The sequence below is a fragment of the Felis catus genome, chromosome D3 (assembly GCF_018350175.1).
Source record: "Felis catus isolate Fca126 chromosome D3, F.catus_Fca126_mat1.0, whole genome shotgun sequence".
Taxonomy (NCBI): Eukaryota; Metazoa; Chordata; class Mammalia; order Carnivora; family Felidae; genus Felis; species Felis catus.
The window spans coordinates 79,831,290-80,081,067 of record NC_058379.1 but is presented as its reverse complement, the minus strand read 5'-3'; the positions used below and the strand labels follow the sequence as shown (position 1 = coordinate 80,081,067).

Below are 249,778 nucleotides of genomic sequence, written 5' to 3'. Positions count from 1 at the left end.
GTTTATTATAACATATGTAGGCTTAGTTTTCTACATATCTTAGAAGCTATCCTGGTTTGTGGTTCTCATTGACCTTGATGGTTTTTGTCAGTTTGAGAGAATTCTTGGCCATTTGCTTGTCAAATAATATTTCTACCCATTCTCTCTTTTCTCCTTCAACATCTTATGACTTTTACCCTCTTTTCTGTGTTTTGCATTTAAAAAAATTTGTGCTGCTTCCTGTTTCCGGTTCTGCACGAAGGGAGTTTGGAAGTTACCACCGAGTCCTAACAACAAGTGAAAAGCTGAATAAACTGGAAAATGAACAAATCTTCTTAAATCCGTAAAACAAGTGAGGTCACAGGGCACACCACTGCCCCCCCCCCCCCCAAATTGGAGAGATTGATAGGCAAACACAGAGAGTCACAAGTGACCAGGTTAGGAACTCTCGAGCTAAAATCTCCATGGGAATCAGTGCTGGGGCAGGAAGACCAGAACTGTAATTAATGACTTGCTGGAGGCTCAGCGTGGACAAGTCTGAGTTCAAAACTGTAGGGGGACCCAGTTGTAGAACACCCCCCCCCCCCACCACCCAACTTTTGTAAGTTTTGCCTCCAGGAGCTCAACCAGGTTCTCACAGTAAATACCCGAGAAAAATCTCCTTGGCAGAGGGAAAGGAAAAGGATCCATTCTGAAATAAACCAGAGTACTTTGTTTTTCTTAAGAAGGACTGTGCTCAGGGGAAACTAGTTAACCAGAGCCTAACCTGGAGAAGGGAATTCTCTGATTCCAGCTGATTCTCACCATCCTGTCCCAGCTCAGGGGGAGAGAAAAACTGAGGCATGATTTTTAAATTCACAGTCCAGAGGCACAGGCTCACAAAACACCAAGACCTAATCATAGGATTAGAGAATATTTTTCCCACTCCTGCACAACTTACTAACTATGACTACTAACACTACAAACTTAAACTCCTATTTATAATAGTTCCTTTTACCCAGTACCTAATATCTGGCTATCAAGAAAAAGTTGCAAGGCGTACCAAACGGCAAAAATTAGAATTTGCAGAAACAGAACAAGCAAGCAGAACACCAGACATGGCAGGGATACTGGAAGAATCAGACTGGGAATTTGAAACAACCATGACGAATATGCTAAGGCCTCTAACGGACAACGTAGACAGCATGCAAGAACAGATGGGCAATGTAAGCAGAGAGGTGAAAATCCCACGAAAGAACCAAAAAGGAATGCTAGAGATAGAATACAATGTACAGAAAGGAAGAGTGCCTTTGATAGGCTTATTAACAGATTGGACATGGATGAGGAAAGAATCTCTGAACTTGAGGACATCTCAATAGAATCTGGCTGGCTCAGTTGGTAGAGCATGTGACTCTTCATCTCAGGGTCATGAATTCAAGCCCCACCTTGGGCGTGGAGCCTACTTAAAATAAAAATTAAAAAAAAAAGAAACTTGCAGAAATGAAAAGGAAACAGAAAACACTGGAAAACAAACAAACAAAAAACCAACACAGAACAGAATATCCAAAACTGTGGGACAACTACAAAATTGCATACCAGGAGAAGAAAGGGAGAAAGAAAAAAAAGGAATATTTGAAACATTAATGAGTGAGGATTTCCCCAAATTAATATCAGATGCCAAACCACAGATCTAAGAAGTCCAGAGAATACCAATCAGGATAAAAGCCAGAAAAGTACCTGTAAGCGCATTACTTTCAAACTATAGAAAATCAAAGATAAGGAGAAAATCCTGAAAGAGGAAGGAAAAAACACCTAACCTGCAGAGATAAGAACGACCTCCAACTTCTCAGAAACCATGCAAGTAAGAGAAGAGCGGAGACATGGAAAGTATTGAGAGGAATAATTCACCAACTTAGAATTCTGTAACCTGTGAAATTACCCTTCAAATGTGAAGGAGAAATAAAGACTCTCTCAGGTAAACAGAAATTGAATGTATTTGTTGCCTGTAGATCTGCTGTACAAGAAATGTTAACAGAAGGAAAATAATATTGGTCAGAAATTCAGGTTTATATAAAGAAAGCAAGAGCACTGCAAGAAAAAATAAGTGAAGGTAAAATAAATATTTTTCTTACTCTAACAAACGTTTTTTAAAAATAGTAATATCAACAATGCTTATGTATGCTTATGTGTATTATATAAATATGCTTACACATAAGTCAAATGAATGACAATACTAATACAAGGAATGAAAGGAATTAGGATTCTTAGGATTATTTTCTTATTATAAGTTATTTACACTACCTTTGAAACATTACAGTGTTCTGTGATAGTGGACTCGGATTAGTTATAAATATATATTGGAAATTCTAGTAAAAAAAAAAAGAATTCATGGGGGGCCTGGATGTCTCAGTTGGTTAGGCATCTGACTCTTGATTTTGGCTCAGGTCATGATCTCATAGTTCATTAGTTCAAGCCCCACACTGGGCTCGGTGCTGAGGGCACAGAACCTGCTTGGGATTCCCTGTCTTTCTCTCTCCTCTGCCCCTCCCTCACACATGCACACGTGCTCTTTCTCTCCCTAAAATATTTAAACAAAACAGAAGTAAAATGGATATGCTAATAAGAAAGAAAGTGGAATCATATACAATTCTTAATTAAAATCACAAGAGGAAAAGAGCAGAAGACAAAAATACGAACAAAGAACAAAAGCAACAAGTAGAAACCGGTACCAAATAGGGTAGATATTAATCCAACTATATTAATACTGTGCACCTCAATGGTCTCAATGCACCAGTCAAAAGAGACTGTGAAAGTAGATCAAAAAAAACAAGACCCAACTATATGTTATCTGCCAGAAACCCACTCTACATAAAAAGAACACAGATAGATTAAAAGTGAATGGGATGGAGAAAGATATACCATGATAATACTAATCAAAAGAAAGCAAGAGTCAGGGTGCCTGGATGGGTCAGTAGGTTAAGTGTCTGACTCTTGATTTTGGCTCAGGTCATGATCTTACACTTTGTAAGATCGAGCCCCACGATGGCCTCTGCGCTGATAGTGTGGAACCTTCTTAGGATTTTCTCTCCTCTCTCTCTCTCTCAAAATAAATAAATAAACTTAAAAAAAAAAAAAAAAGAAAGCAAGCGTAGCTGTATTAATTTCAGACAGAGCAGACTTTAGACAAAGGAAAGTTATCAGGGATAAAGAGGGGCATTAGTAATGATAAAGGGGTAAATTCTTCAAGAAGACATAACAATCCTAAAATGGTATATGCCTAACAACTGAGTGTCAAAATACATGAGGCAAAAACTGATATAGTTGCAAGGAGAAATAGATGAATCCACTATTACAGTTGGAGACTTCAACTTTCTCAGAAATGGACATAAAATCAGTAAGGATATAGTTGACTCAACAACATTAATCAACTGGATATAACTGACATCTGTAGACCACTTCATCCAATGACAGCAGAAAACACATTCTTCACAAGCTCACATGGAACATTCACCAAGACAGACTGCATTCTGGGGCATAAAATACATCTTAACAAATTCAAAAGAATAGAAATCAGAAAATGTCTGCTTTCAGATTATGATGGAATTAAGCTAGAAATCAAAAACAAAGATAGATGGAAAATCCCGGAATATATGAAGATTAAACGATTTGTATCTAACACATGGGTCAAAGAAGAAATCTCAAGAGAAATTAAAAAATATTTTAAACTAAATGAAAAGGAAAACACAACTTATTAAAATTTGTGGGAGACAGCAAAAACAGTACTTAGTGGGAAACTTATAGCATTGAATACATATTTCAGAAAAGAAGATCTAAAATCAGTCATCTAAGCTTCTACCTTAAGATACAGATACCATGGACATTAAAAGGATAATAATAAAGGAATACTGTGAACAACTCTATGCACACAAATTAGATAACTTAGATGAAAGGGACCATTTCTGGGATGCCTGCCTGGCTCAGTTGGTGGAGCATGTGACTCTTGATCTTGGGTGGTGTGTTTGAGCCCCACATTGAGATTATTTAAAAAAAAGAAAAGAAAAAGAAAAAGAAATGGACCAATTCCTTGAAAGATACAATCTTGTCAAAATTCACAATCACAATAGGCTTATATTAAAGAAATAGAATCAAAATATTAAGAATCTTTCAAAACAGAAAGCACTAGGTCCAGATGTGTTTACTGATGAATTCTTATCAAAATTAAAGGAAGATATTACACCACTTCTCTGCAGTCTCTTTTGGGAGATAGAAACCGAAGGAATACTTAATTCATTCAATGAGGCCAGCATTACCCTAATACCAAAACCAGACACAGACAATACAAGAAAACGACAGAGCAGTATGTTTCATGAACAGACTCCCACACGGTGAAAAATCTCCATATAACTTTTGACTTCCCCAAGCTTTACTAACAGCCTACTATTTACTGAAAGCCTTACCAATAACATAAACAGTTGATTAATATATATTTTGTATGTTTATGCATTACATACCATATTCTTACAATAAAGTAAGCTAGAGAAAAGACAATGTTAAGAAAATCATATGGAAGAAAAAATACATTTACAGTATTGTACTGTAAAAAAAAAAATCCATGTATAAGTGGGTCAACTGTAATTGAATCCTGGCTACCCCTAAGACACCACGCCTGGAGGTAGATCAGGTGTCTTATTTGCTTTTCATTTTTTACTCCCAAAGGAAGTTTCTATCCAGTTCACCTATTTGAATATTCTCACTAAAACATATTTTAAAAATTTTATTGGGACCCATTTCTCAGATTATTTATTTCCCCCCTCACTCCAATATTTCCTTTTTCCCCCTCTCCAGTTTGGATTCTATGGCCCATCATTATAATCATTCCTACACAAGTAGCTTTCATGTCCTTGTCCTTTCTCCTTCTCTGAAGCATCTAGAACTCGGCCCTGTTTATTCTCTGTATACTTCATACCTGTTCCTGAATAGTTGTTCTTGGCTGGAGAAAAAAAGAATCACTTGTGTTAACTAGCTGTCTTTATTTAAATTCTTTATTTCAAATTCCAATTAGTTGATGTATCTATAGTAAACTAGCCCTCTTTAAATTCACAATAACTATTCTCAAATGGGCTTTCAAAACAAATCCTGCAATTCCCTTAGTAATTCCCTCTGCCATTCTCGAAGACAAACATTTCTACCTTCTTTCTCTTCAAACCTCTAACACTTTCCATATGCCAGCCAAATCAATTTCTTTGCTTCATACTTCACTGAGAAAATAGAAGGAATTAAATGGAAACCCCCTAACCTTCCCACCACTAAATCTACCGAATCGCCTCCAAGAGCACCTCTGCTTCTCCCCTATTATAATGAGGCCAGTCCCTCCATTTGTGCTCTGAATCTCAACCCCTCTTGCCTCTTCAAGGATTTCACTCTCACAGTCTTTGCTTTTTACTGCTTCTGCATCATCATCATCTTTCGTTTTACTGGCTTATTCTCATTGGCATATGAACCTGACCTAATTTCTCCCATTACAAACCAAGGCTAAACAGCACCCTCCTTTGACCTCATGTTCCTTTGTAGCTACCAGCACCTCGGCTCCCCTTTATGGCCAACTGTTTTGAAAGAGCTGTCACCTCTAGTCATTGTCTCTCTTTGCATTTCCATTAAACTGCTGAAACTATATTGAGGTCATCAATGACTTTCATCTTTCAATGGGTTTCAGATCCATTCTCGTCTTGACGTAGGAGTAGCAACTGACCCTCCTCAGAATGCTCTTCTCTTTGCTTCCATGAAGCCAACTCACTGTATACTCCTGATCCTTTTAGTAGTTCCTCTTGCTCTGTTGGATTTTGAAGTAGGAGGAGTGTCCTAGGGTTCACATTTGGATCCTCTTCTCCATGGTTCCTCTCTCCCAGGCCATCTCATTTAGTCCCATCGCTCTACGGAAAATACTCAGGACTCCATAGTCTAGCCCGAGATCCGGACTCAAAGAACTAACTTCTTCCTTGAGGTTTTCACAGATTAACTCTTAGACATTTTGAATTCCACAGATTAACTCTTAGACATCTAAAACAAAATTGTAGATTAACTCTCCAAACTTATTCTTTACTTCTTCACTATTGTCAGCACCCATTATTTTATTCAGTTATTGCAGGCAGAGGTCTAAGCATCTTTGGTTTTTCTCTTTCCCTCACTCTCCATACCCAATCTGTCATGCCAATTCTACTTCCAATTATGTTGCAGATCTGCTTCTTTCCCTCCCTTTTTGTCCAGGCTGCCACCATCTCCTGCTTGGACTACTGCATTTGTTAGCTTCTGCTGTCAGCCTCTACTCCTCTCCTTTTCAAAAGCATTCTTATCAAGCAGAAGTATATCTAACACAAATTGGGTTAAATCATTCCACTACAACTATTCAAAGGCTTCCCTTTCTAACTTCTAGTCTAGTGTACAAAGCCCTATATGATCTGGCCATACTCCTCTCCCATTTCATCTTTTGATAGTGTCTCAGCTATATGGGCCATTTTTTTTTTTTCCAGTTCCTTGAACATAGCACTATTTTTCATCTCATTGCCTATGCACATACTGTTCTTTTTTCTCTTCCTATTTTCACACGGTTAAAGCCTATTATTCTTCCTAGTTTTCAGGTGTCACCTCAGAGGTGTCTTCCAAAGTAAACCATAAAAATAATCACCTAACTAAAGTACGTCCTCCTCAGTCCTTCTCTCTCCACTTGTTTCCCTGCCTGGCTGTAAGCTCTGCTCTAGGTCAGTCTTATTCATTGCATCCCTACACCTAGCACAAATAGGTACTCCATAAATGTACATCAAATGGTGAATGACTTTACAATCTTTAGAAAGGGATGGCTTCACACTTACAGATCACTTGGAAGACTTGATGAGGTCTGTTGATAAGAGGGGTTGCCCAGAGAGTCAGATATGAATACAAGTTCTGTAAACCTTTTAAGGCCATACACACATGGCACGACTCTTTTAGGGACTTTTATTTATTCCATATTTTCTACCTTGGATATAAATAAGCTCACTATAAGAAACAAACCCAATACTTTGCTGAGGGCAAGATGCACAAGATCACACAATTCTCCTGATCAACAACATATAATAATAATAGCTCTATGAAAAAAGGACTTTAGGTTAGTCTGGCATGTAGTCTCAGTAAATTCATGCTGTTTTGAGGGATTCATAAATCATCCTTTTAATCTAATTGGCAAACTTTCACGGAATTGGTATCAAGCTCTTATTCATTAATTCATTCAATTAATGTTGAGTACTTATCATACACCAGGCATTCTTCAAATACTGGAGACACATTGGTTGAAAAGGATAGACAACATTCTCTCTCATGGAGCTGAGTCTAGTGAAAGAGACAGACAATAAAAAACAAGAAAATAAGTATTGAGAAGAGTAATTATGAAGAAGAAAACCAGGATGATCTCAGGGAATTAAAGGGGTTACTTTGGATTAAGTGGTCAGAAAAGGACAGAAGAGGCTTTGTATAGACTCAGAATGGTAATCCACATGTTGTAAAATCTACTGCCTCAGTTTTGAAAATCAGGACATTTTCCATCTCTAGGCTGTCATCTCTCCATGACTTTCTTGAGGATGATTACATTACAACACTAAGTGTTTCAGTAGTATGACAACTAAAAGAAAATAGTCTCCGAATTTGATACGTAGTACTGACCTCCTAAGATCTGAAAACTTTAGTTGCAGTGTCTGCAAGAAACCAGGATTCTAACTTTTGAAATCACTGGTCAGTGGTTAACTGAAGAGTTCCCTTCTCTTAGGTAACACTAGGAACCGACTATTTTCTTTTCTTTTTTTTTTTTTAAATTTTTTAACATTTATTTATTTTTGAGACAGACAGAGAGAGAGAGAGCATGAACAGGGGAGGGTCAGAGGAAGAGGGAGACATAGAATCCGAAACAGGCTCCAGGCTCCGAGCTGTCAGCACAGAGCCCGACGCGGGGCTCGAACTCACGGACCATGAGATCGTGACCTGAGCCAAAGTTGGACGCCCAACCGACTAAGCCACCCAGGCGCCCCGAACCGACTATTTTCAAGAAATGGCAGTTCTTGCTCTTCTCCCATTAGTATGACAAGTTTAGTTACAAGGAACCTGCAAGTTCAAACTAAATACCAAAGAAAGCTAGTTACTATAAGAATCAAATTATATACTAAGAGACATGAGTGATGTGGCAAAGGGTAAAATCTTTTACAAAATCTAAATAGATTATGTAATGAAAAATTAGCTTATTGAACTAATTTACTTAGGCTTTTGAAAAAAAATTTAATGACACGATTTGGTAAACAAAAAGTAAAATTACCTTACCAGTCTTCACTAGGCTGGAAACTCTGGGAGTAGTTAAAAGTAGGCAAAAGTAACAATCAAAAGTGGTTTCTGCCTTCTACTGCAATTTTAGATAAATCATGCATGTCATGGTAACCTATACGCTTACTAGAAAACAAAAGTATGGGGGAGGGGGTTAGCCACAATTACCCATGCTTTAGTTATTCAGTGGTTTACAAGTTTTAATTCTACTTTGAACTTTCATGATACTAAATGCTAAAGCACTTTCAGGTTTACTATTATGTAATTTTCATAAAGTTCTGTGAGGAACAGAGAGCATGTTATTATTTCCATGCTCTTTAATGGTAAGACAAAAAAGAATTTGTTAGACAGGGGATTATATTTATGAAATTCTTACAAAAAAGAAATTAAAAAATGATTTATGTTATGAAAAGCATTCACCTTAGGTTCAATACTTGATACAGGACAGGGAGATTTATGAACAGAGGAAGTTAAAAATGTAATCTATAAAACTGTAGAGTCAATGAGAAATTATTAGATTTATATTACTTAGGAATGTATACATTACGAAAGGCATTTATAACATTTTCAGCTTCATTGAAAATGAATATCCTAAAAATATCTAAGGTTGCAAAGGCCAACAATTCAAAAGTACGGGTAGTTTAAAAAAATTTTATAAAGCAGACTATCAACAAATGATAACTAATAAAAAAGTTAATATCTATAACATATAACACAAAATGCCAATTTACAGACAACATAAATTTTACTACATTAAAGTCCCTCAAGAAGTTCTATTCATGCAGTGATCTTACTGAAATAAATATAATGGGTTGATCTTTAATGAAATAAAAGGAAATTAAAATAGTATATACTCTTCCATATAGACACACTTTGGGTAGAATTTTCCAGATATTTCTGAAGACTCTTAAGGAAAGCAAATAATTTACATTTTCACCACATTAAACTGAAAGAATTATTTATGTGTTATCAAAATGACATAATAAAACTTCTATTGTGTTAAGTTTGCATTAACTGTCATGTTATGACTGGTGTGGTCGTATAGTGAATAGAAATGTTTATTTGAAGAGTTTTCTTTAACATGCAAACAAAGTAAACCATAAAGAAGGCAATCAAAGCACAGTTTCTTGTAGTTTTGAAGGGAAAATATGAAAAGACTGATGTGTCATTCAAGACATTATGACTAGAGTACTAATTCCACAGATGAAATTCATGCAAAACATCCATATGTAGTATGAAAATAGCCTAAAATCCAGTTATTTGCCAATGTGTAGAAATCTACCAGATACATTATATTTTATTAGGAACAAATATCTTTAATCTATTATTTTAAAAATGCACTGAAATAAAATAGTAACAAAACAAGCACACTGTAAAGTTACATTAGGACTTTCAAACACATATCCATTAATATGAAAAACTAAAATTATTTCATGGTTTGCTTATGAAAGAGTTAACATCCAACACAAAGTTGGAATGTTGTTACCTAGCCAATCTAGAGAACTTTATGAATTAAAATTGCTAACTATAAAACTCTTTAAACATACATTCTTTCTACAAAAAATAGTTAAGAAATTGGTGACCAACACAAGATATTCACTGCAGTTAGCTCTCACAGTTCAAAGATCAACAAGATGGTGTCTAGAGAAAGTTCTGTTCTTAAAGTTCCAGTAATGGTTGAAAATAGGTTATCTTAAAAATTGGGGGTCATGAAAAGGCAATTCAATACAGTGATTTCACCTCCCCAAACTTTATCAGAGACTATTTATTTGAACCAGTTTTGTTTTGTTTTTTTCTGTTAAGAAATTTGACAGCAACTTGAATTGAAATTTCATTAAAATTACTTACAATTTCATTCAGGTTGTAAGTCCACTCGATGTTTAGCAAAGTAATCTTTCAAAAGGGGTGACTGATGCAAACAAATAAAGGTCAAGGACATTGATCTATAAAGTTAGATGTTGCTACCATTCAAGCATCGTTCTTGAAATAATTCAGCAAAATTGCTAGCGATGGCATTTCTGGGTTTCGGAAAAATTTTAATCTCTGGCTTGCTTTAGAAACGCAGGGATAATTTCAAATTAGCTTTTCGTTACTTTGCAAACTTCGTTTTCTTGTTAAGTTGAATACTTAAACTTGTACCATTTTTATTTGTTTAAAAAAAGAGTGGGTACGGGAGTTTTATGGTCTGTTTTGGAAGAACACACAGTCTCCGTGATCAGTGTGGTTAGTCTGTCTTGTCTTTAAAGAATCTACAGCTTGCTTCAAAAATAACTGTGAGAATAAATGTGAAGTCTTACTGACATTAAGATATTGAACAGCATAAGGGAGACTCTCTTGAAACACACTGTGTATCTTACTAGCTGTTGTTTTTTAAGGAAACCATTAGCGTTTAGATAAGTAGATTCATGAATTAATAAAAATAATTATAGTCATTCATCTGGTAATGGACATATTTATTCTACTGTATTTCAAAGTAAATGAGAGCCTTAACACTTCCTTTAAACTGTCTCCGCAATATGTTAATTTTATAGCAACAATCTGTTTTTAGTAAAAGTAAACTAAATAAATAATTTATATAGACTATATTCCTAAAATAACATATTAGTATGTTTTAGTGAATATATGCTTTCTCATTTCCTTCTGCTTGGATATAGGATATATAGTGTTTCAAAATGAAAATACAATACACATAGCCAAAAACAAAACAAAAACAAGTATGCAAAAACAGTTTATTTATAATAGATCAACATTTTTGACATGAAAGGTAGCCACTTTCAATTTCTCAGGAATGCCTAGAATCCAACAGTTTCTGAAAGACTAATTTTAACAATTATTTCACTATAGGTAAAAGAAATAATTTCAGAATGAACTTTTTAAATGGCTTTGTCTAGGGCAACTTATTTTATAAGCCTGAATGTGTGGTAAGCTAACTTTCCCAGGAAGAGAATGTAATCCAACTATGTTCCAAATGTATTAAACCAGTTTATACAACAAACATGGGAATCACCTATGTGCATCAACTGTGCTCAAACGAGAATTCTCTTTATCAAAATATTCATTTTTTCAAAAAGGCCTCACATTAACCCCTCAAACCAATCATCCCCCTTCTATGGCCAGTACCACTCTTTTCTACTTCAAGTTGCATTACTTTATAGACAACTCTCAAATTCCAGTGCAATTGTACACTGACTTAAGACTCTGTGTAATATATATCAAACACAAGAATAGTCACTGACTTTAAGGGACAAGGTGTTAACTAACCAATAATAATTTAGCTAATGTCGTTTTTAGTTTAGAGGGAAAAAAAGCAGCCCCCAAATGTCCTTAACTTTTCGGTACTTCTTTGTAACACACAGAATGAAAAGATAATCTCTGAAATTAAAATCGTTAGAAAATATCTTAAATAAAATATTTTACATAAATAAGTGTTAAATTTCAAATTCAAACCATGTTTTCCTGTGTATTTAAATTTGGGAAAGAATTTCACAATTATTAGCTCTTCTTACTTACATTTATTTTTGAATATTTAAATCTATTACACATCAGTTTGTAAAATTCACCTTGGTTATCACTCCCCATGTTACTGTGCGGTCTTTCCTCAGGTAAGTCCATTATATGCATGTAAATGCTGGGGAGGTTTGAATAGCACTTAAAGAATATTCATGAGAGCTCTGAAATGTGGAAAGTTTCATTATTATCTACTTACTGTAGGATTTGTAACTCAAATTCATCACAGCATTATAAAACACCGTGTGAATGGAATGCATACAATTCCTACGGACACACAAACTGAAGTCCAAAAGGCACAGAGTAATGCTGGTGGCTCTTTCTAGTCAGTTACGAAACAATAAAAAGTCTGTATTATTCTTTCATAATTTAAATACTTAAGTAATCTCCACTTTTATTACTTTATAACAGTGACTTCAAATTTACATTATTTTAAGTACCATTGTAATAGCTTAGTGTATAATACAGATATTTGCTAATATCCCATCCAAAAATTAAAAAAAAACCTCTTCACTATATATATATATATATATATATATATATATATATATATATATATAAATTATTCTGAAAGACGAGAACACAGAAGAGGGACTTGGTACAGACTATAAACTCAATTTTTCTATCACCACAGTTATAACTCCAAAATAAACAGATATACAGCAATAATCAAAAGCAGTGCAAATATCTTTGGAGGTTAGGATAAAATTATAATGCAAGAACATAAAACAAGGAAATAAAAAAGGCAAGTACTTCAAGTACAAGGAACCAGTCTGCTTGAGGTCCATCTTAGTGTTTACTGGGGGCTTCCTTCCTGCTTTTACTTCTTTCTCTGAAACACATTGGCCAACATGGCACCTGATGTTGTCAACTGGCCCATTTTGTTCAAAAACTTGGTCTTTGTATCTTCACTCACTAAGCTTGCAGCAATTGACATTGAGCTAGGAAAGAAATTTTAAAATTCAAGTAAAGCAATTAAAAAACTAGAATATCCATTTTTTTCAGTTCTTCAGCAGTATAATAGTAGTAAATACATTCTGAACTGGTAGCACGAAAGGGAAACTAATATCAACAGGCGTTTTTATGCACCCTACTAGGTCAGGAGCTTTCATGTTCATGGTTGATGAAAGAAGCAGTAACGGTGGAGAGGTTAGGAGCAAGTATGGAGTGAGACTGAATCCTGGCTCTGTCATTTACCAGCTGTGTGACCCTAGGCAAGTTATTTAATCTCATCTGTAATGTAATCCTCATCTGTAAAATGGAGATAATTCTATTACCTACCTCATAGGTCTATTAAGAATTATATAAGCGTACAGTGCTTATTAGCAGTGTCAGGAATGTAATAGCATGCTGTAAGTGTTAGTAGTTATTCTTCTTCTTATCAGCATCACTGCATTTAATTATAGCAACCCTGGAAGATAGATATTATCCCTATTTTCACAAAAGAGTAAATTAAATCACAGTAAGGTTTTATACTGTGCTGGTAACAACCCTGTGATGTTATTACTTATTTGGGCGTTGAGAGGGGGGAGAACGTCTTCAATTGCATTAGTTGCATTAGTTTCAATCAACAATTTTAACTCCATTTCTTCTTTCTTTTTGACCAACCTCCTGTATAGGTTAAACAATCTAAATAACTACTAAAGATTGCTAATTTACCATACGACCAAACAGAATACTGATCAAGTACAATTTTCAGTGATCAACAATAAACCCACTTTACTGGCCTGTGGCTTTGGCCAAGATGCTTTAGATCACTCTGATTCAATTTCCTCAACTGAAAAATGCAGACTGCAATTACTATTGCATAATATCCTGAGGACTGAAGAAGAGAGTATGTTTGAACATGTCAAGGGCAGTGGGTGCGAGGTGCAGAGGCTCAACGGATGTCCACTGAAACTACAGACGAAGTTACGGGCTGCCAGCAAGAATTGCTGGTTTTCTGTAGTCTTTAAAGGTGTGCAGTGTGAGTTAGTAAGTTAAATGCCAGTCCACGACTCCCGTCCTGAAAATCTCTTGTTCCCACACCTCTTCTGCTATTACGTCAACCTGGCCTCTTCCTTGTCTCTACTTCTCGCCTGCTGCCTTTTCTCTTCCCACAAAGTAAACCTCCGTCAGGCTCAACATTTGGTTCCTGTTTCTTCAGTCACAAAACTTACTCCTGAAGTTTCAAACATCATCTCCATTAGGAGTTTGGGAAAAGTCCCATAACACTATTGTTTGTTAGAGAAGCTAACATCAAGCTTTTTTTCACCCCCTAACTTTAGAAATGACCCACCATTTTTATTTCCTTGTTAGTGGTTTTACCATTTTCCTCTCCTCCCAACAGTGAATATAATGGCTCCCTCTCTTCTATTTAAAACCAATCATCAAATACTCTGATTTTACTCAATGAAACATCTATCATTTATTTTTATTCCCATTGATGATACCTCCCAAATGAATTATTCCAATAGTCTTAGATCAGGTCTCTTTGCATGATCAGATTAACTTCTGAAATAATCAGTTCATCATATCCTACCCATTCTAAAACATCTTCAATGGCTAATTACTACCTAACAAGATAAAGTATGCTTGGCATTCAAGAAACATAGCAATCTAAATCTTGTGTGTATGTGTTTTTACCAACCATTACTGTTCAATTTCTAGACCCCCTTGAGTCAAGTTTGCTGAGTTTAATGTTCAGAACATTCTTAACTTATCTCTTTCTTTCTATCTGGTGTCTAGACATCCTTAAGGTCCTAGTTCAAGTCCTATCTTTTCTCTGATGCCTTTCTTTAATGTTTACAGTGCTGTTTCCTCTCTGTAGAACAATACTGTAAGCCGAAAGGTAAGTATGATTTTAGTTTGCATTGAGAAAAACAGGATACACAGGTCAGATAATACTTGAAGTACTATCGAGTTTTAGTGATATTCTAAGAGGAGGGCAACAATGATGTTAAAGAGTCTGAGATGTTCACTATGGAGAAGAGAAAATTTAGAAGACAGACACTAACGTTATGTGTGCCAAATTAGATATAAATATATATTTGCATAGCTTTACTGATATACATCACAATCACCTGGAGAACTATTTGAAAACCCAGATGCCTTGGCCTAACCCCAGTTATTCTGATTCTTTCCATATGGCATAAAGGACCCAGGTATCTATTTCACACAAAGCTTTCCAACAAAGAACAATTGCATTGCAGCATTTTTCCTGAAGAGAAAGTTTACATTTTTATCCTTTTTACAAAGGGGTCTGTAATGCTTCCCCACCCCTCTACCAGATGATGAAACATATTTTAGATAGTAAATGTTTTAGAGAGACTTTAACTCAGGGTATTTTTTTGTAAAAGAATAGAGTTGTTAAAAATGAAACAGGCTGCCTTGTAAGGTAATATTGTCTTTTTTCTGTGAAATCTCAGATCTTTCCTTTGCAACTCAAATCAAACCAGTTGCCATTTTTGTTGATTTTGAATCTGTAGAACCCAACCCCTTAAATGCCTGGCTTCTTTTTTTTTTTTTCACTTTAAAAAAATTTTTAAGTAATCTCTACATCCAACGTGGGGCTTGAACTCACAACCCCGAGATCAAGAGTCTCCACCAACTGAGCCAGCTAGGTGCCTCCTGGCTTATCTTCTTCAAAACTATATCCTAGAATGTTTTTTTTTTCTCTCTCTCCATACCATTCCATCTGGTAAATTAATGTCAAAAGGACTTGGGAAGTCATCTTGAAAAGGCTTGCAATGGCCAAAGATGGGATAATTTTGATGGGCATCAAAAGATAGTAAGTACGATGCATTTAATTACATCAAATATTTGAAAATACATGTGTTTATGATACTTGAACAAAACAGTCACCATTAGAGGGTGAATCAATTCATTATCTTAGAAAACTGGTGAGTAAAGAGAAAGAATTGAACATTTACCTTGACTTTACTATAAAAACTCTATCACTGGGTAACTGTAGTACATATAGGGGAAGGTTTTCTTTCCTGAAGTATTCTAACTCGCCAATGAAGAGTGAATGATAGAATTAGATATTTTAGTAATTCACTATTACTAAATAGTAATGTATCTACTTTAGTATTACATTTACATACTAATGTACATTAGTATTTAGTAACAGTGAATTACTAAAACATCTTATTCTAATGTATTTAGTAATGGTTAATGAATTAGTGGAGCTAGGCATTGATCATTAACAGATGCTACTATCACCAAAAAAAGAGAGAAGTAGACATTGTCTCTCTCGTGAAGAAAACACACCTCCTCCTATGAAGCAGTCATGCAAAACAAAGAAACATGCCCTGAATCTGATGAAGTCTCTGGATCCAGAACCAACAACCAAATTTACAGGAAATACAGAGGAACATGTTAAAACAACACGAGGGAAATGCAGTCAACCAAATTCAGACTGTGGGACCTGTACAGAACAAAGACTCAGTTTCTTTAATAAGTAAGTTATATGAAGAAAAAAATGAGATAGAAGGGGAACCTATGGATTAAAAGAGACTTAAAAGACATGTCAACTAATTGCAACGTATGGAACTCTGGATTCTGACTCAAAGAAACAGACTGTAAGGAAAAAAACAAACAACAAATCACTAACGACATGTACAAAACAATTAGAAATTTGAACACAGGCTACATAGCTGATAATAATATTAAGAAGTTGTTATTTTGGCGTGAAAATGACATTATGTTTTAAAAAAATAGCATTTATCTTTAAGAGCTACATACCAGAATATAGGAGGGGCATGGATGAAATAAATAGGAGTTGACAATTATTGAAGCTGAGTGCTGAGTACATGGGAATTCACTCTGTTATTTATTTTGTATTTATTTAAAATTACCTAAAATACAAATCTAAAAAAATAATATGGAAGATTTGAATAATAGGGAAAAATAATGATTATAAAAATAAACTTTTTCTTTTTAGGAGTCATATAACTGAAACAATCTTGGGAAGTTACAAAGATGTGTTTTTCTCTTTCTTAAATTTTTTTTTTAATGTTTTTTTTTAATTTATTTTTGAGACAGAGAGACAGAGCATGAGCAGGGGAGGGGTAGAGAGAGAGGGAGACACAGAATCTGAAGCAGGCTCCAGGCTCTGAGTTGTCAGCACAGAGCCCGACGCGGGGCTTGAACCACGAACTGTGAAATCATGACCTGAGCCGAGGTCAGATGCTTAACCGACTGAGCCACCCAGGTGCCCCTATTTTTTTCTCTTTCTTAATTCCTGTATGCTAATTAATGAAATTTCATTTAGAATATATTTTCACACATAATTTTTAATTTGTCCCCAAACTTTACATTTTAAACAAGGCACCAAATAATCTTAATACTTAATGTATGACAATTGAACACAAGTGCTTGCTTAGGTGTTAGTTTTATGGATTTTGTGTTCAGAATTGAAACCTATTTTTACTGTTTTAACTTTCCAAGGTTACAATTGTAGAACAGTTCCTACCATCCCAGGAGGCTACAGAAAGGGTTCTTACATGCAGTAAGAGGTAAAAAGCTCTAAGCATACATATGTGGGGAGGTTGGGGGTGTGGAGGGGTAAGTGTGTGTATGGGTACCTAGCCTGATAGGTATTCCTTATTCCTGCTAGTTAGTTTATTAAGGAAAAGCCTTCGAGCTTTTTATGCCTAACAGAGTCTATTTAAGATTAACTGCTCAAGGTTATGTCAAAAGGTAAGAGTACACACGGTCTATTTGTAAATTACTTCCTCTCCTGAATGCCCAACTTTACTCTTTCACATCCATGCTTGTAGTTTAGCTTCAATGAATCCGAATTCTGGTTAGTTTGGTTGGGAGCACGTGAATAGAACATTCACAAGTTTATAGTCCTTTATGCAGTCAATCAAGTTATGCCTTACAACTCCAGTCACAAATTTCCACAAAACTATTTTGACCAGTGATTCCCAAATCCAGCTACCTACCACAATGTCTTTGGAAGCTTTTAAATATACAGATCCCTAGGCTGAATCAGACTGTTGAGAGGACGGCACAGAGCATGGAGTAGAGACCTAAAATTTAAATTCCCCAGATAATTCTGATGCAGGTGGTTTATAAATCAGCATTTGATAACTGCTGATGTAAATACTTTTCTTACCTTCCAAATAAATGACTACAAAGTAACACAAAATAAAATACCATACCCATTGGTAGAAAATTTAGATAGAGAAATTAAGATTAATATGAAGCCTTAAAAAAAGAATTCATGTCTTACCCTTGAGGCTCTTGGACGGTCTTGTTCTCTACTTTTTGTTCACATTCCTTTATCATGGAACTTAAAATAACCTGATTTCAAAAAAAAGGACTTTAGTAAAATACAATTTACAATAGTGAAATGCTATTGTTTAATCTAAAGTTCTTTAATTTAATTTTTAATAGTCCCATAAACTATGACTATTTAAAAATGTAAGGTTTTGGCAGTTACTCCGTTAAAGGAATTCACATTAGATTGCTATGGTAGGTACAGAAATAGCTTTAAAAGACCTCAATCATATAATCTTCACTAACCTTCCTTCTGAATCTGGTATCAATTCTCCCTTAGCTTTCCCTACCATCTAATGTTAAAAGTAAAATTTGTGTATGTCTAGACATTTAACATATACACATACCATGGTTACACATTATTTTCCCAGGAAAAGCTGTTCTGTCCCATGCCCCCTTGTTTTCTCCAGGTTGCAAACAGCAAGATGCTCTGTTTTAATGTCTAAAGCAGAGACCAGGTATAGGTCTGTGGCTACTAAAATACAGATGGGAATATAACGGGCATCTAAGAGTTAACATCATGTTTGCACGGAGACTGAATGAATGATGGAAAGGGTGGCGGGATCTAAGCTGCTCCTCCAATCGCTGGCAACCTCACCAGAAACTGAATGGTCTTGAATATTCTTGGCCCACGTTTGGGTATGGAGGTCACTAAACAACCAGTATTTACTGTCACCTACTATGTGCCAGGAACTTTTTTAGATATACAGAATGCACAAATAAGACAGACAACATTCCCTCCTTACGGAGAGCTTATGTTCTTGACAATAAATACAAAAAATTGGTAAGTTATATAATACATTAGAAGGTGATAGGGCTTTGAAAAGAGTATTGAGTTAAAATATGGGGAGCCAGGGGTCAGGACACAGAGTGTTCCAATTTACACGGAGGTGTCCCCAGCAGGCTTCATGGAGATGACATGTAAGGAAAAGCTTGGGGGAAATGAAGGAGCAAGTGTTTTATACACTGGGAAGAGGCTGAGCAAAGGCTCCATCTAAGGGAGAGTATGTCCATCATGTTCCAAGCAAGGAGACCAGAGTGGTGGGTGCAGAGTGAGCAGGCGAGAGGGTAGAAGATGAGAAGTGAAGTGGGGGGGGGGGGGGAGATCTTACAGTGCTTTGCAGATTATAGTGAGGACTTTGGTTATTAAATGAGGCTTCTGTCACATGCATGTTAGATCTAGATTCATCCTTTTTTGAATCTTTTCTGGTTTTCCACTCTGATCTCACAGATTATAGATTTTGCTTGTTTTAAATGTTTATTTATTTTGAGAGGGAGTATGTGCACATGTGAGTGGGAGAGGGGCAGCGAGAGAGAGAGGGAGGGAGGGAGAGAGAGAGAGAGAGAGAGAGAGAGAGAGAGAGAGAGAGAGAATTCCAAGCAGTTTCCGTGCTGTTAGTGCAGAGCCGGATGTGGGGCTCGATCTCACGAACTGTGAGATCATGACTTGAGCTGAAATCCAGAGTTGGACGGTTAACTGACTGAGCTACAGAGGTGCCCTTTAGATTTTGTTTGTTTAGCTGGGTTTTCCTTTATTATTATTATTATCATCCCCCTAAAAAGGGGGAGTTTTTTGTACTTTTTCTTCTGCTCCCTGCATTGTCTGTTTCCTCCAGTATTCTCTTTCTTGCATGTATGTTTTCATCTACATCTTTCATGTGAGAGGTTTCTCAAATGGCTGGTGATCTTGGGATGTCCACTAAAGACTAGGGCACTAAAATGCTGATTAGAATCTCTTCATGCATGAGTAACTTCACTTTAAGGTGAATTGGGCAAAAACCAAACTTCTATCTTTTTCCCCCTGTGGGTATAAACCTAGCTGCCAGCATTCTTGGATCCAAGAAGGTGAAAGGTAATGAGGTTTCAATCACTATGCCTTCACTTAATTTCCCTCTTCTCATCATAGCCCTCACTCATTCCTGCTCTCAGCTCTGTGAGATAGCCCAAGTTTAGAAAATAAAGCTCTAGTCTTCTACCAAGGTTGGAAAGGGAATCTGGGAGACTGATACCTCCTCAACTTGATAAATGGTATCTATAAAACACACCAAGCAAAGGAGAAATAGATAATTCCCAATCATAACTTTAATATGTGTTTCAACTGCTAACAGAAGAAGATCACAAAAAACCTGATAAAAACATAGGAGAATTAAATGTTAATTGACCTCATTAAACAAAACTCAGGGATCAATAAGTAATAGAAATGATAATTTACTTTGAACGATAATGAAGACACAATGTAGCAAATGCACAGGTGGTATCTCAAGGGATACACTTAGTCTTAAGTTCAGGTATCAGAAAAGAAAAGTTTAAAAATAAATAATCTAAGCTTCCTCTGTAAAAATCTGGAAAAATGGAAAAAAAATCAAACCTACCATGGTAATGGGTAGATAAACAAGCTGAAAATGCAGAATAGGAAATAAATGATAAACAGGGTTTTGGAGGAAACAAGAAGAAAAACAGAATAAAAGAGTTTTGAGGAAATTGAGACAGAAAACAGAAACTTCCCTTCTAAGAAAGTTAATGGTCAGAGATAAAAATTGTATAGCATTTTACAGATCAGAAAGCATTCCGTGTACCTTAGCTCATTAGATTCTAACTATATTCAGTGAAGGAAAGTATGTTCTCCCTACTATACAGAATTAAACAGAGGATCAAAGATGATAAAGGGGTTTCTCAAGATCTCCCGACCAGTAAATAAAAATCCATAAGATGACACTATACTATATTTCAAATGTTAAAATATAAAATATTAAAATTTAAAAGCACAGCATATCATACTCATGCCTCACACAAAGAAGAATGCAAGTCTGAAGAGGAGACAGTAAAACATAGGAACATGGCTCGGATAATCAGTGGCTTCATCATCATGGGAGCTCACCTCGTGCTCCGGAGAAAGATGCTCCATGTCAGTCCGTAAACATCTGAGACCAGGTAAAAAGTGATTAACCATTAAATCCTCTGAAATGACTTGAGACCAGGGAGTTAAGGGAATTAAAAACAAACAAACTGGTATGTCCAACAGAACAAGAGAATAATAACAATGACGCCTCAGACATGCAGATCACTTGGAGCAAACAGGCTTCCCTCAAGCATGATTCTCATTTGTTGAGTTAGTTACTTATCAAGAGTCAACTGTGTTAATTCCCACAAATCCTTTACGTCAGTGGTATGGATTATTGTAACATTACATAATTTAATTACATGTTATGTAAACACATGAAATGAGTGTAAACAGTAAATCATGTAATTTAATTGGATATTTAAATGAGTGTGAAATGAAAATTAATGTTTCCATGACAACTAAGTCGAAAAGTTTAGAAAAAAACGGTAAAGGCCAATTGCTTAAAATGTGGCTGTTTAATTATGGATGTATGAAACAAGTGTAGAAGGTTAGGAAAAATATAAAAATCTGAAAAAGGTCTACACCCAGTATCAGAAATGTTTCCAGATCCTCTTTAAAGAAACATAAACTGAAAATCACAATTACATTATGGATGTGGTTTATTTAAGAAAGATACTTTACTCAGCAGACTTACACAAAAGAAATGCCTCAGTCCTACATCAAAAGATTTGTAAAGAAAATATGTATATTAAGTTAAAATAAGTTATATACACTATTTCCTTGATGTCCTGCTTTAACCATCCTATTAAACGGACCTGCTATTGGTCCTAATTGAATTGGGTAAGAGAACTTTTGTTGTAATGATATAAATTTAGTATTAGTTACGTTTCCTGGTCACTTTTGAGTTTTATTGATTATTCTGACATTCAAAGGGATCAAGAAAAAGGGTGCATTTCTCATGAAAACAACTCACTGTTTATTAACATCACATTCTCACCTCATCATAGTTGCTGGCCATTTAAAAATAGTTATTTAATGTTATACCATATTAAGGTGAAAAATGCCAATAAATGAGTTCCCTTATAAAGATGGGTTAATTAGGGGTGCCTGGATTGGTGGAATGTCTGACTCTTGATTCTGGCTCAGGTCATAATCTCAGGGTTGTGGGATCAAGCCCCACGTTGGGCTCCGTGCTCTGCATGGAGCCTGCTTAAGATTCTCCCTCCCTCCCTTCCTCCCTCCCTCTATCTCCCCCTACCCCTCTCCCCAGCTCACACTCTCTTTCTAAAAAAGAAAAAAAAAAGTTTACCAGTCTTTTTTGGAAAAAAAAAATAATGAATTTTATTAAGTATAATATATAACTTTTACCTTAAAAATACAGTTATGATCTAAATAAACTTAAAAAAATAGTTATGAATAAAAGCTGTTTGTAAACAAGCCTCCTATAACAAGTGACTTATATTTATAAGTACTAAAAATATAGATGACATTTGGTTGAACCAATTCCTGTAGTCATAGAGAGGGCTACAACATAATGGCTACATAGTTTTGTTTTCTAGATATGGGGAAAATACCACCAAAATGTAACCATGAGTGACCTTTCAACTGGCAGTCAGGAGTCTGATCTAGAGAAATATGGATACCGATTGAGAAGCTGAAGATGGCCTTATTTGTTGGTAAAGGGTTAAGTCTCCCCCCTCTCTTTCTACTTACTGTTTGGTTCTACCCTTTCCCTGTAGAATGACACAATCTTTGTTAGAGGTCATTTCATCCTACCTGATATTAGGAATCAACTCTACCTCATCTGTGAGTGATGGCCACAAAGTCTCTAAGTGCTAACACTGATAGGACATTCCTAGTTTTGTAAGAGGTTCAATCCATTTTTAATAGCTAAATTAGAAAATTTTTCTTATAAATAAAATCAGACTCTCTGCAACCTTCTTGTGTTAGCTCTACACCTGAGTTACACAGTGTGCTTAGCCCTTCTTCTATATAACCTTTAAAATAATATTTAACAAAATAATTTTTGAATCACCTTTTCATCCCCAAGCCATCTCTTCTCCAGCTTAAACATTTCTAAATTCCTTTGATTTTTTTTAAACATAATTTCTTCACTTATTACTATACCTAATGTTAAACACTATAGTTTTTCCATGTCCTTATTAAAATATGATGTTGAGAGGAATACTCTTGTGTTCTATCAGGTTAGAATGCAGTGGAACAGCAGAACAGATTTGGATCACAGGACAATGTGATTTTATTGTGGCCACGCCACTCTGTTGACACAAGTTATGACTCATTCAGAACTAACACATTTAGTATTTGAACAGGGTCTATTGTTAAGATGTTCTTCCCCTTACTATATTGGTGTAAAGACTTTATTATATTATTCTATATTGTGTACATACCTAAACACACAATAATATTCTTTCTATACAGATTCTATTCTCTTTAGAAACCACTGCCTTGCCCACTTGGAATAAGTGGTTTTATACAGCTAGAATTTTTGATCTTTTGACTTTTCAGTTTCCCTTGAGGCATACTCCTTAAGGAACTCTCTGCCATAGATTATACATAACCTTTTGCTTAAGTTTTTAAACATCTACTTTCACAAAGTCTAGGGAAGGTACAAACATAGCGATATTTTCTTTCTTTGACATGCCATTATTACTTTCTTGAAAGGGTCTTGTCACTTCTCCATTAGTAAAGACTGGTTCCTTACTAATTCAGAATATCACTTCCTCTTTTTGCTTCCTCTATTTTCTTTAAGTAGAAAATGCCAACGAGATAAACCAAGAATAATAGCAAGTTCTCCTTTTAGTGGAAATAAACTTATAGAAGATACATGGATAGTTGAAGTACAAAATTACCAAAATACAGTGTCTCTGCCACTTTATAATTTGCATTATAAAAAACATGGCTTATGTCATCCACAGGAAGAGGTAATTTATATTAATTGATTCCTAAAAATAAAATGCTCTCAACTATGCACTGAACTTAAAGTTTTAACATTTCCAAAAGGACAAATAGCTCCTTAACAGATAGCTCTAGGTTTCTATTTTCCCTGCTTGATTTATTTAAAACAAAATCTCCCATTGGGAACATTCCAGTCAAGAATCCAGTGCCAATGAACTGGTATATACCAAAATAGCCATCAGTGGTATTTTGGAACATGTCTACCTTATTTAAAATTACCTGTTCACTTTACTTACTACTTCAAACTGGTATATAACAATATGGAACCATAAATATCAATGCAACTCTTTCTGTGTCCTCCAGGAACCTCTCTCTACTGTCATTTTTCCTGTTAGAATCCTCTGATTATGTTGTCTAGCATTAGCTTCTATAGTTCTGTTTGAGTAGTCAGCCTTTCAATCCTTTTTCAATCTCTTATTTCCTCTTTTTTGACCTCGCCTGCCTTTTCATGGGAGAACACAGAAGCTGGAGCTCACTCTGCTCATCTTGATCTCTGCTTCCTTCTTGGTTTTATTTTACTAGTCCTGGGACAGTAAAGAGAGCACGTAATAGGACAGCTAAAGTTCTTTTTCTAGTCACAGTTTTGCTTTTAACTATAAAAAAAATAGAAGTCACTAATGTCTTTAAGCTTTAGTTTAATCATTTATAAGATGTAGTAGTTGACATGAGTTAGATGATCTTAGAGCTTTCCTTCAGTTTAAAAAAACATTTTTTTTTTAAAAACATTTATTTATTATTGAGAGACAGAGAGAGACAGAGCATGAGCAGGGGAGGGACAAAGAGGAGGAGACACAGAATCTGAAGCAGGCTCCAGGCTCTGAGCTGTCAGCACAGAGCCTGACGTGGGTCTCAAACTCACAAACCTCGAGATCATGACCTGAGCCGAAGTCGGACGCTTACCGGACTGAGCCACCCAGGTGCCCCATGTTTTTTTTTTTTTTTTTTTTTGAGAAAGAGAGAGTGTGAGTGGGGAGAGGGGCAGAAGGGGAGAGAACCCTAGGGTCATGACCGGAGCCGAAATCAAGAGCCAGACGCTCAACTGACTGAGCCACCCAGGTGCCCTGAGTTTTCCTTCGGTTCTACCATCACTGAAGATGATCAGCCATGTTGGCACTGTATTTTTCAATGAGTGATATCTCGCCACAGCATTCCACCGGACATGGATGGTTAAACCTTCACTGAAAGACCCAAATGCCAGAACACATACAAGGCTTCCTTTTAATTAACAGAAGCCTCAGCTATGATCATTTCTTGCTCAGTTACATAGCCAATTAACATAGACAAAACTTTAGTCAATGTTTTCAAAACTATAAAACATAAAAGCACAGAGGACTTAAAATGATCTTTTAAACTTATGAGAGCTAGAATAAGGAGTGGGGTGAGTCAAATCAAAATTTTAATTTTCTATAATCATTTTATAAGTAAGTCGAAGAGAAAAAAATATTAGTTTCCAAACTTCAACAACGGAGATTCCACCGCAAGATTGGTCATATAAATATAGATACACGTTAATAAAGCAAGGATACAACAACAGGAAAGTGCACTGTAAGCTTCAAAAAGATGGGTGGCAATATCCAGTCTTTTAGAATCCACAATTTGTAAGTTGTTCACCAAGGCTAACTTATGCAAGTGTGGTATAACAACTGAAAAAAGAAAAAGAAATTTAGATTTTTCTCTAAAACGTTGCACACACCACACTCATCTGTTGAACAAAATTTTTTCATTTTAAAATTTATAAAATCTCATTTTAATTTCTAGATGATTTCAAAAGGTTACCCAAATCCTTTACTTGCTTTTTCATACTAGAGAGGAAAGCATGTTTTCCGGAATAAGAACATTTGGGAGGAAGACACCATAGCACTGGCACTATAACCTAATTATGAGGATGTATACAGGTCACTTGGCCTCACTGAAATTAAATTTCCTAATTTGAAGGATGAAAACCAAATAAACAAATGTAAACAACCTACCTCTTGTGTTACTATTATCTTTACAAATAAGTTTTATCTTTACAAATAAAAATCAGGTATTACCATTGTTATTAAACAAAAGATAAATATAGTATACTTATTCTTCTTCAACATCAAATTATTTCACTTCTTCATGAAACAATTCTTTTTTTTAACTTTATTTTTTATTTTTTAAAATTTACATCCAAATTAGTAAGTATATAGTGAAGCAATGATTTCAGTAGATTCCTTAATGCCCCTTCCCCATTTAGCCCATCCCCCCTCGCACAACCCCTCCAGCAACCCTCAGTTTGTTCTCCATATTTATGAGTCTCTTTTGTTTTGTCCCCCTCCCTGTTTTTATATTATTTTTGTTTCCCTTCCCTTATGTTCATCTGTTTTGTTTCTTAGAGTCCTCGTATGAGTGAAGTCATATAATTTTTGTCTTTCTCTGACTAATTTCATAAAACAGTTCTTAACTTTAGTTTTCTCAAATTCTTAGCAAGACAAATGTCAAATAGCACTGGTGGTTTAGTTCAAGTCACTCAAAGGGCTCACAAGTCATCTTCTGTCTCAATGAATAATGTGAAATTTCAAAAACATAGACAACCTACTGCTAAAATAAAAGGGATGGCCCAAGAAACAGCATCCAATTCAGTAGCAATGAGCACGTCTACTGCCCAAGATGGTGTTTTCTAAATACCAGTTCCCACGAAAACCAGGGTTCCTTGAAGAAATGGTTCCAGGGTCAGTGACTACCACAGTGTGGCTCATAAGGCCCCTTTCTAATCTCTACTTGGCTAGGGATCCCAAAACACCCTTCATAAGCACAGACTTCTGACCAATTGTAGTGACTTCTTTCATGTTTGCACTGAGTTTGTCTATGTGAAAGCCATAATCTCTTCCTAGAAAAACCTCCTGCTTCTTCAGTAAACCAACAATATAATCACAACTTTTATACTTACGTTAGTAAATGGCAAAACCCCCCCACAATAACTTAGAATACCAATGGCCATTTTTAGGGAATTTTGACTTGTTAAAATTAATAACAGCATACCTAAGAGGAACTCTAGAAAAAAAATTAGGAGACAAAAACTCCAAACGTTCATTGATTTCCCTGAATTCACTGAAACTCCAATTAACTAACTGGCATGCTGAGGCCTCAACACAATGATGGCTCTAAGATAGTCTCTTTAGAGAATTTTTGGATTCACTTCTACCCAAATCTTTAGAAGGTTCCTTGAACTTCTTTATCTATTGACACCAGGCCTATTTATTCCTCCTGCTCCTTTTCTGACCACCTATATAAGCAATCCTTTCCTTAATGTTTTTCTCAGGAACTCAATAACCATACTGCACAATCACCCCTTAAAACTGTTTAACTAGAAAACAAATTTATAGAAGTTACTTTAAACTCTAGAGCCAACTAAAGGCTATCACTAAAGATACTCCTAAATCTCAAAAGATAGAGAAAAATTTACTATAAGAACAGTTCATTATATACATATTATCCTAGCTACTACCTCTGTAGCAATTAATTTACTTAATTGATAACCTCTCAGAAGGAAATTAGTGGTTAAAAGATTTAATAACCGAGATATGCATAATTCTACAACTGACCTTCAGTGGGCAAGGAAAATAGGAAATGGACAACTTAAAGCCATTTCAGAAGCCTTTTTCTTAAGGACAGATTGGACACAGTCTAAACTACAGACGAAATAGAGATAAATCAATAGGAGACTTTATAAAAATAGATTTCAATGAACTTTCAAAAAATATTTGGGGTAGATTCAACAGCCAAAGTAAAAGGACTCTTATCCTCTATTTTTGTAAATGGGCTCAAAACTGAAATAGAGAACTTCTAAAAAAGCTAACTTGAAATGTAAAATTGCCATGTTAGACAATCTCCAGCATATGACTGAACATTTTCAGAGAGCTTTATAAAGTAAAAAAGCTGAAAACAAACAACAACAAAATGACTGCATTGTGTTCCAGATTAAACCAATGGCCCCTGAAATAAAATCAAGACCCAAAGGTCCCGTGATAATTAAGAGTTGGGAAAGAAAAAGGCCACTGGGTCAACCAATGTCCTCTATTCTCTAAAAAACAGAATGACAAATATCCAAAATGCCACTCCAAGGAAGATATTACAACCCAACAGTTCTCTGTCCTTCCTCTAAACTCCTAAAAGCAATTGTCCATAAATACAGATAGATAACAGTATGACATCCTTGTCAATATGGGTTCTACTTTACCATTAGCCTTATTAATATAGGACATTAAATTCCTCAGGATAAAGTTTTAAAGTAAACTTTATTACACCTATTTTATTATAGGTTTATTACACCTATTCAAACAGTGGAAACGTCTATCCTCAATCTTTTCCCAAGCCAACCTTTGTTATTTTGGGACCATTATGAAAAGAAAATGTCTTTCTTCTCTGTGATGCATAAACCTTTCCTTTGAACACACACGAAAAGGTTAGATCCTGTTCTAGAGAGTTATTAACTCGACAACATGGCACACACCAAAGACTCATTGCCTATTTAGCCAATTCCTTGATCCAAGAGCCAGGACTTAGTCTCTCCACTTCAGAGCAATGACATCCTCAACAAAGCCGGTCAAAGTACCTACAGAGTTTTTACTAGGTTCACCTGTAAATTTGACATTACCGTATGTGGAACTATCCCTATTGCTAACTAAAATACCAACACTTTCCTGTTAACTAATTGTGAAATATTGCTATTTTCTCCTCATGTTATCAACATTATTACCGATTAAAAAATAATCTCGTGATTGCGTTTCTGTAGTTCAGTAAGGGTCATGCCCTCCACAGACCTTTTGGACACTGCTGTCCAAATCCTAACGTTTTTTGTATATTAAAAATATCATGCTGGAGATGCAAAGACCATGGGAAAATCCAATTTTGTACTAGAAACCAAAATGACTCAAGAAGCCAAACTTGGGGTCCTTTCTATAGCATGTCAAATTTCTAAAAATTAAAGGACTAAAGTACAGCAGGGATAACTGACATGCTTTTGGAGTAATAATCACTGGATGATTTGATGCCACTAAAGGAAATTACTGTCATAAAGGCTGAGGCCCACAGTAAAAGAGGTATTATAGAAACTAGAGAAAATGCTTTAGCAGATAATCATGCAGATCATTTAGTAGATCAAAAAGCTATGCAATAAAACAAAATCATTTATCATAGCTGAATGGCATAGTAAGTGCAAGAAAAGCACATTTTTCATAAGAACATGTCTAGAAACACATAAAAATTTCCTTAAAAACGAGAGTTAAATAATAAGCTCTGAATATAACTCAGCACAGCATTTTGAAATTCAGTTATTTAAAAATGTTTAAAAAATGACTTCAAAGTGTTTATGAGGTACTTTTCATATGTGTTACAACAATCGGTGTATCGTATAAAACCCATCCATTAATAAATAGTATTACTGATCAGTTCATAATAATCAGCTTGGTTCACTTTTACCTTTCAGTATACGGAATATAAAGTGTACGAGAGTTTTAATATAGGACAAATGCTGAGAGTAGCTTCTGGTTTTGATCTTACGTTACAAGTCAGGAAAAAAAAAGGGTAAAAAATGCAACTTACACTCATCTCGGAACCTTGGTTCTGCATTAGGCCCAACTCTACCAAATGTTTTTATGATCTCTGTATGCAAAGAATACTGGTCTTGGTACTGAGGATCTTCCAGAAAAGAAGCCAACTGCATTTTCACTCTTTCCAGCAACTTAAAATTAGATATTTTACAGTTATTTCAAAGAATTTTAAAAACTGAGTAGAGTTGTTAAAGAGAAAGATACATATTAAACATGGCTTTCAGCATGGGTTCAAATGATTTATATCAACATGACAGTAGAAGCCTGGAATTAAACAACACATTTCTATTTATGCTTGCTAATTCTTCTTTCCTTATTTTTTGAAAATACAAACATTCCCTTAAAAACTACAGAAACAAAAGACCCCCATAGTATTTAGAGAAAAACAATATTTATAGTGATTTTGTAGCTAAATTTTAATTCTCAAAACCAATCACAGTAAGTTACCCAATTATTCACCTTCTGAAAGCAATGAGTCATTAATGACTTATATCTTACTCACATTTCCCTAAAAGACATTTTTATTTTAGGATTTAAGAATATGTTGAAATTCTGCCAAGACTGCAAGCTTTGCAGAATGATATTTTTTAATGTTGCTTCACCAGTGAAATACAAAAGGGAAAAATGGAAAACTTCCCCCCTCCCACCCCATAAGTAACAAAGTTGTTTAATTTTTATTATTAGAAAACCTGTATGACAAAGGAATTTCATAAAATAGTGTTTCTTTTTTGGGGGGTAAAATGTGTATTTCCATTTCAGTGGCTATGTAATATGTCCACAGATGACTTATCTTCTAATCTGTAGGGGTTCTCGTTTGTATAAAAACATGTCCAATTTGATAACAAAGAATGAAATTCTGATACTAATTTTGAGAAGTGTCTTAGAGTTAATGTTGCAGATAGAACCTAACACCCGTGAAACTAAATCACAAGTTTCTAAATCAAAATACACTTTCAGAAAGACCTTGATGATCTCCTGCACTGGACATGACAGAGGGTGGTCACAGTGATGTGCACTACAACAAGAGGGTACCAGCCCACTAGACTTGCACATCACTGATCACAGTTACGAGAACAGAGGTGCCCTGTAGCCTCCATTTGTAAAACTGAGATAGGTTTGCGGTCCTAAAGCTATCAGTCAAATTGCCTTCAAATCTGGGCAAACTGGCAATCAGGAATTTACGTAAGACTATCCAGAAGTCAAATAGTAAAGTCATTTTATTTTTTATTTATTTTTTTTTGTCATAAGTACTTTATTTTTTTTTATATGAAATTTATTGACAAATTGGTTTCCATACAACACCCAGTGCTCATCCCAAAAGGTGCCCTCCTCAATACCCATCACCCACCCTCTCCTCCCTCCCACCCCCCATCAACCCTCAGTTTGTTCTCAGTTTTTAACAGTCTCTTATGCTTTGGCTCTCTCCCACTCTAACCTGTTTTTTTTTTTTTTCCTTCCCCTCCCCCATGGGTTCCTGTTAAGTTTCTCAGGGTCCACATAAGAGTGAAACCATATGGTATCTGTCTTTCTCTGTATGGCTTATTTCACTTAGCATCACACTCTCCAGTTCCATCCACGTTGGATAATGGAAGGCTTTGGAACTAGATCTGGTTTGAAGGATTACCCAAGACTGCAATACTCAGCTAGGCTTAAAAGAGAACATCTAGGAGTTGGCTTGTACTTAATTCTCTAATTGAGAAGATAGACTAGAGACTTCCTTAGGATATGAAAATACACTTTGGATAAGGCTATCATGTTTTCAAATCCTGAGATATTCCTCTGGCCCACAACCAATTAAGAGATATAAAAAAAGTTATAATACTCCCTTCCCCCTACCACTGGGTGCATGGATGGTAATGTATCATCACCTCAACAGTACATAGATAATAAATTTCAATCATTTCCTACCTCTCTTTGAATAACCGTTTCCATAATAGTGCCAAAGGCCGGAATTGTGGCAATCCGGACAGAGCTGTTAGAATTAAAAAAAGAAAGAAACTGAAACTTTCTTTGAGATGAAAAGCTGATTATTAAAATGTGTATCACAGTTAAGTATAAGGTAAATATACTGTATTAGTCTCTAGCAATGACAAATTAAATTAAAAAAAAGCAGACCAAGAAGAATGCTCAAAAAGACAGACAGGATAACTTAAGGTCGCAGTCTGTGGAACTCACAATTCAGGATCACTGGACAAGGTAACAAGGGCCGGAGCAACCCGCTTGTCAACTAACGCTTCACTCATGCCTCGAAGAGTCAGCTGTAAACCAGTCAACATGCAATAAAAAATGGTTTGGTAAACTGGAATGAGAACTGGGTTAGCTGTGACTGAGGATGGGCAGGCAGACTCATTGGTCTTTCTTGGTTTAGTCACCCACACGAGACATTAAAATGTTAAGCCTTTGGTTCATGCCACTATACTTACTGGTAACAACATGTTAGTGAGATTAGCAGAGCATCCTTTCTCGGCTTGGAAGAAATAGTCCATCAGCATATTTTAAGTTTAGGAAATGTTTACTGAGAATACTATTAATGTATTCTTTTCGATACATGGCCTCCAAATGTGAAGGTTGACTTAAAAAAAAAAGATACATGAACAGTATAATAAAGTTTAAAATCAAGTGAACATAATCCAATATTATTATTTTGAAGAGATAAATCTCTTTAATGAATTGAAAAGCTGATGGTTATTTCTTGATAGGCACATTTTGAAAGGGATGCTGAATGTAAAAGGCAGGGATGACACTTACATTTCAGGGTCACTGGAGAGAGTAATGAGAGCAGGAACAACCCTCTGAGCTACCAGAGTTTCATTCACCCCCTTCACCAACAGCTGATTGGTCAGCGCAGGGGGTATTCACAGGTGATGCATGGAAAGAGCAAACACAGTGCCATGGGAAGAAGAAAGGAACGACCAAGAGAAAGAGAGAAAACACAAAAGCAAAACCAAAATTAGAAGCTAAGCAAATATTGCTACTAGAGTGCTTTAATAAAGGGAGAGAATGCTTGGGAGGAAAACAAAGCTTAAATAGCTTAGCAGTCCACAAAAACAGAGTGTATCACCAATTCAATGGCAGTTTGTACTTTTGGTCAAAGTCTCCATGCAATTTCCATGTTCGATTAAAATGCAATTTAAAAGAAAGCCTTTCTTTGTCTTCTTTCTTTCTTTCTTTCTTTCTTTCTTTCTTTCTTTCTTTCTTTCTTTCTTTCTTTGTAAAAAGAAGATATATACTGGATTCTATGGTTAAAATTCTTGAAGAAAATCTGGTGTCATTTTATTATGACCAACAAGGTACAAACTGGACTGTTTTTAAACCAAACTCAAATGGCTAGCAGCCACCACTAAACTGCTTCTGATTGTTCTACGGCAAGTCAACTTAAAAATCACAGGGAAACTCCCAACCTTTTACATCACATAGCTTTCTCTTTTGAGGTACAAAGACACATAATGCAGCCTGAGTGGAAAGTAGTACATGTGGGAATTAGATCTGGGTTCAGACTCTAGCTCTCCACTTATCAGCCATGTGGCCTTAGATGCATTACATAATCTTCTTGAAACTCAGTTTTCTCATCTGAAAATGGTAACACTGTTATCTACCTTAAAGGATCATTGTGCTACTAACTGTACAAAATATGCCTAAATATTGTGTCTGCAAAGATTAGGCATTCAAGAAATGTGAGTTTAATTATGAGTACTACAAGGATATAAGATTTATGATATATTTGAAAAAAGAAATTATTAATTAAAAACTGTTTTGACTGCTCCAAGTAGTTAGCATTTACAGTTTGTTGTTTTACATTTCTCTAAAAGCTCAAATGAATAAGAAAATAAACATGATAAGCACATTTAGACCTATTTCTATAACCTAATGGTAAAATAATTCATTTAGCAACCAACCCCAAATCTAGAACAGGGGGACAATATTTTGTAGCGTTATACATTTTGTTTTTAAAAGGGCCACATCCTAGGGTGCCCGGTGGCTCAGTCAGTTAAGCGTTGACTCCTGAGTTTGGCTTGGTTGGGGAGGTTGACAACCGTGTAGGGATCCATGTGATGATCGTGTGGAGCCTGCTAGAGATTCTGGCTCTCCTCTCTCTCTGCCCCTCCTCCCGCTCATGCATGTTCTCTCTCTCAAATACACATTAAACAAGATTATAAAAAAAATTAAAGGGCAGCATCCTAATCCTACATTCTCAGTGTCAGAATTTAAAAACAAATTACTTCTAAATGCTTGTCAATCTGGTCACCTTGCAGTGGAACTAGGCCTCGTGGAAGATGGAGGGGGCTGTGGAATTTTTGTAACAAAAACCCAACATTGTGCGCCTGTTAACACATTCTTCCCACACGTCGTATCAGAGACAGCAGAGCTCACTTTATGTGAAGATTCCTAACTTGACAATAATCTGTTACCATTCAACAACTGATTCCCTTTAAAATCTACTTCAATATTCTGAACTAAATTTTATAAAAATACATGGATAATTAGGCTGGAATAAAATGACACAAGAACTTTTGCTACTACCTTAAACATTCCAGAGGTCAGGCAGAAAGAAATAGGGGAGAAAAGTTCAAATACTGTTAAATAAAACTTTCTTCTCTGTACCTTTTTGTAAATAAGATAGCTTAGATCTGAATCAGTAAAGTGTATCTTAAAATGTCTGCTACCTTGTGCCAGCCAAAAAGCATTAAAAAAAAAAAAAAAAGAGGTCTAATCTAGGGGACAAGTTAAATTTTCATTGCTCTGCAGTTTGAAGTGTAATTTCTTTATTAAGCTAGAGAATCAAAAAGTAAAATTTAAGAGTTATCAATTGTTATGCGCTTTATGTACAATGTATCATTTGATCTTTAAACCTGATGAGCTAAATACAATTATTACCAATGTTTTAACAGATGAAGAAGAAACTGAGCCTTGGAGAACAAGTTAAGTAACTTGTCCAGGGTTTTAGAGGCAATAAAAAGCCAAATTAGCAAATGGACTCGTCACATCTGTCTCACAAACCCAGGCCTTCTTTGAGTTGGCCTACTGTTACAGGCTTAGCTTCCTTATGACTGATAGGAGAAATCATTAGATGAAGTTCTTTTCTGCATCTTTTGGGAAATCCATTATGTCACATGATAAAGTTTCCTTATAAATCAATTTCAATAATAACCTGTCACTTCCAAAAGTAATACGTTGGCCTATTATTTAACAATGAAAATAAAATTGGGTTTGCCCTTTTTGTCCTGCTGTCTGAAAACTTAGAGCTACATTTAGTGTTCAGTTTCACTAAGTATCTCATGTTATGTTCCTGGTAGATCCATTTCTTGCTTTCTTCCTGATAGTGTCCGGTCTCACATAAAAATTTTTCTTTTATTATAAATGTCCTGCTTTTTTTTTTTTTTTTTTTTTTTAATTTTTATTTTTGAGAGAGGGTGTGAATACGGGAGGGGAGGAGAGAGAGGAAGACAGAGGATCCAAAGCAGGCTCTGCATGGACAGCAGCGAGCCTGATGCAGGGATTGAACTCATGAACTGTGATATCAGGCCCTGAGCCAAAGTCAGACACTCAACTGAATGAGCCACCCAAGTGCCCCTAAATGTCCTGCTTTTTATGTTTTTATTTTGAATTAACTCATTGCGGGCGAGGGGAAGCAGGCACAACTGTAAATTATAATGTATTAGTATAAAAAAATCTTTTGAAATATACTTATTTTTTTAATACAATTTTGCTCACTGTAAGAGTCACTGACAACAAAAGTAACTTTAATTTTTTCTACTGATGATTTTACTGGCATGATCACTGAAAAAAATTTTATCACAAATGAGTTGGAAAAAATATTGAAATAATTCTCTCAATTGGACTCAAGTTCATAATCAACCTGAAAGAACGCTGAAAACTGCCGAAGCATAGGTATAGTTTCCAAACCAGCACTGATTGCAAACATAGAAACCAAAACCAGACAAAAGCCACATATAAGAAATAAGGCAGAAAGAACCCAAAAACAAATAAAAAGAGGATGTTTCATTTTATTTAAATTATTTTCATTTATATGGTATGCTTACCAGTGAATACCTAATTTGAGAAACAAATGGTTTAAGAGAAAGAAGTAGCTTTTAGCGTCTTAGAATAAAATCCTATAATGACAGTGTATTAAAGACATAGTTCTTTATATAAAAGGATGCACTTTTCTTTCACGGATGACTCTTTTCAGCATACTGAATAATCAAAAATAATTTATACTCACAGGAACTTATTACTACAGATCAATCTGAATTTTAAATTTGGCATTCACCTTGACAAAGAACACTTGATTATAGTTTTTTAAATCAAATATGTACAATAACTGAGGCAGTAACATGGACAGAGGATATTCAACTTCCTGGTAAGACTGGAATTTTCTTTAGATTTCACACATCGATTTTATATATTTAAAAGTTTTAGAAGGTATGTATTTTAAACATACCAGTGCTCTATTCTTCAAATGGCAATTTATCTTAAATTGTGGGAAAACTCTGAAATTCAGGAAGAATTGAATTATCCAATTCTTTTTATGGAAGTAAACGCTTTCAGATATTTTAAGAATCACATGCATATTAGGGATAATTTTAGCCTGGATACATATACATTCTCTAAACTATTATATTACTCTGTGAAATAACAGCATGATAAGGAAAAAAAAATAATGATAATGATACCTAACATTTATTAAGTTCCTATGTGCCAGATGCTGTTTTAAGGGCTTTACTAGTATTAATTCATTTCATATTAACAAAAATCCTTTGAGATGGATAATTATTATCATTTTCATTTTGTAGATGAGGAAACTGAGGCACAGAGAAGTTTGAACTTGCCATTAAGTGGCAGAGACAGACACTGAACCCAGGCAGTTAGGCTCTATGGCAAGACTCAAGAGCAGAAAGAACACTCTAAATTAATTTTTGTCTTCAAATACAAGTTCTAGAAATATAAACCAATGAGTGGATGAATGAATAAATAAATAAAGTAGGCTATGGCATAATTTCCTCTATGATGGATATTTTGAATTTCAAAAGATAGGCATTTCAATTTTCATACTTAATTTGGGTAGGTGGCAACTTTAAGAAAATCTAGTTGAATTATATGAACAGTCTCTTCTCTCCTAATAAGTCTATGGACAGTTAATGTATAGGGATGTTATTCCAGACATGATTTGTGAGGAAATAATCAAGTAGAGTAATCAACAAAGTAAGTATCCCCATATTTGCAATAATTGATTTTTTAAAGTTATTCATGAATCCAACTGTATTTTATAACTTTAAATATATCTTATATTGTTTTAGTTTATTTTAGTAGCCATTTTATCTCAATAAATAGAAAAGTATAGTCAGGAAAGATTTATATAAGATGGAAATTAATATAAGATTTAAAAGAAAATTTAAGAAGTTGAACTGAGAATAACATCCAAGGGACCAATAACATCCAATTAACCAATATTTAAACATTCTTAAATATATCAAAGCTAAATTTCTGCCCCATCACACAGTACACAACTAGATACTATTCAATGCCATAAAATATACATCAACATAACATAGTATGCAAAGCCTTTAATAAAAAAAAAAAAACATTCCCTTCTCCATCTTCCAAAGGAAATCATTATAATTAGAAATGAGAGAAGCATTTGTTTACATACCTCAAACATTCTAGCAGCGGTACATCTCACAAGTGCTGAAGTATGGACAACACCATACCATAAAACAGTTAATAATAACTCGTGGTAGGCTGGATTTGCACTGAAAGAAAAAACTCAGTGTTAAAAGTGAGGGCCACAGTGTCTTACTGGTGTACTGAAAAATACTACATTTGTAAGTAATATTAATGATAAAAATATTGGCAAAAAATATGAAATTACTCTGTATGGTTTAACAGGTTACATCCAAGACTCTTTAAAAAAGGAAGTCATCTTACAAAGCTACAAACTTTTAGCATATTCAGGAGTTATACTTTTAGGTTCTGTAAACATTTACAATTCTGATAGAAATCTCAATTCTTTAATAGCATACAACTTAAAATTATAAAAAATAAAAGAAAATTTACCCAGGAGGAAAAAAAGAAAGAGCACTGGACTGAGTCAGATGGGTAAGTTACAACCTCTGTGGGTCTTAATTTCTGTATGTATAAAAATTGGGGAAGCAATACTTGTCCTACTTATGTCATATGTTTATTGTGGGATCAAATCAGATCAACTCAAATCACTGACATGGAAGGAGAAGTTGGCTGTGAGGCCTATTCAAATGCAAGACTGTATTGTTACCAAGTGCCCAAGCCTGTTTGCAATAAAGACAGAGATAAAAATGACATTAACAGCTAGATGATGTGATTATGAGCAGGATCAGGCAATGGGATGGAAAAAGGAGCTAACGAACTTTCACTTGGAGCTCCTTTTTCAGTTTTGGGAAACTAAATTTTCTTCAAATCTGAACTTTATTTCTCCAGCTGCTTCAAAGAAAACATATGTCTATACTCTTTCCCCTACTCTTTTATTACAATGTATTGATTACAAAATATTGAGAATGTACAAATAAGCGAAACCAAACACTAAAAGGACAAAAACTAGGCCTCAAAACCAAAAGATTTGGTGTGGATGCCAATATTTTTTGACTCAAACTATGTATCTTATAAATAGAATTTAAAAACTTTACATGAATTAAAAAAGATAAGCTATGATTTTTACCCCAGTTCCACAAAAGAAGCCTTCAAGCTATCAAGAGGAGCATGCGATAATGAAAGCAGGGTCATTACATCTTCTAAGAATCCCACTAACAGTTTTCGGTCTTCTTCCTACAGAGGATAAAGACTGATAATGAATTTCCAAGCAATCAAGTAGAACTAAAATACTAATTTCGTATCTATAATTATAAAGTTTTATCAAATATGGGGAAATATCCAGTCTCAGAAGCATTTTAACTAAAGATATGTATTAAACTAATCTATCTGTGATCACAATGGTAAAAGGACAAAGACTATCTTGATTCATAGATCCTCAGACCTGTGCTGTTCATTATGGTAGCCACTCACCACATGCAGTTATGTAAATTTAAATTAAAAATAAAGTACAATAAAAGATTCAGTTCTTTAGTAGCACTAGTTACAATTCAAGTGCTTAATGGCCACGGGTGGCTAGTGGCTTCCTCATTGGACAGTTCAGATACAGATATGTCTGCTGTGCAGGAAGTTTCATTAGACAGTTCTGCTTTAGAAAATGAAAAGGTATATTCTTTATTAAAATTTATTTTTACAAATTTTAGTTCCCACTAATTTTGGCACTAAGCACTTAAATACAAACTAATAGGAGCTATCCCCCTAACAGAAAATTGTTCCCAAGAAATTATTCTTGCAATTTCTTAGTGGTAAGAAGCTACATGCTTGTTGAAATACAGAGTACTGTGTTCTTTTTCTTTCTTTTCCTGTATCTTTTTTAAATTTTTATTTTTTAATATCATTTATTGTCAAGTTAGCTAACATACATTGTATACAGTGTGCTCTTGGTTTCAGGGATAGATTCCTGTGATTCATCACTTACATACAGCACCCAGTGCTCATCCGAACAAGTGCCCTCCTCAATGCCCATCGCCCATTTCCCCCTCTCCCCTGCATCCCCATCAACCCTGTTTGTTCTCTGTATTTATGAGTCTCTTATGGGTTTGCCTCCCTGTCTGTTTGCAGTCATATCCTTGATTAAAAAATAATCTATATTTTCAAACTTTCTTTAATAAACCATCATTTTCATAATCAGAAAATAATCAGTATTTTCTTTTTTCTTATATTGTACTTTATGAAGAAATATATTGTAAAAAATAAGTGTGCTAAATTAGGAAGGTTAAAAAATCACTTTGTATGTTAAATTAACCTGAGTCTATAAAGGAAGGGAATCTGACATTCTGTCAGGAAATAAATATATAATAAATTAGAGTTAAGTTTTCTGTCATTAGGGATGTATTAGGCCAACAATAAATAGCTTCTGCATTAATATTAATAAATAGATCTATGAAGAATACTGGATTGCCACCAACCATTTTTTTTTCTACATAATCAGGTTCATTTAGAATGAATAAAGGATTAAAAACAATAGAATGAATAAAGGATTGACAAGAGTAATGATCAGCACAAACAATGTCAGAGCAGTTTTGGAATACGACAGTCTACTTAATGTAAAGCTTAGGACACTGACAAACCAGAATCAGAGCAATGTCGGAATAGAGACTCTACCCAATTTTAGTTGCCTACTATGTCAAAACACAAAATATACATAAAATTGGAAAACAAACTGTAAATCTGAAAAACCTAAAGTGTGAAATAAGAGCTATGAAACATACTTCCAAATGAGCATAGATTCTTCTAATCTGAAAATTTAGTACAATCCTATTCTATTTCTCATTTTTGAAATCTCAAGACAAAAAAATGTATTTGATTCAAAACAGTTTTCAACTCACAGCTTTTCAAATTAAAGAGAGTGGAAAATGGTATGCATAGTATTGTGTCTGGCAATATGCTAGGATTTAAATCTTCATGAGTTTAAGAACAATAGAGACAACCTATTAAAGTTACAGGATTTAAAATACCCTACACACAGGATTTAAAATACCCTACACATAGGGATTGTGTGTGTATTCATATTATGAGGCAGTCTTCGAAACCAGGGTAGAAAAGAATAGTTTAAAGGAATACTGTGTTACTTTAACAGAATTGGAGCTTCTGTTGAAAGGTATGTGATACTGTAGGACTACATTTTAAAACTGTAAGATAGCTCAATCTGTTTTGGAAGAAGAGTGCAATAAATATGAATCATACTTTGAATTCAAAAGGCAAAAGAAATGTTAGGTATTAATGGGGGAAAACTCAGGAAAAAAGGCCTTCCTTTTTGATTCTTATGTTCTAAATTCTATTTATTTTTATTATTTTTTAAAAGTTATCTCTATGCCCAATGTGGGGCTCGAACTCATGACCCTGAGATCAAGAGTTACATGCTCTACCTACTGAGCCAGCCAGGTGCCTCTCACATTCTAATTTCTATTTTTTTTTTAATGTTTATTTATCTATTTATTTTGAGAGAGAGAGAGAGAGAGAGAGAGAAAGAGAGAGAGAGAGATAAAGCAGGGGAGGGGTAAAGAGGGGGGAGAGAAAGAATCCCAAGCAGGCTCTGCACTGTCAGCACAGAGCCTTATGCTGGGCTCAATCTCATGAACTGTGAGATCATGGCCTGAGCTGGGCTCAATCTCATGAACTGTGAGACCATGGCCTGAGCTGAGATCAAGAGTCGGACGCTTAACCGACTGAGCTAGCCAGGTGCCCCTCACATTCCAATTTCTAAAAATGCTTTATCCTGAATCCATACTTTCACCTGACTGGTGGGGCTGCCTCACACTTAAAAATGACTGATCTACGTTAATATATACCATGTTCATTTCCTTAAAACAACGGTAAGTAGAATGTGGTAGTTTGTTATACTGGTGACAACCAATGAACCGCACCTCCTGGCTCATGCCTTTATTTTGTGCCCTCTTCTGGAATCTGGGCTGGGCCTGTAACTTGTTTTAACCAAGGGAAGGCAACAGAGTGATGTGCTAATTCCAAGCCTAAACTTTCGCCTAGCAGATGCTGCTTTTGCGCTCTGAGGAGCCCTGAGCAGCCCTGAGCCACCATGTATTAAGTCTGGCTGTGCCACCCCAGAGGCCCTAAGACAACACAGAGACTGAAGCTCAGTCACCCTAGCTGACCTCCCTTCCAACCAAAAAGGTGAATGCAACAACATGAGTGACTGACCACCAGCAAGACCACAAAAGAGAGGCCAAGTTGAGCAAAGCCCATGAGCAAATAAAAGGGTTATAATAAGCCATTATGTTTTAGCGTAATTTATTATGTAGTAACAATGAAGAAAAATAAGGTATTATTAAAAAGTATTTTGCACAAAATGGTAATAGAGTACAGTATTCTACAGCATTTTGTAGTTTGCTCCACCTAATACATGTGCTTTATTTGCTATTTAATTTATGAAAAATTAATCATGAAACACAATGAAACTTTGCTAAGTAAGTGTAATCTAACACTTCTAACAAAATATCAAGAAGCACACAATCTCTAAATTTATTTGTTCAAGATTTGTTCAATGAAGACTTATTCAAATATGCTCTCTACTATAAATTACTTATTGAACAAAAGAAATATATAAATTTTGTTTTCCTTTATGGGTAACATGAACCCATAATCTAATCTAATCTAATCTAATCTAATCTAATCTATGTTGTTAATATATATTACTTTTATAATATAATATAAAGCGTAATATTATGTATCTTTCTAAACAGAAAGTGCTTTTACATTTTCTAGTAAAAGGATTTTTCTCTTACCTGAATATAACATGTAAGGACTCCTGTTGCATAAATGGGGACAGTAGCTTTAGTGAGGACCCCATTTCCTGCTGAGGAATCTAAGATCATTAAAACAATTTTAAAAATCTGCATGTATTTTAAATGTAAAGCAAAAAGTCACAATGCAAATTATATTTAAAATTCCAACTGGTTACAAGGCTTACACATGCATATTATTACTTTGGAAAAGAATTTTGATTAAAATACATATCCATGGTTGTTGTAAAAACATAGCTTAATACTTTTTATAAAGCCAGTAGCATAAACATTTTTGATAGATGTTAAGAACTCTAATATCCAAAATGAGATGCTATACTCTATTTCCATACTCAGATATCGGAGCTTTCTTGAACTCTCCCAAGTGCCAGTCCGTATAAACAGGTCTTAAATTTTCATGCTTTCAATCTGTAGTATTCGGTAAAAGGTAAAGGCACTCAGCTAAAAGGTGGCATCTGGATATATATTATTTAATCTGCTTCCTGATATGAGATACTACCTAATTTCCAGTACTAGTCTAGTTCCAAAGCCTCTCCTGCATTTTCAGCCAGATGACCCTATTTTTGCTGAGAAAATGCAGGCAAAGTACAGAGGCAGAAGAGGGGAAAGCATTTCAACACAGGAGAGTACCCTGTGACTACTGTAAAATAAGATAAATTCATCTGTAGATGATTTCAAAAAAGAAATTCAGAGATGATATAACATTATTTATAGCAACAACAGCTCTGGTTTATTGTTCTTTAGGCACTATTTTAAGTGCTTTATATTTGCTTTTATGTATCCCCAAATTTTTAAGTACTTTTTTCTATTTTTATATGGTTTGAAATTCTTTTCAGAAAATAGTACATAAACAAATTTGACTAACTGCCCTGAAAGAATTGTAGCAAAAAAGAAAGTTCCATTTTCACATCAAGTAGCACTTGAGGTTTGTTTATGCTCTCAGTAAGAGTAATTTTTTCTTTGGGGGACTACTGATATTGGTTGGGTGTGACTATGGTAGCTGAGAGTTAAATCTGAGGTTAGGAACATAGACTTAAGTTGGATTCATAGATATAGACTATACATATAGGGATTAGTAATCTCTTCCTACATGAACTACTAAACACTTAGAGCTAACTAACAATTCTAAAAGCTGTCAGTTTTTAAAATATGTAAATATTCCTCACTAATTTATCATCAGAATTAACAACTAAACAAATAATACCAACTATTAGGCATTCTAAACATTAACAATTGATAATACAAATTTTGGGAAGCATTTATCAAAAAAAAAATCTCATCATGTTCGAACTTAGAAGAAAAAGATATATTTATTCATCTCTATTTCTGAGGACAGCCTAAGATGGGTTTTGTAGATCACTCAAATCAAATCACTAAGGTAGGGCAGTGATAAGAATTACCTATATGTCCAAAACCAACCAAGTTTAAAAAAAAAAAAGAAAAAAAGGAGGGCTATACGTTTTTCTTTCTAACATTTTCTACAATTTATTCGTAGAAACTAGAAAAATACACAGGAACTTAAGATCCACAAGGAAACAAGTTCTTAGGCTGATGGTGCTATAACTAGACTTCTTAAGACAAATGAGTGAAAACTATCAACAGAGGGACTGGAACTGCCCATTCAAGTATGTGGGGTTTTTTTTTTTTTTTTTAAGTTTATTTATTTTGAGAAAGAGAGAGAGAGAGAGGAAACAGTGTGCATGAGTGCGAGTGGGGGAAGGGCAGAGAGAGGGAGAGAGAATCCTGAGCAGGTTCTGTGCTATCAGTGGGGCTAGATCTGACGACCTGATCAAGACCTGAGCTAAAACCAAGAGCTTAACCAACTGAGCTACCCGGGTGCCCCCTCAAGCATGTAGTTTCATTTTAAAAACATATATGCATATCTTACATTCTCTTCCACTATATTTGTTTTCATTTTAAAAGATTTAAATAACTAATTTGGAAGTAGAGATCCTTTATTCTATAATTTTCAATATTGTGAATATACCACTTCAAACCTACATGGGTACAAGCACTCTATTTGAGAAACTCAGCCTTAAGTCAATTTAATTGCAAGGAAGGTAGATATTTATAAGCAAATTAATAAAGATGAATCTCACTACCATCTCATGGGAAAGAGGTAGATGTGACACAGTTATAAAACCAAGAAATAAATTTTCCTTTTCACTTGTACTTGTTAGTTCATTTACATACAATTGGCACATAATGAATATAGTATTTTTCCTGAGTAAAGATATCCAATTGTTTTAAAAGTAATAATAAATGGGGGTGCCAGGGTGGCTCAGTCGATTGGGCATCCGATTTCAGCTCAGGTCTTGGTCGTACAGCTTGTGCGTTTGAGCCCCACGTCGGGCTCTGTGCTGACAGCTTAGAGCCTGAAGCCTGCTTCAGATTCTGTGTCTCTGTCTCTCTCTGCCCCTCCCCTGCTCACACTCTGTCTCTCTTTCTCTCTCTCAAAAATAAAAAAAAATGTTTAAAAAAATTAAAATTAAAAAAAAGTAATAACAAATGAACTTACCAATGTTTTCTTCAGACAGTCTTAAAATCTCCTGGAACTGAGGTTTGACCTAAGCGACCGAAAGAAAAGATCCAAAAAGTTTCAGTCCAATGGATCAATTAAAGATTAAATAAATAAAATGTTTACTATGGCTACTACTACTACATTCATTGATTCATCTGATTAATTTACTTATTTTTTTATTTTGCTTTATGGATGATTTAAGTGATCAGAAATATAACAATTCTTCTTTTTTTTTTTTTTAAGTTTATTTATTTTGAGAGTGCGAATGCACGTGTGAGCTGTCAGGATGGAGCCCGATGTGGGGCTCGATCTCATGAATTGTGAGAATATGACCTGGGCCGAAATCAAGAATCGGACACTAAATTGACTGAGCCCCTGATGTGCCCCAGAGATGTAACAATTCGTAAGAGGCTTAGAATAAAAGAAGAGTCAAGTTACTACAAGCAATACCTTTAGAGAAAAAATGTTTTCAAAATCAATTCAAGTCAGTAGGTATTTTCTGAAGGGTTTTTGTTTTCCTTCACTAAATTAAAATAATTTCCAAGATGACTTTAAGGGCTTGAAATTACCACATCTTAAAACTTCATGACAGAAAGATTATTTAGGTAAATATTTTATATGATTAGAATTATTTTTTAAAACTTTGCTGTATTTAAAAGGAATGAAGAGCAAATTCCATTCATTTAGGGTATTCAATAAGTAACATATTCATCATGTAATATCCATCTGCTTAAATTTTAACTTACTTAAAACTGAAATTTAGGCATCAAATATAGAATTTACCTACAATTTTTTAAGCTAGTAAATGCTAATTTCAATCTTTTATTATTAACATTATCACAGATTTCAGGTTTCAGGGCACTGAAGTCAACCACTTACTGCTAAGTATTTAAATGAACTCCTACTTACTTTTTTTTTTTAATAATAGCTACTTCTTTTGGAGATGTCAGACAATTTTTGCCAATGTTGATAACTATAAAATCAAATTCTATTTAATAATTAGATGTTAGCAAAAACGTAAAATGATCTTGTTTCTTCTATAGTAGCATCAAGGTCTAACTTTTTGCCCTCTTAGCGGCAGGTCGGGCATAACAAACAACTTAAACGGAGGTGAAGCCCACTGTTAGAAGATTAATCTACAGCACCATACTTATGGAACAAAAAGACACTAAAGTAATTTATTCATTTCATGCATGCCAAAGCTAAGCCCAGATAACTTAATTATTATAGGTCACAAACATAATAGTATTTATTATAACTCACTTTCTGAATTTTGTCCAGTCTGCTATACCAAACTATTTTGCTTTATATGTTTAAATACCCACAGAGTAAAGTAATAGTTAATAGTAAAGAGCTCCACAAAATTCTTACCTTTTAAACGTCTTGATTAACATTTGATTATAACAACTGTATCTTTTTATGTTTTTCTTAGCTCTCTAAAGAACTGCCCCAACAATACGCTAGCAAGACAAATGGATTAAAGATGAAACTGGGATCTAAGGACATTCCAACTGTAGTATCTAAAACTGTAAAGTAACCTGGATATGCAGATGTGACAAATACTAGTTTTGGCAGCGACTGAAATATGCAGCATGAATCTCAAGTGCCCACACTATTCTAAGAGCTGGTCTTGCAGCAAGGCTTCTATAGAAGCTACGTTGGTTCCACAGTCGCCTGAGGTTTTGACCAAAGTGTGCTGAGCAAACAGCTGCTCCCCGAATGTGTGGTGGATGGGAAGGCAGGAGAAGCGCATCAAAGAATCAGTGAAGGCCTCTGATGCGGCCTCTGCTGGAAAGATACCCAGTGTGTAGATGTTATATCCAAATCTGGATATAAACCAAGTTTAGGCTAAATCATCGAAACGTGAATAAAGATAAGAAGATTATTCACTAGAATTTTCTGTTACTATCATAGTTTTCTAAGATATTAAAAGGTAAAGGAAGAGCTCATGCTTTGGTTTACTCTGTCACAGCGTTAATTAACACATTACATTTCTGTATCTCTTGCAATAAGAAAATATGGAACACAAGTTTTTACCTTAGTGTTTGTAAAAATTTTGCCAAATGTCCGGCAAAGGCGCCAGAAAAATCTGGAGAATTCATGGACACAGGCAGTTGAAGTAACATTAATTTTGCCAACTATTTCTATAAGTTGTGGCAACCTGAATGTGAAAGGAAAGAAAAATAGGCAGGGGATACATATAAATTACTGTTTCCTTGCCAATGTCTGAAACAATGCAAATCTAACAACCTCCTGCTTTGCTTTTCATAGCCAGTAAAACCGCAAATCAAAGGAGCGGTTTGAGATACCCTGAAAAGGTTTTCAGTTTCTATTCTACTCTATAAACTTCTTAAATTTTAACTGCTTGCCATAAAACACATGGAACCTTAACGGTAGAGTTTTGCCTATGGAGTTAATGAGACACAGATCACTGGATTTGATGCTTCACATTAAGTGCTTGGCTAACAAGGCATCCACTGTAGCTTCAAAAGTGACAATCTGGATGTGGTTTAAAATACATCATCACTATTAGACAACAACAAGGCAGCAGACAGGTCCTTTTGACATAGTCTGGCAGCACCATCCTCATAGATAAATACCTACATATCCAATGGTATAAATCTCCTCTCCTAAAGAAGTTTACCATAGATAATGCCAAGTTATGTTTTTGTTTTGTTTTTATATTTTGTTATATTTTGTCCCTCAGTGCCAAAACTAAGCATAGGGAGCTATCTTCCATCAACTGATGGAGGCGTACCAAATGAATATGAAGGCAGTAACTTACAATTGATTGACAACCCACAGTAAAGTCTCCCAGCCTGTTGTACCCTCGTGTTCCAGCTGGTAATCATAAAGTTGTAAGAGCACTGCCAATTGCTCACGACTTCCAATTATAGTAGACACATCTTGAAGAGGCGACATAGGCCGAGGGAACCTAGTCACTATAAATAATAGAAGCAAAATAAATCATGTGAAAAGTGGCAGTGTGTGAAGCTAACTATTCTGTGAAAAGGAAAATAAGATTCTGTCTCTCGATATTTAATTGCTTATTATAAACTTTAAATAGAAAACTGAAATATGTTAATCATATCATTTTTTTAAAAAGTGAAACAAATTCCTGTCACATGTGAACAAATTTAACACGTCTCAAAAGTTAAGATTTTAGGAGACTAAGTAGTTATAGTAAACGAACACTGTAATGAAATAGTTTGCTAATAAAGAGTAAAACTGCATTTAGGTTAAGTTAAAATTGGCCCAAAGATAAGATGTTAGCTGAAACATGGATTTGAATTTGGTTTAAAAAAAATAGAAATACTTATAATTCCACTAGACTACTTATGACAATGAAATAGAGAACACTTCTTGATGGCTATTAAATGGTAACGCATGCCAACAGCTCATTAACTGTTAGAAACTCCTAACTGCCCAACAGCTCTTGCATAGAGGCTAATATCCTAAAACATGCAAAAATACAGAATTTTCTCAAAATATATTAATGGCTTCATAATTATTATTAAACTTAAGAAAACATGAAATGCACATAATTTTAAAAATGTTCAAAGACAAAATTAAGATGTTACCGTCTTTTTATGCTGCCCAAGACTTTTAACAATATATTAAAGACAGAGGTCATCCCTTGCTAGCTGAACTCTCCTATTTGCTATCATAATATACCAACCAACAAATAAATGAGTTTGGGTAACATGGTACCTCTCACTATCTGAGGTTTCTGCTTGAATTCTCACTGTATCTCAATCCAGGAATAAACAGATTTGGACTGCGAGGGATATTTGTACTTCATAGGGAATATATCATGTCAAAGCATAGCTGATATAATTTCAAACACGGTTATATAACACCTGTCACAATCTGCTGCACTATGATAGAGTGAATGTCATTCCTTCATAAATACTAATAAACAACTGAAAAATAATAGAACAGTTTAAAGTCAAATAGATAGGTCAAGATTAACTACAGGGGAAAGTGAGGTCTGAAGACTTAAAGGTAGGTCCAAGAGAAGCAAAATAATGTCAAAAAATAAGCAGTTATTTGGATAACTCAATTATTACAGGTAAGTAAACAGAATGGCTCAGGAGTCTCAAAACATTGTTCTATTTAACAGGATTTTTAATAATATAGAACTATAGAAAGGTCCCCAGAATGTCATTTTAATAGGATAGCAAAATACCAGCATTTTATTGTCAACAAAACAGTCACAATTATCCAGCAAAGTAACAGCCATTACGACTCTTTAATGTATTTCCCTCTCACTAGAATGTAAGCCCTCTGAAGGCAGAAAGTTGTGTCTATTTTATTCACGAATGTATCTCAAGTGTTTAAAATAGTGCCTGACATAAATATTAGTTACTGCTGTAAATAAATTGGTAGTAAAACTATTTGTGTTTCTATTATATAAGAGAAAATAAATCTTCACTTATCATAAATTCTATCCCAAATATATGGATGTATATATAGATAGACATATAGACATGGATATATAGACCCTACATAAGAATACAATATTTTCTCATTTAAAATAAATGATTTATAACCAAGAAGTGGGCATAATAATATTAACATTTATGGTTACTGTTAAAAGTCAGAGAGTCATATTCAGTCTAAAAGAATTAAAAAGGAAAGGTTATTTTTGGTATGATGAAGACATAATCACAAGAAAGGTAAAATAAACCCTGGAAGAAATATATTCAGGATGGTAAAGTAGTTGTTTTGACAATTTTCATCTAGTCCCTAGCACATGCCTGGCATCAACATTCAAGAGTTATTTTTATACATGAATGAAGGCAAACATTATAGGTTGATCTATGTACCCTCCTAGAAACTCCTACATTGAGGTCCCAATCCCCAGAACCTCAGAATGTGACCTTATTTGGACACAGTGTTATTGCAGATGTAATTGGATAAGATGAGGTCATATTGGAGTAGGGTGGGCCTCTAGTCTAATATTACCCATCTTATAAAAAGGGGAAATTTGGACATACAGACACACAAAGAGGGAGAACGGAATATGAAAATGAAGGCAGAGATTGGGGTGATGCATCTACACGCCAAGGAATGACAGAAATTGCTAGCAAGCCACCAGAGACGAGGAGGGAGGCATGGGACAGCGTTTTCCTCAGAGCCGTCAGAAGGAACCAAACCTGCTGACAGCGTGATCTGAAACCTTGCGCTTTCTAGAACTGTGGGACAATAGATTTCAGTTTGTGGTATTTTGGTATGGCAGCCCTAGCACACCAATATGGCAAGACAGAAAGAGAAAGAGTGGGAATTAGACAGGAAAGCCCCTAGGCAGACAAAGAACCTTAACACATGCAGGGGTGGAACCTGGAGCAGTCAGCTGTGAATGCTTTATGAAGACTTTGCTTAAAAGCCTGAATTTTCCTTCTCCTCAGTAATATTTTAAAATATTAAATTAACTCAACCCCATCTACTCTCAATTTTTCCAGTGAAACAGACATTCAAACATTTGTGCTGTGCTTTGTGTATCCCAAAGATTATAGGTAAACCACTCCCAGTTTCCTTTACACGAAAACTGCCAACTGTCAAAACATTAAGTATCTATTGATGTTCTCAATGTTAGAATTCTTTTGTCTACCAGAAGTCGTCAAGAGACATGGACAATGTCACAAATCTGAAAACTCTGCAAAGGGATCTCATACAGAGTAACAGCTGCTCTATAGCCATTTATCCTGGGGGTTGGGTGCAGTGGGGTTACTAAGTGCCGTGGGTCAGAGGTCACTTACTGGTTAGGTGGACACCGAGACAAGAGAATACTGGCCTTTGCTATCAATTTCACCTATTTCTGAAAATAAGTCATATTCCTTCTTTGGAGAAAAACATTCTGTTGCATATGCTTATGCTCCTGTCAAGGACGTAGAAGAAAGTAATTACATTTACCTTCCCCTATTGAAAATAAGATGAAACAGGTCGGGGAGAGAAAGTGGAAAGAAAGTGGAAATGACAAGCTTCATAAACTGGCACTAGTAACTTTAGGTGAATCTTTTCATTAATCCAACTCTATGAATGAAAGAAAACTTATTTCAGCCACTGGGGGAAAAAAAAGTGGTAAAATGACTATAGATTAGGAATGGAAAGAAAGCACAAATATTAGAAAATAATACCATGAGGCTTATCCATAAGCGACGAAGCCGCAGTTGACCCTAGCTGTCATACACTCTGTGACCACGAAATTCCACACATATATTTTAGTAATTATGCTTTCATATAAAGTGATTTTTAGAAGTTTAACCAAAAGCAATTCCTTGGGAAGCTAAGCTGCTAACGTCCTACATCTTCCTTCCACAAGTTCAGTTCAGTACCTTCTATCTGTGGCACTTCACCATGAAGCTTGGCTTTGCTGGAGAAAGGCGCATTCTGCAGCACTAACGCAAAGAGAGAGGGGATCAAGGACTGCAAAGCGGAAAGATACATGTGGAGCTTATGTTCATCCAGCCCGTGCTCTCCTTCCTGAAACAAAGGAGGTGGAAGCTAGTTTTAGTCTGCTGAAATTAAGTATTTATAATGCTCTTCCTTTCTGTGGCCATTAATTAAAAAATTAAGAATCTGTATGTTAGACTCATAGCACAACACCTAATGGAGATATCCGTGAATCTTTTCGTAATTTCTCTAAGTACAGGAAAATGTGAGGAAGCACTGAGGCACTATAATAAGCAATATAATCTCTTCTATGGAAAACTTCAGGGTGAACATCGGTCATTACCATTTGTATGAAACTTCTTTTATAGGCTTTCTTTTTTTCCCCCCAATATTTATTTATTTTTGAGACAGAGAGAGAGCACAAGCGGCGGAGGGGCAGGGAGAGAGGGAGACACAGAATCTGAATCAGGCTCCAGGCTCTGAGCTGTCAGCGCAGAGCCTGACGCGGGGCTCGAACTCACAGACCCAGAGATCATGACCTGAGCCGAAGTCGGACGCTTAACCCACTGAGCCACCCAGGTGCCCCCAGGCTTTTCTTCTTTCAAGAGGGTCTTATTCTTTGAAATTTTGTAAGTCAGGATAAAGAAATTAAAGTGAGTTACAGGAATCACTTTAACTGTTCAACTGTTGAACCAGCAACAGCCTTGGCTATTTTCCTTCTCCTACATCCGATCTCCTTTTACAGATTTGGTGGCAGCTGTATGTGCCAGCACTGAAAGGACTTTAAAATACTTCGATGCATAGATGAAAGGTAGGAGAAAAAAAATTCAAAAGGAAACAAAAGAGATAACGGAAAGAAAAAAAGAGTAAAAGGATTAGTATGGTACACAGAAACCAAATGTTAAAGTGAAAAATAGAATCATTACAGATAAAAGTGTTTACTAATAAATACATTATATTATATTACTAATATTATAAAAGCTATGTCAGAGATACCAGATATATGAGTTACACACTATCAAGTTCTAAATTAATCTCTTCATGGAAGAATTACTAGCTACGCTGAATACTTCAGGTACATCTAATAGCAAAATAGAATTAACCATGTTATGAAATGGAACTTAAGAAAAACAAGGTATGGATAAATCTCAGGTAGAAAGAATACAAACATTTAAAGAATACTTAAAAAATTTCCCAGGTTTCATAAAAATGAGTATTTTCCAGTCTAGTTGTTTGTTTACAGTTTTTCTTAACTACCCAACTTGAAATTTACAGAAAAAAAAGCCCAATTTTTAAATTAAATAAATACATATAAGACTGTCTACAGAGTAGTTACTATGCAAGAGCCTTAAAGATTCTTTAAAATTTGGGGGTAGAACGGGTAAGAGTTAGGTGTCAGTGACCGATATCAGATCCTGGTTCCATCATCTGACAGCTGTAAGACCTTGGGCAAGCTACCAAAATGCTCAGTTTCCACACCGAAACCAAAATATAATTCAAAGGGTTATAAGAATGACATAATATATATTATTTATACAGTATCTCCCTTAATGCACATAAGAGGCATTAAAGAAATGTTAGTTTTTCTTCTAGACTCTAAGAGGGACTTTTAGTACAAAAATTAGATCAGGAAGTAACTATCTTTCTTTTAACTTTTCTTCATTTCTTTTACTTGGGGAAAACAGAAAACATTCATTTTAAGAAGTGAGAAAATGAACTACTGCAGTGAAAGAAACACAAGTAAAGCATTTTGACATCGTGTAAGTAAGAAAGCTTTAGAGACTAATATTTGAGTTATCTGCATGCCAGGAACTGGAGCTGATATTTTACCCAAGATCTTTAAACCTTTGGAAGATACCAGGAAGAGCTAGCTTTCTGCATAATGTACAAATGAGTTCCACAAAGGTGCTACTTCAGCGTATAAACCCAGATCATGACCTTCCTCGTTGAGCTTTAGCGAAGCAGAACTTCCTCAAAGCTCTCTTGGCTCCAGACCAATAAAATCTTTACCTGGCAAATAATTAGAATGTTCAGCTCGGTGGTACTTTCTGTCTTTGCTCCCCAGCGTTCTCTCAAGAGGACTTAGAACATACTCTTTACATTTCTATAAACTGTATAAATAAAGAAAGCATTTACCCTGAGAAGTTTTTCTATCTTGTTCAGCAATGTAGGTATAAGATGAGACTGTAAATTTCCAAGTTCTGTAGTCCAGGCAGCATAGGCCGGTAAAAATACTTGATGTGTTGCACTAACTACTCTTTCTGAGGGATCACCCAAGGCTGAGAGCAGCAATTCAAAACCCTGCCAAAATGAAACAGGTAAAATTTAGATTTTTCAAAGAATAAATTAAAAAAAAAAAAAAAACCTTAATAAAAAGTAATGAAGTATATACACTGTAGTACATGTAGAGAACACTTTAAGCAAGAAAGAAAGCCATCCATAACCCTATCCTTCCCATTTTCTTTAAAGAAAATGTCATGTATCCACTGAAGTGGAAACCAAACAGAAATGGTGGTAAACATGGCACGCTTTTTGCCAATTTCTTGCCACAAAACAATGGGAGATACTATCAATGAATCACAGTGCTCTTTCTTTTGAATCAAAGTAAAACCAGGCGGCTAACTGCAATGGGTGAACACTGGCATGCCTACTAGCTCTACTATGAATTATCGGGTAGCTGAATCAGAGATTTGGAATATTAAATTGTTTGGAATTTTATAATGAAGTAAATGGGGTTCATTGTGAAAAACATACCTGTTGGTATTTGTCTGGATCATCAATGTATCCCATAATGATGCCAAGGCTTTTGATCACAGCTTCTCTTACTAAATCTGCCTTATCTTCCATTAACATTTGTTGCAACATTGAGAGAACCAAGGAGCTTCGGATTTCTTTCTGAAAGTAAACAAACACATGTTTTTACTATTTATTTTATACTAGCGGCAGAAAAGTATAGAAGATAATACAACAGACACCCACACATTCAAAAATCCAGATGAAATATACATTAATTTTTGCTAACTTTCCTTTAAGTCTTCATTTTCCAAAGACATAAAACATTACAGATACAGCTTAAGTTTCACTCTCCTCCACCCTTCCTCTCTAAAGATGACATCTACCCTGAATTTGGTATCAATTGTCTCCCAATACATACCTGCAACTCTTTCAAACCCTACAGCACATAGGGTTTGTTTAACATAGTAGCAAGCACTTCTGGAAAATTGATAAAGTCAACTCTCTGCTATAAACCAACAATGACTCTTCTACGGCTCCCTGTTTACCTCAGAGAAGAGCTCTCAGAGTTAGAAGAACAGGAGGGTTACAAACACCACTCTGGTTAATCAAAACAATTGCTGGGGTAGAAGTGTTGCAAACATTATAAAATCCTGGTGTTCCTATTTTTTTGAAGAACTGAGAAAAAAACTTCAAACAGGATGATACAATATGGGAGTAAACTTAGAAAGACTTCAAAGGGAACTGCGCTGCTATTCTCAGAGGCAATTATTTAATATAATGGCAACCACTGTTGTGTCTTAATTTCACACAGTTCTTTTTTGTTAAAGAATGTTTTAGCCTAATTAATGGCTGAAAGTAAAATAAAGAGCTATTGCTATGCAAATTCTTCCCCTTTCTTCCCTTCTTTGCACCATTGTAATGTGATCAATTTATAAAATTCTTCAAACCCAAACTTGTTTACATATAATGGTTAGAATAAAATAACGATAGAAGATGACCATTTTCATAAATTCACAGTGTGATTTTAGTATTCAGGGCAAGATCTGCAGTCAGTTTTTTCTTTTTAATTTTTTTAATGTTTATTTCTGAGAGAGAGACAAGAGACAGAGTATGAGCAGGGAAGGGGCAGAGACAGACGGAGACACAAAATTCGAAGCAGGCTCCAGGCTCCGAGCTGTCAGCACAGAGCCCGACGCGGGGCTCGAACTCATGAACTGTAAGATCATAACCTGAGCCAAAGTCAGATGCCCAACCGACCGAGCCGCCCAGGTGCCCCTGCAGTCATTTTTAAAAGACCTAGTTTTTAGGGGCTCCTGGGTGGCTCACTCGGTTGAGCGTCCAACTTCAGCTCAGGTCATGATCTCACAGCTCGTGAGTTTGAGCCCTGCATTGGGCTCTGTGCTGACAGCTCGGAACTGGGAGCCTGTTTGGGATTCTGTGTCTCCCTCTCTCTCTGCCCCTAACCCACTCACATTTTGTCTCTGTCTCTCTCAAAAATAAATAAACATTAAAAAAATTTTTTTAATCACGTACTTTTTACTTTGACTTCTTAGAAACAAAAATATATATAATTTTAGCACATTTTGGGCACATTTAGGTTGGTGAATATGTCTTTTAGTACAGCCCTGTTTACTTATCCTTTAGGATAAAAACTGCCCCCAAACTGCCTGGAAGATCTTCAAATGGCTTCTTGGTTGGTATCAGCATGGGCAACAGGACAGAAGTTAAGTAAACTTCAGCCGGGTATTTGCTTCACATTGATCTGGACTGAGGTCAGCTGTGGCAGTTAGATTCAGTATGCCACAGGGAACCCACAGGACAAATCAGGAGGCATTACTCCATGTAAGCCATGACCACGCGTATTTTACTGTGATCAACTGCAGCGAGGTATAAGGCAAGTGAGATCCATGGAGGAAACAGTAAGTCTGTTATTAATACTGCTTAACATTCTGGTATCAGGGACAGTGCAGAACAGCTTTTTTAGCCCCTTTGTGTTTGTGATGTTCTTCATCTGTCTTGGAACAGTAAATAAAAGGATGTGCAAACCTACTCATGTAATCTGTCTATATGATTTATCACAACAACAAGATACTGGTTTTCTCTTATAATATAGGAGAATATTAAAAAAGATTTCACCATACCCCGATCCTGGTAAAGGTATGGTAAAATAGGAACTCCAATGTACTGATGACAGGAGTATAAATCTGTGCTATCTTGGTTCAGGGCAATTTAACACTGTCAAAAATGCAAATGCTGAAAGAGGCAAAATGTGGCGGTATTAACAGTATGAAAAATTTAAAAAAATACATAGATACCTACACAAGAACCTCTCAATAGTGTTTACTGTCAGGGATTAAGAACATTGTATATAGTATGATTAATTTTGGGTGAGAAAAATTCAAATATAAAAATGCAAACTGTTACACGCTTAGATTTTTATTTTCTATAAGAATTGATTAAAAACTATCAACGGTAGGGGCGCCTAAGTGGTTCAGACAGTTCAGTGGCCAACTTTTGATTTCAGCTCAGGTTATGATGCCAGGATCGTGGGATGAGCATGGAGCCTACTTAAGATTCTCTCTGCCTGTCCCTCTGCCCCTCTTAAAAGAAAAAAAAGTTTTTAAGAAAAACTGACAGTTCTTACAGGAAGGTGAGGTGCCAATGCTCCACAGGATTCTGCTACAAGTAGACGTCTTTCCGGGTATTTGTGGTTAATCTAGAGTAAAAAATAAATAAATCAAACATGAACAACAGAACCTCCTTTCTTCCAACAGAGAATTACTTTTCACAATAAATCCTGTTAAGAATGCAATAAAGCTTCTTTTTTTTCCACTTCTGGGGATCCCTGTGTGGCTATAACTGGATCAGGAATAAGGGATTCAGAGAGAGCCTAAAAAATGAGGTCACAAGGGTTATCTGTTAAAGAAAAAAGGATAAAGCAAAGATGAAAATGTGGCAAGGTGTCTAGAGATTGTGGGCTTGCCTACAGCTAGGCTTTCCTTAGGATGTCAGGAGCAATTTTCTCCAGCCCTAGAAACATTAGTTTATATTTAAATTTGAAAAACCCACCTTCTGAGTATGACAGACATGGCTTATTAATAGGTGCCAGGAATAACTCATCATCTCTTTTCCAACTAAGGGATTCGGAAGTAAGTCAATCAATGATTTAACCAGAACCCTTGACTAGTGACATGATTTTGTTTTTAAAGTAAGCAGACTCCAATCCACTCCTGTTTGTATACGCAAGATGATGGGGCTTTGCTGTGATGACTACACTGAACCATAACAAAAATAACAGAAAAATGACACATACTGGGTTTTGTTCCCATATGTCTTCTTCATAGAATATAAATCTTTCCTTGACTGGAAAAGAAGTATATCTGTTCTCATATTCCCATATGAAAAGGTGACATAATTCATTAATGTATTGGATGCCTAAAATTAAGAAAAGAAATTACATAGCAATCTACTGGGCAACAGATTGGAGGTAGTCGGCTAGATAGATCCCCGATATCCATGTTATGCAGGTTATAGAAGAGGTGGTGGTAAAGATGTTTATAACTAATATCTGTAAATCAAATTTACTCTAGAAATAGTAATCCTGAAAGCAGAATGGTTTGGATGTCAAAGTATGCTGTACATAAACTTTCATTTTGCTTTAGTCTAGCTCAGTGAGCCTTAAAATTAAATGTACATACAAAAATCAATTGTATTTCTTTGTATTGCAACCAATATTAAATTAAACTAAGAAAATTCTGTTTGCAATAGTATCAGAAAGAATAAAATATTTAGGAATCAGTTGAACAGAAAAGTATAAAAATTATACTCTGAAAACCACAAAACATCACTGAAAGAAAATTTAAAGGAACTAAATAGATGGAAAGACATCCTAAATTCATGGTTTGGAAGGCTCACATTGTTAAGATGGCAATATTCTCCATACTGATCTACAGAGTCCTCATGAAAATTCCAGACGGCTTCTGGCAGAAACTAACAAATTCATCCTAAAATTCACATGGAAATTCAAGGGACCCAGAATAGCCAAAATAATCTTGGAAGTATGGGAACTAATAAGTTCAAAGGGTTGGAGTTTCTTTTTGGGGTGATAAAACTGTTCTAAAATCGATCGTAGTGATGGTTGCACAAGTCTGTGGGCACACTAAACACCACTGAAGTGTGCACTTTAAATGGGTGTAAGGTATCTGAGTATCTCAATAAAGCTCAATAGGAAGAAAAGGAAATAGAAAAAACTGTTAAATACTATATGTACATATAAATAATGGTGCAGAATTGTAAATTCAAAGTTGTATATGTTGTTTCTAAGTTAATGTGACTTTCAATGATTACAGCCTCATGCTAAATTAGCATGCACTATAACCTACAGGGGACATAAAGGACTGTCACAGACAGCAGGACTATATATAATGTTCCTTTTACATATTTAATTTAGATCAAACTCTAATAAATTTTAAAGAAGAAAATGAATACTCATAGAAATTAGGAATAGAATTCTAAAAGAGCATACACTTTACTGATATTCCAGAGACCAGTATTTTTAAAGCATAAGTGACTATGTTATTATAAATAAGGCCATGACATTTGCCTTTATAAGAAATTCACCTTTTTTAAGGTGGATAAATAACCCGCTTAATGACTAAACATCAAGTCTAGAAAGTCAATGATCCTGAGTTCTACATAGGACTGGAATATTAAAATTCAATACAAAACCAAAAGTACTGTTAGTAGATAGTGAGTTGGATTATAAATACAAAAACTTCCCACATCAACAGTTTACATTTCATATTCTGTATAGATTTGCAATATATACAAGTATATAATACATATATTACTTCTATTACCTACACACATGCACACACACACGCACACCCACACCCACACACACCCAGCCTTCTTGCTCTCTCTTGAATTCACTGAGCACGCCCCTGAGGGCTTTTGTATTTGCAGTAACTCACTTCATTCAGATCCTTGCCTAAACATCACTTTCTCAGGGATTCCTGCTCTGACCTCTTTCTAAAATAGCATTCTCCATCATTCTCTAACCCTTATCCTGCTTTATTTTTCTTCACAGTTTATAGTAATACAAGACATATCATTTATTTGTTTATTCTTATCTCCCCATGAAAAGGTCTCTGTCTTTTGTTTACCACTGTACCTGTCACTGGAACTAGTTCCTTAAGTATCTGTTGGAAGAATGAATAAAAGCAAGGTGCCCAGAGCACTCTTAAGTGCTATTAAATCACTGTGCTGGACTCCAGAAAAAGCAACATAATTTAGATCCCACATAATTCCACTAATTCCTAGTGGCATTTAAAAAAGAAAATGTGAACACTTATAATAAACTAGAGTATAACAGCTAGGAGAAAACGCCATACAGTTATTTACCTGTTCCCAGCACTGCGGTAAAAGTTCAGCTTCTACACGTGTTGGTCCAACATGGCGTGCAAACGCCACACAACCTGTCAGTATCATTTGCCTGAAAAATAATACAAATGAATAAAGACTTATACTTACATTAGAAAGCACAGCTAGGACTAAGGGTTCAAAAGAGTCAGCTCTGGTAGCTCAGTCAGTTAAGCACCCACTCTTGATTTCGGCTCAGGTCATTATCTCATGGTTTGTGGGTTCGAGCCATGTGTTGGGCTCTGTGCTGACAGTGCAGAGCCTGCTTGGAATTCTCTCTCTCCCTCTCCCCTGCTGGCTCGCTCTCTTTCTCTCTTAAAAGTAAATAAACAATGGGGCGCCTGGGTGGCTCAGTCAGCTAAGTGTCCAATTCTTCGTTTTGGCTCAGGTCATGGTCTCATGGTTTCGTGAGTTCAAGCCCCACATTGGGCTCTGCACTGGCAGCACGGAGTCTGCTTGGGATTCTCTCTCTCTCCCTCCCCCACTTATGTTGTCTCGGTCTCAAAATAAACTTAAAATAAATAAATAAACAAATATTAAAAAAAAAAAGCAGCTCTGTAATTCACACCACACACAGTACTTTTGTACAATCAAATTAGACTTTTCTTACAATGGACTAGGTTGCCGCCAAGAGGATGAGTTCCTTAAGACTCGTTCTTCCAACAGTGGTAACACCATTTGTGAGATGTTGTGAAGTTATCCTCTATTGGTGTGAAGTTGAATCTCATAACCTCCTAAATGAACTTCCCATCCATGCATTCTAAGATAGTATGTCTAATGCTTCAGCATCTAAGAACTTCAGTTTCTAGCCACTAAAACAATCAGTGATTATTCCCCCAGTATTTCTTTCTTTTTTTTTTTTTAATTTTCAATGTTTATTTTTGAGAGAGAGGGACAGAGTTCAAGTGGGGAAGAGGCAGAGAGAGAAGGAGACACAGAATCCGAAGCAGGCTCCAGGCTCTGAGCCTTCAGCACAGAGCCCGATGAGGGGCTCGAACCCACAAACTGTGAGATCATGACCTGAGCTGATGTCAGATGCTCAACCGACTGAGCCACCCAAGTGCTCCTATTCCCCCAGTATTTCTATAATTCAAAACTAGGGTATCATATTAGTAAAATGATATTTCTTTTTTTTTAATTTTTTATTAAGTTTATTTATTTTGAGAGAGAGAGAGCACAAGCAGGGGAGGGACAGAGAGAGGGAGAGATAGAATCCCAGAAGACTCTATACCATCAGCACAGAGCCTGATGTGGGGCTCAAACTCACTAACTGTGAGATCATGACCTGGGCCAAGATCAAGAGTCAGATACTCAACCAACTGTGACACCCAGGCACTCCCAGTAAAATGCTATTTCTTACATTTTTAAAAGTTAATTTAGTTATTTTGACAGAGAGAAGGCATGTGTGAGTGGGGGAGGGGCAGAGAGAGAGGGAGAGACCATCCCAAGCAGGCTCTGGGCTGTCAGCGTGCAGCCCAACATGGGGCGTGATCTCACAAACCAAGAGATCATGACGTGAGCCGAAATCAAGAGTCAGACGCTTAACCAGTTGAGTCCCCATAAGCTGATATTTGCACCAGTAAAATGGTATTTCTAACATCAGAATTTTATACCCAAGGTAACTGCAGTAGGCAGCTTCTGACATGGTTCCCAATGATGTCCACCTCCCAATATTCATGCTGTTGTAGACTGGACCTAATGACCTGCTTCCAGTGAACAGAATAATGGCTGAAGTGATGGGATGTCTTTTCTGAGATTAGGTTACAAAAGTCTGTGATATCCAGCATTGGACCCTTTCTACTGCCTTCTCAGCTGGCATGCTTTGATAAAGTATGTAGCCATTCTGGAGAGGCCCATGCGGCAAGGAACTGAAGGAAATTCTGGCCAAAAGCTGGTGAGAAACTGAGGCCCTCAGTTCAAAAACCCATGAGAAACTACATCTTGCTAATGACCAACTATGTGAATAAGCTCAGAAGCAAATCCTTCCAAGTTGAGCCTTGACAGGACCAGCCCAGGCAACATGTGGATTACAGCCTTATTAGAGACCCGGAAGCAAGGACCCAGACTGACTCACACTAACTACAATATAAAAAATCAGTGTTGTTTTAATTTGCAGACAACATGATACTCTATGTAGAAAACCCGAAAGACTCCACCAAAAAATTGCTAGAATACATGAATTCAGCAAAGTGACAGGATATAAAATCAACATGCAGAATTCTGCTGCATTTCTATACACCAATAATGGAGTAGCAGAAAAAGAAATCAAGGAATCGACCCCATTTGCAATTGCACCAAAAACAGTAAGATATCTAGAAATAAACCTAACCAAAGAGGTAAGATTCATGTTCCGAAAACTATAGACACTTGTGAAAGAAACTGAAGAGGACACAAAGAAATGGAAAAACATTCCACGCTCATGGATTGGAAGAACAAACATTGTTAAAATGTCTATACTACCCAAAGCAATCCCTATCAAAACACCACCAGCATTTTTCGCAGAGCTAGCACAAACAATCCTAAAATTTGTATGGAACCACAAAAGACTCCGAATAGCCAAAGCAACCCTGAAAAAGGAAACCAAAGCTGGAGGCATCATGATTCCAGATTTCAAGCTATATTACAAGCTGTAGTCATTAAGACAGTATGATACTGGTACAAAAACAGACATATAGATCGATGGAACAGAATACAGAACCCAGAAATGGACCCACAACTATATAGTCAACTCATCTTTGACAAAGCAGGAAGGAATATCCAATGGAAAAGAGACAGTCTCTTCAACAAATGGTGCTGGGAAAACTGAATGGCGACATGCAGAAGAATGAAACTGGACCACTTTCTTACACCATACACAAAAATAAATTCGAAATGGATGAAGACCTAAACATGAGACAAGAAACCATCAAAATCCTAGAGCAGAACACAGGCAGCAACTTCTTTGACCTTGGCCAGAGCAACTTCTTACTAGATAAGTCACCAAAGGCAAGGGACACGAAAGCAAACATGAACTACTGGGACTTCATCAAGATAAAAAGCTTCTGCACAGTAAAGAAAACAATCAACAAAACTAAAAGGCAACCTATGGAATGGGAGAAGATATTTGTAAATGACATATCTGATAAAGGGTCAATATCCAAAATCTATAAAGAAACTTACCAAACTCAACACCCAAAAAACAAATAAGCCAGTTAAGAAATGGGCAGAAGATGGGACGCCTGGGTGACTCAGTCGGTTAAGCGTCCAACTTTGGCACAGGTCATGATCTCAGGGCTCGTGAGCCCGAATCGGGCTCTGTGCTGACAGCGTGGAACCTGAAACCTGCTTCAGATTCTGTGTCCCTCTCTTGCTGTGCCCCTCCCCCATTCATGCTCTGTCTCTGTCTCTCTCTGTCTCAAGAATAAATAAACATTAAAAAGAAAAAAAGAAAAAAAAAAAGAAAAGAAATGGGCGGAAGACATGAATAGACACTTTTCCAAAGAAGACATCCAGATGGCTAACAGACACGTGAAAAGATGCTCAACATCGCTCATCACCTGGGAAATACAAATCAAAACCACAATGAGATACCACCTCACACTTGTCAGAATGGCTAAAATTAGGGGCTCCTGGATGGTTCAACTGGTTAAGCACCTGACTCTTGATTTTGGCTCAGGCCATGATTTCATGGTTCTTGAGTTCGAGCCGTGCATTAGGCACTGTACTGTCAGTGCAGCACTGTCTGCCCCTCCCTTGCTCGGGCTCGCTCTCTCTCTCTCTCTCTCTCTCTCTCTCTCTCTCTCTCTCTCTCTCAAAAATAAACATTAAAAAAAATTAGTGATATCTTTGTGCTTAAAAAAAAAAAAGAATGGCTAAAATTAACAACATAAGAAACAATAGTTGGCAAGGATGTGGAGAAAGGGGAACCCTCTTGCACTGTTGGTAGGAATGCAAAATGGTGCAGCCACTCAAGAGAACAGTATGGCAGTTCCTCAAAAAACTAAAATTAGAACTACCCTATGATCCAGCCATTACACTATTAGGTATTTACCTAAAGGACACAAAAATACAGATTCGAAGGGGGCACATGGACTCCAATGTTTGTATCAGCATTATCAATGATAGATAAACTATGGAGAGAGCCCAAATTTCCACTGACTGCTGAATGGATAAAGATGTGGTGTGTACACACACACACACACACACACACACACACACACACACACACACACGATGGAATTTTACCCAGCCATCAAAAAGAATGAAATCTTGCCATTTGCAATGATATGGATGGAGCTAAAATGTATTATGCTAAGTGAAATAACTAAATTAGAGAAAGATAATACCATACAATTTCACTCATATATGGAATTTAAGAAACAAAACAGATGAAAGTATGGGAAGGCGAGGAAAAAAAGAGAAGGAAACAAACCACAAGAGACTCTTAATGAAAGAGAACAAACTATGGGTTGACAGAGGGAGGTGGCTGGAAATGGGTTAGATGGGTGATGGGTATTAAGGAGGGCACTTGTGATGAGCATTGGGTGTTGTATGTAAGTGATGAATCACTGAATTCTACCCCTAAAATTTAAATTAAAAAAAAAAAAAAAAAGTCTTTCACTTTGTGCACCTGAGAGCTCTTACGGACTCCCCCCCCCCCCCCCCCCACGATACTTGGACCACACTTTAAGAATCACTTTGTTAGAGCAAACCTTTCTGTCTCTAGAAATAAGAATATCCTGTTTGCTTTGTATGTCCTTTGAATTTGGGTGCTCAGGCTTCAGAAATCGACTAATCACCAGCAATGTTGTTACCACAAAGCTGATGTAATGAGGAAGAAAACACCACCAAGATATCAATAATCGATTAAAGTTTTTTCTTTTTTGTTTTGGCTTCATAGTTATGAACAAACAAATCCTCTGCTATAAGAAATTTATTTTGGAAAGTTTTGAGCCTTAGAAAGATTCAGAATTAAAGTTAATAGTATATATGCTTCATGATTTGATTTTTGTATCTTCAATTATGCCTAGTGATTAAATTTCATATTGACTGTGAAAAAAAATGAGTGTTATTTTAAACCACATTCTTTTGGTGTAATTTGTCACAGAACAGTATATATTTAACCAATATAATAACTTCATTTGAATTGATAGATTTGAAAGTTACAAGAGTTTAGAATTTTAAATATATTTTTTCACTCTTCAGAATGAAGTTCCATTTTAAATGACTTTAAAATGCAGAATTGTAATAAAATAAAACAAAACAAAATAAAATAAAATAAAATAAAATAAAATAAAGTAAAATGCAGAATTGTAAGTTTTTCCATTTTTGGTTATCTAGTTCAAAATCGTAAAACCTGATGGAAAAATAAGTATGTTTTCTTTTTAATTTTTTTTTTAGATTTATTTATTTTTGAGAGAGAGCGAGTGAGAGTGGGAGGGAGGAAGGGAGGGGCACAGAGAGAGAGGGGGTAGAGGATCCAAAGCAGCCTCTGAGCTGATAGCAGAGAGCCCGATGTGGGGCTTGAACCCATGAACCGTAAGATCATGACCTGAGCCGAAGTCTGACACTTAACCGCCTGAGCCACCCAGGTGCCCCTTCAATAGATGTTTTAAAGTAGCCAACTTCAACAAAAAGCAAATTAGAATGTTTTATTCACATTAATTATAGAAACGGCACTTGAAGCCCAAGCAATGCTCACTATTTCGCAATATAAGTCAACTTAAACTGAATAATAACTTTAAATTTCAATTTAATTTAGCCAGATTAGCTATAACTATTCTCTCAGGTTGAGGAGAATAATGACAAAGAACATCTGGACAACAACGAGGAAAATGTTGAGCCAGTATATCTTCAGTGTATATTACAGCTTCTTCTCACTTACCACAATCCTGTATTTTTATCTATCTGATTCCCCTTTATATTTATATTATCATCTCCTATGCCTATTTCTCAATTCTTCCTTTGCTTTTGTATTTCCTACTTTGGGAAGGCAAATAACATGAATAAAAGAAAAATGGAGAAAGAAATTCCCAAGGTTTACGGACAGCTTTTTAGCTGCCTGTTCCCCAGTGAAAATTTCTTAATATCTGAATATTGTTTTTTCCCCACTAGTGTCTTAAAAGAATGAGAAGGCACGTATATTGGTTTCATAAATGTTTGACTCTTTTAGTAAACGAACTTAGGTGAAATGTAGGCATTACAAACACTTGCATGAAATCCTCATGCGAAATGACTTTAAATCATGAGCCACCATCTGCATAGTAAAGATATATCAACTTGTTGAAAAAATGTTAGGCCCCTGAAGGCAAACTTCTTAGCCAGCAAAGTTAATTCTAAAAAGTGTAACAGTTTTGAAATACAGATTGAAAACAGAAAAGGTCAGATAGCCTATCGATTATTAACAGCATTGGAAACAGGCTCCCGTAATGGTAAAAATAAATGTTCCCACTTGTACTAAATCGCAGGACAGGGATTATTTGACTAGTATTTGATGCAGGTAGGAATATGGTGGCAATTATGGTTGTTAGCAAAGAACTGGCAAAAAGCACCATTATTAAGCATAAAATGAAATTCTTCTTAGGAGACAAAGAAGCCTGAGATTTATTAAGTCAGGAAAAGTAGCAAGTGATTATATGACAAATACATTATGCTAACTTAAACATCCTGCTTTGTTAATTTGTTACTCACATTATACATGGTAAGTCGACTGATTAGTCTATTTCAGTAAATACTTTTATATCTGTAAGGTAAAAAATTTAAGCGTGGGCACGAGTGCTGAATTCCTGACCTAGCTCAACCTGATGTAAGGCCAATAGGTACTTTTGGCCACCAGGTGGCAGCTATTAGCTTTCCATGCAGAGTATGAAAACAGCCTAGAGATCCGAGGTTTCTGCCTTGCAAATTTAAAAATAACAATGTAATAAATGGTATTTAATTATTAAGTTGTCAAGATAGGGAAGAGTATTTTTCAAGGAGAAAAAATATTAATTTTCTTAGCACCATCAAACTGTCCTTAGAAAATTTTTAGTTTGCAATGAATAGTACTAATACAGTGATTTAATTTCCCTTCTTTTTCTTTCTTTTTTTAAAAAATTTTTAATGTTTATTTATTTCTGAGAGAGAGAGAGACAGAGTACGAGTGAGGGAGGAGCAGAGAGAGGGAGACTTAGAATCCAAGCAGGCTCCAGGCTCTGAGCTGTCAGCACAGAACCCGATGTGGGGCTTGAACCCATGAACCATGAGATCATGACCTGGGCCAAAGTCAGATGCTTAACCTACTGAGCCACCCAGGCGCCCCAAATTTCCCTTCTTTCTATTGGACTAGCATGTGAGGACTGCTGGTGTAGATTCATCTTGACTGGATCCTGAAAGGACATGTTCTCCACTTGCTCAGGTATATTTTGGTAAGAACAGGAAAGAGATATATACTCATAATGTTTTAAAATCTATATGACTATTTTTATTCTCAGAGTTGAGAGATACCTTGTATTTAAAATTTTGAGCTTTTACCCCCCCCAAACCAAGAGCACACTGTATACACTGTATGTTAGCCAATTTGACAATAAATTGTATTAAAAAAAATAAAGACTTTGACTAGAATAGCAGACCAATTTTTGGAAAAGTGTTATACAGATTTTTACTGTTTATAAACATGGACTAGACCTAGGTCTTCCAAAATATGTTTAGGTCTTTTGTAATATTTGTAAGGTTTTAAAATATTTAACATCATTTGTAAGATTTATTCCTTGGAATCTTACCCTTTTTTCATGCTAATATAAATGGATATGGTTGGACCTTGAGGACATTAAGCTAAGTGAGAAAATCATACAAAGATGTATACTGTAAGACATCATTTATATAAGGAATTTTAGAAAGCTGAACTTGTAAAAAGAGAGTAAAATGGTAGTTACCGGGACTTGGGTGTGGAGGAACTGGGGATATGCTGTTTAAGGATACAAACTTGGAACTAACAGATAAATAAATGCTGGAAATATAGTGCACAGCACAGTGATTATAGTCATTAATATTGTATCATAAACTTCAAAGTTGATAAGAAGCTAGATCTTAATTGTTCTCCCTACAAAGAGATAATAATTATATGACATGATAGAGGTATTAGATAACACTTTGATGGTAATCATATTGCAATATATAAATGTATCAAATCAATCTACTGTATACCTTAAACTTACACAATGTTATATATTAATTATATCTCAATAAAAATAAGAAAAATTAAAATAAAAAAATAAAATTTTGAGCGTTAAGTGGCTCAGTTGGTTAAGCATCTGACTTTGACTCAGGTCATGATCTCATGGTTCATGGGTTGGAGTCCCAAGTCAGGCTCTGTTCTGATAGTACAGAGCCTGCTTGGGAGTCTCTCTTGATCTCTCTCTCTCTCTCTTTCTGCCACTCACCCACTCACACTTTCTCTCTCTCTCAAACTAAATAAATAAACTTAAAAATATATATATATAAAATTTTGAGCTTTACTTGTTTTATGATTTTCCAACATTCTCAGATGATGAGGTAAAAAGTGACAGTCAGTAAAACAAGTATTGAATAGGTAAAGTTACCTACCTAATCGTGAAGTACAATACTATTGTTTTGCAAAAGTGTAGGCAAAACTTTTCCATTAAGAGAGAAAATTATAACAGAAAAACATTTCAAATGCCCATATTTTACCATCCAGTGCTTAGTCAAACCTATTGACCCACAAGGATGTTCTGTTCACGTTCACACCTGCAGAGCTTCACTTAAAAGCTCCACCTTTATTTAAAGATTTTACTCTCTAAGGTAGACATCATTATCACTTGATCGCAACCTATTCCCTGTTCTTCTGGGAAGTCACCTTGATGTGGGTCCCTTTACCACCCTCAGACAGAACTAATTTCTCCAATCAGGTATCAAGAGTTGTGAGCACTTGAGTCATGACAAACAAACAAAAAATACTATACCCCTCCAGCCACATAGTATTGGTTTACAGACAGCCCAATGATGCGGAAATTCATATATTAAATATTTTAGTTTTTGTGGAGCCTGTTAAGAAGCTGCGATCTATGTAATTCATCTGCGGGAAAAGGGGGAATATTTAGGAGTTCTTAGAAATCACAAGTGAAAGATAAAGGCAAAGAAATATTTGAATTAGAAGTTTAAAGGTAACTAATATAAAAGTGTACAAATTCAACGTGAGTAACTGGAATAACAAGAACGAAGGCACTGCAGAACTCTGTGAATGAGGCCAGTGTTTCCTCTGTTTGTTAAAATAAACACCGGGACAGAAAGAAGGCATTTAGATTAAAATGCTAATCTTAGTGCCACATTAGTGAAATGAATCAATCAACATGATATTTATTTCCCAAAGAAGTAGTCATACCTACCTCTGCTCATCATCTGGCCTCTTGATCAAATTGAAAAGTATATGGAGAAGCTGATCTCTTTCTTTAGGCTCAGGATGTAGGCATGCTGTACACAATATGAGGGGAATCAACTCCTAAAGAAATATGAAGGCGGAAAAAGTCAAAGTAAAAATGCGTTGCAGAATATGCTCTTCTTCCCCCAGAGTATTCTTAAATGGACATTTAAAATGAAATAAATCACAACATACAAAAGAGCAAATTCTAACTCTGTAACATTGGAATTCAAGAGAAAACACTGAAACATGTATTTATGTGGTGGTTGCAGAAAGGTGTGAATCACAATGTAATAAATAACGTTACTGAAGATTCAACTAACCTTATTTTCTTATCCAGTCCTTCCCAATCGTCTACTAGTTTTTGGACTATAGAACACTATAAGCTGACACAGGAATTTTATTTTTGAAGGTGTTTTTAAACAAAAACTTGCAGAAGCTAGTTATCTTTTAAAGCTTGGAAAGGTAACAGAAAATCAAGACAACTCATCCCACTTCTGCAAGTACAGTATCATGTTTTTATTAAGATTACATATAAGTAGTAATTCTGTACCTTCTCACTTAACCCTATGGCTCATTAAAAAGAAGACCATTTCCATAAGTGTCCGATGCTCTCAGCACTGCTACAGAGTATCAGCAGACATGGTTTATGTTCAAATAGAGATTTTTAGTAATATCGTACTTGATGCACATTCAATGTGCAGAGGTAAATTCAATATTTTGTAGGAAAGTAATAACAAAAGTTTATTTCTCTCTTCCAAAGAAATATTTAAACCAAATTTATTTCACATTTTAATTAAAGTAAGACAAAATTCTAATATACATGAAAAAGATATTAATGTTTTTCATTTTGGAATGGATTTTCAAATCTCATGAGAATAAAAGTCCAGAAGTGATACTTTCGGGAAAAAACTTTCTAAATTATGAAAATAATATTTTATCGTTACTTTTCAGTAAGATATTAAAGACGTAACTATGATGTAATAAGAACAGAATGATTACAACCCCACCATTTCTTTTTCCCATCTATCTTCCTACCCACCAAAAAGTGCTAGTAGATTAAAACAGGAACTGACTGCTATGTAGTGACGCGCGATACCCTGCAGAAAAGTCTACACTGTAGGGCAAGTATCTTCCTGTTTTGAAGATGCTTCCTTAGAAATGGACGATGCCATTTTTTAGAGGAGCTGAGACTGAAACTTAAAGGAATGACTTGAAGTTCCTTTCTACTATTTCTAAAGTCTTTACATATTATCTTAAAATTATAATTACCTGGTATAAATCTTAAATTGAAAGTACGAAGATAGGAGAGCTAAGAATACATCTGAGAAGTAAAAAGGAATTTGAAACGTTTATTCAGTCATCTTTCTATTTGGGCACCTCTGTAGGTTTTGCATTAGTGAGCAAATGAAAAGGACAAGAAACAAAAAGTAATGAGGGAAAATGATTTTGTACTGGGAATGGAAGGCAAAGTATAGATATGGATCCTGTATTGTTCAGTAATGTTTTCACCGAAGACTCAATATGATGCTTGATGGATTAGTCTTGACTTTACAGAAACTGAACAATCTTTTATGAAATACTAGAGTAGGAGACCATTAATCTCAAGGACTCTCCTAATCCTTAGAGGATTCCATTTAGACTGCTAAGAGCCAATGATACTACTAAGACATGCATGAGAGTACTAAGACACTGCATCATCAGCATATCCCACTGAGAGAAGAACCTTAAAGATGAAAAAGCAGTTATTCTAGGAGGCACTAACAAAAGGAGAAATTATTTTAATGTGTGAAAATCAAGAAAAGCCCCAAATATTTTCTTTGTATTTTCCCTCATGTCAGATTCTTCTTTCCCAAGTTTTCTTGCTTTCTCCTCAATGTTCTTCTTGGCTTTCCATTATCTCTACATATATACTTTTCCATAATCTTCCTCCCTTCTCTTTCTATTGTACCACTCTTTAAAGATAAAGTTATGAAACACAGGTAATATATTCGCTGTAATTACAACTATATACATACATACTGTTTAAAATATAATTATTTAGCTTCTTTATCTCAAAAACAAGCATAGCAAAATAACTGTTCAACTATTCTTTGTGCCTTACATTTCCCCCCCTTTTTTTTTACATCATGATTCTTAGTGATCCTTAATCAGAGAGGAAGTTTATGTCCTACTATAAAGAATCTTTTAACTGAAATATGGCTATAGATGTGCCAAACTGAAAACATAATGACAAATCACAAACCTCTCTGACTTTTAGTTTCTACAAGTAAAACATACAAAATTAAGATTAGGGTAGAAATGGAAAATACTTCATATACATTAATTCCCTTATCTATTGCTTATGGAATTGTTAAGTTTTCCTTCTGAGATCAAAGTTGGCCTCAAAAAGTCTTAATACAGGACTTACCAAAGCACTTCTCAAGACAGCAGCTATTACCAACCAATTCACACATGGGAGGAAAACCTTTGTCATTTCTTGTACCCTCAAGACTCTCAAATTCTATGAATTTAGGGCTCTGAAGGAAAATACTTTTCCCTTTTCTGAATCACAGTAATATGTTATGTTGCTATTTGCTTTTATTTCTTGCTGACAAAATTAACAACATATAGGAAGTCACTGCCTAACATTTTTGGATGATATTCTATGCCAAGGAGAATTAGGTACATCTTGGCACAATAATGGCTAAAACAGTTATGTATAAAGTAGGCCAGTCTCTTCCTCTTTTAGAAATACAGAGCTGAGAAGAGGCCCAGTAAGTGATGGTAGAAAAAAGAGGAAAGAGGAGTTTGTTTCTCATAGAATCAAGGATTTTAATTGTTAAGTTATGACTGGCTCCAAATATCTTAATTCCTCTATCATTCATTTATTTACTCACAAGATCTATTTGTACCACTCTTGAAATAATGAATTCTGTATGTATTTGCTGTTGTATGTTCACATTTATTTACTGTGAATTCATCTTTTTCAAGCTTCTGAAGTATTGATACATCCACATCAGAATTTATTAAATCTGCTTTACCATTTGAACATTATTCATAAATTTATAGATTTGAATCAATATTCTCTCTTTGGTACCATCTCTCCAGTTGAAGAAGTCTAGTGTTTTGAAAACACTAATTCTTGAATAAAACATTTAAAAATTGGTAGCTGAATCTCCTTCAGAGGACAAGGTGACAGTGGTTCAAAAATGTCTTTAAATGATTGCATATTAAAAAATGTATTGAGAATAAGAGAGAAATGTTAGACACCATATCTAAAGCTTAAGAATTTTGCACATTAAAAGATCCTTAAGCAAATTAGACTTAAGATTGCATGTTGATGAAAAATAATAACCATGGTGAGAAAACACCTATGGCTTTGGTAACATATCCAAAAGGTAATGCATCTCCCTACACACAAAAATTTCCTGCGTCCACATTTCTTTTGTGTGTGTGTGTGTGTCCACATTTCAAGGCAACAGAAATCTTAAATATTTTATTTAAAACATGTTTTAGCAACTGATAGTACTCAGTAAATGTGTATTGAAGTGAAGTGTAAAACAGATGTCCTACAGATCACTAGAGAGGGAATCATTGCAGTAATCCTTTTGCAGAAGGCATTCCAATACTTTATTATCATTTTGGAAAAGAGATTTCTAAGGCCTTTAGAACTCATTAATCTAAAAGGCTTAGTAATTTACATTTTACTCAAGTAAATAACTTTTGCAATTTTAATAACAAAGCTGGTTCTCTCTATATGAAGGATCATCCACCCCTCAAACTCTTAGGTTGCCAATACACTTTTGTACAGAATTAAATAAGAAAGGCCTATACCATTTTAATTCTCCTTTCAGTTCTTAAGTAAAACAAAATAACTTTTAATGGTAATAAATCACTTTAGAGATAGAAATGTCTTTAGAGAATTTTACATTTGATTTTATGAATATTTTTACTTAACCTTCTTAGTTTTTTAAAGATTAGTGCCTTTAGACTACAAAAATGGGGATGGGGTAAAAAAGGAGCTAAAACAATGTGAATGATTAGATGTTGGGTGGGGGAATGAAGGCAAATTTTAACATTAAAAAAAGCATGGAAATGTTGATAAGATAATGACTTCAAGATCTGAAAGAATTCTAAAACAGAAAAGGAAGCATTACATTTAGATCAGATGCCAATGAGGAAATGTTTGAGTGCTTCCTGTCAAGAAGAAAAAATTCTACAGTTCTAGAAAGGTAATACATTAATCCAGTAAATTACAGTTCGCTGTTTGCCCTTACTCTTTCATTACAATTATTTCTTAGGGGTGCCTGGATGGCTCAGTTGGTTGAGCGTGACTTTGGCTCAGGTCATGGGTCATGATCTCGTGGTCCGTGGGTTTGAGCCCTGCATCAGGCTCTGTGCTGACAGCTCAGAGCCTGGGGCCTGCTTCAAATTCTGTGTCTCCCTCTCTCTCTGCCCCTCCCCTGCTTGCGCTCTTTCTCTCAAAAATAAAAAACATTAAAAAAAATTATTTCCTATAACTCAAGCTTCATTTAAAACTTTTGGGTAGTTGTTATTTTAAAATTTTCCATCTAGTCTTTTGCCCAGAAATTAAGCAATACCAAATTACAATTTAAATTCAAGTTATGATAAGTGTACACCTTTTGATTTAGATTTTCAGCTTAAACTTGTCGAGATGTTGACAGTAATAGAGTTAGAAAGAAAGAAAACAAGAAAGCAAGAAAGCAAGAAAGCAAGAGGGGTGCCTGGCTGGCTCAGTTGGTAGAGCATGTGACTGACTCTTGGTCTTGGGGTCATGAGTTCAAGCCCCATGTTGGGCATAGAGCTTACTTTAAAAAAAGAAATAAGGGGCGCCTGGGTGGCGCAGTCGGTTAAGCGTCCGACTTCAGCCAGGTCACGATCTCGCGGTCCGTGAGTTCGAGCCCCGCGTCAGGCTCTGGGCTGATGGCTGAGAGCCTGGAGCCTGTTTCCGATTCTGTGTCTCCCTCTCTCTCTGCCCCTCCCCCGTTCATGCTCTGTCTCTCTCTGTCCCAAAAATAAATAAACGTTGAAAAAAAAATTTAAAAAAAAAAATTAAAAAAATTAAAAAAGAAATAAAAAGGAAGAAGGAAAGAATATTACAAGGACTCACACAAGAAAAAAAAACACGAAAAACAAGATTACTCACCTCTGGAAAAGTTCTATACTTCAAAGGCTGCTAAAATACCTATTCTTAGAATTATTACAATTCCTGAGGCTCAACCTTCAGGAAGCCTACGTAAAATATTTGAATGACTTTAAAACTCTGATACTGCTAAAGAGTATGTGATTTACTTACAAAATTAACACATCCATACACATACACATTAAATAGGTAAAGAAGATGGACCAAGCTTACCACTTCACCATACTATTTTACAATTCTTACTGACTATTCTATTGCATAACTCTTGCAGGGGTTCAAAACAAGTCTCTCCAAAATGTGTCACTTTGACTATTTTGAGCTAAAGCCAATCAAAATCCAGCAGCCCCAAGAAAAACTTCACCTCTCTCTTAAACTACCAAAAAGAATTTAGATAGGGGGCCTGGCCAGAAAGAGCTATCACCAAGAGATAGCTATTTTATTTGAATGACTCATCTGTATGGAGGAGAAACATCTAATCACCAAACATCTGTTCTTTTCTTATTGTCCTGTGAATCACCCTCCTCCTCTTTCTTACCCCATTCCTTCGCTCAAGATGGAAACTGAATTGCCCAGCTTGTCCTTGGGTCTTATGTTGCTATGGGACCCCCATACAACTGTGAATTTATTTTTCTCCTATGAATCTGACCTATGTTAAACTGATTACTAGACTAGCCAAAGAACTAGAAGGGTACAAGTGAAACCTTTTCCTCTTCAACACTCTCATTCAGTTATAATTACCTGGGCTTAGTTAAAAACATAGGTAAAAAATTCATCAGGGAGCAAACGTGAATGCCAATATAAAAGAGCAAAATTTGGTTTCTCGTAAGATGAGATACTTTAGAGATACTAACTATATTTAAAACTTTTAGACAATTGGTTCTCTCCTTTGTCTCTGTTTTTTTTCCAGCTTTAATGAGATTTATTTTATGTATCATAAAAATTCAAGTGTACATTCAGTGGTTTTTAGTATATTCAGAGTTGTGCAACCATCACCAATCTAATTTTGGAACAATTTCAACCTCTCAAAAAAAAGGCTTGGACTCATTCCCCATTTCCACTTGCCCATCCCCATTCCGGCCCAGACTTCTTTGCTTTTCCGAGTCAGCTAGCTGAACGGCACATATTTCCTTGGCATAGAATGAAAATAAAAGTTAAATTTAGAAGTATTATTTAAGAATGCTGTTAGAAGTAATCTTTTATGAAATCTTATTTTTAAATTACAGAATTTCCCCTTCAAATGCATTTGAAGCAGAGCTTGTGAAGAATCAACTTCTTTAGCTTATTTACTAAATACATATATTTATTCTATTCTATAATTTGGTTTGAAAGATTCAAGTTCTTCAATGAACCCATTAAAATGAATTACTATATAAGCTACAAAAAGAAAATTTGTTCATGATTTCTTTTCCTTCCCAAATCAATAGAACATGTTCGTAGGGGTACCTGGGTGGCTCAGTCAATCGTCTAACTCGATCTTGGCTCAGGTCATGATTTCATGGTTCGTGAGTTTGACCCCCACATTGGGCTCCACATGGAGCCTGCTTGGGATTTCTCTCTCTCCCTCTCTCTCTGCTCCTCCCCTGCTTGCACTCTCTCTCTCTCAAGATAAAAAAAATAAACTTAAAAAAATATATATAAGTTGGTGAAAAAAAAAAGATTATCATTACTTAACAGCATATAGGAGGAAATTTTTTTTTTTACTTTTTATTACTTCTGAAATTGGGATGTACCTTACAATGGAGAAGATGTCATAATTTAATTGGAATTCTTTCTTAAAGGTACTTAATTATTACAATTAATGGCATCTTAGACTTGAAATATGGTATGTTAAATTTAGAAAAATGCTATCATTGTGACCAAAAGATTGAGTGAGGGTGTTTACTTATCTTTTAAAAAACAAATAACACTAACATCTATATTCACTGCACTTTCCACTTTTATTAAAAATAAAAGTTTAATTTATTAGATAGCTTTAATTAACCTTTCTGTCACCCCCCTTTAAAACAATGGGTCATAAAATCAATTGAATGGATCATAAAGAGCATTGTTTTTCTTTTTTATTATTTATTTAGCTATACTCTTTATTAATTAAAAATATTTATAAAATCATGTTTGATATTGATTATCTTCTATTTTAATGTTTTATATTTCATAAAGGTAAGGCTTGATTTGTCAAACTTTAATTTTTTTATTTTTTTAATTTTTAATTTTTTAATTTTTTTTCCAAACTTTCATTTTAATTATATCTGTAATTATATACTGGCACATCAGGTAAAATGCCTCTCTTACTGAGAGTGTGGCCAATAATATCTGAAAAAACACTAATTTAAAACATGTTTAAAAAACTATTATAAAAAGGGATGCCTGGGTGGCTCAGTCAGTTGAGAGTCAGATTCTTGATTTTGGCTCCGGTCATGATCCCAGGGTCATGGAACCATTCCCTGTGTTGGGCTCTGCAATGAGCCTAGAGCCTGCTTAAGATTCTCTCTCTCCCTCTGTCCCTCTCTCTCACTTGTGCTCTCTCTCTCTAATTTTTTTTTTAATTAAAGAAAATAAAAAATAAATGAGACTATAAAACTAGATATTATGCAGCCTTAAGAATGAGAAAGTTCTTTATGTACTGACATAGAAAGAAACAAAAATATGTTATATGGAAAAAAAAAAGCAAAGTAAAGAATAGTGCATAGAGTGTAGTACCATTTGTGTGAGTCATGGAAGAAAGATCATATATTTGAGTTTGCTTACACACACAAAGTATCTGAAAAAATACAATGCAACTCTAAAATAATATTTGGAGACCTTAATATCTCAGTTTCAATAATGGATAAACCACTAGATAGAAGATCAGTAAGGAAATCGAGCACCTAAACACTATAAAATAATTAAACCTAATAGACAGATACGGAACACTCAACCTGACAACAGCAAAATATATATTTTTCTCAAGTATGGAACATTCTCAAGGACAGACCAGATGTTAGGCCAGACAATTCTCATAAATGTTAAAACCGCAGACCAATATATCTTATGAATTTAGATGCAAAAATGTGAAAAAAAATGTGCAAAAATGTACAAAAAAATACTAAATCCAACAACATTATTAAAAGAATTATACATTATGACGAAGTGCGATCTACCCCGGAATGCAAGGGTGGTTCAACACATGAAAAATCAAGAACATATTATACTACATCAAGAGAACGAAGGGATAAAAATCATCATCTCAATGCAGAAAAAGTATTGACAAAATTCAATACCCTTTTTTGATAAGAATATTGCAAACTAGGAACAGAAGAAAATATTCTTAATATGATAAAGGGCATTTATGAAAAACCCACAGCCAGTATCATACTCCATGGTGAAAGACTAAAAGTTTTCCCCATAAAACCAGGAAGAAGACAAAAATATCTGCTTTCTCAAAATACCTCTATTTACCATTGTACGGTAAGTCCTAGCCAGAGCAAGTAAGCAAGAGGAAGAAATAAAAGCCATCAAAATTGGAAAGAACAAAGCAAAACTCTATTTGCAGATAATGTTATTCTAGATAAAGAAAATCACATAGAATCCACCAAAACCTACTAGAACTAATAAACTAATTCAGGAAAGTTATCAGGTATGAAATCACCACAGAAATATCATTTCTGTTTCTATAAATGAGCAATGAATAATCTGAAAGGAAATTAAGGGAAAAATTCCATTTATAATACCGTCCAAAACAATGAAACATCTAGGAACAAGTTAAACAAGGAGGTGAAAGACTTGTACACAGAAAATGAGAAAATATTGCTGAAAGCAATTAAAGACATAGGTAAATAAAAAGAATTCCATGTTCATGAATTAGAAGAATTACTGCTGTTAGAATAGCAGTACTCTCTAAAGTGATCTATAAATTCAGTGCAATCCCTATCAAAATTCCAATGACCTTTACTGCAGAAATGAAAGTGGAGTATCAAATTCCTATGGAACTGCAAGGGGCTTAGTACAAAGCTACAGTAATCAAAATAGTGTGGCTGGTACAGGCATAGAGATAAGCATAAAAGACCAAAAGAATTGGTCTCACAGAACTGAGAGTCTAGAAATAAATCCAAACACCTGCAGACAAATGATTTTTGACAATGATGCCATAACTATTCAGTGGGGAAACATTTCAACAAATTGTGCTGGGACAACTGGATAATCACACGAAAAGAATAAAACTGGATCCCTGCCTCACTCCATATATAAATATAAAATGGATTAATGACCTAAATCTAAGAGCTAAAGCTATAAAACTGTTAGAAGGAAGCACAGGGATAAATAAATCTTCCTGACCTCTGACTTGTCAATAGATTCTTAAATTTGATACCAAAAACACAAGCAACAAAAGAAAAAATAAATAAATCAGACTTAATAAAAATGAAAAACATTTGTCCATCAAAGGACATTATCAAAAATGTGAAAAGACAACCTACCAAATGGAAGAAAATACTGCAAATCATATAAAAGGGTTTAATATCCAGAATTGTTCTTACTCCTATGACTCAAAAGCAAAGACAAACAACCCAATTAAAAAATGGGCAAAAGACTTACTAAAATACACTAGAAACTAATAATATTTATTGCATGTGAGATGGTGGCTCAGGGAGAGGGGAAGAGTTTTTGTTGTTTATCCTCTTACATTTAAAAAGATGTTAAACCTGGTGAATATATTACTTAATCAAAACCTTAAATCCTCTTTCTAATTAAGGAGCTAGGATATTATTATGACCAATCAGTTTACTGAAGGACATTTTAATTGTATTTGCATACCAACAAAAAGGCTTATACTGATAAGAGATTATATAAAAACTTGAGAAATAAGAAAAAGCAAAATATCCTTTAATCACAAGACCTTTTTAAAAATATATATTTAAGGAATTAAGATGAAATATTAAATAAAAATAATCTAATATCAAAGGATGAAATGAAATAAAAGTTTTGTCCTTTCATGCCCTGGGATTGGTTTCAAACCAAACCAAAATAAACTTCGTTATTTACCAATTTAATTTCAAGAAAATACAACTTTTGATACAAATGGTAAATTTTCTGATAGAATAACGTACAAATAATTAAACAGATAAACGATCACTTCTTCATGAAATTATAAGTATATATTTTTTAAATACAAAAACTAAGGTCAGCCAGAAAAGTAAACATCATACCACAAACAAAATATGTATGTATAAATACATATGCTTAACATATATATTTATATATAATGTATCTGATTACTGATGATGCAAATTCATAAATACTTCATGCAGTACAATCAGATTTTAGTGGTAGAGTCTTTTATGATAAAAAAAGGGGAAATTAAAATAAAAAAGGCTTACACTGCATCTCATAACAATTAGGCTTCTGTGATATTTTAAAGATTATATTAAGGAAATATAGTAAAAGGGATGCAAACATTAATGCATTGCATTGATTATGTTACAAGCTAAAAAAGGAAAAGAAGCTCAAACACCATTCTGCCAGGCAGAACTGCAAAACAATCTGAAATTGGACACTGATCCTTCAAGATACAGAAAATTTTCCACATGTATTAATATCTCACCACTATTTTTATATATTAGGTAAAATAAAACCACCAGTAAGAAAACAGTCTTTTAAATCTTTTTTTAAATCCAAAACACCTATAGGAATAAATGTTTTTAATATAAGTTTTACATGTAAGTCTCTACATGTAAGTCTTCTTGAGGATCAGTACAAATTTCTTGTGCTAAACAAATAATTAAGAATAAGCTTTATATGGTTTTGCCAATGCATTGTGTACCTATCATACTGTAGGTCCCATGGATTATGATTGAAATCAGTGGTAAATATTAAGAAGATGATAGAAGAAACTTATAGGATACATTCTAAAATATTCTTAACCCGTTTTTTTATTTTAAAAAATGCTGTGAACTGGAAGTCGATTTCATAAACTGAATTATTCAAGTAAATTATTAAACTTGATTACAAAGAAATCATCCACTGGCATTTAAATTAGATAACAGTAACTTTTTATTAGTCTTTTCTTGGTTAAATAGAACTCTAAAGATAACTCTCTACAGTGTGGCTCACAACAAAGGCTAAGTGTGCTAAAATATATTGGCTATTATAGTTTGGATATTTTAAGCATGTGTCAATAACAAGTTAGCTACAAGAAAAACAAAAGAAGGTACTTTCAAAAGTTACTGTAGTCAATGCTATAACTATCCTATCATCATAAGACAAGTATAATTATTGACAAATATAATAAAACTAACAATAGGTAACTACGAGTACATTTAGGAAAAAAGTTACATCATTAGTCCCAGTTAATTTTCAACACACAGGGTCTATTTTTGTAGACATATTAAGCATATCGTATCGAGAGCAGAGATCAAATAAATTAGTTAAAAAACGGACAGTATTCATGGCACATAAATGGACCTACAGTAATAGTTAGTGCTGCAGAAGCTAATGATGCTTTAAGCAAAATTGGGAAAACATGAATACCATGCAGTTTTACCGAACTCACCTGACAGAGGTGTAAAACCATTCTCTAGGAGCAGAGATGCATGCACAAAAGTAAGAATATGATTGCAAGTAATAGACTTTAACAAAATAAAAATATAACACTAAACTTCAAAATGACAAAAAATGGACAACACGATGAGATTACTGGGATGAAAACACTTTTATGTGTCTCACCTCTCTCTTTGCCAACAGCACATTAGGAACAATGTGTGGCAGGCAGCGTCCCAGCATTAACATGACACTTTTCTCACTGTCTGCAATCCGAGACACCTAGAAAAACCAAAGAATTAATAAATGATGACAGTAGTTATTATGATGACAGTGTAGAACTTCCATTTGTGATGGTACCTGAAGCTCATGCTTTAGACCCTGCCACCTCTGCTCCAAATACACATCCAAAATTCCAACTTATGATGGCAATGATAATAACAAGAACATCACCATCGTCAACAATAACTGTGTTCCCAAACAGGATCAACGTTTCCGTAAGCCAGATATGGATCGAAAACACCAGTAAGAAGCAAGGGTGAATCCAAAGAGCTCCACTAGGCTGCAGTTCTGGGAACAAGTAGGGATAACATAGGACTGAGGCAGCCTCAATGATCTTTTTTTTTTTTTTCTTGAAAAGATGCCCACATTGCTACAATCTATGATTACAGTGATAGTTTATAGAACGAAGCTGCATGCAAGAGGAGGCCCGTGGAGGTTGACCCAGTCTTGCAGGGAGGATGGCCAGAGGCCAGAAATGCATCCAAACCAGCCTCTAGCTCTTTCACGTTCTCAATGACATTGTGAAACAGAAGCCCGCGGGAGGTCAAGTGGGATCAACCACAAAACAACCAGAAAGGGAGAAGTGAGTATAAAGATAGAAAAAAATTTTCATGAAATACCCCCTCAAGACCAACCTCCCACAATTACAAAGCATTTGAGGAAACCTAATCTGAGAGCTAACAGACCCAGCAATTGAAGATAAGCATTACTAATGAAGTAAAAAATAATGGAGTAATCTAAAAATAACTAAAATATAAACAATGTGTACCCTTACATTGGTTTTCTGAATTGTACCAAAGAGAGGCATATTACCATATGTCAGTAGACATAACAAATTAAAAACAGACTACACAAAGTCAATTTAATACTAAATAAACTTTAATCCAAAGAACAGAGAAATAATCAACTATCTTCCTTGAAAGTTTAAAATTTTAGGAACTATTCTTAGAGCATTATTTTAAAAAATAGATGGGTATTTGAAATAGTCTTATCACAGTTGCTTTTGGATGAGATACTGAAAAGAAAAACCAAGTGTTTTAATAAAGTTCCAAGACAAAAATGGTATAATTTACCTCTGATCCTAAACGACTATCTGCTGACATTCGACAAAAAGAAAGTAGAGCTTGGTGGAAAGCAGGAGACAATTTCCTAGAAGAAAAATTGGATGAAAAGGGGACAATACCAAATAGTTACCACTGGCATTTAGAAGGTAAGCGGCACATTATAACTCCCATTCCTGCATTAATCCTGCCCCTCAAATGCTGACTAGATTTTTCAGCCACCAATGACTTGAAGGACACTTCAGCAGAGAATTATACAGGGGAAAAAATTAGCAGTCACTGTTGATCTTAAAGTTGTTTGATGTTATGTGAGTGAGCAGCCTGTAAATATCAATGGATCAAACCTGAAGTGTACAGCAGGTCAATGATTATAGAAAGGATTTGCAAAATCTGAAATGAGGACTTTTTTGTCTCCAATTCTCAGTGGTCCCAGAAAGGTAGATAGTGGATACAAGTTGCTGACAGGAATCAAAGTTTTGCAGCCCTATCTAATGATTAAGTGATAAACCTTAATGTTAGAAACCCACATAAAAGAGGGAAAAATTAAAATAAATGAAGCAGAGGTTCAGTCAACATTCAAGATATTTTGTAAAGAAAGTATTTTTTTGTAATTAAAAACATTAACCTATTCATGTTAAATAAATGAGGTTAAAACATTTATATTTCTTTTTTTTTTTTTTAATTTTTTTTTCAATGTTTTTATTTATTTTTGGGACAGAGAGAGACAGAGCATGAACGGGGGAGGGGCAGAGAGAGAGGGAGACACAGAATGGGAAACAGGCTCCAGGCTCTGAGCCATCAGCCCAGAGCCTGACGCGGGGCTCGAACTCACGGACCGCGAGATCGTGACCTGGCTGAAGTCGGACGCTTAACCGACTGCGCCACCCAGGCGCCCCAAAACATTTATATTTCTAAAAAGACACTAGTTTCTATGTAGTAGTATTCATAAAACATGACTGAGTTGTACTTCACGTGCTCAATCCACAAAGGGATAACACTAAAAGTTACAAAACAGAGCTTATTTAGTATACACTACAAAGTGGCATTCAGTAATTTCTATGATGACAGTTAGAGTAATGTACCAAATTTGAGTCTATTTGCTCATTTATGTTCCTTTTCCCGTATTCTTTCAGGAGACTCTCCCATAATCCATTGAACTGCCCAAGCGAGAAACCACAAATCAGCCTTTATCTCTCCCTTTCTTTTAACCTCAAATCCAACCAAGCTTTTACCTTTTATCTAAAATTCTACCCGCTTCTTTCTAGTACAAGTCAGGCTTACTCATTTCTTACCTGGATTCTTCCAACGGATGCCCTGTTAGTCTTCTTTCTACCAGTCTTGCTACCTTCCAATCACCTCTACCTCAGAGGACTCTCTAAAACTTAGATACCATCATGTCCCATGAGGTAAAATGGCTTATATGTCTTAGTCTCTGCTTAAACCTTACTAGATTCTTCTTAGTTCCCCAAACGTGCGGTATTCTCCTCTCCTCCCTGAGAGGGAACACCCTTCCTCCTACCTCTTTGTCTGGTTAACTCCTACTTGGTTGTTAGGTCTCAGGTTAGACACTTCTTCCCTGAAACCTTTCCTGCTCTGATGACTAGCTTAGGTGCCCTGATTGTGTGTTCCCAAAGCAAGCTGCACTTCTCTTACATTACTATTTTTCATACTTTATTATGATTGTCTGATTGCTCGTCTCTCACACTATAAGGTTTGTGACTGAAGGGCACAGCATGTTTTGCCTTCCACTATATTCCTTGTTGATACCACCTGGCACATAGTTAGTTAAGGGCTAAAAAAATTAGTTGAACAAATTGAACGACCATCTTTCTCTAAGAAAGAAACGGAACAAAAGAAACAAACGGAAGTACTCCTAAATACTAAAGAACTACTACAAATGCCATTATGGTTGCATATCATAACAGATTTTTATGACTCTATCTTACCCTACTAGAAAAAAAATGTACCTTGAGGACTGGGCCATATCTACTTCAACTCTGTAACCTCCCTTATACCTAAAGAAAAAGTATGGCTAGTAGGTACACAAAAGATTGTGGCTCATCAGTGGAGAGATTTTCTTAAAAAAATAAAATACAAAAATCACATACTTCTTACTAACAATGAGTAAAGTCTAAAAGAAATCAGTCATGCTTTCCTATTATACCCCAATATTAGGTGTAATATCCATCTATTCAATAGGAAGAGGAGGGGTGCCTTAGGTGGCTCAGTTAGTTAAGCGTCAGACTCTTGGTTTCAGCTCTGGTCATGATCTCACGGTTCGTGAGTTCAAGCCCTGCACTGGGCTCTGTGCTAACAGTGCAGAGCCTGCTTGGGATTCTCTCTCTCGCTCTCTCTCTCTCTCTCTCTCTCTCTCAATCTCTCTCTGCCCCTCCCTGGCTTGCTTGCTCTCTCTCTCTCTCTCTCAAAAATAAATAAATAAACTATAAAAAAAAATAGGGAGAGGAAGCATGACTGTGTGGTTCAGAATACACCATAGGATATTTGTGAGGATTAAATAAATTAGGATACATAAAGAATTTAGAACTGTGCCTAAAACATAAAAAAGAGTATAGTAAATATTCTTTTCTTAAAATGACTTTTTCATATTACAACCTAAAAACATTTTTAATTATATTCTCTCCTCCACTGGAAAACCTGGATCGTAAAAGGGCAGGTGCCATTATTTTCTCATCAAAGTTCAATCACTGAGACCCAACAAAAATTAAATGAATCAAGAGGATATTAATAATACAATATTAGTAATGGGAGCAGACACAGGAGAAAGGACTAGGAGCAGAAACAATTCCCCTATTTACATTGGTAACTGTAATACCAACAGCTCATACTGAGTCTGTTAATGACTGGATAGAGAAAAGTTAAAAACCAACCACTACCAGTGCTTAAAGCACATAGAACATACATATTATTTTATGAGTTTAAGTACTTGGCTAGGATAGAAGCTACCCCATTTATGTTCTAATCCTCTTTAATATAATTTCACTTAGTAATGACTTTGTGATAGGTTTTTTTTGCTGTTGTTTGGTTTTTTTGAGACATGTACTTTGCTATGTGCTCATTTCATGACAAATTGTAAAAGCTCATACACGTGACCTGCAAAATAAACAATGAAGCTCCTCCAGTTTGGCAAGAAACAAAATACATGAAAGATGCACTTCATGACACAGGATGCATACCAACCTATTGGGTTTATCAAAATGGACTGTGTTTTTACTTGATGGAGAAGAAGAGGGCATTTCTTCTCTTTCTCTCCTGGGGAGAGAACTTGGGAAATTCTCCTTAGGAATAGCGGAATCCACTTCATCTGATTTTGAGAGATGGATATCCTTGTCTTTTTCCTTGTCTGAACTATTTATAACTGGATTCTGTCCAGTGTCTTCAGAGTCTTTATGATCCAAAGAAGGCTGAACAGAGTCACAAACCACTGGGATGGCAAAGTGTTCATTTTTGAGGAAGTCCATTTCACTGTAGAAAGAAAGAGAAATTATCAGAGAACAAGTATATTTCTTAAAACTTTGGCAAGAGCATAAACCTCGCAATAGATTTAATTCATTAAACATATAACATATTAACAGAAAATTGGTTGGCAACTGATTAATCTTTTCTGTACCATATACACGAATGCTTCATATACCTAAAAGTATAGCTACAAACTCAATGAAGCATAAAAATAGGCCTTATAAACTCTGCTTTGAACTGGCACTTTTCTGTATTTGCAAAATGAGAAAAACTGCATCCAACCCACAGGATTACAAGAAGGATTAATGAGATAATCTGTGGGAAATATTTACAACATTAGTGTGAGGGAGTTATTAATACTGACACAACTAATAAACACTATCTTATTCCTTGGTTCCAAGAGTTAATCAATTATATGATTACTACAATTACTTAATAACTTTTGCAGGGGGTGGGGGGAAGAAGATATTAAATATATAAAGCAATTAAAAGACATTTTTTCAGAAGTATTAGAATATGAAAAATTATGAAAAAATATGAAAAATATGAAAACTGAAATGTTATCTTATATATTTATATAACGTGCCAATTTCTTTTAAATCTTTAAGAGATTTTTTAGAAATGATGATTAAGTACTAACCTTTCAAGTCTTCTGATTTGCTCCATCAAAGACCATTTCTCACTATTTAATAAACTAATTTTATCTTCTAATTTCTGTACTAGCAAGGAGTTCTAAAATCAAAATGGGAGAAAAACAGAAACTCAAGATCTCATAGCATGCTTTTACACAGTTTAAAAACTTTTTGTGGACTTGACTAGTTAGTTAGTATTACTCACTTCTACAGTCTGAGGAGTTTCAAGGCTTGGAGGAAGGTTGCCTAAAACTGGTGTAAGAGCCTCTAATTCATCTTCTTCTACGCCACTGGCCACATCCACAAGATCTTTCCCAGTCACCTGATGGTTTCCAAAATCTCGGTAGAGTTGCAGTAAGTCTGGAGGTTTTGGAATGTTTAATCCTACATCATCCCATAGTTCAAAATCCTAAAAGATAAATAATAACAACATTAAAAAAAAACTATGATGAAATTTTATCCTGCATTTTTGAGATTCATTTTATTCCTTACAGGCTAATATCTTGAAAACCCAACTAATCATAATGTTGTTGTAAGGTCAAAGTGTGAGGTCCAAGTAGGTAAACAACACTGTTAACTTATCTTACATCTATCTTCCACTGTCTAATATTGTTCTTGTAAGTTTCTCCACGTTCTAGGTAAACAGGTTTAACTGTTTTAGATGTCAAATTGTTGCACATTTTATGAAATCTTTTTATGAAATCTCTCAAAAACGTTAACTCTTAACTTTTAAATTGCGTTAATTTTCAACTTATAAAATATACTTAAATATTTGCATGAAATCATAGAACATGTCTATATGAAGAAAATCTTAGTTCATAAATTGTACCCATTATTTACAAGTAAACTCATTGATGGCATTAATTTTGTTCTTCCTTTATTATTCTAAACTACATAAATTTAGTGTAATCTCTGGTGGGTAAGCAAGCAATTTAATCTGCTTGCTTTCTTGTTATAGCTGTTTGAATCTAATTTATATTATTTTTCTTAAAAAATTTTTTTCTAAGTTTATTTATTTATTTTGAGAGAGAGAGAGTGTGCACAAGTGGGGTAGGGGCAGAGAGACAGAGGGAGAGAGAATTCCAAGCAGGCCTTGCAATATTAGCACAGCGCGACATGCAGCTGGAACTCGTGAACCATGAGATCCTGACCTAAGCAGAGATCAAGAGTTGGATGCTTAATTGACTGAGCCGCCCAGTTGCCCCTAATCTAATTTATATTATTAAAAATGCTTTCAACAATTTTCAGAATCCAAATAGCTGCTCTTTGGTTTGCTGTACATAAAGCATTCTCTTGAATTCAGTCTAACACAATTTTATTACTAAAGTACAAAAAGGCATAGCACCTCAAACATTCTAAGGGCAAAGATTTTTTTGAAGAGCTTTATAAAATTCCAGAGTAATCAATCACATGCAAATATATTGTCCTATCATTCTTTCTCTAATACATCAAAATTTAGTACTAATTTGGTATCTTGTAACTTATTTATTTATAATTTATTTGGGAAACCTTCTTTGAGAAACTATGCCATATTCATCTGAATGTTCTAAATGTGATACTCTTATTCCTTTGAGACTTTACTTGAATAATGAAAATAGCCATTATTGACGTTTAAATCTGAAGCAGATATAAGGCAGGTATTAAAAGTGGGGGCTTTGGAGAAATCAGACTCAAGTATGAAATTCCTGTCTCCATTTATTACTGTTATAAATTAACTGGAAACTTAAACATATCATCTGTAAAATGGGTATACTTACCTCTGAGGATTTTTGTAAGGATAAAATAAAATGTATATTAAGGTCTTAACACAGTGCTTGGCTTACAACAAGAGCTAAACAAATTTAAGCTTTAAAAAATTTATTAAATGACTATTGCACATATGATTCAAATGTCCATTCATTCATCTATATTCAACAAACATTTATTGGATATCTACCAGGTGTTTAGAAAAAGGAATAAAATATTGTTGCCATTCAGGGGCTTTCACCATCCAAGAGTGAGGACATAAAGAAAGTATCATATGTACTATAATTAAAGAACTGTCAAGAATTGAGAGAGGAGAAAGTTTCTATCTTGAGGCAGAAGGAAAGATCTTGGAAAGGTGATGACCTGTGTGCACTCTCATGGAAAAAGTTTAGGTATTTACAAGGCACATGGCAACAAGGGGACAGGGGAACTAATTGTATTTCAGCGACAAGGGGAAAGAACGAACAAAAGCACAAAACTCCGAAGGAACCAGATATGTTGAGGGGGATGCCAGCCCTTCTGTTTGGCAAGATTATAATAAACAGGCAAAAGCTAATTTTGGTGAGGCAGGTGGCGGATAAGCTAAAACAAAAGTTGAGAGTGCTTTGGAGTTTAGAATTGATAAGGAAGGATTTAAAGTAGTAGGTAGGAGATGGCTGACGTGAAAACAGAGCTGTTTAGAAGGCGGAGATCTTAATGAGATGAAATAGATGTAGTGGGAGCAAGACAGTGACAAAGTGGAGTGTGGCAATGGGAGGATGACCAAAAGAATACTCGACTGTGCGGGTGCACAAGTGTCTGGTAACTAGCATTATAGAAGTTTACTGTATGACTTCTAGAAAACTAAAGAAACTAGGTAAAAAAGAAAGTAAGTACGTTGTAAGTGAAAAAGGAAACAAATCATTGTCCAAAAAAAAAAAAAAAAAAAAAAAAAAAAGTAATTGTACCTGATCATCATTTTCATCTGAAAAGGTTATTGATGTAAGCTTGTAGTTATTCTTCAATAAAAATTCATTGACTAAGAAGTTTAGAGCTCTCTTTTCAAGAGGTTTGATTGGTTCCTACAGGCAAAATAAAAGATACAATACTATAAGCGTCCTTCCATCAATACTTGTGCTACCATTTTATGTGGAAGATACTTTTAGGTCTGTCATTCACCCACCTGAATTTCAGGACTTGATTTGTAATTTTTTCGTTCCTGTAAAGGAACTTCATGTTCTGGTGGAAGAAAATATAAATAATACTTTACTACTTTACATTTGAAAATATCTCAGCTACTTCTACATCGTCAAAGTAGAAAAAGTCTCAAAAAAGTTTTATGTACACCACCTGCAGCCTTTGTCAGGTTGGCTCGGAGGGCCTGAATGGTCTCCTTGGCTTTCCGTAGTTCAAACTCCAGGACTGGACAGGGATTTGGAATAAACACACACAGGCATCCAACCAAGAAAGGGGAAACAAAAATAAAAAAATAAAAAGCAAGGATGGGTATGAAAAAAAAATACAATCTGTATTGAAAACAGAAAGCATGCAATCTTTATGAAATTTGTGAACGCATGCAGCAGAGTTGGTTTGCAAGCAAACTGGTGAATGTTTTCCATAGTTTTAGAATTCAGGGGGATTGTTGATCAAATGTTCTAGCTGTCTGACAAGGAATAGGTCTATTTAAAAATAAAATCTATGGCATACTCTCATTTAGGTAAACAAAAATAGTAGTCATCTGGGTGCTTGTACTCCCTCACTGGAGGTAAGAAAATGCAACGGAACGTTTTCAGGTGACATAGTTTAGGGGAAAAGACAAAAACTTAGATCAAGTCCAAGAAAATATACTTAAAAAAAAGTTAAGGGTATTTTTAAATGCATTATATACAATAATGTTATAAATCAATATACAGAAACATTAATGAATATATCCCTTCATTAAGATATTGAAGAAATACGGTTTAAATATTTAACAAATGCTGTCATAGCTGTAAGTTTTTCTACCAACAAATGTCTGTTTTCTACAAACAAGCATAGATATGTTAAACACATATCTCAAAAAATGTTCCTATGGGTTTTAGGTTTCATTTAAAGCCAAAGGGTAGAAACAGTCTGTCTTTCAATTTTTATTTAAGACCATTCTAAAGTAAATGTGTTAATTCTAAATGCAGAGTACCTAAGGATACTAAGTAAAATTAGGTAGGATTTCAAAGTTTCTGATAACTCTCCAAATAGATACCTCTTCATGTTAAGAGATACTAACTAATGAAACTCAAAGATTTCTCTTGTTATTGATAAGATAAACATGAATCTGAGGAAACATTTTTAAAAGCTCTTTAAAATGTTTCATCATAAGCAAGATTTAACTATATGTGTCGTTACTGGGAACTGTCTTTAAAATACATAACTATTGCTCTGAAGAAAAAGCAAGCTTAACTGCGGGGGGGAGAAGCCATTTCCATGAAGTAAAGCTCTGGGAAAATTAAGTGATCTTTCTCACAACTAGATATTTAAAAATTATAGTATTTAAATAGTTCTGCATAAAATCCAGCAAATTAAAAAATTTAAAGATGGCAAGTTTTTCCTGATTGGCTAATAAACAGAAAAAGAAGATGGCAATGAGATGCTCTCAGAGACAATACAGCTATAAAAATATATGGAAAAATTAGGATTCACTCAGTTTGCATATTTCCATTAAAAACTTAAGATGTAATTGAATCACATCTAGTACATGAAGGCCAATTATTTTGATGCACAGAACTTCACTGCAGCAACATGAAAGCACAACTAAAAGTCAGATGACATGTATGTTACTTCTTTTTTGGTAGTTAGCAATGCTGATCTGCAAACATTTCTGTGCAACAAAGTTAAAACATTTTTCCTAAAACTTACACTTCTGGAAACAGAGTTTGTGTTTAAAATCCGACTGCACACATTCAGTGTGTAAGTACAAAACAGGTTTAATTTCAAAGCTCTAGGTAACTGATTTGGATCTAAAAATACTTAACTATGCCTTACGTAAAATCAGTATATGTATTATGCTTTCAGTATCACTTACAATTTACTAAGACATATTACAGAACAATTGCAGATCAGAAATGCCTGCACCAGAATGATAGAAATATGAAAAAAATAAATTAAAAAAAAAAAGGTTAAAACACAAACTGTGAAAAACTCAAATTCAATTGGTGAAAAGTTTAGGTGACTAAGAGCAAAACATTGAATGATCAAGGCACAGAAAGCCAGAAAAACCCATGTCAGACGGCAAGAATTTATATTTTTATGCACATCTACAAATACATTGCCAAATGTCACTAAAAGTTACCAATGCTTTGAAAAGATAGTGCTTATCAAAATGAATTCACTCTGCTGCATGTTTCTTAATATACAATATAGACTTTGAAAGACAAAGGCATATATATTTGAAGCTATAGGACATTTCTATAAAGGCACAGTATGATCAAGTAATTGCAGTTACATGAGAAAGTTTCACAAGAAAGTCTAAATAGTTATATTTACACATATACGAATTTGTCTCTTCTTTATTAAAAAACACTGGATTAAAGCTTAAAATTAAATATTCTATAAAGAGATAAATTGTACCAAAAGAGATACATTGTACCAAATAACCTCCAAGTATTTTTCACATATTTTAATTCTTCATAAAAATGTTTGAGGATGTTTACGTTTGTAAACAAACAAACAACAACAACAACAACAACAGAAAAACACTGTAGGAACCAACTACCAACCTGCTCACTCCACTATCTCAAATCGTCTACGAGTAGCCTAACCCTACTGAAGGCAACTTTATTGGAACTAAAGTAGTAAGTGCAAAGGTGTAGGTATATTCTAATATTACATATTACAATCTTACCAAAATAATTAATGATTGCCAGTATAAACAACTCTAGAGTGGTTGTAACTGCTATTTACCAACGAGGGTTGGAGTACTGGTATTCTACCAGAGGTATCTGAGTGCTGCAAGATCATGTTCTCATGACTTTACATAAAGGTAAAATGTTAAATTTCAAAGCAGGAAAAAAAAAAAATCAATCCTTTGTGGCCCAATCAATGTATCACTATGTATCACAAATATATTGAAATATTTGCTAGTCTAGGATATTTTGGCACAGAACTCAAAATATTATTTTAGAAAATTTTTTCCATAACTCTGATATAACTCTGATCAGAGTCAAGTATTTCTTCATTCCTGTTCCTGTTCATTGTTGAAGAGTCCCAATCAACAGGGCTGAGCCAAGGTCCTTGCCATGGTAGACATGAAACCGTCTTCTTTCAAGTCAGAATTTCCTGGTTTATTTTTTTTTCAAAGAGATTTAACTTCATAATAAAATACCACTTCCCCATTTTTTTTTTTAATGTTTATTTATTTTTGAGAGAGAGCATGAACAAGGGGAGGGGGCAGAAGGAGAGGGAGAGAATCCCAAGCAGGCTCCATGATCAACACAAAGCCGGACATGGGGCTCAAACCCACGAACCGTGAGATCATGACATGCGCCAAAGTTGGACGCTCAACTGACTGAGCCAGGTACCACAACTATTTCCCCATTTTTATTACTTATTTTATTATCCCAGGAACAGTTCTAAGAAATAGGAAAATTCTTTTAAGAATATGAGTTAAAATACAAATCTATTCCTAAAATGATACAAAAATCGTAAGGCAGTACCATCACTACCCCTCCGGGGTTTAGAGAATTCTCCCTGCCTATTATAAATGTCAGAAAGGAATACTACTTACTGTTAGGCAAGACTAGTAGATAGTGAAAAATAAATGAATGGAAGCAAGACGCAATCTCCATAGTTTATAAACATTTAGTTTTCTGTTCATCCTCGTGAGAACCTGCTCAGGTTCTCTCATAGAATCCTCTGTCACTCATCCCAAAGCTGATGTTTTTCAGGGTACTATCTTTGGTCCTTTTCTTACCCTACATATCCCACTGGATTGATATTTACTCTTATGGTTTTAACTGTGACAACTACTCCGAAGATTCAAAAATCTTTAAACCTTTTCCCAAAGATACAGTCCTACCTAATTATCTCGAGGACATGCCCACCTGAATGTCTCATAGGTTTTGAATTTGATTCTATCTAAATGAATTTCATCCTCCTCTCAAATCTGCTCTCCTTCTTCCTCCTGCAGCCTCTCTCCATTAATGGCACCACTATCTATCCAGATGCCCAAACAGGAAACCTGGAGATTACTCTTCACTTATCCCTTGTGCTTACTCAGTCCACATTTATTAAATGTCCAAGCCATATTAATTCCAACCCTTGAATAACCCTTTAAAAAGCTATTCACCTCAATTGTCTCTGCAATTGTCCTAGTTCAGACCTTTATGACTTATCATATAAATTACAACACCCTAGGGGTGCCCAGGTGGCTTAGGTCAGTTCAGCATCTAACTCTTGATTTTGGCTCAGGTCATGATCTCACAGTTGGGAGATCAAGTCCCATGTCGGGCTCCATGCTCATCGTATAGCATACTCGGGATTCTCTCTCTCTGCCCCTCCCCAGCTCGTTCTTCCCTCTCTCTCAAGTAAATAAACTTAAAAAAAATCATAACACCCTATAACCATATTAAAAGCTTGTTGCCTTTAAAGCCTTGTTGGAGCATCTGTCCCATTTCAAATCACGCAAAATCATAAAGATTTAAGTAAGGCTCAAAATAAGAAAAACAAAATGTATTACTAATAGGAAGTATAGATCATCTGTACCACGAGAGAAATACATAAGAAAGAGACAAATGGGCTTATTTAATCTGGTAAATCTGGATATGTATTCTGCAGGCCAAGAGTTAAGGGATGAGAGGGCTATTGATGCTCCTTCTTCGTCAGGGAACAGGCCAGGTTATTTCCCAGGCAAAAATCAGATCATTTTAGAATGTATACTGGATTATGTAAGCTTTGTAAAGGCTTCAAATGTCTACTTTGTTGGTTATTGTTAACAGAACAGCATAATACCTTGAGTAGAGTAAGCACTCCACAAATATTAGTTGAATGAATGGATATTCAGAGACTCTGATGCTAAAAGATAGATCATGTGAAACTGAGACAGGGTTATCCATGGTTCCAAAATTAACAAGGTCCTTACCACAGTCTCTAAAGTACTGAATATTTATTTATATTACAGATACGGACATTTTCAGGACCAATTCCTTGACAGCAGAAACTTTATCTATTTCATGCTTCTATATCTAGTGCCTAACACATAGCAGATGCTTAGAATGTCTAAAATAAACTTTAAAATGGCAGTCTCAACATTTAAAATAGACATGTCCCTTGCTATCTTTAAGAAAACTTGAAAATTTAAGGGGTGAACTGTATACGTACTAACACTATATTTCTTTAATAACATACAGAACGCTAAGGTTAATAAGCTCATTTTGGTTTGGTGTCTACTACTTTTTAATTCATTTTTATGTGAAAATTTACACTTCTAAATTCAGAAATGGAAAATATTTAAAATGAAAAGCTTTTTAAAAATTTACTTCTTTTAAAACAAAATGGCTATGTTGAAATCATCTTGTATGGGAAAGACATGATTCTGCTATCCATATGAATGTACAGATGGGTTAAAGTGACAGGCTGATAATAAAAGATATATCGTGGGCTCTGGAATAAAAACTTATGTCCTGATCCCTTATCATACAGAGGCTACTGGGCAAATTTGTTAATCGTGATGAGCCTCAGTTTTCTGATCTATAAAATAAGGATATCATGACCTATTCTTCAGGACTGTTAACAAGATTAAATAAATAAAATATTTTACACAAAGCACTCCAGCACAGTGCCTGGCACAGAGCAGATGCTCAAGAAACATTAGTTCATTTTGAGATGTCTTCCTCTTTGAAGAAAACCTATACAGACTTGAAAAAATAACCAGATTTTTAAATTTAGGAAAAGGATGGTAAGAATGATGCTGAAAATGAACTCAAATCGATACCTGTGTTACCTATAAACTCCTTCTGCGCAAGATGAGTATAGAAAAATTTAATAAAGACATTTCTGTTCTTTCTTAGTGAGGTTTACATGGGATCCAGTCACAGATGACAGAATCTTTTCTGGATTATTGGTCTTTTGATAAGCTTTTTAGTTACTACCAATGATTAGCAAAGAGTCAAAAATCTTTTTGAAAATGGGAACTGTGATTAATTGAAACTTTTTCGTAAAGTGTCACCCACATATCACATACTAGGTTCAATAATAGGCAATGGTACAAAAGCTAGGTCTAAATGCTACTCTCTTGTAACACGTTTTCCTTCCCTTTTCCAATGAAGATGAAAGATAGCATTTATTTACATATTAGCACTGTATAATGATCAAAAATTACCTTATCTCCCCAAACCTAGACACAGAGTATAATCTTTAGATTAAAACTACAACGTCAAAACCACCATGTATTTACAACATTTCATTCTTAGTTATGTTTGGTTATATAACATTTTGCTTTTACATCAATGTTTCCCCTAAACAGAAACACTAAAATACCTAAATAATGAGAATAATGATGAACCCCTTAAATCTGACTAAATCTAAAATTTAGGTTTTCGAAATTAAAGGAAATAAGATAATTATGTGATCAATTTTGGGGTAGGAGTTACTTTCTAATTACATAACCATTTGAACAATAACACAATGTACAAAACCAGATATATTTGATTAGTCTAATAAATTACCATGTATTTAATATTTAATATATAACAGAAAATATCTAACATCTAACATATACTATATAATTATACAACACAATACTTAACAAATACTAAAATAAGTAAGATAAATAGTCCCCAAAGTATTCAAATAATTTCCATTTAATCTGTTAATTTTAAGATATTACTGATGTGATTTATTGTTTTGATACAACAGTCAATAAATAATGCTTATGACTAAATCATGATTTCACATAGGGAGCCACATTAAACTCTTCCAGTGACTTCCCCCATTCAATTGATATTGCTACCATTTACACTGCTGAATCCTCTTAGCTTCTGCTAAACTGAAAACAGTTTCATCAGTTTTGTTTCCTAAGACATACAATATCATCTGAGATTTAAAATTATTCATTATTTCTATTCTTGAGCAATGAATGAAAATCATATATTGAAATGTCATTTTTAATTAGGTCAAACCTCATTCTTCCTGCTAAGAGGTAGTGTATTGGACAGTCAGTGTGGGCTCTGTTGCTGGGCTATCTGCATTTAAATTCTAGCCCTGCCACTTAAGTCTTATATAATCCCTCTGAGTGTCTTCAGTTTACCGGGGAGGAGAGGATGATGACAACCCTGTAAAGTCAATGAGTTAATACACATTTAGAACAGTGATTAGAATAGAGCAAGTGCTACATAAAAATTGGCACTCACTTTTATTCATAATGACCGTGAAAGGTAAATATTTGGTAGATCGTAATAAACTTCTCACAGTAAATGGAAGAAAAATTCAACAGAGTTGGTCTAGAAAGGAACCCTTATTATGGGTATTCCCAGACATTATGGATATTCCCTGATCCCATACTGCCCCCATGGGCTCCATCTGTCCCATGTGGCATCCCTCTTGTACCAGGAGGGTTCACCATTCTGGTGGAGAGCAAAATACCTAACTGATGTCTGTCTGCTTTCCCCATCTAAGAACCAATGTTCTACGAAAACTACAATTCCTATAAAGCACTCAAGAATGACTTCAATTACAGATAGCCACAGCTTTGAGGCACCGGACAGGTACCAGCTATTTGGACGCTAAAGGAGCCAAGCCTGCTACATTGGTAATTTTCTGGATGGACCCCGACCAGAATCCTACTGGCTTCATTAGATGAGGGCAGAACACAGTGAGTACAAATTGGTCTTCTGAAGTTCTTACAGATACAATGGTGCTGCCTAGAAGGCAGAACTGATGGGAAGGTGGAGATGGGAAGGAGATTGGTATGAATAACCAAGCATTTAGAAAGAGTGTTGGTCTTCTTATTGGAATAAACAAGGTCCTGGAGGCCTCTGCTGTGCCACATATTAACCCTTTATTTTCTGGCACAGAGGAAGGTCAAGGGAAATTTCTGGAGGGATGCTGCGAAGACTAAGGAGCATTTACACGTCTCAAGACAAAGTTTTATTGACCAACCAGCACGGAAGTATTTCAACCAATTTTCACAGTCAGTAGTGTTGTGTTGATATGTAACACCTAAATATCAGCTCTGGTTTGGAAGATCAAAGGAAACGGTTTTACACCAGTTAGAGAAGTACATGGTTGTCAACTGTTGCCCATAAGCAGAACTAAGCAAATTTTAGGTATGCATAACCAGAAATGCACAGCAAGACTGGGAGAGGAAGCTGGGGATTAGGATGTTCCCTATAGCCAATAAATCAGTGACATAACTTTGGTATTACCTTTTATAATTATATTCATATACCAAACTGTAGAAGGAAGAGAATTCCTCAAGTCATTTTATTATTTCTTGAATGTGAAAGAATCCAAATCTGTCTTTACAATGTTACCCACCTGCCACTCTTTCATCTGTTTCCCTGTTTCCATCATCTGAGTATCTTGCAAAGTCTAAAGAATCAAGAGTACTGATGCTCCCAGCTCGATCTGTAATAATGAGAAAAATAAAAGAAATTTATTTTTATTTAATTGTCAAGATAAAACACTAGAAATCACTTACCTATGATTATTATCAGTTAATAAAACTATGATTCTAAATTCTACTAAAACAGGGACGCCTGGGTGGCTCAGTTGGTTGAGCATCCAACTCCTGATTTCTGCTAGGGCCATGGGATCGAGCCCCATGTCAGGCTCCACATGTGGAGCTTAAAGTCAATCTCTCTCTCTCTCTCTCTCTCTCTCTCTCTCTCTCTCTCTCTCTATCTCTCTCTCCCTGCCCCTTGCTCCTGTTACTGCTCTCTCTCTCTAAAATAAATAAATAAATTTTACTGAAACAATAAACTAAGGTAAAAGTGCTCACACCAATTAAACTATTTTCTTTTTAAGTTTATTTATTTATTTTGAGAGAGAGCACACCAGCAAGGGAGGGGCAGAGAGAGGGAGAGACAGAATCCCAACCAGGCTCGACACTCAGTGTGGAGCCCAGCTCAGGGCTCAGTCTCACGTGAGATCATGACCTGAGCTGAAATTAAAAGTTTGGCGCTTAACCAACTGAGCCACCCAGGTACCCCTCAATTAAACTACTTTAAAATAACTAAAGTTTCCCTGCTCCCAACTCTGGCTAACTCCTTAACAATGTGCACACAGGCAGATTGCAACCAGTCCTGTTAAAGACAAAAAACAAAACAAAACAAAACAAAACAAAACTGAAATGAAATTTGAGCTACTCTCTGAGAGTTTGCAGACTGAATTCTAGAAAATAATTTCCAATGAAAAAAACACTTTTTGAAAAAATATAACAACATAGCACACATTTGTCCACCATACAGTCCAAAACTACTTCATACACAAGAACCAGTACAATGTGACCCAGTCTCAAGACTAAACACAATCAATGAGGACCAACCCGAAGATAATCCAGATATTGGAGTTAATAGACTAAGATTTAAAAATAACTACTAAAACTATGTTCATGAAGTAGAAGAATATGTGCATACAATGAAAAAAAAGGAGAAAAGTCTTAGCAGAAAAACAGAGAATATCAAAAATACCTATGGAAATCCTAATATAGGAAATTATCTGAAATTTAAAATCCTCTAAACAGTTTAATAACAAAATGGAAATAACTGAGGAAGGAGTCAATGACCTTCAAGATAGATGAATAGACATTATACAATCTTAAGAACAGAGAGGAAAAAAAAGATTAAAAAAAATTAAGAGCTCAGGGACCTATGGGAAAATAATGAAAGATCTGATAAATGTGAAACTGGGGTCAACAATAGGTAAGACAAGAGATGGGACAGATACAAATTCAAAAAGCTCAAAAAACACTAATGAAGTTAAAGAGAACAGAAATTAGGCACATCATAATCAAACTGCTGAAAACCAAAAATAAAGAAGAGAAGATATTAAAGGCAGCCAGAGAAAAATATTATTTTACATATAGGGGAACAGCAGTTTGAATGACTGCTGATTCCTCATAAAAACCCCATGAAACCAAAGATATCCAGATTGAAAAGGAAGAAGTACAACTATTTCTATTTTAAATATAAAAAAACTATGGAATCCACTAAAAGATAATTAGACCTAAGAAGTAAGTTTCTAAAAGTTGCAGAACATAAGATCACACAAAATTCAAATTTTTAGATACTAGCAATGAACAATCCTAAGGCAAAAAAAAAAAAAATTATTTTTGAATTTCATTTCCGGGATGCCTGGGTGGCTTAATTGGTTAAGTGTCCAACTTAGGCTCAGGTCATGATCTTGCTGTTCATGAGTTCAAGCCCTGCATTGGGCTCTGTGCTGACAGCTCAGAGTCTGCAGCCTGCTTTGGATTTTGTGTCTCCCTCTCTTTCTCCCTTCGCCTTCTCATACACTGTCTTTCTCTCTGTCTCAAAAATAAATAAACATGAAAAAAATTTTAAAAAATCCATTTCCAATAACATACAAATAAAATACTTAAGAAAGACACCCCAAGCTCAGAGATGAGAAGATCCATCCATGTTAGCGCAGCAAAAATCCTTAATACACAGATTCAATGGAAACCTTGCAATCCCTATTTTAAAAAAATCTTTGCTGAGGGGCGCCTGGGTGGCTCAGTCGGTTAAGCGGCCGACTTTGGCTCAGGTCATGATCTCGCGGTCCGTGAGTTCGAGCCCCGTGTTGGGCTCTGTGCTGACAGCTCAGAGCCTGGAGCCTGTTTCCGATTCTGTGTCTCCCTCTCTCTCTGACCCTCCCTTGTTCATGCTCTGTTTCTCCCTGTCTCAAAAATAAATAAAACGTTAAAAAAAAATTTAAAAAAAATCTTTGCTGACTTTTTCCCCCTTCTTTTGCAAATATTGAGAAATTAATCCTAGAAAAAGCAATCTTTTTTTTTAATGTTTATTTTTGAGAGAGAGAGAGAGAGCGAGCAACAGTGGGAAGAGGCAGAGAGAAAGGGAGACCAAGATTCTGACGCAGGCTCCCTGCCACCTGCACAAATCTGGAATCTGGATGCAGGGCTCGAAACCCATGAACTGTGAGATCATGACCTGAGCAGAAGTCAGATGTTCAACTGACTGAGCCACTCAGGCACACCGCAATCTTTTTTTAAAAAAAAGTTTATTCATTTGAGTAATCTCTACACCCAATGTGAGGCTTGAACTCACGACCCCAAGATCAAGAGCTGCATGCTCTTCTGACTCAGCCAGCCAGGCACCCCCAAAGCTGAAGCAATCTTGTAAAAGAATAAGGTATACAAAAGGCTAATGGGTACACTGAAGGATGCTCAACACCATTTGTCATTAGGGAAATGAAAATCAAACCACAATGAATTACCATTTCAAACCCACGAGATGCCTATAATCAAGCAGACAATGCTAACATGTATTTCAGAGGATGGGAGAAAGCGGAAACTGCATACATTGCTGGCTGGAATGTAAAATGGCTCCACAATTTTGGAAAAGTTTGGTAGTTCCTCAACATAGAATTCTCATATGGTATATACCCTAGGTATATACCCAAGAGAAATGGAAACCTACATTGACACAAAAGCTTGTTCATGAGTGTTCACTCACAATATTATTCACAATGACAACAAAACACAAATGAATCAAATGTCCATCAAGTGATGAATGGATAAATAAAATGTGGTATATCCATAAAATGGAGTATTAGGGAAAAAGTACTCACACATGTTACAATGTAGATAAACCCTGAAAATATGCTAAGTGAAAGAAGCCAGACACATAATAAGGTCATACTGTATTATTTCATTCATATGAAATGTCTAGAATAGGCATATCCATAAAACACAAAATAGATCAGTGGTGATAGAGGAGAATGAATAGTGACTACTAATGGATATAGGATTTCTTTTAGGGGTGATGAAAATGTTCTGGAATACAGAAGAGTAATGATCGTATAATTTTGTAAATACACTAAAACAATTGAACTGTACCCTTTAAATGGTGAATTTTGGGTATATGAATTATACCTTACTTTAATAAAAAGACAAAAAAATCCAAGTGTTTGCCAAGATGTGGAGAAATTAGAACTCTCATATATTGCTGGTGGGAATGTAAAATGGTGCAGCCACTTTGGAAAATAGTTGGCAATTCTTCAAAAGGCTAAACACTGGAGGTACCAGATGACCCAAGCCAATTCCTCTTCCATTCAAAACAAATGCAAACGTATGCCCACACAAAATCTTGTATATGATTGTTCACAGCAGCATTACGCACAACGGAAAAAAAGTGGAAAGAACAAAACGCCTATTAATTGATGAATGGAGAAATAAAATGTAGCATATACACCCATAGGACTGACTGTTAATCAGCAATAGAAAGGACTGAAATACTGATACATGTTACAACATGATGAAGCTTGAATGTATGCTAAGTGAAAGAAGCCAGTCACAAAATAGCCACATATTACATGTAAGAAATGTACAAAATAGGCAACACTATAGAGGGAGAAAGTAGATTAAGTAATTTCCTAGGGCTGGAGGATGGAGGTGAATAGGATGTGTGATAACGGGTGAGAAATTTCTTTTTGGGGTGATGAATATGATCTAAATTTAGATTAGGAGATGGTTGCACAACTCTATAAATATACTAAAAACAACTGAATCATACACTCCAAATGGGTGAATTTTAAGATAAATTCTGCCTAAATAAAACTATTAATTTAAAAAAGGAACAACTCTGGAGTTGCAATAAGAAAAAAATGCAATTCAAATTCTGTATTCAACAAAAATATCCTTCTCAAATGAAGGCAAGTAAACTTAATCAGTTCCCTAAATATTTTTCACCAAAGGTCCTTGTGCCTCAAGATGCTCCTAAGAAGAGTTTTTTTTTTTTTTTAATTTTTTTTTTTCAACGTTTATTTATTTTTGGGACAGAGAGAGACAGAGCATGAACGGGGGAGGGGCAGAGAGAGAGGGAGACACAGAATGGGAAACAGGCTCCAGGCTCTGAGCCATCAGCCCAGAGCCTGACGCGGGGCTCGAACTCACAGACTGCGAGATCGTGACCTGGCTGAAGTCGGACGCTTAACCGACTGCGCCACCCAGGCGCCCCAAGAAGAGTTTTAAAAAAAGAAAGAAACAAATATACAGGTGTGTATGTGTGTAACCTCAGGTTTTATAGAGCACATCAGTGTATCAAAGAATTATAAAAGTCGTGAGGTAAAGCAAAATAAGATAGCATTTCCCCAAATCATTTATCCAACACATTCCTTTTTTGAGTATCTATGTATTACCACAAGGAGGTAATGTTACTCAGAACACATTTTGAAAAGAACTGCTTTCCCTATTTTCTATAACTTAAAAGCATTCATTTGTTAAAAGAAATAATGTGTTAGGACAGCTGTTGGCCAGCCAAGGCCTGAGCCAAATATGGCCTGAGGCCTGTGTTTATATGATTCCCATACTAAGGGTGGTTTTAATGTTCCATCATTTATTCATTCACCAAACACATACGAAGCACCATGATCTGTGCCAGGTACTGTTGTCGATTCTGGGTACATAACCAGTGAAAAAGACAGAAGAAAGACATAGTATGCCAAAAGATCAAGTACGATGCAGAAAAGTACAATGATAGAAAAGGAAAAATTAATTTATACAAAAATATCTCAACTCTTATTAGATCTCTGTGATGTAGTTGTTTTTGTTGTTGTTGTTGTTTGTTTGTTTAAACACAACTGTCTTATCTCTTAGATTCCACTTCACTATCAGTGACTCCCAGATTCAATGGAGCCATGGAAGGCTTCAATCAGAAAATATTTTTAAAAAGTTTTTTTTTTTAATGTTTATTTACTTTTGAGAGAGAGAGAGAGAGAGAGAGAGAGGAGACAGACTCTGAAGCAGGCTCCAGGCTCTGAACCGTCAGCACAGAGCCTGACGTGGGGTTCGAACTCACAAGCCGTGAGATCATGACCCGAGCCGAAGTCTGACGCTCAACCTCCTGAGCCGCCCAGGTGCCCCAATCAGAAAACAGTTTAAACTGAGCCCTAAAGAATAAATGTCCACTGGGGCGCCTGGGTGGCGCAGTTGGTTAAGCGTCCGACTTCGGCCAGGTCATGATCTCGCGGTCCGTGAGTTCGAGCCCCGAGTCAGGCTCTGGGCTGATGGCTCGGAGCCTGGAACCTGTTTCCGATTCTGTGTCTCCCTCTCTATCTGCCCCTCCCCCATTCATGCTCTGTCTCTCTCTGTCCCAAAAATAAATAAACGTTGAAAAAAAAAAAAAAGAATAAATGTCCACCAAGTTAACTAATGAGAGGAAGAACAAACAAGTATATGGAGTTTTCAAAGTGGAGGCCTAGCATGGTGTAAGTAGTAAGATTTCAGTGTATAGAAGCTACGAGGGGTCAGGCAGGCTGGGATGTAAAGGACCAGCAAGGACATTTTATAATAGTGTACGGGAATGAACCCGTCTGTAAAATACATTAATAAAATCGATTTTGCAGAGGAATCTCTTTCTATATTAAATTTTACACTTACACATGCAGAACTGGTTTTTCAAAGAAGCTTTTCAAGGAAGGCAGTTCCTCCTTAGTAAACACTAGCTCAGCTTTCTACTGTTTCCAAGACAGTACACAACTGCCTAGCTTTCCTACTCCGAAGACACTGTAGTGTCTTGCAAGTGTTGGCGTCTTTATTATAAAAATATATTGCTGTTTTCCTGTTTAGGAAACAATAAAAAGAAATGAGAGACTCAAATATTCCAATTAGGTAAAGGCTTAGTGAACTACACTTAACACTTGAACACCCTTCACACCCTATTACTATCTGTCAGGCACCATCCTAAGTGCAGGGGATTCTGAGTCAGCAAGACTGACAAGGTCCCCGTTCTTAGAGAAAAGTCTACAGTGGAGACGAGAACATTAAGTAAAAAAGAAAATCAATCAATCAATCAATTAATTAATTCCGAGGATCAAAATGGCATAAAGAAAATAAAAGAAGACAAGGCCAGAAGAGTAGGTAGTTGCAGGTTGGGGTGTAATATTAGTGTGCTCAGAGAAAGCCCTTCTGAGGAGGTGAGAATGAGGTAGAAGAGTTTCAGACAGACCTGAGTCAGGAACAACAGAGGCTAGTGTAAACAATCTGAAACCCACTGTAAACGGTCTGAATTTTATTTCAAATACAAAGAGAAACAACAAAGCATACAATTCTTAGAAAATCATTTTGGCTCATATATTTGGCTTATATATGCCATATGCAAAAGTGGTTTGTAGACACAGCAATTAAGCCAGAGAGTATTATGCTCAGTGAAGTCAGAGAAAGGCAAATACCATACGATTTCACTCATACACGGAATTTAAGAAACATAACAAACGAGCAAAGGGAAAAAAAAGTGAGAGAGAGAGAAGCAAACCAAGAAACAGATGTTTTCTGTTGAACAAACTGATGCTTACCAGAGGGGATGGGTTAAACAGGTGATGGGGATTAAGGAGCGGCGCTCACTTGTGATGGGCACTGGGGTTGTATGGAAGTGACGAATCACTAAAGTCTACACCTGAAACTAGTATTAACTGCACGTTCACTGGAATTTAAATGAAAACTTAAAAAACGATAAAATGAAAAATTTAAAAAGAGACTATGACAGTCATGCAGGTAAGAGATAATCAGATTTAAGCCGGAAAAACAAAATGACTCCTACAGACTTCATTTATTGAATTTATAATACGAGATACAGAAGGTGAACAGAGAAGCCTCACAGGTTCTATGTTTTAAGTGCACGGTAGTGGTGGGGGAGAGTCCTTAGCTTTCACCAGATTTGTAAGTATCCCTAAACAGAGAACACTATATAAACATTCTCACTTAAGTGAAGAAATCAAAGCTGATACTTACTAAGGATGACCTATCTGGCTAATGCAAAAAAGGGAAAAACTAGAGGCTAGGTTGTCTTTTATTAAAATGAGCCGCTTTACGCAGTACTCACTATTTATATTGATGTAAGGAAATAGACCAGCTGTGTTGAGAAAGCACAATATGGACGACTCAATGCAAATTATAGAAACATAGATTTGGACCCCACCTAGGGTTCCCCCATTTTAAAAAAATGTTTTTGTTAAAATAATCTCTATATCCTATGTGGGCTCAAACTTACAACCCCAATATCAAGAGTCACATGCTCTTCGACTGAGCCAGCCAGGCAGGCACCCCCTCATCATCTTCTTTTAAACCAATCAGTACATGGCAATGATTGAAATGATTTCATTCTTCAAATACAGCTAGGTCATTATCAATGTACCTTACCTTTAAATTCCTATTAAGGTGAACTAAGTAAAATTCTATATGTAGCACTCTTCTTAGAACACTGTGTTTGTATCCAGAGAAGCATTTAATTTCCTTATACTTTAATTATATCTGATAAATAATAACTTGCTATTAATTTAAGTTTCAACACAGCATAAACAAAAATGACAAAAAACCCAAAATATTACAGTATCCCTCATTACAGTATAATTTTATGCATGAGCCAAGAAATAACAGCAATAGTAAACACAGAAGTGTCCAAAGTTCATCTTGAAAGGGCACCTGGCTGGCTCAGTTGGTAGAGTATGCTACTCTTGATCTCGGGGTCATGAGTTCGAGCCCCATGCTGGGTGGAGAGATTACTTAAAAAAAGTTCACATTAAAAATGAGTTGTACTCAGGAACACTACTCAGCAACCAAAAAACAACTAGTGATATGTACAACGTGAACCTCAATGCTTTATGCTGAATGAAAGAAGCCTTACACAAGAGTACATACTGTAAAATTTCGTTTAAGTGGAGTTTTAGGACAGGCAATAGTAATTTATGGCAGAAAAAAAATCATAATAGTGGTTCTTGGAGTGGGGTGCTACCTGGGAAGGAGCATGAGAGAACTTTCGGGGGTGAAAGTAATGTACATATAGGCAGGAGTTTGGGTTATAACAAGTGTATTCTTTGGTTGAAACTCATCAAATGGTACCCTTAAGACTTCTATATCTTGGGGCACCTGGGTGGCTCAGTCGGTTGAGTGACTGACTTTGGCTCAGGTCATGATCTCACGGTTTGTGAGTTCGAGCCCTGCATTGGGCTCTGCGCTGACAGCTCAGAGCCTGGAGCCTGCTTCGGATTCTGTGTCTCCCTCTCTGCCCCTCCCCTGCTCATGCTCTGTCTCTCTCTGTCTCAGAAACAAATAAACATTAAAAAAAAAAAAAAAAAGACTTCTATATCTTATTGTCTTTATATCTTACCTTGAAAGAAAAATAATTCTAGATATTGAGCTCTTATTAATGACATGCATATTAAAGTATTTAGAGGAAAGTATACTGTTATCTGCAGCTTAATTTGAAAAGCATAAAAAATAGGATGGATTTTTGGATGAACAGAGGGTTGAGAAATATCTAGATATGAGACAAAGAAAGTAAAAAAAAAAAGTAAAAATAATAAAATTTGTTAAACACTGCTAGGATCCACTGACTCCTAGATTTTAATATTAGAGTTGTAACACTAGAAAATAGCTATTATTGTCTTAAATGACAAAAAAAAATTTCTTTTAATGTTTTCCCTCTACTGTTTGAAATTAAAGCTTATATGGTGAGAATTTGCTTTACCTTGGAGGCTATTGATACATATTCCTTAAACTGCTTTCCAAAATAAGTATTACAGCAATCTAAATTCCATCTGTAGTAATGGCAATGCTTGGTATTATTATTTTTAATCTCACCAATTTAACATACCATAAAAGTATACCTTCCTTAATTATGCATGTCTGGTTCCTGGTGAACATGAACACTCTTTGAAAAAATATATTAGCCATCTACTTTAAGTGTGTGTGCAAATTTTCTATTCACATTCTTTGACCATGTATCTAACATCTAGATTTTCTCATATTAGTTTATCTGGCCATTACTGCCCTAACCAGAAACTCCACTTGAGCACTATATCCTCTACTCTTAGTCACATCTGAGCTCCTCATTCTGATCTCTCCAACATGTGTATTATGTATAAAGATGTATACCCAATAGGATGAACTTTTATCAACCAATATTCTGGTATTGCGACATCAGTCCTCACTGTTTTATTCCTGATTTTCATGGAATGCTAAGGACAATGTTGGTTGTGGGGTGCCTGGGTGGCTTAGTTGCTTAAGCATCTGACTCTTGGTTTCAGCTTTGGTCATGACTTTAAGGTTCGTGCTTCAAGCCCTGCATCAGGCTCCATGACCATAGCATGGAGCCTGCTTGGGATTCTTTCTCTCCCTCTCTCTCTCTGCCCCTCCCCTGCTCTTTCTCTCTCAAAATAATGAATAAACTTAAAAAAAAAAAAAAGAATGCTGTTGGTTGTTAATTTCAGATTAGTATTTTTTTAATGTTAAGTATTCATCTAATGTTCGTTTTCTAAGTATGTCTTTCTTTTCCTCTTCATATTATGTTTAATCATACATACAGACCTAGGTTAGAGCTGTTTAACCACCATACATTATTTCTCCATTATACTGTTAGTATTTCTCTGAAATTTTCAAAGAACTCCTCTGTATAATGGGAAAGTCCTTGGGGAAAGCAAACATACACACAGTTTTCAAGTTGGCATTATTATGGCCATTGAAAAATATTTTCTAAATGTTTTTTTAGTCCAAGCCAACCACAACTTTGTTTTCAAAAAAAAAAAAAAATCTGATACCTGTCTAAATAATAAGATGTCACAAAAGTAAAAATCTCCTAATTCATTTAAATTTGTTCTATTTCAGAAAAAAAAAACTACTAATGAAGAAAATAATTTCAATTTTGACTGAAATAACCTATAACAAATGTTGTAAAAGTACTTTGGATTTTCAGACTAATAACAGGTAATACTATAGCCTTAAGAGAAACATGCTTTAGATTCAGCCACAATTCTTTTCCAAGGTAAGTGCCTTTCTAAATACTATTAAAAGAGAAAGAGTTTGAAACTTTTAACCTCTTTTATTAAGAAAGAAGCTATCACATTCTAATATGGAGTATGCCACAAAGCATTTCTTCAAATTCTAGGGTTATGTAACTTCTTAATAATTCACTTTATAACTCAAGAAACTGAATGGCTCAGAAGTTTCATCATAGTTGGCAAACCGGTAAAACCTGTATGTAGGTTTCAAATTAAGTCTGAGAACTAAATTCATTATACACAGCGTGACTATAAAGCGTGCAGATTAATTTCATAAATCACATATGAAAGTCTCACATATATTTATTTTAATATTTTAGCACTATTGGCAGGATATACTTTTACAACAGTTCGAAAAACTGAAAAGGTATCTTTTATGGAAATTACATAGTACTTTAAAAACTAACTGTAATTAGGGGCACTGGGTGGCTCAGTCGGTTAAGCAACAGCTCTGTCAGCTGTGCTGACAGCTCAGAGCCTGGAGCCTGCTTCCGATTCTGTGTCTCCCTCTCTCTCTGCCCCTCCCTCGCTCATGCTCTGTCTCTGTGTCTCTCAAAAATAAATAAACATAAAAAAAATAATAATTAAAAAATTTCACTATATACTCTTCTTTGTACCATCTAGTTTTGTTGGTATTTTGGTATTTTACCCCCAAAGGCATTTAATACTTTTTATAATGTGAGCATTTGATAATTAAAAAGTCATGAAAGTACCCAATTCATAATGAAAGGATAGGGAGAAAAGTATTACCAAACAATTAGCTTTATATTTGAATTCTTTCTGTAAAGGTGGTTTACTGAACCATGCCTAAATAAATCTATGTCATAGTAAATAACAAAGAAATATAAACTATAGAAATTCAATATATAGAAAAATAATAAATTATCCTTAAACCTGAGGTTGTATATAAACATTTTAATATGTTAACCACTTAAGTATGGATCTTACAGATCTGGCAAGGACAAAACTTACATTTATATTTTCTGATCCTCAATTTTTCTCCAGTGCTGGGGCTCATTTCACTGACCCCTACGTTCAAAATATTTGAAAACTAGAATATTAGAGATAGTCCAACCCCCACATTTTCACAGATAAGAACATAGAACTATGTATTCATTCAGTATTTAATAATCCTCAGTGGGGAATATAAATTTGGTAAGAGTTGGTCCTTGCCTTAAATAGGCTTGTAAGTCACTGGAATTAAGTCATGTATATAGATAACAATGATACAATCAGATCACTGTATGTTCAAGATTCAATGAATTAATCTGTGAGTAAGGCAGGAGTAGAAATCGAGTCTCCCAGATTGCAGTCAGCTGTCTTTTTCTCTTTGTCACAAGATTCCACAATGGGCTAGGCTTCAAAGTCACAAGACTAAACCTTAAGAAAAGACTTAAATGCAGAAACTTTATAACAAACTGTTTAAGTTAAAACTTCTATAGTGCTGGAGGATTTTGCCCTATGAACGGTTGTCAGACAAAAGGGAGGGGTATTAATAACTATTATCAATAATTATTATTATATTTTGGGGGCAGTTAAGTGGTTCAGTCAGTTAAGCATCCTACTCCTAACTTCAGCTCAGGTCACGATCTCACAGTTCATGAGAGAGCCCACACCGGGCTCTGTGCAGACAGCATGGAACCTGATTAGGAATCTCTCTCTCCTTCTCTCTGTGTCCCTCCCCTGCTTGCACATGTGCGCGCGCTCTCTCTCAAAATAAATAAACATTAAAAAATTATTATTATTGCATTTTTAACATGTTCTGACCACTTGTTCTATGCCAGATGCTGTGCCAGACACTTTCCGCGTGTAACCTTCTTTAACCTTATAACAAACAGCCCCTCCACAAGAGGAGTCACCGCCATCTGCCTCTTACAGTAGAGGAAACAAACAACGCAGAGTCGCACAGCTAGCAAGCGGCAGAGCAGAAATGTAAAGTCAAGCTCTCCGATGTGGAGGCCTGAGCTCTAAACCATTAAGTTCTCTTGAATGATAACTCAGGGCACGGAGGTTCAGATCTCCCAGGCTCCAGGTAAGCTGGGCTTGATAATGTGAATGGCCTCAGAAAGATCACACTTGACTGGGCTTTGCTCAGGCAAAGCTGAGGGAATAGGCTACAGAGGGAAAGGCTAATTCTCACAAGGAATATGCTAAACTCACATATTTAGAGGATACTACTATCTACCTAAAGGTCATTTCTTTAGCACAAATTCAACATTTATTCAAAGCTTTTTGCCCGGCATGGTGTTAGGCGCTGGTGACACAAAGACAAAACATGGTCTCCTTTCAATACTCGTGTAAAATGAACATTTATAAATTGCCTACTTTAGGCTTTGGTTCCAGGTATGAAAGAAGACACAGATATGAGGCATAAACTCCAACTAACATCTTAAAAGAAAAAAAACCTAGTCAGCGAGGGGCGCCTGGGCGGCTCAGTCGGTTAAGTGTCTGACTTCAGCTCAGGTCCTGATCTCGCAGTCTGTGAGTTTGAGCCCCACGTCGGCCTCTGTGCTGACAGTTCAGAGTCTGGAACCTGCTTCAGATTCTGTGTCTCCCTCTCCTGCTCTCACTCTGTCTCTCTCTCTCAAAAATAAATAAACATTAAAAGAAATTAAAAAAAAAAAACCTAGTCAGCTAAAACTAACACCCCAAAAATTCACTATTAAGAGTTTATTAGAGGGCACCTATGTGGCCCAGTCAGTTGAAGTGTTCAACTCTTGATTTTGGCTCAGGTCACAATCTCATAGTTGTGAGATCAAGCCCTTGGTCGGGCTCTGCACTGACAGTGCGAAGCCTGCTTGGGATTCTCTCTCTCTCCCTATCTCTCTGCCCCTCCCCTGCTGTCATGTAAACATGCTCTCTTTCTCTCTCTCTCTCAAAATAAATAAGTAAACATTAAAAAAAAAAAAAAGACATGCTCCAGGCTGAGCTATAAAATAAAACATATATATACACACATACATACATATATAAAAATTACGTTTAAGGGACACTGAGTAAACAATGGGAGTACAATAAAAGTTTTGTATATGGACAGCATGGTTGAAAAGGCAGAAAGAAACAAAATGTTAGGAGGAACTTTATTATATATATCCATAATAAAATATTTTAAAATCACTTTTATCATATACTATGAAAAAAATGGGAAAATATTAAAATTCCTAGATAGGTTTGTAAATTCCCAAACAGGTTTGCAAATTCTTTTTTTCTGTAATATACAATTTTGCTAATAAAAAAATGTTTGGAAAAAGTTGCTTTAGACAGGAGGAAGCAATTTTAAAAGGTTTCAGCTGGAGTGGCATAAATAAATAGCTTTTAAGATCAAGTAAGAATAATGATGGAAGAAGAGATTAAGGGCACATGAACCAGTTAGAAGGTTAAAAATGATGGTCCAGATGTGAGCTAAAGGCCTTCACTAAGGCAGCACACAAGCACAGAACCGAGAGGGTGAGAAATAACAGAAAATATGATGACACTACCTTGAGTGAGCAATCTTATCCACCTACAACAGGACCAACTGGTTACAAAAACAAATGCACATCATTTCTGATTGCTGGGAAGAAAGCTACACCCATGACTTCCATTGTGGTCTTCTCTTCTTTGAGGCTTAGTCATGCTCTGTGACTACACCAGAAACGTGAGATGTAACCATGCAGCAAAACGTCAAGACTGAAAAAGAGAGTATAAATGAATTCGCCCTTGTAAGATTATTTCATTCAGAAGAACCATTAGTGGGCTCTAATGTGAGGCTCAGCCTCACATTATTGGGCTCTAATGTGAGGCTCAGCCGATCCTGGTCTACAACCCGGATATCCTACAATCACACGTAGGGTCTGCAGGTCCTGATATAGATTAAGTGAAGCACTCTGTAACATGGACCTCTTGATGAAATTAAGTGATGCTTTAGGCAGAGTATTCACCTTTGCCTTAGTGTGTGGTGCTACGGTTTGTCACTTTGACCGTTTTTTAAATGGTCAATTTTATACTATCTGACCTGCTTTCTGCATTAAGGAGGGTGGCTATTCTGATGGAGTTAATAAGATATACTCTGAATGAATTAAGCTATGTTGCCCAATCATACACTAAAATGACCTAAGAACTCCTGCTGAGCTATTTTAAAGCAGACATAAAACAGCAGTTGTTTGTAATGAAAGGAGTGTAGGCTTTGAAGTTATGATCTGGGTTGGAATCCTAGTCCTGCCACTAACTACATGATTTGTGGGAAAATATAACGGGGCACACAAGGAAAGGTAAGGCCCTGTGCCCATCTCCCAATCGGCAATCCTCCTCTGAAGTATCAATCATTGTTTAGCCTCTTTTGTATGTATCCTTTTTTTTTGTATAGACTCTATTTTTGTTTTTTGTTGTTGCTTTTTAAAATTTATGTATTGTTTAATTTACACCCAAGTTAGTTAGCATATGGTGCAACAATGATTTCAAGAGTAGATTCCTTAATGCCCCTTACTCATTTAGACCACTACCCCTCCCCAAACCCATCCAGCAACCCTGTTTGTTATCTATATTTAAGAGTCTTTTATGTTTTGTCCCCCTCCCTGTTTTTATATTATTTTTGCTTCCCTTCCCTTATGTTCATTTGTTCTGTATCTTAAATTCCTCATATGAGTGAAGTCATATGATTTTTGTCTTTCTCTGACTAATTTTGCTTAGCATAATACCCTCTAGTTCCATCTCCGTAGTTGCAAATGGCAAGATTTCATTCTTTTTGATTTCCAAGTAATACTCCATTGTTTGTATGTATCCTTTTAAATTATGCTAGGCATATGCAAATATCTTTTTTGTACATAAATGGAAACATATACACTTGTTATTAATTTATTCAATTTATAATAGAACTTGGTGATCATTCCACATTAGCACATATAGACTATTCTGTTTTAATTAACCAATCTTTACTGTTGATATTTAGGGTTTTTTAAATCTTTAATACTTTTACCTATAAATGATGTTTAAAAAATGATGGTTCAATTGTTTTAATGCAAACAAACATATATGTCTATAATAAATTACAGAAGTAGAACTGGAGATTAAAGAATATGTTTTTTTACAAAGTGATCGATATTGCCAAATTACTTTCCAGAGTATCAAACCAACAGTGCATGAGTCCATATTTTATGTTCCAGCCTTCGTGTCACACATATTTTTATCAAAACTACAATCAGAAGAGAATATTGCTTGTAGAAAAAACTTGTTGGGAAGAGTCCAGTGAGACCATAGATTCAAAAATTACCTATCAATACAGGCTACCTTTTTGATACGGACCTCTTATTTAAAGTTTTAGGAGATGGGGCACCCGGGTGGCTCAGTCAGTTGAGCGTCCAACTTCAACTCAGGTTATGATTTCCCAGTTTGTGAGTTCGAGCCCTGTGTCGGGGTCTGTGTTGACAGCTCGGAGCCTGAAGCCTGCTTCAGATTCTGTGTTTCCCTCTCCCTCTCTCTCTGTCCTTCCCCCTCTCACACTCTGTCTCTCTCTCTCAAAAATAAATAAACATTAAAAATAAATAAAAGTTTAGTAGACAAAAATCAGTATTCTTACTATTATGACTTACTAAAGGGCACAAAATGCAAATATTCATCCTTAAGAACACTGATAAAATGGACTAGAGATTTTGGTGATACATTCGTAATTCTCATCATTCCACCTTACATTCTTTGGTTAACTCTCCTTACACATCCATCTCTGACAAAAAAAAACAAAAAACAAAAAAGTTTTAATTCTTGGGGCACGTAGGTGGCTCAGTTGGTTAAGCATGTGACTCTTGATTTTGGCTCACGTCATGATCTCACTGTTCTCGTGAGATCGAGCCCAGCGTCTGCAGAGCCTGCTTGGGATTCTCTCTTTCCCTTTCTCTCTCTTCCCTTCCCTGTACACACACACTCTCTCTCTCTCAAAAATAAACTTAAATTTTTTTTTCAATTTTCACCATGATGGTAAAGAAAGTCTTTAAGAAAAATTAGAAACTTTAAGACTGTTGCTAGGTCCTTTTCTTTTCCTTTTTTTTTTTTTTTTTTTTAATGTTTATTTATTTTGAGAGAGAGGCAGGGGAAGGGGAAGAGGGTGTGCTGCATAGAGAGAATCCCAAAAGGCTCCACGCTGCCAGCCAGAGACTGACGCAGGGCCGGGCTTGACCCCACCAACCAGGAGATCAGGACCTGAACCAAAATCTAGAGTCAGAAGCTCAACTGACAGAGCCACACAGGTGCCCTGCTAGGTCCTTTTCTAATGGTAATTCTATTTCCATACACACGCACAGAATATTTACAAGACACCCCATGCAATGCAATAAAAAACTTTGGTATAAAATAGTTTTCTTCACTTGACACATGCTAAATATATCTTAAAAGAGATCTGTATCAACACTATAATAAGAATTATAAACTGATTCTGAAGATTTCCTTTCCAAACAACATTGATCCTCAAGGTCACAAATGGCAACAGGAGATTAAGAATACACAAACTGGTACACAGGTACCAATAGTTTGTGAGCAAAAAATGATTTTTTTACAGTTATTTTGCAATTTCAACTAATAGATGATATTCAACATAAAGTAACAAAAAAGTAGACAAGTGCCAGACACTTGTCTACTTACTCCAAACAAAAGAAATAACTTACTCCAAACAAAACAAAATAAAACTAATGTAAATCTCCTCAAATCAAAGAGGCACAGAGTTCAAAATACGGACAAATAGCAAAACACTATTTACTTAAACATCAACAGCATATTTTTAGTATAAATAACTTAGAAACCATAATTTATCATCAAATCTCAGTATTTACAGGTAGAAGCCAGTAAAAATAAGCCGTTAATATTTAAGACCTTTCTCAGTATTTGTAATTTTTAGACCAAGGTAAATGTTTTTCATCAAAAAATCATGGGGGAGGGACGCCTGGGTGGGTCAGTCGGTTGAGCGTCCAACTTCAGCTCAGGTCATGATCTCCTGGTTCCTGAGTTCAAGCCCCGCATCCGGCTCTGTGATGACAGCTCAGAGCCTGGAGCCTGCTTCAGATTCTGTGTCTCCCTCTCTCTCTGCCCCTCCCCAGTCATGCTCTGTCTCTCTCTGTCTCTAAAAAATGAATAAACGTTAAAAAAAAAAAAAACACGGGGGAGAGAAGCATAGTTAAAAGCCATACAAAAATGGGGCACGTGGGTGGCTCAGCCAACTTCGGCTCAGGTCATGATCTTGTGGTTTGTGAGTCCAAGCCCTGCATCAAGCTCTGTGCTGACAGCTCGGAGCACTGAGCCTGCTTCAGATTCTGTGTCTCCCTCTCTCTCTGCCCCTCCCCTGCTCACACTCTGTCTCTCACTCTCTCTCAAAGATAAACAAACATTTAAGAAAAAAAATTTTAAAGCCATATAAAAACAAATTAACCAAACTTAGTTTTTGACCTAAAAATACTAAGCAAAATGAAAATTACATTAATTCTAGGTTTTTTTCCAATCAAGTTAAAAAAAAAAACACACACATTCTGAAGATCACTAACTTTCTTTTTGAAAAACAGAAAGTATAATTTCAATTTCTTTTTTTTTTTTTTTTTAAATTTTTTTCAAAGTTTATTTATTTTTGGGACAGAGAGAGACAGAGCATGAACGGGGGAGGGGCAGAGAGAGAGGGAGACACAGAATCGGAAACAGGCTCCAGGCTCTGAGCCATCAGCCCAGAGCCCGACGCGGGGCTCGAACTCACGGACTGCGAGATCGTGACCTGGCTGAAGTCGGACGCTTAACCGACTGCGCCACCCAGGCGCCCCTATAATTTCAATTTCTGACAGAAATAAGGTCTGCTTTCTCTGATTAAAATCCCTATCTTGTTTCCTTTCAGCCCAAATACCACAATGGCTTGAAATATCATACTGCATTTTTACAAGTACCTAAATGGAATCACTTTATTTAGTGGAGAGCCAGATAATGGTAAGCATGGTCCCAGATGTTTTAAATAAGGCAAAATATAAAATAAATATTATCTTCCCTTTACTCTCACTTCCTTTTCCTTTTCCTCACTCACGATAAAGAGTCTAAATACGGCCAAATAATAAAGTTACTATTTATTCAAAATTCCACTTTCTCCACAAATACCATTTCATCATCACAATCAGCAATAATTTTTCTATATCTGAATGTTTACACTATTATTTGTGTCACTGTTCTATAGCTTTTTCATGTGTTAGTCCTGCTGCCTTTTCACCAAGAACATAAGCTCAAGGACCTGCATTAAACATCTTTTGGATTCCCACAATCCTAACTGATTATACAATTTAATAAATATATTGATCAACATAAGATATTGAATAGCAACTATATTCAAGTCACCGTGCTAGCCAGTGAGACTATGTGACTACTTTTGATACAAGAAAGGCATTGGCAAGAAAAATGCCAGTTATACAACAGATAAATTTAGGAACGTATATGGTCTAGACAAGAGTGGAAAGTCTCATTCGCTAAAAGCAGTGAAACTAATAAATTGTTTTATTGAAACAGTTTGGAAATATTTTAGCAATATTTACTGATATTTTCTCTCAGAAGCCAGAGGAAGCACTAAACCCAATTTCAACCTAACGAGGGAGGAAGTACTTTGTAAAGCGAAAAAGATGGGAATGTTGGAAGACTGTCATCATGACAGCTTAGCATTGGTGATACTGAAAAAGGAATACTGAACACAGTGAGATATGCACTCTGAGAATTCTGAGAAAAGACAGGTAGGATCAGGAAACAGAAAACTTTGAAAAGGAGGAAAATGACTCAAGAGAGCTGTAGACTCACAAGTGAAATTATCACAATCATAAATGACTGCCTCTTGACAAGCTACCATATAAAAACTTGAAGACATGGTAGGGTGCCTGGGTGGCTCAGTCGGTTGGGAGTCCAACTTCAGGTCAGGTCATGATCTCGTGGTTTGTGGGTTTGAGCCCTGGGTCGGGCTCTGTGCTGACGGCTTGGAGCCTGAAGCCTGCTTCGGATTCTGTGGCTCCCTCTCTTGCCCCTCCCCTACTAGCACTCTATCTCTTTCTCTCTCTCTCTCTCAAAAATAAACATTTTAAAAAAATTTTAAAAAAACCTTGAAGACATGGTAAATACAGAATAAAAGAAATCCATTACTGACAGGCATTAAGTCATTTGTCTTCTCCGTCTGATCACCTACTGTCTCTACTAAATAAAAAAAAAAGTTGGGCTCATCTCTGAAATTACAGTCCGATTTCGATCAGTGCTCTAAAACTTCAAAGTGGAACCAGCATTCCTCTGGCAAAGATACTACAATCTGCTCAGTGTTAATCAATGACATTGCCATAATTTTTATCTTGCAATCTAATTGAAAAGCAAAACAATTACTAACTGGAAGTTTATTCTGGCCCAATTGGCAAAAATACAGAGAAAAAATATAAATGGTGTGTGTCTGTTCAAACCATAAAATTCTTCTACTATTTGAATGTTTTACAAACATGGATTACTCTTTCAGTCAAGAAAAAAAGATTAAATACAGTATGAAGACTTCTTTAAGTATTTTAAAGGCACTATCATACTATAATATTTACCTAAGGTCAACAGACTTCTAGGTAAATAATTCAGTAAATCTTGCAAAATTAAACTGTTTTTAGACATCAATGAAAGAAACTACTTTTGGTTACATATTTAATATTCCAAAGTATGATAAATTTTCAGATTGATATATATCAATCAAAATATATATAAAAAAGAAATAAAAATAACTTAATGTTTTAGATAATCCAAACTATCAATTTTTACACTGTATAATCAACCAAAACGTTCTTATTGAGCTTTATAAAATCATAATCCAGTTAGCAATAACCAACACACTAAACTTGAACATAGGGGATCTTTAAAAACAGGCAGTAGTCCAATCCTAAAGGAACACTTATCCTCTGAATTCCTAAAATATAATCTGTGCATTCCAGAGCTTAGTCAAAATCTTCAAAACATGGTACTAAGCAGTCTTACAGACTTACTTTAGCATTTATCTATTTTCTAACTAGATTAAGAAATTTATAGGCACTGATATTTTGATATATACAACGCATTTGTATTTAAACTGTACTAAAGCTTGTGCTATGTTTGCACATTTATAGAAAGAATATTTAAGAAATAGTTCTTTTTTTTTTTTTTTTCCAACGTTTATTTATTTTTCGGACAGAGAGAGACAGAGCATGAACGGGGGAGGGGCAGAGAGAGACGGAGACACAGAATCGGAAACAGGCTCCAGGCTCCGAGCCATCAGCCCAGAGCCTGATGCGGGGCTCGAACTCCCGGACCGCAAGATAGTGACCTGGCTGAAGTCAGACGCTTAACCGACTGCGCCACCCAGGCGCCCCTCTTTTTTTTTTTTTTTTTTTAACGTTTTTATTTATTTTTGGGAGAGAGACAGAGCATGAACGGGGGAGGGGCAGAGAGAGAGGGAGACACAGAATCGGAAACAGGCTCCAGGCTCCGAGCCATCAGCCCAGAGCCTGACGCGGGGCTCGAACTCATGGATCGCTAGATCGTGACCTGGCTGAAGTCGGACGCTTAACCGACTGCGCCACCCAGGCGCCCCTTTTTTTTTAGAACCTTAATTGAAGTGCAGTCCTGCCATCACAGACCTAAATGCAAAAGCTAAAACCATAAAACTTCTAGAAGAAAATGTAGGAGAAAATTTCTGCAACTTTGGGATTGGCAAATATTTCTCATTAGGACACAAAAATCATGAATCATTAAAGGAAAAACTTGATTAACTGGACTTGGAAGAAACTTAAAAAATGACATGCAAACCATACTGGGAAAAGTATTTGCAAAACACATATTAATAAAGGACTTGGGTCCAGAATATATAAAACCTAATTTAAAAATTCAGTTAAAGGCATGAACAGACATTTCCCACAAAAGAAAATATACTAATGGCAAAAAGCTCAGGAAAAGGGAGTTCAGCATCACTAGTTCTCAGGGAAACAAAAATTAAAACCACAATGAGGGGCGCCTGGGTGGCTCAGTTGGTTAAGCGATCAACTCTTGATTTCAGCTCAGGTCGTGATCTCAAGGTTCCTGGGCTCCAGCCCCATGTCTGTGCTGACAGCAGGAGCCTGCTTGGGTTTCTCTCTCTCCTTCTGCCCCTCCCCTGCTCTCTCTCTCAAAAATAAATAAATAAACATTTGGGGAAAAAGAAAAAAACAACAACACAACACATGCGATACCACCAATCTCTCATAGAAGAAGTTAAATAAAAAGCCTGAAAATAGTGTTTAGGGGATGTGGAACTCTCATACACTGGTGATGGGAATTCTAAATGGTACAACCACTTTGGAAAACAGTTTGACAGCTTCTTATAAACTTAAGTATATAGTAACTATATGACCCAACAATTGTATTCTTAGGTATTGTCCAAATGTAATGAAAATATGTGTTTATGCAAAAAGAAACCATACAGGAAAGAATATATGCGCTCCATGATTCCATTTATATGAAATTTTAGAGCCGGCAAAACTTATGTATAGAAGTGGTTCCTAATCTGGGGAATTTTGGCCTCCCGTTCCCTGGACAATGTTGGAGACATTTTGGTTGTCACAACTTGAGAGATGGAGTAGGAATGGTTGCTACAGGCATCTAGTGTGGATAGAGAGGCCAGAGATCCTGTTAAACATTCTAGAATTATCAGGCCCAAAATTTTGACAGTGCCCAGGCTGCAAAATTGTTATATAGTGATCAGCGGAGGTCTAAAGGTGGGACTGGGGATATAATGCAAAGAAATATGAAGAAATTCTGAGGATGATAAAAATGTTCTATATTTTAATTGCAATAGTGATTTGTTTTTCAAAACTCATCAAACTATACACTTTAAAATAGGTGCATTTTGTTGTATGCCGTCTTACATCAAAGTTGATGATAAAAAAGTGCCTGTCAAATAACATAAAGCTATACAAAATAATTTAATCCAATATTAGTTTTTTTTAATATATATGAATGGAAAAGACAGGAAAGGCAAATATCATTGGTGAGATTACTTATAATTTTTACTTTTTTCTTTTTTGTTCATGTCCTTTGTATTCACTTGAAAATACTACTTAGAGTTTAAATCAAAAATACAACTTTTTTTTTTTTAGTGTTTATTCATTTTTGAGAGAGAGAGAGAGAGAGCGTGAGCAGGGGAGGAGCAGAGAGAGAGGGGGACAGAGGCTCCGAAGCAGACTCTGCTCTGACAGCAAGGAGCCCGATGTCTGGCTCGAACCCACGAACCATGAGATCATGACCTAAGCCGAAGTCAGATGCTCCACTGATTGAGCCACTCCGGCCCCCCTAAATATAACTATTTCTATATACGGAAAGTTTTAAAGAGAAATTTTCACTAGTAACAGTGATATCAAGCTGCAATAAGGTAGGCTAAGAAATTCTTTCAACTAGAACGAAGTCACAAAGCAAAGAATAACCTATTTCATTATATTAACAGAGTAGAAAAACAGCAGATGTAATTAAGTTACGTTCAACAATAGGCTAGGGGCTATACAAAGTGTGAAGGGTATAAAGCGGTCCCTCAAGAAGTACCTATCTAACGGAGAAAAATGATGCTGTCAACAAACCAAATACAAAACAATTAAAGACCACAGTTTACATATGCAAGTAGTACAATGAAACAAGCCACTGAGGGGGGGAAAAAAAAGACACAAGCAACTAACTAAACATGGGGGCAGGAGGCGGAAGCATTTACAAAGAAGACATTTAGGCCGGCCGGCAACGAGAACAGCTCTTCCTGAAAAGAAGATTATCCTACATACTGAGTAAGGAAGTTGTACCTACTGAGAAAATTTCGTATCAGAGAGAGAAATCTGCCTGGGATCTACCTTGATGGAAAATGCACCCTTTGCACTTGCACCGTGTCTAGATTTGGCAACAGAATTCTCTGGCACCGTGCGAACGGAGAGACAAAACAATCAACTGCGCTGCAGTTTAAAAATCGTACATTTAACCTTTCTTAGCAAATTCCAGTTGGCCTCATCTGACACACGAAAACTTCTCACACCATTAGTAAGGGAAAATCTAAGTTGCCTGCCGGAAGAGGATACCGGTAATGCAGAATACATCCTCGAGAGTAGGTTTTCAAGCCGTAAGAAACGCTTATAAATATACGCCAGATGGGGTAAACAATTACTTTATCGTGCTAAGAATGATTATAACTTGGTAAAAAGGTAAATTCCTACGTTATGCAGAGAAAAAGAAGCCTGCGAGGTGGTGGCATCACGAGATAGACTACAGGCAGAACTCCACCGCCCTGCTCTTTAGATTTCTCGCAATTTTGGAAACTACTGAAATTTAAGGCATCGAAATGGAATTGAATGGACTTAGTTAAACAGAACACATTTTGTGCGGCAGGAAATCCAATTTTTGAGTGCGAAGGCCATTCCAAACACAAAGGGTCTTCAGAGGATCTGACTTTGCGGAGAGAACATTTCCTATTCCTTGCTCTCGCTTGACTTTGAGTCAAAGACTTACTGCGCGCAATTTAAGAAACACAGTTTCCTGGTAGTGGTGATTCAGGAGATTAGAGGAAAAGGGAAAAAATGACTAAGGCGATAAGCCAGTTTGCAAGGGAGCCTTCTGTGGCCCCGTAACAGCCAGTGAACTGGAAACTGGATATTTTAGAGACCGACGCCAACAGGGGAACCCAGGAGCAAATGCAAGACCAGCCCAAGGTTGGAGGCACACAGGAGAGAAGAGACGCCGCCAGATCCTTTTGCTTCCACCGCAAAGACTCCCACCCTTTCCAGCTCTCTCTCTACAACGTTTCTAATGCTCACTACCTGCCCGACAATCTCCACCACCTCGCCAGAGACACAGGCTGCGTTCACTTACTGAGCTGTCCCCCGCCAGACGTCGTACTCGGTTCCCGACCTCCTGCGCCTCCAATGCCAGCTGCTCCAGGGATCCCCGGCGCCCCCATCCCCGGCGGGGTCCCACTCTGCCTCTCGAAGTTGCCTGGATTGGAGAAGTAGTCGCGCAGCCGAGGCAGTTCGCGGCCACTCTCTAACAGCTCGGTGTGCAGCTCCAGAGCGGTCAGCAAGTATTGATCGCGCAACAGCTGAGCCGCGATCGCGTCAATGGACAAGCGGGCAGGGGTCTCCCCACAGCCCCCCAGTGCCACCGCAGCCGCCGACACCTCCCCAGGGAGCCCTGGCCGCGCACTGCTCCCTAAGGCCACGGGATCCTGGGGCGACAGCGAGTCCGCAGAGCCAGGATCTAGGCCGCTCCCGGAACCCAGCCGAAGTCCTGCCCGCCGCTCCTCGGTCGCCGCTACCTCGTCGTCGTCCTCGTCCGAATCGCTGAGGAATGGATTCACACCGCCGCCACCACTGCCACCACCTCCAGGCGCCATCGCCGCCATCTTATCCTGTCAGGACTGTGGGCGCCTCCCTGACTGGCTCTGACAGGCCTCAGCCTCAATTCCCCCTAAGCCGCAGCGGGCACTGCGCACTACCACAACCTTGGCCTGGCCACGTCCCACCTCCCCACCCGGAGACTAGGAGGAGACTCTGAGGCAGGAGGTCCGGATGCAGCAGCACCCGCTGCCTCAGCCACTGCTGCACCAGCAGCCGGGCTCTGCAGGCGTCTTCCTGGTCTTCAGTCTCGCGAGAAAGAGTGCATGTCCTGCCCCTCGCCCCGCCCCAGCCCCGCCCCAGCCCCGCCCCAGCCCCGCCCGTTCTAACGCCAGAGAGCAAAGATTGAAAGGCCCGCTCCCAACTCAAAGGCAAAACTCCGCCCACACTCCTGTTTGATTGGCCAGAGGAGGAGGGAGGGACTGGAGTTACGAAGGACGGGCCCTAGAATTATCGCGAGAGCAGCCTCTGGGCAGGTAGGTTTCGGGGGCGTTCCGCGGTTGAGGGGCAGTTATGACGGTGGCTTAGGAACGTTCTCTTGGCTGTCCTTTCAGGGGGCAGAGGGTAACTCTGCAGGAGAGCTAGCTTTGCGCGGAAGAGGCCTCATTCCCGAGATTACGCGTAACCCGGCTAAGCCCCAGGTAAGCCCGGGGACCAGAGCGCAGAGGTGTGGTGGCACCAAAACTGGCCTCACGCCTGCGGACACGCTGCTTCCGTAATACTTCTCACTTTATTGTTGCTGTTGTTTGCTGCCAGGTGGTGACATTGCCCTCTCACGTGTAGCAGGTGCCCAGGGCAGTTGTTAGAATTTGACATCCTTTCTCTTCCTTTCCCAGCCAAGTGACTGTCCGCTCTGGAGGCCTGGCCACAGCACAGGCTGCTGGAACTTCTGGAAGACCGCCTTCTAGCCACGGAGTTGGTGCCACAAAAGGGTGGGGTGTGGGAGGTGGAGAAAGTAACTGGACTGTAGAACTCTGGGTTTTGGATTTCCTTGGATCTGTGGATAAATATTCTTAAAGCCTCGGCTTGTGTAGCAAGCTCTGAGGGGCTCAATGAGCACTTAGGATTTAAAACACAGTTTGCACAAATGCAGCCCCATCAGCAGAGAGCTAAGTAAACTGAAGTCTAGAAACGTTCAATGGCTTGGTCAAGTCAACTCCACTAGGAAGTATTCCGAGGAACTTTAAAGTCAGTTTTCTTATGTCCAAAGCCATTCTTCTCCCACTATGCCTTGCAGTCTTTCTGACTTGGCCATTTAGGCTGGAAATAAGGTATTGACTGTGGAACGTGATTATTTTAAAGCTTGGATGCTTTGGACACTTTTAATTTCCTTTATCAAATGTTAGCACCTAGGGTATACTAAGTTTGGAAGTTCCACGTTTATCTTCTATGTCATTCCCTGATCACCGTGCGAGTGGTAAAGGGATGTTAGTTTCCAGTCAACAGCATTGGAACGCTATTCCTAAGAGCTTCTATTTTCTTCACCCATAGATTGCCGCTTTTGCAAGGTTTTAAATTTCCTCTCTGTCTGTATAGCTCCCTGTAAGCACCAAAATAAATAGGTGGCAGTAATTGTGTTATCAGGCAAGTTACACGTTACATGGAAGTAGTAAAGTATCTCCTTTAGCTCTGTGGAAAAATAAAAATAGAGCATTCTTATATAACCATAGGTCAGGTTATTGGTTTACGTGTAAAAGTATGCCAACAGTTAAGTGTCGGCTTTCAGTTTACCCAGACTCAGTAAACTAAGATTTTCATTTGAATGAGGCTTTGGGTTTTTTTTTTTCTTTTGTTTTTGCTAGAAGTTTTTTTTGACACTGTTAGTACTTAGGAATTCAAAATATTTTTTATTTATTTATTAAAAAAATTTTTTTTTAACCTTTATTTTTGAGACAGAGAGAGATAGAGCATGAACAGGGGAGGGTCAGAGAGAGGGAGACACAGAATCAGAAACAGGCTCCAGGCTCTGAGCTGTCAGCACAGAGCCTGTCGCGGGGCTCGAACCCACTGATCGTGAGATCGTGACCTGAGCTGAAGTCAGACGCTGAACCGACTGAGCCACCCAGGCGCCCCTCAAAATATTTTTTATAGAACGTTAGCTGCTGATGTTCAAATTCTAAATATTTTTCTGTGCTATACATTGTAGAAAAATATGAAAAAAAGATCCCCGATCTTAGGAAAATAGTATCAAAATAGCTAATGCTGTATCCTGTTACTATTTATTAGCACAAAGTATTGCTGATATTTACTGTAATTGAATTTTCCAGAGAGATTGAAAGGGAATCAATTTCTGGAATGGAGGAATGGGAGGGACTAGTGATTGGCATGGAAAGGGCATGATTGGAAATGGATTATTTACATACAGTATTTCCATCCCTGTAATGGAATTTTTTGAATCTCCTGCACTTAGGGTCCCTGAAGAGGCTTTTGCTTATTACGTAGGAGAGCCCAGAGTTTACGTCCCAGTTCTACCTATTATTTGCTGCGAGACCTTAAAAAATTTACTTAAATTCTCTCAGTCTCCCTTAACATCTATCTGTCAAGGGGGTAATGAAAGTACACAATTAGGAATGTGCTTGTCACAGTGCTTGGCACCTAGTACACCATAAATGTTGTTACTATAGTCAGTTTTCAATTAGTGCAATATTAGTATATATTGAAAATATTTGAGAGGTTTTAAAAAATAAAACAAATATCAACTATTTAGTAGCTAAAGCTGGAAAAAAAACAAGTCAGTAGGGTGCAAAGGGAATATCTTTAATTTAGGGTCTGATTTCCAAAATGTAACTTGAAAACAGATTTAAAATATGTCTTCTCAGAGAGCTGTAAGAAGTTGGATGTAGAATTGCTTCCATGACTGACTTCCTATACAAATCTGTAGTTTCCTGATTCTTCTTCACAACCTGTAATCATGGACTTGTTTATATGAGCTTTCAAGACCACACCACATCAACTGGCCATCTTCTCAGTAAGTACTTTTCTTTTCCACAATACACAAAGGTTTAATTATCAATAAAAATGTTTAAGAAGTGGCACAAACCAGAATATTAATAATTGCTGATTGCTACTTATGATAATTTATTATGAATGTGGTTGGGAAATTTTCTACTCAGCAAAATTTGCATTAGTGTAGGTCTTTACGGCTAAAGTTTCATTGAATACTGAGGACAGTCATCTAAGCTTGTATCTTAGCAATGAAATGTTAAATATTGTTTTTTCTTTTAAACAGTTCAAATATTTTAGGGCTTAAAAAATAATTTTTGGCTTTAATAGTCTTAAAATAACCACAAATAACATTTTAAATGCAAATTTTGGGTTGATTAAAGTTTTAGAAATGGCTAATTTTTTAATGGTTTTCCAATGCATGGTAAATATTCCACAGGAATAAGCTAAATCACTTTTATTGGAACATGGATGCGTAGGTGTTTTAAAATTTTTTGTAGTTATTCATTTATTTTGAGAGGTTTCCAAATGATTCAACGATGACAGAGTTTTCTTTTTCAATAAATCTGAATAAAATGTTATTCTCTTTAAAGAGAAATATTAAGTAATAATGTTATTTAATATACATGTGCTGGGCAATAATAAAATAGGTAGTATGTAAAGGATGATATTTTGGAATCACTGCCATTTTATGTATAGTAAGTGACTTAAGCATAAAAGTTTGGTGTTTTGTTTTATTTTGTTTTGTTTTTTTAAGTATCCTGAATCTTCATAGTTCCTGTTTTCTGGAGGAATAAAAAGAGAAGCAAGGCAGCCTCTAGTGGCTATAGTGCATATTACATGTACATTTGAAATGATAATCCTAAATAATTTATTCAGCAAACATTTGAGTCTTTACTAAGCAAATGAGTGCTGGAGAAACCCTGTCTTGCTGTCATGGAATTATGGTTAAGTGATAGAGACAGACATTAATCCAAATCATAAAGAACATAGCTAGGTACTAACAAACTGAAGTACTGGTTTTGGGTTTCGGTTTGGACTGCATAGTCCCTGAGGAAGTAATGCTTGAAAATGCAAGCAGATGTTATGAAACAATGGAGTGAGAGAGGATGGAGGGTGGGTTGGAAGTGCAAATTATGCAGAGGTTTATAACAGTAGGAAGCATAGGCCACTTAAATGAAAAAGACCAATGTGGCGAGATGCCTTAAAGCAAGGGGGAGTGTCATGAGGCAAGGCTAGAAAGGGAGGCAGAGGCCAGTCCCTGTAACACCTTGTTAATCATATTAAGGCTTCTAGTCTTGATTAGGATGGGAGAGAGGCCCTGAAGGGTTTTACACAAGGGGAGAGATGTCTAGATTTGCATTTTGAAAAAAGCAAAATCAAAAAGTAATATGTGGCTACACAGGGAAAAGTTGTAAAGAATGACTGCTGGTTCTCTTGTGTACCTGAGTGCAAGGTGGTGCCATCCCCTGAGACTGTAAACACTAAGGAGGTAGGAGGGTTACTACCTAAACAGGGTTCACGGGGGATATCGTGAGTTTGGTTTTAAACATAATTCAGTTTGTGTCTCAAGTGGTTGTGTTAAGGTTGGAGTTACATATAAGAATTTGGAGCTGTTTGTAAGGCTTGCATATAGGTGCGAGCTGAAGCCAAGGGTGGATCAAAAAACCCTACACGGACGGAGGGGTGCCTGGCTGGCTCAGTTGGTGGAGCATGAGACTCTTGATCTCGGGGTTGTGAGTTTGAGCCCAACATTGGGTATCAAGATTACTTAAAAATAAAATCTTAAAAACAATAGGAAGTATAAAAGTGAGAATAACAGCCTAAGATCAAGTTTTGAGTAACCCTAAAACGCAATGACCAGACAGAGACCATTCTTCTTTGGACAGAGAAGTAGAAGGAAAACTGGAGGAATGTCCACAACAGCCAAGAAATGAGAGCTATTTAAGAAAGAGATCATGGTCAATAGACACAAACTGAACGGAAGATGGAAGACTGAAAGCCACTGGATTTTGCAATATTGGCTACATTATGTTAGTGAAAGCTCTCTCTTTCTCTGATGTAATGGAAACAAGTCTCAATTTGTTTGAGATTTAGGTGATCAAGAAAAAACAGATCATATTATTTTCAAAAAATTTGGCTGTGTTGGGGAGAAAAGGACAGCCAATCCCTTTAAAATTTTTCTTTATCAATTTTTATATTTGTGAGGTATGTCCTTGGCATAGGTGTGGGCTTAACTAATTTTCAATGCTGTAGGGTATTTCATTATGAATAAAAACTGTATCTGTTCCTTTTGTTAGATATTGTTTCCAGTTTTTATTACGAATAGCCAAAGACAAGAATTGAATTTAAAATGTGTTGCCTGTATTTGTATCTGATGTGGAATTTATCTTAATACATTCTAAAGTGGTAACTATACTAGTGCTTCTGTCCATTGGTTAAAAACATAAAATTAGAGCTCTATCTCACACCATATACAAATACATTCTAGATAATGACGTGTGAAAAAAATTTAAAACTATTTTTATGCGACATAAGACAAGAGAAATTTTCTCGTAGAAAACACAGAAAAGTTCAGTCCAGAGAGGATAAATTTGGTGAATTATGTTGCATTAAACTTCTAAAGCTTCTATTTAACAAAAACCACCACAATTTTTATGTAAGTATATACATGTTTCTATATATATGTAGAGACACACACACATACACCTGCATATAATATAATGTACAAGTCAAAGAAATAAGGCCAACAACTATAATCCTATTTGATCAAAAGATATAGACACACACAGTTGAAAAGATGGGAAACCCAACTGGCCAGTAAAAACATGAAAAGATGTTCATGCTCACTAGTAATAAGGCAAATAGATGCCCAAACCACAGGATGCCATTTCATCCTGTTTAGATTGGCTTAAGGTAAATAGGATAGTGCCAGTCAGTTGTGGGGATTTAGAGAAAATAGAAATCTCATATACTGCCGGTATGCATCTAAATTGTTATTGACACTTTGCTACTATCTTGTGAAGTTGAGAATATAGTTTATTCCAGCAATTCCACTTAACAGACATGGTTTTCAAACTTATGTGTACAGAAAATAGTTTGAAATAGATATTTCACTACAGTGTGCTATATTCATATACATGCACATACATAGGGAAAAATTAACAATACTTTTTCAAAACAATCCTTTACCTTACTACTTCTGAAGTACCTTATTGTGATGTATTCTCTATCCTATCGTATTCCCTTCTATTTCATTTTATTTAAAAGAGAAAAAGGTAATTGCAATCCACCAAATTAATTTTGTAATGAATCATCATTCTGTTTGTCTTCTGAAAATCTCCCAATTTTACCAGGAGAGATATGCAAAATTGCAGAATTCTTTGTAGTAATGACAATCGGGGACAATGTCTATCAGGATAATTTTCAAATGAATTGTAGTATAGTTATAATAGAATGCATGTGTGCCTAAATATTTAAATAACTTATAAATTTTTTTGATAGTGCTGGCTAGAATACGCTCATAAAAGGAATAAGGACTTTGTGTACATATATACTGGTAAAAATTAATTTCTAAGTAGAATGGGGAAAGCATAAATGGAAATATTGGTGATTATAATGTTAATCGAATCTTGTAGAATGACAGCTTTTAATCACATAATGGACTGAGTTTAAAATGTGTATCCTCTGCGTAGAAGAATTGCAAATAATTTATGTAGGTACTTGATGGTCTTAGTAGATAGAATATAACTCACTGTAACTCCTCATTCCATAAGTATTAGTTGCACATAGTGGGTTCCTTCCAAAGAGCATAATATGAAAGGGGAGGGGAAATCATTAACTTTATTGTGGAGAAACCTGACAAACACTTCTTCAGCCAGATGATCAAGTTTAATATCGATGGTGATAAGTCATGTTGATGGTATGCACCCTTGATATGTGATAAGAGCGGCATTTTACACATGGAGTTTTCCTCCCCCAAATCCATAACCCCCTTCTAATTAACCATGAAAAAAACATCAAATTCCAATAGAGGAGCCTCCTACAATATACCTGACTACTACTCTTCAGAACTTGCAAGTCTTCAAAACAAGCAAACTCTGAGAAATTGTCACAACCAAGAGAAGCCTAAGGAGGCATGACAGGTAACTGTACTGTGATATCCTGGAACAGATAAAGGACTTAGGTATGAAGAAAAAAATGTGAATTCTTCTCAAGTGTACAGCTGAACATGAATCATCTGCATAACTAGCAACCTCTGGTGGTTACTGGCCATGAGGAAATTTGATAATTAGTTCTTACATGACGTGTAAAGTCACATACCGTTGTCACTTGGAAGTGACATACATCATGCTGAAAAAAATATACACCCCAAAATATTAAGTATAAAGAAGCATATGAACTAGTGTTAATTACATAGCTTACTAGTTTACCTGATAATCTCTTGTGTGCAGGTCTCAACTACTTTCTTACAGTTTTGACTGGCAATATTTGCTCCTCACATGGCAGGTTTCTATATTTTTATTAGCTATCAAAAGTAGTTAACACAGTCTCTAGATGACATCACAGAAAATGGCTGAGTATGGCCCTTAAAAGAACAGTTCCTCTACTGAAACAGACAAGCTGTCAAAGAGTGGTAGAATTGGCTTTTTTGGAACTCTAGAATCTGATCCAATATTTATGGCAGCTAGCAGACTGCTTAATGAAGAAAAGGGCAGTTGGGTTTTGGTAAGAGAACGCAGTGGTGTTTTTACCCACTGGATTACCATCTCCATTCACTGATGTGCCAGGGGCAGCACCTGTGGGGACTGTGGCCTGTATTCCTGGTGTGACTTACTGGTATTTACTTTGGACTTTGTTCTTAAAATACTATGATCCGGTGGCTTCCTGAGAGACCAATGCAGAGGCCGACTTTTGTCTCACATTCCCCCTTCCCCCACATATAACCCCAAATGCATGGAATGCATGCTGGGAAAAGACCTAATAGGTTCCTCACCTTCCACATCTGGTGGATCTGTGAGCTCCATGCAAGGAGAAATTGGTCAGGCTTAGCAAAACAAACAGACGACTGACACCATCAAAATTCAACATAAGTAAGCCCTGGTGAAGGAGGAGAATCTGATTTCCAGGATTACCACACTGTAATATTAGAAATGCAAGTTTTCAACAAAAAATTCCAAGGCACAGAAAGAAATCAGGAGAATATGGCTCATTCAAAGGAAAAAAAAAATCAACAGAAATGATTCTTGAGGAAGTCTAGACTTTGGACTTATTACACAAAGACTTCAGTAAACTGTCTTAAATACGCTTAAAATGGCAAGGGAAATGATGGACAAAAAAACTAAAGAAAATCAGAAAGTGATGCATGAATAATGAGAGCATCAGTAAAGAGATAGGAACTATGAAGAAGAACCAAATGGACATACTGAAGCTGAAAAGTACAATAATTGGAATGAAGCATTCACTAGATGAATCTAACAGAAATTTGGACAGGTGGAAAGAAGAATGTGGAACTGGGGCCAATCGAAATTATCTAGTTGGAGAAGCTGAAAGAAGAGTGAACTGAAGAAAAGCGTGAGAGAACTGCAAAACACCGTCTTTAAATAATGAGCTTTTTAGTATGGTTGACGCTGATGTGAGCATTAAATCGCTTAAAGCCTGTGAGCTTAGGTAATAACCTTTATTTACAAGAACAAAGGTTACATGAAATCACAGCTATCCATAAAATTTGTGGTGGTTACAACTCTGGCTCTAGCCAGTGTTATCTTTTGAGTACAGGCTTAGGCTCCAAAGTAATTTTTTTCTACTTTTTATTTTGAAATATTTTTAGATCTGTAGAGAAGTTACAAAAATACTACAGAGAGTGATTGTGTTATTATACACTCTTCACCCACTGCACCTAATGTGAACATAGAACTACAGTATAATTATCAAACACCAGGACATTAACAGTTGTCTAATACTATCAACTAAACTACCATTCTTAGTTGAAATTCACCAGGTTTTCCACTATTGTATATTTTCTGGCTCAGGATCCAATCCAGGTTTCCTTATTGTATTTAGTTATGTCTCTTCAGCCTCCATTCTATGACAGTTCCTCAGTCTTTCATTGTGTTTTATGCCTATGATACTTTTGAAAAGTACTGGTCCATTATTTTGTGGACTGTTTCTCAATCTGATACACTCCCCTGAATAGATCGAGGTTATTAGCATTTTTGGAAAGTATACCACATATTCTTTTGCCAAAAATATTATGTCGTGCCTTTCTTAGTGTACCATATTAGGGTTATATGATGTTAATGTATCTTATTACTGGTTAGGTTAGCCTTGGCCCCTTGGTGTGGTGATGTCTGAGGGGTTTCTCCATTGTAAGTTACTCTTTTTCCTTTGTAATTAATATATATTTAGGAGAGATTCTTTTGAGACTGCAAATATCCTGTTTTGCTTCAAACTTTCGCCCACTCAGTTTAGCATTTACCAATGGATCTTGGTGGCAATAACTATTACTGTGGTGTTTACCTAGTTGTAATTTTATATTTCCCTCAATCCTTCTGCATTTATTAATTGGAATTTTCTGTGGAAAGGAGGTGTGAGATTCTAAATTCAGTATCATTGCATTCTGGTGGAGATATGGGATCATAATCAAGTTATTACCTGATTAAGTAGTTATCTCTAACATGATGTTAAAGAAAAAAGTATCAGCTATATTCTCATTTGATTTTCCTTCCTGAAATTCTTTTTTTTTTTAATTTTTTTAATGTCTATTTACTTTTGGGAGAGACAGAGTGTGAGTGGGAGAGGGGCAGAGGGAGAGAGAGAGAGAGGGAGACACAGAATAGGAAGCCGGCTCCAGGCTCCGAGCTGTCAGCAAAGAGCCCAGTGCGGGGCTCAAACTCATGGACCGTGAGATCATGACCTGAGCCAAAGTCGGCCACTTAACTGACTGAGTCACCCAGGCGCCCCTGAAATTCTTTTTTTTTTTTTTAATTTTAATTTTTTACTTTATTATTTTTCTTATTTTAGTGGGAGGAGGGCCTGAGGGGGGGAGAGAGAGAGAAACTTAAGCAGACTCCATATTCAGCATGGAGCCCAGTACAGGGCTCAATCCCTTTACCCTGGGACCATGACCTGAACTGAAATCAAGAGTTGGACACTTAACGGACTGAGCCACCCAGGAGCCTTCCTTCCTGGAATTCTTTTTAATATCCTTATTTGACCTTATTTTCCTTATATTGAAATAAATTATTTAAGTATAAAGATCACTTGAAAATAGGCTAAGAATACATGAGTTTGGGGTTAAGACCTGTGTATAAAATTCCTGAAGACCAATTAGAATAAAATATAATCACCAATGAAATTTAGTAGGATTTGTAGAGTACAATATATGATAATTACTTTGAGGAAGGGAAAAATTTGTATCATGTAGTTTAGTGGGGAAACCCATTTATAGGTTTTTGAAGTGGTCCAGGTGAGGAAATGATGAACTTTTGTGGTGGTTGTGAATGTGGAGAAGTAAAAAACACAAGCTCTTTTGAAAATACAACCCAACTGGACACTGAGAAATATTAAATAAAAATACAGTGTGTATGTCATTAATATTTGGTGATAATGAATATTCCAAGTCTGTAATCAAGGAGTTATGAAGTTGACTTGACTGGAATAGAAAAATACAGTATGCCTTTTTCTTTTCTATTACTTTCTTTCAAAATAATGTAAACTCAGCTATTTTGAGTTCCATTTGAAAAATAAAAATAAAAGTTGAGTTGCTTTAATCAACAATTTAGTTGTTTAGAGTATTCCTAGCACTTTACATTTGTACCTTACATGTCTTGGTTACTTTCCATTGGACTCCTGTCATAGAATCAGGCTGATGGTGTCTTTTTTTAGGAGTAAGGAGACTAAGACAAGGAATGATATGACTGGGATCCTGCTGTTCTTATACAACAGCACAATTTTTATTTTGGCTTTTACAGCTCTAGGAAGGTCAAAGTTCTCAAATAAAATTTTTGTTCTACTACTTAAGTAAGCTTTTGGGTAGTAGAAAATTTATATGATCCTTTAACACACAGACTTTGTTACTCCATTCAGAAAAGCTGTGTAATAGCAATGGGAAAAAGAGAAGATAAGTCCAGAGAGTTATTTGTAAATGCAAATGAAAGTGAGAAGTGATCTAGGTGTTTGCTTATTTGTAATCATGATAAAGAGAGTACTAACTTTTCCATGATAAACAAGAGATATTTAAATCAGTGTGAGTTTCTGTATATTCAAATATACCATGTATACTTTAGCTCTGATGAGTTTAAGATCTAACTGAAATGAATTAAGTGCTTGAAAATTGGCTTACTTTAAACAACTCAATATGATATTTGATAGACTCTGTCCTGGACTGGAGGATAGAAAAAAGGAGAATAATTTAACAAAATGTTATGAATAATTTTAGACCAAAAAATTTAACAATTTGTATGAAATGGACAAATTTCTTTTATTTTTTTAATGTTTATTTATTTTTGAGAGACAGAGACAGAGTGCCAGTTGGGCAGAGAGAGAGGGAGACAGACTCCAAAGCAGACTCTAGGCTCTGAGCTGTCAGCACAGGGCTTGATGCAGGGCTCGAACTCACAGAACATGAGATCATGACCTGAGCCAAAGTCGGAAGCTCAACTGACCGAGCTACTGAGGTGCCCCTGAAATGGACAAATTTCTTAAAGGATGTAACTACCAAAACTCAACAATTAGTAAATAATCTGAATATCCCTATATATATGAAGAAATTGCATTTATAGTTGAAAACCTTCCCACAAAGAAGACTTCAAGCCATTGGTTTCACTGGCAAATTGTTACACAATAACAGAAGAAATAATACACATTCTACACATACTCTTCCAAAAAATAAAAGCAATACTTCCAAACTCATTGATACCAAAACCAAAGACATCACAAGAAAAGAAAATTGTAGCCTAATATCTTTCATAAACATTGCTTTAAAATGCTAAACAGTATTTTAGCAAATGAAATCCAACAGTCTATAGAAAAGATATTACTTAATAATGACCAAGTGGGAATGCAAGCTCGTTTTAACATTTGTAATCCAATCAATATAATTCACCACATTAAGAGACTGAAATAGAAACACCAAATACTCACGATCATCTCAATATGTCCAGTAAAAAGCATTTGACAGCATCCACCATCCATTCGTGATTTTAGGATGTGACAGTGATATGAAGAGTAGAAGTGAATTTCTTTAACTTAATAAGGGAAATCTACAGAGCCTGGAAAACTGGCAACTTTCACCCTAAGATTGGAAACAAGGCAAGGATTTTTATTGTTACCGCTTCTATTCATCCGGAGAATACTGGAGATTCTGGACAGTACACTAAACATGAGACAAAAATGAAAGACATTTATATTGACAAGGAAGAAGTCCTTTATTCACAGATGATATAATTATCTCTAGAAAATTGAAAGGTATCTACATAAAAGCTACTTATCACTGTTGCAGGATACAAGGTAAGTGTATAAAAATTGGTGATTGAAGAACTAACGAGGAGAAATTGAAATAAAAACTACCACTTGCAATAATATAAAAAAATACAGAGTATGTAGGGGTGAATTACACAGCCATGAGGAAAGTTTTGAGGGTTATGGGTATGTTCATTATCTCGCCTGTGTTTATTGTACATTTTAAATCTGTACAATCTATTATAGACCAGTTATGCCTCAGTAGAGCTATAAAAATGCTATAAAGAACATTATTGGGGCACTTCAAAAATTGGAGTACAGATGGTAGATGAGATGAAATGCCAATGTTGAATTTACTGAAGTTGACAACTGCTGTAAGAGAGTACCACTGTTCTCAGGAAATAAACACTGAAGTATTTAGAGCTTAAGGGCCACAGAGTATGTAACTTATCCTCAGATGCTTCCAAAACAATATTACATAATTGTATACACGTGCATACACACGTGGGTGTGCATGTACATACACGAGGGGTAAGATAGATGAGGAAGGGAGAGGAGAGGCAAGACAAAAAAATGATAAAGGAAATGGGGAAAGTGTGAACATTAGATGTGTGTGGCTAAGGGGTATACTGGTTTTTGTACCGTTATTCTTGCAACTATTTTCTCAGTTTGAAGTTACTTTCAAATAAAAAAGATTAAAAATCTGTATTTAAAAAAGTGCTGTCACTTACAAAAATTCCTTATGTAGGACACAAAATAAATAACTCAAAGAAAAATTAATTGAACTTAACCAAAATTTAAAAGGACTGCTTTTTGAAAAACACTTAAAAATGAAAAGGGAGGGGCACCTGGGTGACTTAGTAGGTTAAGTGTCTGACTCTTGTTTTCGGCTTAGGTCACGATCTCACAGTTTGTGGGTTCATGCCCTGCATCCAGCTCTGTGGGGAGCCTGCTTGGGATTCTCATTCTCTCTCTCTCTCTCTCTCTCTCTCTCTCTCCTTTTCTCGCTCTCTCTCTCTCTCTCTCTCTCAAAATAAAGAAATAAACTTAAAAAAATGAAAAGGGGGGGCGCCTGGGTGGCGCAGTCGGTTAAGCGTCCGACTTCAGCCAGGTCACGATCTCGTGGTCCGGGAGTTCGAGCCCCGCGTCGGGCTCTGGGCTGATGGCTCGGAGCCTGGAGCCTGTTTCCGACTCTGTGTCTCCCTCTCTCTCTCTGCCCCTCCCCTGTTCATGCTCTGTCTCTCTCTGTCCCAAAAAAATAAATAAACGTTGAAAAAAAATTAAAAAAAAAATGAAAAGGGGGGGGAAGAGCATTAAGAAAATATCCGTTAAACATGAGAAGTTGCTGAATGTCACTGGTCATTGGGGAAATGTAAATTAAAACCACAGTAGGTTACAAGGACACTCCCACTTTAGGAAAGGTGAAATTAAGCAGGATAAAACACCAAATATGTTGGCAAATATATGGAGCAACTGGGGCTATCAGACACTTCTGGCCTGGAGGACATTACGCTGGCTGAGATGAGCTAGTCACAGAAGGACAGACACTGCATGACCCTTCTTACGTGAGATAATCTAAGAGAGTCAGGTTTATGGAAGTGGAGAGTGGAATGATGGTCTCCAGGGACTGGGTGGGGGGAGGAGAAATGGGAGTTGTTGTTCAATAGCTAGAAAAATCTCAGTTTTGCAAGATGAATCAATTCTAGGCATCTGCTGTACAACATTGTGCCTATAGTTAACAATACTGTATTGTACACTTAAAAATTTAAGAGGGTGGATCTCATGTTAAGTGTTCTTACCAGAAGTAAAAAAAAAAAAATACCCATACAGATAAGGAAAGTAGCAGCAGAGCAATGAAGCTAAAGTTGATGCATTGGTATGAAACATAGTTTGGGATTTGGTTCTCTAAGAGATTTACATCTATTCAATTAGATTTTAAACTCAACAAGGATGGCAAACAAGTTTTTCTCACATGATGAGTCCAGCTTCATGTACATCGGGAACAATATTAGCTAATACTTAATGAGTGCTGACTCTGGTCGGCACTCTTCTGTGTATTTTACACATATACACTCAATTCTAATAACACCTCAGGAAGGTGCTATTGTTATCGCCATTTAACGGATGAGGAAACTGAGGCACAAAGAAGTTAAATAACTTGCTTCAAGTCACACTGCCAGTAAGTAGAGAAGACAGGATTTGAATCCCTGCAGTGGAATGCTTCGGTACACACTCTTTCCCATAATGCCATCCAGCCCCTCAAAGAAAGATAGTGAGATCAATTCTGGACACACTGGTTATCTGAATGAGTGTTAGAAAAAGCTCAGGCTCTCCAGTGATGTGACCCAGGATTCAAATCTCAGCTCTTTCCCTTACTATCTTGGGAGGATCATTAGGCCCCATTAGACTCTTTGCTATGAAAATGGGGTTCTAATACTTAGTTGACAAAGCAGATTCTGAGGATTAGAGGAGAGAATGTAAGTAAAGTACCCAATGCAGGATCTGATGCAGAGTAGACAGTCAATAGTAAGTAGCTAGTGCTATAATTGAATACTCTTACTATGGAGATATGTGATACACAATATATAAAAGAATGTAAAGCACATTACACTTACTATAAAAATTAGGTTAAATTCTTAAATGGCACTTATAGCAAAATTATAGATTGTCAATAAAGTTTTAAAGCACTTTCTGAAAAAACTGTGTATAACAGGTGTGTAAAGCAATTTGGAAAGTTTGGCAGTTCTTTATATGAATTTAAACATCTGCTTGCCATTTAACCCAGCAATTCTCATTCTGCATATTTACCCAAGAGAAATGAAAGCATGTATACATAAAGTCCTGTGCATTTGCTGTTTTAAGAAGCTTTATTTATAATAGCCAGAAACTGGAAACAACTCACATATCCTTCAAGAGGTTAATACATAAACAATTTGTGGTATATCCCTACAGTGGGAGACTTCTTAATATTAAAAAGGAAAAAACAACTAAATCACCTGCATGAATCTCAAAAACATGCTAAATGAAAATAGATATAATAGGAGCGCCTGGGTGGCGCAGTCGGTTAAGCGTCCGACTTCAGCCAGGTCACGATCTCGCGGTCCGTGAGTTCGAGCCCCGCGTCAGGCTCTGGGCTGATGGCTCAGAGCCTGGAGCCTGTTTCCGATTCTGTGTCTCCCTCTCTCTCTGCCCCTCCCCCGTTCATGCTCTGTCTCTATCTGTCCCAAAAATAAATTAAAAAAACATTGAAAAAAAATTAAAAAAAAAGAAAATAGATATAATAAACTTTGTATTATGATTCCATCTCAGTGATGATCTAGAACATTCAACATTAATCTTTCATTTTTTTGCTTGAATTTTTTTTTAATGTATTATTTATTTTTGAGAGAGAGACAGACAGAGCATGAGCAGGGCAGGGGCAGAGAAAGAGGGAGACACAGAATCCGAAGCGGGCCCCAGGCTCTGAGCTGTCAAGCGCAGAGCCTGATGCGTTGCTCAAATCCACAAACCGCAAGATCATGACCTGAACCGAAGTCGGACGCGTAACCAACTGAGCCACCCAGGCGCCTCTCAACATTAATCGTGAATCACAGAAGAGGGATTAGTGATTGCTTATGGTCAGGACTATAGAGCAGGGATTGTCTGCAGAGGGACATGGGGGAACTTCTTAGAGAGAGAAAAGTATTCTAGATCTCGATTCTGTTTATGTGAGTACATACTTGCCAAAACATAAAACCTAAAATAGGTCCATTTTTATATATAAATTATACTTTAATAAAGTTGATTGAAAAATTAAAAAGTAGGTGCTTCAGAAAGTTTAGAATGCTTTAGAATGCTTCAGAAAAAAATTAGTAAGACTGTTGGTCTTAAGATAATTAACGTTTAAATAAGTGGAAGGTATGACAGAGAGCCCTTACACTCAAAAAGAAAAACAGGGGTAATGTTAATTTAATAACATATGTTTAAGAAAATTAAAAACATCCATTAGTAGATAGTTTTTTGGATCTGAAAGAATTATAGCAGAATTCCTTGTTAGCATTGAAAAATGGGCTGCTAGATATTATATTTTTATTATAAATACAGAATATATGATTATTTATTTATTTATTTAATGTGTATTTATTTTAGAGAGTGAGAGACAGAGAGTGCGAGAGGGGAAGGGCAGAACGAGGGGGAGACACAGAATCTGAAGCAGGCTCCAGGCTCTGAGCTGTCAGCACAGAGCCCGATGCGGGGTTTGAACTCACAAACTGTGAGATCATGACCTGAGCCAAAGTTGGGTGCTCAACCTACTGAGCCACCCGGGTGCCCCAGAATGTGTGATTATTTAAATCAAGGAAAATGAAGGGGAGGGGTCTACTTCTGGTGGTCAGAGAAACCTTGAGGAGGTGACAGTTGAGAAGACGTGAGAAATTTGAGAGGCAGGCTGCCCTGGGAGGAGCCAACCGAAGAGCCCAAGATAGATTGTGTGGACTTGAGAGGTTTCCCCGGTGCTGCAAGACCTTCAAGGCCAAAAGCAGGAAGGTCCCAGGCTAACCAGGAGTAGGTCGTCTCCTCCACTTGTGCTCTCCGTCCCATCTTTTCTGGCTTTCACAAGGGTTGGTAAGTCCTGCAGTGTCCCCAGCTTTCATCTCTTGCTGCATTCAGAATCATTCCTCAGCACCCAAATTTATTTCTAGGAGAAGGAAACCATCTAGTGGCCCTATGTCAATTTTCATTTTTCTTCTTCAGAGTTAACGCTCTCCCAAAAAGCTGTATTCATTCCACTGTCTTTCCCTTCCTTACCTCCTGTTCACTTTCCAAACAAGCACTTTAATAGGGCTCAGCCCTTAGTACTCTGTTGCAATTCTTCAGTGAGGTTAACGACACCTTTCAGCCACCAAGTCACTGTGCAGCCCTACTCTTACTCCAGTCTTTATCTGACACAGTTGACCATACCTTCCTTTCTTGAGACACTGTTATTAATAACAATTTCTCTGTTTGAAATCTTGTCACTGAGATTATTGTTCTCAACGTCTCCTTTTCAATTCATCAAATTACACCGCGTCTATTTGAAGGGATAGCTTTTTCTTTAGGAGGGCTTGTGAGATAAACAAGAGAAATCTATATTGCATGTGTTACATTAGTTTGTCAGTAGGAGAATCAGTATTTAGCTAAAAAAAAGTGCATCTGGATACAGTGTATCAAAAGCCTTAAAGGGGCTCATAGCCTTTGACCCAGTATTGCATTTATACACAGTATGTTAAACACGTGAAATGTCTAAAAGTTAATATAAAAACTACAAATCATGTTGACACTTTTAATAGTGAAAAAATGGAAAAAAAAACACTTCGATATTTAACAGCATGGGGGTGATCAAAAAAATTTCAGTGTACCCATAGAATAGAGCATGGTAATGGGGGGTGGGAGGGAGGGAGGGGAGGGTGGGTGATGGGTATTGAAGAGGGCATCTTTTGGGATGAGCGCTGGGTGTTGTATGGAAACCAATTTGACAATAAATCTCATATATTAAAAAAAAAAAAAAAGGATAGAGCATGGTAATAGTAAATGGTATGTACCAAGAGGATTTTTTTTTAAGTAATAAAGAAATCTTAATGTATAATAAAGGGAAAAAGGTATATAAAAATATATAAAATTGTGAGCCTTTATAAAAATGTAGAATGGATAAAAACTATAAGAAATGTAACTGACTTTTCTTTAGGTGGTAGAATCATAGGTGATTTTTCTGCATTTTCCAAATGTATCACAGTGATTGTTTTATTTTTATGTTCAGAATACCATTGTTAAGATGGTACTTGCTGTGTAGTTGAAGTTCATATGTATTAGAAAAAGCAGAATATTTATTCTGAGGGTCTTGCATCTTCTAAGGGACCTTTTATACTTTGTGGAATGTCTTTAATACTTATTTGACTCTTAATTCTCTTAGGAAAATAGTGGCTCATAATTTGGCTGTTTACTGTATTTCATATTCTTTTTATGATCTGCTTGACCTTGATAAGGGTTCCCCACCCCCCCAATGTTTTAGGGTTTTTACAAGGTATTTTGCCACCTTCCATGATGTAATTCTTTAGGCCAGGAAGAATAAGACGTGTCTATAATTAAAACGACTTCATCTTTGGTGTTTTTCAGCCAAGGGTCACTGTATGTAACTGATGTAGTTATATTACAAGAAAGACAAGTTAAGAGTACTTTGTTGTTGTTTTTAATCTGCAGGGAGATTGACCAACAAAAGTAAATTATAGACTGACTTGGAAAACACTCCCATGGACTTGATCTTGGCAGTTAATGGCATACTGTCTTACAGTATTATTTAAATATTTCATATTGCTTACTTTTCTTTCTGTAAGTATTTGTAAGCTTATCAGATATGTGACTATGTCTTCTTGGTGTTCTCAGTTGTACCCCACACACAGTTATGCACAGAATATATGCACAAACATTTTCATTGAATAAATGAATATAGCCTTTGCTTTTTTTATATTGGTTCAGGGAACTGAAAGTGTTCCCTTAATGAGTATACATTTTCTGAAACACATGGAGTTTAACTACTTTTTCCTTCCTATAATTCAGCTAAATAGACAAAAATGCATGTTACCTGCTCAACTTGGTGATTATCAGGAGAACTTACAAGTGTCCTGAGCTGATAACCAAAAGTCAAAAGAAATCTGCAAACATTTAAGTAATGTTAAATTCCAAGAATGTCAGTGGTGGGGTCATATGAGCAGCCAACAGCACCATGCATGATTTTCTGTTTTATACAGGATTTGATTTGACTGAATGCTGATTCATTTTAACACTCATTTAATTCTTTGTTTTTTAATCCTGTGTTAGTTTTTTTGAACTTCGCATGCACTTACATTTATTCTACATAAATAGTTTAGTGGCGCTAATTGTGTATCATACTTGAACTTTCTCTTTGTGCGAGTGTATTTTATCACATATTTTATTTCAGTATTATCTCATTATTAAATAATGTTCATTGTTACCACCATAAATGAAAGTGAAGTTGTAAATTATGTGATATTTTATGATATATGTTCACTTCTACATGCAGTCATCAAAATATTTAAAAATATGTACAATTGCATTAAGGTTTACTCAGATTTAATCTTGTCCCCTCTCTCAGTTTTCCTCGAAGACTAGTTGGTCGCACTGGATATGCTGCTCTTCTTTATTTTGGGATTGTTCGTACATTTTGTGTTCTTCGGCTCCATCTTCGATATTTATTTTACCTCTCCTTTGGTTCATGGAATGACTCCTCAGTTCACACCATTGCCTCCTCCGGCAAAAAGATTAGTACTGTTTGTTGCGGATGGCCTACGGGCAGATACGCTTTATGAATTAGATGAAAATGGAAATTCGAGAGCACCATTTATTAGGTAAGCATGTTAACTGGTACAAAGAAAATGTTATCCTGAGATTATTTGATCTCATGGTGGACATAGAAGTGATGATGAGAAAGACAGTAGGGCACATATATATCTGCCTTTGTCTGTGGATTAACAGGTTTCTTTCTTTCCAGGAGTTATGTGTGACCTTAGCTGCTTGGCCCAACTTGTCCTAATTTTCCAAACCTGGCTTATCTTATACTTATAAAACAAGCTGGTTACATTTCTAAAATAATGACAAGTGTAAGTACTAATGAATGCTAATTACGATGGTGTTTAACTAGAAAATACAGAGTTCAACTCAGAATACACCTATAAAATATAGAAAGCCCTTCCACGTCTATGTCACTGTTAAATGTGACTTTAGATTCTATGAAGTGGCTTTGAAAAGAAATATTTAAGTTTTTAAACTTATAGGGCTCCTACAAATAATTATTATTTTTCCGATTAGCGGCCAGCCCCTCAAAAGCCCTTCTAATGCTGTTGTAGAGAGAGTGAAACTCAGATTCAAGTGGATATTTATCTAAAATATTATTCCATCTTCCCCATTCTCACCTGCCATCATTACTTTTATCTCTTTACTGTGATTTATGTATGTATGTATGTATGTCTCTTTATTTTTAGACAGAATGAGTGTGAGAAGGGGAGGGGCAGAGAGAGAGGGAGAGAGAGAGTCAGAAGCAGGCTCTGCTCCCTGTCAGCATGGAGTCAGAAGTGGGGCTCAGTCTCACGAACCGTGAGATCATGACCTGAGCTAAAATTGAGAGTCTGCCGCTTAAATAACTGAGCCACTCAGGTGCCCCTGTTTCCTTTGTTTTTTAGTTTTCTTTATAGTACTTAGCATGTGCAGGGTCCATGAAGCCTGGGGGTTTGTTTTGCATACCACTTTATTTCCAGTTCTTAGCACATAGTAGGTGATTAATAAGTGTTCACTGCTAGAAGAATGAAGGACCTTGGATTCCTGTTAATTTCCTGAAATAAATTAATGGTGGCTTAGAGAAATGTATAATATACTAAAGGATCAAAGTAAATAAGTGAGCAACTCAGGGCAGTGGGAAAAGATGAGTAAGAAAAGAAAATCAAACCAGAGTTAAGTTCGGTTCACAAAAATATGTCACGTGAATTTCTACAAATAATTAAAAATTTGGGTGGTATATTTTGATGAATTTCCTAGTTGTCAAAGAAAGAGAAATATAGTTCATTGCAAATTAATAGGATAAAAATATGCTGGTTCTGAAGGAAAAGGCGAGCTTTGCTGGTAGCCCTTGTTTCTCATTTGGGTGGTGGGTGGCAGGCCAAGGGCGTGCATGGTTGATGTGCCTTGTGTTGTAAGCCATTGTGTGTTTACAATTTCAGTAATCTTCTAGTTTCTTTTAAACCTGTTTGTGAAGGGTTTTATTCATTCCTCCCTTTGTCTTTTAAAAAATATCTGAACTGACCAAAAAAATTTTTTTTAACTTTTATTTATTTTTGAGAGACAGAGCATGAGCAGGGGAGGGGCAGAGAGAGGGGGAGACACAGAATCCGAAGCAGTCCAGGCTATCAGCACAGAGCCTGATGTGGGGCTTGAGCTCACAAACCGTGAGATCGTGACCTGAGCTGAAGTTGGACGCTTAACTGACTGAGCCACCCAGGCGCCCCATGAACTGATGAAAATGTTTTTGAACAGAGAGATCCAAATTTCTTTATACCTACCTCTTTGTGTTAAAGTTCAGTTTTCATTAAATAACTGAAGAAGTTAAAAAATATTTCTCCCTTAATAAGTGGTTCAGTAGTTTTTAGACTTTTTATTTATTATGCATGCATTTAACCGAAATTGGTTTTAGTATGAAGTAAGTCAGTATTTAAGAATGTCTAAACCAGGGCCGCCTGGGTGGCTTAGTCCGTTAAGCGTCCAGCTTCACTCCGGTCATGATCTCTGGGTTTGTGGGTTTGAGCCCTGCATCAGGCTCTGTGCTGACAGCTCGGAGCCTGGAGCCAGCTTCAGATTCTGTGTCTCCCCTCTCTCTGCTCCTCTCCTGCTCGTGCTTTGTCTCTCTCTCAAAAATGAATAAACATTAGGAAAAAAAAAAAAGAATATCTAAACCAGTCCTAGTAGTTATTATTTTGGGTGTCAGGCGTTCATTTTGAAAACCATTACCAGTGTAGTCAGTCTTGGATAACAGGTTGCTCTGCTGGTCCGTCACCTGCAATGGTGTTGCTGGTGGTTTGCTTTCTCTGGGATACAACTTAAAGAATATATATATATTTTTTAACTTAAAGAATATTGACACCACCTTTTAGCAAAAGAAAACTTAAGCCTGTTTGAATCTCAAATTTAGGAATGTAATTTAACTCCTAATTAGGAGTCTAGCCATTTCTCCTACCTTCAATTTTTTATTTTGAGAATTTTTCAGCACAGAGAAATGGAAAGGATTATAATGATGAACATCTGTATACCCTTATTGTAGGTTTAACAGTTTTTAATTATTTTCATATTTACATTTCTTTCTCAATATACCCGCACATTTACACACACACGTGCTTAAATTTTTAATTATTTTTTCCTGCATAATTTGAAAGCAAGATCTCATACACTTACCACCAAACGCTTCAGCGTGTATCACCTAAGAAGGACTTTCTCCTGCATGACCGTAATACCATACATATCACACCTAATGAAATCTCACTTTGATGGAATATTGTATGTGTCATTTATTTCTTGGGTAACAAGCCATCTGAATACTTTATGGCTTCATACACATGTGTAGTGGTAAGATGGTTCTTTGTCTCACTTTGGCTTACTTACAGTGCTGAATCCAGCTAGTCAGAGGGTTAGTTCTGGGATCAGAACTCACGAACTGTGAGCTCATGACCTGAGCTGAAGTCGGACGCTTAACCGACTGAGCCACCCAGGTGCCCCATAAAGATTCCTTTCCTTCTTAAATTTTGACTCGTGTTTTGATTTTGATTCCTTCTGGAATAATCTTATTTTTCTAAAGCTCTAACAGGACTTAATCATAGTCTGTGTTAACTATTGATCAATAATATCTTTTAGGAATATCATAATGCATGAAGGCAGCTGGGGGTTATCTCATACCCGTGTGCCAACTGAGTCTCGGCCAGGTCATGTGGCCCTGATCGCTGGGTTTTATGAAGATGTCAGTGCAGTTGCCAAAGGTATTGTCTGTATGGATGACTTTATTATATGAAAAACTTGTTGCATAAATATTGCTTAACACTGAATCATGACACAAAGTGATGTGTGTTTTGTCCTACTTTTGGCAAGTATTTTAGCATGCCTTACTCATAAACACACACTTGTGTTGATTCAAGAATTAAGCTTTGGTTTTGTCGTCCTGTGCTCCTGAAACAATCTGATTGGATGGATCCATGGTTTTTCTAGATGTTAGAGCTCAAAACTTAAAAAAAGAAATTCTGTATTTTAGTAGGAAGGAAATTATCTATTGTAAACTTTCAAAGAAAATTATGGTATATGAGATCACTTAAAAATAAAATCTTAAAATAGTTTATGGTATAATACATGTAACAAAATCGCTTACCAGTTTTGCATTTGTTCTGCAATTAATCCTCATTGTCATTAGTTGAAGAATACCACGTTAGGGGTTATACTAATCCTTCACCAGGTATATGTTACTGTTTTCACTATTGGCTTCTTCTCTCAATGACCTAAAGGGTGGAAGGAAAATCCTGTGGAATTTGATTCTCTTATTAATGAGAGCAAGTACACATGGAGCTGGGGAAGCCCTGATATCTTGACTATGTTTGCCAAAGGTAAGAGTCATTGATTATATTCCCTCACATGGTATAGGTAATAAATCAGTATGGTAATTTTTATATATTACTTACTGTATTTTATTGATTTTTGAGTTACTTGTTTTTAATATTTAACATCTCTGACATAGGGATGTGTATTACAATGGATGGACATGTCCATTTGATTCTTTCTTTTAGTTGTACTTGAAATATTGGCACATCATATACTTGTTAGTTTTTGGATTCAATGAAGTGCTGTATGGCTCTAACATTTAACAGCTTTATAATCTTGGGAAAGTTAGATAACTTCCCTGACCTTCAATTTGCCTTTTTAAAAATGTGATAATAATAATAATCTATATCTCATAGGTTTGTGTTTAGGATTAAATTGGATAATTCTCGTGAGACACTTAGCAACGTGCTTATCACGTAATTCTTCATTATGACGATGATGTTGATGTCTGGTTCATTTTGTTTTGATAAATTATAAGAAGTTTGTTGATATTCACAGAAAGATTTAAATGCTGTAACTTACAATTTCTATTACATATTCAAGATCATGCCATTTGGATTTGTTGTGTTTGTTTCTGTGCATTGATTAGAAAATTCATTTATATATTATTTTGTAAAAATCAATTGGATTCCATTTGAATTTTGTGTCATTAAATGCTTTGTATTTTTTATTCAGTTAGTTTTAATTTTTTCAATGTTTATTCTTGAGAGAGAGAGAGAGAGAAGGACAAGGCATGAGTGGGGGAGGGACTGAGAGAGAGGGAGGAAACACAGAATCTGAAGCAGGCTCCAGGCTCTGAGCTGTCAGCACAGAGCCTGATGCGGGGCTCGAACTCTCAAGTTGTGAGATCATGACCTGAGCCGAAGTCAGATGCCTAACTGTCTGAGCCACCCAGGGACCCCTTTTAAATGCTTTTTAGTGAGAATAGAATGATTGGTCATTTCACCTAATGAAAAGGTTTTATAACTTTATGTTTAGCCATAAGTGTAATCTTAGTAATTGGAATTGTTGAGTATTATTGTATGTCCTGAAAGCAAAATATACATTCAGAATTTTGCATATTATATTCATAGAACATCCTTATGTAGGGCAAGCCAAAAAACCCCAGACTGCTTGCCATTTATATACACTTCCTTCTTTGGAAAGCAGTTTAGCTTTTGGGGGGATTGGCAGTGGTGAGGATGGATTAAGTGTCTAGGACTCACTAAGTTTACCTTCTTACTTCCGGCTGTAGTTGATAGGACAGGAACAACGCCTGAATCAAAAACAATCTAATAGAAATGTTCCATTTCTTATGGTAATGGTAACCAACAAAGCCACTGAGATCTTTCCTTAGGATGTGGGAAGTGGAATAGCTGGGCAATGGTAGTATCTTTGGAACTGAATTGCTATTATAAGAGATTATTCCTTTGTTATATCTCTTCCTTGTGACCTATAAGAGTGTATCTCAGAAATTCACTAAGTTGATTAGATTCTTAATAAAATCTTGCAAATGTGTAAGATTAATGTTTGTTGACTCCTTCAGAGAATGTAGCAATAGACAATACTTATTCTCTTATATTTAGAAAAATACACATATTCTATGAATAAGAGAAATGTTTGAATTTTCTTCTTGCTTTAGGAAGTGTTGGAAACCAAATGACTTCATCTATTCTAAATTGTAGATCTGAAGACACACAAATTTTTTGAATAGGCTAATCTGTACAGGGAGTCAGATTTTGGTGTTTATTTTTGTGCTGTTGTGTATCAGCATTGTGACTTTGGCCATGTTAATGAACTTACATGTAGTGTATCTGTAAATTAGAATGTTATTGTGAGAACAAAAAACAATAGCATGTGTTAAAGTACAAATCATGGTCTGAGGCACATAAAATAAATGTTAATTATTCCTCCTATCTTTCTCTTCCCTGTCATAATACACAATGCTTTGTGAAAAATTCTGGTTACTCACAGGAATCTTTAAATGACTGTTTCATATTTGATGAAGGCTTAAAAAATTGTTGAAAATATTTTTCCCCAAATTTCCTCCTCAGGTGCTTATGGAGACCATGTTTTTACGTATACCTATGATGCTGACAGTGAAGATTTTGGTGCCCATGATGTAACAAAACTGGATACTTGGGTTTTTGATAAAGTTAAGGTGCGTGCTATTGAGTTGATAATCTTCAGCACACATAGTTGTACCCAAAGTACTAGAGACTGATTTGTTAGTAAATGCATCTTAATTTTTTCCTACTTGCATGAACTTGAAAGTTCTGTATTTGTAGCATACTGTTTCAGAAAGACTGGATTCTAAGAAACTGCACATTCTGTAATAACCAGTTAATGAAAAATTTAAAAAAAATTTTTCTTTTTAACGTTTATTTATTTTTGAGAGACAGAGCATGAGCAGGGAAGGGGCAGAGAGAGAGGGAGACAGAATCCAAAGCAGGCTCCAGGCTCTGAGCTGTTAGCACAGAGCCCGACGCTGGGCTCGAACTCACGAACTGTGAGATCGTGACCCAAGCTAAAGTCGGACACTCAGCCACCCAGCCACCCCTAGTTAATGAAAATTTTAAAAAATTAATAATGTGAAAAGATAACTTTTTAAAATTCCATGTTTCTGACCGTAAAATGAGCCATAGATTGGAAATTCAGGGAACCTGTGTTTCATTCCCAGTTTGCTGAATAATCCTAGGTAAATCTTGATCTTCCTTTGACCATACAATAGTCTCCAACAGTAGAGGGACCATGTGAGATGTATGAAAAATGCTTTTGGGGGCGCCTGGGTGGCGCAGTCGGTTAAGCGTCCGACTTCAGCCAGGTCATGATCTCGCGGTCCGTGAGTTCGAGCCCCGCGTCAGGCTCTGGGCTGATGGCTCGGAGCCTGGAGCCTGTTTCCGATTCTGTGTCTCCCTCTCTCTCTGCCCCTCCCCCGTTCATGCTCTGTCTCTCTCTGTCCCAAAAATAAATAAAAGTTGAAAAAAAAATGCTTTTGAAAATGCTGTTCAAATTGATATATTTGTAATAAGATGATTTTTAAAAAATTGTACTTTCCAGAAAGGTAAGCAAACATAAATTAGCAAATCAGTCCTAATAAACTATCCATGAGTTGCTCTAAGAAGTAAAGTTGTTTGGACTATTTAATAGTGACAATTATCATAGTTTCACCAGCTACCCAATAGAATTCACATTTTTAAAAATTGTGTGAAAATCTTAATTGTGGACATTGGCTCTCCTTTCTTCCTGTCCATTGTTTCTCATTTACAAATTACAACTTATAATTTATCTGTTGTAAGAAGCATTCATTGCTTGACCTTTAATGATTCTTGCTTTACTGGTACTATCTTTCGGACTGACATTGTGGACTTCTTCACAATGTGGCCATTTTTGTTAGTTTGTAAATGTGTTCCTCAGTATATGCCGGCATTTTTCTTTGTATTTACTTAGCATGAATTAAGTATTCAGTGCGTGCTTTGATAAACCCTATTTCTTTCATCAGGATCTTCTTGAAATTTTCTGTTTTCTTTTAACATATGCTTTTGTCAACAGGGAAAACTTTCAGGTTAAATAAAATCTCTTTCAGAAAGGAATTAGCAAATTATTTTTCTAATTATTGCTTTGTAAGAGAATCTACTTATATCAGCATATGCTGAAAGGCACTTGGCTTCTAATTTCATATACGTAGCTAAAAATGCTCTGGAATCGTGGTTTTGATTCCTTGTGGGTGGGAAGATATAGTTTGTGGCTGGCCTGATTTTATGCCTTTCTTCCTTTTATTTCAACACCGCTAGTGTTGGTGATATGATAGTGATTAGAAAAAAAGATTTGCCCATGACTTTATAAAATATGGTACATATGTATAATAATAACAGTAAACATGAAATCATCAGCAGTGGAAAGTAATATGATATATTTAAAGAATGTATCTTTAGAAAATTGTGATTCAGACAGTTAAGGGAAGGCTTTCCTGAGAGTTTTGAGATGATCCCTGAAGAAGCGTAGGAAACAAAGAAATGGAGCTGGATTGCAGTGTGGAAGCCTATTTCAAGCCAACAGCATTATATAAATCGTGGGCCCTGAGGGAAGAGCCAGCATAATAGATTTGAGGAACTGAAGGAAGGAGTTGAGTGTGACAAGAATACTGACTGGGAGCAACGTCTGAGATAAGGCTAGAGAGGGAATCTGGACTTGGGACCTGCCTAAAGACTCATGTTTAATCCAACAAAACAAATCCATGCGAGTGTCTACTCACTTTTTGTTTTTAACTGTGGTAAAATACATATAACATAAAATTTGCCATCTTCACCATTTTTAAGTATACAGGCTCAGTGGCATTAAGTACATTCACATTGTTGTGTATCCAATCTCCAGAACTTTTTCATCTTGCAAAACCAAAACTCTGTGCTCATTGAACAACTCCCCATTTCCTCTTTCTCCCAGCCTCTGGCAACTACCATTCTACACTCTGTTTCTATGTATTTGTTTAATCTAGCTACCTCATATAACTGGAATCATACTGTATTTGTCCTTTGTGAATGGCTTGTTTCACTTGGCATAAGGCCCTTGAGGTTCATACATGTTGAATCTCTTTGCTTGTCAAAACTCACTTTGTACATCATCTCCTCATATAGGCCTTCCGTGGCTTTCCTTTGCTGCACTTCACTTCCAGTTAGACTTAGATAACTCTTTTCTATATTCCCTTAATACCACTACCTTAAGTACTTCTTTATGCTATACCACAGTTGATCCCCCTTCCATCCTATTTACATCTTACCGGCAGAAACACTGACTTTTCCCATTGTTATCTCTAAATTCCTATCAAGGAATTGTCTGGTACATAGATACAAGTATTAGTTTAGATTAGGTTCAGTTCTGTATAATAGGGAAGAAATATGGCTTAAAAGTTTACTTTTATCTCCATAAAGTTAATGCCAGCAGTAGGCAGCCCAAGATTGGTGCAGTCCAGGATTGCCATAATGGTTCCACGGTGTCATTAAGGCTCAGTCTTGAATTTCTCCTCTATCCTCGGAGCAGGCGTTTTATCTTCCAAGTTTTTTCATGATCCAAGAGATGCTGGAGTTGCAGCCATTACTTCAATGTTTTAGGTCAACAGTGCAAGGAATTGGAAAGGACCTTCTTTCCTGATTATGTTTATTTCAAAGAGCCTTAGGGTCCTTATAGTCTTTTGACTGAAATATTTGACTTATATCTTGTTGGCCACAACCACTAAGGCACATCTAGCTGTGAGAGAGGATGGGAAATTGGGTTTTAAGGTTGGAGCGTTGCCATGTTTCACGAAATCACAGGTTTTTACTCAGAAAGGGAGAATGCGTGTTGAGGTAGTCATCTAGCATTCTCCCTTGATGCATAACAAATATTTGTGGAGTGCAGAAATGAATGAGTGCCTTTGCAAGGGGAGGAGAAAAAGCGGGGGCTGATGGTCCTGAGTATACTAGATATGAAGGGGAAAGTAGCCAGGGGTATATTTCAAAACCTCTTAGGTCCAAAAGACCAACTTTTAAAAAGCCAATAGGAATCTAACAGGTTGAGCTCCGCAAGAATAGAATTTCATAGCATCTCATATCTTGTGTCCATATGTGAATGAATAGCACTTCTTACATGGCTGAATATTTCTTTTTTTTACCAGTCATGGAACAAATTATAAACGTGCCTCAACTAAAGTTGCTAGTTTTTTGTTGTTGTTGTTGTTGTTGTTGTTTTTGTTTTGTTTTGTTTTTGTCAGCTTTCAATGATATCTTTAGAATTTAACTTCATTCTCTTGAAGAACTCACCACTTCCATCTAAATTTAAAACTTCTTAGGAGCTAAGTAGAATGTATATGAAAGCTAGGGGGCAGTTTTATGCTTTTGAGGAGGATAGCAGTAGGTTACATATTATGGTTTTTTTTTTTTTTATTTTATTTACTTCTATTCTTGAATAGCAGGTTTCTTTAATGGCACCATTTGTATTTTTTGGTATTTGTAATAATGAAGGATTATTTCAAAAAATACTTCACACTTTTGTCGGGCAATGACATTTTCCTCGTTAAAGTTACTATCTACTAAGAGACAGTTATGTGAACGACAATTACGTATCTTGGCAGAGCCTGTTGACTTATTGAAAGTAGTTTATAAGTATTCCCCACAGAAACTTGTTTACATATTCATGTGTATGCAAGTAGATGTTTAATTCATTGTCTTAGAAGGGCTTTGTGAATCCAGTTTGCGATTATGAAACAATATAATAATTTTCGACCCATATTTTATTAAGTGGTCATTTTTCTATCACACAGCGTGAAGAACAGGTTCTAGTCTTGGGGAAAAGGAACTTGTTCAGAAGCTATTCACACCGTTCAAGTGAGCACTAACAGTTGGACAAGGGCAGCAATGAGACAGGACAAGAAGTAGTCCGGCTCCTAAAACATTTAAAAATGATAAAATGTTCCTAAACTGTCGCCACTTGTACTGTTTTATTTTTGGCTCTTGTCAACATATTAATTCAACCTGGTATATATTTTATTCAGTGCTTAGGAGATCTTCATGAAATCAAGGTCCCCTTTCTGTAACCCTTTTTTGGCCTAATTATAGCCCAGCTCACTCATGATCAAGCGTTGATGTCTGAACTGACAATAAGGACTTTGTGTTGGTTGGTTCTGAGGATAAACTTAAACAAAATAAAATAATTTAATTTTATAGTTATGTATACATTTAATTCAAGGTTTTCATCAGAATTATTTTTTATGAAAATAAATGGACTAAATTTCTTTAACTGATTTGTTACCTATAGGAATTCTTTCATGCTGCCAGAAACAACCAGTCTTTGTTTTCTAAACTAAATGAAGAAAAAATAGTTTTTTTCTTACATTTGTTAGGAATAGATACAAACGGACATGCTCACCGACCATCATCAAGGTAATTTTAATGCTGTGTTTAATTTCATGTCTTTGAGAGACTCGGGTATTCTATTTGAACTTTTGAAGTATTATATATTTTTTGTAATTATCACATTACTTACATTCTATATTCTTCATTTATCAAGGCAGAGAAAAAAGAATATTAAGATTTTTTTTTTAATGTTTGTTTATTTTTGAGACAGAGACAGAGCGTGAGCAGGGGAGGGGCAAAGAGAGGAGACACAGAATCCAAAGCAGGCTCAAAGCTCTGAGCTGTCAGCACAGAGCCCTACACAGGGCTTGAACTCGCAGACCATGAGTTCATGACCTGAGCTGAAGTTGGATGCTTAACTGACTGAACCATCCAGCCACCCCTTTAAAAATTTTTTTTAACATTTAATCATGTTTGAGAGAGACAGAGAGACTGAGTGCAAGTTGGGGAGGAGCAGAGAGAGAAGGAGACATAGAATCTGAAGCAGGCTCCAGGCTCAGAGCTGTCAGCAGAGAGCCTGATGTGGGGCTCAAACTCATGAACAGTGAGATCATGACCTGAGCTGAGGTCAGATACTTAGTCCACTGACCCACCCAGGCGCCCCTGTATACAGGGGTTCTATTTCAGTAGAACTCCTTATATAGAATAGCAAATATTTTTCTCAGTTTTGCAGACCATGAGAGGAAGAATCGATGTTTTACTTTTGTTCTTTATTTAGAATTTGGTTTAGCTAAGTCTGTGAATAATGCCTATTGGTTAGCTACCAGTAATAAATACCTCATGCTCCCCTTCTTTAACATGATGGACTATTTCAAGTGATAGAATTCATACCAAACCAACCTATTCAACTGTATGGAAGCTTAAATATAATTTTCTTATAATGTTATATTAATGTTTTATGTCACAAACACTCTAAGGGATGAGAACATTTTATACTTGAAACAGTGATACCTATTAATGTGACAAAAACAATATAGTGTGCATTATGAGACGCATGAACTTGAAAATCATAATTAATGCATTTGAGATGTAAAAAGTATTCATTAAAATATATTTGCTAATCAATATTGGAGAGTATTCTCCTTTTAAACTATTTCTGAAAACGATTTCAGATTCTTATGCTTCTTTAAAAGGAGAGATTGTTATCTTTAACAATATAAAGATCTCTGATTTTAAAATATTAAGGATGAGATATAAAAGTATTTAGGAGTTAATAACTTCAGATGATTCATATTAGGTTCATGTGGAAGAAATTTTATTTTTCCAAATTAATGTAACTTTAATGTGCTCTTCTGTTTCTTCTTAAACAGGGAATATAAGGACAATATTAAACTAGTGGATGCGGGAATAAAAGAAATGGTGTCCATTCTTGAACACTTTTATGGAAATGATGGGAAAACGGCATTTATCTTTACCTCTGACCATGGAATGACAGACTGGGGTTAGTCTGTCTCTAAGTGACACGTACTTTATGATTAAAGTAGTTGTAAATGTAGCTTGCAGACATCTTGTAATGTGGAAGAGGATTAAATGTCTTCATATATGCAGAATGTCTAACAGGCAATTGCATGCTTAACATGTTAGTGTAAAAAACCTGATCTTATATAAAGGATCTTTTTTCTAACTATAAAAGGAACATATTCTCATTTAAAATGAGAAATTAGAGAAAAGTATGGAGAAGAAAACAAAAAGTGCCTATCCTATTATTTATCTACCTAGCGTTAACTGTAAGTGATGATAATGTAAGAGTAAGGTGGTATAACCAGGAATCCTGGGGCTCCTGGAAGTCTACCCTACATGACCTTGTCCTTTCTGTGAGATTCCTAAGGCAAACACAGTGTGTGCACAGAGAACAAAACAAGGCAAAGATGAAGTTTGGGTCCTCACATCACAGTACAGAATTCTAGTGAGCCGGTTCCACTCTATAAAGGGCTTTTGGTTACACCAGCCAGAGTGGCCTGGAAGAAACTCATCAAGAGACTTTGCTGTCCTCTCCAGAACAGACCTGGCCTTGACCTACTGCGTGTCCCATGTGGCACTACGCTGGTCGCATCTCCTCCAAGTCTTCTTGTTAATATTCTTGTTCTTCTTTAAAAAGATTAAATAATAAATAAATATTTAGGTATAATTTCTTATATGCCTGTCTTAATACTCTTGATGTCTTATTTGTAGGTTCCCATGGGGCTGGTCATCCTTCAGAGACTTTAACTCCTTTTGTCACTTGGGGAGCTGGAATCAAGTATCCCCAAAAAGTATCAGCTCAGAAATTTGATGATGCATTTTTGAAAGGTATAAACATTTACCTTTATGTTTTCATAAATATGACATTTTAAAGGATAAGCACTGGGTGTTATATGTAAGCCAATTTGACAATAAATTATATGAAATGAAATTTTAAAAAATTAAAAAAAAAATTTTTTTAATAAAACCAAAGTTTAGGGGGACGCCTGGATGGCTCATTCAGTTAATTGTCTGACTCTTGCTCTCGGCTCGGGTCATGATCTCACTGTCCATGAGTTTAAGCCCTTCGTTGGGCTCCGCACTGACAGTGCGGAGGCTGCTTGGGATTCTGTCCCTCTCTCTCTCTGTCTCTGCCCCTTCCCTGTTCTATCTCTCTCAAAATAAATAAATAAACATTAAAATAAAATAAAGCCAAAGTTTAACTTAAAAAAATCACTTTTCAAGTTACAGTTTTCATTTTGATATTTGTATCATTACTATTTTTATGTGTTATTTTTGTATAGTTCTCATTATTGGTTTATAATATTCAGATTGAAATATATAGTCTTAGTTATCTGCCTTATGAAGTTACAAATATAAATTATACTATTACTTTTTTTCCACAAGCCTATTTTTATTGCTGGGATTTACATTAAACTACTGAGTCATATCTTAACCTGCAGAGACTATCAATCAGATAAATCACACATATGTCACAATTGACATTTCACACCTGGACTGATTTTGCCCTGTCTCTAGTACTTTTGAAGGCTTTCTGTGTTACCCAAGCCTCCCTTCCTTCCTAATCCATGAGGAAAATGAATTCCTTTTTCCTGGAGCTCTGCTTATTTTGTGAGGTAAGGTTTTTTTTTTTTTAGAGTTCCAAACTTTTTATTAATTGGACAAAACAAATTCCTTTCAAATGCCTCACTCCAGATTATTTGTATAAAACTTATCCAAAACACTTGTTAAAAATACAGATTAAAAAACAAATAAATTTCCGTTGGGGCACCTGGGTGGCTCAGTCGGTTAAATGTCTGATTGTTGGTTCTGTGTCAGGTCATGCTCTTACGGTTCGTCAGTTCGAGTCCTACACCGGGCTCTGTGCTGATGGTGGGGACCCTGCTTGGGATTCTCTTTCTCTCCCTCACTCTCTGCGCCTCCACGTGTCTCTCTCTGTCTCTCTCAAAATAAATAAATAAACTTAAAAACAAACAAAAAGCGAATTTCCAGACTTTGTCACTAGATATTTTAATTCCATGAGTCTGGGTGAGGCCTGGAAATTTTCTTTTTAAAATCTTCTCCAGGGATTCACACTCACAGCCATGTTTATATATTTCTGTCATAGAAAACTCTTTGGTTTGCATCATAAAATTTCCTTAGACTCTTTTCTTGAATTTATTTTTTTATTGAGATAAAATTCTCTTGCCATTTTAATTCATGTTTTAAAAGTGTACCTTTCAGGTTTTCTTTTTAGCATACTCACAAGACTGTATCGTCACCTCTACTGTCTAATTACAAACTGTTTTGTCAGCACCTCCAAAGAAACCCCTTCCCCAGTAGCAGTCACACCTTATTCCCGCCCCCCCCCCCCCCATCACCTGGCAACCATTATACTTTCTCCCTCTCTGGATCTGCTTATTCTGGACGTTTCCTATAAGTGGAATTACTCACTGTAGGGTCTTTGTGTCTGGCTTCTTCCACTTGGCATAATTTTTTTCAAGGTTCATCTGTAGTGTAGCATGTATAAATAGTTTATTTTTTACAGCTGAATGATACTCCGTTGTGTGTCTAGACCATATTTTATTTATCCAATCATCTTATGGACATTTGGGTTGTTTCCACATTTGACTGTTGATAGTGCCAATGACACAAATGTATGAACATTTGTGTACCAGTTTTTGTGTAGACATGTTTTCATTTCTCTCGGATAGGTACCTAGTGATGGAATAAATGGGCCATATGTAACTCTGTGTTTAATTTTTTGCAGACTGCCACACTGTTTGCTAAAGCAGCTTCAGCATTTTATATTCCTATGCTCTGTGGTAAATGAATTAGATTGGGTCTAATAGAAGCTGGGTTCAATAGAATGTTTGTACTGAGGATATAAAACTTTGGCTCTTGATTTCTCGGTGAATTAATATTTTAGAATAACTTGACTTCAGGAATCATTACAGAGGAATACATTTTTTCTTCTATGAATATTAGGTGTCATAAGTTAGAGGGAAAGGGAATGTGCATCTTTTCCTTATCAGGTAATTAGGGTGAATTTTTAGTAGCTGACTAGTAGAACCAGGAACGTATTTTTAAACTTCGCTAGCTTATTAAAGGAAATTTCATCATAAAAATATCTTAGAACCCTTTTTATAATATATCTTAAAGTCATTAAATGAAGGCATGCTCTCTCATAATCATTTGTTTTGATTACTGGTTATTGAAATTTCTGAATTTATATGTGGAAAAATAGGGGAATGAGGTTATGTCTGAAGGCAATTTTAATTGTAACTCACTATAGGATTTTCACATTTGGGATTCGTGGACAGTAGGAACATCACAGCTACATTTTTAAGTATTTTTGCAAGCAACTGCCATTACAGAAAAAAAGAAGGGCTTAGGTTGTCTAACAGACATCAGTTGCCTTAATTACTCCCTGGAGCGGGACTGTCATTAGTCCTAGTCATGCTGACAGCTGTTGTCATTGTGCCTTTTACTTCCATCTTCCCTTCCTTACCCTTTTGATGCTTTGAAACAATGATCTGCAAATGAGCACTTTGAAAGTTTAATAAATCATCCCAGAAAACACCAAATATTTACTTTTAAAGCTATTCTTTTAAATTCTGGTTTTAAAAACATACAGCTGTGCCTGTTTAAGTGTCTTTTTTTGTTCATAGTTGACTTAAAATAGACTTTCCCAGTACTTTTGTTTCACATTACACATTGATCTCTCTTAAGAATGAAACTATTTTTTTTTTTTTAAATCTTAACATCAGCTGTTGTGTCTCGTTTTGTTTCAGAATGGAGATTAGAGAGCTGGAAGAGGCAAGATATCCATCAGGTATTCAGTTCAATTTAGTCACTTTCACATTTAATTTTCTCTCCTAGAAGAAGTTTAGGCTGAAAAAAAAAATCTGAACAAGAGTATTAATAATAAAGTATTTTTCAAAACATTTCAATTACCAAGAGAAATCCTTCTAGTGCAAATATTTTAACCCAACTAATCTTTCTTTTGGCAAAATAGAAAAAGCTCCACATAAAACTGAAAGAAGATTCCCTCCAAATAACATTGGCTAATTAAAGAATTATTATGTAAATTGAAATCTGCATGGCTGTTCAATTCCTGTGATTTCTTGTCATGGTTGCCTGGCTTAGTTGCTCTAAGCACAGACCTAATAAAACCCTATTAAGGGTTTTTTTTTCCTGTAGTATGTGAGTTACCGTTTCTTTTTTATTAACACATATTTTATCCTTAATTCTACCCAGGGTGCTTACAAATGCAATGGAAAAAAAGATAACAAGAACATAGATTACTCAGCTAGAAACTTTAGATTACAGGGAAACGCGTGGCCAACCTAATCAAGTTAGACTGGTAACGTTATGTGTAAATATGAAGCATGGAATTTTCATTGTTGAAGATATGCTCTGCAAACAGCCATCTTCACTATTTGTAGAAGGCAAGGCATTGTTGGTATATGACCTCGAAGGTGGCAGGAATATTTTACCCTCACCAGGTCACCTTACAAACTGGCATTGCTTATTGTGGTGGATAAACCAAGGTCTAGAATCTCATTTTTTGGCCTGTGGGTGCAGAAGCCTGTTCTCTGTCAGTACATTAGGAGGGATGGCTGCATATTACCCAAATAAATGGAAATGTATAAAATTAGAATAACAGTTTAATTAATTTGCCGCAAAAATCACCATCAGAAGGATAGGGAATAACTTGAAAATCATAAAACATATAGCCAGACTGGATTATGATTTAAATCTAAATATAGTTTCAGCTATTGCCCTGTGACTACTCCTACTTCAAATCTACATTAGATGAGAGTTTATTCCTTCTTTCACCAACATTGCTATGTGTCCACAGTGGTGTAAAACACTATGCAAACATTAACATTAGATATGTGTAAGGGATATAATGGTGAGGAAAAGTAGACAAAATGCCTGCCCTGGGAAGCTTACAGTTTAGGGGTGAGAACAGATATTAAGCAAATTATTATACAAATACATGTAAAATTACAGTGTGATAATTAGTACAAAAGAGGACTGTGAAGCTGTGAGAGTATAGAGTGGACATATCTGATAGACTGTATGGTCTGCAAAGTCTTCCTGAGAAATAGAGGTTTGAGCTGAGACTGCAGAATTAAGTAGGAGTTACCAGGCACATGGTGTTCCCTCTCCCTTTCCACGCAGAGGCAGCAACATGTACACAGAGCTCTGGTAAGAGGATACATGGTGTATTAAAGGAGCACAGAGAAACAGACTGTGGTCTGATGTCTGGGTGGGCACTAGACCCCGCAGGGCCTTATGGGCCTATGGACTTAATCCTAAAGCTTGAGGAAGCCCTTGAAGTATATGAAGCTTGGAGAGTGACATGATCTGTTTTTGGGGGAAAGGATTTCTCTGGATGCAGCAGGAAGAACAGGTTGGAGGATGCCAACAGTGGATTCCGGGGGGAAAGGCACGAGGCAATTAGAGGCCATTGGAGTTTTCCAGTTTTCTGGGGGATGGTACTCAGTAAAGAGAGTCCAGGTGGTAAAACGTGAGAAGCACTGAGAGCCTGGGACCAAACTCCAACTTTAAATGGGGAACTAGAGATGGTATCTGGAAAGGAGCCCCAGTGAGACTGAAGACACTGAGTGGCGTGTGTGGTGTTACAGATGCCAAGAAGGGAACGGTGTATGCGGTGCTGCTGAAAAGTCAAGTGATTAAAATAATCAGAAGAGCATTTGTAGCCACCATTCACTGCAGGATTATTCTGTGCCACGTACTTTATAAATTTAATCTCCTTTAATTATGCCATAACTCTGTAAGGGTTTTTTTTTAAATAACTAAATGATAAGAAAATAAATAAGTGATAAGGAAACCGAGGCACTGAGGAGGTCAGATAACCTGCCCAAGGACTCAGATTTCAGGCAAGGATTCGGAACTGGGCATTTTGACATCTAAGCACTTTACTGCCTGAAAATTTATAAGGACTAATATAAAAACAGTCGGATTTAGAAAAATAGAGGGTATTAGCTCTGTTACCCTCAGGGAGAATGTCTGTGGGATGGTGAAGGATCAAAGGAAGTTGTAGGTGGCTGAGAAGCCAGAGGGAGATAAGGAAATGGAGGTAGAGACACACACAAGTGTCCGGGAAACTGGGGGTTTATGTCTTTTCTGGACTTCACTGTCTGGCCAAACCTTCTGGTATATACTTTCTTTCTTAAGATGTACCTTTACCCAGTTAAAGCCTTCTCTTGCTATTTACTTTTTGTCTAGTTAAGGCATCCTATTCATAATACTGAAAAACTATTACATGAAGTGGTCAAGTTCTCAGCTACCAGGGTAGTAACTTTTTGTTCTAGTGTGTAAGTTGATGCAGCTGTAGCAAATGACATTTTTAGAGATTGATATCTATTGTGTACTGAATAAATGTTTGAAGGCAATGGATTATAATGAACATCATGATTATAGTCCAAAATATAGTTGCATTAAATTATATAATTTTCTTATTGATGTCTGTAAACTTACTAGAATTGAACATTTTCTGTTTGTAGGCTGATATTGCACCACTGATGGCTTCTCTTATTGGAGTTCCCTTTCCCCTTAATTCAGTGGTAAGGAATAAAATTTCTTATCAGCTCTCAGAATAAAAAAAAGTTACTGTACAGTAAAATTTACTTTTTATGTCTTTCTGAATAATCTTTGGTTACATTTAAAACTTACTTTCCTCTCTTTTTTTTCTAAGTATCTAACTGTGTATGTATTATAATCTACAACATAGAGCAGAAGCCTAATAGCTTTTCTTTAAAATTTTTTATTTTCTAAAATGTATATAGATTTATCTTTGTATTTCAGTTATAAGTGGTAAAATATATATAAATTTTATTGCAAGCAGCAGAAACTGAATCCATTTAAAGGGAATTTATTAAAATGATATTACTGGGGTGTTGATTTGAAGGGGTGCTCAAAATCCAGGCTTAGAAATGAACAGGAACTAAGGGAGCGCCAGGGACTTGGAAGAAAGAACCAAACTGTTGTGCTCAGTGCACCAACACTAGGGGAGAATAGTATTATACTTGTACTTTTTGTTCCTTGACTCTCAGGAGTCAGATTCCATTGCTTACCTCTTGAGTGGGCTAGCTTGGGTTATTTATTTATCCTTCAGTAAAGGAAGGTAGGGCTCCATTAGAATCTCACTGTTGGGGTGCCTGAATGGCTCATTCAGTTAAGCGTCCGACTTCAGCTCTGGTCATGATCGTGCAGTTTGTGGGTTCAAGCCCTGCATCGGGCTCTGGGCTGACAGCTCGGAGCCTGGAGCCTGCTTTGGATTCTATGTCTCCCTTTCCTCTCCTCTCCTCTCCTCTCCTCTCCTCTCCTCTCCTCTCCTCTCCTCTCCTCTCCTCTCTCCTCTCCTCTCCCCTCTCCTCTCCTCTCCTCTCCTCTCCTCTCCCCGGCTCTCTTTCTCTCTCTCTGCCCCTCCCCCACTTTTGCTCTCTTTCTGAAAAGTAAATAAACATTAAAAAAAGAAAAAGAAAAAGAAACCCACTGTTATATCCAATGGGGGAGATTTCTCAACATAGAATGGTAATGCTGTTAAAAATGGGAACTGGGTGCTGAAAAGCCAAAAAACAAACAAAAATATCCATTCCAACTAGCCATTCATATTAGCTTTTCAAAGCAAACTTTAAAAAAATAATGTTCTCTGGGGTGCCTGGGTGGCTAAGTCAGTTGAGCACGACTTTAGCTCAGGTCATGATCTCACCACTCGTGAGTTGGAGCCCTGCATCGGGTTCTGTGCTGACAGCTCAGAGCCTGGAGCTGCTTCAGATTCTGTGACTCCCTCTCTCTCTCTGCCCCTCCCCCGCTCGCACTCTGTCCCTCTCTCTGTCTCAAAAATGAATAAACATTAAAAAAACTTTTTTTAAATAATGGCCTCTAACTCAGAACTTGTAAGTGACCCTTCTAGTCATAAGTATATGTGTATGTGTATTAACAAAACAGCCCTTACTCTTACTATGCACGGTATACTCTCAATTTTCTTATTGTGTCATTTTTTCCTTTTTAAGGATACCGGCTGTGGCCCACCATAGGGATTTTTCGTGTGTGCAAAGCACTTAGCTCACTGCTCAGCACACAGTAGTCTTTCAATAGATATTAGGTTTTATTGAACTTACTTCATCTCTATTGCTTTATTTACTTTGTTATACACACTTTGTGAGAAAAAATAATAGAAAAAATAATATTTCAGTTATGGTTTTAAAAACATTTTGCTTAATTATTTCAGTAATTTAGTCCTCTACATGTCTTGTCTTTATTGTTTCATTTGTAACTCGTTTTGTTTTATAAGAATAGCCTGAGTTGTTAATACTAATAATATTATACTAGTAAAATTAATACCAATACTAAAGCAGTGTTCTTTATTTACAGGGCATCCTTCCTGTAGATTATCTTAACAACACTGATCTCTTCAAAGCAGAGAGCATGTTTACAAATGCAATACAGATTCTCGAACAATTCAAGGTAAAACAGGACACACAAAAATAGATACTATGACAATTTTAACATCAAATATATTAAGTGAAAATGTAAAGAAATTATTTTCTATAGTTTATGATCTTTAAATTTTGTGTCTTTGACTAGTGTCATAAAGTTTAACATTTGTGAGGTGCAGATCCCAGGAATCAGTTCGAGTGTGTAGAATGACCTTCGAAGACCACCGCATATGCTTATAATTTACTGATTGGAATTTGCCCTATAGAAGTAGTATTAGAGACTGCAACATTTCTTGTCATTTCACATACAACTATCATATGAATTAAGACAAGTTAAAGAGGTGACCATTTCACTGAAACTTTCTGTTAGTATTGTCAAGGCAGCTTGACTTATTTTGTCTTCTATAGTAAAAGAAATACAGTTTAATGAGATTACAATATGTTCTTTTGCAAGCTTGATATGATTAATTCTCAGCTCATTATGATAGTATGATAATCTGAAATTTTTGTTTAAATACTTATGAAATAATATAGTAACATAAAATTCCATTTAGTTTCAAAGTAGTGAACCATCCCCAAAGAGCCATTTTAATGAATGTTTGTATTTCAAAATGAAATTAATTTGTGTCTCATTTATAATATAATGAAATATTTTCATACTTGGTTCCCAGGTGAAAATGACTCAGAAAAAAGAAGTTACTTTACCGTTTTTGTTTATACCATTTAAGTAAGTCTCATATTTTGTATTAACTTGTAGGAAGGAATATTTTAATGAGTTTGAGTGCTGACAGGATAGATGAGTTACTTAGAAACTTTTTCTTTTTTGTTTATATTAGTGCAAACTCCAAAACGAAAGCCTCTTCTCTTGCTTTTATAAATAATGGGCCAGATACCAGATACCTTTGAGTGGCTGGTAAAGGAGATAAAGGGGCACAGAGAGCTGTGGGAGACACTGAAGAGATAAATTCAACAGGGCTTAATTGAAGGTGTGGGGCTCTTTGCTTGGTTGATTGGGACATTTGGTACCATGATGGCTTGTAGAAATAAAGAAGAGATGGTTAGGGGCAAGGATGAATGTTTCTGCGTTCAGCCTACGTTTGAAGAAACCAATTAGTTAGTTAGAATTAGTGAGAAATTAGACATAAAATTAGGGCAACAAGTTAGGGACTTGGCTTGCAACATAGACCTGAGAGTTGGTTATGAAGATCTGAAGGCATCAGCATAAGGTAAGATGTTAAATGTTACACATGTAGGAGGCTCTAGGAGAATGTAGAAAGTGACAAGAAAAGGCCGATGATACAATTCTGGAAGACATTGACAACTGCTGGGTGGGTGGGGAGAACAGACTTTGGAGGGCAGCAGGATTTTGCTGTCCTAGATCTCTTTTCCTTGAATCTGGAGTCCCCACTCCTGTGATTTGAGTCACAAACCTGGCTCTGCACTACTGACTTGGGCAAGTTTATTCGGCCTCCTTTACTCCTCCTCCTCAAGGTTCGTTTTCAATTTGCAAGGGTTCACGTTTAATTAGGGAGGATTTTGCTCTTGACCAAGATAAATAGAAATTCTTCAAAATATGGATGTTAGTGAAGTGTTTGAATGACTTCACTGGAATTCTTTTTGACAAATCTGTAGCATTAGTGTGGCATTCATAAACTAGAAAGGCTTAAACATTGCACTACCTGTTGAATAATGTGATTACATGCCTGACTTTGGGTATATGTGTATCTGTGTGAATAGGAGAGCAAAAACCAAGCAAAATTGGGATTTTGCAACTTACGATCATATGAAATTACCTACCCTAAATATTATGTTATATCCATCAAAGGTAGAATTATTTTTGAAGACTTTCCCTAATTGTAAGATACCATATATGCATATAGAGACTATAAGGCAAGTTTTTACTATTTGCCCCGTATGATGTCATATACATATCATATGCATCTGTTTATTTACAGTGTAGTGGTGTAGTCAGAGCATAATGAACAAGAAATATATGATCAATTCCTGGGACGAAGAAAATACATGGGACATTGAAAGTGAGACTATGGGTTACTTTAGACTGGCTGCTTTAGAAGAACTGGTCAAGGAAGAGGTACTCTTCTGTGAAGAGTTCAGGTGCACACTGCCTGGCTTCTTCTACTTAGGCCTGCTGGCTGACCATGAACTTGCCCTGCTTTGATGCTCAACATCTGCCTGCAGAGCCACTGCTAAATTTTTGTCCTCTGGGGACCCTACAGCATGGTTGATTCCTGAACACTGGAGCAAAGCTTTAGCCCTGCCTGCAGACTTGTCTGGCTAAAAGTCACCATTTCTCAATAGCCTCCAATATAACCAAAAAGTATCTAAGGTAAAGTGGAGAATTGACTCCTAAGGAAATAACTTAAGGAAAAGAAAAGAACTTACAATGTTAAAGTTCTCAGAAATATCAGGGGCCCCTGGGTGGCTCAGATGGTTAGGCATCCGACTTCGGCTTAGGTCATGATCTCACGGCTCATGGGTTCGAGCCCTGCATCAGGCTCTGTGCTGACAGCTCAGAGCCTGGAGCCTGCTTCCGATTCTGTGTCTCCTTTTCTCTCTCTGCTCCTCCCTCGCTTTCTCTGTGTGTCTTTCTCTCAAAAATAAAATAAAAACATTTGAAAGTTTTTTAAAAAAAAATATCTGAGGGACTATTGTATCTATAAGAAAAAGCACACGTCACAAAATGAGAAAGGGTATGGGATGCATATGTTAAAAACCAGAAATGCGACTAAAAACTTACAGAATGATAAATTGTACAAGAATAGTCCAAATGGGAGGCAAACCCTCCAAATTAGAATAGTGAAAGGAAATGAATTTTCATATGTGGATTGAGTAAGAATTTTAACATATGGATGGAGTAAGAAGCTGGAGGAAGCAGGAAGGCATATATTTCTTCATCCTCTGAAACAATGACAAGTGGAAGCTTTAGGGAAAAGGAAACATTTCAAACTGTACAAGAAAGCATGCTTCGTATATGAAGCAACCTAATATGTAAGCTGATTTTGAACAGTTGCTGGAAGTGGGAGGAAGAATTCATTTGAACATTGGCACATAGATCAAAGCTTCAGTTAAATAGATGAGAAAACCTAATCCTAGCATAAAACTTAACTACTCAGTGAACAGTATTTAAATAATCATAATAAAGTAAATACTGGTTTTCAGCCTTTAGACTCAAACCTTAGTCAAAGCAAGGAAGACTTAATTATTATTATGGAATAGAATGCAAATGTTCCCAACCTTGACAAGCCTACAGGGTTACATGTTGGAAGTCAGAGGAAAAGAGAAATATAAATGGAATAGTAGTGGCGCTATTGTCCTCATAAAATAGAATGTGGAGATTCTGGACATAGTTGACAAAACAAGACAGAGGTTTAGGTACTACATTATTTGAACATTTTTTTAAATGTTTATTTATTTTTGAAAGAGAGAGAAACAGTATGAGCAGGGGAGGGGCAGAGAGAGAGGGAGACACAGAATCAGAAGCAGGCTCCAGGCTCTGAGCTGTCAGCACAGACCCTGACATGGGGCTCGAACCCATGAACCACGAGATCATGACCTGGATCAAAGTCGGGCACTCAACCGACTGAGCCACCAAGGCACTGCTAGGCCCATTATTAAAGTGACTGATGTAGGAGCACCTCCCTGGCTCAGTGGGTAGAGCATACAACTCTTGATCTCGGGGTCATGAGTTTGAGCCCCATGTAGAGATTACTTAAAAATAAAGTGACCAATGTAGCCAACAGAAGAAGTAAAAATAGTAATATAACCATATTGAGGGGGAAGGAGACAGCAGGAACAGGCAGAATCAGTGAGGAGTCAACAGAAAATGCCTCGGGTCATCCAGTCAAGAAATAGTAATAAAAGCATATTATGAAGAAAAATGGAGGTAAATACAAGAATAACTAATAACAGACACTTGTAAAAGTTTTTGTCTCTGGACTGGGGAATGAGAGATGAGAAGGGTGGGGCAGGTGTTTATTGGTTGTCCTTGTCCCCTCTGCACAGTTTTTTACTTTTTAAAATTATGTGCATATATTACTTTGATAAAGCATATACTTAAAAAAGAAACAAAAAATAGGTAGTTTAATCATTGGTACAAATCACAAAATCATAAAAATAATGGGCATAAAAAAGAAATGTATTCTTCCATATAAATGTTAGAATCATTACCTTGAGTTTTATGAAAGTGAAAATTTCTTTGGTTATTGTACTATATTTAGGAAGCAATTTGGTGAGGATTGACATTTTTACAGTATAGAATATTACTATCCAACATTTACTTATTCCTATCCCCTGTTATGTCCTTAAGTAAAATTTTGTAGTTTTCCCCACAATATACATTTTTCATTATTTTATTCCTGGACATTTTATTTCTATTATGAGTAGTATCTTTTTTTATTACATATGTTCAGTATGCTGGGAAAAACAGTTGTTGCCATTTACCATCTGAGTACCATGGACTCTTTATTTTTCTGTAATCCAATGAATTTATTCATTTTTATACCATCTGTTTTCTTACAGTCACCTTTATAGATAATGTCAACATCATCCACTTAGAAGCTATATCAAGTGATTGTTGGCACGTAAACATCATAGTAGATGAAAGATAACAGTTGTCACAGATTTTTTCTACAAAATAGCTCAAGTTCTTGTTACAAATAATTGTTTATTGAAGGCCTGACTTCTTGAATAAATGCCATATTTCCTTTTCCTTCTTAGAAATATATTATTCACTCCTCAATTCTTAAGTTTGAGAAAATTTATCTAGGATATTGACATCAGAAGGTTCATGGTCTTGAAATTTTACTTACGTGATCAACTTCACCAGCATCACTAGATTTTAGTTTAATGATATTCCACCATTCTTCCATTCTCTTATTTAGTCTTGTCTAGCATGAATAATGTAATAATTCCTAGGGTGGTGAAATAGCAAATGTTTCAAGATGTGAGAAAAATACAATTGCTAAGGTCCTTTACCATATCTTGTAAAAGAGTCCAATGGATCCATATGGTATTTGCATATCCTAGTTTATCCTGTTCTGTAAAAAAATAAGTAGATTTTATCTTTTATATCTTAAATACTTCTGAAAAAGAATAAAAGTCCTGTAATATCTATTCTGACAAGTAGAATTCAACAAAGAAACTCAAACCTAAGATTGGGTCCTTCCGATCTAATGCTATGCCAAGGGACGTACAGCAGGTGGAGCTCCATGACTAGGAGAAACATAAAAGTTTTGACTGTCAATTTACCTTGAGGAGGAGGAAATACACTTTGTATATGAAAACTGTGTACAATAGAGGCCAAAGTAAGGCCCAGAAAAACTTTAAAGGAAAAAAAATTACATGAAATGGAAAAAGAACAAGAAAGGTTTCTTAAGGGATATTTTAGAAGAAACGTACCTTGCCAATAGAAGCAAAAATGGCGATTCTCTTTTACTTAAAAATTACTGTATAAACTCAGGGCAGTTAAACTTTAACAAAACATTTTAATATATTTTTTGCCAAAAATGGCAAAAACTACTTTGTTTCTTTTTAATGTATTTGTTTCTGTTAGGTTGGTATGGATTAAAGTTCCTCACTTAGACCAAATTTAAATACTGTTTTTCATGTGAACCTTTCTACCATGTCACCCATCTGATATACTATAAATACAATTTCCCCCTTCAAGATTGAAATTCCTCTTTTTAAAAAAGTAACTTTTGGGGCGCCTGGGTGGCGCAGTTGGTTAAGCGTCCGACTTCAGCCAGGTCACGATCTCACAGTCCGTGAGTTCGAGCCCCGCATCAGGCTCTGGGCTGTGATGGCTCAGAGCCTGGAGCCTGTTTCCGATTCTGTGTCTCCCTCTCTCTCTGCCCCTCCCCCGTTCATGCTCTGTCTCTCTCTGTCCCAAAAATAAATAAACGTTGAAAAAAAAAAAAAAAAAGTAACTTTTATATATCACATACATACATGGAAAATTTTTATTTACTGTTATGACTTAAAAGATGAAAATAAGATTCTACATCAATGGTCAGTGTAATGGAATGCAGATTATTCTAGAAATGACATCCTTTCTCTGTCTTTACCTTCTTGAAATATTTCTCCTTTAATTTAAATAAATATTCTAAAAAGGAATGGACTAGATATCACTAGGTATTCCTAAAATATCATGCATAAGTACAAGTGAAATATTTTTGTAATAAAAATCTGAGAAGATGGAAAAGATAAAACACTTCAAAGGATAGCATTTTAAGGAGATTTTGTCCTCCAAACATTAGAGATATTGAATAATTAATGATAAAATTCTTGATAATCCTAAAACATGGTTTACTTGCCTCTACAATATTCATATAACTAAAAAAAGATGGAATAGTAGCTATCATAGCTACTTTTTTCTTTTCTTTCTTTCTTTTTTTTTTTATTTAAACATAACCTGCTGGTAATAGATTCTTTTAAAACTTGATGTTTTAAATATAAAAGCTTTAGCCAATAAATAAATTTTTTTTCATACAAGTTACTATTAGAAACAGTCTGCTGCCATGATCGCCAAGTATTCTACCAAGTTCTCTCTCCCTCCTTCTCTAGCATTCTCATTACATGTGTAAATATTAGGGCCATTCACAGGGGCTTGTATGTTATTTGGGAGTTTTTTAATAGTCTTCTTTGTATTTTTCATTCTTTTTGCTCTTCAAAGTTCAGGCAGGATATCTTCTAATATGCCAAATCTCTCTCCTACTTTGTCCAGTTTGCTGCTTTTGAGTTCTGAGTCTCAGTTACTACATTTTTTTCAGTTGTAGAATTTCCATTTCAATTCATTTAAAAAATAGATGCCAGTTCTTTGATGCAATTTTCTATCTTGCCCTTTATTATTGAGTATAGTAGCCACAGTTAAAGTGCAGCTGATAACACCACCAATAACCATATCATTTGTGAGTGTGCTTCTCCTGTCTTCATTTGGTTCTATTATGGAGTCTGGTGGGTTTTAGATGAATGCTTATCGTTGTGAATTAAAAGTTTTGGAAGCTCTGGGTTATCTCCTTCTCCAGTGAGGTTTTACCTTATCCTCTAACAGAATGACAGCTGACTCAGGGCCGCATTGCATCTCTTCCCTCTGGTTGTGTCTGCTCTTGGAGTATAGCCTCCAGGGCATCTCAGTGGAAGGCAAGTGTTATCCTTCCTCAGTGGCTCCTGAACACCAAGTTTTGTCTCTTCTGTATCTTGAGACTGACAAAACTTCCGCCCTCCTGTTCAGGGCTTTCTTCACAGCTGCTTGTCTGCTGTGTCCCACACAGCTGAAGAGTTCGCTGGGTGTCCAGCTCACTTCCCTTTTGACTAGCACGTGACCTCTGTTTCTTTACCAGAATTCTCCACATAGAAGTTATTGCTTATAAAAGTTCCTTCTCCCATTCTTCTTAAGACTTCACCCCAGAAACTGTTAAGTTAGCTTAAGTCATTCCAGATAGGTTTTCATTCATGTCTTTTTTTAAAAAAAAAAATCCAGAATGAGGGGCACCTGGGTGGCTCAGTCAGTTAAGCCTCCAACTCTTGGTTTTGGCTCAGGTCATGATCTCACACTTCGTGGCTTTGAGCCCCACATCGGGCTCTGTGCTGACAGTGCGGAGCCTGCTTGGGATTCTCTCTCTCCCTTTTCTCTCTGCCCCTCCCCTTCTTGAGTGCACGCACACACACACACACTCTCTCTCTCAAAATAAATAAATAAACTTAAAAAATAAAAATCCAGGATGAAAATTGTATATTATTCTCTTATTTTTCTTCTCTTTTGGATCCTCAAGTCCTGGCTGCATTGGCAGCCACATATTTTAGTTTTTATCTCTGCAGCCTTATAGGATTGTCAAAGGCTGTATTGGATTCTCTGCCTCTTGGCAGCAGATATATGCCCACGTTCTCAACCTTTGCCAAAAATAAGAATGGCAGATGCCCTAAGAGTTAATGTTTGTAGAATGCTGGACTACTTCTCTGGTTTGCTTCTCTCTAGGATCTTAATAACTCTTAGCCTTGATGGTCTCAGTGACTTTCGAGCACCGTCAAAGTGATTTTTATTTTATTCTATTAGGCTTTCTACTTGTTCCTGGTGGGAGCATTGGTATGTCCAAGATTCTCCATCATAGCCAGAAACTGTGGTTAAATTTTAATGTTTTAATTGTTTTTTTTTTTAAAAACTTGGTTGATAAAATGTGAATGAAAAAGTAATGCATATACACAATAGAAATTATACAAGCAATAATATGTTACCTCTTCTGAGTTCTAGTTTTATAGTCTTTTTCCTTGGAGACAAAGTGGCAGTTTCTTATGCATCTTTCCATACATGTCCTATGTACATATGTATCCCTCTTCAAACATGCTGAAAAGAATGAAGAATATAACAAAAATCCTTGTACCCACAACCAGATTTAAGAAATGTCAACATCTTACCATATTTCTTTAGATCTTCTCTTTTTCTTAAGAGATAAAATGGTGTATGGAGCGCCTGGGTCGCTCAGTTGGTTATTCTGCTCACGTCATGATCTCACAGTTCATGGGTTAGAGCCCTGCATCCGGCCCTGTGCTGACTGACAACTCAGAGCCTGGAGCCTGCTTCATATTCTGTGTCTCCCTCTGTTTCTACCCCTACCCTGCTCGTGCTCTCTTTCTCTCTTTTTCAAAAATAAATAAATGTTAAAAAAAAATGTTTTTTTTAATAAATAAATAAAATGGTGTAAGGGGAGCCTGAGTGGCTTAGTCAGTTGAGCACCCAAATCTTGATCTTGGCTCAGGTCATAATCTCGGTTTGTAAGACTGAGTCCCCCTGACAGCATGGAGCCTGCTTGGAATTCTCTCTCTCTGCCCCTCCCACCCTCAAAATAAATAAGTAAACTTAAAAAAAATAATAATAAAATGGTGTCATGTAATTGAATCCCTATTTTTTTACTTTTAGAAATTTTTTAATTATTTGGGGCACCTGGGTGGCTTAGTCAGTTGAGCATCCAACTTCAGCTCAGGTCATGATCTCACAGTTCATGAGTTCAAGCCCCACATCAGGCTCTGTGCAGACAGCTCAGAACCTGGAGCCTGCTTTGGATTCTGTGTCTCCCTCTCTCTCTGCCTCTCCCCTGCTTGCACTCTGTCTCTCTCTCTCTCTCTTGAAAATAAATAAACATTAAAAAAATTAAAAATAATAGGTGACACTAAGAATGATTTTGTACCTTTCTCAACTTACAGAAAGCTAAAAAATTTTGATTGGGGACAAGTTTGTAAGAGTCTTCAATGTCCTAATGCTACAGTGAGATTTGTATGGAACATTTTGATGAACTCCAGACATACCATAAACCTTTGGTGTGTCCCAGGGCACCTGGGTGGCTCAGTCAGTTGAGTGTCCAACTTTGGCTCAGGTCATGATCTCACTGTACATGAGTTTGAGCCCCACAGTGGGCTCACTGCTGTCAGCCTGTCAGTACACAGCCTGCTTCAGATCCTCTGTCCCCTCTCTCTGCTCCTCCCCTGCTTGCGCTCTCCCCCAAAATAAATAAATATTAAAAAAAAACACCTTTGGTATACCCCAAGACTTATAAATATTAATTTTAGGAAAAGCATAAATTAGCCTGATGCTGTTTTTTTTTTTTTTAGCTAAGTGCTCCATATATAAAATTTCATATATAATGTAATGAAATGTAACATAATATAACATAAATACTTTTCTTTAAAAATATTTCTTCCTTCATTCTTAAGAGTTTGCTTGAGAACATGTATTAAATTAGCCTAAGAAATTTAGCTCCAGACAAGCCTGCTTTTCATCTTTTAAGTTAGTTTAGCAAATAATTAGGTGCTTTTAAAATGGCAATGTATATTATTCTCTTGTTTTTTCCCCTTAAAAAAATTTTTTTTAATGTTTATTTTTGAGAGAGAGGGAGGGAGCATTAGCAGGGGAGGGGCACAGAAAAGGGGAGATAGAGAATCTGAAGCAGGCTCTGCGTTATCAGGGCAAAGCCTGCTGTGGGGCTCAAACTCACAAACAATGAGATCATGACCTGAGCTGAAGTCAGATGCTCAACCAACTGAGCCACCCATGTGCCCCTTTCCCCTGTTTTTAGATTTGTAATATTTTGATAGCATTTTAATCAATTAAGATTTATTGATTCATTTTATGTGCTTAGTACTTCGCTAAGTATTATTATAGTATTATGGTTTTTAATAGAAATAATTAATGATCTACATGGAAATTAAAATTTAATTGATGAGAAATAAATTGATAGTAGACCACACGAAAATGCCAATGGTGTGAGGCGGGATTGGGAGAGGGCCATAAAGGGTGATAAAGATTTGATTTTGGAAAGCAGAGAGGGAAGGATCTTTATGAACAAAAACTCAGATGTGAATAGGTGACGAATGAAGTGCGTAACCATTGTATAGCTGAGGATGTACATTTGGGGTAATGGGAAATTACGTAGAATGGAAAGAGATGGTCATCAATAGTCCAGGAAGTTTAGAATTGATAAAGTAGACAATAAGATGCCCATATCAATTTCAAGTTAAGTTAGAAGCTGGAATTCCTGTTTTAGGAAGCCGAGGGGATCAAAGCAAGGAAGAGAGACCGATTAGAAGAATTTTATAGAAATTTGGAAAATTCGACTCGGATATAGCCTTCAGAGAATTCTGGTGCTCTTTGGCCCAGTGATTCCAGTCCTAAGACTTCTAGGAAAATATTCCAAAATGTGTGGTATCTGAAGGACAAAGAATGGGACCATGACAACATTTTGAAGTAACTTGTGTTTCTTTCATGTGTTCCCACTTCCTGGTATCTTTTTCCTCCAAATCCCAGTGAGTCCTGAGGTGGAGACTTTTCTTGCAGTCTGAAATAGTGATTGGGTTCCTCTGAGTTGAAAGATCTGGGGATCCTTGGAGTTGCGCAGTTCTTAATCAGGTGTGCTTATAGGACTCAGAGAGATGAGTTTCTGGGGTTCGTGAATTTTCGGAAATTGTACGTAATATTATATGCATTTTCTAGAGAGTATCAGATTCAGAAAGAAGCCTATGACCCCCACCCAATTAATAACATTACATAAAAGATTTACCTGCAGGAGGAGGAGATTTCTGGAATCAGGTAGAAGAAAGATAAGTGATTATATTATGTTAAATCATTGAAATCGTCAATATTTAACTTAGTAGCTTTTTACATACAAAAATATCAATTTCAAATGATCTAACCCTAATAAAGCCTTAAAAATTTTTTTTAGACTTTTTAAGTTTGGAGGTATTCACTTTATAAGTTTTAATTAAGCAGTATACATTCAATTTTGTGTTTAAATATACTTATTTCAATCAGGTTATTGAGTTCTGGTTATATTTCTTCAGTTTTTACATTCCATAAACTTAATGCCATTAGATATATTTCCTGGTTATGCAGTATTAGGAGTATTTCTCTTGTGTATATAAGGCTTCTACTTTGGTAAAATGACAGAGAAATAAAAGATAAGGGAACCACAAGTATATTGTGTAGTATAAGAATGGTAAAGAGGTTCAAATTGCTCATTAACTTTGTTGGTTTTGATTGCCTGCAGTTTTTGATCATGACAATTCTAAGTCCCTGTCTAGCTCAGGGGTACAAAGAGCCATCCACAGTGGATTGGCCTTGTCTGTTGTGTCTGTGTATGATGAACACCCAAAGTTCTGGGTACTGAAGCTCACGCCACTGATTTACTGCTCCATTAATTGCATTGTTTTAGTCAGAATTTCTTTATTAGCCAGAGTACTTCATTTCTTCAAAATGATGGATCATATGACTTCATAAGTATAGTTTGGAGTTGAAACTTTGAGTCAAGAAAACCAAATTTAGAAGTTATTTCTTGGGAGGGTTCAGATGACTAGCAATAATACAACTTAGCTTTAGGTTTCTTCCTTTTTTTTTTTTGATTTCAGTTTTTATTTTCTCAGCTTTTGCCATCCTTTCATTTTCAATTAAGAAAGAAAACCAAGAAAGAAAACTTGTCATTGAAACGAGGAGACATTTAAATCTAACCCTTTCTTTTGTAGGTTGCTTCCTGAATCTAAACAGCTAAACATTGTAAGAAAAGCAAGATCTTACATAAAACAGAGAAAGTATGATGAAGCAGTAAGTATGTGGGCCTGGTGTATAGAAATAGCTGGTCACCGTTTGGTGTATGGGGAGGGGCGAGATATGCAATGGAGAGCAAAGTGGGCAGGCCAAGGAGCTTTCCTGAACACTTAGGTAAGGATTCAATTTTCTCAGTAGCTGCTTTAGCCACGGGCAAACTTCTGTTATTTTAGATATTGTCAGGGTAGACTTTTTAAGGTTAGCGTTGGAAGTGAACAGTTGCCATTTTCTATAATGAGAAAGTATATTCCAAATTTCTATAACCATACTTAAATGCATAACATTTTAGAACATGGCATATTTGTACATTTGGACTTATCTACACACTATCAGGAGCCTACTGTTTATACTGCCGCTTTGAAGCTTCTCAAGAACTACCCTGCTATGTTTTTCATTAATTTTCTTTTTCTTAAATGGTCATAATTTCAAAGAAGGAAAGAATTCTGTTTTCAGTTTCTCAAATTGCCTAAGTAATACCATGCATTTCTAATGTTTGTCTATGGTTTTAAAACAGTGAGCTATTGTTTTCCTGTTTTAATGATGCTTTATAACTGACTTGGGTAATCTGACATGAGAAAATGAAAAATGATAGAAATGTACGTATCTTTGCTATATGGGACCAATATTCGAGAGCCTTCGTTACTTTCCTTCATGTGTCATCTGTAGGTATTTCCACAGAACGAATCATGTTAAATCACTATACGTATCATAATTTACATCTTAAATGCCCTTTCTTATCAAGATTCAAAATTCATTCTATCCAGGAATTGTTCTTATACTTTGCAAGAAGCTCCTCGAATAATTAAAATCTGTTCTTGATCCATCATCTACAGTTATGCACTCTAATTTTAATACATTTCCTTCCTTTAAAACTTCTTATTCTTCCCATGTGGCAAGTTATGTCTTCCTTTCTCCATAGGTCTCCCTTTGCAAGGAGCTGATTCATCTTGCATTGAAAGGATTGTCCTATTATCACACTTATGACAGATTCTTCTTGGCCATCAATGTTGTTCTTGGTTTTTTGGGATGGACATCTTACGCTTCTTTGTTGATCATCAAGTCTCATTTTAACCTTACTAGAGGTGTTAATAAAGAAGTTAAGGTATGTTCAGAACATATAATGAAGTTCAGATAATGGTTTTAAATCACTAGGGCTGGAGAAAGAAATTGAATCAAATCAACTGTAATGAGTTCATACAATGTGCAAGGTGTACTAAGCTAACTCTTACTTTCATTTGCTTTTGTCATATTGGGTCTCTTTTTTTCAGTTATCTTTATTTCTTTGGTTGGGAAAAAGGTATATTAATAATAATGGCCCCATAACTTAAGAGGGCTATAAAGATAGCTGCATAATTTAAATTTTCCTATGGCATTAGCTGTTGATTTTCTGTTCCTTGTAATAATTACTTAGCTTGTTGTAAGCATCCCATATCTTTCTAGTACAGGTGGTCAGAAAACTACTTCAAAGCAGTATATTTAGCTTTATCTGATATTAAAAGTTTGGTAGCTAGAAAGTGACAAAATCATTTACTCAAAATGTCCCTTTTTAAATAATGTATGTGCTTTTCTGGAACTATTCTTACCTTCTTACAACTTTCTGAAATTTCTAATGCAAATTTTCAGAACTTTCTATTTATCTTTATTTTAAGAATCAGTCTCTAGTTTACTGTACTTTCAATGCAAAAAAAAAAAACCCTCAAAAAATTTTAATAATACTTCATATAACTGAGTAAGTAATTACTGTACATATATGGTTTTACTACATTAAAACACTTTACTCTTTTAACATATATTGCTAATTATCATTTTTTGGGGAGAATATGCCACTTGCATTTTCTTTATTCTCTCTAATAATTATTACCATGTCCAAATCCTCTAAAAGGCAATATAATCAGGATGGTATATTTAATAATAATAGTTTGCAGACATTCCCAGTGGTAACTTTTTCTAATTTTATATTTTATTTTTCTGTAATGGAAGGAAGAACAGTAGTGTTTATTCCAATTTTTTATAGTGCTTTAATGCATCTTAAATAATTCCCCCCAAGTAATTTTCATTATTTGAATGTGCTTAAAATTGGCTAGAATGGGGATAATTTTTGACACGATAGCAAGAGAGACAGAACCAACCATGTTTTAGTAGTGGCATTCTGCTGGCTACTTGGAGTTTATTTTGTCATTTTAAACTCATAACAGTGCTGAAAGCATTATAATTTCTTTTTACAAAAGAGGAAACCAAAGCTGTTTAAGTATTTTGCAAAAGGCCACTCTGAGCTAGGCTGTGGAGGAATTGAGATTTGAATCCAGAACAGACTTGTGCCAAACATTATCTTTTCACGCCTATCTTGCTGTTTTGGTTGTTGAGAAAAGATATGAAGTCTTTAGCTTGATGAGTCAACACAATTTCATAGCCGATAATTCTCCTTTATCCATTAACCTGATAATGCAGTGAATGTTTAATTGGATGTACAATATAATGCTAACTACTGCATAGGCTATACAGAGAAATAGAAAATCCAGATTCTGCCCTCCAGGAACTTAGAATTAGAGTAAAGTAGGTAAGAGATGTACACACATAACCACCTTATCAGACGTAGGTTGCTATACTACACTACATTGCAAAAGACAGCTTTGACATTTGACAACTTTAATATATATTAAGTGTTTGTAATATATATTAAATAGAGGAGAGCTCACTTTAGCGAGGATGATGACAACAGGAAAGAGTAAGTCTTGATAGAAAATTAACTACTACAGGGAGAGGATGAGAATAAAGCAAACTGAATGATCTAAACAGAGGCAGAGTTGGGAAAATGTTTATTATGCTGGTATAATAAGTAATATTTATTGAGCCCCACTATCCCAGGACTATGTTGGGTGCTTTGCATGCATTATTCAATTAAGCTTAATACAACCTTAAATCTGGCAGTTAGGAGTCTCGTGATATGAAGAGGGGAATTTAGGCTCAGAGAGCTACACGGTGTCTTCAAAGACACACTAGTACAAAATGACAGAACTAATATTTGCCGATCCTTAAATTCATGCTCTTTCTACACCATGCTGCTTTTGGAATAAAAAGTTCAACTTGGGGAGAATGTGGAAGGTTTGTTCAAGGGACGAAGAGGAGATTATACCAACAGTGTAGGTTAGGTTGAAGTAATCAAAGACCTCAAATGCTAGACTATAGATTTTAAATTGGATTTTGTGAGGAGTTGGTGTATCACTTAGAGTTAAACCAGAGAAACAGAACCAGTGGGATCTATGTATTAGCAGATTTAGTGTAAGGAAATGGCTTGTGATTGTGGGAGCTAGTTAGGAAAGTTCTAAAGCCACAGGTCAGGCCGTGAAGAGGGGCAGACAGGAGCCTGCAGGCAAGACCCGAAGCCACGCTCCGTAGCTATGCTTCCGTTCTATAGGGAAGCCTGCTGTTGTGCTCTTCAAGCTTTTCAACTGATTGAATCAGGCCCACCCCAGTTACCTTGGATAATCTCCCTTAAAGTCAGCTGATTGTAGACTTTAATCACATCCACAAGATGCTTTCACAGCAACACCCACTCTGTGTTTGAGGATAATGGGCACTATATAGCCTAGCCACGTTTTGACACACAAACCTGACCATTGTGTCAGTTTTGACCATTACAAACTGACCATTACAGGTGAGGTTGTGAAATTTTTTTTGAACCCTCTGGTTCTGTTTGCAAAACCATTCTGATTCATCTTCAGTGAGAGATTATAACCTAGTGAAGTGGCACAACCTGAACGGTTCTGAAGGAAAACTAAAATGCCAGTGGTCAATAGTCTTAACTGGAGGGAGGTATGGAGAGCAGTTAGGAGGTAAGATGACCCCAGCCGTGTACTTTTTAGAACGCGACGCTTGTGGGTGGGGTATAGGGAGGCTTCGTCGGGGAGGCTGTTGCCAAAGTGAAGTCTTAAAGGGTGAATAGGATAGCTCCGTAGAAAAAAGGAAGATGACGCACAGAGAGAGCAGCAGGCCCCAGAAGAGGAGAGAGGCAGCATGGCTTTTGGAAGAGTGCAAGTCACTGGTACGGCTGGGATAGAGAGGGCCTTTGGGGAGGGAGCCGTGGGCTTGAAACAAACACTATCCTCATTGCCAGATGAGGAAACAGAGCTTTAGACAAGCTAAATGGGTTACTCAAATTGGCGAGCAAATGGAAGAAAGCCTTGGAATTAAATTTATGCCTGACTCCGAAATTTATGTCACTTCTTCATGATGGTGTCACTCAAGATATACAGGTCATTTCTGATTCATCACCATTACAGGCAGTGAGTATTTTCTTTAAATATAATTTGCTACAGCTCCTCATAATTGTATTCTGTATGTAACTTGTACATACTCTTCTCCTTTGCTTTGGCCAGTTCAGATGTTACTTGCTTTAGAACGAAATGCCCTTATTTTGCCACATGTTGACCTTTATTTTCGTATTACCTAATAAAATCCCCAAATATTAACCCCTTGAACCAAGTCTCGTGAGTCCATACCAACCCATGTGGTTTGAACTCCCTGGAGGCCGGCACCTAGGACAGAGCAGACCCAGAGTGTGCAGCTTAGTAAGTGCTTATTGGAGGGAAGAGTCGTCATAGTGCACCAGCATGGTTTGTTATCGTTAGTTGTGTTTTGAGGAGCTAAGGGAAGGTGGGGAGTCAATTCATGAGGAAGTAGAAAACGTACCCCCACTCTTACTATTTAAAAGCCTTTGGGGACCTGGGTGGCTCAGTTGGTTAAGTGTCCGACTCTTGATTTCAGCTCGGGCCACGATCTCACAATTGGTGGGACTGAGCCCCGTGTTGGGCTCCGTGCTAAAAGCGTGGAGTCTGGTTGGGATTCTCTCCCTCCCTTTCTGCTTCTTCCATCTCATGCACTGGCATGCTGTCTATCTCTCTCTCTCTCAAAATAAAGAAATAAGCTTTAAAAAAAAAAAACACCTTTCAATCTCTACTTCAGTTGAACTGAATTCTTTATGATTTTGTTTCCTATGAGTGAATATCATTGATAATGTATATTTTAGGTATCAAAGGATTAGATTATTATACCATATTATACTGACTCTAGAAAATCCCTCAAAAATGTTTTTTTAGGTACTCATTTCTTTTTGTTTTTTTTTTTTTTAAGTTTATTTATTTATTTTGAGAGAGAGAGAGACAGCATGAGTGGGGAAGGGGCAGAGAGAGAGGGAGAGAGAGAGAATCCCAAGCAGGCTCTGCACTGCCAGCACAGAGCCCATCGCAGGGCTTGAACCCATGAAACTGTGAGATCATGACCTGAGCTGAAAGCAAGAGTTGGATGCTTAAGCGACTGAGCCGCCCAGGCGCCCCATAATGTACTCTTTTAAACTTCTTTTGTTATTATTTTCCTATTCTCAATATGCTGTGAAACCAGTGTCATCTCTTAAATGATGAATGCGTGCCTCAGCCACCTTCAGCTTTAGAGACTCCATCTCCACATCTGTTTGAGATTTGCCCCTTGCTATGGGTCCCCCATGCTGTGTCACACATCTCCATTTCCAGTTCCATTCACCTTCAGATTTCTACAGCACCTGCTGGGACTAGTGCAGAGAAGTAGGGAGGAGAGAATAAAAATGAAGGTAATAGCAGCAGCCATTATGTATTAAGCTGTTATAATATTCCGGGCATTTTGTTAAGCTCTACATAATCTCATTTAAGCATTACCAACCTTGACAAATAGATATGGAATTATTACTCCCATTTTATAAATGGGATGAAATTGAGTCTCAGGTAGTTTTGGACTTTGACTGAACCAGAATTTGAATTCTGATCTGTGTAGTTCTACACTCTTAATCACATTGCTGTGTCTCACCTTCCTTTTTCCAACTGTCCTAGTTTATCCTCGTTTTTTACTTCCTTTCTGGTGACATTTTGTGCCAGTAAGGAGGAATTATAAAGAGGAAAATAACCCTCTTGTCTCTCTCCCCCACAAGGCTTCTACTACAATGAGTAATTCTTAATTCTCACCTTATTTAGCTTTGGCTGGCAAAGCAAGGGGAAAACAGACAAAACAAAGGACAGAGAAAAGAGAATGCCATATTACCCCTCCATTCCTGTGTTTTTCCTCTGTGGTTGTTCTTAGCATCACAGCTTTCCATAGGTGCGTTTGTTTCCAATCGTCGGAATGTCTATCCCTGAAGCTTGCTTCATTACTCCTGGCCCAGAGCACCCACGGGCATGCACAGCCCATGGAGGCCATCACTCGTGACTCACATGGGGAAACTCCTTTCTTGTTTGGCAGGTGGTTGGGAAGAGAAGATATGACTGAATGAACACACTGTGGTTGGGCAGCGGAGAGAGAAACGTGGGCAGCGTGTCAAGTTGGAGTTTGAATAGATAGAAGCATTGTTCCAAATGAAGATTAAGTCCCACAGTTTATTGTGGATTAAATGAGCTTTTGTGAGCTGGTGAGGGAGCTCAATCAACATTTATAAGATTGTTACTAAGGAGAAATATGTTCAGAGTTCCAAACAAGTTACTCGCAGACAAACTTGAGGAACAGAGTCACTTTTAAATGGAGAATTGCCTAATAGCAACAATTTCAGAATAGCCAGCTTTTTCTTCCTGTAATAATGCTTCTCCAATGACAGGTTTTTTTAAAATGCAGTTCTTCAATTAATCATGTAATAGATGTCTTCACTTTGTAAAATCTCTTTTAAAAACCTGTCAATCAGCATGAATTTAGAAGTGTTTCAATGTTCTGTTTCATTTTCAGAAACCAAGCCACCTCCTGTCATGTAGTTGTATAGCTATTGGTGTTTTTGTAGCATTTTTCCTGCTGCTTCAAGGCTGTCCCTGGACTTATTACATATATTGTTTGTTGCCAGTGCCAATATGGTATGCGGTTCTAAGAGAGTAAGTAACACTCCCATGCTGTCTTATTTTGCACTTCGCTGACAGTGAAATCTATTTTTAAAGTGCATTAGATTTCTGTAGCATAAATCATCAGAGATAGTTATAATGCCCTCCAATTTCTGAGCCCTCTCACTTCATTGATAGCAGAAGGAAAGTGGCATATAAACGTCTTTTTTTGTTTTACCTTTCCCTTACTGCCGTGAGGTTGTATTGACCTCGTTCCCTTCTTTGTGTACCTTTTCTAAGAAACATCTGGACTAAACATAGAGTAATTAATATTGACAGTACTATGCCAGGAGGAACTTATATTTTGAATTTGTCTTATCATCTCAGATTTCAGTGTATCTTTGGGTTTCACAAGGAAATTTACATGTTTTCTTTCCACACATTTTTTTGCCCTTCCTTTCCTAGCTATCATGTAAACCTAGATAAACGGAGTTGGTAATTAAATCCACACTAGTAATGTAAACATACAGAATGGTGGATATTGTTCACGGGTGCCACAGGTCCTCCTTGAAGTGCCTCCTCACAGGCTGGAAGTAAAATGCGTTCTTACTGCCGTAGAAAACATCAGAGGCAGAGCTCCCAGGCGAGTTTCAAGCACTTAAATATAAAACCACTCAAACATTGGGCTGGTTCACATTCATAGACAGCGAGGGACACGTTGCCCATCTTGTTCTATATTTGCTCCAGTAATCTAGAATTTGAACTTAAGTCTTGGGTGTCCAAGCATCCCCTGAGCAAAACCAGACTCAGAAAGCAGACCAGGGAATGAGAGCTCAGAATTAAGGGTATATTCAGGGTTGGCCAGTATGTTTGTCATGACACGGTAAGTATTTTTATTCTAATTTTTTTTAACTCCGGATTTGACCACATCTTTCATCCTTAAGTATAAAAACATTGAAATACTAAAAGTACCAAAAATTAAAATTAAAATACAACATTTAGAAGGATAAGGCAAAAAGACACTATCAGAAGGCCATAGTGTTGCTTCTCCGTTTGAAAGGAATAGGATTGCTGGATAGACATACTTAAATCAGATTTTTTCTAATGTCATTCACTCTGGTTTAAATGTTTTTAGAATGGGAAGTTTTATCCCTGCAGAAACTTCTATTCTACTACAGAATCCTCCTGAATTATCAAATGTCCTAATTATGAAGGTGACTTATCTATTTAAACTTTAAGAGGAAATGTGATTTTGAATATACGTTGTGTTCTATCTTTATCTTTTTGAAAATACATAGAAAATAAAACATAAAAATTCACCTTTCTTCTAAAATCTTGTTGTAAAATCTTCTAAATGATTTTACAAAGTCATCTCTTATTTTTCTGTGCTTATTCGGCTGTTGAGAACAAAAGAAGCATTCTCCTCTTGACTGGTGTTAACATTTCTACATGACACCTTAGTAGTTTTGATAATATTATGTAGCCATTGTTTTCAAGCAGAAAAAGATCATAAACCAGATGATACTGAGCTTTTATAATTACCTACTTAATCACTACAAATGCTAAAAAAATTTTTTTTCTAGTGATGAAATGCAGAAAGTACTCAAGTATGTAATACATGTTTAATGGTTATGGGTTCACATTTAATTACAATGAGTGTACAATTAGTGACATTTTAAATTGGGTTTGGAAAAGGTTATTTAGCTCAGTGAAAAAGTGCAATTAAAATTTTCTCTACTGGAGCACCTGGGTGGCCGAGTCATTTAAGCCTCTGACTTCAGCTCAGGTCATGATCTCACCCTGGGTTCGAACCCCGTGTTGGGCTCTGTGCTGACAGCTTAGGGCCTGGAGGCTGCTTCAGATTGTGTGTCTCCCTCTCTCTCTCCCCCTTCCCCACTCGTGCTCTGTCTCTCTCTCTCTCTCTCTCTCTCTCTCTCAAAAATAGATAAACATTAAAAATTTTTCTTCTTGGGGCTCCTGGGTGGCTCAGTCAGTTAAGTGTCAGACTTCAGCTCAGGTCATGATCTCATGGTTCATGGGTTTGGGCTCCACATTGGGCTCTGTGCTGACAGCTCAGAGCCTGGATCCTGCTTCAGATTCTGTGTCTCCCTCTCTCTCTGCCCCTCCCCCACTTGGACTCTGTCTCTCTCAAAAATAAATAAACATTAAAAAAATAAAAAATAAATATTTTTCGCTACCTAGATTAGGAAAACATATGTTTATTTTATCAAGACAGTTGAGATTTCAATATAAAATTAACTTTGGTGGATTTAAATCTTTTCCCAGTTTTAATCCATTTTGAGTTCATCGTATTTTATTTCTGATAATGTATCCGTAATTGCATGTACTCACGTTTAAGCTAAAATCAAAGATTTATCATTAATGTTTATGTTTTTAAAACAGATTTTTGTGATCATTATCAAATTAATTCAGAAATTATACTTTTTCTGAAATACTTCTAGGTTTCAAAAAAAGAGATTTAGTTAAGTGAAGCCGTTGAAAGAAATCTGTTAGAGATTATATTAGTTTTTGAATAGCCTATGAATTGAAAATTCCCTGATTTCTAGGTTTACGCAGTTTTTATTTTTTATCATATATGACCTCATTTTTTTGCTCAAAATATAGTATAAGTAATATTTTTATAAATGATCTTGTTAAACAGGTTTCAAGTTATTCAAGACTTTGTCACATTACTGTTGACCGTTCCTCCAAGTTATTTTGTTGGATACCTGTTAGTCTTTATCCTGGGAATTGAAATATTAGTGAGTAATTTACCACGTTACAGCATTTTCAGATCTCTTTCATACATATGTAACTCCTTTTAAATGACCTCATTTTTCATTTCTTCTTTGGAATGCATTACTAGGTTCTCAGTTTTTTCTACCGCCACATGCTTACAGCTGGACTTCTTGCATTTGCGGGTTGGCCATTTATCACCCAGCTATGGACTCGAGCAAAGGTATAAGTACTTGTTTTGACATTAGACGGATTAGTAGCTACTTTGTTTTGATATGTGTTTAACTCAGGGAATTGTTCATTTTTAAAGAAAAGAGTAGAATGTGTCCTTACATAAAGAGCCTGGTCCTTTTGACAGGACTGCGGTTGCCTCTAATGTTTCAGTGATTCACATAGACTTTCACATCAAAGTGAATTGGTCATGTGGTGATTGAAACACTCTGGATGCAGAACTGGTACCAAATATCTAAATGATGGTATTGTCCAGAGCAATGCAATGGCTTCAGAGGCAGTGCTCTGAACTCAAGTCAAAGGAGTCACCTTTTGCCTAGCCCTGAGAATAGGCTCATGTTTCCACTTCGATATTTTTTGAGGGAGGTAGCAGGAGGATAGAAATAATCTTCTTTCCACCCTATGAGAGAACTTCTAGGATTCTCCATCGAATGGCGTTATTAATAGTTTTTTGTCTTGATCTAATTACAAACATACTTTGACTTCTTTCCCCCCTGAGCTCAATCCCTTGATTATGGTTGCAGGCCAGCTTTCTTATAGATATTATCAGTGTATGGTATAACATAAATTGATGGAAGTACTTGCTAGGGAATATGACCCAGGTTTCAATCCTGGCTGTTTGATTTACTAGTCATAGACCTGGTACATGTACTTTCACATCTCTGATCTCAGTTTCCTCATCTGAAATATTGTGAGTAATATACCCTACCTCTTGAGGTTATTGTGAGACTTTATTTAATGCAGTACCTACTATTAACAGATCTCTCACCAGTAGTAACTGTATTATTGTTTAAACAGCTATAAGGCTTCGCATCTAATCTTTACAGGAGTGCAGTCTATGAAACACTAAAGACTATTTTCTTTACCATATTTGTCTAAAGATAACTTTTTTATTTATTTTAGAGCATCTCACTGAGTTGGATTTTCTTCTCTTTGCTCCTGGCAGTGTTCCCACTGATGCCCGTTGTAGGACGAAAGCCAGATATCTTTCTAGTGTATGAACAATATTTTCTTTTCTTTTCAATATAATTGTTTTTCTCAAGCACTATGAAATATGAGCCTAATCTTGGTCATGAGTTTCAAAACAAACTAGTGAATAAACCAGAACTTAAAATACTAATACCAGACCATTGGTGATAATTTTGGCTCAGACTCTGAGAAGCATTAAAGCTCCCTGGAGATACTTCTGGGCCTTCAAAAAAGTGAAATTGGGCCAAACAGTGATAATTTAAAATTCAAAAAAAAAGAAGTCTGGAGGCTTTTGTATATTAAGGAATCAGTAAAAGGTTTCATATGAAAAATGTTCGGTTGCCAAAAATGTAAAGATCGAAAAGCCACTGATAGACTAACCTCTGTCTTTGCCTTTGAGCATGTCTAAGCTTTAAATGTCTTAGAAAAATGAAAGTCTCTCCTAATCTGCATGTAATGATCTCTAGGGGAGGGAGCTCTGTACTTTGATGGCTTTACCATGTTTAGTCACTTCAACTGGCTGTGTGTGTGTGTGTGTGTGTGTGTGTGTGTGTGTGAGTGCGCTCGCACATACGCATGTCTGTGCTCGGCAGGCTAAATGATCTTTGCTTCATGTAAGAGTCCCTCTCATTTTCTAATCATATAATCATCTCTGTTACTTTTTTTTAGCGTTTATTTTTGAGAGAGAGAGAAAGAGAGAGCAGGGGAGGGGCAGAGAGAGATGGAGACACAAATCCAAAGCAGGCTTCAGGCTCTGAGCTGCCAGCACAGAGCCTGACACAGAGCTGGAACTCACGAACTGCAAGATCATGATCTGAGCTGAAGTCAGATGCTCAACCGACTGAGCCACCCAGGCGCCCATCTGTTACTTTCTTTTGAACTCTGTATAAACAATTCTTTTTAGCGTCTTAACATAATCTTTAATAGATGAAGTGTATCTTTTTTTGACTGAAGGAAGATTAACTAAACGATTGATATTTTTTAAAAGTAGGTGTTAATTTTTGAGTATGTGTTATTTGTCAATTAACACATTTTAACTCATTTCTGTGAAATACCAGTATGGAATAAGTGGAATTATTCCATAAAGTTTATTTATTAGCAGAGCCCAAAATAAATTGCATTGAACTCTAAGACCATACTTCTAAGCCATACTTTATTAATAAGTGTTACGAAGTAAAAATATTTTGCATCTGTCATAAACTATAATAGCCTGTGAGAAGATGAGTTCCAATATTTTCATTTATTTTTTGCTTCATATTTCTTGTGAGCTCTCCTCTTGTCTTTACAAAGTCCCTTTCTCTGCTTTGGTCAGTCTCTGCCTTTCTGTCCTGCTCAAGCAGTGTTGACACAGTTGAGCAGTTTTTATATGCTAAAATAAGAGATTATAGAAATGGTCTCCATAGAAATTTGCTACTTGCATATTTTACTAAAGTTGAATTCAGGAGGCAAACTTGTTAAAACATGAGAAATCTAATTTGTATTTTTAAAAATTATGTTTTCTCCCTCTATGCATCTTAATTTAAATTCTTCAGTGATTTAACTTTGTGTTGGTGTTCTGGTAGCTATTTTTGCAACTTCTTTATTTTGACTCCTGGTTCGTGGAGAAATTTCTACCCTCCATTTGATCTCTCACCTCACCTCCCTTCTTTAGAAACTTGCAAAGATAGATATGTGAAACATTTAAGGATAAAATTAAAAGAAAAAGCAAAAAAAATCACGTGGCTATAATATTCCTCTTAAGTTCTCTAAAATAAAATCATAGGGGCACCTGGGTGGCTTAGTCGGTTAAGCGTCTGACTTCGGCTTGGGTCATGATCTCACAGTTCGTGGGTTCGAGTCCCACGTCAGACTCTGTGCTGGCAGCTCGGAGCCTGGAGCCTGCTTCGGATTCTTTGTCTCCCTCTCTGTCTGCCCCTCCTCCACTCACACCCTGTCTCTGTCTCTCTCTCTCAAAAATAAATAAACATTAAAAAATTTTTTTAAATAAGTAAAATAAAATCATATTTGCCAATGAATTAAAATACCAAATTATTTTTTAGAAAAAGAAAAAGCAAAGTATCTTGACCATAGATGGCTGTTTTCATAAGTTTTAATGGTAATCCATGCTGAATGTATAACTACTTTGTCCCCTTACAATTCTCAACGACTTCGAACAAAAACAAACAAGCATTTTCCTAGGAATTCCTGCTTTGCATTTATTCTTAGCCCTGCTTTTTGCTCTTTCTTACTTCTTTTTAACCAACTCCTTTTCTCTTTGTTGTCATGTTGCCTGCCTCCAGTTTCTGCACTCAATCTAATTTCAGTTGTCCTATGTTACTCAGATTTTTAGGAGGTGAGAAACAGAACTTGACATCAGTACGCCATTTCCTTGATACCAGTTTCCTGCAGCTTCAGGAACCGTATTATACCTAGTGCTCTTGAACAACTATAATTTGTGGTCTGCGTACTGTGCAAGTGCCTCACTTGCATTGCTGCCTTTGTGACCTCTTCCCTACCCTTCCTTTACCCAGGAGCTGCTGGCTAAAGGTTAATAATAGAAGGAACCATTTTTTCCTCCCGGCAACACTAAAGATTAGAAATGTTGATCCTTTTTGGTATGAGTAAGTGCTCATAGTATAGTCAGAAAGTTTATATTGTAGATGGTGATGATACATTTAACTATTTTTTATATTGTTTTCTGTAAACTTGTCCAAGTCAGCCTAAGAATTGTGGTGGCTGGAATGCATAAACATAAAAAAAAATCGAAGTCAAGAAATAAGGTAAAGATACCTAAAAAATTGTGAGAAGTTAAAAATAACCCCATCCCTCGTGTATCTTCATCCTCCGATTTTCATTCCTGTTATACCTGTTTCATCTTGATAAAACCAAATGACTGATACGGAGGGTCTACATTAGAGTAAAATGTCTAATATTTTTATATGATATGTGTTCAGTAAATATATCAAGAAAATTTGAAATTGTGAATTGTGTTTTAAAACAGAATGGGCGCAGGCTTGCTGGTTCTTCTGCTATCCCTGTGTGTTTTAACATCTCTCATAAAAAGAAAAGACAGTTTTATAAATGAAGAGCTATTGTTACATCTATTTCAGGTCAGTTACACCTTTCAACACCATGCCATGCTAATGACATACCAAAATATATCTTATGGTTGTATTTAATGATGTTCTTAAGATGCCATCATGTTTACATTACTCAGTATCTGCCAGTTGGGAAGAAAATTTTCTGTGTAAGATATCATATGGAAATACATTCTCTAAAAGGTATGAAATAGCAAAAAGTTCAGCAGGAGACAGCCCAGAGATGCCAAGAGAACAGAGATTAAGGAGACCTGAGAAGCATCCGTATTGACCAAAAAAGTTGAACTCGAAATGGCCTCCTCTGGACTGAGATTCTGTGTTGCTCTCATTTGAGTCAGGACAAAGGTAATCTGTGAAGTGAGAGCAACCTCTGAGTATGTTTACATGAAGAATAGTCTGTTTAAGACTTCAGATGACGTGCCAGGAGAAAGTTGACTTCGCCTTGGTTGTTGGCTTTGCTGTGACAAAAAGAACTTTGAACTTGATGTTTCAAAATCGAGTCAATTCCCAGTTAGTTACACTGTATACTAGATGTGTGATTTTCAGTCTGTTTAGCTTCAGTCTGTTTTCAATCTGTAGAGATACTCTCTAATATAGGGTTGTGAGAATTGGAGAATATATAATGTCATATTCTGTAAAATGATAGCTGTTTTCTACATAAGCATGGAAACCACTGGTTTGTTCTTTTAACACTAAAAAAAAAAAAAAAAAAATTAAAAACCACATCCAGACCACTGACAAAAGAAAACTTACAGGAGTTTTCTGAAAAAATTTCCTCAGAACAAAGCTTAGGATAATAGAAAATAAAGCCAAGAATACTCCAAAATAAAAATATACAACACTTAAAAGATGTTAATTTATTCTTGGAGAACAACAGAAAACACATAAAAAGAGAAGTATTTTGTCAAATGTCCTGTTGAGACATTGGAACACGTATTTCATTTTAAATGGTATTGGGGCACCTGGGTGGCTCAGTTGGTTAGGCGACCGACTTCGTCTCAGGTCATGATTTCACAGTTTGTGAGTTCGAGCCCCGTGTCGGGCTCTGTGCTGACAGCTCAGAACCTGGAGCCTACTTCAGATTCTGTGTCTCCCCCTCTCTCTACCCCTCCCCTGCTCATGCTCTGTGTCTGTCTCTCAATAATAAATAAATGTTAAAAAAATTTTTTTAAAAAAAATGGTACACTCACTGGCTTTACACTAAAGCCCATAGGTAACTTTGACAGAATTCACATACAATTATGAATACTTTGACAGAAGTGAATGTTTCTGGATCCCACTCTATAGGAGCAAATATGTTAAAATTTTTATGGGCTTTTTATAAGTAGCCCTGAATATAAGGTAAATCTGTTATGAAATTTCTTTTTTATGTTAACTTTATTAATTTGCATTAATTGCTCTATTGTATAGCATATTTTTGGTGGTTCCAAGACAAATATCTTTTAACATTTTAGCATCTCTGACAGAATGCATCTTACAATTGAAAGGGTACTAGGATTGTGTCATAACTTACTCAACAGCATTTTTTCTAAATTCACTGAAAATATAAGAGAAATTAATGTATCTCAAGGATTGGTGAGGAGGTTGCTAATCTGATCTCTAAGAGTTTATTTACAGCCGTAGCTTATGTCATTTCTTAAAATGGCAGTTAATCCTCTAGTTCAGAGATTAGCGAACAATTTTCTAAAGAGCCATAACTAAGTATTTTAAGCTTGTGGGTTGTATGGAGTCTGTTGTGAATTCTCCACCCTGCTACTGTAGTGCAAAGGGAGCTGTGGATGACACATAAATGAACGGGAGTGACCATGTTCTCACCAAACAGTATTTCTGAAAACAGCCTCCAAGCCAGAGTTTCCCAGTTCTCCACTAGTTTGTATATATTCCCTGAAGAGTACTGCACCTCCTTGTGTTCCCAGTACCAGGTGAACATTCAGGCCACAAATATGTGTTGAATCAATGGATATGACTGGGCAAGGGCCAGAGGCGGAAGACACTTAACCACGTCGCACCATTTGCGTTTCCATGATTTAGGAAATCTTCAGAGTTAATAATGAATATTTCCTTTTTTTTTTAAAGTTTTTTTTTAATGTTTTTATTTATTTTTTGAGACAGAGAGAGACAGAGCATGAGCAGTGGAGGGACAGAGAGAGAGGGAGACACAGAATCTGAAGCGGGCTCCAGGCTCTGAGCTGTCAGCACAGAGCCCGACGCGGGGCTCGAACTCACGGAGTGTGAGATCATGACCTGAGCTGAAGTCGGCCGCTTAACCAACTGAGCCACCCAGGCGCCCCAATAATGAATATTACTAAATAGATACAGTGTGATCATGTATACCAAACTGTTGTTGAAAGTGTAAAATGCCTCATTTCACGCCTGTAAAGGAGGGCGTCTGCCTAGTACAAAGTTCTAACTTGTAACCTTGCTGCAAGAGGGTGAGCTGGTCCAATGTCAATAGCTTTGGGGCTAGATTCCAGTTGTTGAAGCACTTTCCTAAGTATTCTTTTTGTATATAAATTAGTCTCTCACCACCTCCTCTTTTCTTTGTGTGTTTGTATTTGTTTTCAGATGCTGAGCATAGTGCTTTCTATGTGTGTTACCTATAGCACCCACAGCAGTCTACGCAAGAAACAAGGACTGCCTCTTCTTAATCAGATCATTAGCTGGCTAATATTAGGTAAGAGGTCAAATTAAATGAGTTAACGTTACATCAAGTCATACCTTAAAGTTATCCATTTACATCTATATTCTTGTTATTGAAAGAAATAATTTTGTTGAATGAAAATAATAATAACCAGTGATTATTTTTATCTCATGGTAGAATTTGACAAAGAAAATTAGAACGTTTGTCTCCATTGATGTGTTAATAAGAATTACTTGATAGAATATGATTGGCCTGATACTAAGGCTATGCATTTATTCACATCTGATCAAAGTCTAAGTGATTCCAGAAGAGAAGAGATTCTTATCCTGAACTTTCATGTCAGTTCATAAATTCTCCATTCTTACACAGGGACTAAGAAACAGTTCAATTTTATCTGTATTTCCCTTGCTGAAAATAACATTGATTAGTCACTTCCCAACACATTACACATTTTATAAAGCCAGTTAAAATTTTCAAAACACATTCCTCTGTAGTACCTTTGCTTAAGGATCCCGAAATGTGCATGCATATGGAGAAAACAAGTGTAATTTAAGGATGTAGGGTTTTTCTTCCAGCTAGAGGACCAGGACAAGCTTGAAGTCCAGGTTTTTCATTAAAAAAAAAAAAAAAAAAAAAAAGACACTTTGTGATACTTGTGAATAATGTGGCATGCAGTGTAACTTTTTTTTTTTTTTTTTTTTAATGATTTTTGTTGTTCCATCTTTGGATGGAACTTACTGTAAAATTGATGAAGGGCAGGCCTTCAGTTATCTTGATTTAATGAAGTTACTATTTATGTTCATTCTGCCTAAACAATATTAATGACTGCTCCTTCATTAGAAAAAAAAAAATGTGTTCAGTTTGTACTATGTTCTGGCACTATTTTTTTCCCTGAGAATAATAAAGGTGGACCAAATCCCTGCCCTCCTGGAGCTTATATTCTGCAAGGAAGGAGTGGTAATATTCTAGTGTGGTGACTTATAAGTGATGATCTCTCTCATAGGACATGTTAGTTTTTAAATCCCCAGAAAAAACAAAAACTCTGAGCGAGAACTGTCATATTAAAGGGAAGTCTCTGTGTCATAGTGTATAACTTCACAAATACACAGTTAGCACACACCAGCGGAAACCATATATGGCAAGTTGGGGGTCCGATAGACGTAGTAGCAACCCAGCTTTTCCTCATTCCTTTACAGCGCAGCCTGGCTCACTTCCTCGGTTTTCTTACCCACCGAAGGGTAAACCACAGGGCAGAAAAGAAGCAAAGAAAACGCAATGTGTGCGCATGGCATTATATCTCATTTTGAAATCTCTAAAACTTCTAAAAAGGTTTAAAAAATAGTGCACTTACCAGAATTACAGAAAGCCATCCTCCACGTCAAATGCTTGTCCCTCATATGTGTTTATGAATGTGTGTATGTGTACATTTTTTGAAGACCGTATTCAGTACTTTCATCTATTCTACCATCCTTAGAGTAATTTTTCAGTTGACCCAGCAACGTTCATGGCATTTTTTTCTTTCTTTGTCTTTTATGACATTGACATTTTGAAGACTATAACCAACCACAGGCCCTACCCTACAATGGCCTGTTACTCAGTTTGAATTTGTCTGATGTTTCTTTGTAATTAAATTGGAGTTATGCATTGTCGGCCAGCATACTGCATAAGCGATGCTGTGCCCTTCTTAGGTCACATTTATAGGCTCATGGTCTCTATCTGTCCCTCATTGTTGATGTCAATTTCCATCACCCTATCAAGGTGTTGCCCAGTTTTTTCACTGTATATTTACTGTTTCTCCCTCTCCCTGCAACTAATAAGCTGTCTGTGGGGACACACTCTAAGGCCATCAAATATGCTCATCAAAATTTTCCCTAGATGTAGCATCCATTCATAAGTCTTTCCTGATCCAGTTTTTGTCACGATGGCTATAAAGTTGATGATTTTCTAGCTCCAGTACTCACACTGCATTTACCAGAGGTTATCAGCATTCTCCTTTAAGAATCTCTCCTTCTTGGGGTGCCTGGGTGGCTCAGTCGGTTGAGTATCCAGCTTTGGCTCAGGTCATGACCTCGCGGTCAGTGAGCACGAGCCCCGAGTCAGGCTCTGTGGCTGGAGCCTGCTTTGGATTCTGTCTCCCTCTTTCTCTTCCTCTCCCCCACTCACGCTCTGTTTTCTCTGTCCGAGAAGTTTCAAGGGTGCCTGGGTGGCTCAGTTGTTTAAGTGTCTGACTCTTGGTTTTGACTCAGCTCATGACCTCACAGTTTGTTGAGTTCAAGTCCCACGTCTGGTTCCACACTGACAGCACAGAGCCTGCTTGGGATTCTCTCTCTGTCTCTCTCTTTCTCTCTCTCACTCACTCTCTCTCTCTCTCTGCCTCTTCCCCACTTGTTCCCTCTGTCTGTCTCTTGAAATAAATAAATAAACTTTAAAAAAATGTTCAAGTTTCACATTTCTTACAAAAATGATTAGGACAAGTATAGCCCAATTGAGAGGTCACAGAAACAATAGCTGCTATAAATGATCCTAGGATCAGTGCTTCTGAACTCATGTCCATTGTGCTGGCTGTACTGACACTACCCTCCTTTGTTTTATTGCAGCCTTTTCCCTCGTCCTGCCACTGCTGAGTCCCACAAGTCTCTTCGAGCGGTTGTTTAGCATTCTTCTTTCCTTGATGTCAACCTACATACTGCTAAGCACAGGGTATGCACTGGTTTTAAAGCTTAATTTTTAGTAGCGAGTTTTAAATGATATGGACATTTCTCTTTGAATATTTTACCTCTGGAAATGAAGTATGTGTAAATCTTGAGAAAATTAGAAATATTTTCTGCTTCGTAAGAACTGTATATGACTTGATCTTAAATCTTTTGTTTTCTTGTTTTCATAGTATTGCCTGTTGTCTTTGTCTTTCTGTTTATTTCCTGGAGTTGCTAAAATGTCATTTTACTACAGTGTTAGAAAGTTCTGGTTGATTATGGAGAAACTTAAAGTCTCAAACAAGGACTTGGAAGAACTGTAGCTCTGTGACATTACTTATGTGCACTTCAAATGATGCCTTGATTTGTCTGTTCTTATTTGAATATATTTTTTCTTATAATTTTTAGTCTTATGTATACCATAGTCCAAATATTTCTTTCGATTCAGAAACTTTCAGAATATTTTCCCAGAAATTAAAGAGCCCATTTTTATTTAAGATTTAAATTTTCTTGTAAAACAAACACAAAAACTAGCAGCTTGAAGTGTTCTCTAGAAGTCCGTGAAACAGTGATATAATCGTCCCGCCTGCTTTTGAAGAAAAGGATTCTTTACTTGCCTTTGAATTTTATTTCATCCTTACTTAAATGCTGATGAGGGTGAGAAATATGTACATTATAACAACACTGGATACAACAGACAGCTCAAATCACCACTACTCACTTGGGCTAAATTTGGTCCAAATATAGGATCTTGATCTCAAGTAGACTAAACCTAGGGATTCCCTGTGCTATCAACAGGTTATTCCCAGTGTAGATGATTTTGTAAAGCTATTTTGGGTTCAAGACGTAGGTTTATTCTTTGGGAAACTTGGTTGTCCTAATTCAGAATTAGAGGGATGTTCTCAAAAATCTTTTCATAGTAGACCCTAACATTATTAGTGGCCTAGGCCCTGGGAGTTCTTGTAGTCCTCGGATAAGAGATGATCCAGAAGGGTGCAAAACCTTCCCTTACCAGAGCTCCTCACACCTCCTGCCTTCCTTTCTCCCTGCATACCCAGATCTGGAGCACAGCTGTGAAGATGTAATATAAGCAACATGGAAATTTTCACCAGTTACCTCATAAGATCTTAAGAGGGGCTTGTTTTGAGACTTAGAACTTTGAATTTTCAAATTAAGCTTGAAGTCTGTCAGCATGTTCTTACTCAAAAGTGATAAACATAAGGTGACCTTAAAACTGTTCATTCTTTTCCCCTTCGTTGGTGAAATTTCAGGATAAATAATTTAGTTACAATAAGAATCCATCAGGGGCGCCTGGGTGGCGCAGTCGGTTAAGCGTCCGACTTCAGCCAGGTCATGATCTCGCGGTCCGTGAGTTCGAGGAGCCCCGCGTCAGGCTCTGGGCTGATGGCTCAGAGCCTGGAGCCTGTTTCTGATTCTGTGTCTCCCTCTCTCTCTGCCCCTCCCCCGTTCATGCTCTGTCTCTCTCTGTCCCAAAAATAAACAAACGTTGAAAAAAAAAAAAAAAGAATCCATCAAAGTTCCTATGAATTAGTTTTTAGTCTGGATAAGAAGACAAAAGGTAAAATCATTTCTATATCTAACCCAGCATTTTGGGGTGACACATGAGTTTCATGAAGAGATCATACCTAGAGGTTGCCTTAAGAAAGTATGTGTTTGAGGAGCATCTGGGTGGCTCCATTGGTTAAGCATCCGACTTAGGCTCCAGTCATGATCTCGCGGTTCATGAGTTCGAGCCCCACGTCAGGCTCTGTAGTGACAGCTCGGAGCCTGGAGCCTGCTTCAGATTCTGTGTCTCCCTCTCTCTCTCTGCCCCTCCCTCACTCATGCTTTTTCTCTCTCTCAAAATATAAATAAACATTTATGTTTCTCTCTCTCAAAAATAAATAAACATTAAAAAAATAATTAAAAAAAAAGAAAGTACGTGTTTGAGAGGGTCCAGAGATATGTGCCAGCTTCTACGTAGTCACTTAATAATCAGTAATCCCTCTTCTGTTTTGAAACTTCACATTCTAAAGCAATAAACAAATGCAAACGAATGTGTAGAAGATTTAAGAAATGCAAACAAATCTAAAAATAGATCTTGTTTGCTCTTTAGAAGGAAAGGAAGGAAAGAAGAAAGGACGATTAAAGTTGAATTTTTAGTAAAAAAATATTTCATGATGTTTTAAATCATCAATTTCACAGTCACAAAGATACCAAAACATATTACTGTAATTTATTTTAAGAAAATCTAAAAAGAAAAAAATTCAGGCATAAAATCAGAACAGTAGTAATGAGTATGACCTTGTTAATGAATGTATTAAGAAATATATTATTCAACATCAAAAAGCATATTTACCTTTGCAGAAAAATGCAACAGGAATAGCCTAAAACAGCAGAGTCTAACAATTTCCATTAGTTCATTTTTCAATGTCAAATCAGTTTTGCAAAACTAATAGTCCACCTGTCATTGTTCCACATTAACTATTTTGGACAATCTGGAGGATTCTCTATGTAAAGTAGTGAATAGCCACAATTATAGGATATTTAAAAGAAATGCGGTTTTATTACTTTACAGAAATACAGTAATAGTAATCCTAAATTCTAACAATGTATCCTTGATTTAATGAATAAAGAAGAGTCATTTTAATCAGCATTTGATTATTTTTATGCAAATGGAAGCTATTGTAATGCTTGAAAGTAGTTCTAAGTTTGTTAAACATTTCCCACTAAAATTTTATTTATATTATCCCTTTGCTTAGCTAACTATAAAACAAAGCTAAATGCCTTTTCTGCCCCGTTGAATTTGCAGAGACCAAAGCGGCAGATCCTAATTTTGTAAGGTTTTATTATGTACACTGTGAACCTGTGATGACATTTTATTGGTATTTCAGTTTATTAATTCAGATATGCAGACTTTATACAAGATATTGATTGTCTAAAGAAATAAAGTCCCATAGGAAGATTGTCTTTATCAGATTTATTCATCTACATTTTACAAATGAAAATGATTATAGTTTATAGTTTCTGAAAGGAAATAAATCTGTAGCACTATTTGTAGAACTATGAGATTTATGTTTCCATATATTAGGAAAGAATGCTTTCCTATATAACTGCAAATATTTTAGGAAATCGTGGTCCTCTTTTATTTAGAGCATACACCTTCTTGATTCAATTCAACAACAGTTGTTTTTCCTTTCCTGCCTCCAGTGTCCTGACCACTAGACAGACAAATGGGCACAACAGTTAGCCTACCCCAGATGCATCATAGAGTCGTAGGCTGCTGTAAAGTAAGGAGTTTATTGTACGGTGTTAGGCAATTGCAAAATGCAACAATTAAGGTATTGTGACTCAATTTGATTGAAAATTATAAGATATAAAGAAATGCCTCGAGACGGGTGCCTTGGGGGCTCGGTCAGTCAACTGTCCCACTCTTGATTTCGGCTTAGGTCATGATCTCACGGTTCATGGGGTCATGTGCTGGTAGCACAGAACCTCCTTGGTATTCTGTCTCTCTCTCTCTGTCTCTCTTCTTCTCTCCCTCCCTCCCTCTCTCTGCATCTCCCCACCCCCCTTCACGTTCTCTCTCTCTCTCTCTCTCTCTCTCTCTCTCTCTCAAAATAAACAAACATTTTAAAAAATAAAATAAATATATAAAGGAATGCCTAGTGAAAGAATTTGAGGAGGGGGGCTGAATTGGTGCCATCAAGGACTCATGTAGAAGTTGAACTAAATTGTAAAGAATAGCTGGGACGTAGGCATTCTAAATCAACATTTGTTTTTCAATTATTTGTTAAAATATCATTGTAAAAATAGTATTAATCACAGTTTGAAAAATAGGGATAAAGAGGAAAATCAATCTGTTAACCCTACCCCTCCTCCTGATATTCTGGTATATCTCTTCCAGTCTTAACCTCTGTATTTGTCTTTTAACATGGTGTTGATTCTAGTCCATGTACTATTTTATATCTTTTTTTTTCCTACCTAACTTTATTTTAGAAGCATTTTCCCTGGTGGCTCATAGGCTTCCTAACTATCATTTTAATAGACACTTAATATTCTATGATGTGAATGAACCTTGATTTATTTAGCTGTTCCTCTATTTTTGATCATTTATTTCCATTTTATATTATCATAAATAATATTTTGATTTGCATTTTTGCATACAAGCTTTCTACATAGTTTAGATTAGATCCTTTTTCACTTCTCACACGTAGTATAGGTGGGCCGTGAATTTTTTTTTGACTTTTGTCTTCAGAACAGTACCAGTTTATAATATCACCAGCAACCTATGACAGGTCCTATTTCATCATATCCTCCACAGTATTTGGTATTTTCATTTTTAAATAAGAACTTCAAATGTGATTTTAATAGGTCAAAAATGGCACAGCTTTGTGTAATTTTCTGTACCTGTTTTACTAATGATATTTTCTCATGTATATATTCTCTATTCATATGCTTGGGCATTCTACATCATTTTAAATGTTTATTTTTATTTTTTTTTTCTTTCCAGAGAGAGACAGAGACAGAGTGTGAGTAGGGGAAGGGCAGAGAGAGGGAGACACAGAATCCAAGGCAGACTCCAGGCTCAGAGCTGTCAGCACAGAGCCAGATGTGGGGCTTGAACTTGTGAACCACCAGATCATGACCTGAGCTGAAGTCGATGCTTAACCGACTGAGCCCCCCCAGGAGCCCCTTTTTTATTTTTTTAATGTTTATTTTTATTTATTTATTTGTTTATTTACTTATTTATATATTTTTTGAGAGAGCAAGCGAGCGAGCGAGCAAGCATGAGTGGGGGAAGGGCAGAGAGAGGGAGTTGGGCATTCTACATCTTATATACCAAGTGATTTGTGTATGTTGTCTTAAATATCAATAGTTCCTTCTGCCTGGTCTTCAGTGTTTTATTTTTATGATCAGTAATAGAGTTTAAAGCGTTTTGCTTCTTTTGCTTTCTCATGTTTAGGAAATAGCGCCAATTGGAATAGAGTTCACTAAGTGAAAAATTTGTGAGAAATAAAGGTTTTTTTTTTGTTTTGTTTTGGTTCGTTTGATTTTGTTTTGAAACTTCCACTTGGATAAGTAACTCACCCAGCAAATACTTACTGTTAGCTGGACCTGCAGTGGTGGCACAGGCAGAGGTCTTACAAACTAGCGGGAAAGACATGTCAATGAACATGGGATTCCAACGGTGTGAGAAGAACTGTAAGAGAATATTTGGGGGACGGCCAGGGTGGCACACTTAGCTGGACGAGGATGAGAAAAGACTTCTGCCACTGTCTTATCTCCTGAGCCTTTCCCTTGTCCACCTGATAATGTCCACATTAGACCACCCCAGAGATGTACCGTACATTATGGAATCACTTCCTAGCTTGCTTCCTGTTTTTGTTTTTTTTTTCCCTTCTGTAAACAGTATTACAACAAACATCTTCATATGAGAATTGTAGTGCACATGTTGGATTATTTTCTCAGGGTACGTTCCTAAAAGTGACATCATTGGATTATGGTATATGACTGTTTGGGGAATTATAGATACACAGTATTGAATGGTCTTCCAGAACATGTTTATTTCTATATAGAGTATACGAGAGTTAGTTTTCATTACACCCTTGTTGACATTATTATATTTTTTAATGGATAAATGTGATAAGTGAATATGGTATCTTCCTGTTCTTTTAGTTTCCATATCAATTATCAGTAAGGTCAGACATATTTTATGTATTTATTAGCTCTTTTCTTTTCCTTTCTGAGAGATTTATGCCTGTATTACACCCCCCCTTTTTTAAAATTTGGGATGTTTGCTTGTTCTTCTATGTATATTAATGATTTTAACTCAGGGATTGACTTTTTACCTTTGTCTTAATGTTTTCTCTCCTTTTTTGTGTATTTGTTGTTTTACCTTACACTGATTTCTAAATATCCCTACTATTTTAAAATTGTAGTGATCTCAAGATTTAATAAATTTTAAAAAAGATGATGCCGGAGTTGATATTTAAATTTTCCCTTCCCACTTTCTTCTTCTGGAAAGCCTAGAAAATTTAAATTTTGTGATATTCTGACTTAGAAATGTTATCAAGGATGTTTTAATTTTGAGAAAGACCTCTCAGCATAAATGTGCATATTTACTTGTTTATTTTTTTTTTCTTTTTTTTCCCCCCTCCCCTCCCACTTCTTCCCCCATGCCTTTACTGCTTAGGTACGAAGCTCTCTTTCCATTAGTATTGTCATGCTTAATGTTTGTCTGGATACAGGCGGAGCAAGAAACCCTGCAGCAACGTGGTATTTCCTGCAAACAGAAGGTAGCTGGGCAGAACCATTGTTGCATTTATTTGAGAATAAATATTTTCTGTTTTAGAAGGAAGTTGCCGTGTTAGTCCTTCAAAAATTTTAATGACTGCCATTTAAGGCAGTCATAATGAATTTAGTAATAAAAATGAAACAATTCGTTTGTCAGAAAAATTTTCACTTATAACAGAAAAGCATGATTTCATTGTTTTATAGGCATTAAACAGGTTGGGCTTAGGGATTATTTGTGAATCACTGATGTACAAAAACATCAATGTAGACGAAGGAGTAGAGGGGAAAGAATGTTCTTGATCTTATTTTCTTCTGTTTTCATATCTAATTTTTCTTTCCCTCAATTTATTTTAGTCACAAGAATATTCAACATTGTCACAAGTCAGTTCATGAATTTGATCAGAAGGTGCCATTTGTGTTTTCTGTGTTGTTTTTCTCTTTCTAGTGGTCCTATCCCAAATTGTTTATTCTGCTGCCTTAGTGATCGTGGCCTCAGTCCAAATCTTAAGCTGTTTATTCACCACAGTATACTTTGAATTGGCTAAAAGCCAGCTAAATTTTAAGGACACATTTATCATGCTGAGCTATACAGTGAAATTGATGTCTCTTGCCTTTATTTTAGAACTGAAGGTAATTTATAAGAAATTGGTGACAGAATATTTACACTTTTACTGAGGTCAGATAAAAAGAATATTGCAGAAAAACACCTTCGTAGTTGATCCATTGATCCATCCATAACTGGTTCCAGTTGAGTTTACAGAAAGTAATTGATAATTTAGAATAATGAATTTCAATAATGAAGGAACTTTATTGAAGTATATTAAATAATTACTGTTTTTTTAACTTTCAGCCCTGGAATATTAAAACAGTACATGAAAAGCAGTTTTGATCAGATTCAAATAAATGGTCAGACTGTCCTTAATAGTAAATATTAAATATTTTAATATTAAGTGGATATTAAATTTAAAAGTAACATTTTTGTGTCATTTTTTAAGTTCTGTTTTTTATTGGAAGAGATTTTTTTATATAAAGGAGTATTAAAGTATAAAGTATTAAATTTCTAGTAAATTTACTAGAAAATTACATGGAAAGTGGAGGAAGGGGAAGATCTCCCTTTAAACTCCCCCATGAGTTTTTATTTTTATAGAGAGAGGGGGATTAAGCAAGAGTGCATCCACATTGTTGGACTTGAGTGACTTTCTATTTTACCAAAAGTAGAAATCTTTTATATTTTATAGAGAGAAAATAATTTTTCTACAAATAGAATTAACAGAATAACGAAGAAACAGAGAAATACTTGATTTCATCATGCTTTTTCATATCATGCCATATTTGGGTTTTAGAAGGTCAGGACCCTGAAGAATCAGGACTTCAAAAAGGGAAGAATTACATAGGGATTGAAAGTAAACCATTTACATGGGATAAGGAAAAGCTCCCGTTTATTATACATTCAGCAGTACTACAGCTCCATTCAGCATATTGTTAGCAACGTAGTCTGCCTTTTGGCAGATTTTATTAAGGTGTAATTAAGCTATAGGAACAGCTTTATTTTGTTTGCTTTGGTCAGTACAGGATAACTTTCTAGCTCTTGTAACTTAGACTGGAAGGTTGCCTTTGAGGGTAGAAGTAAGCGAACCGTTCTTGTGTGTTCGTATATTTCCAATTGTCTCCCAGGTCACCAGTGTCCGGTTCACCTGCAGTACTGATATAACCCAGTTCCGACAGCTCTATCTGGATGACGTCCGGAGGGCCTTTTTCCTTGTATCCTTTGTTTGGGCTTTGGCTTTAAGGCGCTGCCACCTCCCATTTAGTGGGGTCAGAAGGTGTTTTCCCCTTTTCACTTAATAGTGGTATCACCTGGGAGGGGTTAGCCCCATCAACCGTAATTTTCTTCATATGGTTCGTGTTTTTAAAAAATGGTGAAACTGTAGAAAAGCACACAGAATGATACTAAAAACAAATGTATATGTGTGTATTCCCTCCATCCAAGATATCAACAAGTAATATTTTGTCACATATGTCACACATTTAAAAAAAAAAAAAACTAAAACATTACAGCTAAAGCTTAAGTTTTTATTTTTGTTTTTTTTTAAATTCCCAACTCCACTCTAATTTCCCTCGTCCGGAAGAATCCACTATTATGAGTTTGGTTTGTATCTTTTTATGTGTGTATTTTGTACTATACTCATGTTATGTAATATCTTCCTCCCAAAGTTTTCGGATCACATCCGAGGCAACATTGTGTGAAAGTTATTAGTGGTAGAAGTCTAAAGGACAATATGGGGGAATAAAATCTCACTTTGGGAAGGCTGGCTGATCAGCTTCAGTAAATTCGCAGGGAGGTATTTCCTTTGAACTTACCGTGGTGTTCTCCCTCTCTCTGCCTCTTGCTTCTGCCCTCCGTTTTGCTCTGTCTTTGCAGGCTCCTTCCATTCACCCTAAACGAATAAACACTCCTTCCCCTGAACCCTTCGTCTCCCTAAAGTATAATTTTATCTTGTCTTTTCTGTTTACTCCCAAGCTTCTTGGAAGAAAAATCCATAGTTGCTGCTACCATTTCCTCCCCATTTATGTACTATAGCCTTAAGCCTAGAACGCTCAGAGTGGTGCCTGGCACGTAGTAGCTGTGTGAAGATCTGTCGGATGTCCCTGCTAAGACTGTATCCTCACTGGGTCTGCAGGGGCTCCCTGACCGCACAGTCTGGTCTTGAGTTTTACTTGACCACTCCGTAACATTCAACTCTGTTCACTTCTCTTTTTCTTTTTCCTTGACTTTCAGGACACGATCCAGGTTTTCTTTGTAGCTTTTACATCAGCTCTATTCTCCTGCACTAAAACTTACTCTTCCTTTGTCTGATTTTGAGTGATGTTCTTCTCCAAGCTCTATGCTTAACTTTCTCCTCTTCCTGTGCCTGGATAATGTCACCCTCTCCTATAGCTTTGACTGACGCCTCCAGGCAGACAACTCTGAGGTTTACTTCTCTGGCCTTGACCTCTCCTGACCTCATGAGCCATATGTCCAGTATTCTGCGGGGCATCATCAAATATATGTCTGAAACTAACAACGGCCCACCCTTCTCCAAAGTCTCTCTCTGGCGGGCCTCATCTCACTGAATGGCATCACCATACTCCCAACCACCCGGGCCATCAAACTTGTTGTCATATTTAACTATTCCTTGTCCAGTTCTGAAGTCCCACTGTCTGCCCTCATTCTCCATTTCCACTCCCAGTGCACCAGCTCGGACCTTCCTTGCCCCTAACATGAGCTACTGAAATAACTTCCCAATTGTATTTCCTGCCTATATTTATTTGTCTCCCTGATTTGAATATCTCACTGTCACTGGTGTTTCTTATTTGTATAGCTCACCTAAAATGTTTGTGGGCTTGTCATTGTCTCCACAGTAAAGTTGAAGGCTTTTTATTAATATGCCACTAATCTATTAGTTAATTAGTATGTCACTAATCTTACTTTCTCTTTCACTGTATCCTTCAATAAACTCTAAGCTTCTGTCATACCTGTTAATATTTCTTGACTATGTCTTTTATTTCCCCACCGTTTACCTTAAAACGCTTCTCATGTACTTCTATATATTGTCATAATCTTAGTTACCATGTGAGCACTTTGAGACTATTTTATTCGTATTCATATGCTTAGTGCCTAGCTCTGCTTCTGACTCATTCTAGACAATAAATATTGGTTGGTCAGTTGATTGGCTGAGTGAATAGATCCATGAATACATTTGAATCTCAAGTCACCAACTCGAAAGCCACTTTTTCACTGAAAGTTGTCATAATTCATACATCCTCTTCAGTGTTTCTTTACAACTTTTGTGTATGTGTCTGTAATAATATAGTAGCTAACATTTATGGAGTCCTTTCAGTGGACCAGGCAGTATTTAAGTACTTTTCTAGCAGTTAGTTCTTAGATACCAATAGGATTAATACTTTTTATTACTGCATTAAAACAGATGTTACGTTTAAGAAGTGTCAAAAAGATGTCTAGCATTTTCTCATGTCTCATTCTCTGTTGAGTTATTATAGAACATGGTATCTTATTTCCTTCCGAGCCTTCCAAAGAACCTGGCACGTTTCACATGTGGTGGGCACACAGTGAGAGTATATGAACTAAAACAGGATTTCACCTAAAGATGCCTGTCACATGCACTGGGTCCATGTTCTCCTTTTGAAAAAACCATCAGTGGCCAACTACGGATACAACACTCCAACTTGCTTCTGTTAGAGAATTGGAAAATGCCCTCCCAAAGGTGCTAGTGACAAGTGAGGATAACCTCACATGCCTCGTGTTTTTAGCACATTGCCTCTTCAGCCTGGTTCCTTCAAAATTCATTTGCGAGGACATGTAATGGAACATTCACTTATGACAATTTATGACCAAGTGTACAGGTTAAAAATCAAGTTACCTTCCTGGTAGAATAAGCATATCTTTTCTAAATGAAGGAGAAATTTGTATGAATTCTGACTTGTTTTGGCCATTTCCTTAACTCTGTTTAGGTTTTCTTCTTAGTGACAGCATTTTTTGGAACTGGGAACATAGCTTCTGTTAACAGGTAATTAAAAAAATTTTTTTTTGATGTTTATTTATTTTTGAAAGAGAGACAGAGTGTGAGCGGGGGAGGGGCAGAGAGAGAGGGAGAGACAGAATCCGAAGCAGGCTCCTGGCCCTGAGCTATCAGCACAGAGCCCAATGCGGGGCTCAAACTCACGCACCGTGAGATCATGACCTGAGCCGAGGTCAGACACTTAACCGCCTGAGCCACCCAGGCGCACTGTTAACAGGTAATTTTAAATGAAAACAGCATATTTATAATAAAAAATAATACAAGTTAGATTTCTGTTCTGTACCATACTTTTTATCCCGAAGGATATATTTTGGAGATTGGTGTGCATCGGCACATGCATATCTGCTTCATCTGAGTGGCTTCCTAATATTCTTGATATGATGTAAGCTTGTGTTTTAGTAGGAGTAGCTTTCAGAAAGGTAGTTGAAACATCCTTTTTAGTAGAACATTCTTTTAAAGTTACAATGTGAATTCTAAAATCTTTTTTCTTTATGTTGGTTCCTTAGCTTTGATCTTGCCTCTGTCTATTGCTTTCTGACCGTGTTTAGTCCTTTTATGATGGGAGCCCTGATGATGTGGAAGGTTAGTTTTCTTATTTTCTTATTATATTAAGATACTGATTAAGATTATCAATTCATTGTGACATTAAGATAGATTATGTAACACATTACATGACCTTAAGATTATGAAGTCATTCTGACAGAGTGAGATCGCATAGAAAGAAGATACCTTCCCAGACAATGCTGTATGGGAGGTAGGGCCCTTTAGCTTTTACTCCAAAATATAGCTAACCTTTTTGCCTTATGCTTAAGCCCATTTAACTTCCACAAAGTACAGATTCTGTGTAAATCCTGGGAAGTCCCAGCACAGATGATTAAAGCCTGTGGGGAAGTACAGTGCAGATCAAAGCTGCAGTGCTCCCAAAGATTCTCTGTGTTCCCCACAAGACTGCCAACATGTTATAATCTGTTCTCATAATCCATGTATCTAGAATTGAGTGATTCACTCACCAGGTATGTCACTGAGTGCTTACATTTACAGTAATGCAGTGGGCACCAGCTGGATGACATGGCACCAAGATCATGACAGACTCCTCAGCTCTGGAGGTTCAGACTCCTGTGGAATGTAATTCCTGTTCTTTCCTTTCTTCTGCAGGGTCACTCTGCTTGTCTTATTCCCTCTACCACAGTGCCTGGCACATTTTACGTAGTTAGTATATATCTGCCTAAAATCTGATTACCTTCTGTTCAGATCACAAAAGTAACCATTGTTAAAAGTATGTGTCTCTTAATTAGATTAATATCCCCCTTTTTTTGTTATTGCATTGATACAAATGTGATCCTAAGAAATATCAAAAAGATGTTTTTCTCATGTCCTATTTTCTACTGAGCTATTGTAAAACATGTTATTTCTTTAACTTTCAATTAGTTTTTTTCAATTTTTTAAAAACATTTTTATTTATTTTTGAGAGAGAGAGAGAGTATGAATGGAGGAGGGGCAGAGAGAGAGGGAGACACAGAATCTGAAGTAGGCTCCAGGCTCCGAGCTGTCAGCACAGAGCCCGATACGGGACTCGAACCCACCAACCGTGAGATCATGACCTGAGTGGAAGTTGGACGCTCAACTGACTGAGCCACGTAGGCACCCTCAATTACATTTTTAAATGGTAGTTGCTCTTTTCTTAGTCTATTGAAGAGTATTGGCCTTTCATTAAAAATAAGAAAAAAGTGGGGCACCTGGGTGGCTCAGTTGGTTAAGTGGCTGACTATTGATCTCAGCTCAGGTTATGATTCCAGCGTCATGGGATGGAGCCCTGCATCAGGCTCTGTGCTGACAGTGTGGAGCCTGTTTGGGATTCTCTCTTTCCCTCTCTCTGCCCCTCCCCTGCTGAAACTCTCTCTCAAAAAAAAAAATAATAATTAAAAAATAAAAAAGTAAAGAAGGGTCTTTGTCAGTTGAGCTTCTGACTCTTGAGTTCGGCCCAGGTAATGATCCCAGGGTCGTGGGTTCGAGCTCCATGTCAGGCTCCATGCTGAGTATGGAACCTGCTGAAGATTCTCTCTCTCTCTCTCTCTCTCTCTCCCCCTCTCCCCCTCTCCCCTCCCTCACCCCTCCCCCAATCTCCTGAGTGCTCTCTCTCTCTCTCTCAAAAAAAAAAAAAAAAAAAAAGAACTTCCTTTAAAAAAAAACAAAGAAAAACAAAAGTTTAAATTAAAATACTAGATCTTTACTCTCCAGCCACATTCAGAGCTGCACTGACATAATGCACTGGATGGCTTTTTTGACTGATGTGGCCGGAAGGGAAGGTCCTCCCAAACTGTATTTTATTTCACTTGCAACAATCTTATCCAGTCTTGAACATCATTTCTTTTCATTAGCTTCTCTCTCCTCTCCTTTCTTTTTATTATATATCAAGTGCGCGCACGTGTGTGTGTGTGTGTGTGTGTGTGTGTGTGTGTGTGTATACACATACTTAATTGATTACTGGAAAGCAGTATCTCAAAATATTAACGGTGTTAGCTCTGGATTATGGATTTTCAATCAGTATAAATTGTATTATAACTTTCTCAATTTTTTAATAAATATTTTACAGTGAGTCTAAGTTGTTTAATCAGAAATAAAGTTGTATTAAGATAAATGAATAAAAAGCAATGGCAGAACAGCTAAATCATGTATATAGAGTTAAAGTATCAAGTGACCAGATGGGTTCAGGGATCTGTGAATCAAATTATCAGGCTCTCTAATTTATTTGATTTGGGGCATTCTGTGCCTCTCATACTCTCTTGGAATCATTTGAACAGGTCATTAATTACTATAATGACGTAAATCAAAAATTTATATTAGGTTTTATTTGGAATGAGTGTTGATATTTGTTATGTTTTTATACTACATATGCTATTGATGTTGATTTTTAAATCCATTTCATCACTATTCTATATATCATTGATCTCATGGTTTTCAGAGTTTGCTCTTTACTAACGTAGATAAAATTTGTTTGAGAGGTTAAATTACTGCTATAAGCAGAAAAGGCATTTATTTTTAAGTTTTTCAAATTCTTCAACTACCCATGGCATGGTCTGTTGTCCTTTTAAACAGATTTTAATCCCCTTCGTTCTTGTGATGTGTGCTTTTGAAGCAGTTCAGTTAACTACGCAGTTATCATCAAAAAGGTAAGGTGAATATTTAAGAAGCATTGGATTTGTCCATGTTGAGGCAGTGAGAGTAAACGTGATTACTAAGATGCTGTAAAATGGTTGTTTATTATAAAAATGGGGAAAAGATGTTGTACCCTTGTAGCCAGAGTTCAGCTGTCATTAGAGAAAATTAGTTGATTAGAGCCTCTAGCAGACAAATATGCTTTCTCAACAATAAAATGTTATTAGAATATTATTCAAGCTAGCAAAGAGCTTCCCAAGAAAACAGTAAAACATAAATGTTAAATTATAGTTAATGACTTGTTTATCATAGATATAACTGTGCTTACAAAACACAAGGGATATCATTCTCTTCTTTTGGGTTATTTCTTAAATATGTATGAGACAAATGTGTAACTATTTCATTTTACATGGCTTTAAATGAACTGTTCTGCATGTCAATAATTTGCATAGTTTCTTAGTCTTGTTTTCTACACATTTGACAAGTGGAATGGGAATTATTCCTTCTAAGTTTTGAGAAATTTCTGAGCAGTCAGTCTTATGCAATCAAGACTCTGGAAGAGAAGCTGTCAACTCAACTATTTGCTTTTTTTAACCAATAAAATTGCCTCATCAGCATGGGACTGATCAGGCTCTTTGAAAGACACTTGAGATAAATATGAAGCTTCTTAGCGGTTATTCTTGAATCAAACTGGCATATTCAATGCTGAAAGAAATAACTAATATTAGCATAAATTTGCATACTCTTTTTGATGAGTTTAAGCTAGAACTGAGTTTAACATATTCTTATGCATCTGCTGTAATAGTAATAATTTTACAAGATTTTCTTCCACCGTTTAAAAATAGTAGCAATTTCTTTCCGGTTTAATTTAGTATTTTTACAGCATATTTACATGAATTTAACATTGAAAACATACCTTGTCAATATCACATAAAAATAGTTAGATGCAATTAAAAAAACCTGGCAAATGACATGCACTTCTTGCATCTCTGTGAGCGGATACATGTTTGTTGGCAGGGATTTTAATGTGGAACAAGGAAGAGCTGGTGTCGTGTGGAATGAGAAGTGGAGGGTGTGTACATGTGTAGTAACTGTCCTGAGACTGGCACAACAAAAGACTAAATGTCAAGGTAGAGAACAGAGGCCAAGGAGACAAAGTCAAGACTTCAGAAATGTCTTCTCTGTTGAATTCTAAAGCTTTACAAGTCACTTGCATTTCCCCCTCAATGTCACAGTGACCCCTCAGATTTAATATGCTCCAGGCTGAGCCCGGCAATTCCTTTTCTGCCTGGTGAGAACCAGCTCCTCACCTTGTCTTCTTTATCTGATTCATCACACAAGCCCAAGTCCATCTCTCCCTGCCTGCCACTTGCTAAAGTAGCCACTTGATAAATATCACTGATAGCATCTCTCCTTTTCATCCTCATTTTCAATCTCAGTGTTTATGTTGCTAAGCATCTTCTTACAACACAATTTTTGAAAGCCTAGGGGTTAAGGTGGAGGCAGAATTTATACTAATGACTGGCTTGTTAGATCCATAATGCCAGGGATGGGTTCAGTATAACAAACCCGTGAGATGATTCTAACTGCTTTTCTTTTAACTCATTGCTCAAGTTAGTATTAAACAAAGGTGAAGTAGAAAAGCTGTGTTCATATTATTTTATTTTTCATGACTTTAAAATTAATTTATCGGGGCACCTAGGTGGCTCAGTCGGTTGGGCCTCCGACTTCGACTCAGGTCATGATCTCGGTGTTCATCAGTTCGAGCCCCGCGTCGGCTCTGTGCTGACAGCTCAGAGCCTGGAGCCTGCTTCACATTCTGTCTCTCTCTCTCTCTCTTTCTCTCTCTCTCTCTCTCTCTCTCTCTCTCTGCCCCTCCCCCCTCTCAAAAATAAAACATAAAAAATTTAAAAAAAAAATTAACTTATCTATTTTCTCAGCCTTGATAACTGGCTTCATCTCGGAAGACTTGTGTATTTTGGGTAGAGGTCATTAAAAGGAAGTATCCAGGCATGAAGATTACTTAATGGTTGATCCATTAAGGATGCTTTTGAAAACAACAAAAAAAGATGTTTTGGGTTTTAAACAATGAAAATCTAAGCAATAGTAGCTGAAATAGGGAATTATGTGTCTCACATAACATGGGGTGCAGAGGTTGGCAGTCCAGAGCTGGTGTGATATCATCAACAACCCTGCCTTTTTGCTTTTCCATTCTTAGAGTTTGGCCTTTCTCCTCATACCTCCATGCATCATATCTACCATCCAGGTAGGAAGAAGGACCATTAGGGGAAAAGGCAAAGAGATGTGTCAGCTGGTTCTCCCCTCCCATCAGGGAAGCAGTGTCTTTCCCAAATGGCCCATCCAACGTATTTCAGAGTACGTCTGAATGAGCAGAACTCTAAGGGGCCCGTGTTCCTTCTAACCTGGAAGGTGGTTAGAGAGAAAGAAGTTGTGGCTTGCAGTGAGTGTTGGAAACAGACAACCCAAAGTGTCTTTCACAGCTGATAGGGATATTTTCAGGCCAGTCTATTTCACAGCATGAGGTGACGTGGAATTTGAAGACCTTCCTCACCTTCATCATGCATCAAAGCATAAGAGAGTACTGGACAGCAGCGGAGAATGAGAAGAGTTTTAGAATTACGGAAGGATTCAACAACCAACCAAATAATGAGACCTAAAAGGGATAATTTTCAGTTCTATATTTGAGTACATACTCAACTATACAAGAGAGCCATGGCTAAACAGTAGTGATTGAAAAAGAATGTGTGTGTGTGTGGGGTGGGGGGTGGCCAAATTGTGATCCAGCAGCCAAAAAGCTAGTTTCTCATGCCCTGCACTAATTGAAATGAATGTAAGATGTTTTGAAACTATCACTTTGAATATTGTTTTGTTCTGTTAGATGTTTTGATCTTCAGGATGTATGCTCCCATATTTAGGAATCCAAATTTGAATCAGAATTACACCAATATCGAATCACTTTTATTGGAAGAGCACTTTCCAGGGGAAATTCTATTAAGCCAGCTTAATTTTTTAATTAATTTTATATGAGGTAATTTTAAGTTACTTCCAAATGTTTTCATTTTGATTTTTTATTGAAATTATTTTTATTGAGGTCAATTTTTAAAATTTTGGTTCCTTTATCTAATTTTTATCTATCGTAAAGTTTATGAATTTTTAGCTCATGCTGGTGTGATTTTTTTTTTTTTTTGTAATGGTTATTATCTCCAGCAGGTCTAATGTACCTAGGTCAGATTATAGACCTGGTTTTTGTCAAGAAGATTTGCTTCCTCCATCATTGCTTTGTCAGTTACAGATTTTACCCTGAGTGGTTTTAGCTTTCTACAGTGTTATCTGGTGTTGTTTCCACCGCATCTGATTTTTTCTGGGTCAAATTTTGTAGTGTTCTCTGGACCCAAAAGGAAGAAGTTAAGTCAGTCTTGTATCTAAAAGAGATGTCACAACGTGTAGTAGTAGCCATTTTCAATTTTATTTTACGCCGATTGCTTCTACCATTCATTTGGCACGTGATGTTTTCAATTTCCGTTACGTTCCAGCCACTGTTCTAGCTGCTGGTAATACACTGGTGAGTAGGGCTTACCATCTACTCAGTGAGACAAATAATAAATAAAACGTTTGCCATAAAATGTCAGGTTGTGTTAAATGTCAGGAAGAAAAATAGATTGGAGAGACATTTAAGCAGAGACAGGAATAAACACAGAATGAACCATGAAACCGTGTGAGGAAAGAGCACTTTCAGGTAGAGAGGGTGTGGAGCACGCAAAGGGCCTGAGGTGAGACCGTGTATTGGAAGGACAGCACCAGGGCCAGGCGCAAGTGGAGGGTGCTAGCAGGAGAACTGGAGGAAGTAAAGCTGGAGAGGTAGGCAGGGACCAGATCATATGAGGCCATTTAGGCCAAAGTTTGGGCTTCCAAAATTTTCCTAGTTGTGGCAAGAAGCCACTGGAAGGGCTCAAAGGCTCCTTTGTCTGTTGTATGGATAATAACTTGAGGACAAGAGTCACAGCAGGGAGATCAGTTAAGAGACCATTAGACTGTTTCCGATTCTGTGTCTCCTTCTCTCTCTGCCCCTCCCCCGTTCATGCTCTGTCTCGCTCTGTCCCAAAAATAAATTAAAAATGTTGAAAAAAAATTTTTTTTAAAAAGACCATTAGAGATGAGCGATCATAGTGTGTCAGTGGAGGTGGTAAGAGGGAACATTCATTATCATTTGTATAAAAACCCAGTAGCATGTATTTATTTCCTGAATCAGGGGGTATTCATGGGACAGACTCATAGGATCTAGGTGCTGAGTAGTGGGAAAACATCTTAAAGATAAAACACCCAAACTCATCTGCTTTTCATGGAAATGTTACATCCAGGACAGGAAAATAATAATCCCATCCTCCTGTCACAGTGATTTGATCACCATAGGTATCGAACACTCTGTTACTTTTATGCCTTCTTGTCTGAACACTATATGAATAAAGCAAGGTAAACAAAGGACACATTCACGGGAAAATGGTAAGCGTGCTGAAGTTTTCTGAGAGGAGATAGTGCCTTGGGGAGACATCGTGCATCATGGCTGGGGAGCAGAGGCCCTGAGGTCAGACGCGCTGTGTTGAAAGGCGGCCCTCTCACTAGCTGTGTGACTTGGGCAACTTCTCTGTTCCTCAGTCTCCACAGAATAGTTCAAAATTTGCTCTGGAAAAGCTTTTTCCTTGTTGTTAATTAAGTCTTAGATCAAACATCATACTGTCCGATGTACTTTTCTTAGTCAGCTGCCCTCCCCTCAAATTCCTAGGTAAGTTAGGTAACTCATACGGTGATGAACTGTTTCTTATTTTCCTGTCTCACACCCTGTTGTGGGCTCAGTTGCACACCACCACCACCCCCAGCCCACCAGATACATACGTTGAATGGGACTATATTTGAAGTAGAACCTTTAAAGAAATAATTAAGGTAAAATGAGGTCATCTGAGTGGGCCCTAGTCCAATACAACCGGTGTCCTTATAAGAAGAAGAGATCAGGACACAGACACAAACAGAGGAGAGACTATGTGAACACAGAGGGAGAACATGGCCATCCCCAGGCCAAGGAAAGAGGCCTCAGAAGGAGGGCAACCATGTTGACACCTTGATCTCAAACTTAGCCTCCAGAACTACAAGAGAACACATCGCTGGTGTTGAAGCCACCCGTCTGTGGTACTTTGTTATGACAGCTTCAGCAAACTAATGCACACCCTATGAACTCTGTAAGGGCAGAGGTCATATCTTTCACCGTGTCCTTAATTTTATCTAAAGTTTTGTTATAAGGAGTAAGAAAGAAATCAGTAGTAGTAGGCACTGTATTAGATACTTGACATGTATTACTTGACTTAATTTTCCCAACAGTACTATGAAGTAGCGGTTACCCTGCCCATTCTATAGATAGGGAAACCGAGGCTAAGAAGATAGTAAGTCTTCTTACCGTCAGGTGTGTTTTACTTTAAAAGGATTGCAGAACATCATCTGTGTCCCACAGTAAAACATGGTTTTAGAAAAACATTTAAAAATATCAAACAAAACTTCAAAAAATATATTTAAAAGTCTGTTGCATTTTTTTTTTTTACATTTTTTTCACTTTAGAGAGAGAGAGTGCAAGTGGGGGAGAGGGGCAGAGGAAGAGAACGAGAATCATAAGCAGGCTCCATACTCTGAGTGGGAGCCTAACGTGGGGCACGATCCTTCAACCTCGGGATCATGACCTGAGCTAAAATCAAGAGTCGACCGTTCAACTGACTGAGCCACCCAGGCGCCCCAAGTCTGTTGCATTTAAATTGCCTTTATTTTTTAATTCTTGTTCCCGAAGAACTACAGCCATAGGGTAGAATTTTTGTTTCACAGATTTTGATTCAAAGAAGGAAAGCAGTTTGAAATAATTGGGGCTGTGTAAATTGGGGTAGATTCTGTAACTGGAACCATTAAAGCCCATGCTTTCATCGAGATTGTTACTTTGAGAATTGATACTTTGGACAGAAGGTTGTACTGGATGACCTTTGCGCTCTCCACAAACTCTTAGTTTAACACACTTCTTGTATGTCTGTTACATCAGACTTGCTTTGAATGGTAACAACACTTCACTTAGGATAAGTCTGACTTGTGCTACATATCTATGTATGTGAACTATTGAGTTACATTTCTATATTTCAGACCTATAGTTAGAAAAACAATTATGTCTTAAAAAGAAGTCAAGGATTATTTTAGACTAGGAGCACTGATTTTAGACTAGTTGAAATGGAATTGTGTAATGAAATTCAATAATTGATCACATGAGTTTGCCTGGGAGGAAAGACTTTTTTAGAACATTAAATTTATAAATGAGATGAGAGAAATCTGCAGCTTTCTTGCACCTCTGTAGTGTATATAGAAATTTAAAATTCTATGAACACTTTCCATTGTTGTTTTCTATTTGGACTTATGAGAAAAGCGCCAGTTGATTTTAGGATTTGCATTTTCTCCCTTTTATTATCTAATTGCTGTGATACCTTAATGCGGAGGGAAATTTGTCCATTTCTTTAACTAAAAAAGCTAAGATTCTGTATTACCCGTGAGCATTAAATTTTTCATTGCCTTGTTAAGGAAATCAAGTAGGCATGCTGTGATTTTTTTTTTTAAGCCTTGACCAAAATCTTACATCTTACATAAAAATTAACTCAAAATGGACCACAGATTCAGACTTTTAGGAAAAGCATCAAAGAAAAATCTTTGAGATTTGGGCTAGGGAAAGAGTTAGGCTTGACACCAAAACCATGGTCCATAGAAGGAATAACTGATAAATTGGACTTGATGAAAATGAAAAGCTTTTGCTCTGCAAAAGAGAAGACCCTGTTAACAGAATGAAGCCCATACTGGCAGAGCATAGTTACAAACTATGTATCTGACCAAGGACTACTATCTGGAATATATAAAGAACTCTCAAAACTCAACAGTACACACCAGACAGTTTAATGACAAAATGAACAGAAGACCTGAGAGCATATACAGATGGCAGAGAAGCTGAAGAAAAGATGTTCGGCATTGTTGATGATTAAGGAAATGCGTATTAAAACCACAGTGAGGTGTCGTTACACGACAATCAAAATAGCTAAGATAAAAAGCAGTGACACCAAAAACTAGTGAAGATGCCAAGAAATTGTGCTCAGATATTACAAATGAGAACATATATGGTATAACCACTCTGAAAAGAGTTTTAGTTTCGTATAAAACTAAACACACAACTGCCATAAGATCCAACAATCGCACGCTGTAGTATTTTTCCCAGAGAAATCGACTGCACCCAGGTGTTTATAGCAGCTTTATTTGCAATGTCCTTCAGTGCTTAACATGGTTAAGCAGGCTGTGGTACATCCACAAGTGGATTGCTACACAGCAATAAAAAGGATGAAACCATTGGTACATACAGTACCTCAGATGAATTCAAGAGAATTAAGCTGAATGAAAAAAAAAAAAAGATTCCCAAAAGGTCACAAAGTATTGCATAGATGATTCGACTTACACAACAGTCTTGAAATGACGAAATTATAGAAATGGAGAAGAGTTAGTGGTTCTCATGGGATAAGGCAGAGGGTTGGTGCAGGGAGGATACATGTGGCTCTAAAAGAGCATCATGAGGGATCCTAGTAATGATGTAAATGTTCTGTGTCTTGACAGTATCACTGTCAATATCCTGGATGCGATACTGTATGATAGTTTTGTAAGATATTACCTTGGGGGGAACTAGGCAAGGGGTACATGAGATCCCTCTATATTATTTCTTGTAATTGCCTGTGATTATCTCAAGGTAAAAAGTTTAATTAAAAAATCATAATTCGTGTCCCTTTCCTACTGTTGAAATAAATATTCAAAATGTTAAATAACATTTTTGGGTTCCGGCCCGTCACTGCAGGTCAGTTGCCAATGATAACACGAAAAGAGCTCCTTTCCAAAAAAGTAGTATTCTCAGAAGAAAAAGTGCTAACAGGATATTGGGTTATTTGGTTGTTGTAATTTTTATTTTGCGGTGCTTTTAAAATGTGCCTGTTCTATTATGTGTAATCTATCTTTATTTTTTTCCAGCCTTTTTCTCATGGTTCTCGTCATATCAGACATTATGGCTTTGGTAAGGCATTATTGGATATTCAGTATAAATAAGATTGAGAAGTTAAGTGCTGATTTAATTTAATCAAGAGAAATCTGAATGCATTTCTGTACATGAAATCCTTAGATATTAAGTTAAAAGTCCTGGCATAATTTACACATATAAATTACTTTCTTTTTATATGACTTGTGCAGGAAGGGTGTTCTTCTGAAGGTATCAGAAGTCTTCCTACTTGATTTATTTCAATCTGTCATTTTATACCTAGTCTTCCATGGTGCATTATGTCTGAAATGAACCTTCCATAGGAAGTTAACAGGAAAAGCTAACTTTAGATATAGGTAATACATCATTTCCCTGCTTGAAATGTTGATTATTTTAACCCTTCTCTCAGATTGAGAGAAGGGAGGAAAGGAAGGAAGGAAAGAGGAAATAGAGCTTTTTAAGTTGGAAGATGTTACCAAGTTGATGGCTCTAATAAGTGAGTTCTGAGTAAAGAGCAGGTAGGCGAGCCTCTCGTATGGAGTATATTCACAAAAAGAACATACTTTACACCTGCAAGTTCAGGGGGTTCTCAAAACTGCTCTCAGGTTTGATAATTCGCTAGAAGGACGAAACTCACTGAAAATTGTTATATTCACAGTTATGGTTTATTATAGGAAAGGATATAGATTGAAGTTAGCCAAGGGAAAAAACTCAGAAGGCAGAGTCTAAGAGGGGACCTCTGGTCCTCTTGTCCTTATGGAGTCATGACAGCATCCATGTGTGACGTACACAGAGAGTCCTGCCAACCAGGCTCACCAGAGCCCCCGTGTCAACTTTTTAATGGGGATCAATCACATTTTGTTCCCCTGGCTGACCTTTAACATCCAGCCCTTCTAGAGGTGGAACTGATACCACATGGCCCAAAGCCCCCAATACAAGATTGTCCAGTGGCTAAGGCTCCAGGCAAATACACCCATCAGGCATGACATCCCATGGGCCTAGATGTCACCCCAAGTAACTGAAGGCAAAGGCCAGACCTCTCTTTGGGCAAAACTAATTCTTCACTATACAACATCCTATGCTAGAACTGATTAGAGACACCAAGTAGCATAACTTCCCAAATCAGATTCCTAGTCACTTGATTTAGATGAGAGCATTTTTGTGTTCTATTGAACTGGATATCCAGTATATTTATGAAATTGATTACACATAATAATGTCAGGACAAATCAGCTTTCAATTTTGCTCAAAAGGGGCCAATAAACAAGACATGTTAACAGAAGGGAATTTAAATTCTGATTAATTTTATAAAGAGTCATATTGCTTAATTTAGCTTACAAAGCCGTTTGTGGCCTAACTTCTGCTTACTTGACCCGCGTCGCCTCGCACCGTGCTTTCTCCACACCAGCCTCACATTGGCCTTGCCACGCTATGCCTGGACTCTTGGCATTTATGTAGGTTATTCCCTCTCGCAGGAACATACTTCTCTGATGTCCTCAGACTCCTCTTTCAACTGACTATTACTTTTTACTTAGATTTGTAGACTTTTCATTGGGACAGCCTTCCCTTCTGCTCCATCTGGGGTATGTACCCCTTCTTCTATGCTCCCATAATTGCCTGTGTTTTCCAGTGATAACACTCTTCTCTCTCTCTCTCTCTCTCTCTCTCTGTCTCTCTCTCTCTCTCACACACACACACACACACACACCTAATAATTTTATTGAATTATTCACTAGATTATACAACTCCTGCAAGAGAGTTTATTTGTAGGACCTAACACAGTGATTAGCACATAGTACACTGCCAATAAATATTTGTTGATAAATGGATGTTATGGCTTTTTTCCACATAGGTCTTTGGTATTACATAGTGTCTTTTATTAAAATTGGTTATCTTTGGGGCACCTGGCTGGCTTAGTTGGTACAGCCTGTGACTCTTGATCTCGGGGTCATGAGTTCAAGCCCCACATTGGGCATAGAGCTTACTGAAAAAAGAATTAAGTTAGTTATCTTTATTTCTAGTTATTCATAAAAGTCACTTTTGTGTTCATTTGAATGGTAATGCTATACCTAGCTTTAGTCCAAGGAAAAATTCCTGGAAAGGGCATATTCTTCTAGCTTCTAGTTAGATATTGGTTATAAGAGGTCAGAAATCTGAAACCCATAATCCTAAAACATTGTTTTTCAGCTGAATCCAAATACCTTTGTTTTTGATGGAGCCCTATTTCGTTTTATTTTACAGCATTTTTTCTTCTTGGTCAAGGATTATGGCAGCTGGCTTGATATTGGAACAAGGTGCAGTATATATTCACGTAGAAATTCTTAACAGTACGGTAAAAAAAAAAAAAAAAGTAACTTGATACCTTAGTAGAAGGTGCCAGTTTGAGTTTTGAGGTAAGCATAGCAAGTAGCAATTATTTTAAGCCTCTGGAAGTGAGACCCATCTCTCCAATTCTCGGCATTAGCACGTTAGCAAGCATTTTCTTGGGACAGTGTTGGGATCGATGGGAATGCTGGAGAGCAGGGAAGGTGCAAGAGACACTGCTTGAATCCGACCGGGATTTTCAGAGAAGGTCACTTCCAGAATCTGCGTGTTCTCCATATCTGTCAATCTCTTTAGAGAAATGATGCTACTCAGTTGCAGTATGAAGTTTATGTGGCAGTTTCAATTGCATGTAATCATTATCTGCCCCTTAGAATCTTTAATATGAGAACATTTAATGTGGGAAACATACACCAGTGTTATTTAAAGTATAACCTGAACCAAAAGTCTATTTTTTCTTTGTTGTGATTTGACTGTGAATGATTGCTCTAATCTGTTACATTTCTTCTCTTTGAAAGAAAGAGAGTGGGAGCACGAGTGGGGGAGGGACAGAGAAGGGAGGAGAGAGAGGATCCCAAGCAGGCTCCACACTGTCAGCACAGAGCCTGACATGGGGCTTAAACCCATGAACTGTGAGATCATGACCTGAGCTGAGATCAAGAGTCAGATGCTTAACTGACTGAGCTACCCAAGCACCCCTAGACTGATTCTGTTTCATTCAGTCAACATTCATTCAGCACTTGCGTTGCTGGGAATTGTGTAGGCCTGGGTGAGACTGTTGGATCTTCTCTCCTTTCTTCCTACCTCTTAGGCAGCTTACTCCCGGTACTGCCTCGTTATTCATAGACGTGTTTGCCTCCCTGCCTCATCTGATTTGAATCTCTTTCATTCAATGTGTGCCAGGCATGTAAAGGTCCTCCCTAGGCCATTTTGTTTAACTGCTCTTAAGCTTGAATGCTTAGGGAAAGTTTTGGTGTCTCCTCCTCTGATCCCAAAGTGTCCAGACAAGATAACGGGTCAGAGCATGAGCTTTAGACCAGGGCAGCTAGGGTTGAACAGTTTCTGCCACATTTTAGCTGAGAGACCATCTGCAAGAGATCTAATCCCTCTCACCTCTCCCCTGTCTTGAGTAGTCGTCCGAATGAATTACTCCATGTAGAGTATTTAGCACAGTGTCCAGCATCTAATAAGCTTCAGTAAAGGCATCTTTATCCTTCACACTGCTTCTTGTGTTTGACATACTTCCCTTTACTCTCCAAAGTTTGATTAATTTGTTTTCATCGTAGACATAGGCCAGAATTTTGTTTGGAACATATTCTTGTTAAATATAGTATTTTTGTGTGAGACTTCTGGGGTTTTTTGTTTTTGTTTTTTTTATAAAGAGAGTGTGTGTGTGTGATCAGGGAGAGAGGGGCAGAGGGAAAGAGAGCATTTTAAGCAGACCGTGCTCAGCACAGAGCCCGATGCAGAGCTCGATCCTACAATCCTGGGAATATGACCCGAGTTGAAATCAAGGGTCGGACACTCAACCAACTGAGCCACCCAGGCACCCCTTTTCATCTGATTTTTAATTGTGGTAAAATATAGATAATAAAGTTTACCATCTTAATGTTTTTTAAGTGTGCAGTCCAGCAGCATTAGCTTCATTCCTACTGTGTAGGAATGTGATTATCACCATCACCCATTTCTAGCACCGAGAGTTAGGGTGAGCCTGACTGTAGAAGAGAATGCGGGCACTTTTGGGGTAATGGAAATGTTCTGCACCTTAACAGTGATGATGGTCACCTGGGTGCACCATTTGTCAATGCTCATCTAACTGGACACTTAAAAATTAGTTCCATTTTCCTACATATAAATTATACGTCAAAATTGACCCAGAAGGAAAAATAGAAGAAAAACTGGCTAATAGCAAACAGATCTAAAATTGAAGCGAGTGGGTTATAGTATAAGCAGGCTCAGTTCTCCTCTTTCCTAGCAGGGACTGAATATATAATGTTTTAAATCGATGTATCAGTTAACAGCACCATAAAGACATTCACGTTCAGGAGGTAAAGGCACCAGAAGACCTAAAAAGGGAAGTGACTAAAGCAGCCACCCTGAGAAGCGGGTAAGGAGGAAGGAGGGCTGTTGGTTTTCATTATAAATCTTTCTCCACTATTTTGTGTTTTTAGCACTGCATGTATAACTGATAAAAATGAAAGGAAAATGGATAAATGAGATGGGCGATCAGGAAACAGAGTCCTAAGTGTAGAGCTCTTTCTAGCTCAGTTAGAAAGGAAAGGAGAGGGGCTCCTGGGTGGCTCAATCGGGTAAGCGTCCGACTTGGGCTCAGGTCATGATCTCACAGTCCGTGAGTTCGAGCCCTGCGTCAGGCTCTGTGCTGACAGCTTGGAGCCTGGAGCCTGCTTTGGATTCTATGTCTCACTGTCCCTCTCTCCGCCCCGACTTGCACTTTGTCTCTCTCTCTCTCTCAAAAATAAACATCAAGAAAATTAAAAGAAAAGAAAGAAAAGGAGAAACATGGAGCAGAAACCACATGGAATACCCTCACTTCTCTCTAAGATTTTATTGTCATTTCATTTAACTCATGAGCATGAGGAATATCATAGTCGGAAGGGATGAATGTCCCTAGATACATCAATGCTAATTACCCGTTGTCAAAGCTGGGGTTCTGGAGCCCGTATTGGGGTCCAAATGGAGTAAGCTTGTTTACAGAGTAGAGTAGAGGCCGAGACTTACCCACAAGGTCAGAGCATGGCCCTGGACTGCAACACAGTGACCGCACGCCCAGTAGTTGGTTATTTGAGATCGGGGTCCTGAAAGACATGAGGAAGGCAGTTCAGAGACCAGGGAATCGGTTTACGTGGGTAAAAGGCAAAATAGGACAGAAGCTGGAACTTAAGTAGGAGGTCCAGGATGCCAGTCAGAGGATTGCCCCAGTCATACCTCGGCCACAAATAACCTGCATTGGTGCTGCGCTGCAGTGTTTACGGTGTCTGCTAACACGATATTTCATGTGATCTTTGCCACAATGCTGTCAAGTAGATATTTTCCACGGGAGCTGTATTTACTGTCTTCATTTTAGAGATGAGGACACTGTGGCCCTACGGAGACTGTGACTTGCTTCTGTGACTTGTAGAGAAGGTTGCACAGGTCCGCAGGACAGCACTGGACGAGCCGCCGTGGTCTGTAGTATCCCCACTGCCTGTCGCTGCCTCTACTTGCGGTGAATTTCCCAAAGCCTTTGTTTTGTACCTCTGCTAAGCCCTTTTTTAAAAGTGGCTTTGTGTCTGATCCTGTTTGTGATTGTTGCAAAGGAACCATTCACTGCAGAGTTTTGAGCACTGTACATTTAGGATTTAAAGGAGGAAGAAGTATCGATGAGGAGGGAAGGAGCCAAAAGTAGTTGAGTCTGCCCTTTGAGGCACAAAAGTTTTCAATTTTTACGCAGTCCAATTTGCCTATTTTTGTTACCTGTGCTCGCGTGATCTTTTTTCAGAGTCTTTGAGCCATTGCAAAACTTGTACTTAACATCTAGCATGACGTTCTCCCTGGCACTTGCATGGTACCTCCAGGCCTATTTCCCGCATTCCTTTACACAACCATCATGGGAATAAAGTGTTCATCAGAGCACAAGATAATTGCAGAAAGAGAGACTATAGACGCATAAGACAAGCATTGAGCATCATTCACACCAAGGGAAACAGAATGGTGCATTAGCACCCACAGGTCAGGAACGCTTTGATGACCCCCACCCACTCTGCAGGGCTAGCCGGGAGAAAAGGATGTTAACTCCATGTTTCATGCTATAATTTACTTATATTTATGAAAATATTATATAATTGGTTAATGCTATAGAGGGTTAAAAACTACGCTGTAGAAATATTTTGTGCTAATAGTATTTTTTTGTAATGGGAGCTGCCCTTCACGTATGGTGACCACATGGACAGGTTTATCTGGAAGGGTCCTGGTTTATGTCTGGTGTCCTGGTATAATCATTACACCCTCATCGATAGAGCGTTAAAATCCAGAGGGGATGGAAAGGTGATAAAGGCATAGGCAGTTAGTTAGGTTAAACCGCACTTCAGCTCCGTCTCAGGGCTTTGCCCTCACAGATCTAACTCCCTTCGGTGAAATGGGGTGCTTGCCCTGAGAGACTTCTCGAAGGCGGGTGAAATAGGAGACTTCAGAGCTCGGTTCTCTTCATCAGGCTGAAGGCAGTGCCTCATAAGTCCCCACACACTCCCCCGGTCACCCCTTGCTCTGCTCTGTCTTCTCTGTCCCATATTATAATGTCCAAAACATGCCCTCGTAAGGAAGGAGGATGGTTGCAGAGGGGCGTGGGGGGTGGCAGGGGTGGGATGGAGAAACAAACTGAAATCTGAGTTAGAGAAATTAGGCTTTCTAACGGGATCATCCGGACTGGGGCTGTAGCGGGACGATTTTGTTTTGCCGCTTCGCCTGTTGACAAGTTAGAATTCTGTCATCTTCTCTTGGTGTCCTGTGTAGCGGTAACAGCACGCTCTGCCTCGGCGAGCCGTGTGGTTCAGGCTCTGGTGGGCAGGAGTTGCTTCATGCATCTTTGTCGGCATCCAACTTCTTTTTTAATTTTTTTTAATGTTTATTTATTTTTAAGAGAGAGAGCATGAGTGGGGGAGGGGCAGAGAGAGCGAGGGAGACACAGAATCCAAAGCAGGCTCCAGGCTCTGAGCCGTCAGCACAGAGCCTGACGCGGGGCTCGAACCCACAAGCCGTGAGATCAGGAGCTGAGCTGAAGTCAGACGCCTAACCGACTGAGCCACCCAGGCGCCCCGGCATCTGATTTATTGCGAGGAAGAGGCTTGGATAATGGCTGGAAAAGAGGCTTCAAGAGACCGAGCTAAAGCACCATACAATCAGGGCCACATATCAAAAGCTCACTGTTGTCCTTTTTCCTGCATTCTGTTTGTGAGAAAGTTGCTTTTTAAGTTTTGGGTTTCTCATTATTCCTGTGTGAACGTATATATGAAAAGCTGAGTTGTTTCTTATCACGTGGCAGATGTTACTAAACTTATTGGCAGCGTTTCCTTACCAGGCCCGAGTTATTTGAATTATGTTCCTGCGGTAGTTTTCCTTTGTGACTAATTTTACTTCTAAACTCCTTTTTATTAGTAATACAGTTAATAACTCCAGCTCTAATATGCCTGTTATACACAGGGATGGAATGTTGTCCTTTTGTCCTTTACTAAGTGATTGCTTTATGAACACAGAAAAGGTGAGACTGTGTCCCAGGATTCTCGAGGGGACTGGGAGCTCACCAGCCCTGTGAATGTGGCCTGTGTGTGGCTACGATGGTCATAGTGTCAGTGTGGCGATTGCGGTGGGTTTTCAAAATAGGTTTGCGAGATTCCTCAGCAATTAGTTTCAGGTTAACAAATAAGTAATAGTTTCTTTAAAAATAAAGATTGTAGGGGCGCCTGGGTGTCTCAGTTGGTTAAGTGTCTGACTCTGGATTTCGGCTCAAGTCATGATCTCTTAGTTCGTGAGTTTGAGTCCTGCATCAGGTTCCACACCTACGGTGTGGAGCCTGCTTGGGATTCTCTCTCTCCTTCTCTGTCTCTCTCTCTCCCTCACTCTTAAAATAAATAAAATTTTTTAAAACTTTTAAAAACAAATAAAAATAAATAAATAAAGATTGTGTTGGGATGCCTGAGTGGCTCACTCAGTTTAAGTGCCTGACTCTTGATGTCGGCTCAGCTTGTGATCTCGCAGTTCATGAGTTCGAGCCCCATATTAGGCTCGGTACCTACAGTGTGGAACCTGCTTGCGATTCTCTGTCTGTCTGTCTCTCAAATAAACTTAAAAAAAAGTAAAGATTGTATTATCAGGGCCTGAGACGGTATTTGCGTTTATGCGTATAGGCCAGTATGTTTCAAAATGCATCTTCTGAGCAGATTTTATCAGAGTTAAATTGAGAATCTTACAGGAATCTACTCCAGCCAGTGTAGTCAGCTGAGCCTGTGGTTCTCTGGAGGACCTTGTGGCATCAGGTGTTCTTTTAACAGCCATGTGAAAAATATTCTACCCAGGCCATAAAACTGAGCTGGGCTGACAGAGCTACAATGTAGTATTTTCTTCTTTTGATCTTTTATACTGTATCTTCATTCATAGCAGGTCATAAACTGAACAGAGTACTGCCTTTTATATGGTGTACTGAAAGAAGTGCATTTCTTAAAACTAGAGAAAAAGTCCTTTGAGGTCATTTTCATAACTATAAAAACATATTTAAATTTATGTTCTAAATGTGTTTGGTGTGAAGTGAATAGAGGCAGGATCATCGGTTTGATTGGTTTGATTTGATAGTGGTGTTCATTTGGAGTTGTTTCCTGCATGCACTGTTGTTATACTTTATTAAAATACAGATGATGACGGGCGCCTGGGTGGCTCAGTCGGTTAAACGCCCAACTTCTGCTAAGGTCATGAACTCACGGTTTGTGAGTTCAAGCCCCTCATCGGGCTCTGTGCTGACAGCTCAGAGCCTGGAGCCTGCTTCTGATTCTGTGTCTCCGCCTCTCTCTCTGCCCCTCCCCAGCTTGAACTCTGTGTGTGTGTGTCTCTCTCCCTCTCAAAAATAAATAAAAACATTAAAAAATTGAACAAAAATACAGATGGCAACTCAAGTGTCATTTCTCTTTAGATATAATGATAACTTCTCATTGTGTTCAATACTATTTTAATATCCTCCGAAATATCACTAATAAGTGTGATAAAATATCTTTACTCTTATAATGAATACTAAGCTTTATTAAAAATCAGTGATTCTCAAACTTGTCTTCTCCAGTACATCCGACAGATTTGACCTGCTTCCGTTGCCCCTTACCCTGATTGAAAAGTACAATCAACCTTTTATCTATCACCCCTTGTACAGGCTGAATAGGCCTTCCTGGTGATTCTATATGCCCCTCCACACAGACACCCTGTCCCTCTACCAATCACACATGTACACCTTGAGAATTGCTGATTTGAATGATGTCAGAATAGTCAAGGCGAGAGAGTGGGAACAGCCAAACTCATTTACGGTTGAAATTCAATGCTGCTTTAACTCTGGTGTGCTGAGATGATACCAAGACCTGATTGATGGAAAATATCACAAGCTGAATGCCTTATGGCTCAATTGCATGAAGGTGATGAGCTTCACGACTGTTTCCTGCCAATAATGTTAGCTTAAATGGGCCCAAAGTTTGTGATTTCAGGCCACTCGAAGGAGATAAGTGATCTATAAAATACCTCTTATAAATAGACTTCCATTAAATTTAAGGATAGTCACCTATCTACTGGTGTCATGAAACTTACCTTGTTAAGAAACCAAGTCATATTTAATACGTATTTGTTTTAAAGTAATTTAGGAGCACCTGGGCGGCTCAGTCAGCTAAGGGTCCAACTCTTGCTTTTGGCTCAGGTCATGATCTCACGGTTTGTGGGATCGAGCCCCAAGTGGGGCTCCACGCTCTTAGCCCGCTCACGTGCGTGCTCTCTTCTCCCTCTTTCTCAAAATAAATAAATAAGCTTTTTAAAAAATTTAAAATATGAAAAGTATTTAAAATAATTTAAAGTGTTAAAAAGTGATAAAAGGTCTAAAAAAGCAGAATCTGGGAGATAGTAGCTTTGACTTAGAGATTCATAAAGAAATGTATCCTTTTTCCTTTGTTTAGATTCCTTGACTGAAACATTTACTTCCCTGTATTTGAATTTGGGTAACGTTTTGGGGGTGGGGGGAGGGTAGCTGGTAGTTTTGTTGAAGTACTTCTAACTTCCATCAAAGCACAGAATGGTGTGTTCTAAAATGCCAAACTACTAAACCTGGGGATATCTTGGGGAGTCTGTGGATATTATTCAGAGGGAGCAAGAATTAGAGGCGGAAAATTGTCTTTGTTTCTAAAAGCTGGATTTTGAAATTCAGTTTCTATTGGTGACAAAGACACAGGCAGTGCCAATACCAATCAGACATTTTCATAACACGTTGCAGTTATTGGACATACCTCAAAATATTTGTGCTCATCACTGCTTCTGTGACAAATTTGTTTTTTAACGTTTTGATACCTATTTCCAGATCATCGGGGTACCTGACTGGCTCAGTTCAAAGAGCATGTGACTCTTGCTCTCGGGGTTATGAGCTGGGTGTAGAGAGTACTAAAAATAAATATATAGATAAACTTAGGAACCATCACTGGTATCTTTTGTAATTCTGTGTATTTTATGTATACATTTGGAAACATTAGAGAGCTCTCCTGCTCTTTCCCATGTGTGTTGTGTCTTCCTGTAACATGTTTCTTTTTCTCTTTCTGTAGCATCAGCCACTACGTGATTGTCATGTCCATGACCATCGTTCTGGTGTTTCTCAATGGCCTGGCCCACCTGCTCACGACAAAGAAACTCAGATTCTGTGGCAAACCCAAAAGCCACCTCATATGATGTTGCCCAAGCCATCATTCAACATCTGGATCCTGCTTCCCATTCTCCTTTTACACTAAACTCTTATCAAGGATTCAGTAAGAAAATGGACATTGATATACAGCATATTCTGCTCCTACAGAGAAAAAGACATGCGGAATTCTGAGTTTACAGGTTATCTGCAATAAAGGAGCTTCCATTTTCTTGAGTTTCTGTGTGTGTGAAATAGTGGTTCTGTCTGTGCAAGGGCATCGTGGACTTTCTCCATTTTCGGTTTCTTCCTTTAGCTGTCGGCCCCTCTCACTGAGCTTTTAGAGCACCTGGAACAGTCGGGTCAGCAACCGCGCAGCGTCCCCTAGATGCAGCCGAGAATGTGCTCCCGTGGGGGCAGTGCTGCTCACGTCCACAGCCAGCACTGGCTGAGCTTGGAGCAGGTCACCCGGCTGCACCACAAATATTTATCAGCGTTCAGCCCTGGTTTTGCAAGGAATAATAACGCTAGAAAGAGAATCAGGATCTGTTCCTTACCGAAGCTTCAGTAGAAACAGTGTTGGCAGGCGTTTGCCATTTTCCCTCGGAGTGCAGCGACACTGTCTTCTTAGTGCTCTTCAGGGTTTTCATAGTGTCCCAGCCAGGTGCAGGTTGACCGTCCCTTTTTTTTTTCCTTTTGTTTTTTTTTTTCCATTTCTGGATTCCCATTGGAATTTCTGTAGATAGAAAGGTAGAAAATACTTGGTGTTTGTGTCTGATTCAGGGAAAAATTTTTAAAGGATTAATTTTTACTTGTAGACTCAGTATCTGTTACCCGCATAGCTTTTAGCACATATTGTTTCAACAGAATTCTTTAAGTCAGTGGTTAAACTTTCTGACCATATCATAGGAATCAGTGTTAAAATTGCTTATCTTTCTGGTTGGAAGATTCTAGCCCAAAGGCTTAGAGTCCTCTCACTAAATTTAAATTTCCATTTGTAAACTAATTCTAATGGACAGAATAGTTTGAGAGTAATTTTTATTTGGATTTTTCACAAAGTGACCTTTATGTATCACTGTAGACTTGGCCTTTAGCCCATGGCGTGCCAGTACATTTTGGCTGATGCTAAGCTTTGCTAGTCTGAGTCCCACTTTTTAAAAAATTCCTTTTGAATTAAATTACTGCATTACTAGTTCACATTAATGACCAGGAAGCCCCCTACAAAATACTATATTTTTTAAATTGGCCAGTGAGTGAACAAATACAATTTAGAAGTTTCAGAACGCAGTTTGGCAAAACGCACTTTCTTACTTTCTGCTTACAATGAAGTGCGGTAATAAGTCGTGATAGTACTTCATGTACCAATGACAGCACTATGGTACAAGGAAAGAAAGAGACGTAGATTTCAGTGTAAGGCCACTTGCATCCGTGTCTGACATAAAATCTTGCTGGACAACTAAGCAGCTGCTGTAACGGATGATGGTATTGGCAGGTACGGAACCCGTGAACTTTCACGTTGCCTCAGGATTTTTAATCGGTTTTTTCACAAGTCAGCGAAAACCGACTTTATAAACACCATTTAACTCCTTTTATGCCTAGTTTTACCTTCCATCTTTTCCCAGATTTCCACACAGAGGAATTAATGAATATTTTATTATGACATTTTAAAAGGTGCTCAGCGATTTGCCTTTATTTTGCTCTTTGAAGCACATCTTCATGTTGTCCTGAGTCCATGTGAGCTGACAAAAGAGTGATGTGTACTTGCAGCCGTGGGCTCGCCTTGCCGCACTGTTACCTGGACCCCTCAGACTTTGGGGAACAGAGATCTAGACAGGCCTTTTCTGTTGTGTATCTTATCAAATATCTTAGCGTTTTGAAATGCATATTTTTACATTGAATAAGAGAAAAAATAAATATTATTTAAATGTATTTCTGTTTAAGTCATTTACTTTTTCATTCTAACTATTAACACCAGATTTCCAAATCAAACTTAAGACATTTGCTAGGGGCGCCTGGGTGGCGCAGTCGGTTAAGCGTCCGACTTCAGCCAGGTCACGATCTCGCGGTCGGTGAGTTCGAGCCCCGCGTCGGGCTCTGGGCTGATGGCTCAGAGCCTGGAGCCTGTTTCCGATTCTGTGTCTCCCTCTCTCTCTGCCCCTCCCCCGTTCATGCTCTGTCTCTCTCTGTCCCAAAAATAAATAAAAAACGTTGAAAAAAAATTAAAAAAAAAAAAGACATTTGCTAGTTAGCATTTGCTTAAATTAGGAATTGCTATAGGAATTAAAGGCAGCATATCAGGTTGAGAAAATACTGAACAAAAAAGCCATGGTATGTCATGTGGAACGTGGATAAACCTTGGAGGATACTCTAAGGATTTAGGAAGCTACCTGCAGTCTATTCATAATTAACCAATGTTTTAATTCTCTGTATTATTATATTTAGTATGCACTATTTAGAACGCAAATGTCTTGGCACAAAAACAGACACTCAGATCAATGGAACAGAATAGAGAACCCAGAAATGGACCCACAAACATATGGCCAACTAATCTTTGACAAAGCAGGAAAGAATAGCCAATGGAATCAAGACAGTCTCTTCAGCAAGTGGTGCTGGGAAAACTGGACGGCGACACGCAGAAAAATGAACCTGGACCACCTTCTTACAACACACACAAAAATAAACTCAAAATGGATGAAAGACCTCAATGTAAGACAGGAAGCCATCAAAACCCTCGAGGAGAAAGCAGGCAAAAACCTCTTTGGTCTTGGCCACAGCAACTTCTTAACACGTCTCCGGAGGCAAGGGAAACAAAAGCAAAAATGAACTATTGGGACCTCATCAAAATAAAAAGCTTCTGCACAGCGAAGGAAACAATCAGCAAAACTAAAAGGCAACCGACAGAATGGGAGAAGATATTTGCAAACGACATACCAGATAAAGGGTTAGTATCCAAAATCTATAAAGAACTTATCAAACTCAACACCCAAAAAACAAATAATCCAGTGAAGAAATGGGCAAAAGACATGAAGAGACACTTCTCCAAAGAAGACATCCAGATGGCCAACAGACACATGAGAAAATGCTCCACATCACTCACCATCGGGGAAATACAAATCAAAACCACGAGATACCACCTCACACCTGTCAGAATGGCTAACATTAACAACTCAGGCAATGGCAGATGTTGGTGAGGATGCGGAGAAAGAGGATCTCTTTTGCATTGTTGGTGGGAATGCAAGCTGGGGCAGCCACTCTAGAAAATAGTATGGAGGTTCCTCAAAAAATTAAAAACGTTAAAAAAGGGATACAGGTATGCTGTTTCGAAGGGGCACATGCACCCCAATATTTATAGCAGCACTAGCAACAATAGCTGAAGTATGGCAAGAGCCCAAATGTCCATTGATGGATGAATGGATAAAGAAGATGTAGATATATATATATATATATATATATATATATATATATATATATACACACACATATACATACATATATATGTATATGTGTGTATGTATATATATACACACACACACACACACACACAATGGAGTATTAGCAATCAAAAAGAATGAAATCTTGCCATTTGCAATTATGTGGATGGAACTAGAGGGTATTATGGTAAGTGAAATTAGAGAAAGACAAATATCATATGACTTCACTCATATGAGGAATTTAAGATACAAAACAGAGGAACATGAAGGAAAGGAAGCAAAAATAATATAAAAACAGGGAGAGGGACAAAACATAAGAGACTGTTGAATATGGAGAACAGAGGGTTACTGGAGGGGTCGTGGGAGGGGGGCTGGGCCAAATGGGTCAGGGGCATTAAGGAATCTACTCCTGAAATCATTGGTGCACTATATGCTAACTTGGATGTAAGTTTTTTAAAAAAATGCTTTTTTGTTTTTTGGGAAAATGTTATAAATGGTAATATATTTTCATAATATTTCCCTCAAAATGACCTAACAATGATAGAGCTTGACTGCATACCTAGATAACCTATTTATCACTCACAGTATTGCTTCTCATGAAAAACTCATTCCAAATTTCAGCCAACTCAGATATTAGGAACCTGTATGTCCACCATCCCCACCCCCTACTTTTATACACTTCTTGTAGTAGACTAGGGACTCCTTTGCTCCTCCACCTTTGACACATACCTGTGCCATGAAAAATGTAATTTTTGGTGGAGCTGGCCCAGGGGGAGGAAGGTGGCATCTGTGTTGGGTGGGGGAGGGACTGTCTCCAGAGGGGGGGCATCAACTCTGCAGGGGAGAGCCTGGTGAGCTCCTATATCTACCCTAGACACCGGCTGGTCAAGGGGCCTGAAGAGAGTGAGCTAAATTGACTCAGTCATTTGGGGAGGAACCCCCCCCCTCGCCCATCCTTCGGGCAGTTCCAAGGACTCCTCCTCTAAGAGACCAGAGAGAACTTGGTAATTTCTCACCTTTCCAGGGCCGTTCTTTATATATTGACATTTTCTCATCCTCTGTAAGATGCTTTGAAATGGGATTGTTATGGTATGTGTTTTCAGTACTATGGTAACATGTTGTAGCATTTTTACATTTCTGCATCAGCATGGTATGTAAAAAAGGTAGATGAGATTTCTGCACTTAATACAGTACAGAATAACTCATTCTATAACAAGGGCATTTGAGAAGTAATGTATCACTTACTAATTTCTTTAGAGACACAAACAGATCACAACTATTTTCAACTCGAACTGCAGTATTTATTTGCCATGTAGCATCTCTCAAAGTATGTCCCTTAGAACATCGGTTACTTAGGATACAGATGTCATAATAAAAAGGGTTCCCTGACAAATATATTTGAGAAGCACTTGGTCAAACAAATAGGTGTATTTATTGTAGTACTTAGGGAAATTAACTTGATTTACGCATTATGGAGGGAGAAAGATCGCAGTATACCAGCAGCTTCTACTTGCTTGGCTGCAGACCTATCTTAAAGTCTCCCCTCCAACTGGCGAGCATACTTTAGAAATGTTGTCATATACTTTGACGCTTAAAACCTTAGTTTGTCACACTGTTTTGGGGTGTTGCATGTTTAATTGAATCTGTTTTCCTGAAAAGATTTTAACCCCTAATGTGGGAAAACTTTAAAACGTACTAGCAATTTGGGGTGCCTGGGTGGCTCAATCGGTTAAGCATCTGACTCTGGATTTCAGCTCAGGTCATGATTTCCCAGGTTCATGAGTTTGAGCCCCGGGTCGGGCTCTGTGCTGGCAGTGCAGAGCCTGCTTGGAATTTTCTCTCTCTCTCTCTCTCTCTCTCTCTCTCTCTCTCTGTTTCTGCCCCTCCTCTGCTCGTGCTCTCTCTCTCTCTCTCTAAATAAATACACTTAAAAAGTGTACTAGCAACTTTACTTGCCTCTGTATAAATTATGCCTATGATGATTTAGTCTTTCACGTGGGACTCTTCAGTAGTACCATATGGATGGCATCCAGTCCATCACAGATCATCAGACAGCTCTGATAGAATCTGGACTAAGTCTTTATGCCATAAATGTATAGCCTTTACCAGAAAAATAAAAATCACAGCAAATATTGGCTTACTCTCTTGCGACTTGCCTACAGAAGGCGATTACTAAAGTTTTATGCCTTCCTTGGTTTTTCTGTTTTATTTATTTCTCTCTTGCCCTGTTTTCTCTCTTTTCATGTCACTCCTCTCTCTCAACCATGTTCGAACCCGGTGTGTATACAAATAATGGGTTTTCTTCACGAATTGGTTCCCATCGGTTCTGATGTTCAGTGTAGACATGGTGTGAGTACACAGTGCTCAGCTGTGCCAATGTCTGCTTGGCACTCTCTCCTCGGGACTAAGTCTGCCTCCATTGTTAACCGTGTATCTCTGGCAGGAGCCAAGTGGTTTCTTATGACTTTTCCTTCACCATAGTTGACAAATTTAGAGGTGCACATCTGACCCAATCTGGGCCAATCTGAGTTCTTTGCAAGATTTTCAAGCTAGAAAGGAGAGAAAATTTCTAGGATGCAAAGTTCAGGAGCTATTGATGGTTAGGTTGGATTCAGATACTCTAGATACCTTCTAATAGGTAACCTTCCATCACATGCTTATCTGACAAAAAGAAGCCTTATTTTTGCTGTGATTTCTAAGGACAGCGGATAAGAACCATTCCAAAACTCCACTTAAAATGCTGATTTTTGTATATTCTTTTTACCTTATGCTTTCTAGATTGGAAATCAATGGGACAGAATAGTTCAGTGATGTTCTTCACAGATCTCTGTGGCTCTGCCCTCTGCTGCCCAAGTTCCCTTTGTTCCAACCATCTTGGAACCCTTCCCATTCATTTCCAACATAATTTTGTCTCGATCTCCTGTGACTTGCATCCAAGAGCGTTAATTGATGTGCATGCCTTGAATGTGTTTGTACAAGTATCTCTTCAATGTTTAGTGCAATTTCTATTTATGGCTTTTTAAAAAATTATGGTAAAACTTACAAAGTGCCAGGCCCTGTTTAAATGGTTTACAAATACTGAACTATTTAATCCTCGTAACAACCCTGCGAAGTAGGTATTATTATACCATTTTACAGATGGGAAAACTGAAGCCCAGGGTGATTTATAAAGATCCCACAACTAGTATAAGACTGGCAGGCTGGCTTTGCTTTTACGTTTTCAACAGACGGTTGCTACCGAAACATTATATCCCGGAATCTGCATACGAGCATTTGTAGATTTTTGCTTCTGGAAGCACAGTCGCTGTACCCAAGCAGGTGACATGAAAACTAGACTCTGCAGTTGTGTGTGCATAATCCAGGGTAAACAGCACGATTAAGAAAACATACTTTTGAAGTTGCCTACACGTCTGTAATAGGCATGTGACACGCTTACACCGGATTCTTCACATTTGAGGCAAATGCCAGCTGTCTTCCAAGTGGTATATAAAGCAAAAGGAGCAAAGTTTCCTCACTTTTATTTCATTAGCATTAAAATAAGAAAGGGAATATTTGCTGTTTTCAAGCACTTGAAGTTTTGTAAAGACCTGAAAGTCCAGAGTGTGCTTAGTGTAGTGGGTCAAATTGTGGCCGCTGGAAAGATATGTCCACACCCTAACCCTGTGAATGTGACCTTATTTAGGAAGACGGTCATTGCAGATATAATTAAGGGTTTTGAGATGAAATCACTCGGGATTATCGGGGGGCGGGGGGGGGCATAAATCCAATAGCAAGTGTCCTTGTGAGAGAAGAAATGACGTGAAGACAGAGGCAGTGATGCAGCCACAAGGCAAGAAAGGCCAGGGGCCACCAGAAGCTGGGGGACGCCAGGAAGGATCTTCCCTTCAGGCCTTCAGAAGGAGGGTTTCCCCCAGCAACCTTGATTTACAACTTCTGGGCTCCAGAACTCTGAGAGAATAGATTTTCATTGTTTTAAGCCACCAGTTGGTGATAATTTGTTATGGCACCCCTAGGAAATGAATATATATGGGGAATTTAGCTTTACAGAATCAGACTGAATCACAGCATTTGCATGGCTAATTCATAAAGTTTTCTAGATCACGAGTTTGAGTACCATAGTTCACCCTAAAATGTGGATATAAAGATATCAGCGCGTAAACTTAGGGGTGGAGTTGAACACTCTTTAATGTCAAGATTGCTGATGATTTTTTTCTGGAGTATTTCAGCCATATTTTTCTGGAAGTAAAGAGCTCCTTAGACTTTCCATTTCCCTTAATGTTTTTGGTGTTTATGCATCTGGATTCAGTTGAAACCAGAAAGTTGAAAGCTTGTCATAAATCTGGTTGTCTTTCAAACCCTTGCCCTCGGGCTTATTCGAGAAGGGCCTTCACCCTCCTTAACACCACGGCATCCATGACCTAATCCAGAATGCAGGAGGGAATTTTCCCACAGGAGCCCTGCACACAAATCCTCTCAGTCTTGATCCAGATTTGGCGTGAACTAGACATGCCACCACAGGCCCCGTGACAGGGCCTGGCACCATCACAAGAACATTCCTTGAACCTTAGAGTGAAGCCTTCAAGTGATGTTTCCTTTGTTAAGCCACGAATTTTGTGTAATGTTAACTGACACTCCGGTTTATAAGATCCTATCTCACGTCAGTCCGATGGTTGGAGCTGCTGTTCTTAATGCTTCCGGGGCCTCAGAGCCTGACCAAACTCACCGGGGTCTAAGATGGGAGTATCATGAGGTGAGGGCCTGTTAGCCATCCCCTGGATTGCAGAACTTGTGTGGCCAGAGTTTTACCGGTTTCCTTGTTTTACCTGGGGGACCTGCTCCTCCACGAGGTGGACAGAGCTGGTGGCGCCTGGATGGCGTTACCGGTTTGGCCTGGTGAGGTGAAGCTTTGATGAGAACTGAAGATGCGCGTGACCCCTGTCGCTGCGTTAGGTGCAGTGCTGTCAATGGCTAGTCAGTGCCTCCTGCAGAGAACTGTCTGCTCTCCTCATTCCTGGTGACCCCAGCCCCCGGCTGTTACTGTTGCTTTTCTGATTGGCAATTCGAGGTTCTGGCCTTGCTCCTGAATAGATCCGGGGCTGTAGCAGTCACCAGTACTGAATACCCTGTTCTCTTATTCAGCAAATTCAGCTTTTGCAGATTGAGCCGGTTCACCCGACTGTCAACAGAGCAAAAACTCTTTCCTTCAAGAAAGAAAAGTTTTTCTTCCTTTCATGCATCTGTCTGCCCAACCACTCTTCCGTTCACCCCAGCACCCCTGGATCTCCCTACAGAAAGCTTTCCTTGAGTCCTTGTGTCTCAGCTCTGAGGTTGGGTGAAGGAACCCAAGTTGGTTAAAATCCAATACTGACTTTACAATCCCGTTCTCAGGCTTTGCAGGTGGACAGAAAAGCTAGCAGGAGTAAGATTAAAAAAAAAGAAAAAAAGAGGGAAGGATCGAAGGTGTTCTCTGGATCGGTTTACCCAGGAAGGCAGCAAAGATGAAAAGCGGTATAAAGCCATCAGAAACATGGAACAAATCTGGGGTGCCTGGGTGGTTAAGCTTCCAACTCTTAATTTCAGTTCAAGTCATGATCTCAGAGTTCGTGAGATTGGGCCCCGTGTTGGGCTCTGCACTGACAGCTCAGAGCCTGATTGGGATTCTCTCTCTCCCCTTCTTTCTGCCCCTCCCCCATCTGTACGCGTGTGCTCTCTGTCTCTCAAAATAAATGAACTTAAAAAAAGAAAAGAAAGAAAGAAAGAAAGAAAGAAAGAAAGAAAGAAAGAAAGAAAGAAAGAAAGAGACATGGAAGAGATCTTCCACCAATGCTTCTTACTGCCCGCTTCCTGTCCCAATCAGAATCATGTTACTGCTTGGGAGAGCTCTGGGGAGAATGACGTAGAAGGCTCATGGTAGTGACTCACCAAAGTCACCAGCAGCCTCCACAACGCCCCATCACTGGCTTGCCCGAGTCTGTGTCGTACTTGAATTTTCCATAGTCTTTGCTTGTGGCCGCCATTTTATAGCCTTACCATGTCTGTGCTGCATTTCACATGGAGACATGATGGTGCTCATCTACTTATCCAAAGGACAAACATGTTGAATTGCTTTGGGGGAATCAGGGTGAGGTTGCTATCTACGAAGACCTTTTTTCTTTTTCCTGATGGCAGCTTCCTTACTTGGGACGCAAACCCCAAACTTCGGCTTTGTTAGATCCATATTCTAAGGACTAAGACAACAGAATTGGGTGGTTGCTATGCAAGAAACAGTAACACGTCTTACTTGGAAAACTCCAGAGACTTTGAACTACCTGAAAATTTAGATCATTTTCAAAATGGCACTTTGTTCAGAGTTGTCATCCTTTATCGCACAGTGCTTTTCAGTTTGAATAATTAGAATCGCAGTATGGATAAGGAGTAGAAACTTGCTTCTAAAAGCTTAAGCAGAAAATTCCTGAAAATTTGCCAAGAAGACTATTTTTTGCCAGCTACTGCCACGTAAACAATGGCATTTCCTTCAACTAACATGTTTTCAAAGGCTTTTAATTTCTTCTGTTTCTTTTTAGAGTAGATGGTCTAAATGGCCTAAGCCTGTCAAGATGGTTTGACTCATTGTTTCAGGGTCGCTGACACCTTGGAAGGACAGATAGATAAATGGCTCAGGATAAAGTCAGTGGATCCCCCTGTTATGTTGCTGCTCTTGTAGGTTTCTGCCATAACCAGCGTCAAAGAAAGACTCCCCCAGGAGGGCCAGGTATACAAAGGCCTGAAACACCTCACAAGGGTCAGGCATTCTTATCCTCATCCTCACTGTCACCAGGGGCAGTGGGGAAGGGAGTTGGAAGTGAATTTGCCAGGACCTATCTGTGGATCACAGAATCCAGTGCTGGCAACAGCCTGGCTGCAGGAGGGCGCAGTTTAAGCAAGGATATTGGAATTTAATATGTGCTGTTGGGGGGCAAGGGGGAGTGCATTTAAACAAAAATAAGTATTTATCATCTTGGTGTCTTTTTAAAAGCTTGTCCCTCGGGGGAAGAATCCTTCCCAAACCACCCTGATCTGCACACTGGCAGTTGTTCTGGTTTCACACTTGGTCTGTGATGACAAAAGTGTCACCTCTTTCCTTCTCTGGCAACTTGTGATGTGTCTGTCAAGTCCCCAAAGCAGATCCATTCTGGAATGTCTTTTGACAGGATGGCAGCGGAGGAAAGCCTATTGCATACATTGTGAAGCAATAACAGACATCAAACTTTATGTTATGGTTATTACCCAAGACATTTTTAAAGTAGATTACCCTCCAGTTTGAAAGGTTTGGCTTTTTAAGGGGGCCTGCAGGCTGCTATTTATCTTGGCTCTTCTGCCTGTATTGGGATAATTTGTCTTTGGTTAGTTCTTGGGGCGGTGGAGTCTGTACTAATCAGACACAGAATGAGACTTTTCACTGGCTTTTGAAATTCAGGAGGATGCCATTCTTTAGAGTTTATAATCCTTTAGCTTCCCAGACCCTTTGATTGTCTTCCTACTTCTAATTTATTTATTTATTTATTTATTTATTGAGAGAAATAGAGTGAATGGGGGAGGGGTGGAGAAAGAGGGGGAGACAGAGAGAGAATCCCAAGCAGGCTCCACACTTATCAGTGCAGAGTCCGACGCAGGGCTCGAACTCACGAACTGTGAGGTCATGACCTGAGCTGAAACCAAGAGTTGGGTGCTGATTTTCTTCCTACTTTTAAGTGATCTCTTGAAAAGGCATAAAATAGCATTAAACTATATTCTGTCATTTAGATCTCCACATTTGAATTTCTGGAACTGAGAATACTATTTCTTATTACCTAAGTATTCTGTGTAATTCTTCTGTTTGTCCCTTTAACAAAGATTTACTGGGTTCTTACCACGTGCTACCGACATTGCAGCAAATGACAGAGATATAGACAGATCACTGGGCTCTCATGATATATGTGATATAGCTAATATATATCCCAAGCTCTGTGGGAGCCCAGAGGGAAACTGATAACTTCTGACAAGGTGGAAAGAAATTGGGGGAGATTTCACAGTCGTAATACTTGAAGTCAGCCTTTTGGGGACAGTTATCATTAACCCGGACGGGTTTGAGACGCACAGATGGCAATCGTCTAGGTAAAAGACTGAGCCTGAATTCAGACAAATCTTTTGCAGGCTGTTGAATCGACAGTAATTTCATGAAGGACGAACTTCACAGGTAGTTCCTCAGTCCCCAGGTCACTATGTAAATACAAGATGCACATCATGAGCACTGACCAGTCATGTTACTCCTTTCAAAGTCTGTCAGTGGGTCAGGTGGTCAACGCACGTCGGTTATTCAGTTCGTACGCAGACAGCAGTGCGTGTCATTCTGTTGCCTCTTTGTCTCCCAGTGATAAAACCACATGACCTCTTACAAAAATGGATAATCATAAGAGGGAACTGACCAATAAAGATGAAATTGTGACAAAGAAACCAAAAGTGACAGCCCTGTAAACGAAATCCGAATCAAACATAAATGGGTTATAAAGTGCCTGGGTGGCTCAGCTGGTTAAGCATCCGACTCTTGATTTCAGCTCCGGTCAGGATCTCACGGTTCATGGGACCGAGCTCCTCTGCTTTTTTTAAAACAAGATGCTAAGTTTGTGGTGATTATGCAGCAAAAGAAGACTTAAACACTTCATGGCAGTTGCCAGTAAAAGTTGTCTTCATTTGCTTCACAGAAATTCTGGCAGAGGACTTCTTTCCAGAGGAGAAAATGGACTGGTTTACCTGTAGCTCCTGTATAAAGTCAGGGCTTCCAGATCTCAATGTTTCTTCTGCTACAACACCCCCTCCACACACACACACACACACACACACACACACACACACACACACACTGAGTGTGAAGGCAACACCTGACACTCTTTGTATCACCCAGTGGGACTGCAGCTCAGAGAAAGGAGGTGGTTATGTCACTCACTGTAGCTACATTATTGCCGCGCGGATTCAACTGTCTTTTGCCTGTGGCTCAGAAGTCTTCTGTCTGGGTCTATGAAGATCCCTGGTTAGCTTGCAATCAGAGTAACATCTTAAAACCTTACAGGGATCTTGACATGACCTATGCCACACTTTGTTTATTTACCCATCTTTTAATGGACATTTGCGTTGTTTCCAGTTTGGAATTGTTAGAAATAAAGCTGCTATCGACATCTGTATGTAAGTCTTTGAACATGTGAACGTATACTTCCTTTTCTCTTGGATAATTACCTAGGAGTAGAATGGCTGGATTATATGGTAGGTGTATATTTTTTCAATATGTTTTCAAGCTGTATTCCAAAGTGTTTGCACCAGTCTTTACTCCCACCAAAAGAGTGTAAGAGTCCCGGTTCCTTGCCAGCACTTGACATGGTCTTTTTCAATTTTAACCATTCTAATAGGCGTGTAGTGGAATCTCGCTGTGGTTTGTGTTTGCATTTCTCTAATGACTACTGTGTTAATATGCTAATGTCAGTATATCTTCTTTGGTGAGGTGTCCATTCAAATATTTTGCCCATTACAAAATAGAGCTGTTTAAAAGATCTACATGTAAGTCTTTCTCTGCTAATTGCATCATCTCTGTCATTTCTAGGTCTTTCAATTAGCTGTTTTCCTCCTGGTTGTGGATCATATCTTATGGCTTCTTCACATGTCTGGAAATTACTGATCGTAAGCTAGCTATGGGTGCTACATAGTTGAGTGTTTAGACTCTGTTGCTTCTTTAATACAGTGTGGAATTTTGCTCTGGCTCTCGGTGAATTTGTAGATCATCTTGATATGTTCAAGGGCTGTTTTAGAGCTGTGTCAGTGTAGGTCTAGAATAGCCTCTCTGGGGTCTCTATTGAGTACCCAGGGCCAATGACATTTCTCCACTCTGACTGGCCAGTCTTTGAACATGGTCCCAGTCCTATGTAGGCTGCAGTACTTGCTCAGTCCTGCAGCATCTTGGATCAGCCTCATGGTGTCTCGTCCTAAGATGAGTAGCCTGACATTTAGACAAAGACTCAAGGGCACCACCCCCACCCCCCCACCGCCTGCAGATATCTGGAACTCTCCCTGCATAACTCCCTTCTCTATGTACCTTGCCCTGCACTTTCCAACTGTCTTACTAGTCCAAACTTCCAATTTCTTTCTCCTCGGCTCAGCAAGACCGCTGTTCTCCGTTTGGCTTCCTCCTTGTGACATAGTCTAAAAAGTGCCTGCAGAAAGGGTATCATGGGACACCTCTCTCAGGGATCACAGACTTGTGCTGCCTTTTGCCCAACTTCTGGAAACCATAATTCCATGTGCTTTTGTCTAGTGTTATAGTTGTTCACTGTAGGAGAGCTAGTCTAGTAGCAGTTAATCTGCTGTGGCCAGAAGCAGAATCCCAAATGTGCTGTAATGAGGAATTTCCTTTAGAAAGCAGGTCAGGGAGGACCTCTCCAAGGAACAGATGATGACTAGGGTATCAAGCTGTGGAGCTCCTAACCGGCTCCTCTGAGATGAAGGGAAAAAAGGGTTATTTCAATAAATTTAAAGACAATTTGCTTTGTTTTTGGTTTTCAGCAAAATCATAAAGTTAAATGTGTTTAGAGCTGGTTCCCGGTAGGGTCCCCTTGCTGTTTACATTCAGGTGGTGATATTTTTTTAAACTATGTGTTCTGTTAGTCTATAAAGTAAAAACCCTAATGTGGTTAATGAAGTGTCTTGAAGGAACATTCAGCTTTGAAAACGATGTCCTTCTCTGGCAAAAAGGAGAATTAAGCCCTCCAAACATTTACAGCACCAGGTAGCGTCAGACTCTCATTTTGTGTCAAGAGGTGAGTCGACTGGGTTCGGATATTCACTGTGCCCGCTACAGTTGCCACTCTGGGCCAGGTCCTTGACTCCTCTGGGCTGTGTGTGTATTTTTTCCTCCATAAACCAAGGCGTTAGACTAGCTGCTTTCTGGCTTCAAGGAAACGAGGAGAAGGCTTTTGTTCCATGTACCTGGTTTTCGAATCAGTCTGTCAGATGTGGATCTGAACCTTGGAACTGCTCCCTCTGGAGCCCCGGTTTTCTCATCTTAAAAACTGCATTAATGTTAAGGTTATTAGGAGGACAAATGATAGCAAGCAGTGAACTTAAGCCTGGGGCCTGGCACGACATTGAAGTCTGTGGTAGGCCACAAAAAAATGAAACTTCTAGAGTAATGAGTGGTAAGTGAGCATTATATGGCCTGTGGGTACCCGGCTGGTAGTTCTACAAGTTCAGGCTGATGGCCGTGTGTAGCCTTGGTGAATGTAAGGCTTAAATAAGAAAGGAGTAACTCCAAGCACTTGAAAAGTGAAGGAGGCAATGATTTTTACATGTGTATGGATCAAACGGAATTGTTTCACGGAACATGTACACAAGCGATTCCCTCAGGGCCGGAAAACGCAGCCAACAGCTGTTTCTATTTTGGTCTTCAACTTGCTCTCTCCCTCTGCCAGCCTCCTAGCTCCACCAGATTGGCTGGAGGTCATCCAGGGGGACTTTGTTAAGCTTCCTTTCCTCAGGGAAGTAGGAACCCACTGTGCTTTCTCTGTAGATTCTCAGAGATTCCTCTGTTCTTGACTTCACGTCTTAATGGCCATCACTTCCCAGATGGCTCAGAGCTGCTCCCTGGGGTTTTGAGCTATTGTCACAGGCTCTGATTGCTCTTCTCTCATGGGGGAAAGGAATCAACAGGGGAAAACAGGTAAAGTCTTGTAACAGACTCCGTTGTTTGCTGCTGACCCAGTGTCGATTATCCTTCCCTGTTTTACTAACTCAACCTCACCTTGGTTCAGGGTGGCCTGCTAAAATATAGACCTCAGTCTTTGTGGTTAAGGTCAAACGGTCTGTCCAATGAGATGTAAGAGCAGGCTGCCTGGGGAGGCTTTTGGGGATGCTCCTTATAAAGGGGTTGACTCAACAGGCCACGCCTTTTGCACTTTCCTTTCACCTTTTCTGGAGGTGGAGGACACTTCTTATAAACGTGGTGCTAAAGGCCATGCTTGGCCTGAAAATGAAGGAACAGACAGCAAGAAATAGGGCAGGTTACTAGTAGCCCCAGGGAGCTGCCGACCAGCCCTGGATGACCACTCCTGGACTCCTTCTTCTAGGACAATAATAAAACCCCTGCTTTATTTAAGGCACTGTTTAGTTGGTTTTTCCATTATTTTCAGTATGCAAGCCTAAGTGAACCTCCTTTAAGTGTGAAATTGAGATAAATATTTGTGTCTATACATGGATAAACTCTTTGGCATAGGAGGTACGTAAGCAAAGGCTCAATGGTCATTACTCAGGGATGCCTAAGGGAGTCCTCCAGGAAGTGGGGAGTTGAATTTGTCAGAAAAGCAGCACATTAGCCTATAAAGAAAATCATTTGAGGGGTGCCTGGCTGGCTTAGTTCATAGAGCATTCAACTCTTGATCTTGGGATTGTGAGTTCAAGCCCCATATTGGGTGTAGAGAGTACTTAAAAAATAAATCACAACTAAAAAAACTCATTGGAGATAAAGGTGGCTTCTGGCACCTCAAAGTGAGATTCTAATTACGGTGAAATAAAATTTCTTTATTATTTTATCACTTAAGGAAGCTACAATTGATGTATGTGATATATTTCTGCTTCCCACATGTTTTCAAATCCATGAAGATTTAAAAAGAAACTTGTAAAAAAAAATCTGCCAATTTAGGAAACAGAAGTGTCATACGGTGTCTTAAGTACACCTTAATTAAAAAAGGGGTTGTTTCAGGGGCGCCTGGGTGGCTCAGTCGGTTAAGCGGCCGACTTCGGCTCAGGTCATGATCTCACGGTCCGGGAGTTCGAGCCCCGCGTCGGGCTCTGTGCTGACAGCTCAGAGCCTGGAGCCTGTTTCAGATTCTGTGTCTCCCTCTCTCTCTGCCCCTCCCCTGTTCATGCTCTGTCTCTCCCTGTCTCAAGAATAAATAAAATGTTAAAAAAAAAATTAAAAAAAAAAAGGGGGGGGGTGTTTCAGGGCACCTGGGTGGCTCAGTCAGTTAAGCGTCTGACTCTTGATTTTGGTTCAGGTCGTGATCTCAGGGTTAATGGGATAGAGCCCCATGTTGGGCTCTGTGCTGGCAGCATGGAGCCTGCTTGGGATTCTCTTGCCCCCTCTGTCTTTGCCCCTCCCCTGCTCACACGTGTGCTTGCTCTCTCTCTCTTTCTCAAAACAAATAAACTTAAAAAGATGGATTGTTTCATGTCTACTCTTAGGGGACTTCTAATTAGTCGTGACAAGTTCAACACATGTTTATCTGGATTCCTTCTTGGAACCTCACTAAAATTAAAGAAATAAAAATACAGAAACCCACAAAGACAAAGAGAGGATAAGAGGTGAGAGAGGCAGGCAAGAGAAGTTGAGAAGTTTTTACAGAGGATGGAGAAGGGATGGACAAGAAGGGCAATTAGTGGAGGAGAAGAACATAAAAATTAGTGCCTGCAACCTACAGCTAACATACTTAATGGTGAAATATAGGCTTCCTGCCTATGGTTGGGAAGGAGACAAGAATGCCTGATACTGATTTTTCTACTCCTAATCAACATTGTATTGGAGGTACAATGAAACTTAAAATAATACCATTTACAATAATAACTCAAAACCACAGATGCCTAGGAACAAACCCGTTAGATGTGTTTTTTTTTAATTGCTTTGTAAAAACTATATAATATCATTAAAAGAAACTAAGAATATTGAACTAAATGGAAGGAATTACCATGTTTGTGGTTGGGAAGAGAGAATAAAGAGACGATTTTGTAAAATTGTAATTCTTCCCAAATTAATTTATAGGTTCAGTGCAATTCCAATCAAAATCCCAGCAGGCCATGTTGTGGAAATTGTCAAGCTGATTCTAAACTTACATGGAAATGCAAAGGGTCAGCAGTAGTGTAGAAACGGGCAAATTTATTCTAAAATCACAATTACTATAATGTTGGTACAAGGTGAATCAATAGAGTAGTAGGAAGGAATAGAATATTCAGGAATAAACTCACATACATAAGGACCCTGAGAGCAGTGAAAGAAAGGCAATTTTTCTTTTTTTTTCTTTTTTTTTTTTTCAACGTTTATTTATTTTTGGGACAGAGAGAGACAGAGCATGAACAGGGGAGGGGCAGAGAGAGAGAGACACACAGAATCCGAAGCAGGCTCCAGGCTCTGAGCCGTCAGCCCAGAGCCCGATGCGGGGCTCGAACTCACGGACCGCGAGATCGTGACCTGGCTGAAGTCGGGCGCTTACCGACTGTGCCACCCAGGCGCCCCAAGGCAATTTTTCAATACAAACGGTGTTGTGTCAATTGAATATCCATACGGGAATAAAATGTGTCTTGATTCATACCTCACACCATATTTAAAAAGGCAGTTCCAAGGACAGAAGAAAAGACAGGCACAAAAGTCACTAAGTATATGGGAAAATATTGACGTTTTGGATTGACATTAAAATTAAGAACTTCTAGGGGCACCTGTCTGGCTCAGAGGGTAGAACATGTGACTCTTGATTGCCAAGTCGTTAGTTCGAGCCCCACCTTGGGTGTAGAGTTTACTCAAAAAGGAATAAAAACATACAATCTTTTTTTTTAAAAATTAAGAACTTCTGTTCATACAAAGACTCCATTATGTTAGTCAAAAGGGAAGCTTTTAAAGAGTCAGAAAAGATACTTGCAATACATGTAATTGGCCGAGGGCTTATGTCAAGAACATACCGTTTCTTCAAATCCACGAGGAAAAGGGCACAAGCTAGTTAACAAGAGACTCGCTGATGTTAAATAACTTCTTCAAAGGCGGAACAATATACAGTACTCTCCCTTGACCTTCAGTCCCGCGCTTTCGGTGGTCTCGGTTACCTGGACGACCGCAGCCGGAAGCCGGTGATCGGCCTCAGACGCCTCTGACGCCTCTGACGCAGCGTCAGAACGTAGATGATAGTCCGGCGCTAAGCCACGCTGTGACGTCATTCTCCTCGCTCATCCCTCTGGCCGGCGCTTTATCATCTCGCGTTGTCTCAAGAAGAAAGGTGAGTCCAGACGACCTTGAACAACACGGGGGTCACAGGTGCCCAACAGCGCAGTAAAAAATCCACCTGTAACTTTTGACCTCCCCCGATATAACTCCTAATAGACTGCTGTTGACCGGAAGCCTTACCGAGAGCACAGACGGTGAACACATGTTTTGTATATGTATTACATACTGTATTTGTAGAAGCAAGCAAGCTAGAGAAAGGAAATGTTAAGTTGTAAGGACGAGAGAGTACATGGACAGTATGATACTGTAATAATAAAAAAATAAAACCCGCGTAGAAGTTTGACCCTGTAAGTTCAAACCTGTGTTTTCCTTCCTCCCTCCCTCTCTCCCTTCCTCCCTTCCTTCCTCTTTCCTGTTTATTTCTTCTTGAGACAGACACATACAAACAGAGTGCGAGCAGGGCAGGGGCAGAGACAGAGGGAAACAAAGAATCTGAAGCAGGCTCCAGGCTCCAAGCTGTCAGCACTGAGCCGGAACTGGGGCTTGAACTCACAAACTTGAAATCATGACCTGAAGTCAATCGCTTTACCGACTGAGCCATCCAGGCGCCCTTAAACCTATGTTTTTCAAGGGTCAACTGTACAATAAGATTTTGAGAGAGAGAGAGACCACATTCAGCTACCTTTTATTACAGTATGTTGTTATAATTGTTTTATTTTATTATTATTGTTGTTAATCTCTTACTGCGCCTAATTTAGAAATTAGACTTTATCCCAGGTTGTTATGTTTAGGGGAAAAAATGTGGTACATAGAGGGTTCAGTACCGTCCGTGGTTTCAGGCATCCTGGGGGCCTTGGAAACGACCCCTTATGGCTAAGGAGGGACTACTATAGCGGTGTTTCAAAGCAGAGGCTCTAGACAAAGGTCATCTGAGTTCAAATCCTCGCTGTGCCCTTTATTAGCCTGTTGCCTGGCTGTAAATTTCATAACCTCACGTGCTTTAGTGTCCTGCTAATAATAATACCCGTATCTTCAGGCTGTTGTGAGGCTTAAATGAGCTAATACAAACAAAGCTCTGAGAACCATTACTGGCCCTTTGTACTAATTGCAGCAATCCTGATCACAATTATCACGGATTAAACCTTTATTTGTCTTCATCCAAAACTCATCTCTCACCACTTACACTATCTGGCCTTTGGGAAATGTTTGCTGTTCAGCTTCCAAGTCACTCAAACCTCGAATAAGGCACTGGTCAACCATAACTCTTACCAAACTTTGAATAGTTATGTGATTTCTTATAAATGTACTTGCTCATTAAGAAGTATTGGAGTAATAAAGAGATGATGAAGGAGAATTCAGCTGTATTTAATACTGCATGTCAGACACTAGTGTAAGCACTTAACACACTATTTCCCCTTTAATGGCTGCATGAGGTTTTCAAAGTAGAAACTATTATTATCCTCATTTTGTTTTATAGTTTTTAAGTTTATGTATTTATTTTGAGAGAGCGAGCGCGGGTGGGGGAGGGGCAGAGAGAGAGGGAGATTGAGAGGGGGTAAGAGAAAATCCCAAGCAGGCTCTGTGCTGTCCTCGTAGAGTCCAGGGCGGGGCTCAATCTCACGAACTGTGAGATCATGGCCTGAGCCAAAATCAAGAGTCGGATGCTTAGCCGACTGAGCCACCCAGGCGCCCCTATTATCCTCATTTTAAATGGAGGAAACTGAGGCACACAAGATTTAAGAAACTTTCCCAAGGTCATACAGCTGCTTAGCTCAACTCTGTAGATCACTACTCTGTTGGTCTGAGAATGCCATAAACTTTCTATAGGAGTAGTCAGGTATCAATGAACTCATTTAAAAAGTTAAGTATTTACATAATGACATGTAACGCTGTTCTTTAGCATTCTCAGGGATGCAGAATATACTCATAAGATATAATTCAAACTGTTTATGTTAATAAGGAATTCGTGCTATATGTATGTAAATAAGCTGTAATAATGTATTACGTATGAGTAGAAAAACACATGCAGGCAATACACTAAAACAGTAATAGCAGCTATTTCCATTTCGTGGGATCAGAGCTGGTTTCGTTTTCTTTTATAAGCTATTTCACATTTTTCAATTTTCTATCATAATTTTACTGCAGTGTTACTGTTATAAGAAAAAATACTAGAGAAAATTGTATAGTGCCACAATTTCCAAATGCTGATTGAAAACTAACAAATACCTGTCTTCAGTCCTGCTGAGTCTTTGTGACCCCCCTCAGTGGCTCAGCTGTCTCTCAAAGCCAAGTTTTGGGCAAAAACTCTGTTTCCGAATGTCAAGGTTATTTCCCCATTTAATCTCATATTGGGACAGACTTCATGGATCTGATCTTCCACTTTCTGCTGTGAAACGGCAAAGCCACTTCTTTGTGTTTCTCTTTGAGAATGCTAATGGCCCGTGTGTGGGAGGTGTCATACGAGGCTAGGGGAAGGCACTTTCTTTGGGCAAGTGACAATGTCAGAGCAACAGAATGTCCTGGTTCAATCTGTGGGCAAAAGACTTCCTGCGTGAATTTGAGATTGATGACGATGGCAGGAGATGTGGGGAGTTGGGCTGGGCAGTCAAGTTTTGGTCAGGAAGGGAAACTTTGGGGGTGCCTGGGTGGTTTAGTTGGATAAGCTTCAGAGTCTTGGTTTCGGCTCCATTCATGATCCCAGGGTCATGGGATCAAGCCCCAAGTCGGCCTCCTCACTGGGTGTGGAGCCTGCTTAGTATTCTGTCTCTCTCCCTCTGCCTGTAGGCTTTGCTCACGTGTGCACATGCACGTGCTCTCTCTCTCTCTCTCTCTCTCTCTCAAAAAAAAAAAAATAAAAGGTTAATTTGGAGAAATGTTCTGAGATGGGAGAGTGATGCCGGGGAGCTAGGTTTGTGAGGGAAAGAGACAGGTCTGGGTAGACTCCAGAGTAGCAAGGTTATCCGGGGTGCTCCATAAAGGACCTGGAAGTGTTTGGTAGGCTCCTGGTCATACCCCCGGGAAACCCAGCATAAGGCCCGGCAGGGAAGAGGCGAAGACACTGTCTTGGCTGTAACAGATGTGAACTGTGGTTATGGACAGAGCAGGGAATTTGAGTCTCTGAGACTTTCCCTTTCCCTGGCAGTCACATGGTCCTGGTGCAGACAAGCCAACGGAGATCATAGCCATCCATCCACCAGCTCAGTTCTCCCCATCCTTAGCACCTGCTGCTACCACAATCCAAGGCAAGATTCACACTGTCTTCCTCTTCCTCTCTCCTCCCTCTCCAGGCTCTGACTGTTCCGAGGCTTTTCCGAGTCTGTCTGGCTATTTGTTTTGTGTTGTTTTTTAATGTGAAATTTATTGTCAAATTGGTTTCCATACAACACCCAATGCTCATCCCAACATGTCTGGCTATTTGTTTTAACCATATTACACATTTTCTTCGAACAACCCTGCCTCTGCAAAAGAACAGGGAGAGGAGTAGGGCAGATTGAGACACGTGAAGGAAAAACGGTCAGAATTTGGCAAAAGCCAGGACTTGGGGAGAGACGTGAGTTAAAATGACCTGGAGGTTTTTCTGTTAGATGAGTAGCTGGGGCCTTAGGTAGCCATATGGTCATCCGAGGCCTTGCTTCTTTCTGTTCTCACCTTAGGGGCACACACTGGTTCATCCATAGCTGCAGGGTCTGGCCTCTGGGCCCACCTGCTGGTGGTTGACAAGAGTCTGGGCATTTGGTAGAGAGAAGTTCTCTACAGAACTTTTCATACAGTGAATGACTTTCTTACTCACCTCCACTCACACACAGTGAAACTTCTCAGTATTGCAGGTGACAATGTTTCAGGAAATAAATGACAAAACTAAGATTTACATGGCCTGATTTGGAACCTGGGTATTTTCCCTCTCTCGGAGTCAGGCATTCGTGTCCGAAATGGGTGATCTACCGAACAAAGATTGACAGGCGCTGGGCCTTGGTGCCCCGCCACAGTGTGCCATTTAAGTTGACTGAGCAAATTAGCTCACGGGGCATCCCAGAAGGTCTGCTTTGGCTGACCTGCCGAGACTATAGGGAATTGATTGCACTATTCTGTCTACTTGTGTGTATGTTTGAAAGTTTCCAGGTTAGAAAGTTCGAATTTTCCCTTGCAGAATGGCCGCAAGCCCTTTGGAGATAGGGCTTAGGGCAAGTCGAGTTGGAGATAGCTTTAGTTGGGGTTTAGTGGGATACATTTGTGTTCTTTTGTAGTTTCTTTTGTGTCTAGTAGAGTTCTCTCTATCCCTCTGGGGCAGGCATGGCTTTGAAAAATACTCCGGCTGCCCAATGTGCTGACTTAACGGGCATCAAGACGCACAGGTGTTGTTCAGAAGTCAAATCATGATATTAATGTGTCTGTCCCCTGGCACAGAGCACCAGTACGTGAGAGTCAAAGAGAAGGTTTGAGAAGCAGTCGGTGCAAAATCCTCCTTTTCATCAGATGGCTAACATCATATTCTCTTTTTGTAATATTTGATTCTTTGATACCTTATTAAAATTGGAAGTTCTCTCTTCTCGGGAATATAAGAGAACTCAATTATACATGTACTGTATATTTTAAATCTTTTTAAGCATAAGGATTGTTTGAAATCAAATTTAGAAGATTGTTTTTTTATTAAAAAAAAAAGACCTATTTGTTTAATATATTCAACACAAGGACTCAACCAGAGACTTAATTTCAAAAATGACAGCACAGCTTAAGACACAGAGTCCTAGACAGAAATGAAGAAAAGGACAGACTATCTACAGAAGAAATAAAAAGACAATACAAGGAGAGAGGCTAGAGAGTCAGGGTTCTTGGCTAGAGACCTGCTTTGAGTAGGTTTCTTGCAGGTATTTCTTTAAAAAAATTTTTTTTTGAAGTTTATTTATTTTGAGAGAGAGAGAGAGAAACAGAGCACATGAGCAAGGGAGGGGAAGAGAGAGAGAATCCCAAGCAGACTCCACTGCTTGTCAGCACAGAGCCCAACATGGGGCTCGAACTTGAGCGATGAGATTGTGACCTGAACCAAAGTCAGGAGCCTGCTGCTTAACCAGCTGAGCCACCCGGGTGCCACTCTTGCAGGAATTTCTTAAAGGCTGTGGGGTCTTTCCAGAGCTTGGCAGCACGGGTGTTCAGAGGGCTCTCGGTGTTGGCTTTTCCCAGCAGGCTCTCGATGGACAGCAGGATGATCCATCAGGATGTCCAGGCAGATGCTACCCTGGGTGTCCACACTGGGTGGTAGCAGGGTGTGAGGAACTTGACCATGGGTGCATCGTAAGGATAGCCACCGGCAGACTCCAGGCAGAGCTTATACCTCAGGTCTTCATATACTGTGTCAACTGCCCCATGAATGGTCCCCAACCATTTGAAAA

At 37.2% G+C, this 249,778-nt stretch overlaps 2 protein-coding genes, 1 long non-coding RNA gene and 1 pseudogene across 23 annotated transcripts; 1 reads left to right on the top strand and 3 right to left on the bottom strand.

The window, feature by feature from the left end:
- Positions 1 to 6,932: 6,932 nt before the first annotated feature.
- RELCH (RAB11 binding and LisH domain, coiled-coil and HEAT repeat containing) lies at positions 6,933 to 121,760 on the bottom strand. Of its 7 annotated transcripts, none has more exons than XM_019815388.3 (30): positions 120,982 to 121,759; positions 96,658 to 96,747; positions 88,501 to 88,572; positions 88,334 to 88,389; positions 88,119 to 88,232; positions 85,631 to 85,834; positions 85,434 to 85,525; positions 84,515 to 84,799; positions 81,329 to 81,404; positions 80,160 to 80,255; positions 79,987 to 80,010; positions 68,286 to 68,398; positions 58,906 to 58,996; positions 56,147 to 56,218; positions 53,521 to 53,661; positions 52,903 to 53,067; positions 50,709 to 50,856; positions 47,156 to 47,312; positions 46,408 to 46,531; positions 44,368 to 44,416; positions 41,832 to 41,911; positions 38,159 to 38,265; positions 37,118 to 37,217; positions 32,215 to 32,297; positions 31,375 to 31,438; positions 29,459 to 29,597; positions 25,417 to 25,533; positions 20,951 to 21,039; positions 18,026 to 18,096; positions 6,933 to 7,320 (listed from the first exon to the last, which is right to left on the bottom strand). In XM_019815388.3, exons 1-30 carry the CDS (start codon positions 121,508 to 121,510, stop codon positions 7,224 to 7,226), a joined length of 3,645 nt encoding a protein of 1,214 aa, XP_019670947.1. In that variant the 5' UTR covers positions 121,511 to 121,759; the 3' UTR covers positions 6,933 to 7,223. The 7 variants fall into 7 exon arrangements, 6 of the variants coding, with proteins under 6 accessions (XP_019670947.1, XP_019670944.1, XP_019670945.1 ...); XM_019815385.3 differs by lacking the exon at positions 6,933 to 7,320 and adding an exon at positions 11,014 to 12,746; XM_019815386.3 differs by lacking the exons at positions 6,933 to 7,320; positions 32,215 to 32,297 and adding exons at positions 11,014 to 12,746; positions 31,642 to 31,724.
- A 156-nt stretch (positions 121,761 to 121,916) lies between these two features.
- Positions 121,917 to 226,214, top strand: PIGN (phosphatidylinositol glycan anchor biosynthesis class N). Of its 14 annotated transcripts, XM_006938957.4 has the most exons (33): positions 121,917 to 121,978; positions 122,057 to 122,143; positions 122,339 to 122,417; positions 124,322 to 124,470; positions 140,121 to 140,249; positions 141,034 to 141,286; positions 144,333 to 144,454; positions 144,971 to 145,069; positions 147,098 to 147,204; positions 151,833 to 151,957; positions 153,241 to 153,371; positions 154,103 to 154,219; positions 157,165 to 157,205; positions 159,910 to 159,969; positions 161,783 to 161,875; positions 162,519 to 162,574; positions 173,872 to 173,950; positions 174,873 to 175,055; positions 180,692 to 180,831; positions 183,440 to 183,539; positions 183,644 to 183,736; positions 184,648 to 184,739; positions 187,694 to 187,802; positions 190,356 to 190,464; positions 193,029 to 193,131; positions 199,321 to 199,423; positions 201,096 to 201,182; positions 203,934 to 203,989; positions 204,508 to 204,583; positions 207,098 to 207,171; positions 215,252 to 215,294; positions 217,496 to 217,548; positions 225,904 to 226,214. In XM_006938957.4, the coding sequence occupies exons 6-33, from the start codon at positions 141,066 to 141,068 to the stop codon at positions 226,025 to 226,027; spliced, it is 2,796 nt and encodes a 931-aa protein (XP_006939019.1). In that variant the 5' UTR covers positions 121,917 to 121,978; positions 122,057 to 122,143; positions 122,339 to 122,417; positions 124,322 to 124,470; positions 140,121 to 140,249; positions 141,034 to 141,065; the 3' UTR covers positions 226,028 to 226,214. The 14 variants fall into 14 exon arrangements, with proteins under 14 accessions (XP_006939019.1, XP_019670940.1, XP_019670937.1 ...); XM_019815381.3 differs by lacking the exon at positions 122,339 to 122,417 and having other exon boundaries at positions 121,960 to 121,978; XM_019815378.3 differs by lacking the exon at positions 121,917 to 121,978 and having other exon boundaries at positions 121,985 to 122,143; positions 140,121 to 140,189.
- Positions 220,000 to 244,336, bottom strand: LOC109493491. Of its 2 annotated transcripts, none has more exons than XR_006587574.1 (3): positions 244,133 to 244,336; positions 226,535 to 226,713; positions 220,000 to 220,392 (listed from the first exon to the last, which is right to left on the bottom strand). It is a non-coding gene; the product is annotated as an uncharacterized LOC109493491 (long non-coding RNA). The 2 variants fall into 2 exon arrangements; XR_006587575.1 differs by lacking the exon at positions 244,133 to 244,336 and adding an exon at positions 243,769 to 244,118.
- Positions 244,337 to 249,452: 5,116 nt separating this feature from the next.
- The window catches only part of LOC101082347, a 501-nt pseudogene continuing 175 nt past the window's right edge, over positions 249,453 to 249,778 (bottom strand).

Bases quoted from the DNA above. Each gene is read 5' to 3' on its own strand.
- RELCH (XM_019815385.3), bottom strand. From the start codon at position 121,510: ATGGCGGCGATGGCGCCTGGAGGTGGTGGCAGTGGTGGCGGCGGTGTG. The intron at 44,417-46,407 runs GTAAAAACTTGT...TCGGTCGCTTAG, and splicing joins AAATTTTTACAAACACTAAG to GTCAAACCTCAGTTCCAGGA. The intron at 18,097-20,950 runs GTGAGCTCCCAT...TTTTGAAATCAG, and splicing joins ATCTTTCTCCGGAGCACGAG to GTTATTTTAAGTTCCATGAT.
- PIGN (XM_006938957.4), top strand. From the start codon at position 141,066: ATGCTGCTCTTCTTTATTTTGGGATTGTTCGTACATTTTGTGTTCTTC. The intron at 159,970-161,782 runs GTAAGGAATAAA...CTTTATTTACAG, and splicing joins CCTTTCCCCTTAATTCAGTG to GGCATCCTTCCTGTAGATTA. The intron at 162,575-173,871 runs GTAAGTCTCATA...TTTCTTTTGTAG, and splicing joins TTTTTGTTTATACCATTTAA to GTTGCTTCCTGAATCTAAAC.